A 288358-nucleotide genomic window follows, 5' to 3' on the forward strand; every position below is an offset into this window, starting at 1 on the left:
ATGATAAATCATGAAATGAAAATCATGTCGTTACCAAATAAAGTTTATTTAACACAAGAAGCATGTAACAATAAGAGGCATAATAATCATGTTACAACTCGTAAATATATCTAGTTACCAATTAACCCAACTTAGTTAATCCAACTTCAAGTTTTTCGATTAACCCAATATAACTTTCCAAATAAATTATACCACATGTAGATCAATATCCAAGTTCACGTTTTACCCAGGAGCTGCAACATAATCACCATATTCAATCATAATGCTAGTCAAACTTAAGCTATTAATATTTCCCTTATCATGTTTAGCACAATCAACTTCTTTTTCAAGTTTGAGTATCTTTAATCAAATATCACTTATGCACTTGTCTAATCTATAACAAAATGAACACATTAATAACATTATATACTTAGGGAGGTAGGTTTCAACTACCTCTCCTCCCGAAGAGCAAGCAGTAGTTTGAAGAAAATAAACGGAGTGAATCGGCGTTCGGTAGTGACTCGGTTGTGATGGCGTGGACTGATTTTGTAGGTTGTTATGGAGCTAAAATGGGGCGGTGTTTGGGTTGTTTCGGAGCTAGAATGGAACTGGTTTTGGGGCTCATTCACTGAGCTGTTTTGGAGCAAAATCAAGCTATTTTTGGAGAGAAAATAGAGTTGTGTTTGAGCTGCAATGGACCCGGAAAAATAGAAGCTGAAATGGGTTGGTTTGGTGCTGATTGAGTGGTGATGATTAGAATGGGAAACAATCAGAGTTGATGTTAAGGAATTTCCATGGTCTCTCTCTCTTTCTCTCTCTCTCTCTCGAGTGGTGTGTATAGCCTGGGAACAATGAAAGGAAATGGAGAAAGGGGATATAAAATTGGGTTTTGGATTTTTTTTATGGAAGGTATTAACTTAAGGGTAAAGATGTGTTGTCAAGTTTGGAGGGAAATGAGGAGGATATCAAGGGATTTTGTCCCTCCCTCTCTGCCGAAAATTATAAAAATGGGGAAGGGTTGGGTTGGAAAAATGATCCTGTGCAACACATGCACACACTAGGAAAATTACTCACCGGATATGAGCGCGCACTCAATCGATTACGGAATAAAATTTTGTGTAACGACATAAATAAATTTTCGCATTAAATAAACTATCGAGCAAAAAATAATATTTTTGTTTTTATAATAATTATTATTTATTAAAATACCGGATCTTTACAAGACAGCTGTAAATTGGAGAAACGGTGTGTTAGAGCTGCTTTTTGGGAAAATGAAAAAAACGGTGTCATGTAACTTAAAAGGTGAAAACACGAGGCTTTGGTTTAATCTAGAGCGAGGATCAGTTCATTAATGAGGTGGCAGTTGTTGGTTAAAAGTTGTGGTAAATGAATCAAGTTTGTCTGACTTGGACTGCAGAGGTGAGGTCCAAGTGATTGCTATCGTCGAATGGTGTTTTTAATGGCCGATATTTAAAAAACTTTTCCGGGAAAAAGTTGCTGTTTTCTAAATTTTGGACCGTTAGATGCAAAAATGAACGGCTGTGTTTGAACTACAGGGACTACAAATTGCAAAGAATCTGCCTCCGTTGTAGATATGGCTAGAGAGATATGGGGAGAGGATCTTGATCCCTCCCGATTGAGTTATTGTTTTTATCAAGGAAAATTTTAAAAAAACCCTTGAATTTTCAGAAACTTTTCAAAAAAACATCTAAACTTTAAGTACTAATTAATGAGAAAAAAACAACTGAACTTACCATTCTGTTAACAATAAAGTCTCCGCCGTCCAATTCCATCAATTTGTAACGAATGGAGCTAACGGAATGCAGTAACCTTCCTATTTTTCTTACTATTTACTTTTAACTCTTTCTTTTTTTAGTAGTTAATAAATAGGCAATGCAGTTCTTTTTTTTTCTTACTATTTATCAAAATTAGTCCTATTTTTTACTATTTACAAGAATAACTTTAACCCTCCCTTTTTTTCTACTTTCAAATTTTACTATTTACAAAAATAACTTTAACCCTCCCTATTATTTACTTTTTACAAAAATAACTTTAACCTTCCCCCTTTTTTTTTAACTTTCAAATTCCATTTTTTGGAAAATATTTATAATAATTAATGAGCTGTAGTTTTTGTAAAATTTAAACAATTATTTGTTTGATACTTTAAAGAGGACAAACATTTTGGACATCCCAAAATGGAATTCAATTCTTGTAATATGGACGGAGGAAGTACTTGACAGTGGAAAAAATACAATTCAAATTGTGTTTAAAAAAAGGAAATTTTTTAAAAGCAACCCGTGAACTTTCAGGAACTTTACAAAAAAACACCCAGACTTTAACTAATGATAAAAAGACACCTGAGCTTACCATTTTGTTAACAATAAAGCCCCCGCCATCTAATTCCATCAATTTGTAATTGATGGAGCTAACGGAAGGCATTAACCTTCTTCTTTTTTAAACATTTTACTTCAAAAAATTATTTTTAACTCTTTTTTAAGTAATAAATAACTATGCAATAAAGATTTTTTTATTACCATTTATTAAAAATTACTTTAACCCTATTTTTTTACTTTTAAATTTTACCTTTTCTCCTCTCTCTCTCTCTCTCTCTCTCTCTCTCTCTTCTTCTTCTTTTTTTCCAGAAATTTGACCCCACACCACCAATCAACCCCAAAACCAAGCCGGGTTTTTTTTTTATTTTTTACTTTTAAGAATTACTTTTAACTCTTTCCTTTTTCAGTGGTAAATAAATACGCAATAGCATTTTTTTCTTACTATTTATCAAAAATTACTTTAACCCGTTTTTTACTATTAAAAAAATAAAATTTCCCCATTTTTTACGTTAAAATTCTCTCTCTCTCTCTCTCTCTCTACGTGATTTAGTGTTTGAATTTTGGGAAAATCCGAAATTTCCCTTTCGATTGGGTGTGGGGTTGATTGGTGGTGTGTAGTCAAATTTTTTTTTTTAAAAAAAAAAAGGAGAGAGTGAGGAAAAGGTAAAATTTGAAAGTTTAAAAAAACAAGATGGGGTTAAGTAGTTTTCGTAAATAGTTAAAAAAAACTGGGGTGAAAGTAAGTTTTGGAAAATAGTAAGAAAAAAAACTTTATTGCATAATTATTTATTACTAAAAAAAAGTTAAAAGTAATTTTTGGAAGTAAAAAGTAAAAAATAAAATAAAGGTTAAATAAAAAGTTATTTTAAAATTCTTAAATTGGGGCTCTAGATTTGGCGGTTGGTTGTGGAGTTGATTGGTGATGTGGGGTCGAATTTCTTAAAAAAAATAAAGAGGGAGAGAGAGAGAGAGAGAGAGAGAGAGAGAGAGAGAGAGAGAGAGAGAGAGAGGTAAAATTTGAAAGTAAAAAAAGGGGAGTTAAAGTTATTTTTGCAAGTAATAAAAATCGGATTAAAGTAATTTTTATGAATAGTAATAAATAAAGAACTTTATTGCCTATTTATTTACTACAAAAAAAAAAAGAAAAGAGATAAAAGTAATTTTTGAAAGTAAAAAGTAAAAAAAATAGAAAGGTTACTGCATTCCGTTAACTCCATCTGTTACAAATTGACGGAATCGAACGACAGGGCTTTATTGTTAACGGAATGGTAAGTTTAGGTGCCTTTTTGTCATTAGTTAAAGTTCTGGTGCTTTTTTGTTAAGTTCTTTAAAGTTTAGGCGCTTTTTTAGAATTTTTCCAAGGAAAAAATGCTTGTCAAGTTTTACAAAATTTGTTTTCATAGAAATAGTTTACCTAGAACATTTTTATATAGTTTTGTGCTAAATCCAAAATGCATGGTATACTGAGATACACCAGTATGTACCACAACATGCACTTAGAAAACCGATGCCCTAATTATCAGTACAAGGAGATTATTTATTTATTATCCAAATACTAGGAAAGTGATAACTTAATTTGGTCATACGTGTTGTATGTTTAAGCATTTCCATAATAAAGGCCCCATGCAATTTTACTTGATATAACTTTTCGTAAGACCCTCCTCTCATGAGTTGTGTGCTAGAAGGCATGTGGATGAACAGATATAAGAGAAGTATATATGTTCTTAATTTGGAGAAAATCTTATTTCCCGCAATTGTAAATGTGAATAAACAACATCGATCGATCAAATTAATGACAAATTAAATGCAGACCCGGCCTGTCAACAATTCTACCAAAATATTTGCCCATTTAACTCTCGTTCTGCAATGACCATTTTAGAAGAAATTAAGAGAGTGGCCGGCCGGGTGTACTAGTACTTCTTCTGCCATAAAAATTCAAAATCCCCATTTTCTTGTTAATTAGCTCCTTATAATCAATAAAAATTGGTCTAAGAGGCTCACCATCAATGATCAATTTATTGTGAAACAAGTTCTAGTACTATTGCAGCAGCGTCATCAACAAAATGTCATCATCTACAAATGCCCCACTTCATTTTTATAGCAATACATGTGATCGAAGATAGACGTACGTACAACCTATTTTCAAACATACTTGTTTGAAACCTTAACATGAATTCCACCTCCGAAACTCAACATCGGTGTTCGACCAATGTTGTCTCCTCCCTTGATTTTCGCCCACCTATTGAAGGATAGCAAAGCGAAAAATGTTAGTTTTCCAATAAGGGAAAAATAACTGCTACAAGCGTTTCCCTTGAACCAAACAATGGCCGAGATTTTCAAACTACATTCTAAAAATACACACTATTTTTTTCCTGATGAAAAATACAAAGTATTCCCTCCAATTGTGTGAGAGCCCTCACGTTAAAAATATTACTCCAGTACAATGATAATTCGTCACTAACTTTAATTAGTGGTCGCGGGCGGAGTTTCAAACACAGTTTACAAGTCAATTGGTCAGGCATTTCAAATCTTAGTGTTCTGGATTTTTCTTTGAAATTCCGAGAATAGGGTTATTCTTAGAATAATTTATTTAGGGTACTGTGCGAATTTCATATTTTTTTGAGTACGGAACCCGTACAATTTTTTGAGCCGCGCGCAAGTTGCACTCCGGAACTAGCCATGCATGCATGGCTAGTCATTGGGATCAAGCCAACACTTGGCATGCTTTTAGATTGAGCATGTGTCAAGTAAGTGGGCATGTGGCACCCTAGGAAAGATCTACTTAATAGATTTTCATTACACTCATAATAGTGTATTGTATCTATATAGTGGAATGAAAAGGAAACAAAAAAAAAAAAAAAAGAAGAAAAGAAGAGGAGAGAGAGAGAGAGAGAGAGAGAGAGAGAGAGATTGAGATTGAAATTTTTACTGAGAATAATAATTTACGTTTCGCTGCCCTGTTTTCTGTAGAACAGCTTGTCCTTTTGAATCTGGAGAATTTTCGGTTGATAACTAATCTTTCAATTTTTGACAGTAGATACATATGGATGTTACGCAAGTTTGGGCATTGGTTTGAGTATTTTTGGACCTTATGTGAATAAGTTATGATTTTTCAAAGAAAGGGTGACATATTTTAGTAAATGAACAAAGTATTACTCCCTCCGTCCCTTTATTACAGTCCAGTATTCCATTTTGGGCTGTTCCTTAATAAGTGTCCATTTTGTAAAGTTAGTGGGTAAAAGTTGGTGAATTGTCTATTTTATCCCTAAAAGTAGATTCCATTTTGAAAAGTTAGTGAATAAAAGTGTAATGATGATGGGTAAGTAGGGAAAGTGGAGGAAAAAGTTGATTGAAAGGTATAATGATGATGTCTTTTTAATAAGTTGGAGTTACGAAGCAGGACATTTAAAAAGGGACGAAGGGAGTATTTTTATTTCTTAAAATACCTTGCATGCGAAGGTTTTTGAGAGTTTTTGACAAAACTAAGTTTTTACCCAGAAATTTCATGTGATCTTAAGGTGGAATTGTGTTTACTATTTTACCATTTGAGGCTGTTGAACCTCTAATCCATTGTGTTGCGTTTCTACGCCAAAAATTGACTTTGTATAAAATCTTATTGATTTTTTTTTTGTAAAAAATGCAGGATTATAATTTTTGAATAATTAGGATACTTAAATTTTACACTTTGTAGTTAGGAGGTTTAAAATGACTATTTTGCCCTTGGCATACGATGTGTGCTAAAATGACATTTTTAGCCCTAACCGTTTTTAAACTGAGTTCTATACTTGAGTTTTGAGTAATTTATGATTTTAGACCAGATTTGATAAGATGAGAGATCTGAGTTCATAACTCTTGGATAGATTGACTAGGAACGTAAAATGTAAATGACCATTTTACCCCTAGTAATAGATCGGCTCTAAGCCATGACTTAGATAACTAGAATTGGAATGTATGTTCGGACTTCGTGTATTATTTATACTTCTATGTTCATGGCATTCTCTTTAGGGCCATGTGATCGTTAGTAAGAGGTACGTGAAGACTCGAATATAGATTAGCTGCGTCTTCAGGAACAACAAGGTGAAACATGCATATCTTGTTTACATGTTTTGTTTAAACGTTTTATTGTTGTTGAAACATCTTGGAAATCTTTTCTAAGTAGAATCATGAATATTTATTAACTTGCTAAATGACTTGATGAATTGTATATTTTCTATCGATTCATCTGAACAAGTGTCCGTGCTTGGGACTTTAAACAGACAAAGTGGATTTGGAGTTATAAGGTTGAGGGATATTGACCAGGTATCCTGATGGTTTGACGTCATTCCCTTTATACTTTAGAGGTCGCTCCTCTAGATTCTGGTTGAAACTTGTTCATGAAAGATGTGCGAAATCGACGAGTATTATGAAATGTGATATTTTCAATATCATGATGGTTTTCTGCTTTATGTTGAAAAGTTGGATTTCATTATGTGAATGAACTGATGACTGAGACTTATTGCTTTTAGCATAAGTCTATTGAAAGGCTTGAATTCATTTTATTATATATGGACTTGAGATTTGATTATCTTTGAAAGGAAGTACATTTTACATGTTTGATTACTGAAGAGTATGACTACACTTTTTATAAGATGTTAGTTGTATCCATGATTTAGCATGTTTACTGGATATGCCATGTTTCATACGAGCTTAGGCTTATGGAGTTTTTCAAAAATCATACTTTTCAGGTTAACAACAATAGCTGGTCTTGGCTTTACTCTCAAGCCAGAGTCTTTTTGGTGATCAGATCTTATGCCTAAATAGTAGTACTGTTCTGATGAGAGTATAGAGCTATGAGGACTTGACTTGAAGATTTACGAATTTTGATAGCCGGCTTGTTCCGGTCAGGTTATGCTATGGTTATTTGCAGGTATTGTTAAGCAATTATTTTTATCTTTGCACGTAGAATTCTGGAATATGTTGGAACTATTGAAATTGTGCTTTCGCAGCTTACTAACTTTCTTAAGGAAAATTATTTTGATGTGAGGATTTTATAAATTCCCTAAACTGATCTTATTATGATAGGCCTAGGGTGATGTAAACTCACTGGCGGGTCATTAGACCTTTAACCACGGGTTTGGGTCCTGACAAATTGTGACAAAAAAAATCAGGGAAATTCTGTAATTTTTATATTATACAGATAAAATTAATTAATTGAGAAAGAGAGTGAAAGTTACTTAAGAAAATAGAATTTTGGTTCCATTTTAAATGATGCTTAATTAAATATGACACTTTTCGAATACACCTTCCTCTGTATCGAATACTCTACTTCTCAACAAAACTTTTTTTTTTTTTTTGAATTAAGGAAAATCAGAATCACCTGTATTTGGTGACTAGAACGTGGAGAAAAGTGGCCATGAACGCCCTAGTGAAATCTGCACCCGCACATTGTCTCATTCCTCCACCAAATGGTGTAAAGTTCTTGGAAATAACACTTGAATCAAGCTCCTGTATTTTCATCAACCAATATTATAAAATCACTTTCTTTCTTTTTTTTCAAATGGAAATAATTTATCTGAAAAACAAAATTATTGAAGACCGAATTATGCACCTCCCAACGACAGGGATTGAAAGCCAATGGATCATTGTATTCTAGGGTTTAATTGGTGAGCAGAAGTGGCAACCAAAATTGTCCAACCTGCTGGAATTGTATAACCTGGGGAGAGAAATCGAATTTTAGAGTCAGTGTTACAAAGACACATGTGGACCTGACAAGATGCACGTGGGCCCTACACGTGTTGGATAGCCTCGTATCCTGCACATGGTACAGGTCCTTTATGCAATCAAAATTTAACATTAACAAAAACAGTTTTGATATTATCAACACTCTTTTCGTAATACTCTCTGCTATAATAATTACGAATTTTAACTTCTTCTATTAGTATACCGTTTACTTGAACATCTTTCGTAGCTCTTCGAAGCAATCCCGGAGAAACATTTGCCAACCTAAGTGTTTCGTTAATGACCTGTCATTGATAAACAGTAGCAATTAGTTAATGGATCACAAAATTATGATTCTTCGAACAAAAATTCCATGAAAATTTCTGCCTTAATTTCAATGGTTTTCCACTTTAAAAAAAAAAACGGCACATCGAATTAGATGGCTAATTAACATACCTGAAGTGAAAAAGGCATTGATTTATATTCATCCCAAGTGAGTGTGGAATCCATATTTTCTCTCTTGTTGAGTATTGCCTCATGCTCAGCCTGTAAATAATCAGCATGGATAATAATGGATTAATTTGCCGACCAAAAAAAATAACAGATTAATTCAAATATATTCACTACATCACAAAAGTAGCATGATTTTTGCACTTTACATTACTATTAATGCACTCCTAAAGTTGTCTTTTAATGCGTCTAATTACACACAACAAAATTGGTAAATCACAAAATTTGCAATGCCCCGATGAAAAGGTAGAGTCAAAAATCATTTCTCTTAAAGCACGCAAGCTGTAACGACCCTGATTTTTGGTAAATAAAAAATTTTGTTAAATATTTAAATTTTATTTTAACTACTTGGATTTGCTACTAAAAATTTCTTTTTTATTTTAATAATCATAATTAGATTTGAGACTTATAAAATTATATCTTTCACGCCGAGCAATCTAGTCATTTTCTAAAAACAAGTATGCTTATAAAAGCACTTGTATGTTTTCCTAACGAGTTAGATAATATCTTTAAATTATATTTCTAGGCTAGAAATCCTACTTGGCAAGTAGAATTAGCATCCAACCGATTAGTTGGTGGAACCGGACCACTGATTCACCTAGTTACATTACCCTAACCCTAATTGGACCTTTTTGACCGTCTTGGAGCCTTTTGAACCCCCCGAACCCTAGTTGAACCCTTAGACTTTTAGGGGTAATCATTATACCCCATGACAAGTCATTTCAAACCCTAATTATAACCCATATTCATTTACCCTTTGGTCCATAAATGCTAGGGAATTTTTCGACTATTGGTCATTGTTTATCAAGTTGCCAATAAAGCTTTGATTTGACCATACAAAATCATGGGCCAAGAAATGTCATCATTTTACTTCCAAAACTAGTTAACCTAGCCATGCATGTATGCAACCCTAGGATTTTAGCCTTAAAAACCTATTAAACCTAGACTTACTTTCCTAGACACACATATATATACATGTACACATATATACATATATATATATGTGCCAAAGAGAGAGAGAGAGAGAGAGAGAGAGAGAGAGAGAGAGAGAGAGAGTCCGAAGGAGAGAGAGAGAGGAGGGAGGCCGGATGGGGAGAGAGAGAGGGAGTGTGTGTGTGTGTGTGTGTGCAAATTTGGACACTTACACAAGCTACTTGACAACCCATGACTAGACCACTTTAAGTATGATCCTAGCCAATGATGTTATTCTTTCTTACAAGCCAACCCATTCTAGGATTTGACAAGCCATAGAACCTTCATTATAACCTAGGATTTGGCCTATTATTGGATTGACAAGTGAGGAAAGGCTAGGGTTTTGACTAAGGTCTTGAAATGACAAGACTATGGAGCTAATCCATGGGGAAAAGAGAGGAGAGGGAGGCCGGCCATATGGAGGGGGGAGGGAGCCAAGACTTGTGCCTATAAATAGCAAGCCCACTTCAAGTTCAACTCACACCTTCACTCCCTTGCTTTCATTCCTCTCCAAGAACCCTTTTCCATTTCCAGACAGCTTACTGCCCTCCACAAGTCTTCCTTTTTCTCCTGCTTAAAGTAGTTTTTGGAACCAACTCCCTTCGGAAAAGTTGTAGAGCACTTCGAAACCTTCAAGTTAGACCCAAGAACCATCCAAATCGGTGAAGAAATGACAAAGATATTGGCATCTGAAGTTCAGTAAAAATCTCGGATTTCTATTTCCAGACAGCATACTGTCTTCTCCTTTCTCACCAATTTTCTCCTACCTAAAGTAGTTTCTAGGATCAACTTCCTTCACGAAAGTCGTAGAGCACTTCGAGAGCTTCAACTTCGACCCAAGAACGATCGTATTCGGCCAAATAGTGACCAAGTTACTGCCATCCAAAGTTCGGTCCAGATTTGCAAGTTTCATCGCCCGTAGAAAATCTTCCAACTAGCTTATTCGGCCCCGACTAATTTCGGATCAAGGTAGATTTTCTCTACTCACTTCCCTAAGTATAAGTAGAATCCCTAGTCTACCAACTCTACGTATAGTATAGAATCATATATTGAAAAGTAAAATGTCCGTAAGTTCGAAGTACAACTTCCTTGATCGTTTTCTTTAGAATAGATAAGGTTATCTTTCATTTATATCGTTTGAAATGCATGATAGTTGACGAACTTATTTTCACTAATGGAGGTATAAGCACGTTAGAACAATCGATTGGCAACTCCGAATAAACATATATTGTTTAGAATTTCTCAAAAAGTAAGATAGAACGATTTTCAAAAGATAAGATTTTAACGCTTGATTTGAAGTATTCATATTTTGATCTTTTCGAGCATGCTTAGTAATATTGAGTTGAATGATCTAGCTAGTGTAGTTTCAATGAATGATTTATGCTTATTTTTGTGAAAAGTCCTACCGCGGAGTCTATGCATGAAAACGTGACACGGAAATCGAGAAAATTAGAAACATGACACCTAGGGTGTGGTTAACGAAAATGCGTGTTTTGAAAGGGTGAAATGTTTTGGAAACCGCAATGTGGCCGGACATGGTAGCCCATTGTGTGGTGTGTGTTTTGTGTGCCAATGGGAACCCAGTGCGGCGGAACCATTGTGAGGATACTCGGGAGACCGGAACGGCGGAACCGAGGTTGGGTGTGTGGCTGGGTTATCCACGGAGAGGAGCCAATGCAAAGTGTGCCAATGGGAACCCGGTGCGGCGGAACCATTGTGAGGATACTCGGGAGACCGGAACGGCGGAACCGAGATTGGGTGTGTTAAAAACGGATTTTGAAAATGTTGATTTGGATAAAGAAAAGTGAAAATGGTGACACGGTCTACAATGAGTCGCGTAGGAGAAACATAGAAAATCACGGACACCAACGTTAATAATGAATGTGAACGTGTTATCGTTTATACTCTGTTGATTTTATGATCTATTGTTTGTAAGTTAAGGGTTAGTGGGTTTGGATATTCTATTGAGCTTTTGTAAGCTCACGGTGTTACCTTTGGTGACCCTGACATATTATATTGGTGGCGACGCCGGTATAATGTGTCAGATCTTATAGATGAACAGGGTGAACTTTACACCTTGGAAGCGTTTGGAGCCGAAGAGCTGGCCAGAATGGATGAAGAGGCGGAGCAGTAGATAGGAACCCTAGTCTACCCTCCTTTTGTTTAATAAAGTACTCTTTGGAGAATTATGTTGTAATACTGAGCTAGACTCTATTTAGATTTTCAATGAAATTGTCCATTCAACGTACCCAAAATTTGGGGCGTTACACAAGCTATGCATGAAAACAAAAATATTTTATGTTATGTTTTATGGTGTACACTTTTCATCATAATTTACTTTCTCAAAACCACAGGCAAATACTAAATTGTGACAGGCAAAAGATGTTATCAATTGTACAAAAAAAAGTACGTCGAAAAATAATTAAGTATAGAGAGTCTACTAAAATGATAAATAATGAAATAATAAAAAGAAAAAATTAATTACCAAAAAGATATAGGCCAGTAACGAGTGAATTGCGGTAGGCCAGTGTGGAACAAGAAATGGGAGTGAGATGACAAAATCGGTGAGCAATAAATGAGTTGCAGCCTGGCTCCGGTGGGTGGCAGTTCCGAGTTCTTACCTTTTTGAACCAAAACAGTGTTGTTAAATCTTTGCTTATATGCAGAAAAAGAAAATTGGAACATCTATGTCGCTTTACTTATTTGATATTCCAAAATGCCTCAAAGAATTTGTTGAGCTCTTACCCCTTTTAATACAAAGTTAGAGTTGTTAACTTTTTTGATTGTGTGTAGAGAAAGAACATTGGCACACACAATGCTTGAAATCATGTCACTCTAAGCGTTTGATAAAATGCCCAAAAGAGTTCACTCCATTTCCAAACAACATTGGTTAATAAAACTTCCGAGTGAGAACAAATGACTCTGACACTCACTTAAGTTGTCATTGAGAAGAGTTGAATAACTTTGATTGTGGATGGATTGAACCCCTAGACCTCACATTTAGTTAAATTTTTTGTTAAGTTCATTTTCCAGTCAAGTCGGAGATAGAGAGAAACTCCACCTCAAATCAAACCTAAAGGTTGGCCGTCCTGAATGCCAAAACCCTACGTAAATCAAACCTCTCTACCTAGCTACATTGGCTCCCTGCGAATTTGATCTTGGTCTTATTGAGTTTACCATGTTGCCGACGACTTAGTCCTACGCTTGGGGCACCCTCTACTACGACACACTTAGGTCCAGCAAGCAGTTTATTCCTGTCAAATTTTGCAAGATAAAATTGAATGAAGTGATCAAGCCATTACCGATGTCCAAATGAGTTGATTTTTCACTTGAACTGCTAAAAACATGTTTTAAACAAATTGAACTACTATAATTATTTGTGTAGAACTCCGATTATTTTTCACTTGCTCATGTACTTACCCTTAGCTCATTGACCACAGAAGGGTGTTCACAGAGTAATTTAATTGCTAATGTTATGGCCGATGAAATGGACTCAGAGCTGGCAAATAAACCTCCGGAAATCAAGTAGACAATGAAATCCTCTGTCAAGAACTTTTCACGGTTCATCTCTCTGACAGCTTGATCAAGTAGGTCTCCTTGATCACTTCTCTTTGGTGCATTATTAAGTTTCTCCCTTGCCATATTCCTTATCATGTTCATTATCGTCTTTTGTACCTGAAAATTTGGTGGACAATCATAACCTTTATAAGAAGAAAACTAAGAGTAGTTTAAAGCAATGGTACCCGTAGTTTCTTCTCTGCCTCAATTTAGTCCTTGCACTTCCAATTGGCTCGATTTTGACTGTGCCTTTTTCAGAATTGCATCAATTTAATGCAATCCATGTCATGGGGTAGTGGGTTGTGATGGAGGTGGCAGGGTGCTTGTGGTGGCTTGATGGTAGGATAGTTTAATTTGACTATTTTACCATCGAAATACAGGTGACGTCTTTTTATTAAATAACCAAACCACCGTTAGGGATTTTACATATATTGGTAAAAATCTGAAAATATAAAGGTCAAAATTGTGCCAATTCAAAGTGCAAGGACGAAACTGAAACAAAGGAGAAGCCATAGGAATCGTTGTTGTACTTTCCCCAATTTGTAACTCTAATAAACTATGATTAATTAGGTATATATTCTAGAAATTACCTTGAGACATTTGTGGTAAGTAGTACCGGGTATATTCAAAGGGTGACATGAGACCATGCAAAATTATGGTAAAGTCCTCACTTAATATATCCGATGACTTTTTTGGATCATAACCAATCATGTGCTTTGCTGTGCAGTCAAAAACCATCTGCAATTGCAAAGATATTGCAAGTCATGAAATCGAAAAGCAAAAAAGTTAGAGCCGGACAATCCACGTTGTAGAGCTCGATAAGTAGAAAATTCATATGAAACATTAGGGTCGATCAGATAGAAGTAATTAACCACCTGATCGGTTGAAATTTATTTTGAAATACAATCCCAAAATCATATTCAACATTCATGTTTCGCTAATAACATAATTGGTTCATTGAGACAACGATGTCTGATCAACGTAGTTTTTCCAAGACCTTTTCTTTGGTCAAACTCTACAACTTTAACGATTTGGATCACATGTTTACAATCAATGTAAATCACATTTTGGCCCCACTACAGTCTTTTGTGTCCCAAGGTTCCACCCGAACTCCAATCGGAATTTAGTTGGTATCGTTTGGTGTAGTAGTGTCCATGTGAATTGTCATGGCATATATATTTAATGAAACGTACTACTAGTCTCCAACAACTTAACATTATGAAATTACAGAAATGCTATGGATACACATAGAAGTGTACAAATTACTTGCGGGCTTCTCACTCTGTATCATATGGGCCGCACGGATGTCGAACAAATCCGAGAACATTTGTATCCGTATTTGTTCACTTCCGTCGGTGTTAATTTGCTGCAAAAAAAATAATTAAAAAAAGTAGTGAGGTAGAAGTTAGTTTATTACGTACTGTCACTAGGGCTTCTTTGAGTTCGATAGATTCCCGGGTAGACCAACTGCCAAGAGTTGTATCGATCATCTCTTCGATCTGAGGAAGCAATTTTCCTTTCAGGCTGTCAGTGCCAAAGTGATTCAAGACTAGGCCTCTAGCATATCTATGAACTGCACCGAATCCGTTTGTTCTGGATTCTCCATCCAACTTAAACAGCTTTGAGCTTTGAAAACGTGTCCAAGTACCACATCTCCACCGATCTCCCTTCTTGCAGAAACAGGTAGTGGTTCACTTCTGGATCCGTCGATACCACCATGGGTCGACCTGCCAAGCTGGTTCGAAATAGCGCCCCTTACCTGAATCAAGATGATGATGCATAATTCATAACTGCATATATAGTTGTATTTAATTTAATTCTATTTGAAAAATTATACGGACACAAATTTAAACGCATATATAGAAATGTGTGCAGAATCGTTTGATTTGTATGAGCCCCACATCAACTGACTGCGATCCACTTGCTTGGACGGTTTCAAACACTCTGTGGCTAAATCTCTGCGCTTTTGTCTATATCCTCCGTAGCATTGCTTATTCTATTTTGTTTGTTCAGCTATATTCTATTTTGGAATGACCCAAATTGTTTGCTTTCTTTACAATGTAAAAAAAAAAAACAGATTGTAAATTATCACAAAATAACTCTCTTTTTTTTGAACGGCGAAAAATGATATTATATTAAGGGAAAGTCTACAATACACACCTCTTAAAAGGGTGTATCATATGCATCTATTTTATGGTCCATTTATAACATTTTAGCGTGTTTCGTAACTTTTATTCTAGAATTTATAACTTTTCAGCAGTACGATTCGTGACATTTTCATTATGATTCATAACATTTTGGTGTATCTCGTACCCTTTATATGATTCGTAACTTTTTAGCAATACGATTCGTAACATTTTCTCTATAATTCATAACATTTTCGGGGTGCATATAATACACATCCAAATAAGGAGCGTGTATTGCAGTCTTTTCCTTATATTAATAAAGAAATCAAGATGCAAGAATTGACAAGAAATCAATCCAAACACCGCCCAACTCCACCCCCAAAAGGATCCAACGAAACCAAAACAACAGGAAAACACCCCACACACCCAAAAACCAAGACACTCCCACCTCCCACAATGAACACGACACCCCACCCACCCAAAAATCAAGACACTTCGCAACCCCAATTTCAGCAAACAAGACTCAAAAAGCGACCTGCAATGAAATAGAATGATTGAATAATATTAATACATGTTAAACAAGAGGTAATGTTAGAAATCTAGCCCCTATGTCCCAAAATGATGATCTCTTACGAAAAGACGTGTAATTTTTAAATCAAAAAATAAGGTTCTTTCGTACATGATTTATCAAGTTTCTTCGCACTGAAGTAAAGATCTCAATTATTTCTTTAATTTGGTGTGAAGAAATTCAAAAAGTTATGGGCGAAAGTACATATTTTTTTAATTCAAAAATTGCACATCTTTTCAAAAGGAACTATCAAAATGAATGGGGAGAGTATTAAACTTTGTAAGGTGACATTACTTTTATATCTTCTAAATAATTGAGTTTCTTGTACAAAGCTAGCGTACATAATAGGGAGACTTAAAAATTCGTCATTATTGCCCTCTTCACTTATGAATTCATCATGTCCTTTTCAGCAACTTATGATTTCGTCATTCTCATACTTTTAATACCGATATTACCCTTTGAGTGTTGTTAATTGTATATATGTATATATTTTAAACCATATATATAGGCTTGATTTTAAACCATATATGTAATACAAGCTTTTCGATTTCATGGTAAATTATTTGTAGCATTTACCATGAAATATGTCTGTATGTTCTTATCATTTCATGGTTAATTATTTGGACCGTTTACCATGAAATTAGTTCGGCGAAATTTGTTAGACCGCTGCACAGACCAATTCATATAAGGATAGTTTAGGATGTAATCATAAGCAATTTACATCCTAAAATTCTTGTCTATATAGGCCTAGAAATTTAGGATGTAATCATACGTAATTTACATCCCAAAATTCTAGGCCAACAATTTTAGGATGTAATCATAAGTAATTTACATCCCAAAATTCTTGTCTATATAGGCCAAGAATTTTAGGATGAAATCATAAGTAATTTTCATCCCAAAATTCTTGTCTATATAGGCCGAGAATTTTAGGATGTCATCATGAGTTATTTACATCCCAAAATTCTTGTCTATATAGGCCGAGAATTTCTTGTCTATATAGGTTGAGAATTTTATGACGTAATCAAAAATAATTTACATCCCAAAATTCTTGTCTATATAGGTCAAGAATTTTAGGATGAAATCATAAGTAATTTTCAGCCCAAAATTCTTGTCTATATAGGCTGAGAATTTTAGGATGTAATCATAAGTAATTGGCAAATGCTAACATAAGCCCAAAGGGTGCACGATTGTGTCACACACGCGCATGAATTTAATGTTTTTTCCAAGACAATGTCAGAAGTGTATGACACGCGCAGTAAGGAGGTCCTGAGTGGTTAATGTATGAAGCAAAGTACAAAACTACCCCATCAAGTTTGTCTGTCCCCATTACTGTATCTCTCCCTCTCTCCTTCTTTGTATCTGGACCGTAGATTTATACTACCAGTACCACCATGAAAGAGGTAAATATTACTTCCTCCGTTCCAAATTCTTTGTCCGGTCTGCAAAAAAGAGTGTTAAAAATAATGCAATTTTTTCAAGAAAAAATTCAAACTTTGTTTCACAAATTAAAAATACTCATTGATATCTAGTAAGTTGTTGAAAAACTTTCGATTTTTTCTTGCAAAAATTATATTATTTTTAACACTTCGTTTTGAGGACCGGACAAAAAATTTGGGACAGAGGGAGTACCACAATGCATATGAATCCATTTGTTTTTACATCTCTAATTTCAAGATCACACAGAAAGAGGGGAGAAAGTAATGAATAAAAAAGGAAGTTGATTTTCACACTTTTTTTTTTAATTTTTACATATCATTTTTTGTCTTTTAAAAACAAAAATACGTACCATTTCAACACTAAAAAAGAAAAGAGTGTGGGTACTGGGTATCAAGAAAGAGTGTGAAAACCAATTCTCCTGAAAAATCCTAAAACAAATGTACGTAAAAAATGGGTTCGTTATTTTAAAAGCTAACTTTTGTAGATGGATTTTGGTAGCATTTGTTCTGTCTCCTGTACTTTTCTTTCCATTCTCTACTGAATGAACAATTTTTTTTGAGAAAATTTCTATTATATCCCTCCGTCTTTAAGAAAAAATTCACTTTGATCCTTCACATTTCAATTTGGACAAATATATACTTGCATTTTGGAATTGATTTCAATGTTATCTAAGTGTTGGATGCCGTTTGTTTTTTTACGGCAAATAGTCATGTGCTCACTGGTTTTTTTGGGGGTGCAATTCCCCATTCCCCTCTTCTCTCTTTCTCTCATCAATCTCCACCCCCTTTCACGAAGAAACCCAGCCAGTGCAAAACCTCAACTGATTTTCCACCCAATTTCCATCAGTTTACTGTTTATTTAATTAGTTGTATATCCTATTAAGGGGGATGAATTCTAGATTTTCAGTGGAACAAAACACAAAAATAATCAACACCGTTCAGTCGTCAAAACGAGTACTCTGACTTTTCCTCAACGCTAGATTTGTTTTCTGTTCTCGATGATCTCTCCGTGATTCGGTTTGAGTTAACTCAACCAACTGTTGTCGTTGTTAACCTGAGATTTGTAGAACAATCAAAGCGTATAGAGCAGCAACAGGGGAGGGGAGGCATGGTTTCGATGTCCCCGTCGTAGACACCGCGGTCGAACGATAAGGTTGCGAGAGATCTGCACTTCTCCTCAATTCGTCCTCCTCCTTTCAACCCTTCAAATTCATACCGCCGTTCTCGATTCGCTGTTCCAAAAACACTCCTCCATGAACTCTGTTGCCTTGCCTTTCTTTGTGAACAGAGAGAGACTGACTTGATAAATGAATTCCATCTTAAAAATCACTTCTCCTTTCTTGACGGCCCAAAAAGCCCAGATTTTTACAACCCACATCAAGATTTAGCTTTCGCCGCCAACTGCGGCGCTGGCGGCGCCGAAGCTTCTAAAAGACAAGTATATATTTGTCCAAATTGAAACATGAAGTACCAAAGTGAATTTTTGCTTAAAGTCGAAGGGATATAACAGAAATTTTCTCATTTTTTTCCTTTTACCTTTTGACATGAGACTTTGATGTGGTTGATATATATACATATATATATAGGGGCCGGTTCTAGAGACAATACATTTGACAACACTTTTGACAACACACTTTTCAAAATTCCACGTGGGACCTTCATACAATTGATCGGAGCCATTCAATATATTTAAAACATGTTTTTAAGGGGTTCCATAAAAAATCAACTCATTTGGATATCGGTAAGGGCTTGATCGGCTCATTTAATTGATTTTTATCAAATTTGACAGGATAAAATTAAATGAGCCGATCAAGCCCTTGTCGATATCTAAATGAGTTGATTTTTTATGAGAACCTTTAAAAACATGTTTTAAACAAATTGAACGGCTCCGATTATTCACGTGGAGCTCTGAAAAATGTGTTGTCAAAAGTGTTGTCAAATGTATTGTCCCTAGAACCGGCCCCATATATATATATATATACATATATATATATATTAGTCCGGTTCCCTTAAGGGATCCCGCACGGGCTTACCATGCGGGACTTCCATTTCCCGATCGAATTGGAATGATCCGAACCACTTAAAGTGATCAGAACGTGATTTTAAAGGTACCCGCAAGAAATCAGCAAAAAAAATGATCGGGAAGGGCTTGATCCGAGCAGTTTTTGACTGAACTGTTCAATAAAAAACTGCTCGGATCAAGCCCTTTTCGATCATTTTTTTTTGCTGATTTCTTGCGAGTACCCTTAAAATCATGTTCTGATCACTTTGAGCAGTTCGGATCGTCCAAATTCGATCGGAAAATGGGAGTCCCGCACGGTAAGCCCGTGCGGGATTCCTTAAGGGAACCGGACTAATATATATATATAGAAGATTGCCCTCTCGGCAAGGAAGAGGGGAAAAAGGTGCTGTCATCTATCTCAACCAGCTTCCCTAGGCGTTGGAAATCCAGACCGGCTAAAAGAATCACTGACGCTATTTAGCCCTTCGTTTCGCCAACAAAGAAGTAATCCTTGACGATTTCCCGTTCCTTCCGTGCTGAGCCGCCTCTGACTTTGAGCTTGGTCCCTTCCCTTTCTATAACATACCCAGGCGCCCTCCTTTCCAATCACTAAGAAAAAATCAATAGTAATCAAAGGGTTGGTGTGGCTTAAAGCTTCGTCTGTTGTTATTTTTCCGGCCCCAGGGGAGTTTACTCGACCCATTCCCCAGTCTCCCGCACTGCTTAAGTAAGTGTGCGACTCCGTATGAGGACCTCCTTCCCTTCTGCCATATATATATATATATATATATATATATATATATATATATATATATATATATATATATATATATATATATATATATACACGAGACGGTTCAAGAGACACCCAAAAAAACACCTAAAAAAACACCCCAAATCTCAAACTCATAGTTTCCGATCAAATTTTTATGATCCGAACCGTTCAATGTGTGCAGAATGTGATTTTAAGGATGCCCGCTAGAAATTAGCAAAAAAAAAGATCGGAAAAGGCTTGATTTGAGCAGTTTTATTTGAACCGTTCAATAAAAAATTGTTTGAAGCTGTTCGGATCAAGCCCTTCCCGGTCTTTTTTTTTTGTTGATTTCTCGTGAGTACCCTTAAAATCACGTTCTGATCACATTGAGCAGCTCAGATCATCATAATTTGATCGGGAACTATGAGGTGTTTTTTTGGGTGTCCCCAGAACCCTCCTGATATATATATATATATATATATATATATATATAGTCTCATTCTCCTAAGGACCACCTCACTTTAATAAAATAAAGACCTCCCTTTTCGATCAAATGTTGATGATCCGAGCCGCTCAATGTGTTCAGAACGTGATTTTAAGGTTACCCACGAGAAATCGGCCAAAAAAAAAATCGGGAAGGACTTCATCCAAGCAGTTTTTGTTATGTTTTTATCAAACGGTTCAAATAAAAACTGCTCAAATCAAGTCATTTTCAGTCATTTTTTTTGCCGATTTCTCGCGCGTACTCTTAAAATCACGTTCTGAACACATTGAGTGGCTCGGATTATCGAAATTCAATCAGAAAATGGGAGAAATGGGGAGGTCCTTATTTTAACTAAAATAAGGACCTCCTTATTTAAAAATAACTGTGTGTGTGTGTGTGTGTGTATATATATATACGGGTCAGTTTAAGGGACACCCAAAAAAACACCTAAAAAAACACCCCAAATCTCAATATCATAATTTTCGATCAAATTTTTATAATCTGAACCGTTCAATGTGTGCAGAATGTGATTTTAAAAGTGCCCGCGAGAAATTAGCAAAAAAAATGTCCGGAAAAGACTTGATTTGAGCAGTTTTTATTTGAACCATTCAATAAAAAATTGTTCGGAACTGTTCGGATCAAGCCCTTCCCGATTTTTTTTTCCGATTTCTCATGGGTACCCTTAAAATCATGTTCTAATCACATTGAGCGGCTTGGATCATAAAAATTTGATCGGAAACTATAAGGTATTTTTTTAGGTGTCCCCGGAACCGTCCCGATATATATATACACACACACACACACACACGGGGTGGTTCTGTGGACAACCATTTAAACACCTAAAAAAATACTTCAAATCTCAATTTCTATGGTTTGGAGATTTTACTTGGTGTGAGTGGGTCTAATAGAGAGCTGCTATGAGTACATCAAAACACTGTACATAACATGTATAGTGCAATTTAGGACCCTTTTCGGGCCCGACAAAGGTGATCAGAGCAATTTATTTTGTTAAAAATATTTATTTTTGTTTTTTTTAAAAAATCAGCTTCATCCGATAACTGTAAGGTGTTTACAAAAATCAAATTTTGTTTTAGAATCCATGTAAAATTTTGAAGTAGAGTTGGTTGTTTTGTAAATGGCCTTACCGATATTGGATGGAGTTAATTTTTTACCACACCTAAACAACTATTTTGAAAAACATTAGTACACGAGAGAAGATTATAGTTATACATCTACAGAGAGGGAAAGAATGAACAAAGTGGAGACTCGGCCAGAAAAAAAAAATGAACAGCGAAAATCAATACTACCAAAAAAGAAATAAAAATGCTTAAGGGCAAAAAGGGCATTATAAATGAAGAAACAATAGTGCAGGAGACTTTTTAAAAAACCTGTTGAAGGAAGGTACAGATTTTACACGTGGAAGCTTGATATTTAAAGAATTTACAATTTATTCCTCCCAATGCTAAGCCGATTGGGCACAGTATAGCAAAATCGTAAGTAATTTACGTCCCAAAATTCTTGTCTATATAGGTTGAAAATTTTAGGATGAAATCATAAGTAATTTTCATCCCAAAATTCTAGTCTATATAGGCCAAGAATTTTAGGATGTAATCATAAGTAATTAACCATATAATGTCATGTTATGGTAATTTAACCATGTAATGTTATGGTAACTTAACCTTGTAACGGTTTGACGATATCATGTTATATATATATTTTTATAGTAATTTAGCTATGTTCCGTTGGCCAACTCGAAGAATAAAGAAAAAATGCAAAGATATGATCAAATTATCATGTTATATTCCTAAAAATATCGAGTCTTCAAATACATTTCATGATAAATAAAAAAAAGAGTAATCAAGCATATTGAAATTTACCAAATCCCATCGAATTAGGAAAATAATCTAATACAATCCCACTAAATTGGGAAAACAATCCAAACCAATCCAATCCCACTAAATTTGGAAAGCAATATAACATAATATATGTATATCATGGTGAAAAGGGTAAGAAAAGTAATTCACACACTAAAAGGATGAAAACATAAGCATGAAAAAAATGCAGGATGAATTCTTATATGGCATAGATAAAGAGGATAAATATTTAAATATTCCTACATAATATGGGAATGGGAGGGGTTGTAGTGCACCTGCCGCACTACATGGTGTAGTGCGGTTGATTCGACCGTCCATCTATGTGCGAACGGCTTGGATTTAATCCGAACTCCTACAAATCTTAGCTGTCCATTGTTTAGATGAAAATCCGAGCCGCTCATTACCGAGATGGACGGCCGAATTGGCCGCACTACACGTGTAGTGCAGGGGGTGCACTACAGCACCCCCGGGTCCCATAATATGAAATAAAAAGTACTATGGTACCAAATTTTAGGGATACAAAAATGTACAACGACTCATGGGGCCTTCTTCTTTTTTTGAACAGCAAAATAAGAATTTTATTAATTTTTGAATGAATCGTGGGGCCTACCTTTGGGTCCAACATAAATAATTCAAACCATTTATTTATGTTAAAATAATTTTTTCAAGCAAAAAATTAACTCAATTGGATATGCGTAAGTGGTTGATCTAATCTTTCAAGTTTCATTCAAAATTTAGGATCATGAATTCTGAATGAAAAAATTGAAGATTGAATGAACAACTTACACATATTCAATTGAGCTAATTTTTGCAAGGGCATCCAAAAATTTATTTTAAAATTAATGAACAGTTTGGATTATTCGTGTAAATCCCAAAAGTACTTGCCCCTATATGTCGTTGTACATTTTCGGTACCCATAGTCGGACTCGAATAAAAACATGCTAGGGGTACCAAATTTTAGCTATTGAAATGGAGCGAGGGTGTAGTAATATGTTTTTTTTTTTAATTTATAAATGGGCTTAGCTATTGAAATGGGCTTAGTTTGAGAACTTCCCCAACTAAATCGCATCTCTCTCTCAATTACGACCTAACCTCAAAAATCAAATCATAATCAATTCATTTGGTGATGTATGTTTCTGATTGCGTATATATATATATTTGTCTTGAAACCTTCTATTCATTTGGTGATCGTTGTGGAGGTGGTTTTTGGGTGGTTTCAAAAAAGAAGAGAGGAGATAAATTGCAACTATGCATATATTTGTGGGAAAAAAATCGAAATGGTCATTTAGTTTAGTGTTTGTGTCAACTTGGTCCCTGTATTTTGAATTAGCTTGATTTACATTTTGTAGTTTTCATTTTGTTCCAACTTGGTTCAATTACTAACTGCCGTTAGCTTCCGTTAACCACAGATACAAATGGGTCCCTTTTCTAGTGAATTACCGAACTCTTTCTTCGCTAACCTCGCAAACCTAAAACCTTTTCCTAAAAAGCAAAACGGAGTCACTTTTTTTCTAAAAACTGAGTTCTCTAGCCTATGTTCTTTTTTCTAAAATATTTGAATTATTCTTCCGATATTCAAGAGGTGACCAGGCACACCTAAACTCTATATACCCGGTGGAGACTTTAAGTTTTTTTCTAAACCACTTTTGTGGCCCGAACTATGGCCCAGACCTAATTCTCATTTACCCAGAGATATGTAGGCAACTTAATGAAAACTCGGTCCCTTTTTAAATTAAACCCACTTCATTTTCTTAAATTCAAACATTTTTCAAAAATATCCGAACCACTTTTATAGAACACAACTCCTCATTTTTCCTTTTTCTTCAAAAACCACGTCGCAATCCATAGGAATTGGATCACTTATTCAGGCCCTAATCCCTCTCACTCCTTCCCCCCGAAGGCGAACGAGACACGTTTCGGTTGAAGGTAAAATCCCGAGCGCGACAAATGGAGAATGGAAGCCGTGAAAAAAAATGGAGAATGAAACAATGAGGCTCTGTATTTTGGTTTAGATGTATATTAGGGTAAGAGGAGAATGTCAGATTACGGGTTTAACCCTAGAAAAGGGGCGCATTCGTGTATGGGGTTAACGGAGTCTAACGACAGTTAGTAATTGGACTAAGTTGGAACAAAATGAAAACTACAGAGTGTAAAATGAGCCAATTCAAATTGCAAGGATCAAGTTGACACAAACACTAAACTAAAAGGACCATTTCGATTTTTTTCCCTATATTTGTTCTTCAAATCAATGTTGAAAAGCACAATATTGATTTCAAGGGCAAAGTTGGAAAATTAGTGAATTTAAGACTTAAATTCCTTCTACAAATCAAACAACTTGTTTAAATTCAGTAAATATCAAACAGTTTCGCAACTTAAAAAAATTAGCATCCAGCTTTCAGTACTTATAATTTTTAGTTTTTTGTTTTACCAAACACCCCTTTAGCCTCATGCACACACTCTTGTGTCTTGTCTGCTCTCTCACTTGATTTCCCTCCCTCGATCTCTAATCGCTCTACATGTATATATAGGACTGGTTCTAGAGACAATATATTTGCCAATACATTTTTCGAAACCCCACGTGGGACCTTCACGCGAATACTTGAAGCCGTTCAATTTTTTTAAAACATGTTTTTAAGGATTTTCGTAAAAAAATCAACTCATTTGGATATCAGTAAGGGTTTGATTGGCTCATTTAGTTGATTGCTATCAAATTTAATATGATAAAATTGACTGAGCTGATCTGAGACTAAGTGGAGCATTATTTAAGCTCCGGTGACCGGAGTGGGTGGTTGTGTTAGTAATTTATTTTAATCAACGGGTATCTGTAATCTTAACGTGGGGAGATTAATAAGTATTTAATATCATGGAGCTCGTAATATAATTGAGATAAGGACGGGAGTGCAATTATAATTCTGCAATGGGGTGAATTATAATTAGTGAAATAAGAAATAGAATCCTAGCAGGATTAGTTTTTTCTTATTTACACTGGGAGCCCAGGCTTATTACTCCTTAGGCCCCTATCGTAGCCCTATATATACATGTTATGCTCTCTAGGTCAGTTTGATGTTTTTCTATTATTCAGTAAATAGAGGCAGGCTTGGAGAGAGCAAATAGATCACAAAAAAGTCCACACTTGGTTCGTGTTCTAGACGTGCAGGGAATACAATAGAAGATTGTAAGGTACGGTCGAGCAGTATTCGTGGTTTATAGCAAGGCGTGCTATAACAAGTTCAACCAGCGTTCGTGTCGCAGGGAGTTGAGGTAGAACCCTAATTCCGCTTTATAGGGTTTTACAATTTTTGTTGTCTAATCTGTTCGCGTCATTACTGGGTCTTGGGGATTCAGTTTTCCAACAGTGGTATCAGAGCAGGCTGTAATCACGCGTATGGATTAAACATGTCATGTTGTCCGTAGGTTATAGAGGGTAGAACGTAGAACTGTGCTAACCCTTGTTTTTGCAGCATTCTTACTCAGCTATTATGGTCACATGATTTTTGTTGATTTTATGTGATTGGATCCCACGATAATTTTTCGTGGTTATTGTTATTTATTGAGTACCACGATTATTTTTCATGGTTATAATAATTAACGTAGCAAGTGTTATTTATTGGATGCCACGATTATTTTTCGTGGTTGTAATAATTAACGTAGCATGTGAACTCCAATGGAGGCATAAGATCGATGTTTGTATGTTTCTTCGATAGTAATAGCATTCAACGGTTATTCGGAGATCGAAGATGATAGATACAAAAGATACAAGTTGTTTAGCTCGCAACAGATTTTTTTCAGATTCGTAGGGTCTGATTGCAGGGCTATTTCGACCCAGTAAACATTAGAATTAGAAAATCTGTTCTTCACAAAAGTTGTAGATAATTGAATTTCGAATCCAACCCAATTTGAATCACTTCAATTGGAGGTCGGATGAGAAAGATATGGCCAAAATACTGAAGGCTGTGCAGTTTACACGGGAATACATCAGATCCGAATTTTCTTACCTAAGCACGATTGGATTTTGGATTCTGTTCTTGTGTTTCCTTATTATTTGTGTTTCCTTATTGTTTGCGTATGTGATAGTTTAGCATATTGAGACAACATAGTAATATATGGCCTTTGACCTAGATCACATTTTTTGCAAACTCGAAAATTTGATAACCCTCACAAATTTTTAAATAACTAAGTGAGAGAGGCAGTTTATTTTTATAAATCCCATGGTCTCCATTGCTAGTTCGTAGGTGATATAATTAATTTTATGTGTTGATTTCAGAACCTTCCTCCCTATCGGACAAAATTAATTGTGGCATCATCGGTACAAACTTCTTAAAGGATAAGTCTATGATAATTGTTGTGTGAATTACTTCACCATCTGAGGTAATTCACAACGGAACAATGGGTCATGGGGCTAGGTAATGGTATACACTTAGCTGTAAACAATAGTATCCTCACCATCTGAGTCACTATTATTATTTATAGGACCGAAACTATATTGGCTATTTAATTTTGCTTGGCACGGTATAGTGTCTAGATAGTAAAATTAAAAAGTTGTGCCTATCTACACGAATGATAAAGAGTAGCGACTTCCCATCGAGGCATGCTCTTCACGGTGTGTAGGGTTGCCAATGTTTTTCTTTTAACATGTGGTAGAGGGAACCAATATTAAAATGAAATTCAAAATTTTTATTGCCCTTCATAATTGATTGTTATGTTATTTGATTCTCAGATTCAAAAATGGGCTCTTTCAATCCATTTGCCATTATTCTCAAAGAAAATAAACTTACTGGACCAAACTTTGTTGACTGGAAAAGAAACTTGAATATTATGTTAACTGCTGAGAGCCACAAATATGTGTTATCTACGGCGTGCCCTCCTATACCTGAAGAGAATGCCACAGAATAGGAAACAAAGCCTTATAAAGATTGGGTTAAGGCTGATGAGATGGCGCGGTGTTATATTTTGGCTTCTATGTCGAATATATTGCAACATCAGCATCAAGCTATGGAAACTGCTTCTGATTTGATGCTGAACCTCAAAGAAATGTTTGGGGATCAGAATCGGACAGCAAGGCTAGTTGCTCTGAAAGAATTGGTGAGCATCACCCATGTTGAAGGGATCCCGATTAGGGATCATGTTCTGAAGATGATAGCTCTTCTTAATGAACTAGAGATCCTTGGAGCTGAAATTGATGGGGAAACCCAGATCGATTTCGTTCTTAACTCACTGCAATCTGTAGGGAGGTATTCCCGAGAACATACATTTTGTTGCCGAACACGTGATATTCGGGAGCACGTGGTAAGTATGATAGGACTTACCGCCGGGCAGTTTGGTGAACAGCGATATGGACCAATGATATGGGAAATCATTGATCCATGCTGTCTGTTCGGCAAATTAAGGGCCAACAATATGAGAAGTCATGACTATAAACTGACTGTTCGACAGTTAGAGTCATTCCGATTACATCGGACCAAGTTACATGTGAAGTAGCTGGTCCAAAGCAGACTGTTCGGTTATAAAACAGCCGAACAGATGAAGCAAGAACCAAGCACGTGATACGAGGGATCACGGGTTAAAAGCAATGCAAATGGTACGTGGGACCATAGTTTGAATACAGACAGGATAGTCATCGTGCTAAATAATTGTTCGGCAATATGGACCAGTGACATGAGAAGTCAATGGTCCAAGCCGTCTGTTCGGCCATGAGATGGCCGAGCAAAGAAAGAGCTTCAATCAAGAATAGGAGCATAGGGAATACTCTGAAAGATTTCAGAGTAGTCATGTCCCGTAAAGGAATAAGATCCCGGGAATATAGGATCTAGTAAAGATACCCAATGAGAATGGGATGTTCAGCTCATTATGGAAAAGGATCCAAAGAGGACTCTTTTAATGAGCTGATAAAGGAAATGAGAATCCTTGATGTCCTGGGTTTCCTATACAAGTTGGAAATCCTATAGCAATAGGGATGCTTGGGCGCCAAGCATACGAATATCTATATAAACAGAATAAACCTAGAGGTAAAAGGTACGCAATACATTGTATTATTCGATATTCACCTACTGATAATTAGGGTTTCTTTAGTACGAAATACTAACAAAGGCATCGGAGGGCCTTTGCCACGAGAGGCAAAGGTGCACTCACCCCTTGTCTGTTTTGTAGGATAAGGGTTTCGCTAACAAACTAGGGTTCCGGTCAAGAGGCACGTGAAGCCGTTGCATTCCAGTGCTGTTCAGACCACTACTTGAATTTGTCCACCTACAATTGGCGCCGTCTGTGGGAAGCGAACGAGTTCCCTTTGAAATACGACCATGGTGGAAGTAGATCCAACAACACCACACGACCCAAAGGATGTGTTAGTTGGAGGAGGGGATAAATCTCCATCCGGGGCTCCGAAAAAGCCCGAGGGAGGACACAAGAGGACCACGAGTAAGGGCCGCCCCCTTGCCGTCCACGGCAACTCCAAAAATGGAGATGGAGAGACGGCATCGAGATCCACAAGAAGGACTAAATCCCATCGAGGGGATGAATCGATTGCACACTCCAGGAGTGTGTACCGTAGCAAAGACGTTCTTGATAAAAAGAGACAAGAGATCGAAGAGTATGCTCGTTTGATCAAAAAACGAGAATATGAGATCAGAGAACTAGAGAGGATCAGGGAACATCCGGAGGATTTCGGACTATCTCGAAGAAATTCTAGAGGCAGTGAATATGCTTTGGTACAATACAAAAAGGCTCATTCACGAGGAAGAAGGAGCAGAAGCAGAAGTCCGACCCCAAGGCGACATAAAACTTCTCTACGAAAAGAAAGAAGCAAGACCCGAACACCCGAGCGAAGGAGGGTTTCTCCGAGAAAGAGGAGAAGCAGAGGTCGAAGCTCTACCCCTGAGGAGGAAGGGAGTAGGAAACATCACAGGGACAGGTACGAGAGACCTAATTCCGACTGGGAAAGAACTAGATCCAAGAAAGGACCAGAGGATGAAACCATGACTGCACGGGAAGCAGCACGGAAAGCACTTCAGAATATAGCATCCTCCCCTTTTGCAAAAAAGTTACAGGTGGCTAAGTTGCCGACCAGGGTAAAACACGGAACGTTCATCCTCTACGAGACAGATGCTGATCCCATGGCACATATACAACATTACCAGCAGCAATGTTTATGCATGAAGGAGATGATGCAATCATGTGCAAGATGTTCCCGTCGAGTTTAGGGAAGGTTGCTTTGTCTTGGTTTCACAGATTGGGTTCACGCTCCATTCGAACATGGGTGCAGTTGGCCGAGGAATTCACTGCACGGTTTTTGACAAGCAGGAAAGCTCCCAAAACTTTGAGAGTCTTTCCTTTATGAAGCAAGGAGAGGACGAGCCAATCAGGACATATGCAAAAAAGTACTGGGAAACCTTCAACGAGATTGAAGGTTGTAGCGACGAATACGCAATAGCCACGTTCAAAACAGGCTTACCTGTTCGGGGGGAATTGCGTAAATCCCTAAACATGAGTCCAGTGCAGACCTTGGCAAAATTGATGGAGCGAATTGAGCAGCACGCCAGGAACGAGGATGACATTCTACGGGAGGACGGTAAGCTGGCCGCCGAGCAAGTAAAGGGGCCTATAAAGAAAGCAGAAAAGCCAGAGCCCAAAACTTATCGTGAAAGGAAAGATTATGGGCAGGCAAAGAAAGAGCAGTTCAAGGACAAACAACCCCCGGATCCCAAGTCATTCTTTTCAATAAACACGGTTTGTAAAGAGCCCATCTACAGGATTCTTTATCGAATAAAGAATCAACCTTATTTCAAATTGCCCCCAACTCTTGGTGGGAATAAAGATGCAAAATGTGCTACGAATCAGCACTGCAGTTACCATAAGGATTGGGGCCATATGACTGAGGATTGTGAGATGTTTAAACGGCATCTTGATGATCTGGTTTCACGAGGTTATCTCAAAGAATTTATCCAAGAAGATCCCAAGGATAAAGACAAAGCAATGGAGTTGGATTACGAACAAAATCCAAAAGGGGTAATCCATATGATACATGGATTAGCCGAACCTTATACGAGAAATGAGGTGAGATTGCTTCAGAGACAAGTGAAACATGACCAACATGTGATGCAGTTGGGGAAGAAAAGAGGGCGCAACGAAGGGGCAGGCAACGAGGGCGTAGTTTTTACAGATGAAGATCTGGGAGGAGTCCAGGTACCTCACAATGATGCTTTGGTCATAACCCTACGAGTTGGGGAATATGATATGGAAAGAATCCTGGTGGATTCAGGGAGTTGCACCGAAGTGATATACTACGGTGCATTCAAGAAACTGGGGCTCACTCAAGAAGATTTGGTACAATCAGTAACTCCTTTGGTCGGTTTTGGAGCAGGAGCAGTTTGGCCGTTAGGCAAGGTAACTCTGCCTGTTTGGGCTGGGACAGTGGTGCTACGAACCGACTTCCTAGTGGTGGATGTACCGTCTTCCAATAATGTGATTATAGGGAGAACATGGTTGCACAAGATGAGGGCAGTCTCTTTAACTTTCCATCAGATGGTAAAGTTCCTAGGGTCTAATGGGATTGAGCACATCAAAGGTAACCAAAAGGTAGCTCAACAATGTTTGGTATCCATCATAAAGAGAGTCCATAATGCCCACCATGTTAATACTGTGGAAATTCCGGATCTGCCGACCATTGAGGATATTGGAAAAGACCCAACCGAAAGGGTAGTTAAGGATTTGAAGAAAACACTGATCAATGAGACTGATCCAGATAGGTATTTTCTGATTAGGGAATCATTGCCAGCAGACGAAGAGACTGAATTGATAAGTTTCTTAAGAACTTATGTCAACGTATTTGCCTGGACACCAGAAGAAATGCCTGGGGTAAGTGCAGACGTAATTTGCCACCATTTAAACATTGATCCTGAGCATAAGCCAATCGTTCAAAAAAAACGGAGGGCAGCCGTGCAGCATGTGGATACAGTTATCGAGGAAGTCGATCGTTTGTTGGAGGCCAAAGCAATACGTGAAGTCTACTACCCATAATGGTTATCCAACACTGTTGTAGTGAAGAAAAAGAATGGAAAGTGGCGAGTCTGCGTAGACTTCACAGACCTGAACAAAGCCTGCCCAAAGGATAGCTTCCCTCTTCCAAGGATAGACCAACTCGTTGATGCCACTGCAGGATATGAACGAATGAGTTTTCTCGATGCATATCGAGGATATCATCAAATTGCCATGTTTGGGCTAGATTAGGAGAAGACTTCTTTTATTACACCACGAGGGTTGTACTGCTGCAATGTCATGCCCTTTGGATTGAAGAATGCAGGGGCAACATATCAGAGATTGGCAACCATCATGTTCAGAAAATTGCTCGGCAAAACTATGGAGGTTTACATAGATGACATGGTGGTGAAAAGTAAAGCTGGGCAAGGCCATATTGCAGATTTGAGAGAGGCTTTTGAGATTTTGAGGAAATACAAGTTGAAACTCAACGCCTCGAAGTGTGCGTTTGGAGTCGGTTCTGGAAAGTTTTTGGACCATCTTGTAACTCTAAGGGAGATATAGGTGAATCCTGACCAAATAAAGGCCTTACAGAATCTGCAGAGTCCTCGGACAACGAAAGAAGTCCAACGGTTGATTGGGATGGCAACAGCTCTTAATCGATTTATTAGCCGGTCAAGTGACAAGTGCAGACCTTTCTTTTAGCTGTTAAAGAAAAGGGAACGGTTCAAAAGGGGAGCAGAATGTGAACAGGCCTTCCAGGATCTGAAGGGATATTTGGCCTCTCCTCCCCTTCTTTCAACTCCAGAGCCAGGTGAGTCCCTAGTTTTGTACTTAGCTATTTCTGAGCATGCTGTGAGTGCAGTCCTCTTGAGAAATCAGGGATTCGAGCAAATCCCTGTTTATTATGTAAGTAAAATGTTGTTAGATGCGGAAACAAGATATCTGCCCCTCGAGAAGTTAGTCCTAGCCCTAAGGACAGCAACGAGAAAATTGCCGCATTATTTCCAGAGCCGTAAAGTTGTGGTTTACACAGAGTTCCCATTAAAATCACTGCTACGAAAAGCAGACTTCTCGGGAAGGATCTCAACTTGGTCCGTTGAGTTGAGCCAATACGACATTGATTATCAGCCACGCACAGCAATCAAAGGCCAAGTGTTGGCTGATTTTGTGGCAGAATTCTCACCCACAGTTGCACCTTTGCCTCCTACGAGAAAGGAGTGTGAAGTAAAGACACCTATAACGAAGAAACAGGAAACAGCCGAACAAGATCCCCTGGAATGGAAGCTGTTCGTTGATGGATCAGCCTGTAATACTGGATCAGGAATCGGGGTTGTGCTTTTACCCCCTGAAGGATCAATGTTGGAACTATCGGTTTGGCTAGGGTTCAACGCATCAAATAACGTGGCAGAGTATGAGACACTCTTAGCTGGTTTGAGAAGTGCAAAAACCCTAAAAGCTGAACGTGTCAAGGTGTATTCTGATTCACAACTCGTAGTCCATCAACTGTCTGGACAATATGAAACCCGGAGCAAGAAGATGGCAGCCTATGTACAAGCGACCAGAGACCTGCTCGATACCTTCGAAAGGGTGTATATTGAGCAGATAAGTTCTGGAAAGAATGCTCATGCAGATTCATTGGCATGGTTAGCCGCAGCTGTACCATCTGAGTTTAAAAGAAAAATAGTCGTGGAGTATCTGACTGAGCCGAGCATTGGGAGAAGCATGGAGATGGTCTTGGACGTGAACCAAGGACCAAGTTGGATGGACCCAATAGTGGAGTTTTTACGAGATGAAACACTCCCTTTGGACAAAAAGGAGGCTCATAAAATTCGGACCAAATCTGCTCGGTTCTGGTTATCCCCAGAGGGAAAATTGTATAGGAAGTCTTTTACAGGACCTTACTTGCTTTGTGTGCATCCTGAGAAGGTGCAAAAGTTCCTCCACGAAATTCACGAGGGAACTTGTGGAAGCCATGCTGGGGGCCGGTCCATAGCCCACCGAGCAATCACCCAAGGATATTGGTGGCCATACATGCAAGAAGACGCTAAGGTGTACGTTAAAATTTGTGAGAAGTGTCAGAAGTTTTCACCAATGATTCGAACACCAGCCGAGGATCTGGTGCCTTTGACAAGTCCCTGGCCGTTTGCTCAATGGGGAATGGACATAGTGGGTCCATTGCATAAAGCAACTGGGAATCGAAAATTCCTGCTAGTTGCAACAGATTATTTCACCAAATGGATTGAGGCAGAACCATTGGCTAAAATCACCGAACCTATGATAGAGAGGTTCGTGTGGAAAAGCATCATTACTCGTTTTGGAGTCCCATACTCATTGATTACAGACAATGGATCCCAGTTTCAGAAGAAGTTCAAAACTTTCTGTGCCCAATATGGGATAAGAAATTACTACTCAACTCCAGCCTACCCTCAAAGTAATGGACAGGCAGAAGCTTCCAACAAAACAATTCTTGATGGAATTAAGAAGAGGTTGGATAAAGCAAAGGGGAAATGGCCTGATGAATTGCCATTGGTACTTTGGGCATACCGAACAACGCCAAGGAGGTCTACTGGAGAGACCCCCTATTCATTAGCATATGGAACAGAGGCTGTTATTCCATTGGAAATAGGTCTGCTGACCAACAGGACCACTTTGGTTGAAAGTGGAGGAAATGATAGAGCCTTGGAGATTGAATTAGACCTTGCCGAGGAACGACGAGAGCGGGCCCTGGTGCACTTGGCCTCATACTAAAAGCAGCTCATCAAAAGTTACAACAAGAATGTACACCCACGAGAGTTTGGTGTTGGAGACCTTGTGCTACGAAAGGTGCTCGACAATACTAAAGTGGCTAATGAGGGAAAGTTGGGGGCCAATTGGGAAGGCCCATATCGAGTTACAGAAATCGTGGGCATTGGGGCTTATCGATTGGCAGACTTGGACGGGAACCCAGTGCCAAGACCTTGGAATGTCCATAATCTGAGAAAGTTTTTTATATGAATATATTTTTTCTTTATGCACATCGTGATTGTGTGAGAGTTACGAATAAAACTCTCTTGTGTTCTAGTTTTGTCATTCTAGTTACAAGGGGTACGAATAACGCCCTCTTGAGTTTTACAGATTATGAATGAAGTAACTATTTTAGTATGACTGTTGTGTTCTTGGTATTTGTTTTAAATACGAACTACGAGATTAGTTTCCTTCATTCGTATTGAGGAGCAGGGTATAGGGTATACATTTAAATATGTGAAACTTAAACACAAGTATGAAACACTTGTAAACACAAGTACGAAACACTTGTGTGATGTTCTAAGTACGTGAAACTTAACGCATACAAGTATGAAAAATACTTGTAAACACTTGTATGCCACATTTAAGTATGTGAAACTTAAACACAAGTATGAAACACTTGTAAAACACAAGTACGAAACACTTGTGTGATGTTCTAAGTACGTGAAACTTAACGCATACAAGTATGAAAAATACTTGTAAACACTTGTATGCCTGGTTTAAGTACGTGAAACTTAAACGCAAATATGATTCTTTAAGTACGTGAACCTTAACGAGTACAAGTATGAAAACACTTGTATGGAATTTAAAGTACGAGACACTTGGAAAACAATTGGCTTGTATATGATGGCCACAACTATTGAAGTACGAGAAACTTAGACCATTTTATCAGTACGTGATACTTAACCAGTATGAAACACTTGTATGAATTTTTAAGTACGAGAAACTTAAAACGTTATCAAAACACAAGTATTTTTAAGTACGTAATACTTAGAAGTTTTTTGAGTACGTGAAACTTAACTGTCGTTCTCAAGTACGAGATGCAAACACGAGGATAGCCGAACAAAACATAAAAAGGTTATACCACGAAGGGCCGAATACCTGTGTTAACAAAGTATTGATAGTACTGGTGCCTCACAGGGCCAAAATATGTTTATGGTCACGCAGGACCAGCAACCAAACTCAAACAGCTCATATTCTCACCAGCTCAGTCCACATTCTGGACTTCAGGAGTGTTAGTGTTGATATCAGTATCTGCACCATCCACAACTGCGTTCTCCTCCAAGTCAATGGGCTCAAGGGTTGAAACCCGAGCAGGTGATTAAGCAGGATGCACATCAGCAGCCGTGTCTTCTTCAGCATTGGCAAATTCTTCGATTTGTTGTTCAATGTCATCTACTGGATGCTCCGCTGGTTGTTCAATGATCTGGGCACGGGTGCTCGGCAAATCATTATCTTCCCAGAGGGGCGAATCTTCAGCAACCCCCATTTTGGTCGAACACGCCTCCCAGCAAGCAACCCAGATCTGATCTTGGATGGCTGGCATCTGCTCCACATAACTGGAAGTGGTAGCATCAAAGCCCTTCTGGTATCCATCCTCGTAGGCCGCCTTTTTTGTATTATCAATTTTGGACAGTGCCTGACTGAGACCCTCCTCGGCAGTTTCGAGTTTCTCCTTGGTCGCTGTTGCTTCCGCCTTTGCCTTATCTCTCTCTCTCTCTCCAGCCTTGTCATTGTTTGAAGTTGCCTTGTGTTATCTTTCAATAGCCTGTTGCGCTCTTGTTCAACCTCTTGAAATTTTTGATTCATTGCAACCATCTTTTGAATAAACTATGGGTTACCAGAGAGAGTTAGTAATCAAGTACAATACTAAGTTTGCAACTTATTTGAGGAAAGGTTTTAGTTATTACCTTAATACCACTGACGAGACCAGTGGATACTAGCCGGTCAGGTGCAGATCCAGCTTCCTTCTGCATGTCAACAGGGAGCAGCAACCCTTGAGCTAGGGCAAGTGCTGTTTCTGATGAACTAGCACTGTCCCCAACATGAACAGGACGGTCTCCCCTAGTGAATGGAGGCGTCCATGTTTGGGGAAGTACTTGAGCAGTTGGTGACACAGGGAGATGGGTTTCTGTATCAGCTTGTGAAACAGAACCAGCAGGGTCCTCAGACCTAGGCCGTTTGTCCCGACGAGCGTTAGCAGCATCAAGGGAACCATCCTCTTCCCGAGGAGAAGATGACGATCTTGCTGATCCCCCCCCTATTACGACGTGATCGTGGGGGCGGGGCGCCAGTTGATGCTACCCTGCTGGTAGCACCACGTCCCCGTGTGGAGACAGTGAGTAGAGAGCTCAGGTTAAGAGGTTGACGGGTCATTGTACCTGGATCACGAGGTGATCAAGAATAACCGGAGGAGGGAGACTGGCTGGTATCACGATTTAAAACTAGTTGTTCGGGCTATTGCTGTTCAGAAACTGGTCCACATGTAGATCTTCTGAGTCTTAAACGAGGAAGCGGCACGCCTTCCGAAATAGGAACTTCACCAGGTTGACCAGCAACAGTAACCCCAGCTTGAAGTCTTGAAATACGTTGTTGAGGAGAAGTTGATGTGGAGGTAGAAGCAGCACTGGTGCTGGGATGGGCAAGTCTTCTGTCAATGACCCCTCTGTATGAAGGGTCGTATCCCAGCAGTATATCAGCGTCTCGACCCCGACCAGCTGTTCGAGTACCTGGTTCTCCTGTGTATTTTAGGATCCTGTTAATGTCCTTTGTTCGGACGTAGCTCGGCTCACGTCTAGGACGTTTGTTAACGTTTTCAGCTGCAAGATCGGAGTTATAAAACCAAAATTAGACACATAAAAAGCTATGAGAGAGTAGTAAACGAAGAAATTGCAAAAGATAAAAAGCAAGAGCATACGTGGATAGCCCCATATGTGGGGGCAATGGAGCCCTAGCACTTGGCCATCCTCTCCTAGTGGCTCAAAGGCTCCAGTGACATAAAGGAAATCAATCTCATGATCCCGAGCAGAGTCTGGCAGGTTGAGCACGAGACGTTTTTCTGCCCTTCTAACTTTGAAATAGTAGGTATTATACTCAGGGTTTAGTACAATACTGTACCACCACTGAATATCCCAAATTCCTAACAGGGTCCCCAGAATCCTATTCAAAGCTATTACACCCATTATCAGCCTAAAGACGTTTGTTGATACTTGCATGGGGGTGAGACGATACCAGTTTAGGATCTGGCGGAGTAATGGGTGAAGGGGAAATCGGACTCCACCTTCGACGATGGCCACAATATGGATACACATTCTATCCCAGGAGCCACCATCCCTATCTGCTCCTAAAGGGGCGAGTTCGAGTCCTACGTTATCTGGAATGACATATTCCGACCTAAATGCCGCCATGGCAGCAGGGGTATCGCAGAGTTTCCTAAACTTACTGGGTCTAGGAGGGTTATCATTATCATCTGCCATGGGAATACTAAGAAAAGAAGAAAAACTCGAAATGGGTACGAACTGAAACCCTAGAAACAACCTACAAATCTGAGAAATGAGATCTCAGATGGAAACCTAAGTAAAAGAAATGGAGTAAGAACGAGGATCTTACAAGAATACTGTGACGATTCCCTGGAATGCAATCGAATTTGCAGACGGCGGTGATGGCGGAATGCTTAGAGAGAGAAAGACTGAAAGTTCGAGTTTTTTGGGGTGAAAACCCAAAAGGAGCCCTTTCAGGGGAATAAGGGCGAGTGACGGAGACGAAACGTCTTCTCTCATGCCGTTATAGGTTAAAGTAACGGAAAGCAAAGACCGTTCTGACGCCTTTTTAAAGAACGTCAGTTCGAAATTAATGACTGGCACACGAAAACGTGCCACGTGGAGTCATTGCCCCGAAATGGTATAATGACGTAAACGCCAAAGGGCGTCAATGAAATATTGAAATTATGACTGTATGGGATCAGAAGAGTCTAGTCTAAATAAAATTCTGTTTCTAAAGCGTCATATATTGCCCCCGAACAGTGGTAAATAGATGAAGCTGGGGAGCAATTGTAGGGAGGTATTCCCGAGAACATACATTTTGTTGCCGAACACGTGATATTCGGGAGCACGTGGTAAGTATGATAGGACTTACCGCCGGGCAGTTTGGTGAACAGCGATATGGACCAATGATATGGGAAATCATTGATCCATGCTGTCTGTTCGGCAAATTAAGGGCCAACAATATGAGAAGTCATGACTATAAACTGACTGTTCGACAGTTAGAGTCATTCCGATTACATCGGACCAAGTTACATGTGAAGTAGCTGGTCCAAAGCAGACTGTTCGGTTATAAAACAGCCGAACAGATGAAGCAAGAACCAAGCACGTGATACGAGGGATCACGGGTTAAAAGCAATGCAAATGGTATGTGGGACCATAGTTTGAATACAGACAGGATAGTCATCGTGCTAAATAATTGTTTGGCAATATGGACCAGTGACATGAGAAGTCAATGGTCCAAGCCGTCTGTTCGGCCATGAGATGGCCGAGCAAAGAAAGAGCTCCAATCAAGAATAGGAGCATAGGGAATACTCTGGAAGATTTCAGAGTAGTCATGTCCCGTAAAGGAATAAGATCCCGGGAATATAGGATCTAGTAAAGATACCCAATGAGAATGGGATGTTCAGCTCATTATGGAAAATGATCCAAAGAGGACTCTTTTAATGAGCTGATAAAGGAAACGAGAATCCTTGATGTCCTGGGTTTCCTATACGAGTTGGGAATCCTATGGCAATAGGGATGCTTGGGCGCCAAGCATACGAATGTCTATATAAACAGAATAAATCTAGAGGTAAAAGGTACGCAATACATTGTATTATTCGATATTCACCTACTGATAATTAGGGTTTCTTTAGTACGAAATACTAACAAAGGCATCGGAGGGCCTTTGCCACGAGAGGCAAAGGTGCACTCACCCCTTGTCTATTTTGCAGGATAAGGGTTTCGCTGACAAACTAGGGTTCCGGTCAAGAGGCACGTGAAGCCGTTGCATTCCAGTGCTGTTCAGAGCACTACTTGAATTTGTCCACCTACACAGTCTGAGAGTTTTAAGCAGTTTGCCTGACTTATTTCTATGAACAAAATGCATTTATCTTTGGCGGAACTTCTTAAGGAACTCCAAGCAGCTGAGGGTCTTTTGGTTGGGAAGAAACCACCATCAGTGCTAGTGGCAGAGAAGGCTTCTACTTCTAAGCCGAAAGGCAAAAAGAAGCAGAATAAGTCTCAGAAAAAGATTGTGGAGGCAGTTCATGCGCCTTGAGGTGGAGTGAAAAAGCCTACGGGCAAGTATTTTCACTGCAAGCAGAAAGGACACTGGAAGAAGGAATGTCCGATTTTTCTCAATAAAGTGAATAAACAAGGTAAATCTTTTTCACTAGTTGTTATATCATGTTTAACGGTGCTATCTACCAGTACCTGGTGTGTAGATACGGGAGCCACTAATAATGTTTGCAATTCATTGCAGGGGTTCCAGAAAACCCGAAGACTCAGTGATGGAGAGATTTATTTACATATGGGAAATGCTACGAGAGTGACAGCAGTTACAGTAGGAAATGTTTTTTTAAATTTTAGTAGTAATAGGAGTTTAATTTTGAAAGATTGTCTTTATGTTCCTACTATTAGAAGAAACTTGGTTTCAGTTTCTAAGTTAATATAGGATGGATATTTGGTTTATTTTAGTGACTCTGTGGTTATTAAGTTTAAATAAACGTTTTATCTGTTCTGGTTCATTGGTGGATGATCTCTACATTATTAATTCTATATTTTCCTACAATGCAACTGCATGAATTGAATAACACTAATAATTTACCATGTAAGAGAAAAGAGCCTTCTAAATTGAACCAAATGTATCTTTGACACTTACGTCTTAGTCATAGTAATCTGAATAGGATTTCTAGACTAGTTAGAGATGGACCTTTAGGTTCATTGGAAGTTAAGGAACTTCCAGTCTGTGAATCCTGTTTGGAAGGTAAGATGACCAAAAGACCTTTTTCAGCAAAAGGATATAGAGCCAAAGACCCGTTGGAATTGGTTCACTCTGATTTGTATGGGCCTATGAATGTCCAAGCTAGAGGTGGTTTTGAGTACTTTGTCACTTTTATTGACGATTACTCAAGGTATGGATACATTTATTTGATGCACCGTAAGTCCGAATGCTTTGAGAAATTCAGAGAGTATAGGGCAGAAAAAGAAAAGCGTTTGGGTAAATGTCTCAAGACACTACGATCTGATCGTGGTGGTGAATACCTCTTGGGAGAGTTTAGGGACTACTTGTCAGCTGAAGGGATTACATCCCAGTTGTCAGCTCCAGGTATGCCACAATAAAATGGTGTAGCAGAGAGGAGGAATAGGACTCTTATGGATATGGTAAGATCAATGATGAGTTATTCAGATTTACCAATTTTGTTTTGGGGACATGCACTAGAAACAGCAGTGTATATTCTTAACTTGGTACCATCTAAGTCAGTACCATCTACACCCACAGAACTATGGACTAGGCGCAAACCTAGTCTGCAGCATGTTCGAGTTTGGGATAGTCCAGCACATGTGCTGAATGGGAACGCAGATAAATTGGAATCGAGGACAGAAGTTTGCTTGTTTGTAGGGTACCTTAGAGGAACGAGAGGTGGACTATTTTATAGTCCTACGGATAAGAAGGTCATTGTTAGCACTAATGCCCGGTTCTTAGAAGAGGACTATGTGATAGACCACAAGCCCAGAAGTAAAATTGTTTTAGAGGAATTGAGAGGAGAGAGACTGGTACAAATTTCTTTACCACCAATAGTGCAGGAGGAAACGCCACAAGAGACATCTGTAGAGGCACCTATTGACACACCAGTACCTCGTTGTACTTGGAGGGTTATTGTTCTACCCAGTTGGTATACGTTGTGGGGAGAGTTTTTCGAAATGATCCCTGATGATCAACATGCCGAATCCTATAACTACAATGAGGCACTTCAAGATAAAGATGTGGAACTTTGGCAAAAGGCTATGAAATCAGAGATGGAGTCTATGTACTCTAATCAGGTCTGGGATCTTGTAGAACCACCTGAAGGGATTAAATCCATTGGATGCAAATGGATCTATAAGAAGAAGAGAGGGGCGGACGGGAAGGTGCATACCTTCAAAGCTAGGCTTGTCGCGAAAGGGTATACTCAAAAAGAAGGGATCGACTATGAGGAAACTTTTTCGCCAGTAGCCATGCTTAAGTCCATCCAGATTCTCTTATCCATTGCGGCTCATCTCGATTACAAGATTTGGCAAATGGATGTAAAGACCGCGTTTCTTAATGGAAATCTGGATGAGTGTATCTATATGGTGCAACCAAATGGATTCATAGCAAAAGGTCAACAGCACATGTTGTGCAAGCTCAAGAAGTCTATTTATGGGCTTAAGTAGGCATCTAGATCTTGGAATATTCGTTTTGATCAAGCAATCAAGTCTTTTGGTTTTGATCAATGTCCGGATGAGTCATGTGTGTATAAGAAGCGCAATGAAAAAGTTGTGGTGTTTCTAGTACTATATGTCGATGATATCCTACTCATCGGAAACGATGTGGGAGTGTTATCTTCAGTGAAAGTGTGGTTATTCGGCCAATTCGAAATGAAGGACTTGGGAGAAGCTGGTCACATCCTAGGGATTAAGCTTATACGAGATCGCAAGAATAGGATGTTGGGTTTATCACAAGCTATTTATATCGATGTCATTCTAGCCCGTTTTAGCATGCAAGATTCCAAGAAAGGATTCCTCCTTTTTAGACATGGAATCAACCTATCCAAGGATCAGTGTCCTAAAACACCTGAAGAGATGGAGAAAATGAAGGCAATTCCTTATGCCTCGGCAGTAGGAAGCCTTATGTATGCTATGTTGTGTACTAGACCTGATATTTGCTTTGCCGTTGGCATGGTTAGCAGATTTCAGTCTAATCCAGGGCAAGAATATTGGACTGCAGTGAAACATATACTCAAGTATCTGAAAAGAACTAGAGATTATATGTTGGTGTTCCAGTCAGATAGTCTGGTACCTCATGGGTACACAGACTCAGACTTTATGTCAGATAGGGATTCCAGAAAGTCTACCTCAAGATATGTGTTTACCTTGGGAGGTGGAGCCATAAGTTGGAGGAGTATCAAACAATCTTGCATTGCTGATTCTACCATGGAAGCAGAGTATGTGGCAGCTTCTGAAGCAGCCAAGGAGGCTATTTGGCTTAGAAACTTTTTGTTGTATCTGGAAGTGGTCCCTTTAGTACAATCAGCCATTACACTCTATTGTGACAATAGCGGTGCAGTTGCTAATTCGAAGGAGTCAAGGACTCACAAGAAGGGTAAACACATTGAGCGTAAGTATCATCTGATTCGAGAGATCGTACAGAGAGGTGATGTTGCTGTGACCAAGATTGCATCGGCGAATAACCTGGCAGATCCTTTTACGAAGAGCTTACCAGCTAAGACTTTTGATAGTCACGTAGAGGGAATGGGAGTGAGATGCATGGCAGTATGGTTTTGAGTCTTAGTGGGAGTTTGTTAGGAGATTATGTAAAAGTTATATTTTTATATGATGGATTAATATTTAATTATTAATCAGTTTTATCCATTTTTGATGAAAATCTTTTATGGGCAATATTTGCATGATATTTTTGTATGTTGTGCGTGTGTGTCTTTTATTCTACATAGTAGATAATCTAGTGTGTAGAGTACGGCTTATACACAGAAGATTGGATCATTGGTATAAGTTATGGTTCACAGTCTTAGATGAAATTTGACACACCATCGGTAGGATTGTAGCACAATATTTTAGTAGGTCTGTCTTGACTACAGGAACGGTCTAGTTCTAACTCATTGTGCTAGTACACTTTATGTGTATTGAACGGGACCGTATTGAGGTAATTATCTTTATACTAACTTTATAAGACAATTGGAAGCTCATGGTTATTATGAATGCTTATACTCTTAATTCAAAAATAATTATTAGAAGTGTATATTTAATGTTGTTAACTTTGATTCATTAAAGAGTGAGATCTTTATACGGTCAATAGTCTCGGTGAGTTGGGTAGCAACATTATGTATATGACAACTATTAATTATTGATGGAATTCACGTCCCAATAGGGATTGATGATACCCCTTGAGTAAGCTTATAAGTTTCGATTATGTCAAACCCTGCAGGTGGATATTTGTATCTGACATATCGAATAAGTTAAGCGGATAGTCTCAAGTTAAGATGTTGATTAAGTGGGAGATTGTTAGTAATTTATTTTAATCAACGGGTATCTGTAATCTTAACGTGGGGAGATTAATAAGTATTTAATATCATGGAGCTCGTAATATAATTGAGATAAGGACGAGAGTGCAATTATAATTCTGCAGTGTGGTGAATTATAATTAGTGAAATAAGAAATAGAATCCTGGCAGGATTAGTTTTTTCTTATTTACACTGGGAGCCCAGGCTTATTACTCCTTAGGTCCCTATCGTAGCCCTATATATACACGTTATGCTCTCTAGGTCAGTTTGATGTTTTTCTATTATTCAGTAAATAGAGGCAGGCTTGGAGAGCGCAAATAGATCACGAAAGAGTCCACACTTGGTTCGTGTTCTAGACGTACAGGGAATACGATAGAAGATTGTAAGGTACGGTCAAGCAGTGTTCGTGGTTTATAGCAAGGCGTGCTATAACAAGTTCAACCACCGTTCGTGTCGCAGGGAGTTGAGGTAGAACCCTAATTCCGCTTTATAGGATTTTACAATTTTTGTTATCTAATTTGTACGTGTTACTACTGGGTCTTGGAGATTCAGTTTTCCAATAGGTTGACCTTCACCCATGATGAACACGCCCATATAAATATTATAGCAGTATATGGATTTACCTTTGAATTCTCTTCTTGATGAAAGGATGGAGATCCAAGGATCTGCTGGGAATGAGCAAATGAAGGGTCTCTCCAATGATAGGCAAGCCCATGGACCCCGGAGGCAGGACACCATTACTGCACTTTGGATTCCTCCACTTATGAACCCAGTGAGTAATGAATATGGTCACCACAGCTACAAAACATAGTGCAGTCAATGACCACTTTTTTTTTCTGGACAAATTGATAGTGTTGCTTAACACCAAGCGTACAAGACTGAGTTTTATAAGCAGTACGTGCGAGGAGTTGATAGCTTAACTTACCTTTTGGATTGTAGTGGCTACTATAGCTAGTCAAACCCGGGCAGCAGGAGATTGGGATGCATGAGGTAGCTGTCTCGGAGCATTTTTGGAACCGGCGGGTTCACGGCGCTCTGCAGTGGTGCTTCAGTTTCCAATTTCTCTTTGGTGTGATGGTGTTTTGGGTAGGGGTTTTGTTGGTTTTTGGCCAGCACTTGGGTCTCGGGTCGCTTTGGAAATTAAGTAATTTTAATTTTCAATTGCCTTTGTCCTTTTAATCTTTGTAATCTTTCGAAAATTAATAAAATTCTTTTGCTGATAAAAAAAAAAATAGTAGGTAATATTTTGCCTGTGTGTACTTTTCCAATAGCTACTGGTAGAAAGCAAAGAAGATCAAAATAAGTACTCTCTCCCTCTCTCCTCCTAGTTATATTTTTTCCATTCAATTCTATTAATACCCTTTCGCCACCCATTTCTCTTGCCCATGTTTTTAATTTCTTTGCTAGTATTTAATTTTCTACACCCAGTAATATTAAATTTGTTGTCACCCATTTTTTAGACAAGTTTTTGAAAAAAAAATTAAAAAAATTTCCAAAGGATTCTTTCGTTAAATAATATTATTCAACAAACAAGAATTTTATTTAATGAAAGTAAACTAGCACAAAAGTGAAACATAATAGCCTCCATTAAAGAAAAAAAGTAACGTCCACAAGTACTCCACATGCAAAGTCTACTTTAAGCATATTCACAATGGCATAATAAAAAATAATAACCAAAGTTGCCGCATAGCTTTTGGTTATTCATTTAAGAGCAATAATACTACGTACACTACATCTTATGTGGGGCCCACTCCGGGTCCCACAAAAATTCAAAAATATGCCCATAAATTTTAAAATATTATTTTATGGAGCCATGTAAAAAATTAGCTCCAACAAATATTGGTAATTATTATTTCTGGATTCGTAGGGATAAAATTGCTCAACTACGCAGTTTCGCCTCTACGAGTTAAGAAATTATACTTACCGATATCTGTTGAAGATGATTTTTTACAATGCTCCATAAAATAATATTTTAAAATTTATTAATATTTTTTTGGATTTTTTTGGGACTCGAAATAAGCCCCACATGAAATGTAATGTAATGTGTAGTGTAACTATGTAGTATATGTAGTACTCCTAGCAATGTAAACATCCACAATGACATAATCAAAATAAGATAATTAAAACTTATCACATCATCTTTTTAAATTACAAAAAACTAAAAACTGTGAACATAGAGAATAGTTTTTCTAAAAATAGTTTCAAAACTACTCGTAATAAAATCTATTTATTTGAAATGGAAAATAGTTTTTGAAATTCTTTTCAAAGAAAAAATAGTTTTCAAAAGAAATAATTTTGTGTAACCACAGGTTTTGAAAAAAATAATTTTTGCATAAGAAAAGGTTTTGAAAAAAGTAATTTTAAAAACAAAACAGCTTTAAAATAAAGAACAGTTTTTTTGTTTTTGTATAAAACTGTTACCAAAAAAAAAAAACAGTTTTTGAAAAACAGTTAATAATAATTTTTGGGACAAAATAGTTTTTAAAACAATTAGTAAAATATTTTTTTGAAAACATTGGGGGGGGGGGGGGGGGGGGGGGGGGGGTGGGTTTCGGTTGTTGAAGAGAGAGAACAATGTTTTTGTGTGATGATGGATGTATTTGATTTGAAATTACGTGGGGTTCACTAAATTTGGTTATTGACAAATGTGTGGAGGCTTCGGTAATTGTCTCGGTAATATAACCGGACCACCATCAACCGAGTCCTCATATTGACATGGGCCTGTGTATATCTTTCTGTTTACTCGCTCGGCGTCAAGTCTCCTGTTTACACTTCGGTTAGTTACCGAGGTGTGCATTCCGTTTGGGTCTTTTGGCAGAATGCAGCATAGCAGGAGGGGACCATGAACGATATGTGGCGAAAAGGATCATCTGCCCATGTGTTTCATAACCGTCTTATCCCGTGGCATCATCTATGAGGTCACCAAGGGCGGTTACCTAAGCGTGACCTCCACGCACTGGCTTGGAGCCCAAGTTAACCTAGGTCTATAAATACAAAGGGATATTCATCTTTGAGAGGTATGCCATCTTCCCCTAACCCTAGACCTAAAAGCAACTCTCCTTACATCTAACTTGATCGTCGGAGGGTCACAAGGCTATTCCAGCCTTAGTGACTTGTTGCAGGTCCAGCGGCGGAGGAACGGAGCAGCGGAAGTGAAGTACAAGTTCAGGCGAAGGTCCCTCCTCCTAAATCGAACCCCTACAATTGGCGACTCTGCTGGGGACCTAGCCATCCTTTCAACTTTCACTTCCCCCCATCTGCTCCGTTAAAACATCCAGAATCAAACATGGTGGAGATCGACGACGCACATCACGGTGGTACCGCCCACGGGCTCGGTTCCCTCGTGGACCACAGCCTGGCTTCTGGAGGAGCGGCGGCCCATGGAAAGAACCACATATCCATCGGAGTTGGCGCCGGAGCGTCAGCTCCAGACACAGGCCCATCCTCCGAGCTCCACTCCTACATCCGCCATCTCGAGCGCAAAATCGATGATCTCACGACGGTTGTAGACCGCGACAGACACGTCCGAGACGAGTTGGCAGAGATCAAACACCTCCTCATCTCCCCATCTCATTCCTCCGGGAGCCGCGGCGGAAGAACAAACCGTCGCACCCCCCCACGCAGTCACGAAGCCGGTCACCTGCTAGAGCACAGATCCCGTCCTTCAGTCAAGGATCGTCTTGAGTCACCAAGACCGGTGGACACACGAGCCCCAAAAGAAACATCGCGCAGGGACCGTTCTCGCTCTCCTGCGCAACTTCGAAGGAGGCCATCGGCCTTTGACAGGCTCGGTGGTGGGAGCGTCTCTGCCTCCTCCACCCACTCCGTCCTTGTGGGCAGGACAGGCCAGGAATCTACCCCTAGCCTCACAAGGGCATCCAGGGGAGATGACGGCCTTGTCGAGATCCAGACTAGAGGATACCGGGAGCGCCTGAAGGGCCCCCGAGCCAGAAGTCCCATCGTCTCGCACCCCGGCGGCGCAAACAGCAGGAGCCCGGTCACCGAGCGCCTCGAGGCTTCCGCTCGGGATAGCTACCGACATCATCGCCAGGAGCGTTTTCCCAGAAAAACGGTTAGTATCGATCCAAAGAGAAAGGAGCACGAACGATTGGACAAACTCGTCCCCAAGAAGCGTACAGCGACTGAGCGTCCAGACCGCCCCGACCGTTCGATCCGACCTCATCGCGATGCGCGACTTGCACGACTCTCGACCTCTCCATTCACAAGAGAGATCGACTCGGTTACCCCACCCAAAGGATTCTCCCAACCCAAGTTCGCAAAATATGACGGCAAGACCGAGGCGTACACTCATCTGGTCCAGTATAAAACCGTCATGTCTCTATTTCTTCGGAATGAACCCTCGGACGATGCTTTCCTGTGCAAAGTGTTTCCAGCAAGCCTCGGCAACCTGGGCCTCACCTGGTTCAATCAACTCCCGGCTCGGTCAATCTCCTCGTTCGATTCCCTCTGTGACGCCTTCATGGCACGGTTCGTAACGAGCAACAAGCACGAGAAGGAGATCGACTCCCTCTTAGCCCTCCATAAGAGGAACGACGAAACGCTTCGGCAGTACGCCGGCCGTTATTGGGAGTTGTTCAATGAGATAGAAGGTTGCGACGGTGTCATCTCTGCCCGAGGATTCAAGCTCGGTCTCACATCCCAGGACGAGCAAGTCTACGACGACCTCGCTCGCCATAAGCCGAACTCTATGAAGGACCTTATGACTCGAATCGAGAACTGGTGTCAGCTCATCGAGTCCAAGGCAGAGAGAGGCATCGGGAAGCCTACAAGTTCAAAAGCGTTGAACACTTCGGTATCCATACCGGCCTCCGCTCCTATTTCAACCCCGAAGAAACAGGTCAACACGATCAAGCAGTCGCCGAGGAGGGGGCCGAAGCCAAGAGACTTCAACGCAGAAAAGACCGTCTTCACCATTCCCATCTACCGGATCATTGATCAAGTGAAGGATCAGCCCTTCTTCTCCTTCCCCAATCAAAAGCTCGGAACCGAAAATGGGAAAATCAAGAATCCCATCGTTCGATGCAGCTACCATAGCGAGCAAGGTCACTTCACCACAGCATGCAAGCCCTTCAAGGCCTACTTGGAACAGCTTGTTGCTGGTGGCCACCTCGGCAACTTCATCGATCACGAGAAGACGACGGCTCGGACACAGAGGACCGAATCACATACCGAGGAAGAGGTACAGACAATCAACGTCATACACGGTCCCTTGAACCCCGAAGCCGCCCGAGTCATCCGGGCAGAATTGAATGAAGCCTCCTCCTCCAAGCAGGTCATGCTAGTTGGCCCCGAACCGAAGCGCCCCAGAACCGACGATGGCTCCAAATGGACGATAACGTTTACCGAGAAGGATCTCAACCGCGTCCAGCTTCCCCACAACGACGCCCTCGTGGTCACGCTACGCATCGGAAATTTCAACGTCCGTCGCGTCCTCGTAGACCAGGGCAGCTCTGCCGAAGTCATGTACTACTCCCTTTTCAAGGATCTGAAGATTCCCGAGACCGACCTCCGTCCTTCCGAAGTTCCCCTTATCGGCTTCAACGGAGCTCCTGTCTGGCCCATCGGTATGATCACTCTTCCTGTCCGTGCCGGCTCGGTAACGCTTGAAATAGACTTTGTGGTGGTCGACGTCCCTGGCCCTTACAACGCCATTGTTGGTCGAACCTGGCTGCATAGGCTTAAAGCGATTGCCTCCACTTATCACCAAGTGGTACGTTTCATCGGCACTAACGGGCACCAGGAAGACCTGTACGGAGACCAGACCGCGGCCAAGCAGTGCTACGTCAACGCTGTCCGAAGCACCAAACAGACCCCCCGGGTGAATCTCATTGAAGCACCAGAAGCCCCAGTTTTGGAGGACGTCGGCAGATCCCCCGACGACAAAACCGTCGAAGATGTGGCCACAATCCCAATCACCGAGGACGGCTCCCGCTTCTTCCTTGTCAGTTCCTCACTTAGTGACACTGATCGGAATGAGACGGTAGCTTTTCTCAACCGAAACATTGAAGTGTTCGCCTGGACTCCCTACGAGATGCCGGGGCTCGACCCCTCTTTCATCTGCCACGAGCTCAACATCGACAAAGCCAAGCGACCGGTCGTACAGAAAGCACGACGGTCCTCTCCCATTCACTCCGAGGCCGTCATTGAAGAAGTCAACCGACTCCTAAACGCTGGGGCAATCAGAGAGGTCCAGTACCCCAAGTGGTTGGCTAACACCGTCGTAGTCAAGAAGAAGAATGGCAAATGGCGTGTCTGCGTCGACTACTCCAACCTTAACGATGCCTGCCCGAAGGACTTCTTTCCTCTTCCCCGAATCGACCAGCTTGTCGACGCCACCTCTGGTCACGAGCGACTCAGCTTTTTGGATGCATACCAGGGCTACCACCAGATCGCCATGAGCGAAGGCGATATCGAGAACACCGCCTTCATTACCCCCCACGGGATCTTCGGTTACCTCGTAATGCCCTTCGGTTTGAAAAATGCCGGAGCAACCTTCCAGCGAATGATAACCAAGATGTTCGAGCAATTACTGGGAGACACTATGCTGGCATACATTGACGACATGGTGGTTAAAAGTCTTCGCGCCGGTGATCATCTAACTCACCTTGCCGAAGTCTTTGAGATACTCAAGCGCCACAAACTCCGCCTCAATGCCGAGAAATGCGTATTCGGCGTCAGCTCCGGAAAATTTCTCGGCCATCTCGTCTCCCGGCGCGGTATTGAGGCCGACCCTTCCCAAATTCAAGCAATTGATCAGCTCTCGGCTCCCCACAACAAGCGCGATGTTCAGCGTCTAACCGGGATGGCTGCTGCTCTGAATCGGTTTATAAGTCGCTCCTCGGACAAATGTCAGCCATTTTTCGCTCTACTAAAAGGCAGCCGACGAAGCTTCAACTGGACAGAAGAATGTGACCAAGCCCTCCAGCGACTAAAGGAGTATCTTTCCACGGCTCCACTCCTCGTCACTCCAAGGGACCAGGAAGACCTGTTCCTCTATCTAGCTGTCTCCCCGCACGCCGTCAGCTCGGTGCTCGTCCGACAGGAGGGTCGGGAGCACCAGCCAATCTACTACTCCAGCAAAACCATGACTCCCGCCGAGACGCGCTACCTCCCCCTGGAGAAGCTCGTGCTCGCCCTAATCTCAGCCTCCCGAAAGCTTGCCCCGTACTTCCAGTCTCATCGCATCATCATCCTGACCGAGTTCCCCCTCAAATCTCTTCTCCGAAAGGCCGATCTCTCCAACCGAATTTCACAATGGGCCGTTGAGATTGCCAATTTCGAAATCCACTTTCAGCCTCGGACAGCAATAAAGGCTCAGGTTCTGGCTGACTTCATCACAGAGCTTACACCGCCCAACGTATCTGCTTCAGCACCCCCACCGAGCACCGAAGCAGTACTCCAGGCCAACCCTAGCACAGCTTGGCAGCTCTTTCACGGAGATGTATGGAAAATGTACGTCGATGGCGCATCCAACAGCCGAGGCACAGGTGCGGGCGTCGTTCTTCTCTCACCCTCCGGTGTCTTGCACGAAAGCTCCTTCTCCATCAATTTCCCAGCCTCTAACAACGAGGCCGAATATGAGGCGTTGATCTCCGGACTCAAGACTGCCGAAGCCATTGGCATCGAAGAGCTCGTCGTTTACAGCGACTCCCAGTTGGTGGTTAACCAACTCTCTGAAGAATACGAAGCTCGGGATGACCGCATGCGTACCTACCTAAGCGCCGCAGTCCAGCTCATTCAACGCTTTAAAGCAATCAGAGTCGAGCATATTTCAAGGGAACAGAACGCCCACGCCGACGCCCTGGCAGGTCTCGCTTCGGCATTCTCATGCACTGGGCACCGATCCATTTCCTTCAATTCTATTGACAAGCCCAGTTTTGAACTCGAAGACCTACAGAAGGAAGTACTCAACATAGAGCTCGGTCCGAGCTGGATGGATGAAATCGTCCTTTACCTAAGGGAAGACTCCCTTCCCACCGACAAAAAGGACGCCCACCGACTCCGCAACAAAGCTGCCCTCTTCTGGCTCAATCCCAACGGCAAGCTTTACCGAAGATCGTTTACCGGGCCGTACTTATTGGTTGCACACCCACATCAAGTTCCGGGCATTATCGAAGAGCTTCACGCCGGTGACAGCGGTTGTCACTCCGGTGGACGATCGCTCGCCCACCGAGCCCTCACTCAGGGATATTGGTGGCCGACAATGAAGAAGGACGCTGAAGAGTTCGTCAAGCGTTGCAAAAAGTGCCAGATGTTCGCTCCCATTATCCATCAGCCGGCCCGGGACCTGAGCCCTCTCACCAGCCCCTGGCCCTTCTCCCAATGGGGCATGGATATCGTTGGAAAGCTCCCAGTCGCTCCGGGTGGATTCAAGTTCCTTTTAACCGCAACAGATTATTTCTCGAAATGGGTCGAGGCAGAGCCCCTGGTAACCATCGAAGAAACAGACGTCATCCGCTTTGTGTGGCGCAACATCATCTCACGCTTCGGTGTGCCGTTCGCCATAATTACTGACAATGGAGGGCAGTTTACAGGACAGAAGTACCGGGCTCTGCTTGACGAATACGGTATCAAATGGGACACGTCCACTCCGGCTTACCCCCAGGGCAACGGACAGGCTGAGGCGGCAAACAAAGCAATTTCATCCGGGCTAAAGCGACGACTCGAGTCACGGCGAGGAAAATGGGCCGAAGAGCTGCCCAGGGTACTCTGGGGCTATCGTACGACGCCTCGGCGATCAACCGGTCGCACACCTTTTTCCTTGGCATTCGGAATGGAGGCGGTCATCCCACTCCAAGTCGGACTCCCAACAATGAGAACAGAAAATTTTGATGAGTCGGTCAACAACACCACCATTGCTTCGGACCTCGATTTAGCCGAAGAAGAACGGGACAACGCAAGGATAAAGCTCGCTTCATACCAACAGGAGGTTGCAAAGGGTTACAACCGAAGCGTGCGCCTCCGGTCGTTTAAGCCTGACGATCTCGTTTGGAAAAAGGTGGTGGAGAAGTCCAAAAAGCGAAAGTTAATGCCCAATTGGGAGGGTCCTTACCGAGTTCTCAAGCACCTCGGTTCGGGTAATTACAAATTGGAGAAACTGGATGGTTCCCCCATTGCTAAGTCATGGAACGCCAACAATCTGAAGAAGTTCTACGGATAGTGCTCGGCCACCGAAGCCCGTTTTGTCCTTATTACGTTGCATTTTCTTTTGAGAAAGTTTTGAAAGCAATCTGCTTATGTATTGACAATACCCCGAGTTTTAATGAGAATGCACTTTGGCACTATTCGTACACTGATTGTTTAAATTACTTATACTTGGCCTATTCTTGCCCGGACCATTTTATACCGACTTCAGGGATATTATTCTCCCATAGGTGATACCCTCGGAGAAAAATCCCCACCAAGTCGCCCGGGCCTCTTCGGTCGTCTAAATTTCTGGTCACTCGCTGTAAGGATACTCGGCCTTTTTCTCCGAGCCCCTTACACCGACCCATCAGAAATTTCTCACTGTTCGGACTCGCCGCGTCACGAACCTATGGCAGAAGCCATACCACTTCATTACGCCGGCCTACGTCCCTAGCAGTAATACAATCCCGCGCCTGCTCGATAAGCTCATTTCTATTAATCAGCAGGGGCGTGCAATGTCAAAAGTTCATTACAATGAATGGTTCTGATTCGGTCCTACTAAGCTGGGGCTTCGGAACGAGTCACTTTTTCTTGATTGAACATCTTTTTTATGCTTGGCAAAACGATTCGGTTAAAGCTTCGGTTAAACTTGTTTCTACAAACTTTTTAAGTCCCACCGAAGCAGGGGCATCATAACCTAAGGAGCAAACCAATCAAACAAGCATTTCAAAGATAAAAACATTCAAGAAAAGAAGAGCATTCATTCACGAACAATAAACCAAAAAGGTACTACTTCAAGTATCAAACGATTACAATCCCTGGAACGGCAAACTCCAAATGTCCGGAGCCGTCCAGTAAACCGACCATTCAGGCAAAAATTAAAGTACTTTTTCAGAGCTACGAAATATAAAGTTCCTATGCTTCATCAGGGAACAGGGGCGCTAAGGTCAGCTGGCTCCTCGGTCGCTTGGGGCTCCTGGTTCGGCACCTGCTCGCTTTCCTCCTCCGGTAGCACGAGCTCTTCAGGAGGGGGCTCAGGCACGGTTCGAAGCTCCGAACCCTCTGGCAGAGTAAGCTTGCTTATTAAGGCCTCGTGGCCGTACCGAAGTCCGTCCAAGAACCGATCTCTGAAAAGCTCGGCTTCTATCTCCCGGACCTGCTTCTTATATTCCACTCCGGCAGCATCCCAGCCTTCATCGTAGCCTTTGTTTCGTGCAAACTCGACCTCCCGAGCTCCAGCAGCCCTCAATTTGTCAGCATCCTCCTCAGCTTTTTTGGCCCTCCCTTCGGCAAGTACCCGCTCCCGGTCGCACCGCTGAAAGTCGGCTAGGTAGAGGTCACAAGTCTCCCTCGCCACTTTCAGGTCGTCCTCTCTCTGAGCAAGAGTCTTCCTCAGCAGCTCCATCTCCTGCTCTCGTGCCTGGCATTGTTCGTTCACAGCGAGCACCCGAGCGCCGGCCTACCAACACAATTAAAATTGATCAAAATTCCAACAAAACGATCAAAGGAGTAAGAAGAAACTTTCAGAAGTAACTTACTTTCAGAAGTGCCTGCGCTATCTCTCCTGTCAGATCCACGGTGCACCCCTCAACAGCCCGGGCATCCTTCGGAAGAATACACGACCGAAGCAGCCCAAACGCCGTCCCAATGTTAGAAGACGCGCTATCGGCGTGATGAATTAGGCGCCCCGAGTAGTGACGAACCTCGGGGGCCCAGGGGACCTCCCTCGCCGGAACACGAGTCCCCGTTTCGGTTCCTCCCCGGCTCTCCACATCTCCCTCATCTCCTCGGGTCCCCGTTTCTTCTATCAAGATCGGCTCCCCGCCCCTTCCTCGTCCGAAGCTTTCCTCCTCGGTTCGAGCCCTCTTCTCCGGAGGCTCCTGAGGAGAAACAGGGATCACCCTCGAAGCTCCAGCCCCCGGCGAGCCTATCCTGACGCCGGCACCCCGTCCTCGTGGCCTTTGGCGCCGAAGGTTGAGCACTTCTCTTCCACGGCCGCTCATCTCTCCACTAAGTCCCGTCCTTTCTGGGGTCTCCCGGTCGATTTCTTCTCGGATCACGCCTCGGGGACCAGAATCACCAACTTCGTCTTCTGTCGCCCCAGCTCCTCCTCTCCTACCTTCTCCTCTTCCTTGGCTTCTCCCTCGGCCACGTCCTCGTCCCCCTCGAGAGACTCCTTGCTGCCTCGGCTTCTTTTTCAAATAGCCGGTATAAGTCGGTTTGTATCCGAGCAGTTCAGGTGCATACCGACTCGTGATAGGAATGGCGTAAGCAGCTGTTATTTGCGCTCGGTTAGCCCTTGCCCGAAGCTCTGCAACGATTCCCTCGGCTGAAAGATAGAGAATGGAAGAATCAGTATACAATGAGGAAAGAAAAATGTGCAAACATAATAAAGCTAAGAAGATGCTTCTACCGACCAGGAGCCCCGGTTTCGAACTGAACTGTGGTGGCTGTGTCCGCGCTCTCCCCGGGCCCAAACATAAAATTCCCGGTGACCGACACATAAATACTCGCCCACTCTTCCGAGTCAGGAAGATGGTCGATAAGGAAGGTGTCGTATCCCGTCCTACAGGAGAGGTAGTGACGGTCGCTCTCCCGGTTAACTCCAACGAGGTATACACCGAAAAGCTCATCGAGTCCGAACGTGAGGTTATATTGTCTCCTCAGCTCTATAATGCTCGTGATGATCCGGTAGGAGTTCACCGTCAGCTGAGAAGACGTGAGGGAGAGAGCTCGGAGAACCCTTCGGACAAACTGATGAAGGGGGAATCTAACGCCCCCCTCTGTGATAGCCATCAAGGGGAATATGAGTGCTCCCTCCCGGTGAGGAAGGTCCTTGGGATCGCTGTTCGGTAAAATGCGAACATCAACGTCATGAGGTACACTATATACCCTCTTGAATTCAGCATAAGAAGCCGAGGAGCCGTCAAAGTACTGATTTCGGTATGGGCATGGCCTCATCGCCCTCCTGCGTCCCCGTACCTCCTCGGGGGCATCCGCGAACGGACCCGGACCTTGGTTCGAGGTACTTGGGGCCTCCATCTCTTGAGAATCAAATGTCGTCACCTCACGAGGAGCACTCGAGGGTTCAAATGGTTCAACGCAGTCGATTGGAGTTCGGAAGAACGCCCTCTCCCGAAGTGTCTGGCGAATGTCCTCGGGAATTTCGATAGGAGAAGAGCCTGAACTACCAGAACTGTCCGAAGAGAGCTCGATGACCATTCGCTTCTGCCTAACCAAGGAAAGGAATGCAAAAAACCCGTTAGCTATGTGCTCAGGGAAAAATCAATGTCTAACGCTCGATGCGGAATGGTCATCGCTCCTCGGTGTCCTCGGACAATCGTTTCCTATGAAGGTGCTTCCCTCTCGGAAGAATTTCTAAAGATCAAAAAGCCCTTTCCCTTGAGATCAAGACGAGTCTAGGTCTCGGGATGAGTTTTGGCCTCGGGATGAATCTAGGTCTCGGGATGAGTTTAGATCTCGGTAATAGCGTGAACAACGCTGGAGAAGCCCAGCGCCGCCTTGAACCAGACGGTGGCGAGCGGTTGCTCAGCCGTAACAAGTGCAGGAAAACGGCGAAAAAACTCAAAAACAATGATCAAAACATGGAGAATAAAGCAAGGAGGTCGACATACCTCAAGTTTGTGCAAGATCTCCCAACCAAAACGATCGAAATATCGATTGAAAGCTGGAAATATACGGCGGCGGCGGTTCGACTTCAGAAGCAGAAGAAAGGGTGACGATCTCACCTCTGTCTTTCCTATTTATATTGGTAAAGATGGAAAGCTGCGCGGGAAACGAAGCGTCGAGCATTGAGCCGTTAGATCATCGACATGTGTTATCATCGAACGGCTAGTATCAAGGATTCTGCACCGAGGACAGGCGCCGGATATTCAGGCCTTAGGCATGTTGACGCGTGTCACCGAAGCGACGTTTCGTACCAATCAACTGGCATGGCACGTGCCGAGGCAGCTTTTTGATTCTGAGATCTCGGCAACAGTTGACACGTGGCTCTTCTCTGGCGCGGGTTGAACGAAATCTACCGAAGCAACTTCACCCTTCGGTTATTCTCTAAAAAGAAAGACCAAGGCCTGATGTCTCATACGATAGGATCAAGACCCTGAAGCAGAGGTGCAACGCTCCAGGGACTTGAGGGGCTATTGTGGAGGCTTCGGTAATTGTCTCGGTAATATAACCGGACCACCATCAACCGAGTCCTCATATTGACATGGGCCTGTGTATATCTTTCTGTTTACTCGCTCGGCGTCAAGTCTCCTGTTTACACTTCGGTTAGTTACCGAGGTGTGCATTCCGTTTGGGTCTTTTGGCAGAATGCAGCATAGCAGGAGGGGACCATGAACGATACGTGGCGAAAAGGATCATCTGCCCATGTGCTTCATAACCGTCTTATCCCGTGGCATCATCTATGAGGTCACCAAGGGCGGTTACCTAAGCGTGACCTCCACGCACTGGCTTGGAGCCCAAGTTAACCTAGGTCTATAAATACAAAGGGATATTCATCTTTGAGAGGTATGCCATCTTCCCCTAACCCTAGACCTAAAAGCAACTCTCCTTACATCTAACTTGATCGTCGGAGGGTCACAAGGCTATTCCAGCCTTAGTGACTTGTTGCAGGTCCAGCGGCGGAGGAACGGAGCAGCGGAAGTGAAGTACAAGTTCAGGCGAAGGTCCCTCCTCCTAAATCGAACCCCTACAAAATGGTTGCTAGTTTTTGTTATTCAAAATCCAAAATTTGATTATTTATAAGACGGATGTTAAGTCTGATTATACCATTATGAGCTATATTTTGCACCAACGTTATTAACATTAGAAACCTTTTGAATATAGTATTGTTTTTTGCTCTTCCTTGCTCTTAAAAGTTTTAGCAGCCCTCTATTTTATAACCTTCCGTGCTCTTAAAAGTTTTAGCACCCCTCTATTTTATAACCAACTTATTTCATTTTTACTTAACATATTCAATTTTAAGTGCTGAATATGGTTATCAAACATCCCCTAAGAAGTTGCCCAGGAATTTCTGGGCAACGTTCGTTTTTTGCCAAGTTGAGTTGCAATAGCCCTAGCTTTTACCTCTAACCGGTGTGTTTCTTTTTCTTAAGTTTCTATTTCCACATTTTGTTTTGTTTCTGTGTTTTTCCTTGTTTTGCTTTTTTAGAAATGCTAAAGTGTCCTCATCTTATGATGCACATAATTAACAAAAATTACTTTACGTCTTTTCAGGATGAATGGTAATATTGGAAACCATTTTATGACAAAAACGGGCGCCATCGTAAAATATTATACCATTTTGAAAAATATTGCAAAAAAAATGTGAAGCGTTATATGGTGAAAATATTAGTTACTAAGGCTCTGTTTGTTTGGGCGTAAAATATTTTTCGGTAAAATATTTTACATATTTTCTGGTGTTTGGTTGTATGAAAAATTAGGAAAACATTTTCCATCAATTGGATGAAAATGATTTACTCTTAGGCTCCATTTGTTTAGGCGTAAAATATTTTTTAGTAAAATATTTTACCTATTTTTTGGTGTTTGGTTGTGTAAAAAATGAAAAAAATATTTTACATGTAAAATATTTTCTATTAATTGGATGAAAATACCCTTAAATCTTCCGTAAGTTATTTTCCAAAATGAACTCGCTGCTTTTTACTGCAATTCTCACTGCTCAGTTTCCTTGATCATCTGACCCACGTTCAATTTTGATATTCTCAAAACTCTCTACCGTTCAAGCCCCCCCTCTCTACACTATTTTGTCGATTTCTGAAAATATTTTTTATGAGCCAACCAAACACCGAAAAATAAAAATTTGAAATTTACCAAAAAAATATTTTATATGAAAAACATTTTACATTGAAACAAACGGAGCCTTAAATCTTCTTTTTTTTTTGGTAATTACTTACTCTTAAATCTTCCGTAAGTTATTTTCCGAAATGAACCTGCTGACTTGTATTGCAATTCTCACTGCACAATTTTCTTGATTATTAGTTATGACTCACGTTCAATTCCAATATTTTTATATCTCTCCACCATTTAAGGCCCCCCCCCCCCTACTATTTTGTTAAGGCCCCGTTCCGCTTTCTTTGTAAACCTTCTTTTTCAAAAAGAAGGTAATTTTAAACTCAAATATGACGAAAATGAAAAACAATTTTTTTTTAATTTTTTTTTGCACCGTTTAAAAGTTTGAAGTTTGTTTTCCGAAAAAATATTTTACATTCTAAACATATTACATCGAAACAAACGGAGCCTAATTTTATTACTCCATTTTTTTATTTTATTTAACGTTAGCTAGGCATTTTTATGATGGAAAAAGAACGAAGATACTCTATCCCCAAGACAACATGACTTAGCTTAGCATTCCCCTTTTATCTCTCCTTGTTGATTGGAAACAGTACGTTTTGACGATTAATTGAAAGAACGATTAGCATGTAATTAACTACCTAATCATGCAAGAGAAAAAAGAAAAAAACTAAAACATCTGAGTAGCTGAAGTAAAGGAAATCAACCGAGACCCCGTTAGTAGCGGCGAGCGAAAACAAGAAGTTCGAAAGAGCTTTCTCCCAGGATCATTGCATAAGCAAAAAATTAAGAACCATGATGAAGCTAGCAGTAGAAACACGAACTAATTAGAGTTTGCAATCTGTGCATGTATCGTTCTGTTAACCCAAGATATGGCACTCATTTTGTATACTCTCTTCATTCCAAAAAGATTGTCCATTACCAAATTGAGAATCTTAAAAAAGAATGTATTTTCTTAAAAAAAAAATTCAAAAATATTTTTGCTACTTACTAAATATATCAAAAAGTTCTTACATTAATTTTTTTGATAACTTAAGTGTCTGAGCCAACTTTTTTTTTTTTTGAACAGCGAAAGAAAAGGGAATTCATTAATTTTGAAAGAAATGTACGAAGATTAAAGGGTGGGGCATAACGGCAGCACGGAAACCAAACAACCCCACAAAAGCTGGCACCTTTATGCCCACCAATCATGTGCCATCCCGACCGCAGGAAGAAACCAAATGGCGTCCGGGCCAGCTTACTAGCACCTCAACTAATGGTAATAGGGTGGCTAATGTTATAGCCAAATATGCCTTATCTTTAGAATCCCTGTTAACTTGGCAAAGGAATTTTCCGAGCTGGGTTCATAGGGAAGCTATTTTTGATGTTTCATCTTTGCATTAATAAAAATACTATTATCGATTGTCAAAAAAAAAAAACTAATTTTAGGAGGACAATCCTACCATCCACTTGCTGGAAATGACTCCTTATAATTGATTTAAAAAAAAATTCCACAAAGTGCATTCTTTTTAAGACAGGAGGCAACATTTTTAGGACGGAGCTTGGTAGATTTTTTAATTGGACAACAAATTTCCAACATGTTATGTGGAACAAAAGTGCTAGGTACAAAAAAAGTGTACCCGAAAATTACCCAAAATACAATTTTAGAGGTATTTATGACCATTAAGAGACTTTTATTAGCAATAAAAAAAAAAACCCCTATTCTGAGTGATTTTTAATTTGGGTTTTTTTTTTAACCTAGCATTCCTCTTTGTGGAAAGACTTGGAGTCAACAATGATGTCAAGTAGTCAGTTTCAACTTTTCTTGGTCGAAAGGTTGGAAATTCTGAAGCTCTGCAATTGCTGAGTAAATAATTGCGATTGTAAAAACCTCAAGAAAGCAAGCCGCCCCAAATTTTTTTTTTTTTTAACCAAAAGGATAGGAAACTTTTATTATAATTCAGAGAACTCAAGTACAAGAAATAAGTCGGTTATCTTTCCCCAAAGGAGATAACAACCAATCAGGAGGCCTAGCTTCCCAAGTTCTAACACCAAGACCTCGCAAACCATTTTTCGCCAAAGCATCCGCTACACCATTAGCCGATCTTCGAACAAACACAACCTCACACTCCCGAACCAAATTTCTTAATCGTCTCACATCTTCCACCACCACCTCCACTTCAGTGGGACACGCTGTCTCACCTCGGATACATCTCACCTGTTGTGAATCCCCCTCCATGACGAGCGAATCCAATCCCAGAAAAACGGCAAAATCAAAAGCTGCCCACCATGCCATAGCTTCCGCACATAGAGGAGAACCCACCACACCCAGATTCAATGAACGTGCTGCCACAAAAGATCCATTCGAGTCTCGTACCACTATCCCTGCACCCGCCTCTGCCAATCCATCTGATCTACTTACCCAAGCCCCATCCACATTAAATTTCAGCTTTTCACCCGGTCGGTTTCTGCCAACATGGAGCCAGCTCCTCGCTACCCATTCTTGGCTGGCTCAAGCCGCCCCAATTGTATGTGGGAAAAGTTTGGAATGACAAAAGACATCTCAATTTGCAAATCTATGGCTGTAACTCGAGTCAAGGTCATGTATGGCTGTAATACAATCTTATCTCATCGTCACTAGTTACATTCTAGTCCATCTTTTTCAATATTTTGGGAAAACCAAGGTCATGCACTCATGCTTACAATTGACTTAGCGCAAGACTAAAGTCCTTCCTTTTTTTTCGCGTGTAATGGTGGATTAAAAAAAACCTCCCGAATTGACTTGGCTTACTAGTGTGGGTTCGGGTGTCTTAACTGCATCTTATGGTGTAATTGATTATTCCTCGACTTGGACACCAAATTGGTTGGTTCAATTCCGTAGGAATTTGAGAAACAAACATTACTTGTGGTTTCAAGAGATTGAGGACCATGTCCAGATTAAAAGGTCTACGGACGAACAAAATCAATCCGTGAACCATACAGTTTACCTACTGCCCAAAACAAATTCTACTACCTACCGCTCTCATGCGCTCACTTATTGTTCAGCAAAAATAAAGGCAAGTATATGTAAATTTTAAATTCACCGAAAATCTCCAACTTTGTTCTTGCTTCGTGGGTAGGACTCATTGGTGAAAAAGTGACTAGACAAAGTAGATAGCTTCTTTTTTGTGGTTTTTGCTAGGCAGAGTATAGGGTAGGGTCAGAGATGAGGGGATCTCCAAAATGCTCTCTACTTGAGCCCTATTGGTTTTTTTTTTGAACAGTGAAAATAATTTTATTAATCTTTGAAAGATAACAAAGACCATAGGGAGCAAGGAGAATGACAACGAGTGCCCATTCGAGACCCAATCCCTTGATTGACAAGATGCCAACCAAGAAAACACCCCAAGAGGCCTAAAAGCCCAGATAAATCAATACAAAGCACAATCCAACACCTAAAGGCCTACAAGCCCAGATATAACAATAAGCACAGATGGGACACAGGCCAAACACCTAAAAGGCCAAAAAACCCAAATATAGGGAAAACCCAACATTAAGCCCATACAAACCCTAACCTTATAGGTGATTAACCTAGCGAAACTCAAATTTCAATATTTCAAGAGGCTCTCTACTTGACTAGGCACTTTGCCTTTATTTACTTCCACTAGCTACTAGTAGAGATCAAAGCAGACTAATTACTCTATCCCTCTCTCCTTCTATTGATCTTTTTGCTACTCAATTCTAAGGATAGATGTTCAAAAAATATATTTAGATACAGAGCAAAAATAGAGAGTAGTATTGAAATTTATTGATGGAAAACTAGTAGGCAAAAGAGATATTGTCCTTTTTTTTTTTATACTCTTTACTAGGCAAAGAAAAGAGTAGTGTTGGCGATAACCCCGAGGCACTAATTTATCTGATAGTGTAGGTTGTTAGAAAAAATGGTAACTAATTATTTATAATAATCTCAACCCGGGCCCTCATGTTTACTTCGACTCGATCTCCTTCCTGAGAGAGTTGAACACGTATATTTAATCATTAAATGGTGGTGAAGTTCGTTTCATGTTAAATTGTTCACAACCAAGTAATCTAAAGCTGAAGACGTTAAAGAAGGGTAATTTCATTGTTTGTATCTTCAATAAGGCAAATGAACATCTCAAATGTAAAGCGAATTGTACGTCATATAGTAATTCCATCCTTTCTTAAGTTCTGTTAGATTCGTATCAAAACAAAAATTGCAATAGTAAAATCAAATGCCGAGTAAAATTCACGAAGTTGAAAATATTAAGAATGGCTAGGTTAAAAAAAAGTGTGCGAGTTTATTAAAAGACATATAAAAGTGTGAGATTGGAATTTTCACCTTCGGCCCAAAAAAGAATTGAGCCGCGCGCATGAACTTCAGTGGTGTTTTGGCCTATATAATAATCTTTTTGGATTTTCTTTTTGGGGAAATTACAGTAAGCCCCCTCCAACTATACCTCGGTAACGAGTTGCACCCTTCATCGTTTAACTCGGACACTTAACCCCCTTCATCTTTTCTCTCGCACAAAATAGAAGACGCCGTTAACGGAAGTGCTGAAATTACCAATTTACCCTTTTTCAGTCAAAATAAGATGATGCCCTGAGATCACTGAGTCATTCACGACGGGAGATTGGCGGGAAACCAAACCTACTTCCGTCCAATTCTCACCTTTTCCCTCCAATTTGACCTCGAAATTCTCACCTTTTCCCGCGTATTTTACCCTTTATCATACCCTTTTCCCCTAATCTAACATCATAACCTAACACAGCCGATTTGGAGATGACTAGAAAACCTAGGGTTCTTGAAGGTTGAAAGAAGTTGGAGATCAGACGAGTGAAGTTCTATAAGAAAAACCATCGATCATCTTCATCTCTCACGCAGACGAGTGGGTAATGGTTCTTGCTTCTCGTGTATTTATACTCTGTTGCTTCTGGTATAAAATAAGAGAAGATTGCAGTTTTCAACCAAAAAGTGTGGTCCCAAAGAGTTCTTTATTGTGCATGTGTTTGGTTGTTGGTGTCGTTTAATGTGTGTGTGTTGGTGTGAGGCTTGAATATGATTTTGTCAGTGGTCCCAAAGAATCTTAGGTTTTCCCCCTTTCCTGTTACTTTTTCCTTTTCCTGTTGTTGACCTACTTTTTATTTATTTATTTATTTGGTAATTTTGACCTACTTTTATTATTCCTTAATCATTATTTAATAGCTAGTAACGTTTTGTTTAGGATGGATGATCAAAAATTCACATTGGAGTTTCACCATGGGGGCTTATTTGCTTACATACCACAGAAAATCTATGCAAGTGACAAGGTTGAACTGATTGAGGATGTAGACCCTGATAGGATGTCCTATTTTGAGATTTTAGGTGAAGTAAAACAGTTAGGTTGCCCAGAAATATCTATCATATACCATAGGTTGCCTGATTGTGATTTGGATGGAGGTTTGAGGGAGATTAAAACTGATGTTGATGTCCTAGACATGTTTGCAATCCATGTGGGAAGGAGTAGAATTCCAATTTATGTAGAGAACCCAAATTTACATGCTGGAGATGATGAGGATATGGTGAGTTTAGGCGACAAAGAGGATAGGGTGAGTTTGGGTGACAAAGAGGAGGAGGATAGTGACGGTGACAGTGATTTCCATGCTAGCAGTGATTGTGGTAGTTTTAGTGAGAGTGACTTGGAATATTTTGCTGATGGTGATATGATTTTTGATGAATATGAAAATGTTGGGAAGGGTAAAAAAGAGCGAGAAATTAAGGGGAAAGGAAAATGCTTTGAGATTGGAAGTGGCAGTGGAAAGGGTAAGGATTCAAGAAAGGACATAGTGGACATAGATGAGGTTGAAAATGATGATCTTAATAGTCCCATGAATTCTGACTGTGAGGGTGGTCTTGACTACCCTGAGTTCAATGAGGAAAGGGATATGGGCAAACCAGAGTTGAAGTTGGGGATGCTATTCTCCTCTGCTACAGTATTCAGGGCTGCACTTAGGGAACATTCCATACGTAATGGAACTAACTTTAAGTTTAAAAAGAATGATAGTGATAGAGTAACTGCAGTTTGTAAGAATGAGTGTGGGTGGAAGGTGCATGCTTCATTTTTCCAAGACACAAAGGCCTTTCAGATTAAAAGTTTATATGGTCATCCTTGTCAATGTCCAAGGAGTTATCACTTGAAACATGCCAATTCCAGGTGGATAGCGAATAAATACATGGACAGTTTAAGTGATGATCCTTCTTGGAAGTTGAGTGCAATGAGAAAGGCAGTTAAAAGAGATTGGATGGTTGATGTGTCACACAGTCAGGTGTATAGGGCTAAGAGGGCTGCACTAGAAGCTATTGAGGGTAATCATAGGCAACAATATTGGAGGTTGTGGGATTATTGTGAAATGATTAGGATGCAGAATCCTGGAAGTAGTGCAATGGTTAAGGTGGAAAGGCCTTTACCTGAAAGTGCACCTGTTTTTCAAAGGTTGTTTGTGATGTATGGTGCACAGAAAATGGGTTTTCTAGCTGGTATTAGGCCTATGATAGGACTAGATGCTTGTCACTTGAAGGGCCCATTTCAGGGGCAGCTCATGCATGCTGTTGCAAGGGATGGCAATAATCAAATGTACCCCTTGGCCATGGCTGTAGTGGAAGCTGAGACTAAAGATAGTTGGATGTGGTTTCTTGAAAAACTACTGGATGTAATTGGAAGACCTGAAGAAAAGGGATGGACTTTCATATCAGATAGACAAAAGGTAAAATGTAATTTGATTTCATAATATACTTGCATTCTATTCTTGCTTTAAGTTATTGCCATTTCTATATTGTGATTTGATTCCATAATTTTTTGTAGGGATTGGTGGAGACTTTCAAGCAAATGCTGCCAGGGGTTGAACACAGGTTTTGTGTGAGGCATCTTTATGCCAATTTCAAGACTCAGTTTAAGGGAAAGGATTTGAAAGACCTGGTGTGGGCAGCTGCTTGTGCATTTACACCTCAAGAATGGCAAAGACAGATGAGCAAGATCAAAGACATCAACAAGGAAGCATATGACTGGCTAATTAAAGAGCCAGCAACTGGGTGGAGTAGGTCCATGTTCAGTCCAAGATCTAAGTGTGACATGTTAGCCAACAATATCTCAGAGTCTTTTAATCAGTTCATCAAGGATGCTAGAGATAAACCTATAATCACAATGATGGAGATGATAAGGAGGCAACTCATGAGTAGGTATGAGCAGAAAAGGAATTGGATCACTACATGCAATGGAAAGTTATGTCCCAAGATTCAAAACATATTGGAGGAGTTGAAAGTGGAAGCAAGGGGTACTGATGTAACATACTCTGGGAACTTCATTTATGAGGTAAGGGTTGGTTCGAAGACTTTCATTTGTGACGTTGACAGGCACACATGCTCTTGTAGGCGTTGGGATGTGACTGGCATTCCATGTTCTCATGGAATTGCTGCTATAATGGTAGATAAAAGACTGCCAGAGAACTTTGTGCACCAATACTACCACATCGATACCTACACTGCCACTTACTCTCACTTCATCACCCCAATACCTGATGAGACCATGTGGGTCCAAGCTAATTATGACCCTATCATGCCTCCTCCACTTAGAAGGCCACCAGGAAGGCCAAAGAAAGCAAGGAGGAAGGCTGCTGATGAAGTTCAGAATCCCAACCAAGTAAGGAAGCAATACCAGTCACTAAGGTGTGGGAAATGCAGAGAGTTTGGGCATAACACAAGGACTTGTAAAGGTCCAGTGAAGCCAAAGAATGCTGGGGTAAGGATTGGAGTAAGAGGGAGGGGTAGAGGAAGGGGTAGAGGCAGGGGAAGAGCAGGGGGAAATGCAAGCACTGTGGCTTCACAAACCTCTGCCATCACAGTTGACACCTCACAACTAAGCCCTGGAATGACATCTGTTATGGTACGTTTTCTACTACAACTTGTGTGCTTAGTTAAATATATGCACATGAACACTTAATAACTTGAACTTTTTAGTGGGCCAATTTACAGAACCACAATACCAACATAGAAGCTGGTCCTGGAAGAGTCAATGAGATGGGCAGAGGGAGAGGCAATGGAAGGGGCAGAAGAAAAGGCAATGGGAGGAGCAGAGGCAGAAGCAATGGGAGGGGCAGAGGCAATACTGAGTTCCAAAACTCCCAAGCATCATCAAGCACCCCCATAAGCATGTTGCAGCTTCCATCCCAATCCAGCCATGGAAACTCTGATTATGCTGCATTTTAATTATTATGCTATGTTGGGAAGACTTCTTATTACTACTTATGTTGTCATGCTATGTTTGACAACCTTTTGACTGCTTATGTTGTCATGCTAATGTTGGGAAAACTTGTCATTATCCCTATTAGTTAAGCACTTATGTAGGATTGGTGGTTGTTTTGTTGGAAAGCTCTAGCTTTGGTGGTTCTATTTCGGAAAGCTCTAGCTTTGGTGGTCATATTTTGGCAAACAGACTTGTTATTGCTGGTTGTTATCAGGAATGTAACTGGTGTTTTGTTATGGAATGTAACTGGTTATTATCAAGAATGTAGCTTTGGTGGTTAAATTAGTATGCAGTGTGTTCAGTTAATTTCTGTCCTCTGCTTAGTTTTTTAGTTTCGCTCTTGTGGATGTTTGATGCTGCTGCTGTTTTTGTTCCTTCGGCTTCTTGTCAAAGAGAAGGAGTATCACCTTAAGCATTCCAAGGCTTACTAATAGGTATTTTTGTGAATAACTGACCGAAGAATTTGGCTTTGGGCCTACTTGGGTTCGATCTGAAATGGCCCAACGGTCAGGACACATTGCCTTTGGCTATGTGGTGCGTGTTTTTTAGCCTTCTGAGGCCATTTAGGCCTCCGAACGGGCTTTCGAACCGTTTTGGGCTATTTTTGTTTCGCTTATAACTTTTCGTAGGAAACTCTGTTTCAGCCCGTTCTTTTTTCAGAACTCTTGTTTTTTCCTCTATTTTATGGGTCTATAATAATTTTAGTATGGTTACTTTACGCTTTCTAGAGTTAGAGTTGCGTCCTATATATTCGGTGATTGTCCTTGTTGCTCTATTTTCAATTTCTTATACGCTTCCTTGCATCATGAACTGTATGTTTCAAGGTGTTATCTAGATTTGTGAGAAGATAGAGTACAAACTTGTGGATGTAGCTGTTGTTGCTACTTCGAGAAAGCTCTAGTTAATTCTGTTGCTACTTCGGCTACTGTTGTTTATGATCAGCAGATTGGATACTGCTAGCTGCTGTCTGTTCAGTGCAGCTAACTGCTGGTTCCTCTGCAAATGGTGTAATGGTTGGAATATAGGTCAACCGGCCACCGGGCCTTCATCCGGGGGCTGCCAAAAAGCAAAAAAAAACAGAGCACTCTGTTTTTTCTTTCTCTCTCTATGTTCTATTATGGGTCCAAGCCATTTCATACTTGTTTTTATAAATCTTTATATGGAGATTTCATTCTCACATCTATATTTGTTATTTGCCACACTCAATTTCAAATTTACAGGCATGATTTGAAAAATCTATTTCCAAAGGAATTGTTTGATCAGCTCTATGTTTTCATGAGGAATGCACTACCATTTTCAGTACTCTATGTCTGGGTTGGAATGCACTACATTAATCAATGGTGCTCTAATGCCACAATTGCACAGCACATGGATCCCCATTGGAAGACCCAGTTCTACCTTCTATCAGAGAGAGAGAGTACCGTTACCAAGGTACTGCTCATGTACTGCTCACATGACTTCCGTTTAAATTCATAACGGCTAACTAACGAGAGGTGCTTAAGTGTTACGCTATAAAAGATGAAGGGGGTTAAGTGTCCGAGTTAAACGATGAAGGGTGCAACTCGTTACCGAGGTATAGTTGGAGGGGGCTTACTGTAATTTCCCCTTTCTTTTTTGTCTGTATCTAATTTCTTTCATCTGTATTAGTTTTACGTTAATTTTTTTTGTATATTATTAATTCCTCTTGATGAGAGAAATCTATACATGCAAATTTCTAACAACCCCCCTTAATTTTTAAATAAAGACAAAAAGAATTTATAAACTGTATGCTTTTGATTATTTTTGTCTTTAGTGAACTTTTTTAAAATTTTGATCATAATTTTTTATTTTTTAGATTCATCTCGTCTAGAAGAACTGATAATTCGCAAAAATATTAAACGCAAAATTAACAAAAGGCAAAAAAAATAGAATAAAAAATTCATTTAGTTGGTTAAATTTGTCATCATTCCAATTATGGACACATGACATTCATTTAGTTGGTTAAATTCATTTAGAAGAACTAATAATTCGCAAAAATATTAAATGCAAAATTAACAAAAGGCAAAAAAAATAAATAAATTAAGTAATTAATTTGGTTTATTAAGCCAAACCCTAGTTGGTTAAATTTGTCATCATCCCAATTATGGACACATGACATTCTCCAATTACTTCCCAAATTTCAACACAGACCAGTTACATTTCCTTTCAAATTTGGACATACTGGACCCCGGAAAAAAAAAATCAGAGTTGAACTCACTCACACACCCCATTTAGTGGACACACACACTCCGGCTGAATTTTTATGAACTTAACTTAAATTTGAAAATTTTGTCTTTATTTAAATTTTTTTTCTCATTTGTTAGTTTTGCACCAAACTTTTGTGGGTTATTGATTCGTCTCAACGAGAGGAATCGGAAAAGTAATTTTTTTTAACTTCTACCCAAGTATTTTGAGAAATAACCACTTTTTAGCACCAAAAAAAAAGGGTTTTTCGGCTAAAAAGTGGTTATTTCTCAAAATATGTACTAGGGTAAAAGTAAATTTTTTTATTTTTCTGATTCCTCTCGTCGAGACAAATCAATAGCCCAAAAAAATTTGACTCAAAACTAACAAATGCGAAAAATATTCAAATAAAGACAAAATTCTCAAATTTAAGTTAAGTTTAAGTTATAAGTGGACACACGCCCTTAAGAGAGCACCCCACACACCCATTAAAATTCTTCCAAATTTGTAGACAAAGTCATTAACAGAATAACCACATTGGTTCCATATATTCTATCCTCACCCATAGACCAACCCTGGTCTTAAAATCAAGGGAAAATGACGGCCCAGGACGTGTTTTGATAATTAATACCCGTCAATGACATGTTGAGAATATTTATTAACACTGAAAATGTCTTTGACGGATGTTAATTATCAAAATATGTCATTGACCGTTATTTTTCCCTTAATCAACATAATGATCTCACACCCAATTGATTGCCTTATCTTGAAAAGTAAATTCATTCCTCATTTTCCAAACAGACCACATGATTGCAAATGGGATAGTGTCCCATATATGAGTTTTTGTCTTGTTCCTGAAATTTCCACCATTGTAAGAGAGTTGAAACAGAGGGTGGAGGGGCCCATTGTATACCCCACCAGTTGAAAATCTCAGTCCATACTGCCCAAACTAATGGACAGTGAAGCAATACTTGATCCAAAGTTTCAAGGTCCACCCCACAAAAAATACAGCCTGCATCCGTATCTTCATTAAGTATTCCCAACCTTAATAGGCAGTCAGCAGTTTTTAACCTTCCAAGTTGAACCATCCATCCAAAGCATTGGACTCTATATTAAGAGTTGAGTGTCAACATAGTTGCAACATACATATATAGAGACGGCGCCACATAGAGCCAAGACTATTCAAATAAATACCCTAGATTGTTTTTCTTACACATGATATATCATATATTTAAAAGGTTAGTTTATTATGTGAAAACCCCATTCACTCAACTTTGAACACCAAACTCATTTAAATTCGAACACCTGATAGTCTACTACCCAATCCAAAGCCATTTAGTTGGAAGAAACGATGAATTTTTAGTTCAGAAAGGCAATTGAAGCATTAAAGTTTAAATCACTATAAAAAAAAAAGAGTGATAGTGAAAAAAAAAAGTTGTCACTGAGCTATCAATAAAAGTGTATAGCTAAAAGTTTTTAATGACAGTTTTTCACCTATAGTGACAGCAAGTCAGTGACAACCTTTTTGTCAGTATTGCTCATTTTTTATGTAGTGAATGTTATGTAAAAAAGGCAAAAATATATGTGAAAAATCGAATTTTTTGCTACAAAAACACAAGCGCTTACATAAACTCACTCACATCACATGTGGGGTCCACACATTGGAGATAGGGCTACTCGCGGTCTGGTTCAGCTCGGATTTCTAGGAATCCGAGGACCAACCGGCTAGTCACGATTTTTACAAAATAAAATCCTTGTCCAGACCAAAAGTCCTACGGTCCGTTCCAATTCAATCCGTGACTCGTGGATCAGTTATGATTTTGTCCACGGATTTTAGCAAAATATGGCTCAAGCATATTGTAACGCCCCGAATTTTGGGTACGTTAAATAAGTAATTTTATTGAAAATAAACTGAGTCAAGCTCTTTATTACAACAGAAACTTAAAAGGAGTACTTTTAGTACAAACGGAAGGGAACTAAGGTTCCTAACTACAGCTCCGCCTGCTCCTCCATCTCAGCCAACTCTTCAGCTTCAAATGCCTCCAAGGTGTAAAGTTCACCCTGTTCATCTACAAAGTCTGACACATTATACCAGCGTCGCCACCGATATAATATGTCAGGGTCACCAAAAAGGCAACACCGTGAGCTACGAAAGCTCAATAGAAAAATCCTATACCCGCTAACTCATAACTAACAAACAACAGGTTATAACATCACATCGATTTCCACATGATATGTGTATACACAGCTACAAAAGATAACATTAATAACATATCCGCAATCGCTATATAACTATCGTTGGTGTCCAAGATTCTCCGAGTTTCTCCTACGCAACTCATCGTAGACCGTGTCAACATTTTCATTTACAAAACAATCTTTCAAAAATCATTTGTTTAACACAAAACATTTGCATTGGCTCCGTACCGCGGATAACCAAGCTACACACCCAACCTCGGTTCCGCCGTTCCGAACTCCCGAGTATCCTCACAATGGTTCCGCCGTCCCGGGTTCCCATTGGCACACAAAACTTGCACTGGCTCCTCTCCGCGGATGACCAAGCCATATTACCAATGAGGCTACCACGTCCGGCCGCATTGGCAATCTTCACAATGGGCTACCAAGTCCGGCCACATTACGAGTTGTCATACACACAACGGGCTACCAAGTCCGGCCACGTTGCGGTTTTCACAATCCACACGATGGGCTACCACGTCCGGCCACATCGCGGGTTTCCATACTCACAATGGGCTACCAAGTCCGGCCACATTGCGGTTTCAAAACGCATCTCATCATTATCCACACCCTAGGTGTCATGTCTCTACTTTCTTGGTTCTCGTGTCACGTTATCATGCATAGACTCCGCGGCGGGACTTTTTCACATACGATATCATTCATTGTACTATTCAATCCAACAAGATCATCCATTTTAAAACTACTTGACATGCTTGAATCATTAATAACAAGTATCACGCATTTCATATACTTTCAACAAAAGATAACATTATCTACTTTAAATGACATGATTAAAGTTTCTTCCTAACGAACTTATAATTGGGTACAAGACTATATTTGGGAAAATAGGTAAAGATAACTATTTGGGATGGAAGATAAGGATATCCTACATTATACTTAGGAATAGGGATAAGGAATCCTACCTTGCTTCTTGGCGGTAGTCGGCTACGGAAAGTTAGTTGGCGGTCGGACGGAGTAACTTCCTATGGTATGCCTTCGGGAGCTTCGAAAGAGAAAGGTTTCTCTCGAAACTTCTATTTGACTATTACTACTACTACTTTTGGATCAAGGGGGTGGTTGAGTGGCGGTTTAGTGGCGGCCTAGGTTGAGTTTCTTGAAGAACTCAAGAACTACTCAAGAATATGAAGAACAAAAAGAAAGAACAAGAAAGAACACAATTTTTCTAGAGAGAGAAGTTGCTAGGTGAAGGTGTGAATTGAATGAGAAACATAGGGTGCTATTTATAGGCAAAAATCTTGGCTCTCCCCCTCTCTCTATGGCCGGCCCTCTCTCTCTCTAAATCCTCCATGGATTTGCTCCATTAAGTCATCAAATTACTTCACATGTCAAGCCATGCCTTGTCCAATCCAAATCTTAGGTGTAAGGCTATGTAATCAACTAAGATCATTAGGCTTTTTAGGTGAATCTAGGTAATGAAAACCTAGGTCTAGCTTGTAGTCAAATCTTAGGCTAATAAAGGCTAGGATTATGGCCCATCATAGGTTGTCATTAGGCAAAATAGACTTGGGTCTAATGTGGTAGCTTACAAGGCTAGTTTAGTCCTTGGATTGGACTATGGGAGATATGTTGGAAGATTTGGAGACAATGGTACAAGATTATTGTGTTAAACAAATGAAAGATGTACAAAGGAGGACAATGGAATTAAGATTTGGCTAGGAAGAATAACCACCAAAGATTTGAAGTACAAGGGAGATCAATGTCAGGGCTCACACATCAAATCCTTCTTCTTTCTCCTCCTCTCTCTCTCCCTCTCGGCTCCTCTCTCCTCTCTCCCTCTCTTTCGTCCTCTCTCTCTCCCTCCCTCTCTCATGGTACATACACACACACACACACACACACATATATATATATACACTACTAATGCAAGACAACAAATAAAATAATAGATACTTTTTGTACTAAAGATCAAAGAAGTTTAAAAGACTAAGGTTGTGTTTGGTTGAGAGTTTAGTTTAGTTTAGTTTTGGTAGTGGGTGGAGAGAGAAATGGAATAATGATTGAAGACAGGGGTAATGATTGGAGAGAGATAGAGAGAGATGTGAAAGTAATAATTGGAAAAATAGGGTAATGATTGAAGAAAGAAGTACGGTAATGATTGGAAAACAAAACTAAAATGGCAAACGAACAAAGCCTAAGATTTTCTCAATAAACAAATAAATGGGTACAAGTGTACTAAGGCAAATTACATCATCCAAGTACTTATATACATATATACATATGTACTAATGTACCCTAGGGTTAAAAGGGTCAAGATTCTCCCCATAAACAATTAAAAGGTACAAGTACTTTAATTAATATAATAATGTACTTTTGTACTTCCGGGAATCTTAACAAAATATTATTTTAATGGGATAAGTACTTAGTTGGAAGATGAGCCTATTACCCAATGGATAATAAAATCCCTAACGGTTATTATCCAAGGGATAATAAGGTACGGGTACTTTAAATACTAAATTAAGTTTTTGGAAAAGACTACATGTCCTTTTTGAAAATACACATGTGATATATATATATATATATATATATATATGTACTTACCAAATAAAATAAAAAAAAGGCTTTTGTCCAATGGGTAAAGATTACCCTAATGGCTATTATCCAATGGTCCATAGTTACTAGGGTACTTTTTTTAGTAAAATAATCGAAAAGTACTTTTCACAATAATTATAAATGTCTACTTCCAAAAGATTATAGTACTTTGTTCCAATCTTTCAAAAATCCTTTTAATATAAAGAAATGGGTTTCTATTATCCAATGGATAATAGTTCCCCTAACATTTATCGTCCAATGGATAAAGAATAAAACTAAAACAATAAAAGAAAACAATTAAACAATTTCTAGTCTAGGGTTCAAAAGGTTCAAGATGGGCAAAACGGTCCATCTACGGTTAGGGATAAGTAATTAGGTGACTTCCTATTTTGGTTACTCCATCAAGCCGGTTAGAAGCTAAATAGGCTTTGCTAAGTAGGGCTTAAAGTTCAAGAAACGATCCTTGAGGGGCTAAAGTGCAATTAGGGTTTCTAGTAGAGGAATACGGTGATACAGTGTTCAATTGCTTGAATACGAACTACTAGGAATCAAATAAGAAAATCATCGAGAAATTAAGAAATTTCGAATAACAACGAGATTTTTATTGAATGAAAAATCGGAGTTGTTACACCAAAAAGTCTAACTATGACGAAAACAAGAAATCAAATAGCCACTCAAGAGAAAATAAGTAATTTAAATAAAATTCAAATATTTAACGAAAATTTTTATTGACCAAAATTGAGGGGCGTTACACATATATCTCACACTTAAAGGGAAGAAGGTTACACTCAGAATTAAGTTTAACACCACCAGAATGTATTTGTTACATAAACTATCAAAGACCTACTTCAGAAATCAAATTCAAAAGAATCTAAACACTAGCTAGTAGGATTGTGTCATTACAATACATAACATAAAAGAACTGAAAAAAAAACGAACTACTAAAACTCAACTAGGGTTACCCATAATTTATACGAAAAACCTATGATTTACTCCCTATATTTTATGTACATCTACACTATATCCCATTATTAAGATAAAATACTAAAATTGGTAGAAAAATGTGTTAACCTTACTAACAATTAATTATATAAATACACATACATATTTATATATATTATTTATATAATATAAATATCTCAAGATCCGGTTCGGTTAATCCACGAGCAGTTTCGTAAAGAAAATTCGTGGAACGAACCGCAAGTCATGGTTTTCTAATTTTTCAATCTATGTCTGGACCATTAATTCACTGACAGAATCCAAAAAGTATGGATCGGTTCTATCCAAACTGGTTTCACGGTTCGCCGAATTTTTTGAGCAGCCCTAACTGGAGGTGTGTAGTGGGTGTGGGGGTCAACATGTGATGTAAGTGAGTTTGTATAAGTATTTGTGTGGTTATAGCAAAATTGGAATTCCTTTTACTTGGTGGAATTGTCATTAGTAATGGGAATATTTAAATATCCATCCTATTTATCCATGCCATATAAGAATTCATCCCGCTCATTTTTCATACTTATGTTTTCATCCTTGCATTATGTAAATTACCATTATTACCCTTTATTCTATTTTATACACACACACACACGTGTGTATATATATATATATATATATATATATATATATATATATATATATATATATATATATATATATATATATATATATATAACACGTGTATATATAGGCACAAATTTTTGGGACTGAAAAATAATTTTGAAGATCCTCTAGCTTAATTTTAGGATAATCCCAGTCAAATCCCTAGGATTTCGGCAACTTTTTAAACCCTTGGTTGAAGATTCCTATATTGACAAAATTTCGGCAACAAATTGAAACACCCTCAACACACACACATCCCCCCCCCCCCCCGAATACCCATTTCCATTTTGCATTTTCATATATATATATATATATATATATATATATATATATATATATATATATATATATATATATATATATGCAGGTATGCGAGATGGCAAGAACCAGAACCATTCCCTTGGCAACCTCTGCTCTTCATCCTGTCGTCCATCACATCGGCAATTGTGGGTCTGCATCAATTGGTGAAGAAGGAGGCCGGTGAATCTAACATGGAGAAGAAGACAGTGCAAACAGAAAATGGTGGAGAGGAAATGATTATTGAATGGCTCGAGTTTGTATTTTGTTTTCCGATCTAGTTTGGCTTTGTTCTTTGCTAGATCAATTCATGCAAACATAAATTTGATGTGTTCCGTTTGATGATTCATGATTGCTTGTTGATAATTTATGAAACATGGATAATTTACCATCAAAATTGGTATTGGCCAAACTTATTTCATGCAACATGGATTATTTTACATCAAAACTGGTATTGCCCAATTTTTCATGATCAGTTGACAATATTTTGCAATAATTGTTCAAGTTAGTCAACTAGACATGATAAAGTGATTATGTTTTATAAAATATTTCCCATTAAATATTGGCCAATTTTCAAATAAATTGGTCTTGGCCAATATAAAATTTTCAATTGACCATCAATTTGCATCACTTGACAATAAATGGTTCGCACACTTATTTCATGCAACATGGATTATTTTGCATCAAAATAGTCATTGGTGAATATAACATGATAAGTTGACCACATTTTTTCATGTATTGATTATGCTAAATTGCTCACGTATTATCCAATAAGGTCATATTTTTCAATGATTTTATTCCATGAAACATGGTTAAATTACCATCAAAATAGGTATTATCATGATTGGCATTTCATGGTTAAATTACCATGTCAATTTCACTAGATTTGGTATCTAATGGCCGTTTCGACCCCCGACGCCCCTCTAAACACCTTACCGAGCCACTGAACCCTCTTGAAATTCCATTGTGGTTCTCCCCGCTGCTCGCCTCCACCTCTCGCCAAAATGGGTTGGAAACCAGAACGGGATTTTGAACAGATTCGAAAATAGAAGTTTTAGGGATTTTGAATACTTTCGAAAATGGAAACCAAAATGGGGGTTACTGTGTTGTGGTGGATTAATTTTGATCAAATTTGTTGCCGAAATAATTGGGATTGGGTGGCGAAATATACGTACGGGGATTAATCCACGAGAATTCCGTTGGGACTGAAGGTCTTATATTTTCATCCCATAAATCTGTGCTATATATGGTGATCCATGTATTATATATAAGGGCATTAATGGAATTAAAAAAAATAGGGATGAAAACATAACTATTTAAAATGACCGAGATGAAAACTTATGTCAAATAGAGTTTGAGGATGAATATTTAAGTCTCCCTTAGTAATGCTAAGGATGCTTTATTTCGTACCAAATGAAACACTACTCACTACTCACATAACTTGTTGACTTTCTACCAACTTTTTGTGTGGACCTTTTTCCGTTCCGCATAATTTTTAGCACTTTTTGTTTTTATTCAAAAAAAATTGCGTTTATTAGTTTTGCGTCAAATTTTTTGATGTTTTTTTTTGCTAAAAAGTTGTTATTTTTCAAAATGTTTGGGTAAAAGTAATTGTTTTTACTTTTTCGATTTCTTTTGTCGAGACAAATCAATAATCCACAAAAGTTTGGTGCAAAACTAACAAATGTGAAAAAAATTCAAATAAGGACAAAACAACTTATTTCACGTTAAGTTAAGTGGAACGGGAACTTTTCGGTACAAAATAAATTCTCTCGAGTTGAAGTTTAGCCTCATCTTTTGTTTAATAGGTTATGATATTTCCACATTCAACATTTGCTGTCCATCAAACCAATAATTCCGGTTTCTACTCTCTGAAGCAAAATTAAGTTTACAACAAGCTAGTCTACTTTGTGTTTATCAACCACATAAAACATTGTTAAATGGAGTGTTGGTCTCTAATCCACTATTGGTACTAAGCAGTGGCAAATGGGAAATTTGTGATTCGCAGGGGCCAAACCACATGAATTTTGATATTGATAATAAAAGATAGATTTCACACATATATATTGTTACTTATGCGCAGTGGTGTAGCCAGAATTTGGATTGAATGGGGGCACCATATACCATTAGCTTTGGGAAATTTAATTTTCTTTGGTCAAGATGTAATCAAGTGAAACACATTTTGTATGTCTATAAGTAAGTTCAGATCAAATAAACCGAATGGAAGAAATTTTTTAGAGTAAATATATTAAAACTCTTCTAATATTATAAAGCACCATAGTAAACCATTATACACTAGTGCTTCGTCCGTCGATATATCTATCAATATACTATAGGAATGTAGTTGAAGCCAAAAGCCTCTCAACCCTCAATCCTAAATTTCTAGAATTTTGAGTTTTTTTTTTTTAAATGAGAGAAAGAAAAACGTGGGAGTGGGGGGAGGGGAAGAGAGAGAGAAAGAGTTCAATACACGAGAGAGAACGTGGGAAGGTGGAAAGGGATAGGAACAAAACCCAATTACTACATAAAGATGCACGATCGATTTTTCTGTAACTAAAATTATAAGATTTATAAAAATGTTACCAATTTTTTTTTAAAAATGCCAACTTTGACAAATTTATCATCAATAATCAATATAGATATATTTTCGTGCATCGAAGGGCACAACGTTAATCCATGCCCATTCGATTATTTTAGATAGGTTACCCTCTCTCACACGTCTTTCTCCGTACTCTATGTTATAAATTAACAAACAAATTTCCAATTCGAAATAAAAGAGCCGCACAAGTAGCTACTTTCTTTTTAACTTTTACCAATGAATTTTCATAGAAAAATAGTCCGTAGACTCTACACCCCTTGATTGGTCTCTTCCTTATTAACTAGAGTCTTGTCTGTTCAAACTGTCACGTGGTACTCCAAATTCATTTTTCATCACATATAAGTCTTTCTGTGCACAGAATAAGACCAACCCTTGATTGGTCTCTTCCTTACTAATGTTATTTTTTTATTCCGTACATTGAACGGGTACAGACACTTAACTTTAACACAATTATGCCTGAATAGGCATTTTTCTAACTTAAGTTTATTAGCCCGTTCATTGTTCAACTAGCCCGTTCAATTATTGTGCATTGAACACAATTATTGTTCAATCATTTGTTGAATGGGCGAATTGATTTTTTCTAGCCAGTTTCATTGTTTTTTCTATCGAACGGGCATTTTGACGCATAATAGATCTATATCTTCCCGTGCATTGAATGTCATGTTTTTTTTCTGCCCGTTCGATGCACGGGACCGAAAAAACCAACGTGATTTTTTCATAAACAACAGCATGAATGCTACTAGTAATTGTGTTTAATCTTCACATGCTACCATTATATTTTTTCATAAACTAGCGTTCAACCCGTTCTATGCACGGACAAAACTAACCCGTTCTAGCGTTGTACCCGTTCGAACCTACTTTTATTAATTCTCCCGTGCCTTGAACGGGCACAATGCTAAAACGGGTTAGTTTTGTCAGTGCATAGAATGGGTTGAACGCTATATATATATATATATATATATATATATATATATATACACATATATATATATATACATATATATATATATACACATATATATATATATACACATATATATATATACATATATATATATATACATATATATATATATACATATATATATATATATATATGATCTCCTCAAGCGTAGGGCTAAAATGTCAATTGAAGCATAATAAATCGAAAGTCCAGATATCGTACCCAAGGGAATATCATCACAGCTCGATGGGATTTGTAAAAGTAAGATTCACAGCCTTGAGATGGCCAACTTTAGGAGTAGTTTGAAACAGAGAAAAATGTGTGATAAAAAAAATGGGTTTTAAAAACTATTTAATTAAGCGGTTAGGTGTAGGGGATTTCAACACTCATAACTTGAATCAATTAGCTTTTCTCTTTAATTACTCGGTTTGAGATACACGTCAACGACCTCCCAAACCGGAGGATTTATCATTAAGACCGTTTTCCTAGAAAATGAGTCGAAACATCAGGCGAGTTCTAGTATTCATCTAGCAAACGCAAGGAATGGCATAGCTTCAAGCATTATGCGTGGCAAGTAGGCTCGCTCTTGCCTACGCATGATCAAAGAGGTTAATACCACCAAGTTTTGATAGACAAACACGAACTACCTTGATTTTTCAACTAAACATGAAGATTTATTGAGAGAAAAGCACGATCAATCCAAGTCATGGAGTGCTAATCACCCATAACCAAGCCTAATTAACTACTCACTCATGCTGAAAATTGAATCAACAAAGCTAATTATTGAAAAACATGACGAAATTCAAATTAAACTAGAGATTTATATAGATCAAGAGTGCAGCTACAACTTTAATGAAGAGTAAAATAACAAACGACAACTATCTAAGGAAGAAAAGTGCAGATTTAAGCTAAGAAAATGAAGAACAATGAAAAAAACAGCAAGAGCAAGCAATAAGAAAAGTAAATCTAATCTAGATATGAAAAAAGTGTACTCTCTACCCTACTTGTGACATAATGGGGTATTTATACAAACCCACATTTGCCCATGAAATATCTAAAAAATGCCCTAAAAATCCGCTACAAAGGGTTTCGGTATCGATACAAGGGTTTCTTATATTGATACCAAGAGTAGAATCCTCTTAACCGCCGAAACAACTTGGTATCGATACAGGGGAAACATTGTATCGATACCCAAAATGCATTGGCCCGCTGGATTCTACTTTTCAACTGGGTATCAATATAAGGGAACCTTGTATCGATACAGATTTCAAATTCTCAGGTTCTTCAGCTTTCGGCCTCCAGCTTGGCTTCCAATGGTCATGTCCACCCGATAGGTCTTCGACTCTTCGTTCTTGGGCACCCGGTGGCTCCATTCTTGATCATCTTTAGTCTTGGATGCCTCTGGCTCGCTTTAAGCTTTAAAACCCTCTTCTTCTTTCTTATCCGCGCTTTAAAACCCTCTTTATTAAGCGGTTTTCCTACAAAATGAAATAACATACCCTACATGCAATATCAAATAAAATGTTAATTTAACTAAACAGAAAGTGATAAAACTAAGGACTTAAGCACAAAAAATATGCATTATTGAGTGCTTATTAACTAGCACTAACCAAGAGAACCTTAAGCAATCTAAGTGTGAAAGTGAAAAAAAAGAAGAAGAAATCAATAAAACAACCAGATAGATGAAAATTTATAGTAAAAATCAGTATTCATTAATGGTTAAAACATAACATAAGCATTAATACACGGAACAGAATCTCAGCAACATAAACTTTTGTAGGGCAGTGCTTGCATAAAGGGAAAGAAAACATGAAGCATTACTCTTACATGAGAGAGAGATATAACTAAAGGGGGTAAACTAGAATTGTTCCTAAATATTGTGGGCAAACCTGTAATTATGGAAAGTGGAGTGGGGGCATGTGCCCCCACTAGTCTTCATGTAAATCCGCCACTACTTGTGCAGTCCAAGGAAGAGACAAGATTGTGTATATAGCATAAACACTATTTAAATTTATACATGCTACCTAAAAATATTGATAACTTAAAGTTTATATAAATTTTAAAAAACTCTTTTCACCCAAGCGGCTTTCAAGGGTCAATTCCATAGATTTTTTCCAAATACAAATACTATTCTAATATACATGAATATGTGAAGTTGTGCAAAGCCCGAACACCCCCTCGAGTCCTATGATAATGCTTCGTCCATATATATGTGTGTGTGTGTGTGTGTGTGTGTGATCACCCCAAGCGTAGGGCTAAAACGTCATTTGAAACATAATAATCCGGAAGTCCGGGATCGTACCCAAGAGAATATCATCATGACTTGATTGGATTTGTAGAAGTAAGATTCGAGGCCTTGAGACGGCCAACTTTAGGAATAGTTTGAAACGGAGAAAAAGTGCAATTTAAGTGTGTTTTGAAAACAATTAGACTAAGCGGCTAGGTCTAGGGAATTTTAACACTCATAACTTGAATCAATCAGCTTTCCTTTCGAATTACTCGGGTTGGGATACATGTCAACGATCTCCCAACCCGAAAGATTTATCATTAAGTCTGTTTACTAGAAAATGAGTCGAAATACCAAGAGAGTTCTAGTATTCATCTAGCAAACACAAGGGATGACATAATTCTAAGCATCGATGCGTGGCATGTAAGCTCGCTCTTGCCTATGCATGATCAAAGAGGTCAACACCGCCGAGATTTGACAGACAAACACAAACTACCTTGATTTTCCAACTAACTTGAAGATTTATTGAGAAAAGCATGATCAATCCAAGTGATGGAATGCTAATCACCCTATGACCAAGCTTAATTAACTACTCATTCATGCTAGGAATTGAATCAACAAAGCTAATTATTGAAGACATAATAGAATTCAAATTAAACTAGAGATTACGATAGATCAAGAGCGTAGCTACTGTAAGGACCTGTAATTTCAGAAATTATTAAAACGTTTATTCGATATTGTAAATAAGGAAAATATGGAATTTGTTGAGTTTATTTGATTTGGGGTTAATATGAGAGGATTGTTAGTGAAGGGAGTGCAAGTGTGAGTTGTGTGGTTGTGAGTATATATATGAGAGGATGTGTGTGTAGGGGATTAAAAAAAATCCCAATCCTCTCTCTCTATCTGCACTGGCTCTCTCTCTTCCTCTCACTCTCTCTTCGGCTCTCTCTCACTCTTCCCATCTCTCAACCAAAAACCAACCAAATCTTCACAAACCAACCTCCAATTTGTCTTCTAAACTCGATTCAAGCTTTGAAATTCGTGGGTCAAGCTCAGGGAAGGATTATTCGGTTGAGATTGAAGATTTTGGGAGTCTGGGGCTTTCGTGGGCTCAATCTCTCTTTGGGTTGGCTCTCCAACTTTGAGGTAGGGATTTCTTACTGCTTCTATATACCTATGAGTTGAATTTGTACTTTGATCGTGCTTGAAATTGTTGGTTTGATTGTTGGGAATAGTTTCAAAAATCTGCAGAAAATCTGCTCGAACTGGTTTAATATCGATACCATTTGGCATATGTATCGATACCTTTGTGTTTCAAACCTAGAAAATCATCTTGTTATTGATATCATTAGTTCTTGGTATCGATACCCTTGCGTCTGGCAAGCTTCTTGGTCAAATGGTATCGATACCATTTGGCTAGGTATCGATACCTTTGGCTTAGGGACAATTTTTTTCAGCTTTGTTCTAAATTTCATCTCTTTGACCCCCGATCACTTCTAACACCTCTAAAACACCTTTAAACCATCTCAAAGCTTGGTTACTCGTCCTTTGATGATTCGTTGATCATTTTCACTCTCTAAACAATCATCAAGTGTCATCTTAGTTTCGTTGTAAATGGGAAATGTACCGTATAGCTGGTTAGGAGTACCGTAGGCTATGGGGGATGCTGTAGTGAGTATTATGGGTAGACGTGAGCTTGTTTAGTATGATTTCTTGTCCTATTGATTCGTTGAACTATTAGTGCCCAATGGCGTTCGTTACTAATAGTTTAAGTATTGATACAGGTGCGTCGTACGTCATATAGTTACTATAGGTTGGTAGGTTACTTAGAGTATGGTGACATTGTGGGGAATGTATAGGGTGGATGTGAGTGTGTCTAGGGGCCCAAATGATGTTAAGATGATATAATAACTTGTGCCCTTATGACTCGTCGAATCTTTCAATTCTTTTGACACTCGTCCTATGAGGTTCAAACGTAGAAACAAATGGATAGAGTATTGTAGGTTTATATATATGGGCTTAGTACATTATGTAGGATGCGGATATGTAAACTAATGAAAAAGCATGAACATGTATATTTGTGGAGTTATGTAATGGTTGATTGAAGTTTTGTGGTACAACCGATAAATTGATGATGCAGTCGATTATGAAACGATGACGATTATGAAAAGTGTGAGAAGTGACCCAAGTGGTCGTTATTGAGGAAATAGACTTGGGGTGGCCCTAAGCTCAAGGGAAATAGACCCGAGGTGACCCAAGTGATTATTATTATTTAGGGAATAGACTCGGGGTGACCCTACGCTCGAGGGAAATAGACCCGAGGTGACCCAAGTGATTATTGATGGGAAATATACTTGATTAAAAGAAAGGAAAGGTTTTGCAATAAAGGGATTTAATGATGATAAATGTGGACACGAGAAAAATAGTGGTGTCGTACAAAGAATAATAAATGATTTGGAATGGCTTATAGACTAAAGTGGATTGATGTGAGTTTCTTAATGTATTTAGTCTGAGAGGTAAACGGTTAGTGACATTCAGGTGAAATCTAGAATCCTTTGATTTTAGCATGTAACTCGTTGGTAAGTATTCGTACTTTGGGCGTATCTGTAAAGACTCACTCATTCATGGTGCATGATTCATCACATTTCCATATAGTTTGAGCACAGAATTCTCTACTGGGCACGTGTTTTGCTCAACCCTTCTATCACTTTCAAGTACAAATCAAAGATAGCGGCATGAAGTGTTGTGCATGCATGACTTCATCTCCTTTTAAAAGCCGACACCGCGAAATTACCTAACATCTTTTATAGACTTTATTTTGGAAGATTTAATGTAGTTCAATTCATTTTATTTTGACCAAGAATATTTGTAATACTCGTAACTCTCTTAACTTTCATACTTATAATATTTGGGCCTCGGAGCCAATGATGTAACCTTTTCAAAACCCATAGATGAGAAGGTACAATTATGGAAGTAGAAACGTTAAAAACTCTTTTGGGTATCGTATGGTTATTGTGAGGTTTCATTTATGGAATTCATTTATATTTATGTTGAAAATCGAGGGCGTGATAGCTACAACTTTTATGAAAAGTAAAATAACAAACTACAACTAATTAAGGGAGAGAAGTGCAGAATTAACTAAGAACACCAAGAACAATGAAGAACAATGGCAAGAGTATGCAACAAGAAATGAAATCATATTCTAGATCTGAAAAGTGCAATCCCTGGATATTGTGACGTAATGAGATTTATATACCGGCCCTCCTTCGCGCACGAAATATCTCAAAAATGCCCTAAAATTGAGCTACGAAGGCCCCTCGATACCAATACCTCCACAACATTGGTATCGGTGCTGAGCTAATTAAGCTGCTACCTCTAACTCACTCGGTACCGATACCTCCACAACATTGTCATCGGTACCGAGGCCTTTAACTTTAGTTTTTGCTCTTTGGTCCTCCTTTTGGCCTTCTATGCCTTCGAGTCACCTCTGGGCCTTACTTCTTTAGCTCTTGGGACTTGGCCACCCTCGGGGATCGTCCATAGCATCAAAAGTAGCTTTATTCGCATGATTTTTCTGAAACATCTTCAAAACAACCTTACGTGCAAAATTAAAATGAAACAACTAAATTAAAGACGTAATTAAGCTAAAACTAAGGACTTAGCGCATCCCTAATGGCATTATTGGGTGCTTATCAGATAACTTAATCCATGATGATGCCATGGATGGAAACTTAAGTACCGGTTGGTTTAGGACTATAATTAAATTTACTTTTTAATTGAATGAGCAAAAATACACACACAATTAAAATTGATCTTATGAATTTAAAAGAGAAATAGTAAGTTTTGGGGGAAAAATCTAAAAAGTTAAAAGAAAAAAATGTGAGATGATGCCTCATTATACGAGCTATGAATCCAAACGATTACTATTGCAGCCACTTAATCTCAATTCTGTTTCATAATATGATGACATACGTGCATTTGGGGTCAAGTTTATATGAAAAGAAACTCTAAATTCAGTTTAATATTGACTTTAGGAGGAGTAATTACCGGTGCCCCAAAACCCTTTACAACCACGCATTTACATGTAAAAGGCTCTAGGACACCACGTAGGCAGCGGTGCCCAAAGGCATTGAGTAATTTTTTTCTTTCAGAGATATATAAAATGCATTTATATTTGGCCGAATGTAATACCTCGAATGGGAAAGAAAGAGGATTTATAGAAAGAGAAAGAGTGAGTGAAACAAAGGGGTTTTTTTTTTTGACGAACAAGATCATCCCATTTATATTAAAATGGAAAGAGTACAAACTACAATGACATAAAATACAACAAAGGATCCAAAAGATCCGAACAAAATAAGAAAAAACAAAGAAAAACAACAAAATAAAGATCATGCCAAAATTGACATCCGCGTTGATGGAGACCATCGGTCCACTCGTGGATGAGGTTGGAGGAAGATTCCCATTGGCAGCTAAAGCTCAATGTTCCTTCATCCCACCGCAGTCAAAGCTGCTAGACACCACCACCGCTACTACATAAGAACCCACGGACCCGTCGCCAAGGCTGATCGGATCTGAGGGATGACCTGAAAACAAAATCTGGATCACCAATGTCCAAAAATAATGGGATAGTGGGAGATCATCTCTCCTGAGGACAAGAGTCTTAACCACCACTCAACCATAGCGGGAAGAGAAGAGAAGAGAGGAGAAGAGAGGAGAGAGTCTGGGTGATAGATGACTCAGAGGGGAGGAGGAAGGAAAAGAGCAGTAGAAGGAAAAAAAGAAAGGGGCAAGGGGGAAACGCACCCAGACATTCTCTCTCTAGCATTCTTCTCACGAGTGAAACAGAGTTGATGCTCATGTTTTTGCAAAGAAAACTTTATACAACATGTAAATGGTTTAAAAGGTGTACTTGGAGGGAAACCTACTTTTCCGTCAGTTAAATTCGTTAATAGTAGGAGTAGTTTCTAAGGAAAAAAAAAATCGTTGATAACAAGTGGTGTCTGGAATTTTCTCAAAGTGAAGGGGCTTTAAGTGCAAATTTACCTTAACAATTTACGCTCATAAACCCTAATCCAACCTCCACGCAGTTTGCCGTCTCCGAACTGTGCTCTCTCTGTCTCTCTCTCATCAAGATGGATGAAAAGATTGACGTTGTGGGGAAACCGGTAAGTACTTCTCTCAAACTCCCACTCCACGCGCATACATTCGTTTGTTGGTTTCAGTTTGAACATTCGATTGGAAGATACCAATTTCCGATTTTGGTTATATCAATTCTACTCGTGTGAGCTGTTCATGAGTTTGTTAGTTCATAGCGTTTACTTTATGTTAGATATAAAAACTTATACTGTTGAAGTGTATATATAGTTGTGCATTTGCATTGTTGCGCGTATACATTTGTTGGTTTCAGTCAAAATATTCGGTTCGAGCACGTAATTTCCGCTTTTTGCCCGACTTAATTGTGCTTTTTTGGGCTGTTCATAAGTTTGTTCATTTACTACTTGTTTAGTTCATAGCACGTTTGAACTTGTTAGGTTCTCGTGGAACTCGTGAAGGTGGCTCAGAAAAGAGGGATGATGGGAAGTAAAGGGAACTGGAAGCAGTTTCTGGCTGTTTATGACAAACAATTTGGGGCTTTATTGAGTGATCCAGCAAAGAGGTCTGTTGATGCATTGGCTTCTTTTCTAAAGACATTTAGCCAAGAGGATGATTTGACGGTAAATAGCAGTTGAAGAAAAAAATTTCTTGGGATTATTTTTTTGAAGAAATCAATACATGTGCGCTCTCGTGTTTGTTTGTAGTTTTTCAAGAAAATATTACGATGCCATTCTACAGTGGAGGAATTGAAAGAGGAATCCAATGGCATTGAATCCCCTGAGCAGGTTTGTTTGATTAACACATTTTAACCAAAGTGTGGCCTATTTGCTGCAACTTCAAAGCAGGATGGTATTGGGTTATGTATTTGCTAAGAAGCACGAACACGTCTCTGGGCCTTTTGTATCCGTATCCCAGACGTGTCGGACACAGACACGCTCGGATACGTTCCTGACACTTGTCCGACATGTGAAAATGTGTGTCCAAGTATTTAATTATTTTTTCTAAGTCGGACACATTTTGGACACGCTCCGACATGTATCGGACACGCTCAGGGACACATTTTAGGTTTTAATGTGATTTTTAAATCTTCAAAACTGGGTTAAAAATGTAATAGTTGAAATGTGAACTGAATTAAAGCCTAATATTAAATAACTTAAGGACGAAAAGTATAAAATATTCTAGATAATATTTAGAAACATGAAAGTTATAATCTATGTTATGAAAAAGACGCAACTTTCTCATTGGAATCTTTTATTTTTAATATGGAATTAATAATATCTTCTTGTTATGTGTGAATTTTTTATGTACACATTTATAAATAATTATTAATTATGTATTTAATGTATCCCTCAATGTGTCCGTGTCCTAGATTTTGGAAAAATCACGTGTCCGCATATTCATCTCGTGTCTGTGTCTTGTATTTGTGTCTATGCTTCTTAGTGTATTTGTGACCTCTTGCAGAGTTTAAATTGCTTTACGAGTGGATAGCTTAGCAATAAATGATTAATATTCTAGGGTCAAGTTTATGTTCAATAATCATTGTCGTATTGCAGTTTGTTTTCCACCTTAGGCAGTATCACATTCGCAAGTTTTAACCCATGGACTCGGTGTTCTAAAACAAGGAATTAATCAACGATTAATCGCTGGTGGGGCCAATACGATTAAGTCTAACTAACGATATGCACCTATTAATCGCTGATTAATCTGATTAATCCAATTAATTGCTCGAAGGTGGCCGACCGTCCAACTAGCGCCTAGCGACTTCTGGAACATTCCATGGACTTGGGTACCGGTGTGTACTATGGTTCTATATTTATAGGTTGGACTCAAACTGTTAGTTGAAGGGTGTGCAGACTTGGCAAAAAGATTTTTTTTGCAGTATTTGAATCTATTTTGTGGCATAAGTTGGTGTTTATGAAACATTGTCAAAAAATGCACTTTATTCATTTTGTATCAATAATGGGAATAATATTTATAGGGTGGCGTAATGACATTATTAACTATAGTTTCACAACTAGTGTCCAAAGTGAAGTAGCAGATGCAACTCTTGTCTGGGTGTTCAATGTATGGAAGGGTACTTGGTTTGTTTTGAAGAGTCCGCATAATATAGGTCGTGATGCCTGAAGTTTGATTTTCATTTTCCCTGAAATTGGATACAACAATGCTACGAGAATCTGTATTGTTTTGGGTTAACCACAATATTTTGCCAGACTAATTTGTTTGGCTGAACAGTATCTTTGAGTCTGAATCGGTTATATTCTCTGGCTTTTTTCCCAAAAATTTTAGTCTGATTAGTCAGCACTGGGTTCAGACTGCATTATTCAGTATTCAGTTACTTGTGCTATCTTCTCCAGTCAGAATTCTTGTTTGCAATTGATTGTTTTAATTGTGTGGCAGGCTTTCTGTATTTTGAATTTCTTAAGCATTAAACTATCTCACCTGTATTGCATCAAACAAAATTCTTATCGAGTTGCTTTTGTGGCCGTGCAGAGGCTGGTTCGGTTAACTCTTGAGCACCCGCAGTACCCATTAGATTATTCGTTTCCATCACATGAGGAGGTTTGGCGTTGTTAGTTCATTTCTTTTTCTGCTATTTATTTACTTCTCTTGCAGTTGAAATTTTATTTTAGCCTGTTGAAAGATTTCCGTGGGTCTTAATATGTGTTAGCATATTGGGGCCTTGGGGTCATTGATGTATGGTCTGTTGCTACTGTTTCCTTACCGGTAAAGTGACATAGCAACAACGAAAGTCTATCCGGCCGGTTGAGTTTGTTAGATATCATGTTTGAGCGAAGGGACTAACTGGCCGTTAGGCACGTAAGCAGCTCTTAGTTAGGAAAGATGGTCCGAATAATCTCGATAGTAGTTCCATGAACAATCCTTTGCGGGATTGGATTTTTTTGATAGTGGAAATGCCCAATAGCCAGTTTTTATTATCCTGCGAGTCATAATTGTGGATCAGAATGGGCCACTGCAGCTGATACTCCTCATCAGAAAGAGCTTGGTCATAGTAAAGAAGGGATAATCTTTTGAATAGTAGGTTTATGACGTTGCGCTTATTTTTGTAAGGAAGGTATATGTAACAAATTCTCCGGGTTCGGTAGCTTTCTTTAGAGAAGTCCTCTAAACTATTTTGTTTTTCCAAGAGAAATAGTATGTTGCGTTTTATAACGATGACAAAAAGAGTTTGGTTGAAAGATCATTCCAAGTTTTTGAACTACATGGTTACTATTTCTAAGTCTTAAACTGACAAGAGAAGTACCTTTAGGACATCCTTCATGAAAAATCAGTTGGGTTATGATCCTTTGGCACATGCAGGATCAGCTGTATGAATCCTGAATCCCATGGGCTAATTGTCAATTATGTAGAACCTATACTGTTATTGAGTTCTGAATGGTTTTCTTCGTGTCCAACGTATTTCTCTCTTTTGGTACGGCTAGGAAGAACATAGTTCGCTAGACAGTTTTTAAGAATGTCATGGGGTCCTAATCCCAGTGTTCCTGTTTTGATGGAAATTAAGCCTCTCGAGTACTGATTAACTGCTTGTACTCCATAAATGCGAAGGTTGTTTTTTTGCAGTTTTGTGATTCCTTTATGCCTGATCCACTGGGTTTATTGATTTGACTTGTCTTCTAAGTTAATTTCTTGGATCGCGTGCACAGGGATGGTTGGTAACGAAGCTCAGTAAAAAGAAGAAGACAATTAGATCGACTGCCTTGATTGCCATTGATTGTGAGATGGCTCTCTGTGAAGATGGGACTGAAGCTTTGGTGAGGGTTTGTGTTGTCGACCGCAACTTACAGGTTAGAATCTTCATGGACTATGAGCTCTCAGTAGTTCCTTGTTCACCTCACACGTAGAAACATGTGCTTGTAGCAGAGAACCACCTAATAGCAATTACTTTGGCAATCTAAGATATCTCAGAGGTTCCAGCTGCCGCTTCTTCTTTTTTCTTGTTTTTGTTTTTTCCATTTACCTGAGTGCATGTGGGTTTTGATTTGGCTATTTCAGATTAAACTTAATGAACATGTAAATCCGAATAAAGCAGTTGCAGACTACAGGACTGAGATTACTGGGCTCACTGCCAAAGATTTGGATGGAGTTACTTGTTCATTGGTCAATGTGCAGGTAATATTTGGGTGGCTTTGAAGTAGTGTGGGAGTAGCATAGCATAGAACCTAGTAAGATAAAAATCTGATACTGTTATATAAGGAACACCCTATTTGGCATGAACCTCTTTTGACACATTTTTAAGTTCCTTATCCAATGAATCAATTAATTGTACTGTTAAAAGGGCTTTTGTCTTCCTTAATTGCAAGTAATGGGAATTTTGCAGCCACTTTATCCGTAACTGCTGACTCCTACTCATTCCCATCTCTTGAGTTGTAGTTTATGGAGGAGAAAACATTCTTTCAGTCAGACAACCTCTCTCTCTCTCTCTCTCTCTCTCTCTCTCTCTCTCTCAATTATTCTTATTTGAAGATTTCGTTCTGGGTTCTTCCAATGCTCACTAATACACAGGTTTCGTTTAGTTAACGGAAAGTGATATGTTCGTAGTATCCATATTCATATTTTTTGGACTTTTTCAAATTTCATCTGAATTTTCAAATGTTTGGTTAAACGTTTGGTTCTTCAGTTTTATATCAATTAGTTGTTGGCATTTGAATGCCTATTGGTTCGTTTGGCATCCCTTTGAAGTTTTAATTTTCCAAGTTTTGAAATATTAAGCTTTTATGTCATGGTCTTTTAAGGTCTTTAGTTTTGTTTATGTTTAAGTTTTAATGATGTACAAGAAAATTTGAATTTAGCAATGTTAAAACAAATTGATAGGATTCCAATTATGCACATTCATTGCTTGTGCCATGACGTCTAGTATTTCATAAATAGCTGAAGAAAAACAAAATTATCTGAGTTTAGAATTGACAGTGTTTTATATGTCTCTGTCTTTGGAGGTTTTGTAGAAATCCATGAAGAAGCTGTTATCGCATGGAACGATTTTAATTGGGCACAGCTTGAATAATGATATGCAAGGTATGGCAAACTATTGATCAAGTAATGGTAACTTTTGGAAACTCCTATTAATGTGAGTTGAAAGAAATTGTGGTCTCTGGTAATGAGGACATTTGGCTACAGTTATCCGCTAACTTTACCTTCTTACACCAAGTCTATGTTATTTATGACTGATGTCTTTAAGAAGCCTCTTATTTTCCAATTTACAGCACTGAAGTTAGACCATGCAAGAGTGATCGACACCTCTTTAATCTTCAAATATGCGGATGAGACTAGTTGGAGAAAGCCCTCTTTGAATAACCTTTGTAAGGCAAGTAGTTCATTCTAAGCCCATTTTTTTGTTGTATGGTCTTTGGGACAAGAATGGTGGGAGAAAGATATCAGATCAAAAAGGTTGGTTGCATCTTTTCTGACAACAAAAAAGAAAAAGCAGAAAAGGGGGACCAATAATTGAATTCACAAAATTGAAAGTGAATCAACCAATTCAGATTGACTGATTCGGTTCTTTGATTCATCTATCCACCCCGATGATCCGTACCGTAGCTTTTTGCGACTCGTGCAACCTATTCATTTCTATTACCTGCGGGATTGTATAAAATAGTACAACTGGAATGGAAAATCATGCCATTCTATTGACAGAAGTCTCATTTACTTGTATTTGCGTGATGGCAATTCTTCTTTGCATCTATGTAAGTTTTTGGCCACAGGCTAAAGTATAATATTCTTTTGGTTCTATTGATAATTCGTTTTGTTTGATTCATTATATTGCTTCATTTATTTTTTGCTGCACAATTTTTTGACAAGTTGCTATGTTCCTTGTTTTCTGTCTCATCTGGGTCAGCATGTTGACTATGTATTGTTTTTCGGATGCCGCATTACGTGCGTTCCTTAACGGTTACTACTGAACTGGCAAGTTAGCTATGTAGATATGTATGCCTATTAAATTCTTCCATAAATTTATTTTGACAGGCTGTGTTGGGATATGAAGTTAGGAAGCAGGGTGATCCCCACAATTGTGTAGATGATGCATGCGCCGCGATGAAACTTGTTCTGGCCAACTTAGAGTCTGGATTTGATAATGTTATACCTTTGGTTCATGAGGATGTAAGTTCATAAATTTAGCACTGGTTTCATTCGATGTCTAAAGAGTGTGAGATTGTAAATTCATTGTATTTCCAACCTTGTAGGTGCCTGTGATTGAAAGGTCAAAACTACTACTGCACAGGATACCAGTCAATGTGGCCAGTGAAGAATTACGTAAAATTGTTCCTGGGGACTTCACTATTGAGATTAAGGTATCTAAAACCTTTTTGTTGATGTATAATACATCATATGACGTTTGATTAGTAGGAGTGGTGAACACATGAACAGGCATTCTGTGCACTTAAGTTTTCCAGAGTGCTGTGACTATCTATATACTGTTCCTGCATAAATATTACTTATCCGCATTAGAAATTTACAAAATGATATTACGACGTCTGTTTACTGGGAAGAATTGTTCTCCTACAGCTATATTATCCGGAATGTTGAGAAGTAACAAAACTGCACGGAGATAATACTTGTGAGTTGTTATAACAGCCACCTATAGCAAATTACAGCATTTTATTTGGGAGGTGTAGACCTTCTGCTTGAGCAGAAGCCCGCCATTATGTGAGTATGTTAGCAAATTTCATGATGTAAGATCAATTATTGATGACTTGATAATTCGTGCATGAAGGGGGGCCGGGTCCTAAAATTCTGGTAGTATTTTTAAAAGAGATGGTGATATTGGGCTGTCAACTTTTGCAGACCATGACTTCCTTGTATAAACAAGAAAACCTTCATTCTAAGTGAATATAATATTTCATTAGATACTTACAAATGTGAACATTGAGCTGAGGAATGTCAACTTTGATATTGGATAAACCTTCCAAATAAGGTGCTTTCAATGGTTATTATGACAGCATAAATGTAGGTAATTTGGTGGTGCATGCAAACACTGACACTCTTGCACACTTAAACTAAACGTTAACCCCATGGTGGATTCTATGCCTTCTCCACATCCTCGTTTTAAAGGATTCAGACACACTGTGATGCTTAGTGCCTATGAAGGAGATATTGCTCCGTCATTATGTCACGATTACTATAATGTAAATTGTTCGACAAGGTTACATGCACCAATTTTTTAATTCTCTCTCTCTCTCTCTCTCTCTCTCTCTCTCAGAGTTAATGAAATTGCTGAGATTGTGAATGATTTTGTTGCAGCCTAACAAAAAGGCTGGAGGAGATAAGTATTCTGCCTTTGCCATTTATAAGAATCAACGAGAGGCAAATCAAGCATTTGAAAGTATCAATGGGAACAAAGAAAAGGTATGCTCCGGATGAGGGTTTTTCTTATACAGCTCTTCTCTGAGAAGTGGCTTTAGTTTAGACGAATGTGTATCTTTACTCCATTTGCTGTGAAAGCATTACGCTAACAGCTCTTCTCTGAGAAGTTCTGTTGTACTTGGGAATTTTCTTACCTGACAGCGCATTGATGCAAAATCAAGCAATTGTAAGTCTATGCCTTGCAAAGGTTGGCTCATCTAAATAAAGAAGATTCCCAAACAAGCAATATAGGTCACCACCCTCTTATCACTTTCACCTATGATGGCACACTTGAGAATCCACAAGTAAATTAGGTTGCCACGGTTTAATTATAATAAACCTAGCCCAGGGTAGTATGGCCCATTAGAAAGTATTTCATCGATCACCTCATTACTAATCTTAATGATGAGAAAACAATTGTCTAGGGAAAGTACAGCTGAGCGAAAATTGCCTAAGTCTTCCCATAATGAAAAGAAAGTCTGTGTTGAGTAGCCAGCCTTAGATTTTTACTTGGTCCCGGATTTCTGAAGTTACACATGCATCATCTTCGTCGATGAGGGGGAATTTGTTTTTTTCCATCCAATTTATTATTCCTAGGCAAAAGGTATTTTCATTCATTAGATATTAAATTTTAATCTCTCTGTGAGGGCCTTTGCCTTTGGAGATGCAATTCATGTTTTCCATTTTTATGCTTTCTGTTTGGTCGTGATTCAGTTGATATTCATCCATTTAAATCATCTCATGGATGGGAAATTAAATCTTTGTTGATGCCTTCTGTAAGGACTCTTCCGGACTACCGCAGAAATGTACTTCATTCCAACTTGATTCAGGAATGACTGGTAGTATATATGTTCGCAAAATGGCAAATGATGATCCTCTTGGTCTAGCTTCATCGAGGAAAAGACCTCTCCAAGTTGAGGAGACCACAGCTGAGTCCAAAAAGTTGCACTCAGATAGGGGTGTTAGAGGGCAGACTGTGTCAGGTTCAAATGTTTGTGATGATCATGTAAAGGAGATAGAAAGATTAAAGCAAGAACTGAAGCAGAGGGACGAAGAAATCTCCAACCTGAACAAGCTCGTAGTTGCTCTTACAAGGAAACAAGGACTCTAAACAGGCACACTATCTCATGGAAGTGTTTCTGCGGTGTAGGGATACGGAAAAAGTAACGGTGTGTGATTTTAGATGCTCGAGAGAGCCTCTCCAGAATATCAGAGGAAAATATTGGTTGATCTTTGGCAGCTGGCGAGTGAGTTTGGCTGGAGATTAACCAGAAGAACAGGGATATGCTGCTGCTATCGTCATGTTTTTAACAACGTAGAATGTCATCATGGGGGCATAGCTTTAATGGTTTTATCCAATATGTTGGTGCTGATGGAGAATGAGGGCCGTTGCTGCTTCCACAATGTACCATCAATCGCATCTCCAATTTTGCTATAGCTGTAGCTGTTATATTTAAATTAATAGGATTCGATTTAAGTAGCACAATGAGAACTAGATGCCCCTATGTTTAGAAGGATTGTTTGATCAATATTGGTAGTCATGTAAACTTGTTTCTATTCTAGTATAAATTAATTTCTAGATGAGAGAGATCAGTGAGTCAGAATCCTGATGCCAGATTTGTCTGGCTTCCCGTTCAAATAAAAAGTGCCATGTTTGGTACGCACAAGGGCTCCCGTGCTGACTGCCGAGGTGCTGTGTCCCCCAGCATAGTTGGCCGGTTTAATGTCAATTCCTAACCTGGCTTTGTGCAGGGGAAGAATTTTAGCTGTGCATCCATTATACGAGTTGAAATAACATTGCCCATTTAGGTTACCTTAACAGTTTTTCAGCAGAAAATATTACAACAATGACAGAACCCATCTAATACCCAATCATTGGGGGTATGGGTGGAGAGAATTGAAAACGGACTTAATCTTTGGCAACATATGCATAAAGTGGCCACTCTCAAAATACTACTAAAACAATGACTCCTTATAACTCCAAGAACCTAAAGCAGAAAATATCATTGCTATCTCATATGGTCCCTTATTTAGAACATCTACCTTTTGATGCAACCAGAGGTTTAAATCTTTTGAGGGTGTCACTGAATTTACATTTAGTCTCATTATTTCTACCCAATTTAGTTTTTTTTTTTTTTTTTGTCTCGCTGAATTTATTTTGATAACCAGAATTCCGACGTTAAGTTTTTGGTTTTTCACCAGGTACACGTACTTTGGGTTTCAATAAAATTTGAAAAGGATGGTTAGTAATATTAGGTACAGCTAAGATGGGCAATTAGACTATTTAGCTTGATAACTAGAATTCCGAAGATTTTTTTATTTTTTGGTCCCAAAAATTGAAAAAGATGGTTTGTAAAATAAGTACAACTAAGATGAGCAATTAGACTATTGAAAATGACGAGTGACGGGTGTATACAAAGAAAACGCATTTAGGTGTACGCATTCTGGTTTGGCAACAGAGACAAGAGCCCTTCCTTTTTTTGCATGCTGATCTGCCAAAATCTATGCAAAATTACAAAGAGGTCAGGGTGAGCGAAAATTAAATTGTTGGAAACTGATTCTTCAAGTCAAAATCCAAAAGCATAAAAAATGATGTTTCTTAGATTCATCTTTTCACAGCTGTTTCTGTCGAACAGAAGTTGTGCTAAGCTTCTGAGATGCAAAAAAAAGCAGAAGCTGCACTACAAAAGCTTGGGCAAACAGCGCCCTAAAAAGCAATTTTCCCAATAGCAAGATACAAGGGGGTCAAATACAATCTTACACACCAAAATGAAGCTCAATGGCATTCACTCGCTTTCGTAATCTTCTTCATCTCCAAAAGTAAAAACAGAAGCATCAGCTGCAATTGCCTTGATATCGCTACTCATCCCTCCCGAGCCCAATCCGCCCACCCCATCAATTTTTGTTTCACTGGAATCACTGCTTCGTGTGGCCTCCTTGCTGAGTGACAGTCGTTGCGTCCCATGAGTCAAATCCCTCACTTCCTCATTCCCAGATTGAGTATGTGTGGAAGTTGGAGCTCCAGAGGTTGCTCGAGCTTGGCTACTCTTTGAAGACGTAGTTTCCTCTCCTTCACTGTCAGAGAACACATCATCGTTGTCTTGGTTTTCTGTATCCTTATTTTGGTTGGCAGTTGTTACACTGTTTGTTGAGGAAAGAGCATTTCCCACTCTTCCATCAGATTCCTTGTTACCAATTTCGGCCTTTTTCCTTGTTGGAATGGAGCCATCATAGTCTATCATCACTATTTCAACCTGAAATCCTGGGGAAGGCAATTTCCGCTGCAAAGCAGAACAAAATATTCAAGTGAATGAAATCTAAAATGGAAAGAGTCAACAATTAAAGTGGATAAGAAACATGGTGCAACTGAGAAGAGGGAGAAGAGATCTGTATTGTAGACATGTACTTCCCTCACATCTAGGTTATGTTTGGATCTTAGATTTTTTAATAGGACAAGAAAATGGAAGGGGAATTGAAATTCTAATGCGTACTCTATTTTCTTAGGTAACAAAACCAAAATCTATGAAAAACATACAGATACACATATATAAAATTTTATATAGTTTTTTTAACATTTTCTTTGCACTTATCCACCAAACCAATACGTGGAAAGTTTTAACTTATATCACATCGTCGGTTTCTTTTCCCCGCATTTCCCTTTTCTACCTTCCTCCACAAACCACATCCAAACACACCCTTGCATGGGTTCGTCCATGGCTAGATTGAATCCTTGAGAGAGAGAAGTAATAATAGCAACTGGAAGAGCAACAGCTCTCGTCAACCACGATTTACCTTGTCAAACCCATCAAGCTCCGAATTGTCTAGAATAATTCTATTTTCCGCCATTGATGTATTCAACCAACTGAAAATTACATGAGAACAAATAGTCAATGACATACACGATCAACGAGTACTTAATGGAAATGTATCACATATACATCTGAGAAAGGTTTAAAATGCCACATGCATTCATGGCAGAAAGTGAGGGCTTGAAAAAAACCCCAATGGTTTTGTATAAGAACTTCTGACAAAAAAGAGGTCTTCACTATGGCACTTGAAATATGGCTAACGAGATTTCTGCATACCATTGATTGGTGAAGTTGCTAAATGAACCTCAATTTATCTTTGCGTGGAATTCAAGGTATTTACTAACAAAAACAAAAGGAGAAAGAGTAGAAAGACCAGTAGAAATCTCCTTGGCGGTCATGGAAATGGATCTTGAAATCTCCCTTCAACTCTGTTAGGCCAGGTTCCCCAGGTAGAGCAAAGACCACAATCCCCTTTTTTGGTGCTCGGATCCAAAAGTCTTCCGGCTGCAAAACAAATATGCGGATTAGTCAGGAGACAGAAGAAATTGAAACCCTGCTCCCCCACCTCAACACAGGTATTAACCAATCAATCTTTTTAACAAATTCACTCATTGTGCAAAACACAAGTTGAATAACGTTTACCATTAGATCCTTAGTTTTGGCATGTTTTCTCGTTGAGAATAGAATTCCTGTATAGTAGTAAAGATGCAGATGTGTCAGATACCCACAAAAAGTTGACATGAAACAGTTGGGCAGATTGTGAAGAAGCCTTTTCAGATGTCAGAATTAGAATTTCCTTTCTAGATCTTTGATGGTATTACTTTTTTTTCTTTTTTTTATTTATTTATTTTTATTCTGACAAGTATGTAGAACTCGTATGATGATTCATAACCCAAAAAGAAATAAACAAACACATCAAAAGTAGAATGGCAACTAAAATTCCATTATTCACGAATCAACTTTTCAAAGGAGATATAGAAAAATAGCAACATAACACACAGCAAAGTCTGGGATTCAAAAAGTTTCCTAACAAGCAATCAAACTTGGCTGAAGGAAAGATAACAACTTGTCGGTGTGTAGTCAAAGCAAAGGTACCCAATGTAGGACTACTGGTTCTCCGAATAAACATGACAGCGATTATTTTTTCATCATTCAAACGTCTTTGGCACTTAAAAGAATTGAAAGAATGAGTATGAGGGGATGTCATGGATTACCATTATGGTCAGATATAGTGATGGAAGGCCTAATCCAGTATGGGCAGTTGTGGAGACGAAATCCCCTCAGCATGCACCTATAAAGAGCTACTTTAGTACATTCTCAAAGAACAAAATGACATTTATGGGAAGATCACCAGAAACGTACCTACGGCCAGGTTGATTTTCGCCGTTGAAATATGATAAAAGGCGCTCGAAGTACTTTACATACCTCTAGAGAAAAAAAAGAAGAGAGAGCATGAATTAGTCACTAAAGAAACGTAAAACTTAAAGGCATCAACATTCCATGAAAGTAATCGACTAACAATTTGGCTTGGTAGAATTAGACCCTTTCCATCAAGGCAACGTTTCTGGTTATAATACTCAATGCACTCCTCCGCTGTTGGGAAAAACTGTAGAAAGAAGTGGAACAAGGTTATAACACAATTACAAAACCGGTAGAACAGCATCTTCATGCATCTGATTTTCAAATCTCACCTTTAGAAACAAGAGTAGGCTACATATCATTAATCCTGTCCTTGCCATTCCAGCTTTACAATGAACAACTACTACATTCTGAATGTCCTCCTTTAGCCACGCGTAAGCACTTTGACAAAACAGAGGAATGAGTTCCATGGGAGGGCAATTATGGTCATCAAACGGGAAAGATGCAACCTAGAACACAGCCAAGCAAATACAACAGATAAGAAAACATAAAACCTCTTTCAGAAGACAATTTGGAAATATAATGGAGGGTCAGTATTAAGCTGTCTATCTTGCTATTCGGAGTACTTTTTGGTTGCAAATGACCGGCTCTAAATTGCTCTGTTGTTCAAAAGGATGTAGTCGGGAATCATGCTGCACATGCGAGCCCAAATTCAGGGTAATCATTCAAGGTGCAGCTATAACAACCCTGATTTTTAATAAGTAAAAATTTCGTTAAAAATTTGAATTTTTATTTTTAATTACTTGGATTGCTTTTGAAATCCCTTTTAATTCCTAAAAATCCATCATAATTAGAATTTTAGCCTTTTAAAATTATATTTCATAGCTAGAGATTCTACTTGGCAAGTATAGCTAGATCCTAACCAATTAGTTAGAGGGACCTAACTACCAATTCATCTAGTTACTTTCTCCTAACCCTAGATGAGCCTTTTGAACCTCCTTGAACCTTTTGAACCTTTCAAACCCTAGTGGAACCCTTTAGACCTTTAACCTTTACCCATTGGTCAATAAATGTTAGGGTAATCTTTGTCCATTGGACAATAGGCCTTTCATTAGAATATTTGATTAGTACAAAGATATAGTATTATATTGGTGTATTTTCCCATGTGCAAAGGACAAATATGCATTCTTTATTATTTAATATCATTTTTCCCCATTATCCATTGGTCATTTACCGCAAGGGAAATTATTATCCATTGGGTCATAAAACCAATCTTCCAACATAGTACATGGATCTATTAAATAATTCCTCCATAGATTTTCCATGTGCTTTTATGCATTATAATATTTGGGTAAATCTAATCCCTAGATTTCTAAAGTACTTTAATAATACTTAAGTACTAGTACTTTTTGTATTAAAATAATAAGGGAATCCTAGCCTTATATTTTATTAGATACTTGGTACTTATTTATATATTTAAATATATGGATATGTGTACTTGTGTATCATATTATATAAAAGCCTAGATTTCCTAAAGTACATAATCTATTAGTTTAATGGAACATGTGCCTAATTAGAATTCTTTAATGGGATATTTGATTTTGAAAATCTAGTACCTTTGCACTTCTACAATATTATATATGCATATATACTAGGAGAGAGAGAGAGAGAGAGAGAGAGAGAGAGAGAAGAAAGAAAGATTTGTTGTACCATGACCTGATCACCATGATCTTCTTACATCTTTTCAAATCCACAGTTGTATATTCTTCCTAGCCAAAAATCTATCTCCCAAATGTCCTTTTATGTTTGTATAATCACCAAATCTTGTACAATCCCTCCTTTCCTCCACCAATTCTTCCAAAATCAAATCCAAAGTACCAAAATCTAGCCATGCAACCCTAGAACTAGGTCTTGATCTTTCAAAGGAAGCTTGACAAGTTGAATAAAAAAAGAGAAAATCCAAGATATATAGAGAGAGAGAGGGGCCGGCCATGGGAAGAGAGAGAGGGAAAAATTTGGCTATAAATAGGACTCTTGTCCAAGCATTCAACTCACACCTTCACCTAGCAACTTCTCTCTCTAGAAAAAAACTTGTATTCTTCCTTTGTTCTTGCTTAATTCTTCTTGTTCTTGAAGTACTTCTTGTGTTCTTCAAGAAACTCGTCCTAAACCGCCACCCGACCACCCTCTCGATCCAAAAGTAGTAGTAGTAGTAGTCAAACCTTTCTCTTTCGAAGCTACCATAAGCATTCCGTAGGAAGTTACTCCGCTCGATCACCGACGTACTTTCCGTAGCCACCCTACCGCCAAGGAGTAAGGTAGAGTCCCATATACACTATCTCTAAGTATATGTAGAGTTCTTCGTCCATTAAACCCAAGTATAGTGTAGAACCATATGTTGAGAAATAGGATGTCCCTACTTTTTAGTTCAAAGTATAACATGAAGCATTTTTAAAGAAGATAAGGTTATCTATCGTTTATTATGTTTAATGCATGATGGTTAACAAACTCGTTTTGCTAATGGTGGTATGAACATGTTGAATAATTGACTTATACTTCAATAAACATATGTTGTTTTGAATTTCCCCATAAAAGAAGAAAGAACGGTTTTCGAAAGATAAGACTTTATCGTTGATAGAAGTATTCGTATTTTGATCTTTAGGATGGTTATGAGCATGATTACAATATAGAATTGGATAATCTTGCAAGTTGAGTTTCAAGATTTCAATGAATAATTTACGTTTACTATTGTGAAAAAGTCCTACCGCGGAGTCTATGCATGAGAACGAGACACGGAAATCAAGAAAGTAGAAACATGACGCCTAGGGTGTGTTAATGACAAGGCGTGTTTTAAAAAGGAGAAAAAGTTTTGAAACCCCAATGTGGCCGGGCTTGCCCATTGTGGAAATGTGTGTGTGTGTTCCAATGGGAATCCGAAAAAGTGGAACCATTGTGAGGTTGTGTGTGTTCCAATGGAGATCCGGAAAAGCGGAACCATTGTGAGGTTGTATGTGTTCCAATGGGAATCCGGAAAAGCGGAACCATTGTGAGGTTGTGTGTGTTCCAATGGAGATCCGGAAAAGTGGAACCATTGTGAGGTTGTGTGGAACACCATTGTGAGGTTGTGTGTGTTCCAATGGAAATCCGGAAAAGACGAACCATTGTGAGGTTGTGTGTGTTCCAATAGAGATCCGGAAAAGCGGAACCATTGTGAGGTTGTGTGTGTTCCAATGGGATTCCGAATCAACGGAACCATTGTGAGGTTATGTGCGTTCCCATGGGAACCCGGAGCAGCGGAACCATGATGAGGAATGGCTTGGTTATCCGCGGAGAGGAGCCAATGCAATTGTGTGCCAATGGGAACCCGGGACGGCGGAACCATTGTGAGGATACTCGGGAACCCGGAACGGCGGAACTGAGGTTGGGTGTGTTAAAAATGGGTTTTTGAAATAATGAATGGGTTATGAAATGAGAAAAACGAGACAGTTTACGAGATGTTGCGTAGGAGAAACCCAGAGAATCTTGGACACCAACGCTAGTTGAATAATGAATGCGGTGTGTCGTTGTCTGTCTAGTATGTTTGATCTATGTGAAAATCTTCGATTTTTATGGTTTAATGTTTGTAAGTTAAGGGTTAGTGGGTATGGGTTACTCTATTGAGCTTTTGTAGCTCACGGTGTTACCTTTTGGTGACCCTGACATATTATATTGGTGGCGACGCCGGTATAATGTGTCAGACCTTGTAAATGACCAAGATGAACAGTACACCTTGGAGGCTTTTGGAGCTGAGGAGCTAGCTAAGATGGAGGAGCAGGTGGAGCTGTAGTTAGGAACCCTAGAACCCCCTTCATTTGTGTAAATACTAAACTTTTGTGGGAGTTTTGATGTAATAATGAGCCAGACTCCATTTTGTTTTATCAATAAAATGTTTATTTAACGTACCCAAAATTGGAGGCGTTACGGCAGCAATAGTTAAAGCCAAGGTGAACACTTAGTTTACTTAAATCCATCTCTCTCCAGACTAGGCGTTCAGCATTACCTAACATTTACTTAAATCCATCTCTTTCCTGAATAGTTGCTCATTATGATGTAACATCCACCCAAGAAAAATTTACATAGTTGTTATTTGTTACACAATTTTAAGATGAGCTTTCATATACTGAAAAATCTAAATACAATTAAAAAGTAGCTCAATGTTGAAGCTCAAGTTTGTGCAAGATTTTTCCTCCTATTTTTTCAGAACCAAAAACTAGCCGTTTGCTTCACCTACCAGCCACACAAGGACACTCCTAGCTTTGCCTTTGTCTGGAATAGACAGTTTCTAAATCTTTACTTTTTTTTTTTGATAAGTAGTTTCTAAATCTTTACAGTGAGGGTTTAGGTTTCCAATAGCACGGATGCATCTTCATTTGCAGAAATTTTGCAGAAAAGGGCACCAAACTCATTTTATGTAACTGAAAACGAGATCGACATTCCACAAATACAAAAATAACATACACTGCATTCATATTCCATAGACTAGAGAGTCACCAATAATGCAAGTAATAATACCTGGTTAAGGTTCCATATTAGGAATGCATCTCAAGAAAATACTCAAAGGTAAATAAAGGAGAAAATCACACCTTCCCCTCAAATAGTGAAGAATCATACAACCTCTCTGAACAAAGGTTGTATACTTTGTAATTTCCCTGCATACAAAAGGTTTTTTCAGGTATGACAAATTCATAATGTAACACGGGATAAACAGTGAAAATGCCCCCACAAAGCAAAAAGCAGATTCATTGAAAGGCCTCTTGTGAAGATCGAAAGGCAAATATACCACGATATATAAAGGGAAGGCATCCGGCAAAGACAGAAAGGTTATGTAAGGTTCGAGTAAGGCCATTAGTATTAAATGGGTGAGTCAATACAACCAAACCTAAAACAAGTAGGGAATGAGTACAGTTGGGGTATGTCTAATTTTTATTTTATATTTTCTTTAGTTTTAAGGAATGTAAGACATGTAATACTTGCACTTCAACGAAAAGAATAAGTTGAATGACTTAGGTGATTGATTAAGAATACAACATAAAAATCCTACTGCAGAACTTAAGGTAAAAACCTGTGTTTGATTTCACTATACTAAGGAACCAGCAGACCAAAATCTTAATTCCACAAGCATACCAAATGATGGTTAAAAATTCTTGTCAGGTTAGCTTCATCTCTATAAAATCAATCTATACTCTATGCAAATGTAGTGGAGTTTCACAATCCTCTAAACTCCCATCCCAATTTTTTTAAGGATTTTGCTTTTATTTTATTTTCCAAAATTAAGGAGGGCGGTGGGGAAGAACATGGGGTAGTGGTCTGAGAGAGTGAGGGAATTGAAATTCAAAGAAACAAACAAGAAGATATAAAAAAAATCCAATGGTAACCAATATATAGAAACTGACAGAGAGATACGTGGGGTTTACCGTACATAAAAGCAATGCTACAGGCCCACATACAACTCAAAAAAATTTAAAAGTGGAAAATCTAGAAATTCGAGAATGGGGGTTAGAGGCTTAGAATCACCCAATACATTTTGTATATAGCATTTACCAAGCGTTGTGCCCATTCAATGCACGAACAATAGAAAAAAGTTCACATTGATGTTTATTTATGTTTTCCGTGCATCCAACGGGCACAACGCTTCAATCAATACTCTATACAAATGTTTGTGCTTCCCAAGCCTATAAATCCCCAATCCTAATTTTTTAAAATTTTCAATTATTTATCATTTTCAAAATCCACGTGGAACATCTTCCTTAAAAACATGCCCCCACTTCCCATCCCTTTTCTCAACATTTTCCCGCGCCCTCTTTTTATTTACGGTTACCATCTCTCACTTAAATTTGAATTCAAGAATTCAAAAGAACCTACGTGACTACCACTTCACATACTGAAAAAACGTCCTATGTACGTTTCCTCTCGCGGTAGGAAATTCCATTCCTCTGTCCATTGGGAGTTCGTATACTCAACGAACATTATGTACAAAGCATGGATCCTTCCATTGTGCTTAATTGGGAGGATTTTGAGAAGATGGTTTGTTTCTGTGGAAATGGGATGAAGTCAATTCCGTGAACCTCTTGCCTAATACTTTGATAGACATGATTATACAATTCGTATTGAGTCTTTGTCCACTTATCTAATTGAAGGATTAGAGAGTGAATTGGAAGAGCACTTTTACATTTGTGGAAAGTTATTTGAATACATGTTTTTCGTCCTTTTCAGAAATGGTTAAATTGACTTCTTGCATTTCTCGACAGATCTGTGTAACTTTATCCGGTCCTTTTTGTTGATGCATGGGGAACAGCACATCAATGTGAACTTCTGATTATATTTTCCCGTGCATCGAACGGGCTCAAACGCTAGTACAATACTATTCGGATGGGGTACGGGGAATGAATTCTGACTTCATGAGGTAATAACCAACCTAAAATTGCTGGCTTTTGAGCTGCTTGGACCAGGTTCAATGAACCTACAAGGGACTTTCTCGAGAGACCCTCCAAAGTTCCCCCAAATTCGTTCACCAAATTTCCTACAGTCCCCCACATGAATGAAAGTTGGGGTACATCTGGGGGACAACAAACACTAGAGAAAAATTGCATCTAGAAGTGCCATGCAAAGTTTTAGTATCCGGTACGTTATGAGAATGCACCGAGTACAAGGGCGACATGATTTTAGAAGTACCCATGCTTCATAGCATATACACCACGATTTAGTATATCTCCCTAAGGAGGTAAGAAACTCAAAATATCACAAACCAACAAAACTACAGATCAATTAAAGAAAATCTAGGAGCATTACAGTACAAGGACCTTGAAGAACATCCTCACTAACCAACCAACCAAACCAAGCATTACGTTCCAAACTTAAAATAAATGGAGGTCGCAAACATGAATCATTTCTGGCCATGCAACTTTTGTCAAGGGCTATGAACTCAATAAAATATGACAAGTTCTTAAAATAAGTGGGGTCGCAACATGAATTATTTCTGGCCATGCAAATTTTGTCAAGGGCTATGAGCTCAATAAAATATGACAAATTCTTATCCTTGAGAACAGAATCCTAATCCATAAAAGGAAAAGGCAACTCAAAGAATCAAAGTAACTATCCAGACAGGTGATCACAAGTCATTTTTCCATTCAGTTTTATCGAGGGCTAACGTCCAAGTATAGGTGTCAGATGGGTCGTGCCACGCTGGTCCAACCCGTTTATTTCCGACACACTTTGCGTCATGCCTAAACCAGTCCATTTATTAGTTGTGTCGTGCCGAGCCATCAATGCACGACCCGTGAGCCATAGGCACACCACAACCTGTGTGCCTCTACCTTGTCATGTCTATTATTGTGTCCATATCATGCCATGCCCGTGCCTCACTAACGATGAACATGTGAACTCAAAGAAAAGGTCGTGTTGGTGTCGTGCCCGTGTCATTTTGGCATGCCCGTGCCCACGATTTGTCGTTCTCGTGATGTGATGTGCCCGGCCCACTATGGTGGCCATGTCGGGACACCATCTAATCATGTTGTGCCCTTGTTGCCAGACCCATATACCCTCTGCCTCCATGCATCTTCCATCACCTTCACCCACCCATGATACCTGACTCAAGTTCTTAAAGGGCTCTTTGTAGTACACTGCACATTTGACTTGAGCTAGATTCACCCTCACTGGTACTTTTGCCGATATTGATTGTTTCTATTGAAATCATCTTTGCTACCTTCTCTTATCTGGTCGACTCATCTTTAAATGGTTCTACCTCTACCCTACCAGAAAGAAGGGCTATTGTTTTGGTCTTCGTTGCACTTACAGCTTACAATCCTTATGGTATATTTCTATCTGAAATTCTGAATTAGTACTTTCTTGACTTGCATACATTAGACTCAAGAAACATCCAATTTTTCCCTCAGAGGATTATCAATATCTGAACATACATGCAAGAAAGGAATGCTAGTATTAATGACCCAATTGGACATTTGCTCACAGGTAGAAGAGGATGATAACACACTAGCATGGCGTCCCAATGAGATCAGGTTCAATATACTAGCATTGAATACAAATTGAGATTCTTACCTTATGATGAGTTTCAAAAAACTTGATCACTTCTTCCATATGATTTCGATAGAAACCCTACATCAAATTTCTAGAATAGTATCATTCAAGTTTATACGCACATAATGTGATTAATCTGTCATGAACAGTATTTATCGTTTACCTCAACATATCCAAAAAATCCAGAGCTCATATCACCAGCAGGAAATCCCATAGCAATTACATTCTCAGTTATATAAGTCATGTCTAGATCAAATCCTCCTTCCTGAAACCAGTGCATTTGTCAAGTTGGTTGCCATCATTGACATCTTAATTGGGGAGGAAATGTATGAAAAGGTTAACATGTGAAGAAATGTATGAAAAGGTTAACGAGAATGCAATAATAAATTTTTATTTACAGAAAACACAAATATATATATATATATATATATATATGTATGTATAAGGAAAAAATGAGTAGAAAATCTTAATTGTACCAATTAATAGCACTAAACCATATGACTTGTGCATACGATTCTTTGCAACAACTCAAGAGCCCCAATCATGTAATGTATCAAGCCAACATCAATGGAAAACCTAGTTAATTATAAACATATTACAATGGCCACAATTACTGAAGTTTATACAGATAAAAGCTCTACAAATGCTATTGAAGCTTTGCTCACTGAAGTCTAATAGTAGCCTCTCCTCGTTTTTGTGAAGATAACCATATCTAGCTTCTCTTTGGATTCATCTCATCTGTAGCTTATCTTTGAACTCACACCATACATTTCATGATCTCCATCTATGCATTATTTCTCATAAGTTCTGATTTTGGAAGGCCGAGAACGTATACTTGAGATGAGGCTGCGTGCCACCTCACATGTGTGTCATGATAGATGAAGAGCGTTTTGTAGTCCCTTGGTGACAGCACATTTGTATGGCATTGCTGGGGCCAATATCATTAGTGCTTGAAGTTAGTTACTCATGGGGAAAAGTCAACCATGTTAGTTTCTAGATGAAAGTGTTGGAGTGAAGTCAGTGGACTTCAAAATAGAAGATTAATAATCACAGCCATCTTACCATTCTGTTTCACTATTTCTACATCTGTATTCTGTAGCCTTATGTTTTATAGCCCCAAAACTTGGGAACTTGAGCACGTAATAGAGAATACAGTAGATTTGGTAAGCATTCAAGTTTTTGCAAGCTCTAGTCCCCTTATATGAACACTATTTCCATCGTTGCACATCAGTTTCTGAGTAGGGACACACGTACAAAAGTGTGTTTGTGTGCAAGCAAGCGAGCGAGCATGCGTGCGTATGTGTGGATGTGCCTAGCTGTTTATAACTTCTAACCTTCGCCTGTAAAAGTGAACCTAAGTTTGCACCAATGATAGTTGACTCCAATTATTATATCTAATATGCTGGAATTTTTGCTTGAAGGATCAGTGCTTCAAAGAGACGAGAAACTTTGAAAACTGCATTAATTCTTTTAAGCAAGAGGATCACACACGTTCTTCAGAAAAGATATCGCTGGCAGCCAAACTCATTATCTCACACTGAATTGTGAAACTTGTGTAGAGAGAGAAGATAAATCTAATAGTAGAAATCCAAGACAACATGTAAAGCCACACACACACACGCAAAGCTATCATCACCAATTTGAATGACAGACTATATTAAGTTTGAAGCAGAGACAATTACCCGAACAAGGTGACTGGAGATGAATGTCTAAACAACTCATGGCCATAATCCCAGTTTAAAACTACTAGAGCCATAAACACATGTAAAACAAAACAACAGTTTACTACGTACATATTGTAATCGTTAAAATCTCAGCTCTAGTGGGCACTGTTAAGCTACCTGATATCTTCGTTTGTTTTGAGAGACGATATGGCGTGCCTTAACCTGTACTGCTTTCACTGCACTCAAAGAGGAGTCAACCAAACCTTTCGTCAATGATTCAAAAACACCTGATTGTGCAGTCATTGAGGCAGCTCCCTGAGTTTCCCCAGAAGCTTTTGTAGGTAGATGCAATCCAAAACCACTCGCAAGACGAGCAAAGGCTGACTTTCCAGCATTTCCAGCCTTTGAATCCTCATGTACTGAGGCCGCTGGCAGCGAGAATTTAACACTTTTCGCCCAAGATGATATGGCACTAGTAGATTGCATAGTTGGTGAGCCAACTGTGGAACTCTCTCTCCCAGAGACAGTTGGAGCAAATGCTTCATCACGGGAAGCTTGATCAGGATGCAGAGATGATGAATCAGTAGATTCTGAATTCATTTTGTCAGCCAAGCATAGGTGGTCTGAAAACTGGTCTAAGTAGGACGTCTAGCCCTATTGTACAGCAGGAAAATAAGTCAGAACTAAAAATCCACTTCCTAAAACTACACTATAAACATACGGGGCGGTTCAATGGACAACTATTTAGACACCTAAAAACACACCTCATAGTTCTCGATCAAATTTTGATGATCCAAGCAGCTCAATGTGATCAGAACGTGATTTTAAGGGTACCCGCGAGAAATCAACAAAAAAAAAGATGGGAAAAGGGCATGATCTGAGCAGTTTTTAGCTTAGATTTAATGAACTGTTCAATTAAAAACTGCTTAAAACAAGCACTTCCCGGTCTTTTTTTTTGCTAATTTCTCGCAAGCACCCTTAAAATCATATTCTGCACACATTGAACGGTTCAGATCATAAAAATTTGATCGGCAACTATGTGATTGAGATTTGGGGTGTTTTTTTAGGTGCTTAATTGGTTGTCCGCGGAACCGTCCCGATAAACATAAAGTATTAAAAAGGTTACTTGTGGAATCTTCATTGATCAGCATTGTTTGGAATTCATGTTTAAGCGGTTGGTAGTTTGAGTTTGTGATTGCTTGCCAACTAATAAAGCTGTAGGATGACAACGCTCCGCAGACCATATAGGAGTTCTACACACAACAGCTGAACAGCATATTTAGAATCAAGCAACCATCATAAACCATATGGAGGAGATGGAGTCCATCGTACATTTTTCCTCTGATGGGGGATGGGCAACCTTTCTAGGAGCTAAGACGAACTCTTGATGTGAGGCCTTAGGGATTTTAAGATATATTTTACACATGATTAAATTTGTATTTTCAATATGTTCATCTAAATTTTATTTTTCTTTCCTTTTGAGATGCAAGATAATTGATTGAGCTTTTGTACGCAAGTTGTTCTAACATGTTATTTTGTAGGGATATTATAGTACCTCTGCTTAATATTTCTAACGTCATAGTCCATCATTTATTGGAATTTGGATCTTATTGTTTTTAACTTCCAGTATGTAAGGTCTATGAGTCATCTCATAAAAGGCAATGTAATAAAGCATCAAGACTTATTCATCCATAATGAAATGAATCTGTCCATGGAATAGAACAAAAAAAACCAAGAGACTCGAGCCCATAAAGACTGAGAAGATTGACTCAAGAATCTGTTTTCCTTTTATAAAGGCTAAAATCACTTATTTTGGCTTTTGTACCCCATATTGTAGGGTGGATCTCGAAAGATATGAAAGAAAACAAAAAGACTTCTATCAAAGCAACCATTTCTGATATTGTCAACATCCTTTGATCTATGAAAGCAATAGGAAAAGAATTTAGCTTTGTAATATCATTTGCGTATTTGTGTGTTTCCCTTCTCGTTGTATCTGTAAACTCCTTTAATCAATTTCAATTTTCCAAAATTACATAGCAAACATGAAACGTCATTATGCATATGATATTGTTCAAACCTTCTATTAAATTGAGAAAGAGCTTGATGATTGTGTTGCTTTGAGTACCTCCCCACAAGGAACTTCAATGGACTTTTATATGTAGCAATAAAAGGAGTTTAAAAGGTGGAGAAATCAATGCCCTCCCAGTGTAAGAGATTTTGATTAGGGAATTAGCTCCCCTCCATACCCCCTCGCTCCATACTCCTCTAAGCTTTCATTCATGGGCTTCACCTTGGGACCCCAAAGATGATAAGAACCGTTCATTTCATAGGTCCCACAAAGTGAAACATCTCTGCAAAAAAAAAAAAAGGAAGAAGAACTGGATGGGATATTGATAGGCGGTAGAAAAAATTGTATTTTGATTTAGTTAAAGTCCTTTTTTTTTTTTTGTTGAATTGTTGTAGTGAAAGTTCAAAGTAGTGGAGAAGGGGAAGGGGAAAGAGGAGGAGGAGGTCTGATACCAAGTTAAAGTTCAAAGTAAAGGAAACTTAGGGCTGGGTAGAAGAAGAAGAAGAAGAAGAAGAAGAAGAAGAAGAAAGAGAAAGATAATCGGGGACAGGTTTCCGGAAGCTTGAACTGCCCCCTTCACCTTATAAACATGTAATGAATCTAAAAATTGACAGCAATTTGAGTTTTAACCATAACCCATCGTTGAGTTGTTAGAACAATAAAATGTACTCAGGTGCCCGTCAATGTCCCATCAAGCTAGTCTAGTTTTTTGCAGATATGTTCTCCTCTGCAAGATATACCAGATGAATGGTAGAGATAATGTTGTGAGATGGGGTGAGGCCCCAAAAACATGGAAACTATCCCAACAACCGCCACAGTTCATGAGCAGTGAAAAAAGTATTCAAAATCCATAACACAAGAATGGATTTGCAGGCATTGAATCTGAGTACTCTAAACCATTTTCTTCCGCACATATTGAGCTGCCACTTGCATATGTCCCCAATAAATGGTAACGGGCAAATGAAATGCCCTGCTAATACATAATATACCTTCTAAGAAAATATTCAAAACTTCACTACATTTCAAGAGATAGATGCCCAAATACGAACCAAAGATCTCCTTAACTACCCACATCTGTATTGTTGTTTTTCATTTCATTGTTTGTGCAAAGGTACAGAAGGCTGTCATTTTTCCACTTTGATTTTCGCAATCTACTGCAATTCCAACATGTTTTTCTTTTCCTGGTAATCCAGAAGCAATCAATTTTTTGCACGAAAGCTTTTACAAGATGTTTTCTCTCTCTCTCTCTCTACAATGGACCACCTTGTGTCCACGCCCGCCACTATCCACATCATTGCCTAACAATGCTCACTGTAAAACACAACCGGTTGGGTCATTTCTCCTTTATTTTCCTGTATTTACATTTTGTACTTAATTGCCATTGTTGATTTATAAACATTGGGCATTTACATTCAAATGCGATTAGAGTAACGAGTGTGTTTGCGATTTCTAAATGACAGTGAGATCTAAAACGATATCGACGGGAAGTTATAAACGAAATCAGTAGGCTAACAATCGCATTGCGAGGCCGTTCAAAAAACAAAAAAAAACCAATCGCATTGCGAGCACGAACCAATATAGGGATCGAGAAGTGTCAGAAAACTTACGAAGATGGAATAGAACCTCCGTTTAGCTCGTTCTGGGCAAAGATTTCGAGATTGAGACTTTGGAAGTGTTGGAGAGAGAGAGAGAAACCGTTTGCTCGTTTTTGTCCCTTTTTTATGTTTCTTTTCACAACTTCCCGTTCCAAACGAGTGACTTTTCATGCCAAGCGTACGTCCTACGTGGTACCCGTTCAGCACATCTAACGTGGTATCTGTTCAGCACATCTAAGCCGTCTAATATACTTTTGGACGGCTCGGATCGAAATCATCTCTCTTCTCTCACCCAATACTTTCTCTCTCATTTTTCTCTCTCCAAATTTGAGCCGTTCAAATATGCAATGGACGGCTCGAATGTGCAAGCGGTCACCACGTGGTATTCGCTCGGCAATGAACAAATTTCGGTTCCAAACACACCCTAATTTTCAAGGAGTAATTTGCATTAATAAATTACTTCTACTAATAATAATTTGTACTGTAATTTTTTCCCCTCTAAATGGGGAGTACTAACAACTCCCTTTGATACAGATGAATAATCTGTACCAGCATGCACAAACCAGTTTTGGGCCCATTTTAGTTTTCAAAAAAATGATCGGAGCCGCTCATTTTGTTTAAAATAACTTGCTTACGATCCCTACAAAATATATGTTCAATCCAACATCGGTAAAGGTGTTTACAAAACATTCAACTTTGCTTTAGAATTCAAGAATGAATTTTGGGGTAAAAATGGATGTTTCGTAGATGCCCTAACCGACATTGGATTGAGCTTATTTTTTGTAGGTACCGTAAACAATATTTGAAACAAAATGAGTGGCTTGATCATTTTTTTGGGAACCCAAAACGGACCCCAAAAATGATTTGTACGTACTGGTACAGATTATTCATCTGTACCAATTGCACCTCTGGTGAATGAAAGAGGCGTAGCAGTGCCATTTAACAGGGGCAAGTATAGAATGATAGCGCGAAGCTGCCAATTCTATATTCGACTTCTCAGGATATACAATTCGTCAAATATTATATTCTACTAGTCGCAAACACCGGATAAATGTCTTGATATACAGTCCAATGATAGTATTTCCCTCTATATCCCTAGCACACAACTGTCAAAGTAACTATCAAAAAAAAACTGTCAAAGTTAATAAATTTTTCCAAAGTTTTTTTAAAAAAATCACCGAGAATAAAGAAGTCAAAAAGATTTATCCTTTCGACAAAAAACAGAAAACAAAAATTTCTAGTAGAAAAAAATTATAGTAGAAAAACTAAATAGTATCAAGAAGGACCTATCATCAACCAGCTCGACCAACAAATTATCTCTGTAGATATCGAAGCCCACGGGGGGCACAAAATGTTTGAGCAGCTCTGCTAGATGGTGTATGAGATTTACATGATTTTGAATTTCGTTACAAACATTTAATTCAATAGAAATGTTAACTTCTTCATGGAAGTATAGGAGAAGCGGAAACGGCTGACATGCTATCCAATTAGTCTGGCATCCATCATGATGTACCAGGAATTAGAACCCAGAATCCAACAGGAGTAAATTGATAGCAACTGAACTAGTCACTTGAAACAGAAGGACCAAGTATGAAATAGGATAAGAGTGAAATAGGCATTCCAACAATATCAGGTTGTCTCCGAACACAATTCAAATGAGTAAAGCATATGTGCAACAAGGATTCATCCGAATGAAAATCAGGAGCCCTTCGTCCATTGGTGGCGTAGACCAGTAAGGAAACGTGGAGCAAATACTAATCAATTCAAGAGGGTCTCCTCCCTCTCCCTTCTCATTGCAAGGCCTGGTTCCAAAGACACTTCAAGCACTGCTTATCCCAATTGCTGCATCTCCATAAGCCGGGTAAAATTTGGCAGGGTTTTGGCCATTCTTGATAGGGTAAGAAGACTGCATTGCGATTCCACACTTGCCAGCAAAGGTTTCAGCCACGTTACGCTCCATCCTGATGTATCCATGCTCACCCCAGCTAGTTCCCCATGAGTTCCTCACAATCCAGTGATCCACGCCATTCTCTGTGCCGTACCCAACCACAGCAACACCGTGGTCCAATGCATAGCCACATTCACCAGAGAATATGCCCTGAGAGAGATTTCAAGAGAAAGAACCTGAGTTAAATATCCTATCTCACAAGTTCGGTTTGAAGGTAAACACATTGATTAAATCCGATTCCAATCACATAAATATATAGGCATGTTACTGGAAAACTGAGAGAATTTTAATCTCAAGATTCTACTAGGCATATAAAGTGGACTTCTACTAGCCATCCTTGAACGCTAATCAGACTTACAAAGCACTACTTGGTACAAAATGAAGACACTCCAACGTAAGGTCAGCGAATACTGCTAAAAGAGGTCCAAATTCTATGACAAACCGAACTCATCCGCTTAGAAAGATCTTTAACTGTTCCTATAAGGTCCATATCTAGGTTGTGTTTGGACCATGAATTTGTGTAGAGATTTACGGAGGGAAAAAAAGGGTAAATGAACAGATAGGATGATTAATGAAGTAAGCTAAGGATTGCACACTTTTTTCTTTTTTGTTTAGATATGTCCCTACACAAACCCGTGATCCAAATACAACCTTACATCCCATCATGCAACCAAGCAAATCAACTCGAACAAATATTCAATTGCGACAATTTTCAAATGTTTACTTACCAGTGATCAAGACGAACAAATTATTGCCGTAGTTGGGTAGGGATTTGCAACAGAAAAGAAAAGTAAAGAAAAAGAGAGAAACAATTAGCTTTACAAATCCCTTCCCTTCTCATTTCCCTACCGAATTGCCTCAATAATCCAGGACAAATGAACAGTCTTCACCTTCATAACACTTCGAATTAAACATAAGTAGATTTCTTTGGCTCCAGCTCAATAGCAGTAGATGCAAACAAAAAATATTTCAGCAGTTGCTGCTGGACATCTACCTATTCCATTTATAAAGGAAGAACAACTTTGGTGCGGATTCAAAATCGAGGCTGGCTCACAATTTACACTACCGAAACTGCCCTTTAATTGCCACAGTATTGCAACTTAATGCAAACTGCCTATTCCACGTTCAAATTGCACATGCATCCACTTGCGCAACAACGGCTATTTCCTTCAATGTTAATCTTGCTTATGAAAAAATATATGCATATCAAGAGTCTAAATTCTTTGAAACTAAATAACAAAAATTAATATATGCGTAATATGCAATAAATTGAACAAGTCATTGACCATATAAACAAGAAATCAGACACAAAGAAGGTGTGTTCTATTTACCGATAGGTAGAGTTGGAATTCCCTGCCGGAGGCTTCAATGGCAACGCTGACAGGTTGGTGAGCCACAGCCTTCTTCAATGCCTTCTCGTTGTAGGGTGGCACATCTTCGTAACCGTCAATGCTTACAACCTTTGCATTCTTCTGGAACAACAATTCAAACCCAAATTTGAATACGTGTATCCTTGTGAATAAAGGAGAAATGCTAGTAACACAACATTAAACCACAACTGCGGCGAATGCAGTTGTGTTTTAATGTTTTTTTTTTTTTGGGTAGACTTTTTGCTAATAAAGGCCAGTTTGGGCATAATTATTGCCAATGTCATTTTTATCCTTTTTTCTGAATTTTGTTTCAGCTTCGCCTCAAATTTTTGAATAAATTTTTTGTCTTGACCACCAAAATCTAAAACATATCATAAGCCAAAAAACTAAAATTAAAGAAGGAAAAACTTCCAAACGAAGTAGTCAAATTGGTTTTTCTTCAACTAATATCTATTTTTTAAACTTAGATCCGTATATCTTTTTATTTTTCTGATTCTTCTTATTTGGACGGATAATTAATCTAAATCTCGACAAAAAACTAAGAAAAATCACTTGCATACCAAAAATGCCAACTACATACAAGAACAATTAATTTTTCAATAAAATCCGAAAAAAAGTTTGAAAAAGCCAATAAAATTCTCTTCACATTTTGTTTAATCTGAGTTTATTTAATTCTGTTTTACTATATTTTTGTACTACTCCCAAAATTTCATGTGAATGATAAATTACAAAAAAAATGATGAAACAAATAAAAAATACACCAACTACCTAAAATGCCAACTATATTTAATAAGCAAATTTTTCAAAAAGCAATGATTTTGGCACTCAGACTCCAATTTTTGTCTTTTAGTGTTCTTGGCAATTGACATGTGTATTTTGAACAATGAAAGACAAATATTAGAGTAAGGTTATAAAGAAAAAAGAGTGGCAAAATCTATGAAGCACCAATACCTCTAGAGGTCGAAGTATCGCAGTGTCGGACACGGGGACACATACGGGACACGCCACGTGGCGTGTCCCATAATTTAATATAAATCTTTTTAGGGGGACACAGATGGGGACACGGGGGGACACGGCTGGGAACACTGATGGGGACACAGCAAGGGCCAAACTGTAATTTTTGAGGGGCCAAACTGTAATTTTTTTAAATTTTGGAGGTCAAACTATAATTTTAAAAAAAATTTTGGGGCCAAATTTTAATTTTTAAAAAATTCATGGGTGTCAAACTATAATTAATTATTTATTTATATAAATAAATAAATATACACGTGGCGTGTCTCCTGTCGTGTCTGTGTCCCCATTTTTTTAGAATTCCCGTGTTCCCGTGTCCGTGTCCGTGTCCGTGTCCGTGCATCATAGGGCAAAATCAATAACTCAAATCCACCCTACATACATGGGTATGAGTAGATAAGTAGATACGAAAATGCCTATCCCTAATGACTGTTCTTGGACTGTTAGAAAATTGATGAACTAAGAAATTTGGGGCAGAACTTTGTTAAAAATACTATAGGTAATGGGCAAGCCACCTTCATTTGGCTTGATAATTGGCATCCAAGTGGCCCCCTCTACAAACGTTTTGATGAAATTGGTTCCTCATTATATGACAGAGCTAGTACTTGCATTGTGAATGGTGTGTGGCACTGGCCTAGGCCGAGAAAAAGGATAATACAGCAGATTCAATCCTCAACACCTTCCTTAACTTTGGGGGATGGAGATGACCTGATTACATGGACTATTTCTCCTACTGGTATTTACTCTACCAAACATACATGGGAAGCTATAAGGAACAAAAGCCCAAATGTTTGATGGTCTTCCTTTGTCTGGTATTCTAAACATGTTCCAAAATGGGCATTTATTCTTTGGACTGCTTGTCTTAAGAGGCTTGCCAATAGAGACAGACTTAGGAAGTGGGGTATGCAAATTGATTCTCTCTATATTTTCTGTTCTCAAACTGAGGAAACTGCAGTTCATCTTTTCTTTAACTGCAATTTTTCTAGACAGATTTTGGAACCTATTCTAACTAAGTTCCAGATTCGTAGACCAACTGCTAAATGGGAGGATGAACTGGGTTGGGCCCTTAATTTCTGTAAAGGGACTGCATTCGGGCTCTTATATTCAAACTTGCTTTTGCGGCTTCAGTGTGTTATATTTGGCTTGAAAGGAACTCGAGTTTTTTGGTGGGAGAACTAAGAGCCCAGATGGAATTTTAGCTTGCATACAAGATAATCTGAGACTAAGAATCTGTACATGGAAGAATATCCCCAACTCAGTTGAGAACCAAAATCTATGTAATCTTTGGCATCTCTCATCCAACATGCTAGGGAATTCTGTCCCTTAGGGGTTTTGATTTTTAGTAGGCTTTCTGTGTAAAGTTTGATTGTAATGGGGCATTCATCCCTTGAAGTTCTGTTTGGTTGGTCAGAAAATGCATCAATTACCACAAAAAGAAAAAAAATGTATTGAAAGAGAGAGAGGAACTGACTCGAGTGGGGTCGCAGGCGGCGTCGAGGCCAAGGTAAGGGTAGTCGGATTCGGTGTCGATGCCGCCGTTATCCATGATGAATTCGAAGGCGTAGTCCATGAGTCCTCCATTGCAACCGGCGTTGTACTTTTTGTCGCAGTCCACCAGTTCTTGCTCCGACAGTTGGATCAGTTCGCCGGTGGCTATCTGGTTTACTCCTTCCACCGCCGCCACCGTCGAGAACGCCCAGCAACTCCCTGGCCCCCAATTAGGAATTACAAGAGAAGACGACAATCAGCGTTTTCCACTCCCAATGGGGGCTGTTTGGTAAAAACACGAATAGCCTAATTTATCACTAGCTTATTTTTGGAAAATGATTTTTTTTTTTATTCGTTAAACCTAATATACTTTATCCTATGTGATTTGGGAAAGAGATGAGTGTTTATGGAAATCGAACCATGCCAATGTGCATGAGAGGCACTAACTGCACTGCACTCCACTTGATTGGAAAATGATTTTGACATTCCACATTATTGTAAATGCATTTTGAATTTTGTTTTTAGTGTGCGTTGAAAATTTTAGTTAATAAGAGTACTTTAAAAACACAATTTTTAAAGTGCAATTCTCATTTTTTGTTTCCTTTTTTAGTATTTTTATGCTTAGATCTTGTTTTTTTAATCAAATTTAGTATGCAGGTAAAAGACTTGTAAGTACTCCGTAGTTAGTAAACGAAAAATCTAAAAACCGAATAAAAAGTAGGGGTAGTCAAATCGATTTAAAATTTTATTTTAATAGATAATTCAAACGGTTATTGAGCAGATTATATATAACAAGTCCGAAGGCCTTCCATAGAGCATTTCCAGTCTTTGTGTACTTCTATTTAATTTTTTTGAGTTAAAACATTACTACTATTTGGTATGAAATAGTCTCATTAGAAAACTTAAATTATAAAATTTAATAAAAACTTCATTAATGACATAGTTGCAAATATAAGAGGGAGAAATTTATCCTTCAAAATTTGAGTAAATCACCAATCAGCACATAAATTCGAGTCAAACCATGGATTGTGAGTATTAATAAACTCTTCTTAAATAGTATATTGAATCTGACTGAAAATCTCTATCATAAACAATTCGGATTCAAATCGGACATAAGATAATTAATTTGATGATCAATCCAGTCCATGTTCATTGCCTAATTCGTTCATAAAGTTGGTGAAACTTTCGTTATACTACCCTTTGACTGTTAGATGGGTTTCCATGCTCCATGTTCCCAAAACAGAAAGTCCATCACCCAACAGGCAACAATCCAGTCTAGCAACCGGTCAACATATATATTCCATCTTCATTCTTGCTCAATATATACTCTAATATCTAAACAAAATCGTTTTTTTCTTTTTGGTCGTAATTAATTACAGTTTTGTTTCTCCACCGAATTTTTTATTTCAATTTTCATTTGTTGGACTAATCAAGTAGCAAAAAAAATGTTTAAATTTTCAAGGAAAAATCCCACTTACAAGAAAGAAAAAAAAAAAGAAAAAAACTTCTCACACACATTAAATGCATTCGGAATTATCCAATGCACACATACCTCACAAAACAATGAACGATTATAGTAGTGTATATCAAAACTATTCGATCTGGACATACTTACAAGTCACATCTGGGTCTATTTACGAAAATCTATGCACGTAGTAATATCTTTTCCATCAAATACAAAACAAAAAAAGGGGTAATCCCCAAGTCAGGGTATTTTGGTTAAAGAAGACTATTATATCCCCTTGGGAATTCAATGAAATAGAAAGGATATTATTAAATCAGCAAAGAATGAGAAGCTTACCGCAGCGCCCCTGATCCTTGATCGGAGCAACAGCACTTCTCTCCCTCCAATCAACAGATTCCGGCAAATTCTCCCCTTCCTCAACCGCGTACCTCCGGCTCGCCACCTTGGCCTTCACGAACCGCCTCTTCGCGTCGGTCCTGGCGCCCAAATACATGGACCGGTACTCCTCATTGGTCAGGTCAGCAAACCGGTTCAACCCGACCTTATAGGTCCGGTTCACCGAGTTATGCTGGTCAATAAACCTCAGGTTATCCTTAAAAACCTCGAACCTCCTCTCCCTCTCTCCTATCCCGTTATACGCCTTCCCGTGCCTCGCCTTCCAATCCCTGTAAATTCCCATCACTTCCTCGTCGCTCCGTCCATTGGTGTTTTCAGTGGGTTTGTCGTTGTTGTTGTTATCGATGATCGAGAGGTGTTTTGCGTGGGATAGGGAAGCGAAGAGGAGGAGGAGAATGGTAGTTATGGCCATGGCCATGGTTGTTGGATGAAGGAAAGGAACGGTTTGAGACTTTTAAAGAGAGCGTTGAAAAGAGGCCGGCTTGGAAGAGTGAAGGCGGTATGCTGGGCTTTATATAAAAGGAGAGAATTGAGAAGGGTAATTAATGTGATATTTTAATGCATGGCTTGATATTAGAAAGAGAGATAAAAGACTTGTCAAGAAAAGCTTTGTCGGGCTCTGTTCGGACCCAACCCATGGAACTCGGGGCAGGTACCTGGTGGGAATAACTATTCTGGTGCTCCAAGAACAGTGCTCTCTATTCCTCATATCATAAGTGTGTGGAACCTGTGGGTCTTAATCTCAAGTTTGTAGATTCGACACGCTTTGATGAGAGGAAAGAACATTGTTCCTAAAACACCGAACAACTCTTCTTTTGTGGCCGAAAAAATGAGATGTATAAATTTTCGTTGGTGCATATTAGGAGGCATGGAAAAAAGGTTTAGCTACTCGTGAAGCACTGCCGCATGTTGTCGGGGTCCACCACCACATATTCAAGTAGAGCCCATGATTAAATGTATAAATTTCATATAAATGTGTGGTGGAAGAAGGTTGTAGTGCTTTAGGAGCACTAAATAATCACTCAGGTAGGCATGTCAAAAGTTCAAGATCCTCTCTCTAGATTTTTCCAAATTTACATTTTTTTTTGAACGGCAAAAAAAAAATTCACTAATCTTTGAAATTCTTACAAAGACAATAACATCGTATTCCTAACATAGCCCTAAAATAATTTTGTTATATTGTTATATATTTAGCATAATTATGAAAGAGTGCTACTATATAAACCTAAAAACTTGCATATATCTTGAAAATATACATATAGAATTAGTTTTATGCTCTATTTCGTCATATGGTGCATTTATACTTGTTTTACGTATTGTGTGTTTATTTGAAGCTATTATTTATTGATTCTCTTTATTTTTAACCATCTTGGAGAAATATCCTAAAATAAATTCATTAATAAAACTCTCTTGATCAAATTTTAAAACTTGTCGATGTTCATGTAAGATATACTTTAAAAATTTTGCTGACTTTGTGCTCATTTTTACATAATTTAATTGAAAGTATGCGTTATAAGCTTTTTGTAGTTAGTAATGCATATCTTAATTGTGTATGATTTCATTGTGGTTAACTAGAAAATAAATTTTTGCCATTATGATTAACAAGGTGCTCCCACTAGGCTACATTCTTAGATTCATCCCTAACCCCAAGGGCCTACAACCAATTCATGATCGAGATTTTCAATAATCAAATCTCTGTTTGGGAGTTGGATTTTTTAATACTCCCTCCGTCCGAATTAATAATCTCTCGTTCTATTCTAACCGGATAAAAAATAGTTATATATCTCTAAATTAGTAACGAATTATATATCTAATATGAATCTTAGATCTCAATTAGTTTTATAATACAATATTTTTAAAACCACATAAAATATTATAAATTAAAAGATATAATTAATTAAAAAGTAACACAATCTTCGAAAATGAACTATTAAATTAGGACAGAGCGACTAGTCCGTTATGCACTTTTGCATTTTATATATATCTTTGTGGGGTGATTTTAAAATACATTCTGAGAAATTGAACTTCGCATAGAGAATCCAATAAATAATCACACCGACCAGATGTTGAAATCCAATATTATAAATCATCAAGCCATTTTTACAAATTGTCATTGTAATCCAGAAATTAGTAATCTCCAATTCAAATTCAGAGAATCTAAAAAATAATTGCCGTCAAACACCCGCTAAGATGTTGCCAAGTGGAGTGTCCCTGTAGGTGGGTTTTGCCTCTAGTTTTGGTCCAAGTCCCAATTTGTAGAGCAAAATCAGGGAAAAAATTTCAGTGCCGAGCGGGTACCATGTGGTGTCCGTTCTCGCATTCGAGCAATCTATTTCGTTTTTGAACGGTTCAGATTTGGAGAGGAAATAAGAGAGAAAGTGTTGGGGTGAAAGGAGAGAGAGAATTTCAATCCGAGTCATCCAAAAATGTATCGGGCGGTTCGGATGCGCCGAACAGATACTACGTGGGATATAATTATGGGAGAGAGAGAGAGAGAGGGAGAGAAAAGGCTCCAACTTACGGGACTCTTTATAATTTCTTTCCCAACCGTCGTCGGTCAGACCCTCCAATCTGGGAGTCGTGCATGCTCTCCATGTGCATTGGTTGAATCAATCTACGTACGCATTCATGTTCCCCGGTGGGAAAACATGCAATAGTAATACTCCCCCCCTACTACTTGCTCTTGCAGTTTCCAAAAATAGAAAGCAGTCAATGTTTTGAGTCAGTCGGCGCCATAAAAACGGCTTATTTGCTTTCCCCTCAACCTTGGCCTGGCCTGCTAAATGGTTCTAGGGAAGGGACTACTACTAGTCTACTACTATCTATGCATGCGCACCGCAGTCAAGCTCTAGGGCCCTTTCTTTCTCCTTTTTGTTTTATATTTTCTCTAGGAAAATTGTTAAAAATAGCCCACTGGACTATTGTTAAGGTTAGAAAAATATATTAAAATGCGTAAAAGTATATGTTGAAATGTAAAAGAAAAACGCATTGGAGTATGTATATTTTTTGTCATTTTCTTTAATTAGGATGTGTTTCACTCATTAAAATAAGTACTTATTTTTTTGAATTAAAAGTGATATATTGTGAGAAAATATTTTGTCTCGTAAAGCGAAAAATAAGTACTTAAAAAATAAGAATCTTAGCGGAACATAGCCTAACTTATTGACAAGTTGACAACTCTATAGGCAGTCAATAAGACACTTTGTTTATTTTGGAGGAGCGGGATCCTCTTCCCTCTCGGTCAATGTTGTTCAATACTTCATTTGTACAAGAGCCCACTTTGATACTCAAAATGATTTATTTTTAAGAGTTTGTCGAGACCATTTATCACGACAAAAATTAAATTGATTGGATGATATAAAATAATTTAAAAATTGCACGAATCTCCAAAATGAATCAACAAAGACGAACGGTAGAAGTTTATTTATTGAATGTTATTCGGTCATGTTACTACTTAATTGTTCTGGTATTCAATGCCAGGTGTTGAATAAGGACTTGAGGAACAATACTTCTAGACTAAGGACTTTGTCATTGAAGAGTTAACTCTTAGAGCATCCGTATCAGATTCAGCAAATTTTGGACCAAATTTCATTTAAAAAGTCACTTTTCTATTTTAACTACTGTAACGACCCTAATTTTGGCCTTAATTTTTTTTAACAAAAAAAAATGTTAATTAATTAAACTAACAAGTTTATTCAATTATTTATTTTATAATTAGTTTCATTAGTTATTTAAATTTCATAAAAATCAGTGATTACTTTTTGTTCAATATATATACATACACATACATATAAATAATTATTTTCCCTACCCAAACCTAACACTACGTACCCATCCCAAAATTTTAGGAACCATGTTCTCCCCTCTCTCTCTCTCTCTCTCCTTTGGCCGAACCATCTCTATCTCCTACCTTCCCATTTACTCCTGTTCGGCTGCGAAATGGCTCAAAGACTGAGCGGGTGTGCCAAGACTTGTCGCATCTAACGTAAAGGGCTGAGCGTCCCTGTTCTGACTTCTAGATCTAAGAGAGCGATAGTGCTGCAACTTAAGGGCTGGATTGCAGTGAAGGTACGTGGTTTTGCCTCTTCGTGCAAGGACTTAATAATTTCCTAACCGTGTAGGAAAGAAAGTAACAACGTAGAATTACTTTACTATATCGTAATAATAAAGTAAGGGATGAAGAGAGATATGAATAACTTTATTATGTTTCGTAATAATAAAGTTGGGGTACAAGAGAGATAGAAACCCGAATTACTTGGTGAAGTAATTGAGTGAGGGTGAGAAAATAGAGATAGTTGCTTCGCTAGGAAGGCTTTGGTTTTAAGCGTTGAGCTTGATTGGTGTGGGAACCCGTTTTCCTTCTTTGATTCTAGTATTTATAAGCAAAGCACCTCTACGGTTTTGCATGCAAAGGATTTTCCCGCCTTGCTCCTCTCGTGCCAAGTGTCCCATGTAACAGCATGTTGTGGACTAGTGGGTAGTTATTAGGGGTAATCCATATTTACCCATAGGTTAATCCTAGATCATGGACGGTTAAAAGCATAATGGGCCACCCTCATGTGCTTTGCGAGAGCAGTTAGACAAGTAATGGGCCATTTTGACAGAGTCAAATGGCCATGTGGCGATTACTCTTTGCCATTCGTGCTCCTATAATCATGGGTATCTTCCAGAATGCTTCAAACAAATACCACGGCCTTAGGCCTCTCGGATTATGGGCCACTGGATTAAATTAAGTGGCCTAATAATAAATTCAGCCCGTACTAATATTTAACAAGCCTAAACAAGTCAGGGGTCAACCAAATTCTTCTTGCAAATAGGCCCAAAACTTTCAAACCCAAACCCAATTCAAACCGGAACTAATTGGGCCCACTCAATTTGCCCTTGGTCCGTTAATTTTGGTCCAATAGCTCTTCAATTCATGGCCCAATTTAATTCAATTTCAACTAAATGGACATTCAATGCTAGTCCAGGACTGGGTGCCAAAAACAGGTGTAAACAACTCCAATAACTGCCCACCACACCACTCTCTCCTCATTCTCCACTCCCTCCTATACAAGCCTTCCTGACCTCCGAAATTCACAAAACATTTACACCACCACCACTGTAAATGGGTAGAAAAAGAAAGAGAGGAGAGCCAGAGATAAGGTTTCAAAAAAAAAAAAGTGGTTCAGAGGGAGACTGTAAAAGTGGGTTTTCGATCCTACACTTATCCGAGCATCCATTTCGACTGTCCATCTTCTAGAACGACCCCAAGCACCTCCAAACGAATCCTCAATCATCCGAAGTTAGCGCCGGCATCCCGTTACCCCGTCGTCTTCTCCGATTCTTTCGTAGCTGTCCGAAACCGTCTAAACCAGTTAACCGTTTTTTTTCGACCGAAACCAAGGTAGGATAATCGATTCCCTACTCTCCCTAAGTATAATTTTACTCGTATATGTTGGTTTCAATGCTTAGAAGGGACGGGGTTTGGATTACATGTCGAAATGACAAAGACAGAAGCTATACTCTGTTTCTTTTCTTTCTTTCTTTTTTCGTTACTGGAGTTGTATTAAAAGTTGAACTAAGCTGTTATTACACTGTTAACCCTGAACTTTGTATGCTTGCGGATTCAATCCTAAATTGTTTATTTCTTTTATAAGTTGACCTGAAATATGTTTCTTTTTTTTTTTTTACTCTACAGTATACACCTGTCTTGTTATGTACGTGGTGTTAACCTTTAATGTTCACAAATGTCAAATACATGGTGTAACTATTTCAATCTAGATTGAATAAGATGTTGTTCATTTTTAAAAAAAAAAAAAGAGAGTGAAGTCCTAAAAGGAAAACATAACATTTTACTTAAGAGAAATATGTATAAACAGTACATACTTAATAAACTTATTACTACCAGCCTAAGTAAAAACCAGTATACTTTTCTATATAAGCAAGTTAAGATTTTAGTATAAGTTAAGAATATAAGAGTACACTAAATATTATCAAAGTAGAAAACCCATTAAGATAGTGGAAGACACAATAAAAATCTATAACAAGATCTAGATGAAAGACTAGACTGGCATGATAATTTAATGAAACCATAAAAATACATTGGTTTAACGAAAGTTATTAAATCTGTGAAATTAGTTGGTTATTATTTAAAACCTAATAAATAATGAAATGAACTTCCTGGAAACAAAATAAAGTGAACACTTTACCTCTGTACTAATAACCTTAGGAATTAGGTTTGACCTTTCAACATAATTACATTAACCAATGGACACGAAACTTTTCCTAGACCACCAACTTACCCAAAGAGTACAAAATTATTAAGTAAACCCTCCCCGGAATAAAATTGTTGATACTTATCAATAAGATTTAAATCAATTAAAAAGGCACCCGCCCAATCTCGAACTCTTATGTGTTTACCTACTCGCACCATATCAATTGCCATGCTTGCAGCTTTTACATTGAAATGTATCATGTTGGATTTAGTTGTTATTGGAGATATGTGATTGTACATGCAAGATCGAACTTAGGTTCACTGGGTGATTACGAGTAGTGACTCACGTAGACGATGTTAAGTAAATGAAAATTGGTAAAGTGTCGAAAGTGTGAGTTTGTAGATTATGATTCGAGCCATGGCTATGGCAAGGGTAACCAATAGGGCCCTGTGTTGAAATGGGTAACCAAAGGGGCCCAGTATTGAGAGATGTTGTGACACTAATGTATAATGCATCATGGGAAAATTCGCTTCTTTTGTTCAAGAGGGAATAAGTCCCATGAGACGGTTATAGTTAGTGGTAGGGATGTCCGACCCTAATGTACAATGCGTCATGGGATGACTCGATCCTTCTGTTATGGTCTTAAGTGAGAACATGCTAGATACATAATTTAGGTGAACTCACCTAGGATCCTAGTACAGAATAAGCAAGAGGAAGGGTGAACCCATGAGACGGTTGTAGTTAGTGGATGTGGGAGGAAAATGATCTCGTGGAGAGAATCCTTAGATATCATGTAAGTTGATGGATAGTAAAAAAAAAAGATGATGTGCTATTATTCTGTACCTTCTATATATTGTCAATTTTTTGTATCGTCGAACTGCTAACTGTAGAGTAAGGGGTTAGTAGGGTTGGGATTATCTACTGAGTTTCAAAACTCATTATGGTGCCGTTGGGCTGGCGTTTTATGCCATGTAATCAAGAGATCGAAGAGCAGAATCCTCTTCAAGATGATCAGTATCAAGGTGAGGACCTCCCAGCTGAAGAAGGGGAGTTTGTCGAGCCTTGGATACCCTACCCTTATAAGCTTTGTTAATTTAAAGTATTGTTATTTGAATTTTCAAAAGTATTATCACATTTGTCAAACTCTGTTTTTATTTCATTGGGTTGTAAGACAGTTAAGTTGTTTTGAATTCGGTATTTGAGATTTTCGCTGCTAAACTCTGTGTAATAAAATTTTATTTCTTAAATTAGTTTTATGAATTATTAAATCAATTAGAAATGATTTAATTAACGTGTCCGAAAAATCGGGACGTTACAACTACTCGCTTTTTTATTAGACTCTCTATTCTAACTTTATTTTATTAAACTACTCTTTCTTTATACTCATACTTTTCAATTTAAATGTTATTTTTAAAATTCTTAATCATTATTTAAGACGAACAATTGTTCACAAAATTGAGATTTTCACTCCGGTTCAAGCAGATTAAAAATTGGAGCACTTAATTTTTTTTAGACTGTTTATATATTAAAATATTATTACAAAATTAAATTTTTCAATTTTCAATCTGTTTGAATTGGGGTGAAAATCTTAATTTTTTGATCATATTATTTTAAAGGGTTATTGTTAAATTTTGTCTCTAGGGCTCTTACCTGCTCTTTATTTGGGACCCTATAGAACAGATACTTGATTATAAGAGCTTTAGAGACAAATATTAATTATGACCCGTTAGGATAAAATGATCAAAAAAATAATACAAATTACGACCCTATAAAGCAGATACTTAATTATGTGGGGTGCGTGCTAGCAGGCCTGGACATTCGTTTATCAAAAAAGAATACAAAAAAAGAATACAAGAATAACAAAAGAGTACTCACAAATAAATAGGGTACAGATTAAATAGTAGTAAAATAATAAGTAATGTGATGAATAGCGCCTGTGTAAACACACGAGCCACTGTAGCAAATCTACCCCAATTGAAAAGTAGTGAGGGCTTGAGTGAGGTTAATGCACGAGGTTTTTTATGTGGTTTTGCTCTTTATTATACCGTCGGATGAAAAGAAGCGAGACAAATGTGAATGCTCTTTGAAGCTTTGTTTCATTTCTTTTGATGTAATGTAAATTTAATTTCTAGTTATGTAATCGTATTTTCAGAATCCAAGTATTTTAATTGTGATGTAATCAAACCAATCTTCAGTTGTTGATTCATAGTAAAAACAAAAAAAAACTTATCTTCAGATGGAAATTACGTAAATCATCTTTTAAATTGATTAAATCATTTTGGAAAAATAATTAATTAATGTCTCCTTAACTTTGTTAATTTTTTCTTGAAAAATACTCTCTCCGTCCCATTTTTGTTATCCATTTTCGTTATTCGTGCCGTTCTTTAAACCCTTATATCTCCCAATCTATAATGTTTTTGATAATTTTGAAAACTTTGTATTATAGACCTAATCGAGAACTATCAAACAAAATTCATATTGCATATTTTTGGAGATTCATATTAAAAGATATAAATGATTGAAAACTGACATGAATATCAAAAAATGACAAAGAAAATGGGACGGATGGAGCATTTTTATGCACCAAATTCTTGATAGTAGAATGAGGCCACAGACGGACAACTCATTTGATAGTTATTGCAAGATTTAGGATAATGGCGGCCATAGATTGTGGAATAGGAGATATTGAACTTTGAATTCCAAGAGGCAGACAAATCCAGTTTGTTATTGCGAGACTTTAGGATAGGATTCTTTTCTAAGTAAATCTCTTTGCGCGCCCCCGACACACGCCCCCTCCGGACCCCACCCCCCCTTACCAAAATACCCCCGGCAATAATTCAACCCGTAAATCTCTTTGCGCGCCCCCTTACACACGCCCCCTCCGGACCCCATCCCCCTTGACCAAAATACCCCCGGCAATAATTCAACCCGCGGCCATTTTCTTATTTCTCATTTATTTACTTAATAACTTTTATATCTTTTTTCATTTTTATTTATTTAATATTATTTAAGCGTTCCAATTTTCAATCCGGTTGAATTGATGCAAAGATCTTATTTTTTTTATCATTTTATCTTCAATGGTCATAATGAATTTTTGACTCGAAGGCCGTTCAATAAGTACCCTAAGGTTCCTTATTTAGTTTGATTTTTACATGGTTAAGTGTCTCGACAAGATCTACAATATGAACGGATCCGATCATGGAACAAAATCGACGTTAGCTGAAAAATGGCCGACTCAATAAGAAAAATGGACGGGAGCTAGACCCAACAAATCAAGCTTTTATGTTTTCGAAGTTCATTAAATTTTCAAATCAAGCTCAAACAAATTACTCTTTGGCTCGTTAGGCTTACAATGTATAAAAAATTCAAGCTATTCATGTTCAACTCGATTAAAATTCAATTGAGTTTGGCTCGCTTCACACATAAACCAAACTTGAGCATATTTTTAAACTTGCTAAAATTTCAAACTAAACTTGAACAATCCGCCCCATCGATCGTTCGGCTCGTTTATCACCGGTGGCATGTAAACTGATATAAAGTTCAAACCACATAAGCAACCGTTTGAACAATTTGATATACATAGACTACGGTGGGTTTTAAATTCGGTGGAAATCATGGGTTTCCATACCGTAATTACGAGTCCCACCGTGCATTTATTGTTGATATGAATTGTTCATCTTGTACAGTCCGTGGCGTAGTGCTTCATTCAAAGAGCAATCATGTTTGAACATCGATAGCTGTATCAAATTTTGAATTTTGATTTATAAAATGGAAGGACATGAACAATTTAACTTGTCAAAATCAAACTGTCCATTTTAAAAATTAAAATTAAACTTTTGATATATCTATTAATGTCCCATCAAATTAATTTTGTGCGAGGATATATACTACTACGTAGTCCCTAAAAGATGACCAATTCATATTATAAGAACAAATGCACGGCAGATCCTGTAACTGTATTATAAAAAACCAACTGTTTCCACCACCGGTGACAATTAAGAAATTAATCTCATAACGGATGTTTTAAAAAATTACATTACAACAGCTATCATGTCCAACGTAACTTCATCGATATACCCGAATTTGAGATCTATCTAAAGGGCAATAGTTCCGTCACATTTGAGATCTCTACTACAGAGAGCGTGGGCAAAGGCCCATGGGCAATACTATATGTTTTTTTTTTTAAACGATAACTAATGATATTATAACGACGAAATCCATACATCAAGAGGAAACTTCATCCTTACACAAGGGATTGAGAAGCCAAACGGGGGTGACTCAATCCAAAAACTATAAGATTCAAGTAGAAATAATTAATTACCCGTTTAATGAAATAGAAGCTACTACTGTATTAGGTTAGGTTAAGTTCCACTAAGTTTTTTCGCTTTTTTTTTTGTTTTGTCCTTATTCAAATTTTTTCCGCGTTTGTTAGTTTTGCGCTAAACTTTTGTAGATTATTGATTCGTCTCGTAAATATGAACCGGAAAAATAAAAAATTATAACTTTTACCTTAATATTTTTGAAAATACTCCTACCCAAGATAAAATCCAAAAAATAACAAGAACAAAACAAGAAAAATCCCCAAAAAAACCCTTGGCTGGATTTAGCCTTATTGGACAGTTTGTCCACGTGAAATATCTCCCCCTTATCCGCTAGCACAAATCAGTAGTAGTATCTTTTGTTTACACGCCTCTTATTTTGTATTCAAATAAATTCAAAGGTTGTCCTCCACTTTGGATCATGCATGATCATGGGATCTGTCATAAAAATTGGATCCAACAGACAGTTCAAGTCTGCTCCTCTTAGCTAGCTACAGTCAAGGATCATCACCCCTGAAAATAGAGACACCTACGGTTATTGTTGTTGTTATTATTATTATTAGAAGAGTATTATGTAGACAAATATCAATTCTTTTTCTTCTCATCATTTGCCAACGCCAATTCTAATTGTAGTATTTAACTTTGTTTTTATCTCTTTTTAACTGGAGGACTAGCATTATTGCTTGTTAATGGCTCGTTTGTTAGAGGTTAAAAAAATTGTGGAGGGGGGTTGTTCAAAAATAAAACAAAATTGGAGGCGATAAAGAGGTTAGAGGTGGATATAATTAAAGGGTTGATTATTTGAGAAAGAAGATTAAAAGTTATTGGTTTGTTTAATTTTTATAGAACAGGGATATGAGGGGCGGGGGATAGTTTAAAATTTCTAAATGAAGTCTATTTATATTCACATACAACAAGAAAATATGTGTCTATTTCTGGGATATATATAATTTCATACACAACGAAATGGGTCATACTCAACTTTAAGGTTAAGTATTCCAGGGGGCGTTTGGGTAATCCATGCACCTGAATATGTATGTTTTGGACATCTCAAGAGCCAAGAGGTGTCCAAAATTTATCCCCCAAAGGGGAGGAGTATCTTATACGGCCTAACAAGTTGTAATTTGTAGAGATCGAGAGACACAATAGTTTAACAACCCACTCGTGCCTTGTACAATATTGTCTGCTCTCAAGTTCCATGAACTTCCCCGTAGGTCACCCATCCCAGCATTGCTACAGGGCAAGCACACTTAGCTATAATGTTCCAATGAGTTTTGAAACCCTCACAACTTTAAAAGATCTTGTACAAGATAGGGGCATGATCTATATATATAGTGAGTTAGGTTCCGGTGAGGGATCCCTCATTTTATTAAAATGCGGGACTCCCCTTCCCGATTGAATTTCGATGATCCAAGCCGCTCAAAGTGATCAGAACGTGATTTTAAGGGTCCCTGTGAGAAATCAGCAAAAAAAATGACCGGGAAGGGCTTCATCCGAGCAGTTTTCATTGAACGGTTCAAAAAAAAAACTGCTCGGATGACGCCCTTCCTGGTCATTTTTTTTGCTGATTTCTCGCGGGGACCCTTAAAATTACGTTCTGCACACATTGAACGGTTCGGATTTTCAAAATTTGATCGGGAAATGAAAGTCCCTCATTTTAACAAAATGAGGGATCCCTCACTTGAAAATTCCTCTATATATAGTACTTTATCTTTTATTCACCAAGCGATGTAGGACCTGTTGGAAAAAGCGATACAACCGGCAAATTCCAGAGTACAAATTCCATTACGATAGATAGACAAATAACAGATTACAAGTTGCATGTACAGAATATGAAAAAATACATAAATATGAACACCGAACCAAGCCCTGAATCAGTCTCCTTAAAACAGATTCACCGTCTCACTGTTGGGTGTTGGAGGTTGACCGGCGTCTGTCTCCCAAGATAGAACGGTTAGATCACGGCTATCGGAACACCACCGGAAAGCTGCCTTGGCGAACTGGATGCTACATCTGCCTCTCTCTCGCACAAGAATGATCTCAGAATATACTTGGAGTATTTTGTGAACTTTTGAAAAATCCAATACGGGACTGCCCTATTTATACATCTCTGGAAGGTTTAGTAACATCCAGAAAATGAATTAGGGCCTTCGATTCACAGCCTTGAATAGGGTAATTGAATACACGAAACTGTCAGAGTGAATTGGTAATTGAAATCTGCCATAAACCACACTTTTATGGGGCAATAACTTGCTGAAAAACTGCTAGAAATTAGAGGAAGTCGTCCAGGTACAATAAACCTGAATTCGGGACCCTTCGATTGCCTCGGTGACCCTCCGTGTGCCCCAATTTCCATTCATTATCCTAGAAATTTCCAACAGGACCTATGATCACCCATCCAGACGTCTACCGAAACTCTCTACTGGAGTCTAGCCCTAGCTTGGCTATGGGGTGTCATAATTGTAGCATCCCACATTAGAAAGAAATGGAAAATGGAGTTTGTAAATAATGAAACGTGAACAATTACTGCATAACTTAAGGTTAACCTTTTGAGCCACGTGGTTAGGCTAATGATTAGTTGGTCAGCTAGCGCAAGTCGTTCCATGTGGTATCAGAGCTTACATCAATGGGAAGTGTGGGGTGGATCCCGCTAGGCAGGGGCGGAGGTAGCATGGGGAGTGGGGTGGCACGTGCCATCCCATTCCGAAAATACAAAAAAAAAAAAAAAAAATTACACATAACATGGTTAAATAACGTATATGCATAAAAGTTTTCACAGGATGATACTTTGGCAAAGTGGTAAGCTGTGTAAAATTGAACCTCAATAGATGGGTTTGGATCCCCATTATTCCACTATATTTTTTCATGTTTTTAATTGAATCCTAACCAGTAGATTCTACTACTATTTGATTGGATTTCAAAAAAAAAAAAAAACCTACTCTCTCACTCTCTCAATTTTGGCCTAAATTCCAACAAGATTTGTAATTTTTTTCAAGTAATTTCAAAGGAATGTTACCCATTTAGACATCAAACTTTTACTTGACTCATTCAAACACATATTTTCTTTATAGACTAACGTGGTAGTTGGTACGACTAGGTATTTACGAGCATGCATGGAAAAAAAATTATTACTTTGTACAAATACTGTAAAATTGCAATTTAGAGAATGGTCTCTTCGGATCAAGGAAAGTTAGTATCGTATTGTCTTGCATTTGGATAATTTGCATATCATTAGAGAGTTGAAGCGAGCCTTTATTTTCTTTTTCTTTTTTAAAAGCCCACGACAGAACCTAATTATATGACCTTATACTTCTTTTTTCATATTTTTCCGCTCAACATGTAGCTAGATTTTCATTGAACTGTGCTACCCCGTGTCCGAATCCTGGCTCTGCCACTGCCTCTAGGAGATATGTTTGGGTGGGCTCGACAAATGAGGAGCTTGAGGTGCTTATATATCATGCTTGGACGGGTCCCACATGCGACGAGTTTGAGGAGCTTGACGTGCTTAAGCAGGTACTTGTCACACATCGCTTGGCGGGTGGAAGTTATTTGACCATGGGGTGCAACAAAAGCATTGTGATCTTAGGTGAGGCAGATTGTAGCACCCCATGTCGGAAAGAAATGGAAAATGGAAATAACAAAACGTGAATAATTTACAGTCTAACTCAAGGTTAACTTTTTGAGTCACATGGTTAAGTTAAGCGTTAACAGGTCAGCTAGCATGAGCCATTACAAAGAGGGTTTCCTCCTTCGATTCTAGTGAATTGGTATGACTCCCGAGGAGTAGGCAGTTGCGAAACATCGTATTTCGTGTTCTTTCTTCCTCTCTCTCCTTCAATTTCTCTGGTTTGTTTTTCTGTCATCCATAATATCCAAGATCCTGAGAGTTTTGTGTGTTGGTGAATTTGAGTGCATAGTTCAATTGTTTTCAATCCCAACAGCCAAAACATATCCCGGTGCAAAAAATTACACAAACACCAAATAGCTCTCCACTCAGATTTCTATATCCGGCCAAGGGAGATAGCATTTGGCTCCATCTCTCGCAAACAAACAGACCGTAAGGCCAAGTAAGCTAAGGCCGTTAGTTCTATGGCTGTTTCATCATAACTAAAAAAGTTAAAAACTTTAAACACGTGAGAATGAATTTGAAATTATAAACAAGCCCGGCCATTGGTTATGCAATATATTAAAAAAACATCAAATGTATAGACACACTCTTGTGTCTTTGGAGTTAGAATTGTACTCAAGTAAAAAGCAGTACTCTTTAATCAATACAAACAACACTTCATTGTGAACAGACTGGCAAGTTCCATTTATTTATTGTGGGACATTCTTTTTTTTTTTTTCCCGATTGTGGTAAATGCCTCATATTTCAAGATATTTCAACGGTATCCTATTTCCCTCAAATTTATTACTTTCAATACTGTTTTGTATTAAAATTGTTACTGTACTATGAATGTATAATGCCTTCATACACATAAGATTCTCTTGCGAACTAGGATTCTCTCATGATAAAAAAAAAAAAATTTAAAAATAAGGATTCTCTCTGACTAAAAGAATTTCAAAAATCTAACAAGATATAGGATTCTTGTTAAGGTTCTTTTTGATATTTTTTTTGAAACGACAAAAATATTATTGATAAACTCGATATTGGATACATCGAGGGAAAGAGAAGGCGAGAGAAGAGGAGAGCATAAATGGAGACCACATGACATGCCATAAAGCCACCATTATGCAACTGTAGAAAGATGAGAAAAACTTCTAACGAGAATTTTTTTTTTTTTGCCATTCGTTAATCCTAATTTAAACTATCCTAGGGGAATTGGGGGAGGGGATGGGACTTACGGGGATCGAACCCTGCCCATATGCATGGGCGTATGTAAAAGAGGCCAACTGCACTCCACTCCACTTGCTCCAACGAGAAGTTGAGAAGAAGAAAAACTAATTACATCCACAAGCAGAGGAAATCAGAGTAAGCTGGCAAAAGTCCAGGAACCAGCACTGGATTGAACAATTGTAAATCCAACACACCAACCAGCTTCAAACACTCCATTTCTAGCATGAATCACCATGATCTGAGTAACGACAGCACCATAAACTTGAGCAACCAGAAGTAGCATCCACATTATAAGTATCATATTCTCCCCATGAACGCAGTAACAAGTAACACCAAGCGAACGCAGAAGCAACCAAAATGCAGCCAGCAATAAGTAAAATCTTGCCTTATTAATCTTCAAATCAAGCAGATAACATTTCTCAAAACAGCCAGCAGAGGTAGAAGTTCCAGCAACCAAAGTCAGGAAACATTCAGCACAGATGGCTCCTTCATGTTCAGCAGCAGAAACTGAGAATCCAGCAGTGTATATTCTTCATAAACATCATCAACTCCATGTATCAGCATTGTACAGCTGTGACTCCAAAGCCCAGAATACTACAATGACGACAAGGAAGGGACATATCCAGGACCAACCCAAACCAAGATTAGACCCAACCCCACTCACCAACCAGGACACACTACTCACAAAAAACCAAGGAAACACACAAAATACAAGGAACAATAACCTCTCCCCTGAAGAGGCCCAAACCAAAACCAAGCAGCCCCCCCAAAAAAAAACAAAAAAAAGACAACCAAAAACACCAGCATCCCCAAACCAAGATTAGACCCAACCCCACCTTTTGATATTCTTGATGCCAACGTCTTCTTTTTATGATCAAAGTTTTACACCTCATTATAACCTGAATTTCATTATGCTCCATATGTCTGCCAAATCAAACCCATCACCACAATCAATCAATACAAACACGGCAGCTGAGGCCTGAGGGGTGAAAATTTAACCCATTGCTTGTTTCAAACTTGCCAAACTGGAATACACTGCAGAAAATACAACAGACCATTCTTGTGCTGAAAATGTGAAATACTCCGTGACCATATATTACAACAAATTGTTGTTTCTGTGACAATTTTACATCACAACAAATCTTCTCTTTCTATTCTGAACATCACGTATAAAACTGGGAACATTGAATACAAATAACCTGGAAAGCAGCGGACGCAGCAGGATTCAGTTGACATTTGACATAAGTTTCTGTGAGATCAAATATCGCCAAAGTGAGAATCCTACAGGAAGAAGAAATGTGACCAAGATGCGCATATCAACTACCCCACTGTAACGGAATCCTTCCTGTCTGTACTCCATAAAAATATCTCCTTTATCTTTAGATGAATTTGTTGACAAAGGGGCACAGAAGGGGCCCTATTTCACATAACTGTGTACTTTTAGGTAACAAGGTTTTACTTTTCCCCAGAATGCCTGACCTGTGTATCTACTACTCTTGCTTCACGCTTTCTCTTACTTCTGGAGCTGCGTTTCGTTGCATGTGCTCGAGTTTTCATAGTTTGTTTCTCAGTGTTTTCCTCAATGCTTTCCATCGTATCATGCGATGGAAGTTCAAGAGGAGCATCTGGCCATGGTGTGCGTTTTGCTGGGACGGTGACCTCCAATGGGGAGTCAATGATCCATCTGCATGAAACAAAAGATGATGCTCAAAATGACAGGTAGAGATCAAAACAAGAAGTTTAGCTAATCCAAATTAGCAACTGCGCACATATTGTTTCACGCAAGTAGTTTTTTGTTATCACACAAGTAGGTTAGATTGCAGAAATTTTGAGCAAACAAAGTAACAGAACTTGACAAGTGTCACACATCAACAAAAAGTCTACCAATTAAACAAATGGTTGGGCAAGAGAATTTAGCATCTCATAAGTGAATGTCCAAGCGACCTACCGGATGTTATTTTAAAGCTACTGAAAGTTTTTATTGATGATAACGAGACTTTAAAATTGACAAGAGGGTTTTTTACTTTCAGGAGGGGTTCTGGGTTTTTGTTTTGAGGGTGGGGGTCAACTGGACATCTGAGACATTGGCAGGAATATTGAATAATACGACAATGAACACAACAGCAAAACAAATTGAGATTGTCAATCTGAAGAAGCAAGATACACATGCTATTATGAGATTGAGGATTTTCATTGTTTTGAAATATCAAACTGGCAGGATGGCACAAAGCAACAAAGGATTACTTCCATTAATATCGTTTATCAACTAGGGCTGATAATAACAGCAATAGACATTCAACTCTAACATGGATGGGGAAACCGAAGGAGAGCATCTTACTTTACGCATTTTATATTGCTAACTTCACTTAGCGAAATTCAAAGATGCCAAAACTTTATGGTTGAGGTTGCAACCATGGTGGACCAAAACTTCTCTAACCATGGCCTAGGCATTGCCAATTCAAAGCATAGTGCGCCAAAAAAGCAGGTAAAGGGGGAAGCTCATTGCTATTTTTCAACCAGCATCAATTAACAGAGTAAAATTCTCTATTTCTGTTAAAAAACCCTCCTACCAGCTCAAAACTCCGGCACAACTGATTTGCAACGTCAAACGCTTCATGAGTCCGTTGAGTGGTGTTGACTCTATGGGAAAGATGTATAAAGTATCACGCAAAGTTCCAACGTAAGGTGATAGTTTGTGATAGTTTGGACTTTCATATTCACCGTAATCCATCATTGATCGGCTAAGATGAATCATTACTCTTCTACATATAAACAGAGTGGGCGGGGGTCCTACTCACATTCATTCAATTTGTCTTATTCCCCTGGCGGAATCTAGTAGCTGTAAGGCAGGAGCAGAGGGTACCATAATTTTCTTCTATTTAATGTTGGATTGCACAAACCAGCGATTGTGGATGAATTTTACTAGTATTCTTAAATCCATCTATTTTGACCATATTATTTATTTAAAGGACATCCGCACAATTTCAGTGAGAAAGTCTCATTATCGTAGTACTTGTATAGTTGTATGACAGATTTAGATATACGAAATACCACAAGGCTCAAACAAACCCAAGGTAAAATGACACATAACTCAGAATCCTAAGATTTAAGTTTAGGAAGGTCTAACGCTTGGATTTGCACCCGCACCCGATACTCGCACCCGAGTCCATGTAACATAGGTTTTGATAGAGAGATATCATTACTTCCTTAGGCACATGGATTTCTATGGGTCCTTATGCACAAGGATGCCTAGGATTTTATCTTTATTTGTTTTCGTTAACCGTCTTGCATCACGTTGGGACAGAGGATTGAGTAAAAAACTGCTGACATCATCATAAAAGGCAACATAGGACCAATGATAGACCAACGTAAGGGCCATAACATTAGATACATATTGCTTCTCTAATGCCTACTACTGCCTTATGACAGTTCGAACACTAACATTGATAAGCTCTTTCTAGTAATGCATTTTCCTAATCATCCTCCAAGTCAAGCTTGAATAGTGGTAGCATTAAGAGTAGAACACCCTTAAAGAAAAAACCAGTTGGATGAAACTTCTATTGATGACAAGAAAACATGTGTTTGTTATGCATAGCATGACTGACAGCAAAGTTCATTCTTGTCGGGTCAAGTAAATATTCAGTGGGGCACAAAATGCTATTTTATGCATGACATTTGCCCAGTCCAAGACCTTTTATGCAAAGTAAGGTTGGAGACTTCTGTGCGCAATTGCAATGGAGTGCATCTATAGAGCACCGACAACCATAAAAATGAAAATAAATAAATAGATTAGCAAATGATAGTAGATTCCAAAATGAGTTTGATCACTAAGGTAATCAACACCCCATACTTAAACCTGTCAAGCAATAATTTTCCAACGGCAAGAGCGAAAGCAAATCACTAACCTGGAAGGAAATTTACTATCTGAACGAGCTTCAACACGGAGCCACCAAAGCAAGACTTGGCGCCCACAACTGCCCAGAGGCTCCACTACTGAAGGGTCTTTCAGCAGAGATATTGGACTCTCAATTTCGTCTCCAGTCCCAGAAACTGTGTCTAGATCCTTACCCAACTCGGGTTTGTCTTCAATTTCATCCCAGAACAACCTGGAATTCAACACAAACCCAGCCCACTCCAGCTTCCTGGGCAACACAATTCCCATGTCACCAATATCTTTCGCGCTTTTCCCAACATATGGCATAGAATTAAAGGTGTGCCAACTGACTAATTGGTCAGATGAATTACAGGCCGGGCCTACAAGAGGCATAGGTGAGTTCTCCACATCCTCCTCCTTTTGAACTACTGACAACTCTTCAGCTGAATTGCCCGAATGAGCAAGAATGCCAACCGAAACAGCACCAATCCATTTCACCTTTTGGATCTCATCAAAGAGCTCCATACTATGCATATTACTATCATCCGCAAACATCACAATTCCATCCATCTTCTGGTCTCTCACAACTCTGCACCATCAAAAACCGATTTAATTACTCATTTCTGCTAAAATCACTGAACAAGAGCAACAATATTCAACAAATTAAACACCAGTTGAATTAATTCTATTTTCATTATTTTTTTATAAAAAAAGTGCAAAAAACTTGGATAAATGCAAACAATATGAAGAAGAATAGAACCAAACATTCGCAGATTCACCCCAATGTTTGTACTAAGGATTAATGTTCCTACTAACAAGGGATGTAATTGTGAATACATGCAGACTACTTGCGAAAGAATAGTGCCACAAATTCACCCCAATACTTCTACTAAGAATAGAACCACATTCACCCCAATGTTTCTACTTAAGGTTAATGTTCCTAATCTACTACTAATACCTTTATCAACAAGGGAAACAATTGCAAACTATTTGAAAGAATAACGCCAGAAATTCACCCCAATACTCCTAATAAGATCACTATTCCTCAAAATTTTCTTTTGCATCAACCACATTTTGAATTAAAACCCCACTGGTATACCTAAACAAGAGCATGGTTGTTAAAAAACTATGTCCTACGATACACAATATGTATCCTATCATCTGTATTGTCTCCTTAGAAAACTATCCGTATCCTTCCCCATAGTTTGTATGGAAAACCCACAACACGCTGACTTACAGAACAATAATCTCAAACAGAGTTACCCACAAAAAAAAAAATCTCAAACAAATGCAAACAACATTGATCAACAACACAACCCAAAAAAAAAAAAAACACCTCAATGCGCAAATCCGCATCTGATCCTCCACTCGAAGCCGCCCCTCCCACGAGCCCGGCATCCTCTCCTCAAACCCAACATGAACAACCCGAAGCCCCGACTTGGCCACCAATGACGCCGTCTCGTTGGTGGTCCCGCCCGCTTCAACTACAATCCACACCACATCATAATAACCCAAATTCATCAAAGAATGCATCACTCCACTCAAATGCAGGGCCTGGAAAGTCCTTACATACGTTGGCGTGATCGCGATCACAGTCCTAGGGTTTCTAACCCCGTACTGAACCCTCTGCTCGGCCTGAACCCAGTCGATTATCCGGTGGGCACGCATGACCTCGGCCGGGTCTGGGTGGGGCCAGGGGCGGATGAGGATGCCGTGGCGGCCCACGACGACTCGGCTGTTGGTGGGGGAGAAGGTGAGGTTTGCGGGGGAGTGGAGGGTTAGGGTTTGGCGGACGGCGTCGTTTGGGGAGGAGGAGAGGAGGAGGAGGGAGAGAAGGCGGGAGAAGCGGAAGCCGAGGAGGAGGGAGATGAGGCAGCAGAGGAAGTGGAAGAGGAGCCAGAGGATAGAGGAGGGAGACTTGAGTGTGGCGGCATCTACGGAGGGGTCCGGTGGGGATGGTCTGTTGGTGCGGCGGGCGTTGTGGCTCTGGTGCAATGCTGATAGCTTCATCTCTCTCTCTCTCTCTCTCTCTCTCTCTCTCTCTCTCTCCGGACTATCTCTCTCTGTACCGGAGAGAGAGAGAGTTGAGAGAGGAATGTGGACGGGGGTGGTGGTGAGAAGAGTTTCTTTGAAGTTTGAAGTTGGGGATGTGAGAATTGGTGTTTGGTGATGTAGAGAGAGAGAGAGAGAGAGAGAGAGAGAGAGAGAAGGTTGGGGAGCGGGGGATGGTGGTGGGTAAATTAGGTGGTTAGTTGGTGGTGTTAAATCAGAAGATTTCTTTGGGTTCACGACTGAGAGGCGTTTTGCTTGTTGATTGTATTCTTCTGTTTTACTACTCTACTACAGACTACAGAGAGAGAGAGAGAGAGAGAGAGAGAGAGAGACACGGATATACTATATGGAATATATACGTATCTATTCTATGGTGGAGTTCCGACATGGAAAGCTTGGGTTTGAAGCAGAGAGAAAAACAAGACAAGGGTCTGGGTTCATTTTTTGTTAGTAGTAATGCATAGGAAGGGATCCGGCTCCTCTTTAATCCATGTTTTGGATAGGAGAAAACAGTCTTTTTCTGAATTGTTTGTTAGTAGATTCAATAATTCGGGTTTTTTCATATACTTTGACCGGTAAAAATAATTATTACCGGTAAAAGAGTAAAACTACATCAAAACCGTTAATTGCAATAAATGAACGATTCCGATTAGAACTCTTTCCTCCAGGACTGGAGAGGATCTAATCCCTAACGTAAGGTGTTCCGGATCAATTTGTGTGCATATTGAATTAATTCTTACAATTCAATACTTATATTTGTGGTGAGGTACGTAGCCCTAAAAAATTTTGGCGAGGAAAATTGAACCGAAACCGTAAGAGAAAGCATGCCCCTAAGTCCCGGGTGAAAACCGGGACAACCCTAGCTAGGTTCAACTTTATCACTGTTTGGTACAGAAGAAAAGGTAGTTCAAGGAGGGACTACCTGAGGTTGAAGTTGTTCATTTTTAAATCTCGTGAAGGAGATGGTATATACTACCGGTACAAATTATGTCAATCAGATATCAAGTGAGGTGATGGCAAAATCTAATTTTTTCTTTTGATTTATAAAATTAATGATCCCGTGTCAAACATGGTAGTAGAAAAGATGGTGGTTACTGGTTATAGTAATTGATAACCAACATTATTGTATCAAATTCTTTATTAAAGTTAAAATTTAAGATTTTTAAACATCAAATTAATGATCAAACTGTACGTACACTTAAAGGAGCTGAGCTCCGGCTATAATTTTAGGCTTCTTTCGTAAACACACAGACGTCGAGTTAGTCAAAATTAACTTTAGCCTCAAGTAGGCTAGCAAATACAAGAAATATATTCGCAAAATTCTTTGAGAGATCAAGTTTTGAACTCGATCGAGCTCATTTGGCTTGAGCTCATTCCAAACTTGAGTTCCGTAAACACTAACGAGCTCGAGCTCACTAATTTTGAATGAATCAAATTTGAACACCTTAAAGCTAGATTCAACTCAACTCTTTTGTAGACCTATATATATGGATGAACCAAAACTCTTGCTAAATTTGACAAAGTCATTTCATTTCCAAAAATAATGGATGTTTTGTACAAATTAATAAAAAAAATTGCAAACACATGGAGCATTGGAGCAAGGAAGACAAACATTCCTTCCCCATTACATCTCGTAATCGTAAGGGCAAGTTCACTTTGACCCCCTGTTGTTATCGCCATGTGCGGATACCCCCCTCATGGTTCAAAATTGGTCACATAATCGACTTGTGGTTTTGAAAATGTGCGGATAGACCCCCTGCCGTCTTGTTTTCCATCCATATTAATGGACGCAACATTAAAAGACCGATATACCCTTATCATGTCTCTTAATTCTTCTTCTTTTTTAAATCTAACCACACCATCCCCTATACCAAATATTGAATCTAAACCGTTGATATTGTAAATTTTGACGAGTACTACAGCCAAAATTCTAGTTAATCAAAAAATGAAAAACTCATGGTCGAATCGATTTTGTAATGATATTAAAATTTCAAATTTGAATTTACTAAAAATTAAATCACTGGGTTATTGAAGCCTGATCAATATAATTTTTTTACAGAGATACTCTATTCTTTATTTAATACATTATGAACGATTTAGATTACATTCTAGAGGCGTGTGAGATACACCTCCATTAATATGGATGGAAAACATGATGGCAGGGGGTCTATCCGCATATTTTCAAAATCACAGGTAGGTTATGTGGTCAGTTTTGAACTATGAGAGAAGTATCCACACATGGCGATAACCACAGAGGGTGAAAGTGGATTTTGCCCTAATCGTAATCTACAAAAAGAACACGAAAGCCTATGAAGGTAACCTAAAAAGGTTGAACAAAAAATTGAAGTATGATAAACTTGCCATACAAAGTTCAAGATTAAAGGCAAAGCTCCTGACTAAGAGAGAACTCCTCTCTCAGTCAAGAGAGCCATGGATTCCTTCATAAATTTTATAATTCTTTCTGGTCATGATATGCAATACACGCTAGGAACCCCACCTATCTCCTAAGGATAACAAAATTACTTATTTGTTTTGCCAATTTAAATCACAATTTAAATCCTAGACCCCAAATCACCCCTCAAGTTACGAATGACGGAGCATTGTTCTGGCCAAGCAAGGTAGAAAACTTGTCATAAGTTTACATTTTGTCATCTTGAGGGGAGCCAGTGGGCTTAGGTCAGTTCCTTGTACTGACCCTAAGCCCAGCTATTGCAAATAAGAAGAAATTCAAAAACTTTTGAGTTCAGAAAGTCTTTTGAACACTTAAGATCAGTTCTTGAACGCTCAGGTCCAAGTAAAGTACCCAGGTCTATTTTCCTTTGCTCTTCTGGTCAACAATACCAGTCAAGCCTAAAGATAGCTTAGATCGTAATTTAAGGCATTTTAATATATATCTTGTTCAGTTCTAAAAATACTTTTAATCTGTTCTTAAGCTTTAAAAATCTGCTTGCTTAGTTTAAATGCTTCCCATAGTCATGTTAGTGTTAGTTTCTGTTTATTTCTAACCTGTTCTGTGCCTCACACCTAAACACTCAAGACCAGTTCTTGAGCGCTCATCACGAGTGAAGTTAAGCGCTCAAAAGATGTTTCAAAACTGATCGTGTTTTGATCGCTGTAAATATTTTTTTTTAAAGTTTGATATAGTTTCTGGGTGTGCACTGGTCCTTCTAGAGCCCAAATCGATCAGTTGTTTCAGAGCTTGCAAGGAAGCAAGACCTGAGCACCTAAGACCAATTCTAGTTGAGCACTCAGGTCCATAGCTAGTGCACAAAAGTGTTTACAGTGACAATATTTTGTTTTGGTTGTAAAATCTTTCATCTCATGCCTATCATCATAAGTTGTATACTGATCATACACTCACATGCAAAGTGTGTTTACTGCTTTTGCTCCCCATTATTGTTTCCCCTCCCCTGCTCGATTAAAGTTAAAAGATAAAATGGTTTTAAAGTCTCACAAGCACTAAGTGTAACTTGGCTCCCGAACCAACATTGTCTCTGGTTATAACGGATCAGTAAACAAAACTCTTTTCCAAATAAAAGCGACAGAAGTCATTCAAGTTTGATTCCTTGGGTGACAAATCATTAAAACCTGGATAGCAACTCCGAATTGAATGTGCCGTTGCGTTTTCCTAAAAAAAAAAAAGGACGGCACGCTCTCCAAGGTAGAAAGCCCACAGTAACTTATAAAAATTTGACTCGATGACACGCTCTCCGGGGCAGAAAGCCCACACAGTAACTTATAAAAAATTGACTCAATGATTAATGGAATTTTGTTAGCTGTTCAAAAAATATATATAAAAAAAAGAGGTAAATTTAGTTACCGATAAAGCTTGATAAACGATTTTTTTTTTGGGTAGTTAGATAAAAGAATTTCTTTGGGCTATCGAAACAATTGCTTTCATTCAGAGAAATTACATGTTCTCATTGCAATTAATACAAATCACACAAAAATAATGGGTAGGAAAGAGATGACAACTCAAATTGGCATACAAATTGATAAATATGGCTCACCATATGATGATTAAACATAAAAGAAAGTTATAACAAGAACTAAGACGAAGAGGATGTTGATGATGTACGATTTCTACAGAACTGGACACTGTTCTCCTCCATTTTCTCCACAACAAAGTGCCCTAGCATACCCTTGGCCTTCACCAAATTCTCCTTGCACAAAAACTCCTCACTAGAAACCCTCTCCACTTTCCTATTAAAATCATGCACGAAAATATGCGTTTTTCCATTTCCACCCTTCTTGCTTCTAGCAAGCACCCCAGCGGTAAAGATTGCGGCCATCCGTCCTGGCCCATCAGGCCAGTACCCTCTCGGCCCATCGATCAAAACGACGTCCCAGTCCACTTCGTATAATTGGTTAGGGAGGTCGTTCAGCCCGAGTTTACAATCTGAGAATAGTAGGTTTTGGACAGGCCTACACTCGTTTTTCATCTTCTCTCTTGCCGTGGTTATCAGCTCGTTCAGTTGGCTAATTTTGGTGGCGTATTGAACGTCATAGATCTCAATTTCTGGGTTTGTTTCCTCCATGTACGCAGCAAAGTACCTGTGGGGAAAATAGCAAAATCACAAATAAAATTCAAGAATTTATGTATGAAAATTGTGTAACCTTTTTCGAAAGTAAAGATATAGGGTTGTAATTAATCAGAGAAGATTTAAAATCTGCAGGAGTAATTCGTTGTATATAAGGGGACACTTTTTCAAAGGTCACAATCTTTGGGGATTATGCATGTAACCTGATTTTAAGGGCAGGTTCAATGGTTAAGCCAAAATAACTTAAGCCGCCATTGCCATTTATCTCCATCCATTGGCTTCAAATTGGAGATGTCAATTTTTTTTAAGACTTATGTGGCATTTTGATATCTTCAAATTTGACATCAACAAAACTTCATCTCCAATTTTAATGTCAAAATTTTAAGTATTAAAGTACAACATACCTCGGATAAAAAAAAAAAAAAAAGTACAACATACCTACTTTTTGAATTCAAAAATGCCAAAAATAGATTTGGATTGAAGGACTATAATTAAAACTTCCATTTTCACTACAACCTCTTTTAATGTGTTACCGCATGCATATAGTATGAAACAGTACCGATTTTCCTCGATGATGACGGTTCGGCCGTTATGGTTGAGCGATTTCCAGAGAAGCGTTTCGGCTGTGAGGCCGAAGACGAGGAAGTTGCACGGGGCGGAGCAGTGGCGGAGGGCGTCAGATATTAACTTGGTGTCGGCATATGACATTTTATCGGTGATGTTGGAATTGGCGGCATAGTGAAGTAGCGCTTTGACGACGGATTTTGGCAAGGGAGGTGACGAGGTGGTTTTGGCGGCTCCGGTGGCAGCAACGGCGGTGACGGTGGTGGCGATGGATTCACGGGTGTAGATCATGACGGTGAGGAGGAAAGCGATAGTGAAGAGTGAGATGAAGGCTAGGAGCCATAGGCGGTTGGTGGTTCCTTGCTTTTGGATGTAGGGGTGGAGGAGAATGAGTTTTGTGTTTGTGGTGGTGTTGTTTACGTTGTTCTTCATTTTAAGAGAGAGAAAGAGAGAGGGGGGATGAGAGAGAGAGAGGGGTCTGTGATTTTAAAGAGGGATTGGTGTAACCAAAGAGGTGAATAGAGTAATAGGCTAGGAAGGTGACATAACAAAGGCCACCAGTGTCTGATTTTGAGAAGCCAACTGTAATATTGGACCAATTTGCAAGCTAAATATTTGTCGATAATTGCTTGAGCTTGCATATACATTCATAAAAAAGAATAGATAGAGCAATGTTAGGAACACAAATTTAAAATATAACTCCTTATACAAGTGAATTTATAGTCGTTCGATACACGTGTACCCACATATATTAGACGTATTTTAATACAGTTGTGTTCAAAAGTTGATCCTGAACTCTTTGAAAAAAATAATGCTCATAATGTCATTTTTTTGGTGTATCTAAGTTTGACTGGTGTCCCAGAGCCCAACACATTTTCTGAACCATGATACTCCATATAATTTTGATACTCTGACGTCTTTTGTTATATATTAATATACTTATAAGCTGATTTATTAATCTTAGTTGCTTTGAAAAATTAATAAAGTGTGTTCGCTAGCAATTTTAAATAATTAATTAATTTTTATTTATTTATCAATATAATTTTTAGGGTGTTTGGCTCAAAAATGAAATTAATTATTTTAAGCTAGCTAGGTTTGTAACTTTTTTACTTATTTAAAAGTTTAAAACTAACAAAATTACGAATAGATCAAAAGCTTCTTAAGTAAATCTTTAAGTACGTATACCTAACTATAATCATTTATGACAATATAACATTCATTCGATAATATAACTCCCTCCGTCCCATTTTGTTATACTCTTATTCCTTTTAGAAAGTTTGTCGACACAGACATTTCATGCACAAATTTTTTTTGTGGGGCCCACCATTGGTCTCACTCAAAAGATCCAATCCATTCATTAAATGTAAAATACTTTTTCAAGGGTTCCCGTAAAAAATCAGCTCAATTTGATACTTATAGGTGCTCGATCCAATTATTTAACTTTTCATTATTCTGAAATCTCAATAAAAAGTTAGATGATTTGATCGAGAACTTATAGGTATCTGATACATATAGGTGCTCGATCCAATCATTTAACTTTGGATGTTTATATTGTCAATTGATTTTAGGTTGGAACCCTCCAAGAAATTTAACATGGTATCAAAATTAGGTCTTAGGTGGCATCACCTCTCATGAGAAAGTCTATGTCATCTCTGTCGCCCGAGTCAATCGTTCAGCTTCTGGTTTCCTAGTCTGTCACCTCCACGTGCATCCGGACTGCACATGAGGGAGAGTGTTAGACTTGTTTCAAATCGCTTATTTAAGCCACCCGATTAATATATTCTAAATGCTACTTTATATTATTTTTAATTAGTTGAAATCCTCCAAGTAATTTAACCAGAAAGTCTACACACACATACACTTTGTGCACAGATTGTGCACAGATTTTATTGTGGGGCCACCACGGGTCCCACACGAATCACCCGAGCCGTTCATTAAATGTAAAACACTTTTTCAAGGGACCTCATAAAAAATAAGCTCAATCCGATACCTATAAGTGCTCGATCCAACCACATAACTTTTCATTAACCGGAAATCTAAATGAAAAGTTAGATGGTTGGATGAAGCACCTATAGGTATTGGATTGAGCCTATTTTTTACGGGGACCTTTGAAAAACTGTTTTACATTTAATGAACGGCTCGGATGATTTGTATAGGACCCGTGGTGGGCCCCACAAAAAAATCTGTGCACAGACTGCTGTGTGTGTAGCAGCTCTCTAATTTAACAGCTCTGATCCCTACCACTGCCAAGATATAGTACACACCTGTAAGTAGGCACGTCAAACTTCAAATACCTTTCGACAACCAGTGAAGCACTGTATGTAGGCAACAAGCAGCAAGCAACAACATAGCTAACAAAAAAAGCAATGGTAAAATAGTCCCCATTGATAAGCAATTCATGACAGTAGAACATAGCTAGACAAACATGCTAATTAATTATCATAGTTAAAAATAATACCTCTATAATTAATAATAGTACTCCTAATAAGGACACTATTGACACGAAGATAGATGGCCGGGGTGAGTGTTGGCCGGGGGTAGTATAGTATAGTAATAGTATAGTAGACGCAGATAGAATAGGAAGAAGATCGAGGGGGTGGTGGTGGTGGTTGGACTACCGGAGCTGGTGGGAGATGGATGGGGGTATGGTTGGTTGTAGCTAGAGAGAGACCCAGTAACTAATTACAAGCCGAATGTCGCTTTTCCTTCTTCATTTGCTTCCTACGTAACCCTCATTACAAGAATCGGATCGGAATATATACTACTCAATTGCAACAGATTCCCATTTCGAAAAAAAATTAATGAGAAATCTAAAACAAGCATTCCAAAATCAGATCTGTAGCTAGCTTCTTTTATTTCATTAGATCGATAGAATATAGAAGATAGAAAAAACATGACGCTTGAGCGAGAGGATCCCGTCCATTTTGGGTTCCAATTGCCGGTCCAGTCCAGTTTTGGATCATTTGTGCGCTCTTTTCGGACCCACATTAATGATCGAAACCGTTCATTTTTTAGAGCCCGTCGAGAACGTTGACTAGTCAAAAGTTCGTTGACCGGATATCATTTGATATGATATCAAAATGCATTAATCTTCAAATAATTGTGTAACATGGGTTGCAATCAAGTGTTGCACACTTTTTTCTTGCAAACTTAATGCATTTCAAAATTCTATCAATATTTGATTGACATGATTTTTGGGCGCGATCAATTTTCTCGACGAGCTCTAATTAAAAAGTGAACGATTCTGATCATTATTGTGTGCCAGATTGGTTGGAAGAAAATTTATTAGGATACGACCCCGCTTTTATAGTCTTTACTATATTTTATCTCGAATTTCCCCCCTTTGTGTACTAGAACAAAATGATATATCGGGGCGGTTTTGGAAACAATTAATTAGACACCTAAAAAAATACCTCATAGTTTCCGATTAAATTTTAATGATCCGAGCCGCTCAATGTGATCAGAACGTGATTTTAAAGGTACCTACAATAAATCAGAAAAAAAAAGAGACCGAAAAGGGCTTGATCTGAGCAGTTTTTAGATTAGATTTGATGAATGGTTCAATTAAAAATTGCTCAAAACAAGCACTTTCCGGTCATATTTTTTGCTAATTTCTCGCGGTTATCCTTAAAATCACATTCTGCACACATTGAATGATTCGGATCATAAAAATTTGATTGAAAACTATGAGATTGAGATTTGGAGATGATACATATCTCAAAATAATAAAAGAAATGCCACTCCTAAAACGCCATTTTTTTATCTGCCTAAAATACTTCAGATGGTTTGTTCATGTGCAGAGGTTCCCTTGGTCTAAATTTTCATTTCAATATTTTAATTCGTCTTTGCTGATTTTTTTTTATTGAATTTGTGTTATATTTAAAAAGTAAAAATTATGATCAAAGCAAAAAAATATATAAATAAAGACCAAATGGTTCAAAACAACTATCTTTTAGTATCTTTAGTGTCATTTTATCATAACATTTTTTACTTGGGTAGATTAATTTATGTTTTTCTGATTGATCACATCGAGATGAATAATTAAGCAAAACATGTTGACAATCGTTCACTAAAAATACGTAATATCCAATGTCTAACTGTAGACACCATAATTTGGGTCTCCCAATTGATTTCCTTTGTTTTTCGGTTTCTTATTTCCCCGATGATGAATTGGATCGAGAACAGACTTGAGAACGAAAAGATTTGAAATTGGAGTGTTTGAAACCCCTTTTAAACCTTTTGAGCCCCAAAACCCTGAGTCAAAACCCTAACCCCATAGTTTGACCAGCGTGCATCTATATGAACTCCACGTGTGTCAGTCAGCTTGCCAGGTGTTGTTCAAAGGTCAAACTTTGACTGTTGACCAGCGCAGTGGTAGGTAGAACACGCACGCGCCTATCTATGTTATGCGCACGCCAGTTTAAACCTATCCCTTTCACCTTTTTGCCAATCGAATTTTGTGATAATCAGGGGTCTATTACACCCATAGTGCTCGAATTTCGTTACCTGAACAATGTATTGGCAGGTTTAGGGTGCACTCCCTCACAGCCACTTCCATCAACTTTTCTTGCCATTTTCTCCACCAAGCAACCACAACCAGCCTTGTTGTTGGTTGTATGACCATATTTGCCACCCACTTAATCCTCCTATATATACCCCCATTGGCCCTCCATTTCAAGGGGTTACAAATTTCAAAAGAGCAAAAAATAAGCACATAAAGCCTCCTAATTCTTTCCATTCAATTTCACATTTTCCATTACTACTCAAATATCCTTTCCTTCCATTTTCAAACATCAAATATCAAAAGTTCAATTCCATTTTCAAACACTCAAGCAAAGGTGTAAAACCTTACTCTTTTCTGTTTTGATCCCTGAGGGGGGCTGGCAGGGCCAAGGCTAATAATCAATATCAGTTCTAGTCCAAAAGCTAGCAAAGTTACAAGAAACGTGTGACCATCTCACCTGCGCGTGTTGATCAGCCTCTAGCATGCACCTATCATGGGTAGTGCGCGTTGGTCCTTGTGGGGACAAGAGTTTTTGTCATTTTATGTTTTTATTATATTATAAATCACCTTGATGCATGATAAAATCTACTTACTGTTTTATGTGTAAAATTTATTAAAACTAGCTCAATATGCTTTTTTGTTGCTTTAGAATACCCCTGGGTGGCTTCTGATCATGTCTCAGAGCCTAGATATGCAAGGCCAATTACTGGAAGTCCAATCAAAACAGGCGCGCGCTTGTCCTTTACATGCGCGCGCCAGTCAACTCATTTCCAGTGACTGGTTTTACATGGGTAGCTAGGCTTTTTGGCCTCTGTTTAAAATACTCCTAATGCTTAGGGGTTGCATTTCAATTAAATTCATCCTGTCTGTAAATTATATTTGTTGTCTGTGCATATAAACTGTTTGGTTTCCTCTTGGGTGAACACTGGTCATTCCAGAGCCCAAAAGGGGATAAAGTCAAACTTGATGTTGAGAGATCAACATGCGCGCGTATATATGGGTATGGCGCACGCTGGTTGGCTTGCATGCACGTAGATCCATGCATGCAAGCTGGCTCTTGTTCGCGTCAAACTTCAAGTAAATGCACTATTTTGATCTTTCTTCACTGTGTTTGGTTTTATTCCATTTATTATTTATCATTTCATCCATTCATACTATTTCAATCACATCTTGCAAATTGTTACAGCTTTAACTCCCATAACACTGTTCCCCCGCCCTAATTGGCTAATAAATTGGTAATAAAAGAAGAATCGTAATAAATTTCACAAAATACCTAAGTAGAGACCGATCTCCGGATTGGACGAGAGGGGTGCCTTAAAATCCTTCCCCTCTTGTAACCTGGCTCCCGAACCTAGATGTGGTTATGATGGACTAGTGCTTTCACTTTTTCAAATAAAAAACAGCGTATAATTAAGGCGTTTCGGTTCCTTGAGTGTCGGACCTTCAAACCCAAGTAACGACTCTCTGAATTATGAGCATTCGTCCCGCTTAGCGCTCCCTCGTTCTGGCTTTAAAAGGAATGGAATCTTTTTAAGGGCACGTTGCCCACACTAATAGAAATAATAAGAAATATGGGGCCGGAGCCACTAACACATATCTTGTGTGAAACTTATTTTGGAGTCTCACTCAAATGATTGGAACAATTTATTTTTTTTAAAACATGTTTTTAAGAATTCTTGTAAAAAATCAACTCATTTGGATACCGGTAAGAGTTTGATCGATGTTTTGTCTCTGAATTTGACAGAATAAAAAATAAATAAATCGACCAAGCTCTTACCGATATCCGAATAAGTTGATTTTTTCAAAAACTATTAAAAATATGTTTTAAACAAATTAGACAGCTCAAATTATTAGTGTGGGTCTCCGATTTTTTGTATGTCAAAATATGTGTTAGCGGAACTACCCCTAAGAATATAGTCCAAATATCATCCTGCCACAATACAGAATATTTGAAAGTTTAGGATACCGGGAGGCAGGGGCAACGTTACCCTAAAGTTAGTGAAGTTCAAAAAAATTACACTAAAAATGCTTCTTGACATGTAATCTGATTTTTTTAGGGAAATGATATTGGCACTTTAAAAATTGATGCAAGCACTCCAAAATCAATATAATTTCAAAGCCATTTTCTTTTGTTTTTGGAGTGCTTGCATCAATTTTTGGAGTGCCAATATTATTCTCTTTTTTTTATTCTTACTTTTTTCCTTTTTTCTTTTTTTGTAGGGGTCCCTCGTACAGTATTATTTTCTAAAGAGGTTGTGTAAAAAAAAAAGTGTTTTGCACGTTCCGTTAACGCTGACCTAGGATCCTAAAGTCAGTCTTGTCGGTGGTGTGTAAACAAGCCGAATCTTGTTGAGCCGGGATTAGTTAGTTTAAGTATAGGGGTTTTTACGTGTAAGTCCGGCTCGAGTTCGTCTCATAAAATAATTCCAAAGCTCAAGCTCAGCTCATCAGGGCTTGGTAACCTTAGAGCCAAGTTTAGGCTCGAATTAAGTTTGTCAATACGAAGTAAATTTTTTGAAAGCTCAGGCTCGGCTTAGCTTGGCAGGGTTCATTAAACTAAAATGAGCTAAATCAAACCCAATTTGGACTCGAATTCAGTTCAAAACAATAAATTTTTTCAAGTACGACTTAAATATCCCCTCGTATATGGCATATAAGGCAAAAAGAAATACAAAGATCATGACAAAGATTATCAATAATATATGTGATTCTGTGAACTGATGGTATAGTATCAATTTTTATTTATTTTTGTTTGCCAAGTAGTATTATATTTTCAATCAAATTTTGATGATCTGAGCCGCTCAATGTGATTAGAACGTGATTTTAAAGATACTCGCGATAAATCAGCAAAAAAAAATGACCGAAAATTGCTTGATCTAAGCAGTTTTAGCTCAACTTTAGATGAATGGTTCAATTAAAACTGTTCAAAACAAACACTTTCCGGTCATTTTTTTGCTAATTTCTCGCGGGCGTCCTTAAAATCACATTCTACACACATTGAACGGTTTGGATTATAAAAATTTAACTAGAAACTATGAGATTGAGATTTAATGTGTTTTTTAGGTGTTCCAAGAACTGCCACGTATATATATATATATATATATATATATATATATATATATATATATATATATATATATATATATATACACACACACACACACACACACACACACGGGACAGTTCAAGGAACACTCAAAAAAATACCTAAAAACACATCCAAAATCTCAATCTCATAGTTCCTGATCGAATTTTTATGACCCGAACCGTTCAATGTGCGTAAAATGTGATTTTAAGGATACTCGTTAGAAATTAGAAAAAAAAATGACTTGAAAAAGCTTGATTTGAACAGTTTTTATTTGAACCGTTCAATAAAAAACTGTTTGAAACTGTTCGGATCAAGCCATTTCCGATCTTTTTTTTTGCTGATTTTTCACGGGTACCATTAAAATCACGTTCTGATCACATTGAGCGGTTCGGATCATCAAAATTTGATCGAAAACTAGGAATTATTTTTTTGGGTGTCTCCGGAACTGCCCCGATATATTATATATATATATATACACACACACACACAGAGAGTCTGGATCCCATAAGGAATCTTTTACGGTGCGGGACTCCCCTATTCCGATCAAATTCCGACGATCCGAGCCTCTCAAAGTGTGCAAAATGTGATTTTAAGGATATCCGCGAGAAATCAGCAAAAAAAATGATTGGGAAGGGCTTGATCTAAGCAGTTTTTTACTGAACCGTTCAATAAAAAACTGTTCAAATCAAGCCATTTTCTTTTTTTTTTTTTTGTTGATTTCTCACAGTTACCCTTAAAATCACGTTCTGATAACTTTGAGCGGCTCAGATCCTTGCAATTTGATCGGAAAAGGGGAGTCCCGCACGATAGTACCGTGCGAGACCCCTCATTGGATTCAGATATATATAGGCTAATGATTTCGCCGCTTCCCTATTTGTTAACACCACTCCTTTTTTTTATTAGGGTGAATTTACTATAACACCATTTGCACTTGGAAAGTGAGAAAAAAACTAGTACTTCCTTTTTGTTTTTATTAGGATGAATTTACTAAAACACCCTTGCACTTTATCATGATGCTAGTTTTTTCTCACTTTCCAAATGCAATGATGTTCGGATAAAAAAAATGCAATGATGTTTTAGTAAATTCACTCAAATAAAAATAAAAAAGAGAGTGGCATTAACAAATAGGAAAGTGGCGAAATCAGCTGCCTATATATATATATCACAAAACTTCTTATAAGGGCACTTTTACCGTATTAAAGTGAGGATGCCCCTTTCCCAATCAATTTGCGATGATCCGAGCCGCTCAATGTGTTCAGAATGTGATTTTAAGGGTACTCGCAAGAAATCAACAAATAAAAAAACCGAAAAGGGCTTCATTCAAGCAGTTTTTGTTTATTTTTTATCTAAAGATTCAAATAAAAACTGCTCAAGAGGAGTCCCGCACGATAGTACCGTGCGAGATCCCTCATTGGATTCAGATATATATAGGCTAATGATTTCGCCACTTCCCTATTTGTTAACACCACTCTTTTTTTTTATTAGGGTGAATTTACTATAACACCATTTGCACTTGGAAAGTGAGAAAAAAACTAGTACTTCCTTTTTGTTTTTGTTAGGATGAATTTACTAAAACACCCTTGCACTTTATCATGATGCTAGTTTTTTCTCACTTTCCAAATGCAATGATGTTCGGATAAAAAAAAATGCAATGATGTTTTAGTAAATTCACTCAAATAAAAATAAAAAAGAAAGTGGCATTAACAAATAGGAAAGTGGCGAAATCAGCTGCCTATATATATATATCACAAAACTTCTTATAAGGGCATTTTTACCGTATTAAAGTGAGGACGCCCCTTTCCCAATCAATTTGCGATGATTAGAGCCGCTCAATGTGTTCAGAATGTGATTTTAAGGGTACCCGCAAGAAATCAACAAATAAAAAGACTGGAAAGGGCTTCATTCAAGCAGTTTTTGTTTATTTTTTATCTAAGGATTCAAATAAAAACTGCTCGGATGGAACCCTTACCAGTCCTTTTTTTTTTTTTTTTTTGCTGATTTCACGAGAGTACCTTAAAATTACGTTCTGAACACATTGAACGGCTTGGATTATCGAAATTTGGTCAGAAAATAGAAGAAAATGGGACATCCGCACTTTAATACGGTAAGGACGTCATTATAAGAAGCTAACATATATATATATATATATATATATATATATATATATATATATATATATATATATAGAGAGAGAGAGAGAGAGAGAGAGAGAGAGAGAGAGAGAGAGAGACAGAGAGAGAGAGAGAGAGAGAGAGAGAGAGAGAGAGAGTCTCCTTCCCCTAAGGACCGCCTTAACTTAATAAAATAAGGACCTCTCTTTCCTGATAGAATTTCGATGATCTAAGTCGCTCAATATATTCAGAACGTGATTTTAAGGGTACCCGCGAGAAATCAGCGGAAAAAAAAATGACCGGAAAGGCTTCATCCGAGCAGTTTTTGTTTGTTTTTCATCAAACGGTTCAAATAAAAACTGCTCGAATGAAGCCCTTCCCGGTCATTTTTTTTGCTGATTCCTCGCGGGTACTCTTAAAATCACGTTTTGAACATATTGAGTGGCTCGGATCATCAAAATTCGAACGGAAAATGGGAGGAATGGAGAGGTCCTTATTTTAACTAAAATAAAGACCTCCTTATTTGAAAATGACTGTATATATATATATATATCGGGACGGTCCCGCGGACAACCAATTAAATACCTAAAAAACACCCCAAATCTTAATCTTACAGTTCTCGATCAAATTTTCATGATCCGAATCATTCAATGTGTGCAAAATTTGATTTTAAGAGTGCCCGGGAGAAATTAGTAAAAAATATGACCGAAAGTGCTTGTTTTGAGCAATTTTTAATTGAATCGTTTATCAAATCTAAGCTAAAAACTGCTCAAATCAAGCCATTTTCAGGCTTTTTTTTCACTGATTTAACGCGAATACTCTTAAAATCACATTTTGATCACATTGAGCGGCTCGGATCATTAAAATTTGAACGAAAACTATGAGGTGTTTTTTTAGGTGTCTAATTAGTTGTCTCCGGAACCGCCTATATATATATATATATATCGGGGTGGTTTCGGGGACCCTTAAAAAACCCTCCAAATCTTAATCTCATAGTTTCTGATCAAATTTTGATAATCCGAACCGCTCAATGTGTTTAGAACGTGATTTTAAGAGTGCCTGCGAGAAACTAAAAAAAAAACTAACCGGGAAAGACTTGATTTGAGCAGTTTTTTATTAAACCGTTCAATAAAGTTCAATAAAAAACTGTTTGGATGAAACCCTTCCCGGTCAATTTTTTTTTCTGATTTCTCACGGGCACCTTTAAAATTATGTTCTGATTATATTGAGTGGTTCGGATCATCAAAATTCGATCGGAAACTTGGGGGGATTTTTTTAAAGGTTTTTTTTAAGGGTCCCCGGAACCGGCCCGTATATATATAGCCGAAAATATATAATAACTATGAATAGAACTCAAAAGTACTAATATACATTTTAACACCAGATTTGCGAGCCTAATCGAGCCGAATAATTTTTTTCTTCTTTTTTTTAACAGTGAGCCAAACCAAGCCCTTAAACTCGAATGAGCTCTTAACGAACCAAGCCTAATGGATTTATTGAATGAGCCTAAAATTGATGTTCAAGTCCGAACCTAGCCTAATAGATTGAACGAGCCTAAAATTGATGTTCATATTCATTTAAGAGAAGAATCAAATTCGAACGAGCTCTTACCGAACAAAGTCTCAAACAGTTTGTGAATGGCTCAATTCATTTATAGACCTACATGCCGGTACTAGGGACGTTTAACACCGGAACAACTGAACAAGCTTGGTTTTAACATGACAAGACATAGTACTTTGGGGGGGGGGGGGCCGCGGTCTGTCGGTGTTGGTTAGCCAAGATAATCAAGTCGTTTGGCTATCTTGGTACAATTCATCGAGCAGATATTATTAATGAAGAAAAAAAGAAACCACCAGGGCCTGGATTTGCTAAGCAAAGTTGTTTTCCCAACTTTTCTGGGTTCTGGATTTGCAAAGCAATATGAAATCATGCTGAATTGCAAATGTTTGGTTGGGCCAGTAGATTGCACGAGGCCCAAAAGGCCGTTCGTTATATCCTGGCCTGGATAAATAAACAAATCTCTCTTTCCGACTCCAAAATTTGAGTGTCAACGACGCTAGTGTGACATAGCTTTCTCCAAGACTCCAACATCACATCGCTTTGTGTATTTTTGTACCGACATATTTTTGTATTTTTTCTCCAACCTCACGTCGCGGACATAGCTTTCTCCAACAAGTAGTGTGACATAGCTCTCACTCTGACATAGCTTTTTATTTTTTTACCCATTATAAAAATTTTACTGAAAATTATACATAATGAGATTCACGTGAATTCTCTTTTTTTATGTGAATAAGTTAAATTCTACGAGCAATAAAAAAGTTCTTTGAAACATGAATGAGCAATAAAAAAGTTCTTTGAAACATGAATGGGCTTGAAATAAAATTAGCTAAAATTACACGGAAACTCCTCATTTATACAAATTGTAACACCCCGATTTTCCAATGAATTTCGGAAGCATTAAGTCTAAAATACACTGAATTTTATAAACTACTAGGCCCCTATTTGTCGTTATACAAAATCTACAATATATATATATATATATATATATATGTATGTAAAAGAATCTAACATTTAATTTAAACATCTTCAGAGTGACTCTAGTGTTGATATAGATCTCAAGCATCCTCGGTCTTCGCCCTTGGTATTCCTCCTGTGTCAAACTGCTCCACCATTGAATCCTGCATCCTCTGGCAAATTGATCGTCGAAGTAACCGATTTACCAGGATACAAACGTATCCGTGAGTGATAATTCACCCAATAGAATAATCCTAACCCTACTAGCCCCTTACTCTACAGTTAGCAGTTCAACAATATAACAATTGATAATATACAGAAGGTATAGAATAATAGCACATCATCTTTTTCTTTACTATCCATCATCTTACATGAAATCTAAGGATTCTATCCACAAGATCTTTTCCTCCCACATCCACTAACTACAACCGTCTCATGGGTCCACCCTTCATCTTGCTTATCCTGTACCAGGGCCCTAGGTGAGCGCATCCAAGTTATGTACCGAGCATGTTCTCACTTAAGACCATAGCAGGAGGATCGAGTCATCCCATGACGTATCGTACATTAGGGTCGGACATCCACTACCCCACGCTAACTATAACCGTCTCATGGGACCCATTCTCTTCCCCAAAGAGAAACTTCTCATGACGTATCATACATTAACGTCTCACTAACTATAACCGTCTCATAGGACCCATTCTCTTCCTTGAAGAGAAACTTTCCATGATGTATCATACGTTAGCGTCACAACACCGGGCCCCGCAGGTAACCCATTTCAACATAGGGCCCCATTCGTTACCCTTGCCATCACCATGGCTCAAATCACAATCCACACAATCACACTTTCAACACTTTATCAATTTCCATTTACTTAACATCGTCTACATGAGTCATTACTCGTAACCACCCAGTGAACCTAGGTCCATTCTAGCATGTACAATATGATACAATCAATAGCAGCTCAATTCATAATATGATACATTTCAATGCAAATGCTGCAAGCATGGCAATTGATATTGTGCAAGTAAATAAATACATAAGAGTTTTGGATTGGGCCAGTGCCTTTTGAATATTTAAATTTTATTGAACAAGTATATAATTTTATTGACTTTGAGGATTTCCATTAGCATTTTCATAACCCTTAGGTTTAATATTATTTATTATAAAATAAAATTATCTTATATATTTAACATACTAGACAACAGTAATGGATCATAAATTATTTTGAGCATTTCCAGATATCAATATATTGCATAAAGTGTATTAATCTTTAGAACCAACATCTTCTTAGGATTGTACCGTAAACTTGATAAACCTAAAGGCGCTCACTGTATTTTATTATGGACATGCTATTAATATTTTCGGCCGAACTCATATACTTCAGTTATCCGGGGCTGCCTGTAATAAGGGTGCAACTTGTATTTACTGTTGTGGGCGAAAATATAACATTTAATAACTCCAGGGGGTTAACTGTGATTTAAGTATCTTCTTCTTTTAAAACTCGACTGCTAGACACAGTAGCCAACTCGGAAAAATGGGTTTCGTCCCGCTTGATGCCGAACTCGTTTCTTTCCAATTCCAAGCCTTAAATTAACATATGAGAAGGTTCAGGTGTGATTTAATTTGTTTAACAACTAGTTTAGAAACCACCTCGTGTCAAATACTGTTCTTTGCCGAGATAACTAGAGGTATCGCCGGTTCCAGCCACCCGCACCGGAATCAATTTCTTTTTGTTCCGAAATAATAAAATCAATACATATACACATTATATATTTAGGAGAGAGTAGGGAAGCGATTATTCTACCTCGAATCCGGCCGAGAAGCAAAGATGCGATTTTTAGATTTTTGGCTAAACGGAAAAGACAACGGTGGCGGGGGACCTTGGGGTGGCCGATTCGGGACTATTTTTCTGATGGTACTGTAGTTTTTTTTTTTTTTTTCTGGGTCGAAGTGGGCTGTTTTGAAGTTGAAACGGTGCTGTGTTCGGGTTGTTTCAGAGCCAAAATAAGGTTGATTTTGGGACTGTTTTTTTTGGGCTAGAATGGGCTGTTTTTAGAGCTACAATGGAGCCGGAAAAAAAATTGGAAACTAGAATGGATTGGTACGGTGGTGTTCAGTAGGTGGAAATGGTGCTTAATGATTGTGATTGTAAGTAATGGTAAGTATGGGGAAGGAGAAGCAATTTCTTTGCCAAAGGAGTTTAAAAAAAGAAATCAATAATGAAAATTGGCATATAGGTTTGCTGGAAGGTATGGACGAAGGAGAAGAAATAAATAAGGCTAGTGGTGGTTATCCCTCTCTCTCTGCCGAGAATAACGAGGAAGTGGGGTGGATGGTTTTGTAGAGATAAGAGTGGGGGTAGTTGAAGTGTGGAAGGATAAGTGCGGAGGTGGTAGAGTTTGGGAGGGAAGTGGAGAGTTAGTTCAAATAGGATTCTAGTTAGGGTTTAGATAGGAATGATAAAGAGATGAGTATGGATCCTTGAATATCTAAAGTGTGTAAATAATATCAATTATACACATAATAATGTATTTTAATTATTCAATCTAATTAATTATTAAATTAAGAATTTCACATTATAAAAAAAAATAGGGCAAAAATTCAGGTCGTTACACAAATTAAGTTATTAAGTAGGAGTATAACTTTTCTTGCTCAATTTTTTATTTATTCAAATTTGCTCAACCTTCTCTCTAAAACTAACAATTAGGGTTTCAACCGCCCATCTAATCCCCCTCCCCCTTTCTTCTACCCTCCTTCATCCTCCTCTTTATCTATTCTGTCTTGCTTTCTAGCCCTCGATCGGAAGAAGCAGGTGTTCGGTTGAGCTCTAGCATGGGTAGTCTCCAGCAGCGACGGCAGTGGTGGTCAACGTTGAAGGGCTTACTCTAAGCCACCTCTCCTCTTTGTCTTTTTCAGATGTAGCGTGCTGTGACAACGGCGTGTTAAAATAAATAGAGGTTAGGAGGGTTGAGTTTTAGTTTTTTTTTTTTTTTTTTGGGCCGTTTTGTGTCTTTTCTTCTCCGGCTGGGTTTTCCTTAGTTCGACGTTTCGTTCTGGTCTGGTTTTTCCAGATCCAGTGGTGATGTAGTTGTTTTTTATTCTAGTTCTGGCCCATGAATTGGTATTGTGGTTGCCGTGGTCTCATGGGTTGTTGGCTTTGTCGGCATTTGCTTTCCCATGTCCAGAGCCTGCCGTGACAGTAGGGGCTTGTCCCGGAGTGCCATCCATCGCTCGTAGCAGTGAGGGCTCGCTGATTTAGCCAGCGTTTTCTCGCGCCATGAGCCGACCGGCAACACTTTCAGATGACAGATCTGCGAGATTTATCGACGATTTCATATACGTTTCAAGCTTATAGTTTGAGCTTGGTTTCCCTTTAGATGCTCTACTACTAAATCGCGAACAGACCCTATGCTAGCACATAGTGCTGGTTTGTTTCAGCAGTACGCGTCATAGAGCCTGTTAGCCTGTAATGTCTTTCGCAGTAGGGTGTCTTAAATTTTGGTAGTTTAATTTGGTTAATTCTTGTTTATTGTGATGAAATCTTTGCTTTTGAGCTTTTAAATGAAATGAATTGCCTGTTGATCAAAATATAACTTTTCCTACAAAGCAAGCATGGAATGATCTGTTAAAATGGTGGCACAACTTCAGACATGCGAAATTGAGGTACTCCACCAGTCAGGAGCGTAGCCAGAATTAGCGCGAGTTAACATAAGCAATCCATGAAAACATGACAATTAATTGTTAAAATTTTAATGGGTCTCGTTCGGTAAGTTTTTAAATATTTGTGGGATTAAATTCATGGATCCGGGGATGCTATAGTGCACCCCCGCACTACACGTGTAGCGCAACCGATCTGGCCGGCCATCTCGGCAATGAACGGCTCGGATTTTCATCCGAACAATGGAGGAACTGGGATTAAATCCGAGTCCTTCATATCGAGATGGACAGTCGGATCCACCGCACAAATAATCGAAATATATACTTATATTTGAGAAATTTTGCAAGGGAGGTTCAAGTGGCATTTTGCCACAATGCGAGCAGCCCTTGCCAGTACACGCTTGGTCTTGGCCCTCTTGGGTAAGGTCCCAAAATTAAGGCCGCATTTAGGTATATATCGTATAATAAGTATTTAAAAGTTTGATGGTTTTGGCTTTTTGGAAGTGCTAATTTTTGTATAAGGCGCATGGATTCTGCAGTTTTTGCTCTCGCACATTGAGTTCAAATGCAAATATGCAATGCAGTAACTTCCGTTTGAGACTGCAACAAATGTTTTCGTTTTTATAGGTGGAGTACTAGCCGTTAAAGTAAGTTATTTCTAGTTAACTAATTTTTGGTCAAACAAAGAAACAAGAGATTTAAAAAAAAAAAAATAGCTATATTATTCATTTGAGAGAAGAGTATATATCATACACAAGCCTCATTATTACAAGCTGAGATGTTAAATTTTTTGTGCAATGATTTTGGCAGTCTACTTTTGATAATCACACTCCAATAGTTGTTTTTTAGTATTCTTGCCAAGTGTATTTTGTGTGGAAAAAAGAGTACGAAAAACAATTTCACAATTTTACTAATTTTTGAAAATTACAACTTGAACAGGAATTACAAGAACATAATTGAAATTTAATAGAAACTATAACAGAGTAATAGAATCGCAAACCGAGACCCGTGTTATACAATGGTGCCTTTAAGATAGATTCGTTGCCTCACCGGTGCTAGAGGTTGTGTCAATGTTTGTCTCCCCAGGGTTAACTCGGTTTTCACTCAGCTGCCGGAGCACCGTTGTAAACTGCCCGTCGAACAAACTTGTGTTTATACTCTCTCTCTCTCTCTCTCTCTCTAACAACTCCGATTTTTAGTAAATAAAAATCTCGTTAAATATTTGAAAATCCTTATTTAAACCCTAGATTGCTTAGTAAAATTTCTTTTTAACTTTAAAAATCCGTCATAATTAAATTTGAGACTTATAAAATTATATCTTTTCGCATCGGACAATCTAGTCATTTTCTAAAGACAAGTATGCTTATAGAAGCACTTGTATATTTTCCTAGTGAATAAAATAAAATCTTAAAATTATATTTATTGGCTAGAAATCATACTTGGCAAGTAGAATTAGCTTACAACCTATTAGTTAGAGAAATCTAATTACCATTTCACCTAATTATATTTTTCTAATCTAGATGAACCTTATGAACCTTTTGGACCTAAGGAAGTAATCATTTTGCTTCCAAAAGTAGAAACCTAGACTTGCCATGCATGCAAGCTTAAGAATAATAGACTTGAACCTAATTACCCTCCAAAGTTATTTTCCTAGATTTTTCTTCCCTAGGTATATATAAGTATATATACATAATAGCTTACTATAATCATGCCTATATATACATAGATATACTTTCTAGGAAAAGTCTTACCCATTGGACAATATATTGCACTTGAAAGCCTTACCTTTAATTATTACTCTTTTTTCTAGACTTAGTAAGGCTACTTAGACCTAAGTATACATTGTTAAATATATATTAGCCTACCATAATCATACCTATATATACATAGATATATTTTCTAGGAAAAAATCTTACCCATTGGACAATGCCTCGCACTTGAAAGCCTTACATTCATCATTACTCTTTTCTAGACTTATTAGGGCTACCTGGTACCTAAACTTACACATGTCTATATATATCTATATATATATATATATATCTATATATATATATATACACACACACATACATACACACACTCATGATACAAAGAGAGAGAGAGAGAGAGAGAGAGAGAGAGAGAGAGTGAGGTGTGTGCATGTGTTTGTACACTTCCACAAGCTACCTCTTTAGCCTCAAGCCTAATTACTACTTTACAACCCATTTTAGACTACTTTAAACATGAAATCTAGCCTTAATCATCCTAGAAATTGACTTACAACCTAGACCTAGGATTGATTAAACATGGAAAACTACTTCTTTTAGCATCAATAGACTTGTAAGATTTGCAACCTAGGTTATAATCACCCAGGATTTACTTACAAGCCTTAGAAAATCCCCATGATCACCTAGCCTTGCACCTACCAATGGATTGACAAGTGAGAGAAAGATTTGGCATGCTTAAAAATGTGATTGGACAAAACAATGAGATGAAGAGAGAGAGAGAGAGGGGTGGCCGGCCATGAGAGGGAGAGGGAGAGCCCAATATTTTGCTATAAATAGCACCTCATTTTTACCATTCAACTTACACCTTTAACCCTTTCAACTTCTCTCTCTAGAATTCTTGTATTTGTACTTTGTTCTTCTTTTGTTCTTAGTGTTCTTGAGTTTCTTCTTGAGTTTTTCAAGAAACTCATCCAATGCCGCCACTAATTCACCACTCGACCACCCCCTCGATCCAAAAAGTTTAGTACTTAGGTCAAGATTTAGTTTCAAGAGAAAAAGGAAGTTCCATCCTTTCTCTTTCGAAACTACCGTAAGCTTACCGTAGAAGGCCACCCGTTCGATAACCGACTTACTTTTTCGTAGCTGTCCCTACTGTTAAGAAGAACGGTAGAATATTCTTACCCCCTACCTCTAAGTATAAATAAAAATGTGTATATTGTTTGTATTGTTTGAAATGCATGAGAACTTGAAAAATGTTTTAATAAAGGTTTGAAAAGAAATGTGACTATATTGAATAACTCGACTTTATTTTTCGGAAAAACATATGTTATTTTAAACTTCCCAAAAAAGAAGAGAGAACGGATTTTGGAAACATAAAATTGAATGAAAGTATTCGTATTTTGAACTTAAGGATGGTTATGAGCATGTATATGTGATTACTTGGATTACTTGTTTGATGTGTGATAAAGCATAAGTGGTATCCACTCCAAAGGTGTCCGTCCATGTGACACTATACTTTAAGTTGTGTGCTAAATGTTTGAGCCTGATTGTGTGAACTTAGGGATAATATGAACATGATAAGTAATATAGAGTTAGATGATCTTGTTAGTTTAGTTTCAAGATTACAATGAATGATTTATGTGTACTTACGTGAAAAGTCCTGTAGCGGAGTCTATGTATGCAAACGAGACACAAAAATCAAAAGTAGAAATATGACACCAAGGGTGTGGATAATGTTTTGAAATCGCAATGTGGTCGGACGTGGTAGCCCATTGTGTGGTGCGTGTTGCCAATGGGACCGGACGTGGTAGTCTCATTGGAGGTGTGACTTGGTTATCCGCGGAGAGTAGCCTAGAAAACCGCAATGTGGCCGGACGTGACAGCCCATTGTGTGTATGGATTTGAAAACCGCAATGTGGTCGGACTTGGTAGCCTATTGTGTGTGTTGCCAATGGAGCCGGATGTGGTAGCTTCATTGGTAACGTGTTTAAAAAGTGCTTTTCGAAATGCTAATTTTGTAAATGAAAACGAGACACGATCTACGATGAGTCGCGTAGGAGAAACATAAATATCACAGACACCAACGTTAGAATATGGAATGTGGATGTATCATTGTAAATTTGCTTTATTGAATATGCATGTACTATTTGAAAATCATGAATTTGTATACTATTTGTATGACTTGTTGTTTGTAAGTTATGGGTTAGTGGGTATATGATTATTCTGCTGAGCTCTCGTAGCTCATGGTGTTACCTTTGGTGACCTTGACATATTATACTGGTAGCGACGCTGGTATAATGTGTCAGACCTTGTAAATGAGTAAGGTGAACTCTACACCTTTGAGGCTTTCGGAGCCGAAGAGCTGGCTAGGATGGAGGAGAAAGCAGAGCTGTAGTTAGGAACCCTATAATTCCTTCCCTTTGTGTAGTTAAATGAACTCTTATGGGAGTTATGATGTAGTAACAAGCCAGACTCTATTTAGATTTTCAATAAAATTGTCTATTTAACGTTCTCAAAATTCGGAGCGTTGCACACACACACATACTCTCTCTCTCTCTCTCTCAAAGAACAATATTGCAGAAGAAGTAGAAGAGCTTGTGTTGTTGTTGGTGTGTTGAGACAAAGGGAGAGGCTCTCTTTATATAACCGAGGAGGAGCCTTCTCATTAAATACGAGAATTCAATTGAGGGAACCTACCCATTCAATAGGGCTAATTCAATAATTCATATTGAATTAGAAAAATTCAATTTTTGGGGGAAAAAAATGCTGCAGTTATTAATCCAACAATTGATTCCATAATCAAATATATCGTGGGTATTATTCTGGGCATTCTATCCAGTATTAATCGGCTGCGTACAACTGATTCTGTAACTAGACCATCCAAACGGGAACGGTTCTGACCCAATAAAGTATAATCAATTCCAAACAAATCTAGACTAGATCACGAACTTCGAACCACAGTTCGCAGGCCCACGAATTCTTAGTCCCAGCTCCAGCTCCAGTCTTATCGAGATGTTCGGTGACGGCGAGCGCGTGCATGTCCCTTGGCATTTCCTATTCCCATATACTAGTATAATAAGACAATTCTCATTCATATTTAAACTGGATTTTGTTCATATTTAAGCTCACCAAAATATTCGAACAAAACTTTTACTTATCTAACATTTTGAACAGTACCAAAAGAAAAATAGTGAAATGTGGTTATAAAAAATTAGAGTGCCAAAATCAATTAACTAGCTACAAATATTTTATAAAGGTCCTTATTAGGTATGCGGTATGCTCTTTGTACCTATTGTCACGTTAATAGTCTTTTGTTTAGTTGTCAGTGGATGACTCTCTCCTTTTTTTTTTAATGCGGGGTATTCCAGATCAATTTGCGCACATTTCAGGCTAATTTATATAGCTCGATCATGCCACAATCCTTTCCACGCCTACACGCTTGGTGGGTGGCCCAAGAATTACGGGCAAAGATAATCGAACCTGAAATCTTAGGAGAAAACAAATTCTTAAGTCTCAATTGTCAATAGATGAGGTTTTTTTTTTTTTTTTTTTGAAAAAGCAATTTTTTTTATTAATCTTTGAAGAGGATACAAAGATTAAACGGATTTCGGGCACACTAGCGAAAACGCCACCTGAAAACCAACACCAAAAGATGACAAGAAAACAACCGAAGCAAACGCCTAAAAACATCACTCCCCAACACCACAAGGGCCATAGAAGCTGCCAAAAAACAAGCGTAAGACCCAACACCTAAAACCTAACCCGAAAGTAAGAGGATAAAAAAACACCTGCAACCACAAACGACGCAAAAGGAACAAACCAATCTTAGGACCATCCATACTTTCTTTAGAGAAGAATTATCTTTAAAGCAAATTACTATCTTTTGAACCAAATACTTTAAAGAATGATCTTTCAAAAGCTATTTGGTGACTTTCAATCTCATTTGGCGCCAAGTGGGTAATAATTAGATGCCTGTCAATCTCATTTGGTGCCTTAGATTGATCTTTCAAAAGCTATTTACGTGCTCCTCATGCAGTCATATATCCTCCATAATTGTTGTACTAGATAGGGAAAAATCATTAAATTCTCATCTTCTATTGCCCCTCATTCGTTATGATGCTTTGCAGATTAGCAAACACGAACAGCTACGTGTATTTATGTTCCTTAGACTACAAAGCACTTGCAAAAACTCAGTCATAAAAACCTCGGAAGTTTAACAAAAATGTTGTGAATACAGATTTAGACATGCACAATATATTCTGTATCATCAGATATGTGTTATACACGTTTTTAAGACACATTTATATTTGAATCGGTACATCTATACTGTTGTGACTAGCAAAGCTGGAATGCTCTTAGCTAAGCTTGGTGGATGGTGGGCTCATATCATTTGCCAACAATGGTCACTTTGACACGATTTTCAAGAGGTAAATGATGGACCACTGTTTGTGGTCAAAAGGCACAATGTATAAGTGTTCTTCTTTGGGGAACGATGGGGTACATTGTTCAAAGTGGACGTTTTGCATTCGAGATGAATAAAAGTGCTTTCCACTTTCCACAAGTAGCTGACTTCTTTGTTACTCTCTCCGGCCCCGTTTAATGGTCCATTTTTCTATTTTACAATCTCCCCACTTTTATAGTATCGTGATGTTGATCACTTGAATCACCAAAAATCAAGTCCAAAGTCCAAGGCCCACATGGTCACATACACGGATTACTTTGATGCTATTTTTAAAGCTCTAAGAGAGTGTTTCATTTTTTCAAAAAGTGGGTTTTTGAAAAGGAAGGTAAATTTTAAGTCTAAAAATTATGTGTTTACGCAAATAATTTTTCTACCAATATGAATCTTGTCTGATAGATTTCATTGAGATCTTTTATACGGTGCAAAAAAAATCAAAAAATTATTTTTCATTTTCTATATATTTGAGTTTGAAAATTGAAGAAAAAGAACTTTTATAAAAAGAAGGGTTAGTGAAACACCCTCTAAGTAAATTATTGGTCCAATACCTTAATTTTGATCTACAAGCGACAACATATCACCCAAAATACTTAAGTCTAAGGTACTATTAGTAGTCCACAGATCATCAATGTGTTGACTTTTGATATGGGATGAAGAGTTGCAACAGTGTTGGCTAAAAACGACCATTTCAGTCTCTGCTCTTCCTAAACTAGAGTGTAAGCTAGATTTTTTCAGTCAAATCATGAGCAATTTGTGAATCAGAATAACAGAGAGAACTTGAGTCAAAGCAAATATCCCAAGATAATTTTGATTTGCTATTTTAATGATTATATGGCAAAATTTCGTAGTCGTCCCTCTAGTTTTAATTGTCTCAATTTCGTCTCTGTAATTTGTTTTACGTTCCAAATTGGTAAAATCGTTAACACCGTTAATGAAACTAACGGAAAAATATGATTAAAAAATTAAGTGCTCCAATTTTCAATCTGGTTGAACCGGCGCAAAGATTTTATTTTTTTGATCATTTTATCCTAGATGGTCGTAATGAATTTTTGACTCTAAGGCCTTTCAACGAGCACTCGAAGACTTCTTATTTAATTTCAGGCTCTTTTAGGGTACTTATTGAAAGGCCTTAGAGTCATAAATCCATTATGACCATTTAAGATAAAACGATCAGAAAAATAAGATCTTCGCATCAGTTCAAACATATTAAAAATTGGAACACTTAATTTTTTAACTATATTTTTTAATATATAAACGGTGTAAAAAAATAAGTGTTCCAATTTTCAATCCGTTTGAATCAGTGCGAATATCTTATTTTTCTGATTATTTTATCTTAAATTGTCATAATGAATTTTTTGCTCTAAGGCCTTTCAATGAGCACCCTAAGAGAGCTCTGAAACTAAATAAGAAGTCTTCGGGTGCTCACTGAAAGGCCTTAGAGCCAAAAATTCATTACGACCATCTAGGATAATGATCAAAAAAATAATATCTTCGCACCGGTTCAACCGGATTAAAAATTGGAGCACTTAATTCTTTAATCATGTTTTTCCATTAGTTTTATTAACGGTGTTAACGAATTTACCAATTTGAAACGTAAAACAAACTATAATGACAAAATTGAGACAATTGAAACTAAAAGGACGAAATTGAGACAATCGTAAAACTGAATGGACGATTACGAAAATTTGCCCATGATTATAATAGGACTACGAATATGGATTATTTAAGGGATATGTCGAGGTCTTTCTAGTTTCAATCGCTTGAGCTTGAAAAGTGAAAAAACTAGCTCGTCTTTGAACTTCAAGTTGGACACTTCTTCATAGCTACGATGGATGTAAGTTAGCAGAAGAGGAAGGAATTCAGGTCGAACTAGAGAATGTAAGGTTTGTTGAGTCGGACAAAGAGGGAACAGTAGATGTCAATCTAGACTGGGCTCATGATGGGGAGGTTGACGATGGGTTGGAGTCATAGGTCAAGGAATTGCTTCAAGCGGGAATGGAAAGCCAAGGTTTTGAATCTCGTAACTGATAAACAAATACTCAACGAATTTTTAACAAACGAAGACAAATTCAAGTTTTAATTTGGTTACGAGGCCGATATGTCGTATCATGGAGGCTCCTATATCGTCGTTCCGTCCGACACGGGCCAGTTTACTCCTCGGAGCGGTGCTACACTGCTAAATAGAGTATATGTCTTGGAGCAAAGTCCTTTTTTCTTCTTTCTTACGGTGAACTGACTGAACTCACATGATCTACCTCTTTCGTACATTCACGTGACAGCCAGCTGCTTCGCAACATACTCCTGCTGCATGGCATCTTTGCCTTTTCTCGTCTTTCTTCCCAGTTCCCACTCGATAACCCGATTCCCTCCCACTTACAAAACGCCAGTCAATGAAAAAACAAAGCACAAATGACAAGGACAGAGCTCACTCTCCAGTTTTTTTTTTAGAGTCGCCCGGTTCAGTTTTAGGCTTTTGTGGGTCTTTTTCTACTCTTATTCCATAATAGTAATGATTAGAATTGTTTATTTTAAAAAGCTCTTTGACTAAACAAATTGTGTAAAAAGAGAAAATGAGTAATTTTGAGTTTTGAATTATTTTTTGTCATTTGATTTTCTTGCACAAATCTGTTTTGTTAAGTTTTTGCGTTGAAAAAGAAAATCTCTTTTGTTGACATATCTATTTTCTTTTGATGGCCGGATGTCCAGGTTAGTTTGCGCGCACTTCAACTAATTTTAGGATTCTGAAAATAAAGACCGAACATAACTCACAATGGCCCTAAGATTTGAAATATTTAACTTCCATGAAAATAGAAACTTGACGAATTTTACAAAATGAACAATCCTTATTTTGGATCCGAAAAGAACACCCGAAAGAAAACCCAAAACTGAACCTCGGGTCCTTAGAAAAAATTGGACAGCTATGTCCAGAAGAAAAACCTATCCAAATTTTGGCTCTCAAACAGGCTCAAACAAACACTGAACTCCTATCGGTCTCAAACAAAACAATACCCCATTCCCTCTCTCTCTCTCTCTCTCTCTCTCTCCAACTATGCCTACACCAATCCACACTCCCACTCTCTTCCCCCACAAACACTTCCTCTCTCTCCTCCTCCTCCTCCTCCTCCTCCTCACTCTCTCTCTCCCCTCCACCACCCCTCTCGTCCCTCCTCCTCCACCTCCTTCGACCTCAACACTACCCTCCGACGCCGTCGCCCTCCTATCATTCAAGTCCAAAGCCGACTTGGACAACACCCTCCTCTACACCACCACCGACCGCTTCGACTACTGCCAATGGCAAGGCGTCAAGTGCGTCCAGAACCGCGTCGTCCGGTTCGTCCTCCGCGGCTCCGGCCTCAGAGGATCCTTCCCCCCGGACACCCTCTCTCGCCTCGACCAGCTCCGAGTCCTGAGTCTCAGAAACAACTCGCTCTCCGGACCGCTCCCCTACCTCTCCCAACTCTCCAACCTCAAATCCCTCGTCCTCGACCACAACTATTTCTCCGGTTCTTTCCCGCCGTCTGTTCTCTCTCTCCACCGCATTCTAATCCTCGACCTCTCTCACAACAACCTCACCGGTCCAATCCCGGCCGATATTACCGTCCTCGACCGCCTTGACTACCTCAAACTCGACTCGAACCGGTTCAACGGGACAATCCCTCCGTTGAACCAGTCCTCCCTCACATTCCTCAACGTGTCCGACAACAACCTCACCGGACCGATACCGGTCACCCCGACTCTCGCCCGGTTCAGAATCTCTTCGTTCTCGTCAAACCCTAACCTCTGCGGCGAGATCATTAACAAGGAATGCCCCTCTGATCGTCCCTTCTTCAACTCCTCCTCCGGCGGCAGCGACTCGACTGCGCCGCCGCTGATCCAGTCGCAAGGTGTGAACGTCGTTCTGTCGCCGCCGTCTCCGAAGAAGAAGCACAGCAGAGTCGGCGTGGTCCTAGGGGTTATAGTCGGTGCCCTAATTTTAGTCGCCGCGGTTCTCTGCCTCTTCGCCGTGTTCGAAAAACTCAGAAGTCGTGATAGGCCCTCTAAATCATCGGCGAACGAGGCGGAAGCGGTGAATTCGAGCGCTGTAACCGAGGCTGAATTCGTCGACACGGCGACGGAAGCAGCGAAAGAGAAGAAAATAGATACTACTGCTACTGAAGCTCGAGAACCCGCGGTGGTGAAGAGCGGGAACTTGATATTCTGTTCGGGCGAAGGGATGTACGATTTGGAGAGGCTGATGAGGGCGTCGGCGGAGCTGTTGGGGAGGGGGACGATGGGGACGACGTACAAGGCGGTGATGAACAACGGGGTGGTGGTGTCGGTGAAGAGGCTGGACGCCGGTAAAACGGCGATCACGAGCGGGGAGGTGTTCGAGAGGCATATGGAGGTTGTGGGAGGGCTGAAGCACCCGAATTTGGTGCCGGTTCGAGCTTACTTTCAGGCGAAAGATGAGAGACTCATCATCTATGATTATCAGCCGAATGGGAGTCTGTTCAATCTCATTCACGGTAATGCTCTTGCCTCTCTGTTTAGTGCATTTCTGTTTCTATAACCGGATGTCCGGTCAGCTTGCGCGCACCTCGATGAATGCCTCTATGTCTATTGGTTTTTGAATTCTGTTTCAAATTATTTCTCTTTCTTTTTGAATGATTTGCTTTAGTGTTTTATAATCTTTAGTCAAAATATTAAACTTTAATATAGTGTTCTAGATCTAGAATTAAAAAGAGTTTAACCAAAACTTGAAAAGATTCACGGTAGATGAAATTACAAACGGAAAAGTCAAAATTTTCGGCTTTTTCTAATTTTGGTATCTTTGGCGGCTTTTTTCCTTCATATTTTTGTCCGTATTTTTTCTCTATGTTGTTAAGTTTTTTAGTCGAGAATGGAAAATCAGTACTAACACAAAAATTCCGTACAAAGAAACTAATACTGGCATTTTAGACATTCTCACATTCTACTGCTGAGTTGAGATAGTTTCGACTGGGGGAATTCAAATGGTTTCGTCGTTTCCGGACAACAACAAAATGGTGACAGGATTAAGGCTGACTAGTTCAACATGCCAATAATGGAGTACTGAGTTGAGAGCATGGGGACTGTGGTGCCTTGGGTATGAATTATTATCTGCAACAATTCTTTCTTTGATTGGTATCCAAAGTAGGCCTACCACTGCTGCATAGTGCTTTCCCCATCCGATGGGCTGACACCACCTGCCCTTTGCTGCCGATAATAATGGTGTTTTGACTGGGTGTCAAATGTAGGTTTGACTTGGTAATGCTATACATAACTCTGTTTCTAAAATTATGATAGACACACGTATCTAAGACAATGGGCTTATCTCAAGCGGCCTATTCGCTTGGATTGGTTTAAAAATTGAGGTTGTGGGTTTGAATTGATGTTGTAACGTCCAGTGTTCTAACTTACTAACATACTACCGTGTGGCAAAAAAGGAAAGGGACACAAGTAGGCAGCTCCCGCAGTCCTTCATTCACAATTCCATTGTCATGGGATTCTTTAGTTGGGTGCCATACATAATTCTTATAGGGAAAGCCTTGTGCGTTCTTGTTACTCAAAGAGTCAAGGGACCTTTTCTTAGTAGGTGGTTTACGAGTTAGGACTTCTTAATTATCAAGTGTTTGTGTCATCCTTGTGTCAACAAAATTTTCACCATTCCAGAAAATTGGAGGGCTTACATTGGAATTGAGGCCTTGATTTGAGTTCTTTTTTTTTAAGAGAATGGCCATAAATTCGTTATAATAACGAAATTATGGCAAGAAATTTACTACGATAACCCAATGACAATAAATACACTCACCGTGTGCACCTATTTAAATAAGATGACAAATCTGATGCTTGCACACAAATCCAAGAATAATATTTGGACTATTTTATTTACGTTACACTTACAAATTGGATAACCTTTGTTTGGTGCTTTAGTATACTTAGGCATATTAGTTAGAAAGGGTTTTGGGAGTTTTGTAATAACGAAATCCAGTGCTGTTGCTTTCGTTCTGTTCTTGAAAAAGAAAAGATTTTCGCAATGGTCTTGTAAGCACCTGTTCCATTGGTGGCAAGAACACTAAGAACTGATAGTAGGAAATATGCGTAAGTAAAAGCAAGGAAGAAGGAGCACATCTTAGCGGAGTTGTAGAGTTTTGGTGGATCAGTTGAATTGACACTGTTCTTCAGTTAGTGAAGAGTCTGAAGACGATTGCATAGTGCATGGAGGCAATTTATATCAATCTTACAACTTGACGTTGCAAATACTACGAGATAAAGTGTGACCAACTAACCTACCTGCCTCATTTCTCAACCAAAATCTATAAATCAATTGCTGTATCCGTGTTGGACACTCCAGGGACACGCGACAAGCGGGGACACGTATGGCATGTCCATTGAATTTTAATATTTTTTTAATAGTGCGACACACATGGGGAGACAACAAGGTGATTTTTGTATAATTTTTCTAAAAGCTTTTTCAGGGTTAACTATTTATTACTTCACTATTAGGCCAAAAGTGTAATATGAACATGTGTATGTGCATATGCCTTACCCATTCACCATCAACCGATAATGCATTTGGTATAGTTAGTGGTTATGATGTGGTTTGCATATAACTAAAAGAATTTCAAAAGAAGAAAAAAAATTTGTTTCCCCCGTCGTGTCTGTGTCCCCATTTTTTGAGAATTGCCATGTCCGTGTCCCCTACCGTGTCCGTCCGTATTTGTGTGACATAGACCAAGATCGTGGGCATATATTGTAAGTTATCCTCATTTTTCGAGCAAAAATAATGATCAGTTTTAGGAATACAATGCAAGGTAGGCTTGCATAGCACTCACTATTGTGAGCACGTACTGAACTAGTATGCTAAAATTTTATTTCTTGTGCCGATCAAATTTTTTATTTATTTTTATTTCTTGTGGGGGAAAACTACCCCTTTAATGGACATCTTCTCTATGTGAATGGTGAGTGCATTCACATGAAAATTACCCCTTTATTTCTTGCTTTGTCGTCAACCATTCACACGAAATGGGGCATTTTCTATATTGTTGGTAGTCTCAAAGAGATTTTTACTAGTAGAATGGTTGTTTTGATCAAACGAGTTGAAATGATTCAATCTTGACAGTGACTTGTTTTCTTTTTTCTTTTTTTTTAACGGCAAAAAATTTATTAATCTTTGAAAACAAATTACAAAGATTAAAAGGATCCTAAACAGTATCACGCTGGAGAAGAGAAAACCCACAAGGGAAAACAACAAGCTCCAACAATCATGTGCCGACAAGGACCCAAAGGGAGAGAATAACAATCCAAGGTTGGCAAGAAACCAACAAAGACTCCACTCTCACAAAGACCTCCGACACCTAAGACCCAAAGCAACACCCAAAAAAGACACCCCCAACACCCAACAAGTCAAACTACACCCAAAAATCCAAAAAGAACACCCAAATATACATCTAAGAGCCAATCATTGACCCTTTGCCCTTTCCTCATCTTCGGCTTCCATAATCGCTAATCATCGAATGAGATCTTGCTCATCACCCATATAATGAAGGCCCATGATCTTGTTTACTGTCCAAATAGCTTGAGCCTCATTGAGATGAGTCCTTTTGATGCCTTGAGAAGAAATTGGTAAAGCAGCAGCAGCTACTGCTGATCTAAACAGAACACGACTTTGCTTCTTTTTTTCGCCCTTTTTCTTGGACTTAGGAATGCCTAAGATTTGATCAATTGACTTCTTCTTCCATTTTCCTTTCTTGGAATCCTTAACCTCATTCCACCGAATGAGGTCAAGATCAACAGTCAACTGGATACCCTCAACGTCCTCATTATTTAAAAGTTAACTTCAGAGAGGTTCCAAAAGCTATCATCGAACTCCGCATCCTCTGTAATGGAGTTATGAACCACCGCATCAATTTCACCATCTTCCAGGGCCGAAATGCTATGCTGACTTGTGACCATCTGCAAACCTTCTTCAACTCGAAGACCAACTGAGTCATTCGCCTCATCCACTTTGTCCCCTTGTGTTTCTACTATCACCTCAGTATTTGTTGTTCCTTCATTAACATCTTTTCCTTCACCATCCATTTTTTTTCCCATGTCATGATTTGACGTGTGATCTTCCCAATCATCATCATCTTTGTCATCTTTTGAATCATCCCCGTTTTGCTGTTGAGAAGAATCTAAGATGGCTCTGGGGATTTGTTTCTCTGCTTCAAATGGTTGATCACATGGATCTTCCATCACCTTGACTCTATAATTCTTCCCATCAATCTCAATATTAATCCACTCATCAATCTCATTGAACAAATTTGCGGCAACCAAAACTTTGGCCACAGCAAAAGAAGAAAGCCTAAGCGTTGCTTCATCTGTACAGATGAAAGTGCCCCACAATTCACCAATAGCTCTAAATGAAATGTTGCTCCAACCATTGAGAGGAATTCCATAAAAACATAACCAAACAAATCTTTCAATTCAAGCTGCTTGACCATCCCATGGTTTTATTTCAGAGAACCACCTTTTAAACAATTGGCTTTGAGGGGATTTTCCATCTCTTTTTTATTGTCACAAGTTAAGATCACGGATCTATCCCCCATTGCTCTCACCAAAATCTTATCAACTCCCATTCTTGCCATTTGAATTTTCAGCTCATCAATTGAGATTAGTTTGTGGAGTTTAGCCATGCACTATGGTAAAGCCAGCCATTACCCTCGGATTTCAAACACAGTTTACGTTCCTCTTGGATGCTCCCCTCTTCCATCCTTTTATCATTACCCTTTCCTCCAACCTCGCCTTTTAGAGCATGAGCGTAGGATGTGAATGCTGTAGCATTACCACTTGTCAAACCTTCCACCCTTTGATTCATTTCCTTGTTGTTTGAATTTTTCCATGTAAGGTTCTTGTTAGGAATGCTCTGCCTATGGTCATTGCAGCCCTTGTTCTGATCAAAATAAGCCATTTTAACAAGGAGTTTTGAATCTTCAATCCAAAATCAATTTGCTTTGGAGATGGCCATATCTGCAGAGACCTCACAATCATAACGAACAAATCCAAATAGTTTTCCCGTTACTTTGCTTCTTTTGCTAGGGATATAAACATCCTTGACCACCCCATATTTGTTGAATAAATATCTCACCCATCTCTGACTCACATCCTCAGGGAGATTATCCACAAAAAGAGTGAATACTGCGTTGCTTCCATTACCCTTCCCATCTCCGATTGATTTTGTTAGAATAGAGTTGGACTTAGTCCCACATTGGTTGCTTACGTTATGTAACTAGTTGCCACATAATATAAATAAAGCTCACCTGTGTTAGGGTTAGTTAACACCCTATACACTTTTCCTTCTTTCTCTCACAACATGGTATCAGAGCGGGATCTTAATCTTAATCCTAAACCACCACAACCCTAGCCTTTGTACATAATCCCTACAATCCTAGCCTAAACCCTAGCCTCTGTATATACTCCCTAAAATCACAATTCTAATCCTAGCCTTTGCCTTAACCCTAACCCTAATCCTAGTTCACAGATACTGTTCATCGCCGGTACTGTTCATCATCGTACTATTCATTGCGCACTGTCATCATTGTTGGGTACTGTTCCGTTACTCTTATGCACTGATTGTTCTGGTAATTTTGGATTTTTTGGTCAATCTACAGTTTATCTTCTCCAATAGATGGTAGTTTGGGTATGTTGAAGTCTGATTTCGATTGTTGGATTGTGTTGAGTTATTTGGTCTATGTTGGCATATGAGCTCTTGGTTGTTGCTCGATATTGGGATTATGTTGTTCAGTGGCTACTTTGGTCTTGTTAGATGCATGCGGTGTCGTGCCCTTGGTCGTTAGCCAGTCAATTAGTTCCTTATTTCTTGTTTATTGGCCGTTTGTTGGTAGAGTATTTGATTGGTTGATCTATCGGTAGTTGACTAGTTGCCTCTCATTGTACGGTGATATGTTTGCAATGAAATCTTGTTCTGATTTTACTTCCGCTGATTCTGGTGATTTTGGTTCTTCATTTAGCCGTGACCTTGGTCGTGGCCGTGATTATGGGTACAGTGGTCGTTTTGACCGCGTTTTTGGTGGTTATGATTCTGGTCGTTGTGGATTTAGTCGTACTGGTCGCATGTCAAGGGGAGGTGGCCATAGTCGAGGCCATGGTTCTAGACTTTGTACTTCTTGTGGGGGAACTAATCATAAGGTGGACCACTGCTATGACCTACATGGTTTTCCTCAGGCTTATCTGGTTACTTCTCCCAAGGATATTAGGCAGGCTGCACGCTCCACTGCTATGGTGACTATTTCTATGGAGGAGTACCAACGCCTTGTGTCACTTCAGACAAGTTTCTCCATTGCTACGCTATCTCAAACAGGTTCTTCTAGTGCTTGTATTGCAACTTCTCGTTTTTCTATTCCTTGGGTTATTGATTCTGATGCATCTTATCATATGACTGGTAATTCTACTATTCTTTCTAGCCATCAGTCTATTGATAAACCATCTTGTGTTACCTTAGCCGATGGTTCTACCACTGATATTACTGGTTTGGGTTCGGTTTCTGTTACTTCTTCTTTGACTTTGGATTCAGTATTGCACGTTCCTCGTTTTTCATTAAATCTTATGTCTGTTAGTAAACTTACTAAATCTTTAAATTGCTCTGTCACATTTCTTCCTGATGGTTGTGTGTTTCAGGATCTCAAGACGGGGCGAAAAATTGGTGGTGGTACTGAGCGTGGTGGTTTATATTACTTTACTGACAATGTTCACCCTAGCTCTGTTGCCCTTCAGTCTTCTGTGTCACCCTATCAACATCATTGTCGACTTGGTCATCCATCCCTTCAGAATCTTAAACGGCTGGTACCTTCATGTAGTCGTGTTGATGCTTTGCCTTGTGAAGTCTGTGAGTTTAGTAAACATCATAGAGTGTCTTTTTATCCTAGGGTTGAGAGTCGCGTAACCCGTCCTTTTCACTTAGTTCATTCTGATATTTGGGGTCCAATGCATGTTCCTAATGTTTTTGGCTTTCAGTATTATGTTATTTTTGTCGATGATTATTCTCGTGTTACGTATCTTTATCTCATGAAAGAGCGGTCAGAGTTGTCTTCTATCTTTAAGTCATTTTATATGGAAATCAAAACTCAGTTTGATACTTGCATTCGTATATTTCGTTTTGACAATGCAGGTGAATATTTTCATAATTCTCTTTCTAAGTTTTTTGATGACCATGGTATAATTCACCAATCTTCTTGCGCTCGAACTCCACAACAAAATGGAGTTGCCGAACGCAAGATTAGGCATTCATCAGAGGTTATGCGTGCTCTATTATTTCAAATGCAAGTTCCTAAGTTTTACTGGAGTTATGCTGTTCTTACAGCATGTTACTTGATCAATCGTATGCCATGTAGCGTTCTAGGTGGTCAGATACCCCATACAGTTTTATTTCCTGGTCGCCCTCTCCACTCATTACCCTTACGAGTGTTTGGGTGCACCTGTTATGTTCATGCTCTGAATCCTGACCGGGACAAACTTGATCCACGGTCAATTCGGTGTATTTTTCTGGGGTACTCGCGCACTCAGAAAGGGTATAAGTGTTACTCACCATCTCTTCGTCGTCATTTTGTTTGTGCTGATGTCACATTTAATGAGTCATTGCCCTTTTACTCGGGTCACAGTACTCCAGTTGACCTTCCTGAGTCTGAGTCTGTGTTTCCTATTTGTGTACCATCTGGTCCTCCCTTGCAGGTGTATGTTCGTCAGCAACAAGTATTAACAGCCCCACAAGTACCAGCCACCACGCCTCCTCCGTCCCAAGATCCGGTTGCACCTTCACCTCCACCCCCGCCATCACTTGGTCTTCCTATAGCTCTTCGCAAAGGTATTCGGTCTTGCACATCTCATCCTATTGCTCGGTTTGTTTCCTATGATCATCTGTCTCCGTCCCTTCGTGCTTTTACTACTTCTGTTTCGTCCATTTTTGTTCCTAACACTGTTCAGGAGGCTTTATCTGTTTCTGAGTGGCGGACAGCTATGGAGGCTGAGATGTCTGCTCTTCATGACAATGGCACTTGGGAGTTAGTTTCTCTTCCACCAGGCAAGTCTACTGTTGGATGTCGGTGGGTATTTACAGTCAAGTATAATCCGGATGGCACAGTAGAACGGTACAAGGCTCGTCTTGTGGCCAAAGGCTATACCCAGACGTATGGCGTTGATTATGTCGAGACTTTCTCTTCGGTGGCCAAGATTAACTCTGTTCACATTCTTATTTCTATGGCTGCCAATCTTGGTTGGCCCTTGTTTCGGTTGGATGTCAAGAATGCATTTCTACACGGTGACCTGCTCGAGGAGGTTTATATGGAGCAACCTCCTGGGTTTGTTGCTCAGGGGGAGCATTCTCAGGTGTGTTGCCTACGCAAAACCCTCTATGGTCTTAAGCAGTCCCCTCGAGCTTGGTTTGGCAGGTTTAGTGATGCTGTGTTGCAGTTTGGTATGCGTCGCTCTCATTCTGATCATTTTGTCTTCTCTATTCAATCAGATCGGGGAAGAGTAGTGTTGATTGTGTATGTGGATGATATCATTATTACTGGGGATGATCAGAAAGGTATTGATGAGCTGAAATAGTTCTTACAGCGTCAGTTTCACACCAAAGATTTGGGTAAGCTACGATATTTCTTGGGTATTGAGGTAGCAAGATCCAAGGAAGGGATCAGTCTATCTCAAAGAAAGTATACGCTAGATATTCTAGAGGAGACTGGTTTATTGGGAGCAAAGCCTGCGGAGACTCCTATGGATCCAAACGTCAAATTGTGTGTTGATCAGGGGGAGATATTTCCTCATCCAGATCGTTATCGTTGCTTGGTAGGCAAGCTGAATTATCTCACCAATACACGGCCTGATATCTCATTTGCTGTCAGTATGGTAAGTCAGTTCATGTTAGCTCCTCGTTTTCCACATTGGGAAGTTTGTCTTCGTATTGTGAAGTATCTCAAGGCTCATCCTGGACGTGGCTTGTTTTATCGTTCAAATGGTCATTTGCGTGTTGAAGCCTTTACTGACGTTGATTGGGCAGGATCACCATCTGATAGACGGTCCACAACTGGGCACTGTATTTTTGTTGGTGGAAATTTAGTTACCTGAAAGAGCAAGAAACAAACTGTGGTTGCTCGTTCCAGTGCTGAAGCAGAGTATCGTGCCATGGCTCATACTACATGCGAGATTGTATGGTTGAGAGCTTTGCTCGAGGAGTTGGGGCTTGGTATACAGTTACCTATGCCTATGTATTGTGATAATCAGGCAGCAATACATATCGCTTCGAATCCGGTATTTCATGAGAGAACCAAACACATCGAGGTAGATTGTCATATTGTTCGGGAGAAGATAGATAGTGGCCTGTTGGCTACCCTTTTCGTGTCTACAGGAGCTCAGTTGGCAGATATCTTCACCAAACCTCTAGTTAAACCACGTTTAGAGTTACGTAACAAGCTGGGATTTTGTGATATTTATTCTCCAGCTTGAGGGGGAGTGTTAGAATAGAGTTGGACTTAGTCCCACATTAGTTGCTTATGTTATGTAACTAGTTGCCACATAATATAAATAAAGCTCACCTGTGTTAGGGTTAGTTAATACCCTATACACTTTTCCTTCTTTCTCTCACAACAGATTTCACATTATCCACTTTGGCTCTGATTTTTCGTTGGTTACCCAACACTGGTATCCAGCCCTCCTTGTCAATTTCAGCCCTTCTGGATGAACACATAGCCTCACAGATTACACCATAACCCAACTGATTTCAAATCACCATAGTTCAGCAAAGCAATAACAAGCAGAGTACTATAGATCTACCACAGCCCAACAACAGCAAAACAGCAGCACAAAAACTGACTATAGATCAATGTTCTTCATTTTATCTCCAACACCAACCCCACAAATCTAATCCACCTCAGCCACCCAAGCAGAAAATACAAACAGATTACAGCAAAAACAAATACCGGAAAAAGCAAAAAGAGTTGTCCCAACCGCTGAAAGGAAGAAAAGAAATCGAATACGTTGAAAAAACAGGACGGAAGGTAACCGGAAGGGGAAGCTGCAGCGAGAGTGGCAGAACGGCGAGATGCGGGGGATCAACCGGCACCGAACAAGAAGCGGCTCAGAAAGGAGAACTGGAGAGCACAGACCAACCCAAAACACAGCAGTGGAACCGGAGAAGGAAAGGGGGAGGACCCGCGTCGAGGGCCTCTGGAGAAGGAGCGGCGGTGGGTGGTGGCAAGGGTTTTGCTGGTCGCCTCAACGGATGAAGAGAAGAGGTGAGAGGGGAAGTGGTAGAGAGGAGAGAGGACGTGAGGGAGATGGCCAGTGAGAAGCTGTTGGCGAGAGTCGCCGATAAGGGTCGGCGACGGCTAGGGTTTGAGGAATTGGGGAAATCGCCTCATGTTACCGTTTCCTTCTCCTCTGTTGTTTTTGACAGTGTCTTGTTTACTTGACATACATGCCCCAGCCCTTGCTACTAATTAGATCCAAAAAACAATTGTATTTTATAGATTCTTGTTTTTTCCTTTTTGGGTGCAAATTGTATTGTATAGATGCAAAATTTAGTGTATCCCATAAAGAATTTGGTCCATTATTTTTATCAGTAATTTCAAGTTATTTTGTTCTTACGTTGTTTTTTTTTTTTTTTTTTTGTTTTTTAAATTTTCCCTTCTGGTTTTGGTATTGAAAAATTGATCTTATCTCACACAACTCCTTATAACTATTTGTCATTGTCAAACATTTGTTTGTATATTTAGCTTTCAAGTTTTAGCAGTCCATCTTTAATGACAGCCTCTCTCTCATATTCATCACTAACGATAATTTAGTTATCCCAAATCTAGCACAACTAAACAATATGTCATGTTTTCCTTGGGTATGGATGTACTCTGCGGAGCTCTTTCACCATAATAGCAAAATTAGAATATCATTTGGGTCAATGTTGAACCAGTTTGTGATGATGACTGAGTATACCATGATAGCAGGTTTACTTGAACGAGAGAATACTGTGGGTTTGGATTTCACATCAAAATACAGCCTTAAGTCCTGTCTATAATGCTAATCTGATCCTTAATAGTGTCAGAGGAAAATTTGCTGTCCTTGGTGCTTTGAACAGCTTTTCATTACTTCTCACAGAAATATGCAAATATAGTTGAGGAGGTGCAAGTGATAATTATGCAAAGTACAGGGGTTAAGAATTCAGGACAAATTAATTATCGTATTTAGTCCAACTATGATTTAATACACAAATCGTGGATATCATGTATTTTTTATGTCATTACAAACCCGTGTCAAGTCCCAGATTCAATGCTTCTATGTCCATGTGCAACCTATGTCCATACAAATTTATGATGCTCGAAGATATTTTTCCTTCTTTTTTTTTTTTTTTTTTGGATGCCTCTCTGTTTGATAGACTTGTTCGGTTTAGTATTTGCTTTTCTTTGGGACCCCTTTAATGTTGTGTACCTCATCTATCAGCTTCTCTATGATGCCTTTCTTGCATGTAGTTCCCATGGAATTAGGTATTGCATTTTCGGTCTGCGTTTAACTTCCATTGAGAGAATACAGTACATATTCTTATCTTCCATATGAGTAAATGCGACACTTTTCTCTCTGGATTTTCTTATCTTCTGCTATGACCAGAAACAAGGTAGTAGGTTCACTGTTCACATTGATAAATACATGGTTTAGTTGGAAAAGGCAGTTAAAAAATGACATGATTCTTGTCCGTGATATAATTTGATTCATTACTCGATAACCTACAAGTCCTTAAAAATTGAACCGAAAAGTGTCCAGAATGCAATTTGACAGCACTGCATTTATTCCGGTAGAGAGTCGCCCCATCCATCTGAATGTAGCACGGCACTTTGAACCCTTCCCTGTGGAACTTTTCTGGTATATTTTTACTCTTGGTCTGTACAACTGAAATAACTTCAATTGTAAATAGGTTCAAGATCAACAAGGGCCAAACCACTTCACTGGACTTCATGCTTGAAGATAGCGGAAGATGTTTCTCAAGGGCTTGCCTATATCCACCAAGCATCAAAGCTCATCCATGGCAATCTGAAATCCTCCAATGTCCTTCTTGGTTCCGACTTTGAGGCTTGCCTCACGGACTACGCTCTCTCTGTCCTCGCGGATTCTTCTTCAACTGGTGATCCCGACTCCGAAGGGTACAAAGCCCCAGAGATCCGAAAGTCTAGCGGCCGGCGGGCCACCCCCAAGTCCGATGTCTATGCCTTTGGGGTTCTGTTGTTAGAGCTTCTAACGGGTAAACCTCCATCGCAGCATCCATTTTTGTCACCTGCCGATATGTGGGATTGGGTTGTGGCGATGAGGGAAGAGGACGGCGGGGATGATAACAGGCTTTGTATGCTAGTCGACGTGGCGGGGATTTGTAGCTTGACGTCACCAGAACAGAGGCCGTTGATGTGGCAAGTGTTGAAGATGGTACGGGAGGTAAAAGAGAGTGTTGTGGTTGAAGATGATGCAAGGAATACGTAGAATTGATGTTGACAGCTTTAGCTTGATCTATAAGTGAATCTTCTAAACAGAAGCAGAGGCGGAAATGTAGAATTGTACATCTGCGATCGTCCTGTTGAAATTTTTTGGAAGCAAATTCTTATGAGGGCTTGGGTCAATTCACTATACGATAGAGCTGAAGGGTTGAGGAACCATTATGGTGATACAAATTATTGCAAAGGTTTTCACAATTTGAATTTTTCCAGCAGCGGCCTTCATGTAGTTGGAAATCAAAGATTTTGTTACTTGGTGCAACGAGATGCAGTTTCTGCCTCAATTTTGTGGTGAAGAGTCGAAACTCTCAGGGTCAGCCTCTTGTTGTCCATCTACTGATGTATTTATAAATGATTGTGTGATAAGAATGACTTTCAACTCTAAATATATTAAATTCTCTGATCTTGTCCAGAGTTATACTGGTCCGGCGTTGGGTTAATTACAGTAGAGGGTACGATGATTGACAAAGATTTGGTTCTGGTTAACTAAGTTTTTGTGCTTGACAAGATTAAGCTCTCGATACTGGGAGAAACAAAACAGTGAGGTAGATGAAAATCTTAGAATGGAATTGAAGGTGTGAGGGTGTTGAAAGAAAGCATAAAATTGCACCAAATGCACTGAGTTGAAGCCTTTTTCCTCTTGGGAATACTTTGACAGCACATTGGCATGACCCAAACTTGTGAACTTATGGTATGACTCGTATGAGCAAGGCCACTGGTGTTAAAATGACTCAAAATAGCAATGCTGTTTCTTTTTTTTCTTTGTTTTTTTATCGGCAAAACAGCAATGTTGTTACACCAGTTTAATGCTATTTTGTAGAGATGGCAATTTGGGTTCAGTAACATGGTTTCACCCAAATTCATCTATTTATAATTAGCCCAAACCCACCCATATTTAAATGTGGGTTCTAATTGGGCCAACTTAATAAATCCACTTATTTTATGGGTTTAGATGAGTTGGTAATGGGTCCAACTTAAAAAACTCATCTATTCTTCTATTAGGGCTTTTCACCGATGAATGACAAATTCAGTTAAGGTAAAAATTCAGTTTCTCGCCTCTAGGCAAAACCATTATCTGTCTTCATTATTCAATCAGATTCTCTCTCCCCCTCTCTCTCTCTCTCTCACACCTCTAATTAGCATATCCCAGTTTCTTTGCTGTTGTTCAACCAAGTAGTTCCATTTTTTCCCGTCTCTCAAGTAGCTATATTTATATTCTCAGATTTTGTTTGCCATACTCTTCTCTCTTTCCATGACGATCAGTCCACCACATTTTAACTCCCAAGGAGAAATTTTTCGGTGTCGGGTGGGTACATCCCACGTGGTACCCATTCAGTATATCCGGACCGTCCAATACGCTTTTGAATAGCTTGGATTGAAACTCTCTCTATCTTCTCACCCTAACACTTTCTCTCTTCAAATCCAAGCCATCCAAAAACGCAATGAACGGCTTGGATGCACTGAGCAGGCACCACGTGGTACCGCTCGGCACTGGAAAATTTTCCACTCCCAAGGCTTAGATCTCTCTCTCTCTCTCTCTCTCTCTCTCTCTTCTATACCTGTTTCTTTAAATTTTTTGAGCCTCTAATTTTTTTTTGATAGGCAAATTTTTGAGCCTCTAGTTGCTTCAATACTTCTTTTGAATATTGGTTGCATTCTTTTGAACTTACAAGTCTGAAACTTATTTCGGTATTTTTTACTTTTCATAACTTTTTATTTAGTTTTTTATCATAATTTTTGGGATTAATGAATCGAAAAAGTATAAGAACATGGACCGATGTTGAAAAAATTCAAATAAGACGGCACTTTAGACAGCTGTTTGAAAAAATTAAAATAAGATGGCTCGTCGAGACGGATGATTAATCCAAAAAATATCATGCAAATCTAACAAAATTTTAAAAAAAATGAATAAAACACACAAAACGAAGAAAAAAGTTAAGTTAAAAAAGAATGCGGCCCTAGTTTGCATGCTTGATTGTATGTAAGTTTTATCTTGTCGTTATTTATTTTCGTTCCCAAAAAATACAAGACAAAAAATAAAGTAAAACATTTACCCCCAAAAAAAGTAAAGTAAAACTGAATTTCAACATTTTAAACCTAAAATGGCTTCAATACTTATTTTTTGAAGCCCTTGTGTGTCAATTTTTCGAGGTCCATGGTGATCGGTAGATTTTTGGGTGTAGTTGATGCCTGACGGGGTCAAATAAAAAAATAATAAATTTGAGGCCAAGTTATATTTGAAAAAAGAGGAGGGGGGGATATGAAGGGAATGAGTTGGGTCGGGTCGGGTCGGGCATGACTTGACTCATATTCGACCCGACCCGTTCCAACCAGCATACTATTGGCTCGTATTTAATCCGTCCATATTCAATCCATGACCCATTTCAACTCGTCTAAACCCGCCCATTTGCCACCTCTATTATTTTGGTACTGGGTAGACTTAATTAATTAGTATTTCTTCTTCATCACAGAGCTTTTCATTGGTCTTTTTTAAACGGGACAAATTCTATTCTACTACTAATCTTGGGGAAAGAGGATGGGAGTGATGATTTAATTTGAACCCTCACCTATGGGCTGTTTGGATGGATCAGATGAGGGGGGATATGTGAGTCCCCCTGATTTCTACTTCGGGTGTGCCTCAAATTCGGTGTTTGGTTTAGATTTTTGGAAGGTGGAGATAAATACTGTAGAGGATTCATGTTCGGCTGAAGTTGGATTTGTGAAGGGGAGGTCCGACCCCGTCGTTGGCAAATCCGGGAGATTTTGAGACGGTTTTACCCCTCCAAATCTCCCTTCCATTTATCCTTTGTCATCCCATTTCTTGTTTCATCGTGTTCTTTTACCCAGACCAAAGAAGAGAGAGAAGAGAAAGAGAGAGAAAAGAGGAGGTCACCGAAGAACTCCGGTGACTCCACCGCCTTACCGACGGTTGCAATTTTCCCTCGTCTTCGTCTTTACGCGGGCTGAGGTATGGTTGTTCACTCCATTTGCGATCGTTTTTGTGATTTTTGAAGATTGTCCGTGTTCCGTTGGGTTGAGTTTTTGATTGATTTGGGGGTTTTTGATGTTGGGTGTGTGATTTTTCACCCACGGTACTCCATCGCTTATCTGAGTTGCCCTATAAATCTTGAAACTCCATATATGTTGATTTTGCCCTAATTTTGTTGTATGGTTTGTAGATCTGAGTGCCCTAACTCGAAATAGTTATTTTTTTTTTATTTTATTCTGTGCATTTTGAACCACGATTTGAGTTGCGACATGGGTTCGAACCACTATTCAGTGACTAAATAGTCACTAATCTTTGGACCTGAGGATTAACTTCCACCACTTGTCTTGGATAGGCAAGTGTTGGATCATCTATCATATTAGCTGCAATCCGCTTCCAGGAGTGTTTGATTTAGAGTAATCTGTTGTTATTTTGAGGTTATGCTCTATCATATTGCACAATAATGTTGGGAAAACTGAGCATTTTCTATTACAACAATTTCAGTACCACATTTGATTTTAAGAGTGCAGAACCCATTTTCAGTACCATGCAGATCCCTTGATCCGAAGTTTGCATTGTTTAGTGGTTGAAAAATTCAAACCAAGATAGGAAATGAACAATAAAATTTATATGAGACCTTGGGAAATGCTGTAGCTAAATATATCTTCTCTTTTTTTTGCTAGTTAAGCACAACTCAACATGATAGGTGTAGAGAGTTTTTCCTTTCAAAAACATGCTTTATTTTGTTGCCTAATGGTTTTAGTACTTAATTATGCTCAATCTTTGAACAAAAAGGAGGATAAGAAACTGAAAGGGGGCTTCTCCCTTAAAACGAGTTTGGGAATGGCAAAGACCCCGATAGGGATAAGGATAAGGTGCATGAAGATTGACAACAACACACAAATTTGTTGATAGCAATGATATTTCTTGCATTGTGTCAAACTAAAGACTTCAAAAAAAACAAAAAAAAAGTAGTCCTTTTTCATCTGCCTAGGAAAATGGAGATGGAAATGGAGCCACATGACATGATAGCTTCTTTCTGCCTTTGGTTGAATGAGTTGCACGTTTACTTCTCTATTGGGTTGGTCCCCGCTTCTCACCATAGCTTTGGACTAGTCATAAAAAACAACACAACTACATAACGAATTTTCATTGCCATTCTGTGACTCTAAAAGGCACCCAATTAATCATCTGTCGTCACTCTCTCTATGCAGTAATAGGTTTCGTTCTTTGTGTAGTTTCTCTTGTCTCCAGCAATCAGTGATTTGATTTTTATTTTTTCCATTCATTGGACACTTCCACTTCCTTCAATTTCTGTTCTTAGTTCAGTTGGATTAAAATTACTCCAATACGGATGGTACGGCATACTAATTTGGTACGGCGTACTGATTTGGTACAACTTTTGATCATGCCCTAATTTGGGACACAACCTATTGATTGCCTGCCACCTATTGGTTTCGGCTTCTTGAAGAAATAAAAATTAAGATAGCCTCATAATTTGGATGTATTGTCGAAAACATCTGTAGGAGAAAGCATTGAATACTGAGTCAATTCGGGCTGTTCAGCATTCACTCAGTGGATGTTTTTTCCCCCTTTTTTGGTATGTCCTACTGATTTTGCCCTAATTTCGGACACCCTGCTGATTGCCACCTATTGATTTTGCAAAATCGTATGTGTAATGATTAAAATGCATTGAGTTGCCCTAATATAATTGGAATTGCCCAAAAATATTAGTCGCAGTAAATTAACTTTTGCCTTAGAACAGATGGCAAGACTAACGAACCATGAACGAAGGAAGAAGACAAACCGTAAGGCATTGTTAGCAGCGTTATGTATGATGAGAGTACTCAATAGCGTTGTTCAACTTTACTTGTTAATTACGGAGTTGATTGCTAAGAGGAATCGACAAAGGCTTCGACAAAAGCCTCATCTTCGTGCCAATCCTAATGCTTACCAAAGCCAACTGGACACACTTAATAGGTTGGTACGCGGGAATGACAAAACTTGCCATGACAATTTGAGGGTAAACAAGCATACATTCATGATGTTGTGCCAATTACTTATCCAAAATGGGCTAGAGCCATCTAGGAATGTTACCGTTGTAGAGAAGGTGGCGATATTTTTGTGGATCCTGTCACACCATACGAAGAATAGGTGTACCATTTTACAATTTTGGAGATCAGGGGAAACAATTAGTAGGCATTTCAACGCAGTTTTGATCGCGGTGATTTGCCTTCACAATGTCTTGTGGTATCATCCTCAGCCTATTCCTGCCAATGAGCCGGATGCTAGGTGGAAGTGGTTTGAGGTTCATAATTCTTAAGTCTTATGTTCTAGTAATGCACTTATTCATTATAAATTAACTATTGTAATAAAAATACCTTTTTGTCTCGTAGAATTCTCTAGGGGCTTTAGATGGTACCTTCATACCTGTTCTCTCCCCAATAGAACACAAGGCACGATATAGGTCAAGGAAGGGTGACTACGCGACAAATGTGTTAGGAGTTTGTAGTCGTAACCTACAATTTGTTTATGCGTTGTCTGGTTGGGAAGGCTCCGCCACCGACTCAAGAGTGCTCCGAAATGCCTTGCTAAGGCCTCATGGGTTGAGAATTCCACAGGGTATGTGACTTGAAAACCTTTCCATTAGTGAACATTCGTCAGCGTTATTGTAAACATACTCATGTAGGGCAACTAATCTTATTTGTAGGTCATTACTACCTCGCCGATGTTGGTTATACTAATGGGCCAGGATTATTAGCACCTTACAGAGGTCAACGTTACCACATTTAACATTTGGAGGCAAGGACACATGCCCCAGAGCCGAGAGGAGTACTTCAACATGAAGCACTCTAAGGCACGAAATGTTATCGAGAGATGCTTTGGGGTGCTGAAGATGAGATGGGGGATTTTGAGATCTTACTCTTTCTACTCCATTAGGACTCAATGTCGCACCGTCACTACATGTATCCTTCTCCATAATCTCATTAAGTGTACAATGGCGGTGGATCCTGTTGAGACTGAATACACGGCGTGGGAGCAGGCGAACCTACATAATGTACCACATGAAGTGTACATTGCAAATGTCGAATCTACAAATGAATGGACACAATTTCGGGATAACTTGGCAACCCAAATGTACAATGATTGGTTAGCTAATCCAGGGGGTGACCATTAAGATTCATGTAACTGAATTTGAATGTAATAATCTGGACGTGTTATTTATTTCTGTAAATTATATGTATCTGTTGGACATGTTAAACTTGTTGAACAATGGTCATGTGAACTATTTGAATGTAATAATATTATTTTTCATGAGTACAATACCTATGTCAAATTGTAATCATTCTTTAAATCAGGTTAGCATACCTATGGAAAGTGAAGGAACTTCACAATCTGAACCAACGAATCGTAGGAAAAAACAAGATCGTAGGCTATGGACCTTTGCGGAAGATGAGGCCCTACTTGCTGCCATGATGGAGTGTATATGTGTTAAGTTATGGGTTTATATGTAATTAGTTATAGTTTACATTTAATCTCTTATGTAAGTAGATTAGGAGATAAGGGTCATATGTATAATTACTGATTTTACATGTGTATAAGTATAACGTAATGAGAAATAAACCCTAATTTTTGGGTTCACAATTCTATCTCTCATTTTACATGGTATCAAAGCACCGATCTTGATCGGATGTCTCAAACAAACAAAACCCCTTACCTACCGACGATCTATGCTACACCAACTGATTCTCGCTGACATCGTTTTTTCTTCTACTCCTCCTGTTGCAACTAGAACTACCGTAAAACATCCGACAGGTCTGGATCTTGCTCGCCGAATTGTTTCCGACCACGAACAGACTCGTTCAACGCTGTACAACCCTCGTTTCAGCAACTCCACCACTGACAAGCCTTTGAATCTTCTTATCCACTGCCGTCGACCTCTGACCAGGTGTGTATCTGCTTCTGTTGTGGCTTACGAGACTGTACGACGTCCGACAGAATCTGAGTTTTAAGAAGTACAGTTCTGAATCTCGCCGGCAACCATTATTTGACCACTTACTATCACGTTCCAGCACTGGGTAATCTTGTACACCCTTTTTCCTTCGGTCGTTTAAGTCTGGATTACTCGTACAAGACTGGGCTGTTTGTACACCACTGAGTACGTGTGTTTTTTGTTTATTCAAAGGCTGAAGATAACTTATTAGAAGCTTTGTAGCTCTATATTGCAGTTTTTTTTTTTGTTGAGATGTCTGAGGAATCAAAAAAGGCTTTCGTTAGTGGTAAGGATGAGTCGAGTCGTGTAGTGTAGGGACTCAAGATAATTTTTCTCTGGATATTTGCCATATTAAGTTGGATGGTACCAACTATTTGATTTGGTCTCGCACTTTTACTTTGGCTATTGAGGCCAAAGGGATGTTAGAATTTATTGAGGATCCTGTTACTCCACCATTGAGGCTATGGAATTGAAGAAATTTAAATCTCAAAAATCGTTAGTTATGACCTGGTTGTTTAATTCTATGAGGGCTGATATTCGTCATACTTTTCTGCTTCTTGATACTCCACATAAGATTTGGATTACTGCAGCCCAGACCTATTCTCAGCAAGGTAATGATGCACAGTGTTTTGAGTTGAGGAAGAGACTCCGTACATTGGAGCAAAATCATCGTTCTGTTGCTGTGTATTTTGCTGACTTGAGTGGAGCTTGGGGGGAATTTGATTATTATCAGGGCTTTCAGGCTGTTTGTGCAGTGGATGCTGCTAATTGGCTAAAAAGGATGGAAAAAGAGCGTGTTTATGACTTTCTTGCTGGTCTTGATATGGAGCTTGATCCAATTAGAGTACAGGTGTTGGGTCGTATTCTGTTTCCATCCTTGGGAGAGGCCTATTCTATTGTTCAACAAGAGGAGAGTAGGAGGGGTGCTATGTTGCAGCCTCCTACGTTTGATCGTTCGGCCCTAGTTGCTACTCCTCAGGATCATTTTGGTTCTGCTAGTGGGTCTATTCTCCAGGGTGGCAAGTCCCAGTCTGGTACTATCATTGGGCCTCCTAATTGTGCGTCACTCCAGTGTGATTATTGCCACAACACTGGTCATACCAGGGATTTTTGTTGGAAGTTACATGGCAAGCCCTCTCGTGGGTGCGGGGGTGGACGCGGTGGCCATGGTCGTGGTCCAGGGTGTTCTCGGGCCCATGCCCAAGTTTCAGAGTCTACAGTTGGCACATTGCCTGATTCTGGGTTCAGTACTGGGTTCAGGTTTCATTTGATCATGTTGGTGGTTTCTCTCAAGGGGAGATACAAACTCTCAGGCGCCTTATGGCTCAGGCTAATTCTCCATCTACTATAGCTTCCTCTTCCACAGCAGCTCCTACTTCATCCTATTTTGCTCACACAGGTATCCCGGCTAATGCATTTACTGCCTCTTCTGCTATACCTTGGATTGTTGATTTTGGTGCCTCAGATCATATGACTGGGTGTTCCTCTGTATTTGATTCTTACTCTACTTGTTCTGGTAAGGATAAGGTCCGAATAGCAGATGGGTCATTCTCTGCTATCTTAGGGAAGGGTTCCATTCGCTATTCTCCCTCTATCTCTCTCTCTTTAGTTTTACATATTTTCAACTTTGCCACTAATCTTATGTCTGTTAGTAGCCTTACTCGTTCTGCTAATTGTTCCGTGACCTTTTTTCCTACTCATTGTGTCTTTCAGGAACTGGATACGGGGAAAGTGATTGACAGTGGTAAATCACATGGTGGCCTCTATTTTTTGGAATCTGCACCTCGTTCACCCATGTCATGTGGTCTTGCTCTGCAAGCAGATACGAGTCCAGCTCTTACTATGTTACATCAGTGGCACCGTAGATTGGGTCATCCCTCATTTGGAATTTTAGAGAAACTTTTTCCTCATTTAATAAAGCATTGTCCTAGGAGTCAGTTTTTTTGTAAAGCCTGTGAGCTTGGAAAACATAAACATTCATCGTATGCACCTATTAATAAACGGAGTGCATCTCCTTTTACAGTTATCCATTCTGATGTTTGGGGTCCTTCCCCTGTTACTTCTCTTAAAGGTTTTAGATGGTTTGTCACTTTTATTGACTGTTATTCTCGTGTTACTTGGGTGTATTTACTTAAGTCAAAAAGTTACGTTTTTTCTTGTTTTAAATCTTTTTATGTCATGGTACGCACCCAATTTGATACGAATATTAAAATTCTCCGTAGTGACAATGGAACTGAATATATAGATAGGAATTTTAGGGCATTCTTTATCAGACGACTTGTGTTGACACTCCACAACAAAATGGAGTTGTTGAACGCAAGAATCATCATCTTGCTGAGGTAGCTCGCTCTCTTTTATTCACCATGAATGTTCCAAAAATATTTATGGGGAGAGGCGATTTTGACTGCTACTTATCTTATCAACCGTATGCCATCTAGTGTTCTCCAGTTCAAAACTCCTATTGAGTGTCTTCCTCACAGTTCTCGTGTCACCACTCTCCCACCTCGGGTGTTTGGTTGTGTGTGTTTTGTTCATGCCCCTCATCCCTCTAGGGGCAAGTTAGGTCCTAAAGCCTATGAGTGTGTCTTTATTGGGTATTCTCCTACCCAAAAGGGCTATAAATGTTATGATCCCCACTCTAGAAAGTTTTATGTCTCTATGGATGTTACTTTTTGGGAAACAGTTTCTTTTTACTCTCCCTCCACTCCAACTCTTCAGGGGGAGCATCGTCAGGAAGATATGAGGGAGGAAGAGATGTTTACCCCCCTTTTTTATAATCATGGTGAGGGGGAGAGGAAACAATTTAGAGAGGAACCAATATCTGTTGAAGGAGCAACTCATGACATTGGTGACAATATTGAGGAATTACCACAACGGCTGAAAGGGTCTAACTTAAAGACCTACATTAGACAGAAGAAAGGAAAGTCCTCATGTGTGATGCCACGTTGTCAATTACAATCCCCTGCTCCAGTTCTGGATTCCGCAGCTAACTTATTTGGTAATGAATCTTCTCCTATTGAACTTCCCTTTATTGAGTCTGATAATCTTCCTATTGCTCTTCGGAAAGGTGTTAGGTCATGTACTCAACATCCCATCTCTCAATTTGTCTCTTATGATCGTTTGTCTCCTTCGTACCATGCCTTTGTTTCGTCTCTTTCTTCTATATGTATTCCATAGAATTGGTAGGATGCATTCAAAATACCTAAGTGGAAAGGAGCTATGGTAGAAGAGATGACAGCTTTGAAAAAGAATGGCACTTGGGAGCTAGTATCACTTCCAGGAGGAAAGAAATCAGTAGGATGCAAGTGGGTTTTCACTATTAAGTAGAATGCTGATGGTACAATTGAGAGATACAAGGTGAGACTTGTTGCCAAGGGTTTTACTCAAACCTACGGTATTGACTATGAGGAGACGTTTGCACCAGTAGCAAAGATGAACACTGTGCGAGCTCTGCTTTCTTGTGCTGCCAATTTGGATTGGCCCCTTCACCAGTTTGATGTAAAAAATGCATTCCTCCATGGTGAGTTAGAAGAGGAGGTGTATATGGACGTACCACCAGGTTTCTCTTCCTCTGAGGTTGAAGGGAAGGTGTGTAGATTGAAGAAGGCCCTATATGGGTTGAAGCAATCACCTAGAGCATGGTTTGGTAGATTTTTCAAGGCTATGTTGGGGTTTGGATACAAACAGAGCCATGCAAATCATACTATGTTCATCAAAGGAGGAGCTGGTAAGATTGCTGTCCTTATTGTGTATGTTGATGATATAATAATGACAGGCAATGATGTGAATGAAATTCTTAATCTCAAATCTAGTCTGGCTCAAGAATTTGAGATTAAGGATTTGGGATCACTAAGATATTTTCTTAGCATGGAAGTAGCAAGGTCTGATAGAGGTATTTTTATCTCCCAACGGAAGTATATACTTGATCTTTTGGAAGAAACAGGTATGTTAGGCTGTAGACCTGCAGATTCTCCTATTGAGGCGAATCATCATCTTAGTGGCAATGGTGGGGAGTACACAGACAAGGAGAGATATCAGCGACTTGTGGGTCGACTGATATACTTAGCTCACACTTGACCAGATGTTACTTATGCAGTGAGCGTTGTTAGTCAGTTTATGCACGATCCTCATGCTTCGCATCTGGATGCAGTTTATCGTATCTTGAGGTACCTCAAATCAGCTCCAGGAAAGGGAATTATGTTCTCTAATCATGGTCACCTGTGATTGGAGACATTTACTGATGCTGACTGGGCTGGTTCTGTGGATGATAGACGCTACTTTTGGTTATTGTACTTTCATTGGGGGAAATTTGGTTACTTGGCGAAGTACGAAGCAATCAGTGGTCGCCAGGTCTAGTGCCGAAGCTGAGTACAGAGCTATGGCTCATGGCGTTTGTGAGCTCTTGTGGCTCCAAATCGTGTTACGTGATTTGGGAATTACTGATAATGGTCATATGAAACTCTACTGTGACAATAAAGCTGCCATCAACATTGCTCATAATCCTGTTCAACATGACAGAACGAAGCATATAGAGATTGACAGGCACTTTATCAAGGAGAAGCTAAGCGCAGGTTTGATATGTATGCCTTTTGTGAGATCTGAAGATCAATTGGCTGACATATTTACAAAAGGGCTTGGTAGCAAGAGTTTTCACCCCATTGTGTTCAAGTTGGGCTTGATTGATATATTCGCACCAACTTGAGGGGGAGTGTTAAGTTATGGGTTTATATGTAATTAGTTATAGTTTACATTTAATCTCTTATGTAAGTAGATTAGGAGATAAGGGTCATATGTATAATTACTGATTTTACATGTGTATAAGTATAACGTAATGAGAAATAAACCCTAATTTTTGGGTTCACAATTCTATCTCTCATTTTACAATATGTGATAAATATAGAGCTCATAATGGTTTCAAGCCGGGCTACTTTAATGAAGTTGAAAAGGAGTTGAGGAAGAGATTGCCTGGGACGACGCTTAAAGCGCAATCGAACATTGAGTCCAAGGTGAAGGGGTGAAAGGAAAAGTATAGTCTAATTGTCAACATCACACATCTTAGTGGGTTCGGTTGGAACCATACCACTAATTCCATTGTAGTGGATGATGAAAACGTGTGGAAAGAATATGAGAAGGTAACATCTCCCCGCATACATTTAAACTTACTATTATTATTGTTGCCTCCCACTTAATGTATGCCATTGTACATGTACAGTCCAATTCCAGAGCGAAAGGGCTGAATAGGAAGTCTTTCTCCACGTATGAGAGTTGGCAATTCTTATTTGGGAGGGATAGGGCCACCAGTGATTTAGCCGAGGATGCGGCGGAAGTGGAAGAAGTTGTTGAGACCCCTCAAGATGAAGCCAATATAGACCTCGATGACATGTTGAATGAATGCTATACTCCAACGTTTGCAAATGGTGACACGGTGTTTCCATGTGAGACACCATTTGTTGACATATCAACTTCTTCCGGAACTCCAACAAGCAATGCTATTCCAGCCGCGACACGAACCAATGCCAATACTCCAAAAAGTAATGCCAATACTCCAACAAGCAATGCCAATGCTCCCACAAGCAATGTTGTGCCGGGAAGGCCAAAGAAAAAGGCAAAGGTGGACGCAAATGAGGCATCCATTCACATGGCAATGGAGAATTTATTGGCTCAAAGCAATACGGCGTTCAACAAGATTGCCGATGCGATTGGATATGAGGACCGACTCTCTGCCAAAAGAGAGAAGGTGTTTACTGAGCTAATGAAACTTGACCTTGAGATGATTGATAGGTTTGCTTTAAACACCATGATTGTGTCCGCCAAAGAAAATGTGGACACATTCTACGGCATACCGGAGAACTACAAACAAGCTTAGGTCGATGCCATATTATTGGGCCAAATCAAAATGACAACTATGTAGGGATGTCTTACTAATTATGGCCCTTTTTGTACAAAATGGTGGAGGATGTGTTTACTTCTTTTTGTAAAGAATTATATAGTACTAACTGAATTTGCCTAAAACATGTTGTTTATTTGAGGGAATAGGCCCTTTTTTTGGCGTTGTAATTAAACACTACTTGAAAGTTGTTAGGGCAACGATGATGATCCATGTGATACGTTGAAGGGTACATGGCACTTTTTGTGGAATGTTTTAGGGCAACAATGATGATGATGCAATGTTACTGATATTGGCAACAATGAAGGTCTTTTTTGTGCTATATTCTGGCCAGAATCATCTTTGTTTTCTGTGTTGTTTGATTGGGCAATGATGCAATGATGATTGCAATGTATTAGTTGGTATTGCTTTTGCCAATTTTGATGGCCTTAATGACAGCTTAGTTGCAAATGGTAGTGCTACTTTGACTATGATACAATTTTCTGAGCCCAACACTTGGGTTGTTTATGGGCTGGTTTTTGGACTGTTTTTGTGCAGGTTTATGGGCTGCTTTGTTGCTGATTCTTATCTGGTTTATGGGCTATTTTTTTCTGCTTGTTGGGCTACTATTTGGCTGGTTTATGGGCTGTTTGCTGCAGATTTATGGGCTGTTTTTTGCCCGAGGTTTATGGGCTATTTTTTGCAAGTTTATGGGTTCTTCTGTTGTCGTTATCTGTCATATTCTGTACAGTTTTGTTGATATTTGTTTTGTGGCTATTTTGGTGCTACATGCTGGCCAGTTTTCTTGTTGTTTTAATGGTAAATCTGGTGCTATTTGGGCAATGATGATGCAATTGTAATAGTATTTATAAGTTGGTATTGCCTTTGGCAACTATGAGGGCCTTAATGGCAACTTAGTTGCATGGTAGTGCTGTTTTGATTATATGCTAATTATATCTGAGCGAAATTTTCGATATTGTGTTTGCTGTTTTCTGGCTGTAACGTGGACAGTTTTGGTGCATTTGAAATGCTAGTATTTTTTTTTACTTATCTGGACTGTTTTATGGACTGTTTTGGTGCTGCATTTTGGCAGTTTGTTGGATAGGTTTTTGGCCAGTTTTTTTCCTGGTTCTTGGTTGGTTCTTGGCTGCATTCTGTTCTGTTTTGGTGCTGCATTCTGGCAATTTGTTAGAAAGGTTTTTGGTCAGTTTTTTTCCTGTTTCTTTGCTGGTTCTTGGCTACATTCTGTTCTGTTTTGGTGCTGCATTTTGGCAGTTTGTTGGACAGGTTTTTGGCTAGTTTTTTTCCTGTTTCTTGGCTAGTTCTATTCCGTTTCTTGGCAAGGTTTGCATGCCCTTTGTTGGTAGTTTTTGGCTAGTTTTCCCCTCTTTCTTGGGGAGTTTTGGTGTTGGTTTTTGGCTTTTTTTTTGGGCAATGATGCAATTTTGATTGCAATATATTAGTTGGTATTGCCTTTGCCAATTATGACGGCCTGAATGGCAACTTAGTTGCAAATGGTAGTACTACTTTGATTATGCTAGAATTGTCTGAGCCCAAGTGTTGCTTTAGGTCTTTGGCAGCTTGTTTTGTGGCTGTTTGTGTATTTTGTGGCTTGTTTTGTGTCTTGTTTTGTGGCTGTTTCTGGCTCTTGCAAATGGTAAGGCTACAGTCATGGCAGCAGTTGGCTGCTACTGCTGTTGTTTCGTCCACTTCCTGTTTTGGTTTTCTGTAGTGGCTCTTGCTGTTCTGCTACTGTCATGGCTCTTGTTGGTGTGGTTTTTTGGTTTTCAGAGCATCCAGTTCTGCAGTTTTCTCTGTGGTGTGGCTGCTATTGGTTGGTACATGCTGCTATTTTGTGAGGTCAAATGGTGTTGTTTCGTACACTTTTATGGCTGTCATGTTTTCTTTTTTGGCTGAAATTTACTGTGGTTCATAGGCTATGATGATATGACAGACAAATTTGAAGGCAAGACACTTGTCTTGGCAGGACAACTTATGAGGGTCAATGGTTTAATCACCATTTGGCAACATAAGTTGTAGCCAAGTGGTGCACTATGTGCCGGTCAAAAAAATATCTAAGCCAAGTACATATAAACATAATATTAGTATTCATTATGTTATAAATGTGTCCATTCCTCTTTTCTTGTAGATTTTACAATGACAAGTGAAGATAAACAATACTATTGGGTGGTTTTCGTTGGCCGTAATCCGGGAATCTATACGAGTTGGGAGACCGCGGAACTGCAGGTTAATGGATACCTGGGGAACTTGAAGAAAAGATTCAACACGTTCGATGAAGCAGAAGGAGCATTGTTACAGTTCCATGAGGAAAGATACCGGCTCATTCAAATGCAATCGGTCCGAACCGAACATCAATCAAGTGACGATGCTTTCACATCCACAAGTTCTTTGCAAGTTCAACATCAACAAAGTCTATCAACATACTTTGTTCTAGTTTGTTTTTTTAGGTTTCGTAGCTTGTATGTTGTTCGCACTTCTATTTGATTCGGAATGAAGTTGTAAGTTTAATTTCTCCAATTTCGAATTGAAGACTGCATTATGTAGAAAAACATTAGTAATCTCAAATAAATATAATTACTTGAGATATAAACCGGAATGGTACAAATTTATTCCTCAAACATTAATTATCAAAAGTACGAACTTATTCTTCGACCACCCTCTTACAACTTCATACTTCTAGTTTTCTTGTCGAACAAAGCAATGGCCCCAACGATTAAAATTGGGAAATTCCCTGTCCCGGAAATGTCTCAGTTGTGGCTGATCCTACATAAAATTAAGGCAAATAGTTAATAAATTTACTAAAAAAGATTTAATATGAAATTGGAAACAAATTCAAAATTACTTACTCGAACAAATTCATTCCAAACATCATTTTGCACCACCAGTTTATTTTCATTTGGATTCCACCCAAACCCCGGAATTCGAAGTATAGCGTCTAGATCAAAATAATCACGCTTCCATTTTTTTTATCTTTCCTTCGATATGATTTCGTTTAATACCTGCTTCGGGGAAAGAAACTCGCATTTGATTCTCAAGAACTCCTAAGTAGCTGGAATGAAACCCGTTCTCGGCATTTGTAAGTAATATTTCCTCCTCCACCTCGCTCCAAGCCCGGCGTGCCATTTCAAGGAGTCAAAAATCAAAATTACAAAGTAATTTTTTAAAGGGAGATAGATGTGTGTGCAGTGATATGAGATAGGTAGTGGTATTTATAGACCACTTTACCAAACAATTTTGGTAAAAACGTTTTTACCTAACAAAATTTGGTGCACCTACTTTTCTTTTTCAACTACCACAAAATGTACTTTTTAAATTACTAAATTGAAAATATATAATTTGGATTTCTTAAAAAAAAATTCAAATAAGGTTAAATTTTTTTCAATATAATTACATTTAAATTTATGCAATAATTAGTTATAAATATGTATTTTCTGTAATTATGAAATGTACTTTTTAATTACTAAATTGAAAATAAATAATTTGGATTTTAAAAAATAATAAATCAAAAAAGGTTAAAATAATTTAAAGATAATTTGATTCAAATTTATGCAATAATTAATTGTATATATGTATTTAATGTAATTATAATGAAATAAACGTAATTTGTCCATTAAAATACTAAACTGGAGGCAAATAAGTCATTTAACACTTTATCCCATCATATCCACCTTTCAAATCCCCATTCTCAAAAATTCATCCAAGCACCTCATTACAAATCCACCCTTCTTAAAAGGTGAGGCCACCCTTCTTAACATATCACCCCTCATTACAAATCCACCCAAAACAAATCCTCCATCCAAACGGGTTGCTAATTCAAAGAGTTCAAGACATCTACCACTTGGTTGCCACTCCATTTGCAAAGCTTTTCATTGATTGTTTCTTTCTTTCTCGTTATGAGACAATTTCTTGGGTGGTTATTCCTTGGGTTTGAGTTTGATTTTCCTGTTGCTGACGCTCGCATGAATATTTTATGCAGTGTCTCATCTTGTATTCCTCATGATCATGACATGTAAAACCATTTGGGGAAAAAAAAATGGGGCAATTTCTTGGGTTTCATTTATTTTTTATTTGTTTGATAAACGGTTTTATCTTGTTCCATGCTCTAACATGATTTATGTTGTACCACATCTTGTACTTCCTCGCAATACGGGGGTGTTTGGTTCCCTCCTTTTCACATTCTCATTTTTGCATTTTGGGTATTTGGGTGGTTCATTCTAGAATACATTCAATAAAAACTCAATCACCGTTTCTGAAATTCCAGGCCAAAAGTGAGAAGTAGCTCAAAAGGTCCTTTTTGCATTATTGAATTTTCTCATTTAGGTACAATTACCAAAATACCTACTCAAAACTAGTAATTACTCTTATCCTTTCCATAGAGAGAGAGAGAGAGATCAACATAGATCGGAGAGACTGAGAGAGAGGGAGATGGAAAAATATGTATGGAGTCGCCCGGCGTAGGATTTGCCGGTGGTGGCGACGGTGATGGGTGATCGGATATTAGGAGAGTTGTGATAGGTATTCAATTGGGTGAACTAATAAACCAACGTTGATGCACCAGTAAGAAAAATAAAATGTCAAAGAGAATCTAATATGAAGGGAAGAATTTGATAACTGAGCATCCTTCAAAAATTTCTCAAAATTTTTCTTTGATAATGGAAGCCAATGGTATACAATTCACCTGCATTTCTTAGTTTGGGAAATCACCCACTGAAACTTTTTTTTCCTTTTCGAAATGATTCTCTCCATAAATCATGGATATATGTATGCATATTTCAATTTCAATTATGATTGGCCTAAATCTCCATATGGGGTGGCACAGATTTATTACAGTATTTCTAAAAATCAATAGAAAATACCTTTCCATTTCAGCAAAATCGGTGACCTAGACCTTTCTTGAACGATTTGCCTAGATCACCATCCATTCCTTGATCAAGGTAATCGTTCCAAAATATAAGGATTCAAAAACGGCTCTTCCATATTATATAGATAGGGTAAGCATCCCAAGTGTTTGATTAAATGTCCCAACCATCCGGGTACCCTACGGCTAAGAAGTTTCTGACTTTGGAAAATGTTATTGATTGACATGGGTAGCATATTGTCTTTTAATTTGTATTCAATTAAAGTCTTCTAATTAATTTTTTTTGATCATCAAGAAAGCCATAAAGTTTCCAAGCATAAAATAATGTAATCAATTCACATTAAAAGAAATGAATGAAAAGGGAGAAAAAAGAAGAACGATATACCAAAACAAAGATTAAAAAGAGAACCTTCCATTCCAAAAAAGAAAATCAGAACGATTGCGAAGAAAACCGACATACCAAAACAAAGATTAAAAAGAAAACCCTCCAATCCAAAAAAGAAAAAACATTAGTAGTACCTCGAATTTAAGCTCAACACAGAATTTCTCTAAATATACTTTTGCTTTCAATTCATGTTGTAAAATTTTAGTAGAAAGTAAGAAGAAATTAATATGAGTAAAAATAGTTCAAGAACAAAATCAAACTTGCATGAGAGCTAAAAAAAAATCCTTTGATGTTTGAATCCCTTGCATGAGAACTGAAAAAAAAAATCGTTCAAGAAACTCCCAATTTTCGGCAAAAGAAACCCAATATGAGTAAAAATAGTTCAAGAAGAAAATCGAACTTGCATGAGAACCAAAAAAAAATCCTTCGATGTTTGAATCCCTTGCATGAGAACTGAAAAAAATCGTTCAAGAAATCAAACTTACCTCACTATCGATAATGGTCGTTCAAAAGTTGGAAAACGTATGCATGTGACAAACAAACCGTAAACAACGCGGACCTGCTAAATAGAAGGTATAATCAAAATTTAAATCTTTGAAGTAGCAAAGATTTAATCTTATTTCCTTTAATCTTGGCTAGCTAATTGCACTAATTGTAAATGTCAACATACTTTCCACTTTTACCATTTCAATCCTCCCGTAATTTGGGGTAGCTGATTTCGGGTATATTTCCAAATATACCAGTAAACTCAATCCTCTCGTCAAATGTCAATAGAAGTTTAAATCAAAATGGTAGGTTTCCTTTAGTTTCGAAAATGTTATCTCAGCCATGGTAATCAAAATGGTAAATGTGGTAACATTAAAATCACAGGAAACCAATCTCAGCCGAAAATGTGGCATTACAGTAGTAAGCTTTATTTCCCAATTTATCGCTAGGTTTTTTACCATGTAATCTCAGCCATAGAAAAAATGTGTACCGATTATAGGGTCCAAAATATAGGAGGAAATTTAGGGGATTTAAAAACTTCCCTGTCATGTTATATAGATGACATGTCTCGTAAAGAAAAAAAATAAGTACTTAAAAAATAAAACATTAGCGACACGGGGCCTTAAGTTTGGGTAGAACATGATTCATGAAGGGTCTTTAAGCTCGAAAATTTTATTCAGACGTATTGTCTCATGATGGTTTAGATTTTTCACCGCTATAAGTCCAAATCACGCATGGTGGTGAAAGATTTGAGACACTACGTGGGTGTGCGGTGCAGTTTATTTTAATGGATTCTGGCTTCTAATTTTGCATTTTCGAAATGTTTGGGGCAAATTTTATTGATGGATTCTGTCATAATCACTTCTCAAAACAGTCATAAGGATCCACAATACACACAACGTTTATGTACAGTATATCGCTACAAGAAAGCTTTACACTACTACAATAAACTATAAAGATCACAACTATTAGCCGTGATTGTAAGTTTTTCATCACGCTTCTGCTACCGTGATGGATCTGGGTGTAATTGTAAGTCACTCTCTTTTATCACGGTTATAAACCGTGATTGAAAGTGTAACGACCCTGATTTTCGGTAAATAAAAATTTCGTTAAATATTTGAATTTTATTTTAATTACTCGGATTTGCTTTTAAAATTCCTTTTAATTTCTATTAATCCGTCATAATTAGATTTAATACTTATAAAATTATATCTTTTCGTCCCGAATAATTTAGTCCTTTTCTAAAGACAAGTATGCTTGTAGAAGCACTTGTATATTTTCTTAGCAAGTTAAATAAAATCCTAAAATTTTATTTCTTGGTTAGAAATCCTACATGACAAGTAGAGTTAGTTTTTAACCGATTAGTTGGAGGAACCGAACTACCAATTTACCTAGTTACAATTTCATAATCCTAGATGGACCTTTTTGACCATCTTTGAGCCTTACAAACCCCTCCAACCATATTGAACCTTTTAGACCTAGGAAGGTAATCATTTTACCCATTGGTTAATAATTACTAGGGAAAATTTTATCCCTTGGGTAATGGAAATAAGTCAAACCAAAGCCCATCTTCTTGCTTACTAAAGAAGCAAATATAGCCTAGTCAATACATACAAGTCTAGAATCTTAGCCCTAAACCTAAGTCACCCACCAAAGTCACTTCCCTAGATTTTTCTAGATACTTATGTATAGATATATGTACTTCGTAGGTTATTTTAAGCATGCCTATATATGTCTAAAGGACCTATAGGCTTCCTAAGAAAGTCTTAACCATTGGTTAATAATTACTAGGGAAAGTTTTTTCCCTTAAGTAATAAAAAGATAGTCTTGCCAATAAATATTTAGATTTATAAGGCAAGTCACTTTCTTAGATTTCCTATGTACTTATATGCTTAAAATATAGAGATGTACTTCATAGTCTATTATAAACATGACTAAAGGACATATAGGCTTTCTAGGCAAATCTTGACCATTTTTTTTAATTGACACTTGCAAGCCTATCACCCATATTTTTTTCTAGGCTAGAACACATAGTACTTAAATATACTTATATATGCATAGTTATATATATAGGTACCTTGTACTAGTGAGAGTTGGAGAGATTTGGAGAGTACATTGACATGATTTTCTTACATCCTTACAACCCAATCTTTGAACCATCCCTTCCTTCCTCTATCAAATCTTCCTAAGATTTGTCCAAAGTACAAAATCTAGTCTTTCATTAATGGTTACTTGTACACTACCCTTCAACCTACCCACCAAGCCATGCTTTGACATGACAAAGGAAGAAAAAAATCAAAGATAGGAGAGAGAGAGAGAGAATTTGGGTGAGGGAGAGGAGAGAGGGAGCTTTGGCCTATAAATAGTAAGCTCATTATAAGTCATTCTCACACCTTCACACCTTGCTCTCACTTCTCTCTTGAATTTCTAAGCCTTCTAGTTCCAAAGTTCAAGTTTCTTTAAGTTCTTGAAGTTTTTGAGAACTACCACCAAACCACCTCCCAAACCCACCCCTAAATCTTTGAAGTAGCCTAGTTTAGTTAGCAAAATTGTTTTTAGGAAATGAAAATCCATTTCTCTTCCTTTCGAAGCAATTCGGAGCCGTTACGCCGCCGATTCGCAAAACCGACGATCGATTCTCAAAACCGACCAACTGCCAAGAAGAACGGTAGAATCTTCTTATCCCCTATCTCTAAGTATAAGTAGAATGTCCTTACTCTCTAGTTCGAAGTATAATGTAGAATATCCTTAACCGTTTTCTCTAAGTATATAAGGTTATCTATCACTTATAATGTTTGGAATGCATGATAGTTAACAAACTTATTTTTGCTAATGGAAGTATATGCATGTCGGAATAATTGACTTATACTCTAATAAACATATGTTGTTTTGAACTTTCCACACAGGAAGAAAGAACGATTTTCGAAAGACAAGACTTTATCGTTTGATAGAACTATTCGTATTTTAATATTTAGGATGATTATGAGCATGTATACATGAATTGTTTGTATTATTTGTTGTATGATAAAGCATAAGTGATTTTCACTCCAAAGGCGTCCGTACATGTGGCGTTATGCTTTAAGTGGTGATTTGAGCATGATTAGTAATATAGAGTTAGATGATCTTACTAGTTTAGTTTCAATATTACAATGAATGATTTATGATTACGTATGTGAAAAGTTTTACCGCGGAGTCATTGCATGAAAACGAGAAACTGAAATCGAGAAAGTAGAAACATATATGACACCTAGGGTGTGATTAATGAAAAGACGTGTTTTGAAAAGGAAAAATGTTATGGAAACCGCAATGTGGCCGGATGTGGTAGCCCATTGTGAGGTGTGTGTTTTGTGTGCCAATGGGAACCCGGTGCAGCGGAACCATTGTGAGGATACTCGGGAGACTGGAACGGCGGAACCGAGGTTGGGTGTGTGGCTTGGTTATCCGCGGAGAGGAGCCAATGCAAAGTGTGCCAATGGGAACCCGGTGCAACGGAACTATTGTGAGGATACTCGGGAGACCGGAACGACGGAACCGTGGTTGGGTTTTGTAAAATGACGATTTTGAAAATGTTTATTTAACGTCCCCAAAATTAGGGGCGTTACAACTTGGTATCAAAGATTTAGATTCAAAACCTCGGCCATGGGTAGAATGGGTAGAACCATAAGATAGTTTGACCGTTGCACAAACGTGAATTGAGTTTAAGTTTACCGTCCCAAATTGGGTGAAATTTTGACAGCACAATCTTCGGATTGAAGCAAGGTGTGGAAATTGGCAGTACCACCGAGCTGGGAATTCCCGAACAATTGGATGATGACTTAAATCAAGGATCGAATGCGGAACTTAGAAACTATCATTTGACTTAATTGCAAGAACACCCCCTAAACTATCATTTTTTGACAACTTTACCTCCTTAAGTTTAAATTCGAGCAACTTCACCCCCCTAACTACCCAATTCTAGCAACTTCACACCTCCTTCATTTTCCGTCCAATTCTGTTAGGGATTTGGATGGAAAATTACAAAATTGGATGGAAAATTAATTTAACATACCAAAATGCCCTTATACACCTATTAATATTATAAACCCCCCCTCCTCCTCCCCCCCTCTCTCTCTTTCTCTCTCTACAATACACGGTCTCTCTCCTCCCTCTACCCCACACCAGAAAACCACCTTAAACCTACTACCTCTCACCACCTCCACGGTTTCTCCAGAAAACCCTAAACCTAGATTCTCCCTAACTATTTATGGTAGTTAATGAATGTAATGAATGAAAAAGTAATCTCTACATGCACTGACTTTAACAACACTCATATGAAGTAAACAACCTGCCTAAAAAATAGCATAATACTAGATTTTGTAACCACAAAAACCTGCATTTTGTAACCCTAAAAAATTGCAGTTTGTAACCACAAAACGACAGTTTTGAACCATATTGCCCTTGATGCAGGGAAGCCTATGAACTACGGAACAATCGTGCAACAAGAAAAGTCACAAATGATATATAATACCCAGATGGGTATTAGTGAATATTCACTGATTTCCTTTTGAGAGGGGTATTAGTGAATATTCACTGGTTTCCCTTTTGCTTATTAGTGAATATTCATTGGTTTCCTTTTGAGAGGGGTATTAGTGAATATTCACTATTTTCCCTTTTGCTTATTAGTGAATATTCACTAGTTTTCTTTTGAGAGGGGTATTAGTGAATATTCACTGATTTTCCTTTTGCTATTAGTGAATACTGTTTTGAAGCACAAAGAACACCAGTTTTTGAACACCATTGTAACCACCAAACGCCGCTGTTTTTAAGTTCCAAAACCTACAGATTACACAAATGCATTTCCAGATTTCTCATTTAGTCCATAATTCACAATTCCATAAGGCACCCCATAAATAATGAAGGACACAATTCCATTGATTCCAAAACGTAACAGATTGTCAACAAGTGCCTAGATTGTAACAAAAGATCAATACATAGTGCCTAGATTACACAATGTCATTTGCAGATACCAACACAGTACTTTGAAACAAGTCAATATAAGGTTACAAATACTACTACCAAACTAAGACAAAGGTTCCAAAAGACAGATTACAAGTAAATAAGTATCCCAAAAGTACTAAATTTGGTCTTCAAGTGGTAGACTTTTGGGTACTGCCATGGGTTGATGCTTCTCCTTGGGTTAATTGTCTGTGGTCAGTGCTTGGCATTGTTGCACTACCAGTGGTACAACTACTCCCACAAGATGTTGTAGATGACTCAGCTAGTTAACTCCAAAAAATAGCATTCCCTATCCTTGTCGATCTCCTCCATCCTTACATTTACACACATGTACATGCACCTTTACAAATTTTCATTCATACATAATACTATGGACAAATTGTAAACTATTCTACCCATTCATACCTGTGGTAATGGCAAACCAACCCTTGGGGCTATAGATGCTGTCACTGATTGACTCTGACATGTACCTCTAAGTACAATCACCATTGGTTGTTTCCCTTTACCAACAACTACTTCTTTAGCCTTCCCATTGGTTACACGTTTTTGCTCTCCACCTTTGTATTGATTATTTGCATCTCTCTCTAATGACTATGTCAGGAAGTGGAGGATTGCTTCCACCTCTTCCTCTACCACGAACATTGGGATTGGCATGCTTTGAGGTTCACCATCTTTTCCTATGCTTCCCACCACTTTTGTTTTACCACCCCTTGATTTCCTTGTGTTCGGTGCAACACCATTTCCTCCTCTACCAATCTTCCCTCCTCTACCACTCTTCCCTCCTCGACCACGTCCATTTTCATTCCCTCTACCATTATCCACTTCCATTGCCATTTCTATATCTTGTAGGGAAGACATAATTATCATTTTACATATGCTTCAAATAATAAAGTAGGACAATGGTTTTAAAAAAATGTAAACTCCTTACTTGTTCAACTTGTTGTTCAACTGAACTGTTTGTTGACTTTTGAGCACATGTTCTTGCATTGTGTCCAAACTGCTTGCATATTCTATATTTAATGGTTGTGTAGTGCCTCTACACTCCTCCTCTCTTTTTTGGCTACTTATCATGCCCTCTTTTCCTTTCTTTTCTTGATCTCCCACTCCTTGCCCTAAAAGGAGGAATAAGAGGATCATAGTACGTACGAACCCGCATAGAAGCATCTGGAATTGGTTTAATCATGTGCTCATATATCTTCGCAAAAGTACACATGGTAGCACTCATGAACAAAGTCTTTAGGATTACTTTATCAGTTATAATTGCAGCCATTCCATGCGAATAGGGTATCCCATACACATCCCACTTGCCACATGTGCATGTTCTCTCTCCTATGTCCACAACATAACCACTAAGTACAGTCAAGATTTCAAAAGTTGTGTCACCACTATACATTACCTGACAATCCCCCATGTTATCACATGTTTTTTTGACCTTCTTCGCAATCCTTGGACATAGCTTACCATTCCACCCTTTGCACAGGTCACATCTATATTGTAACCTTGTCATTAAGTACCTCTTAATACTTTCTGTCATGTAAGGATTGCTTGGTCTCTTGCCTCTTTGATAGCTCGATTAAAAGCTTCACTTGTGTTATTATCCATTCTATTGCACTTAGCCCTGCCACTGTACATGCACCTAGCCCATGTTCTTGGCAATTCACTCATCAACCACTCATAAGCAGTCTTATCAAGCTCTTTAATTTCTTTCATCTTCTCCTTAAACTCTTGGATTGTGTAAACTGATGCAGCCTGCCACATAAGATCTTTCCACTCCTTCCCTTTGTACAACTTGTTGAAGTTTGAATACATGTGCCTAATGCAGTACCTATGTTCTACATTAGGGGTACTTATCTGCAAATGTTTGTGTCAACTATAAAAAGACATGAAGTTCATTTAGATGACAAACATTTATGTAAAGCAACAAGTATAGTCAAAGGCCAAACATTTATGTAAAGCATCAAGTATATGGAATTGAACAACATAATTAATAATACCTTTTTTCTATTAAACATGAAGCACCAAGCCATTTCCTCTAGATTCCCAATTAAGTCCTCTAATAATCCCATGAACCAAGTCCAGGCATCTTTGGTTTCTGCCTCCACAACAACAAAGGCCAAAGGGAAGCTTTGATTGTTGCCATCTCTTGCCACTGCATGCATAAGTTGACCTCCAAAAGGATCTTTCAGAAAACAAGCATCCAACCCAATGATTGGTCTGCAACCTGCTAGGAAACCCTTCACATGTGCATCATAACTTATGAACATCATTTGAAAAAATGGAACTTGTCCAACCCAGGGTCTGTCCACCTTAATTTTAGCCATGCTACCTGGGTTCCGCCTTGCCACCATCTCACAATAGTCCCACAACCTTTTGTATTGTTCAGTATGATCTCCCTGAATCTTTTCAAGTGCCTTTCTCTTTGCCCTATACACCTTGTACTCGGAAACATTAATGAGCCACTCCCTCCTCACAATATTCTTCATTGATTTGACCTTAGTCTCCGGTGCATCATTTGGTTTGGCTAAGTACTTATTGGAAAGCCAAGAAGCGATTGCATTATTATTTGTGTAGTTTTTAGTACAAGTATGTTGTTGCCAAATATTTTTTTATCTGGAATGATTTATCAACATACATGGGAGAGGCATGAAGTCTAAATCCATAATCAATTGCACATTTCACAGTCACCCTTGTAGATTTATTCTTCAAGAATTTAAATGTGTAGCCCTCCTTTATATGATATTCCCTCCACAATTTCCTAAACACCCTCACATTAGGAAACTTCATCCCTTCGATTAATTGGGGGTTCTTCATGCAAGATTCTTTAAACTCAGAAAAAGCAGGCTTCCCATCTTCACCTTCCTCAACCAAGTCGTTTTCATCACTATTAGAATCCCCCTCACCACATTTTGTTTCAAGGTTGTAGGTACCTAGACCAACCAAGACAATGTTCTCCTTTTCCTCTTCATCAGAAGACTCCTCTACCCCACTAAAAGAGTCACAGGAAGTTTCACTATCATCATTAGGCTGTCACTCACAGTTTGACTCACTATCCTCATCCATTTCATCACCTTCTCTCTCTCCGTCTTCATCTGCATTCACACATTCACTACCTACTCTCTCTCCGTCTTCATCTGCATTCACACATTCACTACCTACTCTCTCCCCCTCCTCATCAACAATTGGTTCTTCTACGTGTTCAAGTCCCCCTAATTCACCACCTCCCTAACCTTTTCCTATTTCTAAATCACCTCCCAATTCAGTTAAGGAGCTAGGGTCTGCAGTGGTATTTCTATCTCTACCTATCACCTCTACCTCTGGCTCACGAACCTCGTCAGACTCTACCACGTTGGGACAATCAACATATAGATCAATAACCATATATTTCTTACCACAAGAATGCACTACAAATATTTCAACCATGTCATAATGAGATGTCAAGTTAACTAATCCATCATTCATGTTATGCATTGGAAGTTTATAAAACACAGTTACGTGTTCTATTACTCCATTACTATCTGTTAGTTCATACCCCATTTGCCTAATTATATCCATCAACTCATAAAAACTGAAGGAATCTGGATCTACCTTCGTTTCAGAAATAACCCCATTCAAGTATTCAGACTGCAAACCCCTAACTAGTTTACCACTACGCGCATGAACAATGTACACCTGAGATCCACCATGATTTCTGTGCAACAAATAACTTAGATTAATAACAGGAGAAGTAAAATTGCATGTGGGGCTTAATTTTTAATGGCTTATAATATTGCTTACCCAACCATGAATGACAATATTTTACTCTACTATTAAATGACAAGAATTTTTTAATCCCTGAACTTTATGAAGCCTTACTTTACTATATTAACAACAATGTTCTAAGGCCTAAACCATAATTTCTTAAGCACTAGCCGTAATCCCTAATCCCCAATATTTTAAAGTCATAATTTTATACCCTAGGTTAATTAATGCATAGTCAAGTCAATGAACAAGTATTTTATACCCTAGGTTAATTAAATAAATCAAAATTCCCCAACTTTTTAGGGTTCTAGTCTAATTTTTTAACACCCCAATGTAATACCCAATTTCTTAAAGCTCTAATCTCAATTTTATAACCCCTATCTCGTACTTTAGGGTTATATATATAAAAAGTTAAAAAATCCCCAAATTTTAAAACCCTAATCTCGGATCTCGGACTTTCAAAAAATTTACATAATTCGAAGATCCCTAAAACTCCATAATTTTTAAGCCCTAATCTCGGACTTTTAGGGTAAACAATTAAAAAACTATGAAAACCCCCAAACCCCCAGATTTTCCAGATTTTTTAGCCCTAATAATCTCATACAAAATAATATAAAGAACTTACAGATAGGTAGAACTCGTACTTGAAGATAATGAACAAAGTTTGTCGATTCGTAATTCGTACTTTACAAACCCCCTACCAGGGGTTTCTGTTGTCTGTCGGTTTTTGCTGTCAATTCGTGTCAATTGGAGATGAGAGGTGGGAGATGGAGATGAGTAGTGTTCTAGAGTTTCGGTCGACCTCGACCACCCATGACGGAAGAGAGCGACAGAGAGAAAGCAAGAGAAAGAGAGAGATGGGAGTGAGATCATCGTCGTTGTTTATATCGTTTTTTCAAGTATAAACAAACCTTGTTTTTTTTAAAGCTTAAGGGTATGTTGGTCTTTTTATTTTGGTCCATCCATTTTTTTAACGAAAAATGGGGGAGGGGGTGAAGTTGCTCGAATTTAAACTTAAAGGGGTGAAGTTGCCAAAAAGTGATAGTTTAGGGGGTGTTCTTGCAATTAAGCCATATATTTAAGGATTTATTAGGAAACGTGTAATTAACATATAGATTGTAGGTTTATAATTAGGAAATATGCATTTGATCTGACGGATACAAAGTTACTAGGAAGTACGATCAAACGATTATAGAAGTAGTTCTGTTTGTATGCATAGATATTTTCGATGAAAAACTGCTCTATTTTATAATATAGATAGTATACGCCATTTAACACTTTAATGTTTTTTTTCCCCCTAAAGTTACAGTTTACCCCTTAAGTTTTATATATTGTCACATTAAGTTTATATATTCATAATAGTTGGTAAAATTATAATTATTTACAAATATTACACATATAAATTTTTTTAGTTTTTATTTTTTTTAAATATCTCATAGTTTGGTTTGGTTAATTCATGGTTTTGAAATGAAAATCTAATCCTAATCTGTATCTCACGTTTTTTTTTTAAATTTTCGAATCCGTGTCCGGACCATTAATATGAAATATTTAAAAAATAAAAAATAAAAAAATAATTATATCCAAAAGTCACAAATCAGTTCGGTCTGAAACGGTTTGATGGTTCACGGTTTTTCTTGGACAACTATAGTAGCAACCCCCTTGGCGTGACCATAAAGGTTTCCGACTGGTTGTGGAATGTCTGGTTTGAGTCATAGTAACTATCCGAAAAGCGAGTCTGTCATTACTGCACCACCAAAGTACTACTCCCTCCGTCCCATAATATTTGTCCGGTCCGCAAAACGGAGACGTAAAAATAATACAATTTTTGTAAGAAAAGTTGGAAAAAAATTCAACAATTTACTAGATCTTGACGAGTTCTTTTAACTTATGAAATTGAATTTTTTCTTGAAAGAAATACATTATTTTATAGTCTCCGTTTTGTGGACCGGACAAATATTATGGGACGGAGGGAGTACTAGCCTACGTCCCTATTTAATAGTTCTTTTCAGGAGTTCGTGTAACTTTTCAATTAATTATATCTTGTAATTTATAATATTTTATGTGATTTTAAAAGGAAATTAATATTCACACTCCCTGTTTTGTTATTCACATTCCTTTTTTTTTTAGTGTTGAAAGTGTATGCATTTTTTTTTACTGAAAGACAAAAAGGGAGCGTGATTTACAAAAAAGAGAGTGTGGATATCAATTCCCTTTTAAAAACATTGTCTTATACTAAAACTAATCAAGATCTATTAAATTAAATCTATATTGGATATTAAAACTTTATTATTAATTTAAAAAGATAACTAATTTTTCATCTGTTAGAATAGAATGAGGGATTATTTATGAGCCCTATTATTCGCAAGGAAGATTTTCAGAAAATCACGCAAGAAAAAATGTGTTTGGGCCCATTTCGGGTCCCCCAAAAATCTAAAAAAATATCAATAAATTTTTGAATATTATTTTATTGGGCCCTCTAAAAAATCAGTTTCAACGGAGATCGATAAGTATTACTTTTGGATTCATAGGAGCAAACTGAGCAGTTTCGCCTTACAAATCTAAAAGTAATACTTATTGATGTTCGTTGGAGCTGATTTTTTATAGGGCTCTATAAAATAATATTCAAAAATTTATGGATATTTTTCTAGATTTTTGTGGGACCCAGAATGAACCCAAACACATTTTTTCTTGCGTGGTTCTCTGGAAATCTTCCTTGCGATTAGAATTTTCTATTATTAAATGGGGACGGAGGGAGTAGATGGATGAAGGGCCCTCCATGCAAGTCCCGCATTTGGCGAGACTCGAACCTAGACAGATTGTGTAATGGAAAGAAGAAGCCAATCCACCCGTGCCATTTAGGCATGACCAGCTTTGGGCTAAGGCCAATGAGGTGCAAGCCTTAAGCCCCCCAAAACTAGGGCCTCCACTTGATTTTAGTACTTAGTATATATGTGTTACTATATGGCCCATTTTTTAACCAATGAGTATGTTATGCATACAGGGTCGGCCCAAGAGATTTGGATTCCCAATGTTAAATTGTGGGGTGGTGCCCTACATATTTTTAGAATTAAACAACAATGATAGAAATGTTTCTTTATATTACTACTTTAGACTTTATAATGCATCTTAATTGCTTGGTCACCAGCAGCCAAAGTGGTTGACTTGAATTCTACTTGACTTGATTTCAAAACCTGGTAATTACAATAGCATTATTTTTGGCTGAAAAACATTTCAAAAGAAAAAGTTGCCCAGAAGACTCAAACTCGGACACTCCATATGGACTAGAATCAACTTATCGCTGAGCTAACAAAGACATTTGGGTTATAAAACGAACAAATATTATATAGACTAATTTACAAATAATATTGGGGGAACTTAAATAGGGGTCCTATCCTACATTGATACTTAAGTCCTAATCCTTGTAGGTTTGAAAACTTATGTTTTCATCCTAAATTTTAAATAATACCCATTTATCCCTTAATAATTTTTTACATTTTAATAGAGCTGTTGCGTGGACCAAATTAAATAAGCGATATTTACTTTGTCATGTTTGGACAAAGTCAATATCCCTTATTTAATTGGTTCGCGTAGCGACAATCATGACAAAATCATTGATCCGGAATCACGATAAAATCATCCGGAATGTAAAACTAACATAAAAAGTTAGTTTAAGGTCCTAAAATTCTTTACTATATCGGTGAAGAAATTTGGGATGTAAAACTAACATAAAAAGTTGGTAGTTTTACATCCCGGATTTCTTCACCTATATAGTAAAAAAATTTAGGATCTTAAACTAACTTAAAACTACTAACTTTTTAAGTTAGTTTTACATCCCGGATGGTTTTGTCATGATTTCGGACGACTTTGCCATAGTTCCTGTATTTGTCATTATTTCTATATTTGTCATGATTAAGGGTGTTTTAGGTATTATTTAAATTTCAGGATGTCGACTTAAGTATTCAAACCTAGTAGGATGGACACTTAAATAAGTTTACAAAACAGGATGACTATTTAAATTTGCCCCTAAAATTTGAATTTTTTTGAATTCTCAAGGCCCAGGTCTCATGGGCCTGGGTATGAGGCCTAGCCCAGCCCTGTATACATAAGGCCCAATAGCCCAGTAAAAACGGAATGGAGGAGAAAACAAAAAGCGAGAATAAAATTGAATCACGGAACATCGAGATCGCTGATTTCTGAAGAAATTATTCAGTAGGGTTAGTGTATCATTAACATGGATGCAAGATGCATCATTTTCCCTTAAACCATAATTTCAATTGCAAACAAACTCAATGAATTGACAAAAAAAGAATTATACGTTAAGCGGTAAAATATGCCTCATTTTCGAAAAGGCCATTGATAATGCCACGACACTATTTTTTAAAGCCACGATCATTTTTATGCACTGACCATTATAGCCCAACTCTCACGGGCTACTCAGAATATTGACCTTTTCCTTTTGATTCTCCCTCTCTCTCCCTCTCTCTCCTATTTTGCCCACCACAGAGCAATGAACGAAGCAAACCACTTTCCCTTCTTTTGTCTCTTTGGCAACATCATGGATTCACCTCTGTTGCTCCAGCACCCATCAATGATCCCAACCCCTTTACCTCCTAACACGAATAGATACTCGTCTCTTCAATTTCTCAATCAATACATCAAAATTCTAAAAAGCAGAGACTTCTGTTACTGGAAAGAAAATGAAAACCCAATTCGTCAAACAAGATGAAGACAGCAAAGTGTAGAGAGAAATAAATTCGCGACATGACCCATTACCCCCATTTTCTCTCTTGCTCCACATTTGATTTGATCCAACGAATCTCCTGGCCTTTTCATCTTTTAGGGCAATAAAGTAGTAGTAAGACATATAGGTTAAAGATGGTTATGGAGTTCTTGCTCAATTCGAGGATTAGTGTAACGCCCCTGAATTTTGGTCAATAAAAATTTCGTTAAATATTTGAATTACTTATTTTCTCTTGAGTGGCTATATGAATTCTTGTTAACTTTCGTCGTAGTTAGATTTTGGTCATTGGTTAAACTCTCGACTAGAAACCTTACTTGACCAATTTAGTTAGTTTCTAACCAACTAGTTGGAGGAACCAAGCAACCAACTCACCTAGTTACTAGATGAACCTTTTGAACCTTTTGCCTTTACCCATTGGTTCATATTGTTAAGGTAATTTTTGTCCATTGGACAATAAGCTTTTCATTATAATATTTGACTAAAAGTACATGTAGTCTTTTCAAATCTTATTTTAAGTATAAAAGTACTTGTACTTTTTTTATCCATTGGTTATTAACCGCTAGGGAAATTATTACCCATTGGGTAATAGCCCAAATCTTCCTATTAAGTACAAGGATTCCTATTTTATATTCAAGGGTTGATTTCCCATGCACTTTATGCATTAAAATATTGTGGTGTATCTAAACCTTAGATTTTCCAAAGTACTTTATTGAATAAATAATACTTGTACTTTATTGTTATTTAATGGGGAGAATCTTAGCCTTTTATTTAATTGAGGTACTTGGTACCACACCTATATTTAAATATAGGGCTTTTGTCACATGCTTTAAAGGACAACTTTTGATTATTTTAATATAAAAAGTTCCCTAGTTACTATTGTCCATTGGACAATAAAAGTTAGGGAATTTATTATCCATTGGGTAAAAGGTTTAATCTTTCAACCAAGTACATGAGTTTATTAAACTAGTCTTTTTTCTTAAAAACCCATCGGATGATGTACCGATATTTTATTATGAAAGGACTTATTAGCCTTTAAGGCCTAAGATTCTTAAAAGTACTCTTTTGCTATTTTATATTGGGGTTTTGTACTCAATTGGATTAATTTATTGAGGAGTTGATCTTCCTAGAGTACAACACCCATTAGTTTATTGGAGACATGTGTTTAATTAAGATTCTTATTTGGTCTTGTACTTTTATATTACATAAGTGTACTTGTGAGAGAGAGAGAGAGAGAGGTTGCCGAGAGAGAGAGAGAGAGAGAGAGAGAGAGAGAGAGAGAGAGAGAGATTTTGTTGTACCATCCTTGATCTTCCTTATTCTTTCAAATCTTTGGGTGAATCTTTTTTCTAGCCAAACTTAACTCCCCATTTGTACTTCTATTATTCTTTAAACACCAAACCTTGTACCATTGTCTCATTTTCTTCCAACAAATCTTCCATAATCAAATCCTTGGTACAAAACCTAGCCATGCAAGCCTAATACCCTAACCCATCAAGCTTTCAATCAAGTTTGACAAGTGAAAGATTGAGTTATGGAGCAAATCCATGGGAGATATATAGAGAGAGAGGGCCGGCCTTTAGAGAGGGAGAGGGAGCAAGAGTTTTGCCTATAAATAGCACCCCATGTTTCTCATTCAACTCACACCTTCACCTAGCAACTTCTCTCTCTAGAAAAATCTTGTTCTTTCTTTTGTTCTTCTTGTGTTCTTCAAGAAACTCATCCTAGGCCGCCACTAAACCGCCACCCGACCACCCTTCGATCCATAAAGTAGAGTAGTGTTAGTCAAGAAGAAGTTTCGAGAGAGACCTTCCTCTTTCGAAGCTACCGGAAGCATTCCGTAGGAGGTTACACTGTCCGATAGCCGACTTACCTTTCGTAGCCGACTACCGCCAAGAAGTAAGGTAGGAATTCCTTATCCCTATTCCTAAGTATAATGTAGGTACCATATTTACTCGATGAATACGTAGGTTATTTACCATGTGAATCCAAGTATTCGTATTTTGATCTTTAAGATGATTATGAGTATGCATATATGAATTGTTTGTATTACTCGTGGTGTGATAAAGCATAAGTGATTTCATTCCAAAGGCGTCCGTACATGTGGCGTTGTGCTTTGAATAAGCATAAGTGATACACTCCAAGGGCGTCCGTACATGTGGCGTTATGCTATAAGTGGTGATTGAGCGTGATAAGTAATATAGAATTGGATGATCTTGTTAGAATGATTCCTACTTACTTTTGTTCTACCGCGGAGTCTTTGCATGTAAACGAAACACGAGAACCGAGAAAGTAGAAACATGACACCTAGGGTGTGGATAATGATGAGATGTGTTTTGAAACCGCAATGTGGCCGGACTTGGTAGCCCATTGTGTGTATGGAAACCCGCGATGTGGCCGGACGTTGTAGCCCATCGTGTGGATTGTGAAAACCGCAACGTGGCCGGACTTGGTAGCCCGTTGTGTGTATGAAAACTCGTAATGTGGCCGGACTTGGTAGCCCATTGCGTGGATTGTGAAAACCACAATGTGGCCGGACTTGGTAGCCCGTTGTGTGTATGAAAACTCGTAATGTGGCCGGACTTGGTAGCCCATTGCGTGGATTGTGAAAACCACAATGCGGCCGGACTTGGTAGCCCGTTGTGTGTATGAAAACTCGTAATGTGGCCGGACTTGGTAGCCCATTGCGTGGATTGTGAAAACCACAATGTGGCCGGACTTGGTAGCCTATTGTGAAGATTGCCAATGTGGCCGGACGTGGTAGCCTCATTGGTAATATGGCTTGGTTATCCGCGGAAAGGAGCCAATGCAAGTTTTGTGTGCCACTGGGAACCCGGTGCGGTGGAACCATTGTGAGGATACTCGGGAACCCGGAACGGCGGAACCGAGGTTGGGTGTGTGGCTTGGTTATCCGCGGTACGGAGCCAATGCAATGTGTGCCAATGGAAACCCGGGACGGCGGAACCATTGTGAGGATACTCGGGAACCAAAAACGGCGGAACCGAGGTTGGGTGTGTTTAACAAAAAATGGTTTTTGAAAGGTTGATTTGTAAATGAAAATGTTGACACTGTCTACGACGAGTCACGTAGGAAAAACACGAAAAATCTTGGACACCAACGATAGTTGATTAAACGAATGTGGATGTGTCATTGTTAGCTGCATATATATGTATCATGTGGAAATAGATGTTTTATTATAGCCTGTTGTTTGTAAGTTATGGGTTAGTGGGTAAGGATTTCCTATTGAGCGTTGTAGCTCACGGTGTTACCTTTTGGTGACCCTGACATATTATATTGGTGGTGACGCCGGTATAATGTGTCAGACCTCTAGATGAATAGGGTGAGATGTACACCTTGGAGGCTTTCGGAGCCGAGGAGCTAGCTAGGATAAAGGAAGAAGCAGAGCAGTAGTTAGGAACCCTAGTTCCCTCCTTGTTTGTTTTAAAGTACTCTTATGAGAATTATGATGTAATAAGAGCCAGACTCCATTTGATTTTATAAATAAAATGTCTTTTAACGTACCCAAAATTCGGGGCGTTACAATTAGTAGCAAGCGGCAACCACTAATCTCGTCATAATCACAAGAAGGTCGTGGGCGATTTGGAGAGCAGAACAACATCGGGCACCTCAAATCACGCCCTCTTTATTGTATCTGGTGATTTGTTCATAAAACAGAGAGAGAACAAGAGAGAGAGAGAGAGAGAGAGGAGCAAAGGCCGGAGTGGAGTTGTCTGTAATTTAGGAAAAAAAGAGGAAGAAAAAAGACCCAAGGGTACTGGTGTCAAAAAAATGAGTAGAATACAACGAATGCCATGGCACTAAAACAAACCTTTGTAGTATTAGCGCCACCCTTTCGAAAATCCTGTTTGGCCTCCGAAATCTAACAACTAGCCCTGCATCTAGGCTTACCACCTTCGGTGGTCCGCTGTGCTTCCGTTAGCCAAAATGAAATGTTTGAGTCACGTGAGTGGCTCGGCAACAAAGGTGACGTAAATGCGCACAGCACAGTAGCGTCGTTTTCACGCTAGAAGGGGGAAATTGTAGTAATAGTACTCCTAACATTTAAGAGAAAACTACATTAAACCCCTCTTAGCTATGACCGATTACCAATTTACCCGTCTAATACTCAAAACTCTAACACTTACCCCCTCCAACCATGTGAAAATCAAATCCTTAACGGATACAAAGAAAATAGTGAGCTACCTTTTAGAGCTTTAATCATCAGTTAGGCAGTGACCACTTTCTTTCTCACCTCTCAATTTTTTACATACTTCTTTTTCTCTCTCTTAGCACCTTTAAAATTTAAAGAATTATTACATGATAGATTATCGCTCAGTGGATTGGAGTATTTAATTTGAATAATTGACAATCTAGAATTGAGATATCACGTCATAGACAATGGCAAGCAAGATATGTTGTTAAAATAAAAGTTTCTAATTTAGCCATATTCAATTCATTTTGACATAATAAAAATAGATTCACCTATATATTTTTAACTGAAAATTGTGATAGATATTTTGGAACATCACGGGGGCACTATTTGTGATGGTGCTCGGTGCCTACTAGTTGATTGAGACAACTTTTAGTGACTAATATAGTTGTTCAATGGTGGTAGTTAGTTGGCTGAAATTGAACAATTCTTGGTTACTTTGGCACTAATCAAAGGGCATCATCATCGTTAACGGTGATGTAATAGAACTGGATAAAGAGGAAGTGTGCGAAAGGAGCATTGGATTTGTGGTGCAAGAGAGAGGATTGGTATGATATATGGAAGGCCATATTTGGTTTGAACTTGAAGTATGAGACAACAAAAGGGAAAAAAAATCATAGAACATCATTGAGCTAAGCAAACGATGCTCGCATGATCTGTCGCGGTTTGGACATTACTAGGCTATTAGGGTGGTAATTGGTAAAGTAAGATATTAAACATAATTGAGGGGAGCGTAATATGATTTCCGGTAACTCAATTTGACTTTAGTGGGGTTTTAATTTTTATAATAATAATGAAAAAAGACGGCGTCAAAGCTCATTGGTTAATCTGGACCGTACAATCGCCGATACTTTGAATTTCTTTTTATTTCAACCGGACTCTACCCTAAACTGTTGCTGTCGTCCCCAACGAAGGAAGTAGAGAGAGAGAGAGAGGGAGAGAGATGTCGGGAGGAATTGCGCGTGGCCGTCTCGCCGAGGAACGGAAAGCATGGCGGAAGAATCACCCCCATGTTCGATCCCCTCCTCCTCCTCCTCTCTCTCTACAATCTACTTGAAGTTCTAATTTTGTGCTTTAAATCTGTTGTTTGCGTTTTCAAATTTTCCAATTTGGTGTCTGATTGATGTTGTTACTATATTCTATTTATTTGTGTACCATAGGGTTTCGTTGCTAAGCCAGAGTCACTCCCTGATGGTTCGGTCAATTTGATGATATGGCAGTGCACTATCCCCGGTAAAGCCGCGGTAAGTAATCCTCATCATATACATTTCAATTTGTTTTCCATTTATTGCATTTCAATTTCGTTGGTATGGCAATACAGCAGAGTTTATTTGTTATTTCTACTTATTTTATTTTACTACGCCAGGAATTAATAAGCTATTTTGGAACACTCAAAAAAAATAAAAAAATTGGGTAAGGCAATTTATTAAAGAAAATTACCAAAAAGAGAAGGGCAGGGGGTATCCTTTGACGCCAATACAGCAAAAGCATAACAGCCCATACTAGCCCCAAAGGTTAGTCAGGTTGGTTTGTGGGTTTGCTCCCCACAAAACGGACCAAGGTTTGAGTCTTGGGGTCAGACTGCAAAAAGGTAGTTTTTGTGAATTCCCTAGTCCCTGCGGGCTGGCTTGCCTTTGACTAGACCAGGGATGGGATTAGTTGAGGCGCACATTAGTTGGCCAGGACACCCCTTACTGTCGAACCAAAAAAAATAAAAAAATAAACATCCCGTAGTAGGCCATGCAAACAACAACGAGACAGGTACAGAGTACAAAAACAGAAAACATAAGGAAAAAGGGACTGCCAGCCACCTAAACTCCAGAGCTTAAGTGGAATTTAATATTCCAAATGCCACAAATCCCTATTGGCATCTGTGCGAGGGACATTTCTCCAAGCACTCAAGATAGCTCTGATATATCCAGATTCCAATAATCAACTGCAAAGCCCGATCATTTTCTGCATATAGCCCCAAAGGATTTCTAACCACTTCATTCTTGGATAGGACTTAGGAGAGTAGTCCAAACAATCGAGGAATAGGGACACTCAAGAAATAAATGGCTATGGGATTCACTACCATTAGAGCATGAAACACAGACCTAAATCAAGAGCAACCCCCCAATGAACAATTATTTTTTCTTGTACTAAATGATGACAAGCGTGTAAAATACTGGACATTGTGAATGAAAACAACGCTAGCTGAGTTTTTACACAAGAATATTTTTTTGTTTTGAAAGTTTCTCCATTGCTTGTTTGTTGTCTCAGATGCCTAAGAGCATCTTCGATGCACAATAACTGAAAAAGCATGTTAAATTGTTACATAATAGTACACTATAAATCCCACAATTTGTTGGTTTTGCTCCGATTCCAGAATATTTTTTTCTCTTTAATTTTCATCTTACAATGTTATATTCAAATTGTAGATGTAAGTGCACAAGAGGGAGAGAGAGAGAGAGAGAATGAATACTATTGCCCTAATTTGAGAGATTACCGAACAAAATGCTAATGCTAAATATGGTTGATTATTTGACGATTTTAAATTCTTGGTATCTCTTTGATGATGCATTAGAGGGATTTAGAAGTGTGTAGTGGCTGTTTTTTAATATTTCATTTTGGTTAATAATCAGAATTGTTCTAATAATTGAAAGGGAGAATCAATGACGGAGTGGGATACAAACGCTATTAAAGGAAGTCATTGAGTCAATTCATTAACTATTTTTGAAAACAAAAAATTCAAGCCTTGACTGGCTCCGCTGTTGTCTGTTATTCTCATTTTTGTTGTGTTTGCTATAAATGTACTTTTATTGAATTCTATTGCTTTTGTGCATGTTGGGAGTTGTCTAGCTGTTAATTGTGTGACTCTTGTGTTAGAAATTGGTACCGATAGCGAATAGGGAATCTACAGTGCTTAGTTTTGGTGCAGAATTTTTTTAGGTTACAAACCTAGTATGCATCCGTGTGATGGTTTGTGTTTTTTCTGTTTCATCCTTGGAATTTTTATTAGATGCGTGCCTTCATCATGGAATTCGGAACATCGCTGCATCTCAGGGAATTAAGTTCGTAGCCACAAATTTTGAAATCTCATTTGTGCTATGTTTAACTAGTCTAATCAGTATACTTAAATGTCATCCTGCAGTTGTATTGATGCTGAACCTAAGGATCAGAATTTGAGCTTCATTTGTGCTGTTTGCTTATTGTTTAAAAAATTGGGTAACCATTAAGGGTTTTGGATTTTCATTGTTATTGACATATAGTTGAATGCTAAAATATTTGGCAAAATTGCCAAATATAATTAGTTTTGGTGATGTCCACTATCAGGTGCATCCAATAGCCAAGTTGATATTGATAGGCCTATAGAAGGGGATATTATGTGAGTGTTTGCATTTACAGTATACTAATTGATTTTGTTGATTGATTGAATCAGCCTCTATTTTCACAACAAAATTTTGTTTTCTGTTGTTGGGGTATTGGGTGTATATTCAACAAGGCATTGACTCTTGGTAAACGATAGCCGGTGGCATGATTCTTTACCATTCTGGTATACTGGTGATATGAGGAAATATGTGGTTTAATGTGACCAACTCTGGTAAATATGAAAGGAGAATTAGAAGTACTAATTAGAATCTCAGGATTGCTTCATATCATAGAGGAAAAATGCAAAGAATGAAGACTTTTGAAATTTCTTTTGCGTCATGTTTGGTTGCTTAGAGGGAAGATCAGTTGTGTAGGCATGTATAATCTTGGAGGCTACCCCATATGTGTCTCTGGTCTTTCCATCATTTTTGGATCAATATCTATTGACATAGACAGATGTTTTTGTGTCTGGTTCTTACTGTTACCGGTGGTTCCTGTTTTAGTGCGAGTTTTAAGCTCCTCAGTCAAAGCCCCATCTTCTTTGAAACTTTCTTTGCTTGCTTCTCTGCAAACTGCTGTGCCCTCCCCATAATCTCTGCCACCACATCAAGTCATCAACTCACACCACATGCTGAGTAATGTTACTCCAGTTTAGTCAAATGATATAGTTGGAGTGTATTGGAAGATGGATTTGTAGCCTTAGAATATCTTTGGATGAGTTACAGTGTTCTGCACTTTCCCATCTCCTCTTCTTTGCTGTGATTTCCTGTTCATCTTTCTTCTTCCTCCATTATTCTCCTGCTTCAACTTGGAGGGATCAGTGCTGGGTTAGGGAAGTGAGTCATGAGATTAAACATTGGTAAATATGACCTCTTATTGAAAGAAATAATCCTTGCCCTGTATAGTTCGCATTATTGCTGATGCCCCCTATGCTTTTGTGCTGTCTGTTCTGCTTATCATTTGCCAAATACTCTCGATTCTCAGTACTGACTACCGAGGATGGAGTGATTTGGCAGCCGCATTTTTTTTTTGTCGGTGCATTTCTGTTTTGTGGATGTTTATCATATGATTGAACATACAGCCACTAATTGAAATTTAATGTGATGGGTGTATCTTCCATGATGGGTTTGAGTCTTGGACTTAGAGGTTTTAGTTTGGATTGGAACAAGTCTACCAAACTCTGGAGGATTCAGAGGAATGTTGTATACCGTCATCATGTATCTGATATTTATCATATTTACCTTCTTTAAAATTATTTTTCTTCGTTGATTTGCTGTTGAGGTTATATCGAAGAGAATTTTGTTCAAGAAGTTTATTCATGGTTCCTTGCTTTCTCTTGAATACTATTCTGTCTTCAATATCTTCAAACTTCAACTTCTATGAAAGAGGGGTTTTGTGGAAACCAATGATGAAACAAAAATAATGAAAACAAAGCCACTTCTCTTGAATTCTTACCATGTCCATTGTCATCTGGATTGCATTGGAGTTGATCATGGGTAATGGTTGCAGACCGACTGGGATGGGGGTTACTACCCACTTACAATCCACTTCACTGAAGACTACCCTAGCAAACCACCAAAGTGTAAATTTCCCCCGGGTTTCTTCCACCCCAATGTCTACCCCTCTGGAACTGTCTGCCTGTCAATCCTCAACGAAGATAGCGTAAGCTCCCTGTAGCTCCCTAACACCTAATGGTCAGTTTATGGAATGGTTTTTAAGTTGGGTGATAATTATTTGTGTTTTTTGTTGTCCATAGGGTTGGAGACCAGCAATTACAGTGAAACAAATTCTTGTTGGCATCCAGGATTTGTTGGACCAGCCCAACCCTGCCGATCCTGCACAAACTGAAGGATATCACCTCTTTATCCAGGTTATTCTGGTTCTTGTAAATAAAACTATTCGAGTCCCCTTGGCATTTCTGTAACTTCTTTCAATATCAACTATCTGTGGGGAAGCCTTTTGCTTCATCATCATTTGATAATGATGTTGAGTGAGGACAATGTGCGGATGGCTTTTGTCATTCTACCTAATGAAAATTGAGACTGAAAATGCATTTCGGTGGAGAGATGGCGAATTTTTCACTACTTTTTGTGTGGTGATATTTGAGTGGTTCCTACTTCCTTCTATTAAAGAAGCAAATGTTCAGAACTTGCTTTGTTATACAAGTTTTGGGCAAAAGTTAATCCCACTCATTTTTCATAACCTTGTATCTGCGACTGACTAGCTTGAATGTTGCTGAAAAATGGTGTAGTACATTAAAGGGTTGAAGTGCATCAGGTATTTGGCCATTTTCTTGTTTGGCTACTCTGTTTGGTGGGGCACTGGGGCCCATATCATATGGTGGTTTTTCAAAAAAAATAAATCAGGCAATGGTTTACGACTTCTGTTGCTGATTCAAATTCTGTAGGCTTATGAACTTTCATGCCAAATGAGAGGAAGTTGCCTTGCTGATTCGTGGACAATCATTTGCAGGACCCTGTGGAGTACAAGAGACGTGTCCGACAGCAGGCCAAGCAATACCCACCTCTTGTCTAAATCATGAATCTGGTCGTAGGTACTGGTACTCGATAACTGCCAGGTTTCCTGTAATGTAAACTGCATGGTTGAAACTTGTATTGTGTTCCTCTATATTTGAATTAAGGTTACTTGATATGTGACAGTAGAACCAACCAGACTAGTAGAACTTCATTTGTGTCAGGTGGTGGTTGTGTGATTTGTCAAGATGTGTGGTCACTCAACTGGATCAGGAGCAAGCAAAGCTGCTATATTTTCAAGAATTGAATAATTTTGGAATGTTGGGCAAACGGTCTCTAAGAAACACTCATTTTAATGTGTTAGTATGTCCATGTCATTGTTAGTTCTTATTGTGATCTAAGTTGCAAAAAACTCAGAGTTTCAGGTAAATACAGTATTTTGAGCCGTCTGAGCTTTGTCATTACTTGTGTCTGGAGTGTGGATGTTTCCCTTTCAATACTGGTAAACAGGGAGATTTAAAAGTTCTTTTGGGTGTTTGCCATTTTATGTTGTTTTTTTTTTTTTGTTGTTGTTGGACAAATGAAGTTCTATTCTACTCTAACCTAGGGAAAGGGGTTGGTGGGGTTTGAACCGCCTCTCTTACTATCCTGGCTACATCTCAAATTCACGTAGCTTGTTTGTTTTGCTTGATTCAGTCTTTCCCATCCTCTCTGTCAGTACGAAAAGAAAAATACTCCTATGAAAAATGAAATTAAGGTCTGCTTTCGTTGGACAGGTAATAGCATGCCTTGCGATGCAGGTGCCATAGCCGAAGAGTATCTTAGGCATTTTATGCTTAGGATGGCAAAACCGTAATTATGCGACGGGCCCACTTGGGTTCAATCCGAAATGACCCAATGGTCAAGCCGTGTGTTTTTTAGCCATTTGAGGATGTATAGGCTCCCGAAAGCTCAAATTTGCCGTTCAAGGAAAAATTTGACTTGCTAATAACTTTGGCAAGGAAAATCCGAATTAAGCTGTTCATTTAGGATAAGTTTTAGAATTTTCTTTATTTTTTAGTTTTGATATTATTCTGAAATTTTTCATTTTTGGTAATTTTCGTTATTAATTTATTCAGCTTCTGTTTTGGGCGAATCAATTAGGGTTAGGATTTTCTATCTATTTAATAAATTGTAAGCCTTCGGGGCAAGACAATTATTGATTATGAATGAAAAAGAGTTTAAAGAGCGCTTTTTCTAAACCTATATCGTTTGTGATTTTTTTGTTAGCAGGTTCATTTCTGTAGTTTATGCGTCTCCCTGTATCACTTTGCCTGGTTGTGAGCTTAATGTTGCCACTCCCAATTCTTCATAGAAAAAGTATGACATGCTTTTGACTCTTGAATTAGGACTCTCCCACATTGATCCTCGAAGAAAACGTTCGAAAAGTGTCGTCAACACGTGAAAGATTTGTGTAAACCTGAAATTGTTGTTTGTGTAAACTAGATAAAGGTTAGTAATTCTATCTTATCTATCTACTAGCGCATGTCCATGCCTGAAGGCACGGCTCAAACATTCAGCAAACACAAATAAATACTGAACAACAAATTCAACCAACTAAAGAGCATAGAATAAACTCAAACGCATAAAACTTGATCAAATAAAAAAAACACCATCCAAAACACAGATGAAAATATAAAACGATACACATTAATGAAAATGCATGCCTCGAGGAGACATCTAAAAAGAAAATATGAAACATGTCTAGACTAAAAATCTTCAAGACTATTGATCCTTTTGAGCTTCGAGTCTTCTCGATCCCAATCCTAAAAAAGAATAATATGTCAACAGAAGCCCAGTTAGTATGCCAAGTCATTTATTTAAGGGATGATATACGATAACAGAGGAAAACTAAATTATAATACATTGCAACTCGTTGTACCTAGTATGACTAAAGGAACTACAGCAGAACTTCAGGGTAAACAATATTGGTAGTGGAATCTGTTTCTTCTTCGAGGAATCTGTTTCTTCTTCAGGGTAAAATAGTCTACTTCTCCAGGCCATACAATGGCCTCCATAGCATCACCTTACAAAGAGAAAGGAAAAAAAAATTGCACACATTCAAATATCATCATAATTAATATTCATTAATCATATTTAATAAACTGTTATCAAATATCATCATAATTAATATTCATTAATCATATTTAATAAACTGTTAAGTACCTGTTCATCAAGTAAAACCAATCTGAGTGTCATATAGGGTAAAAGCGGATTAATCACTTGTACCATCCTTATCAATCAAGCTTTGACTTTCCATTTATTTCCATTAGGATGAAAATCAGCAAAAAGAGGATAAGGGACCATTATATCACCTATATACCATCAACATTTAACAAAGTAATATAGAGCTAAACATATTGACATCTACATAATCTACATGATATGAGACATTCAGTAACGTTATGACTTGGGTAAGCACCGGTTGAGCAGTTCATATTGACATTCGACACTTTAATTACTCTTTGAGCATCCCTTTGTGACTGGACTTTTTCAGGTGCCAGCTGCATGTCAACTACTTCACCTATGTGCAAAGTAATTTGAGATTGATTATTTTTGGACCCAGTGTATATTTCAAAATTCACATAAAAAATGAATATATTTTCAAACATTGTTTTTATTTTTTTATTTTTTGTATTGAAGTCTAGTAACAAAAAAAAAAAATTGAAGTCTAGTAACAAAAAAAAAAAAAAAAAACTCCGTGTTGTTAGCAAAATGAAAAGCGAAGTTACCAATATTTTTAAGTCGTTCTATAAGAAACTCCGTATTGTTAGCAAACTGAAAGGCGTAATTTACCAATTCGTGGGTCAATCTCCATATTTGTCTCTTCAGTTGCTTCTTTAGAATTCTCATGCTGGCAAACTTCTCCTTCATCTGTACATATAAACAAAACAAAACTCAATATTGTTAGCAGACTAAATTCAGTTGAGAGATACACCAACCTATTTATATGATAAATATAGTATTTGTAATTAGAAGGCTTACAAATTAGTGGGTCGATTTCCATATTTTGCTTCTCATGATCATAAAACTAGACAATGCTACTTTTGAGAAAATAATCATAAATATTAATCTGATGATAACCTTACTTAACAATAATATTATGGCAGAGATCTTATTTTCACATCTTCGATTAAAAGGACATGCAATTACTCTTATTTCTGCAGGGATATGTCTCTAATTTTCTTCCCAGCCAAAATATAGAGAAAGTGCTGAAAAGAATTGCTAAATTATATTAAACCTCTTAAATTATGACCCATTTCTGAAAACAAAAAACATAGTGAAGATAGAACATTCCGTTCGCGTAAGGTATTTGTTTTTTTAAACCGTGGAGAAGGGAAGCGGGGCGCTGCTGTCCCCTTGGGGCAGCAGCTTGCGGCTGTGCCCAAATTCTGGGCCCATTCCAGTCTCGCTCCGATGATCGAAAGCGTTCACTTCGTAGAGCTCTTCGAGTAGAATAGTTACGCAAAAAATCAGCTTTATTGGATATCATTAAGTGCCTGATCGGAACCCATATAACTCTCGGTCCATGGGTTACAGTGGATTTGATCCAGTGTTTCGGATCCATTCTTTTCAACATAAAAAGGTTCCAATCAGGCACTTAATGATATCCAATTAGGCTGATTTTTTGCATAGTTGTTTTACTCGACGAGCTCTACGAAGTGAATGCTTCCAATCATCGAAGCGAGACCAGAGTGGGCCCAGAATTCAGGCACAGCCGCAAGCTACTGCCCCTAAGGGGACAGCAGCGCCCCGCGTCTGTGGGGAAGGGGATTTAGCCCCGTGCATTAGGTTTGGAAAAAAATTGTTGCTGCAAAAGAACAAAAGATTACCCACTATCGGTGTCTCGGTGATGTCTGCAACGGTCCTTATGGTTCAGAATCAGAAGTTGAAATTAAAAAATCATCATTAAATCAAAAGATGGAATTGAAAACTAATATTAACATGTCATATCGTGCCAATTAAAAAAAAAAAAACACATTGCATCGTCTTATCTCTACGGGAACCTTTTTGCTTGCTGCTTAACAGCGATGGAAAGAGTGTAGATATCAGAGAGAGAGAGAGAGAGAGAGAGAGAGAGAGAGAGAGAGAGAGAGAGAGAGAGAGAGTCTGATTCCAAACAGTGGCACATAATCACAGGGAATTCAAAACCAAGGGGAATTCCTAAAAGTTTAGAATGAACCCCACAAAATCACGGGGAATTCCAAACTGAATAGGAAATTCAAAAATTTTATTTGAAAAGGAAATTCCAAACATGAATCTCAGCTGTGATTTTGATTCCAAAGTTTTATGAAATTCCGTGATTGATTTCATGATTTTTTTCCTCTCCGTGACTTTGTGGGGTTCATTCTTTCCAATTATGATTGTAGCCTTAGTAGCCGTTAATCTCAGCCATTCAAAAAATATGCACCGATCCTATGGTCGAAAATATACAGATTTGTTTTATAGATACTCGATACTATATATTAAAGCAAAGTGGCCATTAGTGAGGAGGCCTGTGGATGATGCGACAAGTGTCCTTAATTTCTTACATTTTAAACTTTATATGGGGTATAAATACATATTTTTTTTCTTTGAAGATGCATATTATAGTGTATACTAGTGTATGCCCGTGCCTGAAGGCACGACGCAGTACTTTCTAAACACAATTTAAATGAAGTATTAAACACCGGTTATTTTTGGATTAAAAAAAACCACTTTTTTTGATTTTTTTTGGATACAACGGTTGTTTTTAACTCCATCTCATATGGGGTGAATTCCGTGTACATGTATGTCCCACCCCATATGCAATGACGTTACAAATAACCGTTAATTGAAAATGTACCCATAGGAGAAGCCAAGGTAGAAACTTGAAAACCTTTGATCTGATTTCTATCTTTGTACCGTTCAAAATTTAAAAATAGAACAGAGAATGTGGAAGGTTGGTCTTTATTTATTTATTACTTTTTTCTGGGGGGAGGAAATCAGAGAGGATTACAATGTAAATAAATCTGAAATCAAAACAAAATTGCAAAATCAAACCTTAACCCAAAGTTAAACAATTGTGGGAGCAGAGAGACAGAAAGGGAACGGAGAGAGAGAGAGAGAGAGAGAGAGAGAGAGAGAGAGAGAGAGAGAGAGAGAGAGAGAGAGAGAGAGAGAGAGAGAGAGAGAGAGAGAGAGAGAGAGAGAGATGAATTTTGAAGTGGCAATTGTGCAATTACTATTGTTTGAGAGAGACGGAGAGAGCTGTAGGATTTATGGAGCAAATCAATGGTTAGAATTTATAGAGAGATAAGATTTAAAAACCCTTCTCTCTTATTATGTAGATATATAGATTACCAACAATGAAAAAGGAATCCAACAATTAGAGGAATGCCGTTGCCATAAAAATTGACGTGAAAATGGAATTAGATAAATTATATGTTTAGGAATGTATATAATTTATTGCCTTTTACAGTTGACTACTTATATGAAAGGAATGGTTATCCAAAATATAATCTAAAATGACCGATTGCAACAAAACTGCTACTCACACAATCATCTTTACACAACTGTATGACGTCAGCGCAAAACGATGTCGTTTCGCTAAAAAAGAAGAAGAGGTCCCATCCGAACAACGCTTTCCCTTCCCCTTTCTCCTTTTCGTTCCCTCCACTTTCACCCTCAAAACATTTAGAAGAGAGAGGGGCTCCCACCACCACCACTGACAACCATTAGATTGTCTCTTCCCACGACCACCACAATCCAACCCTAGAGCTCCCCTACCTCCGGCAACTGCCACCACCACCAATTATGAGAATTCCAACATTGTTATCCCACCACGAAGGTCTCTCTCTCTCTCTCTCTCTCTCTCTCTCTTCTTATTTCAATTAGTGCCCTAAACTTAGTTGCTAGAAAAAAAACCCTAAACAATGAATACATTTTTTTAAAATTTGAAGGGGTGATAAAAGAGTTTCAAATCTATGTTTGTTTGAGGATTCTTAGCAATTTTGAAATATTTAAATTTCATGTAACCTTCAATTTAAACTTGGGAGTGTTCAAAAAGATGGTTATTGACTTATTGTGCCAGTTTGACGTAGACAATCATCATGTGAAGTGCTGATAAAAAAAAAATCCTCATGTTAGTGTCTATGGAAAGAACTTTGTAAATTGTAACCCCATCAAATTATGTCTTTCTTTGCTTTCATGAATTCATATCTATTCCTAGGAAAGTTAGAAATGGGACCAATAGAAGATATCAAGTGAACATAGCATTTGCATAAGACAGTTTGACCCTAATGCACCAATTAGTAGTGATTGTTATAGGTAAAAGGTGCCAAAGAGACAAGGATACTATCAAAAAGACTTATATTGTGGTGGTAAGAAAGGGCATAAATGGCTTTGGAAAGAGCCAAGTGAAGTCTAAAGTGTGGGCACACGCCCTGAAAATCGAATGTCCCCCTTTTAGCGAGCGTGACGAAACACACAATTCAGAGTCGCTACTTGGGTTTGAAGGTTCGCCACCCAAGGAACCAAACTTGAAAAGCTGCTCCGCGTTGTTTGATTTTGAAAAGTCTTGTCCATTGTCACCTTGATATCTTGGGTTCGGGAGCCAGGTTACGAGAGGGGAAGGGTTTTAAGGCACTCCTCTCGCCCAATCCGGAGATCGGTCTCTACTCGGGCATTTGTAAAATATTTGCGATTCTTTCTTATTAATCAATTTTTAGTCAGTTAGGGCGGGGGAACAGTTGAAGGGAATTAAATTGGAGTACTGCTAGGTGTACCGACCATTTTTGGACCGAAACCGTACCGACGGCCGCGCGCGGCCGTCTCCGGCCACCGGACGGCCGATCCGAGCCGTCCAAAAATTTTAAAAAAAAAAACCGAGGGGCCCCACGCGGGAATTAACGTCATCCGATGTGTGTAGGGTGCTTGATCTAAACACCCTATTTTTCGTGTATACATATATACACGAAAAATAGGGTGTTTAGATCAAGCACCCTACACACATCGGATGACGTTAATTCCCGCGTGGGGCCCCTCGGTTTTTTTTTTTAAAATTTTTGGACGGCTCGGATCGGCCGTCCGGTGGCCGGAGACGGCCGCGCGCGGCCGTCGGTACGGTTTCGGTCCAAAAATGGTCGGTACACATAGGATTTTCGATTAAATTGTAACAAATTTATAGGATGTGATAGATGGCATGCTCGTTTATTGAAATGGTTAGAATAGGATGAAAGCGGACTCCTGTGGGAGTTTAAACAGGCTGGAAGGCTACTAATTTGGAGCGTCGTGCACAGGAGAAAACTAGCATGCACCGATCAAGTCACTGCATGCAGATGCAGGCTTGACCTACGCACACAACACCATAACCCGCACGCGCCAGTAAATTTAAGCCCACAACTCTTACTTTCAATCCTCTGGGCTCTAGAAGAACCAGTGCACACCTAGAAAAAATAACGTAGTTCAAATGACAGTTAATATACTGTTATAGACAGTTTGAATGGGTTCAGAGGCCACCGAAAGAATAAACACCCCATAAACAGTGTGGGGATAAAACAAAGGCCTGAAGCCAAGTTACCCATACAAAGGCCACTCACTGGTCAAGACGTAGACTAGCGCGCGTGGGTATGCCACAAGCGCGCGCTGGTCTGGGCCACTCTAACAGTGTTTGGTTTTGCATGATTTGGGCTCTGGGACATATCCAGAAAGACCCAGAGGTATTCCATTGCAGCAGATATGAGTATTGAACTACAACTAGCAATTTTTAACATAGAAAGTAGTAGATTGATTTTTAGCATGCTTGTAGTGGCTTATATATAGCTGAAAGCATAAAATATAGGATTTCCAGTCCCCACGCAAGATTTGCGAGTGCAGCCACAGAATGACGAGCGCGTATTAACGACCGGCGCGCGCTGGTCACCTGTTGAAATGATTTTGAAAATCTTGCCAGCTTTAGGGCCAGGACTTGGTATTGATTACCGGCCTTGGCCCTGCCAGCCGCCCTCAGGGATTAGAACGGAGAAAACATAAGGTGTTTATACCTTTGGTTTTTGGGTTTGAAAGAGTGATAGAGCTTGAATGGGTGAGTTGATTGGATGATGTTTGATGGATGGTAGATGAGGATGATTAGTAGTGCTTGTCAATGGCTTTCTTTTACAAGAAAGAGATGAACAAGAGACTAAGGATTGAATTTTGTGCTTGGAACTTGGTAACCTTTTTTTGTAACCCTATGCTTGTTCAATGGAGGGGGGTATATGTAGACAATGGGATGAAGAGAAAGGGTTACACTAGCCATGCAATGGCTGGTTGGCTTGGAGGGAAAGTCTCCCTCTCATTAAATGAGAGGAAAAAGGTGATAAGAGGTGTGTGAGAGAAGAGGGGAACATCCCTCTGTCCACAGACTGCATTCAGGCGAATAAGAAAGTTCCCTTCGGCCTCAAAAGTCATGTGATCATGGCAAATGTAGGTTGGAAAAGGTGATGGGACAAGCTTTGACCAGCGGGCGCGGGTGGATGACCTGCGCGTGCAAGTCCAAGCAACCCTGTACTGGTCAATGGTCAAACTTTGACTGTTGACCAATACGTGGCACTTGGACCAGCGTGCGCTGGGTGTGAACCAACACGTGCAAGTCAAGTTCTGGCTTTTGAATTTGGCTGGGTTTAAAAGGGGATTAAACTCTCAGAGCTCAATCACATTATCATTCCCGGGGTGTTCTTGATCCATTTCATCATAAGGGAATCAAACATCGTAAGTAAACTAATTTGAAAACCCAGATTGGGGTGTCTACATAAAGAAAATAAGTTCAATTATTATGTCCCTATTTTCTTTTTTCTTACTGGAGAGAGTGATTTTGTGGAAGTTCAAAGTTATATCTCTGTATGAATATATGAATAGCTTTTGTTAGAAAGAGAATTTCGGCATAGTCTTCTTGTATCTTATATTGTTGTTCACTCTATTCATTGCATTATCAGTTGATTATATATCTCTGTATAATTGTCTCATTTTTTTAACCAATAGATGATGTTGCCTGATTTTGGTCCGTCGGGAATGCCTCCAAACAAAGAGTGTGTAGAAGAAAAAGAGATATAGAGTGGAGACCGTGAAGACGAACAAGAGTTATGGAGTAGTCCGTCAAACAAAAAGTGTGGTGAAATAGATACTACTGGAGTTGGGAAGGAGGCAATAGAAAATTATGAAAATAGAGTTGAAGAACCGAAAGAGGGAATGACATTTGACATATCGGAGGAAGCTTATTCATATTACTCAAGATATGGTAAAGAAAAAGGGTTTGATGTGGCAAAAAGAACATTGAGAAAGGGAAAAGATGGAAAGTTGAAGGATGTAACTATAGCATGCAGTCATGCTGGAAAGGCAAGGGTGACAACAAGCAACCCGGTCAAACCACGACCATAATCAAAAATTGATTGTCAAGCTCATGTTACCATTGTGTTGCACCTGAATGGAAAGTGGAGGTTAAACCAAGTTGATTTTGATCACAATCATGACCAGAGCCCGGGAAAGGTAAGGTATTTGAGGGGCAATAGGGTACTCGATGAACACTTGAAAAGATGACTTGAATTGAATGATAAAGCTGGGATCAATCTGAACCAGACTTATGCCCCACTTCAGATTGAGGCTAGAGGACCTGGTAAGCTTCTATATATCCAAAAGGATTGCCGAAATCATGTGGATAAAGGGTGACATTCACCACTTGTGGAAGGAAATGCTCAGACGATGCACAATTATTTCATGAAGATGAAAGCCGACAATTTTGACTTCTTTTTTGCAATGGATTTGGATGATGAGGGTTAACTAAAGAATGTATTCTGGGCTGATGAAGGACTAAGGCAGCTTGTAAGGAGTTCGATGATGTTATGACCTTTGACACAACTTATTTAGTAAACATGCATGACATGCCTTTTGCTTTGTTTGTAGGCATGAATCATCATGTCCATTCTGTTTTATTAGGATGCAGGCTCATCTCTCACGAAGACACGAAGTCATTTTCGTGGTTATTTCAGATTTGGAAGACATGCATGTGGGGTTGTGCTCCAAAAGCAATTATTACCGACCAATGTATGGCCATAAAGAATGCTATACAAGGTTATTCTCTAACACTCGACATCGGTGGTGCATATGGCATATTATGAAAAATGTGCCAAAAAAGTTGAATGGTTGCAATACTTATGAGAATATTAGTTGGTGTATGCCTTATGAGAATATTAGTTGGTGTATGCATTAGGCAGTTTATGCTTCATTTACCATTAAACAATTTGAGGATGCTTGGGATCTGTTCATCAAGAAGTACGAGCTTCAAAGTAACACATGGTTAGAGGGGTTGTATTTGGAGAGGAAATGGTGGGTACCTGCTTATTTGAATGATATGTTTTGGGCGGGGATGTCATCCACACAAAGAAGCGAGAATATAAATATGTATTTTGATGGTTACGTACATTCAAAGATGACTTTAAAACAATTTGTAGGACAATATGAAAATGCATTGGGGAATAAGGTGGAAAGTGAAAATCAAGTAGATGTGAAAAGTTAAAACACTTTCATCCCGTTAATAACTGAAGATGAGTTGGAGAAGCAATTTCAAAGAGTTTATACGCGTGCAAAGGTTAAGGAGTTTCAGAAACAATTTTTTGAGAAAATTCACTATTTCTGTGTGAAGCAGGCAAAAGTTGGTGATATTGTGTCTAATCATGAGATAAATGAGTGGGTTACATATGGTGAAGGAGAACAGAAAAAGAGGATTCAAGTGTCATTTACTGTCGATTTCAATGTTGAAACCAATGAAACACATTGTAATTGTCGATTGTTCAAGTCTAGAGGAATGGTGAGTAAATATCAACTATTTGTGTGGCATCAAAGGGGAATTAAAAGAGTGTCTGACAAGTATGTGTTGAGAAGATAGTGTAAAAATGTGAAAAGGGTTCACACAAAAGTTTGGATTTATTATGATAAGTCATCAACGTCAATTGAAGCATGTCGACATGACAACATATGCAATCTCCTTAATGAGGTTGTTGATTTAGCGGAAGAATCTGAAGTGAAGTATGATATAGTGATGAAACAGGTACGTGAGCTAAAATGAGAATTGATGGAAGCTTCGGTTGTTTGTGAAATTTGTGAAAGTAATGTGGTTTCACTTGGTGATGACACGGGTACTCGTAATGTTTCTTTTTCACTTGGAGATGGAGTTATACCTCCCTAACAGAGCACGGACATACTTGACCCGGAAGGTCTTTGACAAAAAGGGAGATCGCCGTGCAAAAGGAAGATCGGTATTGTGAAAAAAGCTGTTAATAAGAAAAGACAAATATATAAGAAACCATTGTCTAAGGAAAAATCCATGGTATAAGTTCTTTATGATTTTTTGCTTAGTAGATAATTTGGACATATAGATATGTTCAATGAATATGTAATAGGTATATTATTTGCTAATTTCAGGAGGTTGAGCAAATTGCAGTTGGCCATTGTGGGATGTAGGCGTGAGAAGAGTACCTGAGGTCGCTATTTGGGAGTATGGTGGTTACTACAATGACTCAGGACCGCCGAAGGTGGAGGAGGAGAGAGAGCTCAAGGCAGTCTTAGAGAGAGAGATGGCAGTGGAGGGTAGGTCTGTTAGGTGTGTATTGAATGCTTGTCTTTAATTAGAGTTAACTCCTATTTATATAGGAGCTCGAGAACTTTGGAGGGGAAAGAAGCATCCCTCTCCTCATTAATGTTGGCAGAGTACCACATTCCCCTTTGGTTGTTATATCAGAGTTGAAGTTCTGTTGCAAGAATACCCAGAGACAATTGTGATATATGGAGGCATGTGTCATGCCAGACAGTAGGTATGATACAAGCTTCTATATATCAGCTTGTCAGACGGGATATGCAGAGATCTTCATACGTCGGGTGAAGTTGGTGATCTTCACACGCCAGGTGACGTTGGCGAACAGCTCTCTCTTTATGACCGGTCAAGTGGAGCTCACCTCGAAGGTGAGCCGGGTCTTGACAATCCCTTCACTCTAGCCTCCAATCCACATTCCTCCTTAGGTCCTGAGTAGGTACATAGGCCCTGCTCCCGGCATAGGGTGTTGTGTAGAGTTACCTTAAGAGTAGAGTTTTAGAGCTTTGGGAGGCAATCAACGTAGCTCGTTGGGTAAGCTTGCCTCCATATGTGGCATGAGAGCCCTGGAGTTAGAGAGACGTCTTAGTAGTTTGTGGATGGAGGATCCTCTCATGGCCTCTTAGGGGTGGAGGAATACGTTGCATTAATACTTTCCTACAGATAATTAGGGTTTCTCTCTAGTACGTAATACTAACTTAGGCTTCGGAGGGCCTTTGCCACGAAAGGCAAAGGTGTGCTCAACCCCTGTCTGTTTTGCAGTTTAAGATTCTGGCGAGAAGTCAGGTTTCCGAGCAGGAGCCCAAGGCATCCGTTGCATTACTCGTGTTGCTACGAGCACCAACAGATTTTTCCCACTTACAGTTCTTACCACAATGAGCTTGGCCACTATTCCACAGCTTGCGCCCTATACAAAGCACTCTTGGAGCCCCTTGCATCTTAAGGCCACTTGGACCAGTACATTGACCAAGTCAAAATGCCCGCCCACCAGCCTATCACCAACCCAAACCCCAATGAGCAACTCATGATAATCCACATCATCCACGACCCAGTAATGAAAAAGTTCGAGACCAACCTTCAAGCTGATCTCGATCGTGCCTTCACTTCTAAGCAAATACTCTCAGTGGGACCTGGGTCAAAGGGACCACGCACAGAGGACATACCAAAATGGACTATCACCTTTACCGACCATGACCTCGAAATGGTGCAAATCCCTCACATCGATGCTCTTGTAGTTACCATTCAGATATATTAAGCGAGTTCTCGTCGATCAGGGCAATTTAGCAGAGGTCATGTACTACGACCTCTTCAAGAAACTTGATATCCCAGAGTTGGCCCTGTAGCCGACGGAAGTGCCCCTCATCAGCTTCAATGGAGTCCCCCGTCTGATCGCTCGGCCGCATCTTCCTTCCCGTCGTCGTCGGTTCGAAAATGTTAAGTGTCGAATTTGTCGTTGCCAACGTTCCGAGCCCATACAATGCCATACTTAGCCGAACCTAGCTTCACGGCATGCAAGCCATTGTTTCCACCGATCACCAGGTCGTTCGCTTTATCAACGCAAATGGAAGGCAAGAAGACCAACATGGTTATCAAGTCGCATCCAAAAAGTGCTACGTCTCGGCCGTTCACAATTCAACCAAAGCAAAACAGGTCCAATGCGTCAAAGTACCCAACCTGGCCATACTTAAAGACATTAGTGAACCAGCCGAGGACAAAGCCATCGAAGACCTTGTGTCTATGCCAATCAACGAGGACGGATCTCGTTTCTTTTTACTCACCTCTTCCCTCAGCGACGACGAGCGAGAAGAAATGTTTTAATTTCTCAAGAGCAACATCGAAGTATTCGTATGGACCCCCTATGAAATGCCAGGGGTCAATTTGAACTTCATTAGTCATAGCCTCAACGTTAAGAAAGATTCAAAGTCTGTAGTACAAAAGGTAAGGCGCTCGGCTTCTGAACATGCCGAAGCCGTCATGGAAGAAGTCAACCGATTGTTGGAAGCCAATGTAATTCAGGAAGTGCAATACCCCACATGGTTGTCGAACACCGTCGTCGTAAAAAAAAAAGGCAAATGGCGAGTTTGCATTGACTATACCAGCTTGAACGATGCTTGCCCAAAGGATTGGTTCCCACTACAAAAAATCGACCAACTAGTGGATGCCATAGTTGGCCATGCTCGGTTAAGCTTTCTTGACACCAACCGCAGCTACCATCAGATCTCAATCAATCCAAACGACATGGAAAAAACAACATTCATAACTTTGTATGGCATTTACTGCTACCGAGTCATGCCCTTCGGGCACAAGAACTTTGGTGCCACATTCACTTGAGCCATCTTCAAAATGCTCCATGCCCAGATCAGCCATACAGTGGAAGCATACATCGACGATCTCGTCGTCAAAAGTCAGCAGGAGTACAACCATCTTCGAGAGTTAGCCGACGTCTGTGAAATTTTGAAGTTCCACAAGCTCCATTTAAATGCAAAAAAGTGCGCGTTTGGCATGAGTGCGGAAAAATTTCTTAGACACTTGGTCACCAAGCTCGGAATCGAGGCCGACCCTAATCAAATCATGGCTGTTGCAAACCTACGACCACCACGGATAATCTGGGAAGTCCAATGGCTAACAGGCATGGCGGCCACTCTAAACCGATTTATCAGCAAGTCGTCAGACAAGTGCATGCATTTTTCCACGCATTGAAGGGTAAAAGCCAATGCAATTTCAAGTGGACTGCAGAATGTGACACAATGTTAGCTGAACTCAAAAGCTACCTCAGCTCGGCTCCACTGCTGGTCAAGCCAAAGGAATTTGAGAATCTTTACTTATACCTCGCTGTCTCGTCTCATGCCATAAGTTCAGTGTTGGTTCGACAAGAAGGCGCCGAAGACAGGCCGATCTATTTCACAAGCAAGACACTCCTACCTGTGCAGACGCACTACCTCCCTCTCGAGAAACTCGCACTTGTCTCAGCTGCACAGAAGCTTTTGCCATACTTCCAATCCCATACTATCACCGTTCCAACGGAGCATCCCCTCAAGAGCCTTTTCCGGATAGTCGACATCTCCAACTGGGTGTCCAAATGGGCCGTTGAACTTACAAATTTTGACATTCGTTTTGAACCGAGGACGGCAATCAAGGGGCAAGTTCTCGCCAACTTCATAGCCGAGTTGACTTTGGAAGATACGAGCAACCTTAACAATCCAACACCGTCCCAACCTGTAGCCGAACAACAAACAATCAACCAAACTTGGCACCTGTTTCAAGGAGACATATGGTGCCTCCATGTCAATGGTGCCTCCAACAACAATGGAGCAGGGGCAGGGGTCGTCTTGGTCTCCCCTTATAGAACTCTCTACGAAAGCGTTATCACCATCGACTTCCCCACCACAAACAATGAAGCTGAATACAAGGCCCTTTTGGTCAGCCTGCGCTCCGCCATTGCAACAAAGGCCGAGAATCTGGTCGTCTTCTGCGATTCCCAACTTATAGTCAATCAGGTTCTCGGGGACTATAAAGCTCGGGACCCAAAAATGTTGAAGTACCATGCAACGGTGGTCGAACTCATCAAAAACTTCAAGAACTTCAAGATTGAGCATTCAACCGCGAGCACAACACCCATGCCGACGCACTCGCTGGCCTCGCCTCGATATGTCAAGCTTCAGAATTTTGAACTATCAATTTCGATAACATTGAACGATCAGTTTTTGAAATAGAACAAGAAGTACTCAATGTGGAGCTCGGTCCAAGCTGGATGGATGACATTGTTGCATTTCTACGAGATGATACTCTACCAACGGACAAGAAAGAGGCCTACTGTGTCCAAAATAAGGTCGCTTACTACTGGCTCTCCGAGAGCGACCTACTTTACAGAAAGTCCATCTCTAGGCCGTACCTCCTCGTCACCCACCCAACACAAGTACCCGCCATTTTAGCCGAGCTCCACTCCGGCAGCTGTGACTATCACTCATGTGGGTGTTCCCTCTGCTAACGCGCGATGAGCCAAGGATATTTTTGGAAGAACATGAAGGACTGCGAAGAAGTTGTTTGCAAATGCCGACTGTGTCAGTTATTCTCCCCCATTCCTAAGCAACCCGCACAAAATCTCTCCCCAATAACCAGCCCTTGGCCTTTTGCCCAATGGGGGCTCGACATTGTTGGAAAGTTATCGATTGCACCAGGTGGATTCAAGTACCTCATAATGGCAATGGATTATTTCTTTAAATGGGTAGAGGCTGAGCCTTTGATTATAATCACTGAGGCTAAAGTTCGGAGGTTTGTCTGGCATAACATCGTTACAAGGTTCGACGTCCCTTATGCCATCATCTCAGACAACGGGACCCAATTTGTCGGCAACGGCCTCACCAGCCTTTGTGAAGAATTTAGGATCCGCTTTTTCAACTCTACTCCCTCATACCCCTAAGGCAATGGACAAGTTGAGGCAACAAATAAGACAGTTTGTGCAAGGATAAAGCGTCGGCTTAATTCAAAACGAGGCAAGCAGGCTGAAGAGTTACCAAGAGTCCTATGGGCTTATAGTTCCATACCTTGGCGATCCACCAGACATACACCATTTTGCATGGCATTCGGCATGGAGGTCATAATCTCTTTGGAGTCCAGATTCCCCACCTTGAGGACAGAACACTTTGATCCAAAAACCAATGAAGAAGCCGTGGAACGGGAGCTGGTTCTGGCAGAAGAGAAACGTGACAATGCTCGGCTGAAGCTCGCGGAATACCAACGCTAAGTCGCCAAGGGCTATAACCATAGCGTGAGGACCAAAACCTTCAAACCCGATGATTTAGTATGGAGGAAAGTGGTGCAAGCTAGCAAAAAGACAAAATTCAAGTCAAACTGGGAAGGACCATTTCGTGTGGTTCTGATTGCTGGCGAATGAGCTTATGTTTTGGAAGACAAGGATGGGAAGGTCCTCACCAACCCATGGAATGCCCAGAATTTGAGAAAGGCATACATGTGATGAACATCGCCGGCGTGCCTCGGCTTTGGTCACTATATATCTTATTTAACTTATGTTTTGTTTCGGCCTCAGGCATTGTTTCCCTTTATGTTTTGAGTAGGCCTCGACCATTATCTATCCTAGTGTAAGTCTGACTTTGGGTCGGACAAGTTTATTTCAACTTGTACTCAATTGTCGTTTTTTAATATAAGCAAAATGTCTTGCTCGGCAATCGACATTCTCTATGTAAATCTCCACTTCTATTTCCCCTAGTTTTTCTAAGTACTATCCTCTATCGGCACTTGCCGAAAAATGCAAACAATGACTTCGGTCACACTCACAAACGGCGCCTGTGCCACCGCTTCGGCCATTATGATGCCCTAGAAGCACCCCAGACATATAGTCCACCGAGCCTAAGACCCACATTACGGCTGGAACTTAAGCTACAGTTTGGCTTGGCAAGACATTAAGGTCAGCCACAGCTCGGTTACGCTCACAGTTCGGTGAGTAAACCACCCACAAACTTCAAACATCTACTAAGTCCTTCATACTTTGGCTAAGGGCTGGCACTTTGGCCGAGCCCCAAGCAAAAGTAGGGGGCACCGATCAAACTCTCATTAAAACCATGGTACTTTGGCTAAGGACTAGCACTTTGGCCGAATCCTAAGCAAAAGTAGGGGGCCACAATCCAATTTCTACAGCTTTTTATACTTTAGTTAAGGCTCAGCTCTTTGGCCGAACCGCAACCAAAGTGAGGGCTACGAATAATCACATACTCAAACAGCAGAATGATCAAAACTTTTCTAAGGCATGGGAAAAAGGCAGAGCATTGCAAACTCAAGAACCATGCAACCAAACTTGATCAAAGCATTCAAGATATCAAAATTAAGAGTGTTGTGGATTTCCTAAACAGGGAGTCACGGCGTGGTAACTCGTTCGGTACCGCCCTCCTACAAACTAATACATCTGGCACGGCAAACTCCAAACAATTGGAGCCGTTCAGTCTAACAAAAAATTTGTGAAGTGTTCAAAACAAGTTGTTGAAAGAAATTTAAGGGTTGTCAACTACGGTAACCGACCACCCTAAAGTTGGCACATGCGAGTGGTTTTCTTGTTTCAATCCAACTTGATATTCTCCCCCTCGGCATCAAGGTTGTCCTTAACAGCTCCAGCTCCAGCATCTGCAGCTTTGGCCCCATCATTGTCAACGACCTCTGCTTCAACGCCACCACCACCAGCCTTCACTCCAGACCCATCCACAGGAGCCATGTTAGCATCTCCCTCTCTAAGCCCCTCATTCGCAATATCCTCAAATGCTTCGGGGGAAAGGGCCACACACTCCTCATCTGTGTACGACGGATTAAGCTCAGGCATGACCGGTGCAAGAATCGTCTTTGTCAAGTTCATATCAGCCTTCAGCTACAGAACACCGACCGCGACGGCAACCCCATCCATATACCCCGTCCTATAAGCCATTGGAATCCTCAGGATTAGCTCCTCGTTCACCATCTTCCTCGCCTCCCTCATATACTCCTTCCCTGCTCAATTAAAGCCAGCTTGACAGCTCTTAGCGTCGGCCATCTTCAGCTTCCTCTTCTCCTCTTTCTTCATTCATTCCAATCCTCATTCGGCAGATTTAGCCCGTTGTAGAGCTTCGTTCTTCTCCTGCTCCAACTTCCCAATTTTGGCCTCGATCACTTCCACCTCCTCCTCCAACGCCTTCACTTTCTCTTTCTCAACCATTATCTCCTTCCAATAGCGAGACTTTCTGTAGACACCTCCCAAACGGGGTATAGTCATACAGATTGATCAAGTTTGTTTGGTTCTACTTCATAAATCAAGATCGTGGATATTCCCATGACTAGGAACATCGCCACACGATAATGGTTATCATCAAAATAAAGTCGCCACCTAGTTTATAAAAACTAGGAAAAAGATAGAGATTTCGGGTAAGGGAGCCAATAGTATAATAAGGGAAAGGTGTTAAGGACCCCTCTTTGCCCAATCGTAAGACTGGCCCATAATCGTTCAACATATGATTAGTACTTGATTTATTTAATTCTAAACACGTAAATTGATTTTAGCTTTTAATAGTTGATAAGGTGAGCCAGAACGATAATTGAAAACATGCATCAAAACAGAAAATAAACTGTCCCAGATAATGGTCCCTCGGCTGGTGAATAAATGTCACGGCCGAGGAATCCTTCTGGATTGATATACCGACCGAAGGATCAAAGATCCAGCCAATGTTCTTCCTCACACCAGACTAAACGATTAACAGAAAATCAAAATACTATGATTAATGTACAAAAGCATAAAAGAACCAAACCATAGGCCCCTGGGCCGTACCACCTTGATCCCTCAGTTGCTTGATTGCTTCGAATTGAGAGTGATTGACTGGTTTGCTTCTTGAAAACCCTGGGGTTAAGGTTTGTACTTCGAGGGTTTGATCGTCGAATTGCGGCTGCCTTCGGAAGGTTAAGGCTTTTTTAGGAGAGATATGAGAGAGTGTTTCTGCAGAATTTCGAGGCTAAGGAGGGTTGAGTGTGTTCTTAATTTCGGAACCAAAGGCCCCTTTATATAGGCACCGGATGACATCACTCCAACCAATCACAATGCACGATTAAATCGGAAGTATATATGCACAAGATCTCTTTTCATAATCTCCTTTCGTAGCCCGAATGCATTGGAATTTGGATGCTAGGATTTTGAGCATCGGATCAAACGATTGACAGAACATTCCAGAATCCAGAAAAATGATGATCTGGCGGTCGAGTAATCAATCTATCAGGGAGATTTTCAAGCAATATGTTTCACGGGTGAAAGAATGAAGTTGAGGTGAAAGAATGAAGTTGAGGCCATCAGATAGATCTTACGACCGACACATGGATTCTCCTAGGATACTGTATTTCTGTCTGAAAGTCTATTTGGCTCTGAATTAGGCCCTCTAAGTGGCTAAAAGTACTCACTAAAAGTCCATGGGTTTACGAGAAGTCAATCAGCAATCACTATATCCATTCATCATCGGGATGGTCCCCAAGGTGGGACTTGAAATAATCATTAGGCCAAATTGGGGTGTCTACAGATGCCCCTTTTTGACTGAATTTAGACGGATTGCGAGACATGTTTAAGTAAGAGTCAAAGCCGTAAAACAACTTCAATTTGGTCGAACCACTATTCCAAGGGGTTTTTTTGACAAAGTTTTAGTTATGGTCGGGCCGGGAGGCTGCCTACGTATTCCACAAGGGAAATTCATACCAATCGTAGTTCGAGGGGCAGCAAAAAGAAAAAAGTTCAGAGGGTTATAGACAGAAGATGTACCTTCAGGCTTTAAAAGCCGAAGTGCAATGTACCTGGGCTATACCAGGATTTTGGTGAAGAGTAGTTGAAGGAGCGTGGGGCTGCCGGGGAAATTTTTGCGGAGAGCATCATCAGTATTTTGGGGTAGATCCATACACGGCGAGTGAGTCGATTGCTTTTCATGATCATCCTTACTTTGATTGAGGGGAGCTCGGTTAGGTAGCTTATCCTTGCGAACGAGCTTGATGGAACAGATGTAATTGGGTGGAATCCAAACCATCTTCTGAAGATGAATTGGACACTAGTTTTGAGATATGGGGGGGCACAAGGCCAGTAGATGGAGTACGGAGCTTAAGGTGAGAGAACCGAAGCGCTAAGCCAGTTGTAGTCATGAGGCAAGAGCCTAAAGAGTCGGAGCTTGGAGCTTGAAGTGATCGGGCTAAGGTGCGAAGCCGGTTACAATCATAAGGCAAGAGCCTGAGAGTTGGAGTTTGAAGTGATGGAACCAAGGCGTAGAGCCAGTATCAATCATAAGGCAAGAGCCTGAGGGTTAGAGCTTGGAGCTTGAATCAATGGAACCGAGCCGTAAAGCCGGTATTCGATCATAAGGCAAGAGCTTGAGGGTCAGAGCATGGAGTTTGAAGCGAGAGAACTAAGGCGTAGAGCCGGTTGTATGCAGGATTGACCTGTTTCATGAGTGAGAGAGATGCAAAACATAAATGTGTATGATAAAGGTTAGACATGAACAGATATGGTGATGTAATTGATGCAGACTCAATGTGATAATGGCGATGCAATTGCGCACGGGCCCATGCGTGTGTGTTGTTTTAAGCGTAGAGCTTCTTTCAAGTTTTGGACTTGAGCATTCAGAGCGTAGAGCTCAAGCATTCGAAGGGTAGAATCCGAGCATTCAAAGTACAGGCTTTGAGCATTCAGTACACAGTGGTTGGGCATTCAAGCGTGGAGCTTGAGCATTCAAGTGTAGAACTTGAGCATCCAATACATAGTGGTTGGGCATTCGAAGAGCTTCGAGCATTCATAGTGTTGGACTTTGAGCATTCAAGCATAGAGCTTGAGAACAGATGATATCTTATTGATTGTTACTGGCATGGAGCCAGTATAAGATAGTGGGCGTAGAGCAGCTGAGTAATGGGCGTAGAGCCGTTGAACAATGGGCGTGGAGCCGCTGAGTAGTGGGCGTAGAGCCACTGAGTTTGGGCATAGAGCCGTTGAATAGAGCTGTTTTGATGAGTGAAGCTGCTGGATGGCTTGATGGTAATGAGTAAGCACGGAGCTGTTGAGTGACGAGTTTGAGATGATAAGCATAGAGCAGTTGAATATGAACATAAGGATGCTGAAATAATGAGCTTGGGGCTTGTTTAATGAGCGAGTGCAGGGCTGCTGAATGGTTTGAAGTAGTGGGCACGGAGCTAAGCTTTTGACGTAGCGAATGCAGAGTGACTTGAGCACAGGGCTCGCTGAATAAGTGTGGACGTGGAGCTGCTGAGCGATAGAGATAATGACCATGGGGCTGTGGAGCTTAAAATAGTGAATTTATGGCTGTAGAGCCACCGAGTAGCTTGATGGTAGTGAGCATGTGACAGAGCCGCTGAATACTAAGCGTGGGGCCGCTGAATACTAAGCGTGGGGCTGCTGAATAGGAGCACAGAGCTGCTAAATGATGACGGAGATCAAGGAGCTACTGAATAATTACGGGGCATAGAGCCACTGTACAGGATTTGACGGCTATGGCACTTCCGGAGTATGGTGATTGGAGACATCAGAGATCCTTGATCAGGTGAGAGAGCTTGTGGAGAATTTCAAAGTGGGCTTAATACTGGTGCTTGATGTTTTTCGTGCTCGAGCATGCCCCCAAGGCTAGTTCTGATTACATTGTATTTGCTCGGGAGTGTCCCCGAGGTTATTCTGTTGGTCGAGGACCTAGAATTTCCTAATGGCTTGAGTTGATACACTGAGCAAAATCCATTGGGGCTATAGGAATCAGATTGGAGGGCCAGTAGATAGATTTGGCGGCCGAAGAATCAATGTCGCGGCCGACTTATCGAAGACTCGACTGTGAGTACGCCAACAGCCAGGAAGATTGATTTAAATTAGTTTTAATCTATTTCACTGGTCATTTATTTTGATTTCTCCTCCTCCTCTCTTCTCTCGTCTGAAACTGCTCCATCCCCGGTTCTCTTTCGTCGCCATCACCACCGTTCTTCTCCAGTTGCCACTGCCATGGCTTTTTCACCTCCCCCTCCTTCGATTAACGCTTCATCTATGCCATCATCTGATGTTCCTATCGCGTCGAGGGACGCGAGCAAAGCTCCGGCCATTGAGGCCACGGTTCTTGGTGGGGTTTCGAGTACTCGTGTTCTTCGCTCGAGCCACCGTACACCCACTGCTGGAGGAAGCTCTTCACAACCCAATCCTCCTGGGGTAGATTTTGAGACTCCTTCTGATACTGGTAACGATGCTTTGCCCCCTTTTAATGTCGCCACGTATGTCCCTCCAATCCACATAATTGGACATGGGGGTTCATTGCGATATCGTCCTCCTTTTAGCGATGTCCTGCCGGAGGTTTTGCACAGAGAGCCGGATTAGCACTTTGGCTTTACCAATGTGAAGGTAATTTTTCTCCTGCCAATGATATTATTTGTATAAGAAATTTATGAAGCAATGATTGATATTTGAAAATGAAATTGGGTTTTAGAAATTGCCCCCTGTATAGGCGATCTCTTTATGTTTTTGTATTGACTGCCAGGCAAACGAGAAGCTACGTGTGTGGGGGAGCTGTCCCCAAGTTTTTGAGTGGTACGAGAGGCTTTCCCAAGATGCCAAAGATGCAGTTGCTTTGGCTGGCTTCGAGCAATTGATATTGGGCTTTCATCTTCAGAAAGCGGAGTTGGGATTGACTACAGCATTGGTGGAGCGGTGGTGGGATACCACCAATACTTTCCATTTTCTCATAGCTGGAGAGATGACGATCATGCCAGGTGACTTTGCTCTGCTTACAGGTTTTGAGGGTTGGCGGCGATCCTCTTCCAATAGACCCAAGGATTCATGAGCGAGAGGGTGCCGTTTCATATCTTCTAGGGAAAATTCCTGAAGTACCAGCAGGTGGCCATATTACTTACTCCTAGATTCGGAAGCAATTTGATCGTGTAGGCATCGAGTCAGAGGTGTTGACGCAACAATTGGTAAGGCTTTTCTTCTTTACCTTATTGGCCTAATTTTGTTCTGCAACAAAGAGAACTTGGAACATGTTCAGTTTTTGGCTGCCTTGGTGAATCTGGAGACTATAGCAGAGTTCGACTGGGGAACTCTTGCTTTGGCTACACTGTACGGACATCTGAGTGCTTGCTCCTGGGCTGTTAATCTGTCACTGGGCGGACACCACCGCGTTCTTGAGGTACATGTTTTAGCTTTCTTCATTATTCCTCTACTTCTTGAATCTCTGTAACTCATGCTTGTCTTTACTTTTGCCTGCAGCTTTGGGCTTTTGAGCATTTGTTACAGTTTCCTCCTCCAACAAGGCATGGGGAACCTAGCTTTGTCCTGCGGGTGGTTCGCTAGTTAAAAGGAGTTCGGAGGACACGATCTCCTGCTATGGACCTACTAGCTTGGAGACAGGTTTTGGACCGTTTGACGATGGATCAGGTAAAATGCAATTTGCTCCCTTACATTGTTGTCATTTTCTTACTTCATAACGTTTGACGTCATTTCTTTGATCACAGGTGCGATTTGATCCATGGGATACCCTGATTGATGACGCTCTTCTAGAGTTGACATCGGCTCGAGCTTTGGATAGACAACACTTCCTTCTAGACGGGCCTTTCTCGAGAGCTTGGTATCTCGGGGAGAGTGTGGCGAGTTAGTTTTTCCCACGTACAGAAGCGTTGCTGCTTGTTCCTTTTCTTCCTCCAGCTAGCATGAGATCGACTCATCTTTTGGCGGGAGAAGGCTTGCTTTTTGCTCTTGAAAGACAGCTAGCCACAGATTTTCTTCAGGCAAGAGTTTACTCGGCCTTTCGTTTAGCTTTGCTAACTTTGCCTACTACCACTGTCACTGCTACTCCTCTCGTTTGGCCACGGGCCCTTGGCTTTATTTCTTTCCATAATGCTAATGGAGAAGAAGAGCATTTGAGGCTAACTCCATGTGCCACCCAACTTTACGTGCTTCCTACCAGAGTTCAACAGGTATCATTGTGTGCTTTGCTTTGGTTTCTTTCGGTATTCTTCCCATGCATTGCTATAAATGCTGAAAACTTCCTTTGTAGGTGCCTATTGATGTAGTTTAGGAGTGGCTGCGTGCATTTCAGAATGCAGAGGCCCTGATTCGGAGGCAACGCGGTTGGATAGTTGAGGTAAGTATCCTTTAATTTTTCCTCTTCCATTCTACACCCTTGTGTGAATATGAATATTCACATTTTGTGCCTTGCAGCTTGAAGCAAAGCGAGTGCCAACGGTGTCTGCTACTCAGAGTGCTGGTGCCGTTGAGAGTGAGAGTGGAAGGGCTGGTGATGGAGGTGCTGGAGCTGAAGATGGAGGTGAAGGGCGGAGGATTCACATCTCAGTTCCTGAGCATTTCCGTCCTTCTTCTTCACGGCATGCATTGAAGAGGGGTCGCGGGCAGTAGTTTGCTCTTTCTTCTGTACCTGTATTGTTAGTTCTAAAACAGATAATGATATGTATTTTATGAAGCAACCTCAGCATGCTTGGCGAGTTTGTGACTTAAACTCTTTGTTTTATGGGAACATGTTTTGTCCTCGAGATACTTCAGGATTGTATGCAATGGCTTAAAACTTGTTTTGTACAGATATTTGCTATGAGCAATGAGAGTTGATAACCTTGAAAATGGTTTTGTAGCAAAACTGTTCTTTGGTAGGTAAATCGAAACATCGATCGAGGAATGGATTGCTCGGCCGAGGATTCCATTCTTCGACCGTTACTTCCATTTCCTAGAGAAGCTAAACTTTTCATTTTAGCCAAGTGGCGTTCCTTCATTCTTATGCTTGAATTTGATTTATGCATTTTGTTTGCTTTTGCCATATTTCATAGTCTCTTTGCCATGCTTTAGGATTTCTAAGATATCTTGTCCTTTATATTGGTGACTTTTGAGTTAGGGAGGACGAGCAATGATTCTCGTGACTTTTTATTTTTGTTAATTCTTTGAAAAATGACTAACACATCTTTTGCGAGCTCAATACATAGGGTTAGCTATGCCAATCATTGAGTACAGACTCCTTTGATATTTTTCCTTCTCTCCACATGTTTGGGCCGCATTTCAAAGTGAGATTGCCTACGTATCCCAATCAGGGAATCAGGCCTTTACATAGTTCCAAAATCACAACCTTTGAGGTTGGTTTTCCGCTCATGATTTTTCTTCTCACGTGCTCTTGATTTTGCCTAGATTACCTAGTGGAGGTTGAGTCCCTAGCGAGCTTTTCTTTAAAATGCCTTAACTTTTGCCTAGGCTGCATTTTCGCAATTTCTTGTCCTAGCAGGCTTTGCTCTTACTTTTGCTTGGGTTTCTGGATTACCCAATGAGCATTTCTCACAAGAGGGTTTCTGTGTTTTGAAGAGGAATTTGGTGGAGATATTTTTCTGAGTCTCCTCTGTGTTTGTACTTTCATGATGCGCAAGCTAACTCTAAGTGTTCTTGCGGAGGTAACGTTTTCTTTCTAAGTTTTGACAAAAACCTAATTCTAAGCAATCAAGGCTCGTCCTTTCTTTCCTTCTTGTTAACAACGTAAAGAATTTGATTCTTAAAATCCCCTTTCTTTGGCAAAGAGACTGTAGTGTATAGCAATTGCAATTTCAGAACCAAATCATTTAATAGGCATAACATAGAAGATAAAATGGGAATTCATTTAGCTATAATAAAAAAAAGCCCAAACAGGGGCCCAAAACATGTCCTAGCTTGATTTAGAAAATAGAAGTAATGTTTGATGTTTTTGCCATGTCACAACTTTACAACTACTGCAGCATCTCGGGGTTGGCTTCTTTTTTCTGCCTTTCATAGTTTTATACTATTCTTCACCCTCTTTTTCACCAAACAGAATCTTAAAGTCAAACCCAGCTAGCACCTCGATCCAGTCTTCGGGGACCGGAGGTGAGTCCGTTGGTTCTTCTTTCATGTCATTGTCAGTCCATTCTTGATCGAAGAAGATTTGCATCCTAGGATGCCTCTACTTAGTGGCTTCATCCTCCCATGTTTCAGCAAAATCACAAAATAGGAAGTCTTCACATTTTCTTACAAACCAACTATTGAGCGTTTTAATGCCTTTTCCTTGACTGTGTTTCTTCTTCCCTTAGCCTTTTCCATGCTTTTTTTTTTCTTTTTTCCTCTATTTCAGCCTCCGTCGGGGTGTAGCCAAGACCAAAAGCATATTGATTATGCGGGGGATCAATCATTTGTGGGATGCCTTGTAATCTTTTACCTAAACCCAATCCAGGAAAGTAGTTCTGCTTTTTCATCATCCATATGGCAGGGGTGCTTATGTAGAAACTTCTTTCAGCCATCAAACCTTGCACCACAGTTGCTTACTCAAGACTGAACCCAGTAAGAAAGGTTTCCTCAGTCTCCACTTCTTGCACAGGTGTGTCGAAATGAGTTCGAATCGACGAGTCCCCTTGAATGGTCACGATCCTTCCGTCTACTGCAAACTTAACTTTTTGATGTAAAGTGGAAGGCACTGCCCCAGTGTCATGTAGCTAAGGTCTTCCCAGCAATAGATTGAAGGTGGCTGGTATGTCCATGACATGGAATTCCACGTCTCTTTTTGTGGGCAGCGTGCCCTTGGAATTTTCGGATCCCAAAATGCGAGGGGCCAAGGTCGAGGGAGCGCGAGCAGGGAAGCAAGCGCTCGAAAAATACAGAGTCGCCACTCGGGTTTGAAGGTCCGACACCCAAGGAACCGTATTTCGAAGCACTTGCCGTGCTATTTGATTTGAAAAAGTTAAGGAACCAGTCCGTCATAACCATATCTGGGTTCGGGAGCCAGGTTACGAGAGGGGAAGGGTTTTATGGCACCCCTCTCGCCCAATCCGGAGATTGGTCTCTACTTAGGCATTTGCGAAAAATGTTCATTTGCGATTCTGTTTTATTAATCAATTCTTTAGCCAATTAGGGCGGGGGAACAGTTAATCGGGGATTAATACTGTAACATGTTTGCAGGATGTGTTAGATATATCATGGATGAATGGAATAAAATAAAAAGTAGAATAAAACCCAACACTCTCGATTAGAACACCAAAACAAGGCTTTGTATGAGATTGGCACAAACGATGGCCAACTTGCATGCATGAATCACCTACATGCAAATGAACCGTCGCGCGACAGTCCTATACACTCGCGCGAGTGTTGGTGCCTCACCAAGAGTTTGAATTTTATCCCCTTCTGGGCTCTGGAAGGACCAGTGCTCACCCAGGTGCAAACCACGCAGTTTATATGTACTTCAAAGTAAATAATATTACAACAGGTAGTAATGATTTGGAAATACAACCCCTAAACAGTGGGGGTGACTAAACAGAGGCCAAAGCCAAGCTGCCCATGCAAGGGCAGTCTCTGGAAATCAGCCAACTATCGCGCGACAGTGTGAGACACTCGCGCGATTGTTCTGACTGGACTTCCAAGAACTGCTTTGCATACTTGGGGCTCTGAGACACATTTAAGAGCATCCCAAGGGCATTCTATACCACGTAGAATTGTAAGCTAAGCTAAACTATGATTCTTTTAGCATGCAAAGCAGTGAGCTAATATTAAAAAAAAAAAAGACTTGAAAGTGACTGAGAACATGACAACAAACTTAAAGACCAGCATCCCTTCCCCGCGTGGTCCAATCTCGTGCAGACAGAACTGTCGCATGAGTTAGTGGGACCATCGCGCGAGGGAGTGCTTGGCCACGGCTCTTGAAACCTTGCTAGCTTTCGGGCCAGAACTGGTATTCATTACCAGCCTTGACCCTGCCAGCCCCCCTCAGGGGTTCGAACAGTAAGCAGAAAGGTATTATACATTTGCTTGAGTGTCTTGAAAATGGCTTGAATGAGGTGGTGTGGCTTGGGCAGTGACTGTGTGGGAATGGGTGTAGTATGGAATGCTTGTGCTTGCATTTGCCTCTTCTTCCTTGACAATTTTTTGGTAACCCTTGAAGATGAACCATGGGGGGGGGGGGGGGGGGGGGGGTATTTATAGAAGGGAAGGTTGGTTGGTGGCTAAGCAAGGCCATACAACCAGCCAACAAGGCTGGTTACAATTACTTGGTGGAGAAGTGGGGTGTCAAAGGTGATGGGAGAGTGGGGTAGAGGTGGTGCAAGGGGAGCCCCCCAGAACGCTGTTCAGTCGACGAAACGGGGTTATAATGGCCTGTAGCCCCCTGATCACCACGCAATCCAGCCGGGGATTGGTGAAAATGACAGGTGTTGACCATCGCGCGAGGGACTGGATGCATCGCGCGAGTGTCAAACAAACCCCGCAAGGGTCAACAGTCAAAACTTTGACTTTGACCACCACCTGGCAAGTGAAGCATCGCGCGAGGGTCCCAGTGCATCGCGCGACTGTCAAACCTAAGGTCCAGTTTTGGGTTCAAGGGTTTCGGGGCTAAGGATGGGTTCCTCATGCACCAAACTCAAGCCATTTCATTTTCTCAAGACTGTTTTCGACCTGATTCATCATCGGGGAAACAAGAAACCGAAAAACAAAGTAAAACGATCGGGAAATCAGATTGGGGTGTCTACAGTAGTCCCTCTTTGACGGCACGCGGAGCATCATTGGTTGGTACGGGTAACGTCAAAGATTTCTAGACACCCATCCAATTTAACCAAAAGCTGATTCGAACAAGAAATGCAAGCCAGTATATACAAATACCGCGCACCATTGGATCAGAGAGCAGATCGATTGCTGATCCGAATTTGGACGGATAGATCGTCGCTGATCGGACGGATGGATTATCGCTGATTTGAAATTGGACGGAGTGATCGTCGCTGATTTGAAATTGGACGGATGGATCGTCGCTGATTTGACAATCGGACGGATGGATCGTCGCTGATTTGAAATTGGACGGATGGATCGTCGCTGATTTGAAAATCGGACGGATGGATAGTCGCTGATTTAAAATTTGGACGGATGGATCGTCGTTGATTTGGTAATCGGACGGATGGATCGTCGCTGATTGATAATTGGACGGATGGATCGTCGCTGATTTGAAAATGGACGGATGGATCGTCGCTGATTTGAAATTGGACGGATGGATCGTCGCTGATTGATAATCGGACGGATGGATGCCCTGATTTGAAATTGGACGGATGGATCGTCACTGATTGATAATCAAACGGATGGATCGTCGCTGATTGATAATCGGACGAATGGATGCCCTGATTTGAAATTGGACGGATGGATCGTCGCTGATTGATAATCGGACGAATGGATCGTCGCTGATTGATAATCGGACGAATGGATGCCCTGACCGTGAACACCGTTAAAAACTGTTGTGATGTCATAATGACAAATCACAGATCTTCGAGGAAAGACCGGGCCTGTTCAGAGGCTGGATTGGGCCTGGAGGCCCAATGGATCGTCGCGCGACGGAATCACTGCGTCGCGCGAGGGACGTCTAGCAGGGCTTGGACCTGTGAACGGTCCAGACCCGGCCCACGCTTGCTTTCTTCCCCTTTTCTTCCCAAGGACGCTACAAAAACTGATATTCAGCGGTTTCAGAAATTTCAAACTCCTCTCAACTCTCAAACTCTCCAAATCTCAACCCAACCCTTGTTTTCTTCACAAAGCCGACAAACCCACGCGTGTGTGAACACCCATGGCGGAACACGACAATGGTGGCGGTGGAGGAGAGGTTTTTGATCATCTGGAGGATGTGGGAGGGCCAATGGAAGTCGAAACAGCGGATCAACAGCCGGCGAAGCCCACCTCGGGTGTCGGTGCTGCGGTAGCAGGCGGTGGTGATGGCGTTCAGGGCCACGAGCAGGAGGTGGGTGGCGAAGGCGATCACCGCGCGACGGAGTCAGATCGTCGCGCGATGGAGGGGACCGGGGCCACAAGGTCTGTTGTTTAGCCATTGGATCCGAGCCTGGCGGTGGAAGGCTCGGTAGTGATTGGTGGTGGTTTCGATGGAGATACCGGCAGCAGTGGCGCCGGTGGTGATGGGGTTGGTGGTGATGGCACCGGGCCGAGTGAGACTCCTCCGAGGGATCCGGCGAAGGGCAAGGGCGTAGTGGCCGGCTGAGGAGGAGGAGACCACCGGGGTTCCTGAGGAGGAGGTGCTATTCCGGCCAGCAGCGACATCGTCGGACCATAGACCGATCACAAGACAGGATCTCGCAGAGTTTTTGAGTGACGAGAGATTAGCCCGACTCCTCGAGGAGGATCCCATGATCAGGGCTGCCGTGTTAGAGGCTCGAGGAGAGCGGGAGCGGGAGATAGCTGCTTCAGAGGTCGCGGAGAGGGCCGAGAGAGCGAGAGCCGCTGAGGAGGAGGCTCTGAGGGACGCAGAGACCGAGGAGCGGATTGGAGCCAGGGTACATGGGCCCAGGGTGACAGCTGTGTCTGAGGCAAAGAGTTTGACTCGTGCTCCGTTTTCAGCAGATGGGTACAAGCCACCCATTCCACACTTGTTCGTACCATCAGGTCTTGCAGCTTATAGGCCACGGCAGGTGGAGTACGACCCCGAGCTCATTTTGAGAGACCCCGACACCCATATTTCGAGCAGCTGGGCTGAGGTAAATTTTTGAGAATCCCTCAATTCCTTTTGTGATTGCAAATTTAAATATAATGCATGTGCTCAAATACCGAGAGGTGTAGTGTAATCCTTTGAAGTAGATTCGAATGGCGACACCATGGTTTTAAGTTGAATGCCATGCATGAGACATAATAACTTGAACCAACCATCTACTACATTGATTACCTAGAACTTGAGAATGAAAACTTTACGTGCCGATATATCCCCTATTGCTTATTTCCGTGTCGAATGCAGGAGAGAGCGAGACAGAGAGACATTCGAGGTTTTGGGGGCGCATGCAGTTCCTTGGCGTTGTACCAGGGTTTGCCTGAGAGGGTGAGGGAGTTGGTGGATGAGGCGGGCTTCGGGGAGTTCATACAGACTCTTACCCCGGCCAGAAATGACCATGCTGTCCTGGTTGCACTTGCAGATAGGTGGAGGGATACTACCAACACCTTCCACCTACCGCTTGGGGAGATGACGGTGACGCCTACTGACTTTACGGCGATCACCGGCTTGAGGGTTGGAGGTGATGCTATCCCGTTTGATTTGGGCATTCAGGAGGACAAGGCGGCCCTGGAATGGTTCTTGGGAGAGGTGCCCAAGGTTGAAGAGGGGATGGCGAGATATGGACAGTTTACCCGGTACCTCGCGAAGGGGGTGGCGACTAAGCAAGAGGCGGAGCAGATGGCCCGGGCGTACTTGTTGTACCTCTTTGGTGCTACCCTGTACCCGAATAGGCGTAGCAAGGTTCACCTATCGTACTTGCCTGCACTGAGAGACCTGAGGACAGCCTCACGCTTTGAGTGGGGAGGAGCTGCACTTGGCGCAGCTTATGGCTTCATGGGGGACTCTTCGAGGACTAAGATGAGCACTGCTGGGTACTAGCGAATTTGGGAGGTATGATTATAATAGAGTAAAGCACATTTCCATTGTACACTTATCTATTTTAGTATATAACCTACTTAATCATATTCCTGCATTGTACTAATGATTTGATCTCTTGACAACTGTGCAGCTCTGGGCCTATGAGGTCTTGAACATGTGTTGTCCAGTGACGAAGAGCCTAGACTTGGGGATCCTCCCTCGTGCTCACATCTGGAGCAAGAAGAACATGGGAGAAAAGAGAGGGAGAGGTGACCAGAATCGCTTCTGGATATACTTGGACGAGCTTCGACCCTCACAGGTATGACATGACTTTATCGAACAGAAATATGCATCCTTTTTTATTGCTTTAATGCTGTCGCTGACTGATACTTGCATTGCTTGCTTGCGCAGGTAGAGTGGGATCCTTGGAGGGTGGCAGAGCCAGAGCCTGAATACCTGGCCAGGAGCAGGGTTGTGTCAGCGAGCAGAGTGCTGCTCGAGTCGGCCTTTGGCTGGCAGTGGTACTTGGGTGACCGAGTGACACGCCAGTCACTTGGCAATGCAGGGTTCCAGGTGCCCGGACCGCTTCCACCACGGGCCTCACACACAGGGGAGTACACGCTGGCCGAGTTAGAGATCTTCACGCGGCCTGACACCGACTTGACACGCTACCTGCGCCCGGCATGGACTATGCAGTTTACCAGAGAGAGCGCTTGGCGGGGCCGCTGAGAGTGCGAGAGTTCAGGGAGGTCCGGAGTCAGGCTCGCGGAGCTGCTGAGGAGAGGAGAGCCATTACCGTGAGACAGAGTAGTGGCGAGAGTCGTGTGAGACGGCGTCCGAGCGGACCTGTGAGAGGTGGGCCACCAGAGTTGATGTGGCAGATAGCAGTGGTGGACTCTCAGGGTAATCTAGCTGAGCTACACCTAGCCCCTGCCAGGGTTGAGCCAGCGCCCGTCACTGCGCCGGTAAGACATTGTAGCCTTTATTATTGTACTTCCCATAAAATCTTGAAACATTGCCCAATTGCTGATGTTCAAATTATTCTTGCAGGTGCCCAATGAATGGGTGAACGAGGCTGTTCGGCGTATGCTTGCACTGGAGAATGTGATAAGGCAAGCGGCAAGTGGCTTGCCTTTGGACTTGCGCTACCCACCACCGGCAGCTCAGAGACCTCAGGTATATCCCTCAGAAAAACGATACATTCTTGCATTCGATACTTGACATATGCATGCTTTGTTCAATACATAGTATACTTTAGTTGCCGTTGACTTTGAAATTAATTGTACCTGCTTGCAAACATATAATGCATAGAATGTATATTAAATGCGCAAAAATTTACAATGTAGACACAAGGACGGGCGGCTCCTAGGAGGAAAAGCGCCAGAGAACCTCCACAAAAGAAGCTAGCAGCTAGGACTCCTGCTCCTCCACCCACTACTAGACCACAGACGCGAGGCGTACAGCCACCTGCTGCGAGTGAAGAGGCAGCTCGAGAGGCCGTGGCGCGCGCTGAGGAGAGGTATCAACTGAAGATGTGCCAAAGGCCCTCGCAAGACGAGCCGGTCCGTAAAAAGCAGCTAATCCTGCTTGAGGACTCCGAGGAGGAAGGGGAAGAGGAGGAAGAGGAAAGAGAAGAGGACGAGGAGGCGTCCGACAGCAGCGGTTCTGACGACTCAGCGGACGACCCCGATTTTAGACAGGATCCGAGAGAGAGGGACGACGATGATGACGACGGAGATGGTGATTGGTTCGGAGAAGATTGAGGGCTACGAAGAAGCCTCATTTCACTTTCCGCACTTTGCTTTTGCTTTCGGGCATGCGTGCCCGCGTAGATAGATAGAAGGCCAGAGTGCCTTAGCTGATACTTTGACAGATGTTTTTGAGGCCTGTATGCCTTTTTGGCTTGATGGGCGGGTGTGCCCGAGTTGACATGATGACTTTTGACTGGCCGAAGCGCCGCACGAACAGTAGTCTTCTTTATTTTGACATGGATAGATCAAGGCCCAGCTATAAAATTTGCATTTTCGGTTTATTTTACTCTTGTAATGAATTAGAGTAAACATGCGTTTGCCACCAACACCATGCTTGCATTGATAATGTACTAAGACTGCTCACAAACGCACGCATACGCACTAGCTTAAAAGGAAAATAAAAACGTACCTTAGGATACGGACAGGACACGAGGATACAAAGGAATGGAATATTGGACATTCACAAGTCAAAACTCAATATACTCTACCCTGCATGAAAATGACACTTTCGTAAGGTCAAGTATGTGCAAAATGGCCTACGGGAGTTGACGAAATCGAGAAACGCATCCCAAAACGCAAACTTGACCGAAAACGTCACGAAGGACACAAAACGGACACGAGATGGAAAAACACGACTCTATTATGTCCTGGACTGAAACCGACACCTCCGTACAGTCATATTAGGTCACCATGACCTGTACGGCCTGAGAGGAAAGAACCTGAACCTTTAGACCGAGTTTCGAACTCCCGAAATGCTTATTTGGCCTTGAAACGGGCCACCGAGGGTTCAAAAGCCTCGTTAAACGCAATATCTCAAATCTGATGCTTGGATATAGTTGCACATGCTCATAGTGACTTGCCGAAATCATAAAAGTTGCAAAAGAACCCTTGGAACAGGAAGCGACCAAAATTGGACAGTAGCTGGTGCAATCTGTCAAAATGCAGGCTGAACCATCGCGCGAGACAGTGAGTCCATCGCGCGATGAAGAGGATGTTTCTCACTCGTGCGACGGTATGAGATCATCGCGCGATGATCAGACCGGCCACCCTTCGTTGACCATTTCAGATTTTTAGGACGACCAAGCCTTGTCACCACCCTTTAACTGCTCAGAGTACTTCAGGGGGCAGTGCAGAGATGCCCTGACTTTGGAGAAGAGGACGCCACGTTGTATGGATGTTTGCCCTGAGAAAGGAGGACACTTCGTGCATTTTATCTATAAAGAGGACAATGCTCTGCTAATGAAAAGCATTCCTCCCACAGTTTGAAAGTTTTCCGAGAAGCAAAATGGCAAACAACCTTCCAGTTCTGATTAGCCCGTAGCTCACGTCCTTTGTTGCTGGAGATTGGCTGTCATTCCAGTTTCACGGGCTGGCCGCATTCCGTTTTCTTCGCAATGTGAGGGTTCGCCCTGAATTTCTGAGGGCAGCCCTACAATTCTGGGACCCAGAGGTTCACGTGTTCAGGTTTGGGGTGAACGAGCTGTGCCCAACCGTGGAGGAATTCCAAGCATACCTCCAAAGAGTCGCCTCGAGCGTGATTGTCGTGCCACCTTATAGGAAAAGTATACCAAAGCTCCTACAGTTAAGTCTTGACATTACCAGGGGCGCGGCCAAAAGTTTACTAACCGGATGACAGATCAACATCATGCGCCTAATGGAGTGGTATGGGCCAGAGGGGGATGTAGAGGATATGGCCGTACAGGCTCGGCGCCGATTTGCTCTAGCAATCAGCGTGCTAGCTGCTTATTTACTGGTATCTCCGAATGGGCAAGTCAACCCCATGCTGGTGAGCGTTGCAGCTCAAATGGGTGCCCGAAGAAACGTGGTGCCACTGGTTCTGGCAGAGACACTCATAGGTTTGGATTTGGTTTCTACCGGCCAAACAGACGTGTTCGGTGGTAGCCCACTCCTACTACAGGTTAACCCTCACTCAGCTCTCCTTTTTTCGGCTTTCTCACGTTCTGCTTTTACCTCATCTCTCGGCTAAGGTTATATCGAGGCTTCTCACTTGTCTTTCCTCTCAAGCTTTATATGACTTCTCACTTGTTTTTCCACTCATGCAGCTCTGGCTATCTGACAAATTGGGATTGCTTACAGCACCGGAAGCAAATTGGCCTCATCTGCCCGGTCGAATGCATCAGCGGGGCATGATCTATCCGGAAATGCCTGTGCATCAATGGTGCACATTTATGAGAGAAATTTTGCCGAACGAAATCATATGGCGGCACGAAGCCTTAAACATTCCAGACATGGCCCTGAGTTCTGCAGGTTTCGAGAGGGTAGTGATAGCTGGACTGACCGCTTTCACATTCTATATCCCCGGACGCATCCTTCGTCAGCTAGGAATGAGCCAAGGGCTCCACCGAGATGGGATTGAAGACTTCCAAATCCCTGCTTTCACTGCTCAGAATTTGAGAGGATATGAGCACAACTGGGGTCTGAGGCAACTCGAAGGAGCTGACCCAAACTTCAGCACAGAACTTACGCACCGATATCAAGTATGGCTAAGAAGGAAAATCGCAAACAGGCAAAACAACAACTGACTTCTGACGGACCCTGATGATCTAGAATAAACCGTAAGCCTGTTAAGGCCTTAAGCACTTTATTCTGTTTTTATGCTTAACTCTTTTTAAGACTTGCTCAACCTGTATAATAGAAGTTATAATTTGAATAAAAATGAAAGTTTGAGAGTTTTCCCCTTTTGATTCAAGTGTTGAACCGCTGTGCCAGCCAAGTATCGTGTGAACTTTTGGTAATAGGAAACCGTGGATCAAGTTGATTGATTGTGACCGAATCTCACGGAGAGATTGCCTACGTATCCCTTTTCAGGGAATCAGGTCAGCACGTAGTTTAGGCTAAGGTTCACTCGAGTATTTTAGCTCTCCTTTTACGCTATAAATTTTGCCTAGTGCCGCCACTTCGGGTTTTCAGCCTAGCGAGCTTTGATTGATGCCTATTTATTTTTGCCTAAACCACCTTCTCAGGTTTTCGGTCTAGCAGGCTTGCTCTAATTTTTGCTTGGTACCGCCCACCCTTGTGGTTTTCGGTCCAACGAGCTTCCCTCAGGGATAGTATCGTTTGAGTTGATCCAGGTTAACCAAAGAATTGAATTTGTTGCCGTCGAGATCAATGAGCTGAGCCGCTCCCCCAGAAAGGATGGTCTTGATGATGTAAGGTCCGGAACGCTTGGGTCGAAATTTGCCACGGGGGTCAAAAACTGGCGCCCGAATCTCCTTTGTGACCATGTCCCCTTCGATCAAGTCTCTAGACTTCACTTTTTTGTTGAATGCCCGGGCGATTCTCCGCTGATACCCCTGAACATGATACAGGGCCCGAAGCCTCCTTTCATCAAAAAGCATGAGCTCAACAAATCTCCCACTGAGCCATTCAGATTCCGAGAGTTCCGATTCTACCATGATCCTCAAAGATGTCACCTCAAGCTCTATAGGGAGGACTGCTTCCATCCCGTAGACCAAAGAATAGGGGGTCGCCCCTGTTGATGTTCGGATGGACGTTCGGTAACCCCAAAGAGCTAAAGGCAGTTGCTCGTGCCAGTCCCTGGTGGACTCTGCAGACTTTTTGATGATTATCTCAACGTTCTTGTTGGCCGCTTCAACTGCCCCATTTGTTTGAGGGCGATAGACTGTTGAGTGATGGATTTGGATCTTGAATTCTTCGAAAAGCTCCAGGACCCTACCTTTGAAATGACTCCCGTTGTCTGATACGAACGCTTGCGGAACCCCATATGATGTTTTTCCTGATGAAATGGGCGACTTGAACTGCAGTCAGGGTTTTATAAGATTCGGCCTCTACCCATTTGGTAAAATAATCTATCGCCACGAGGATAAACCTATGACCATTTGATGCAGACGGTCTAACCATGCCGATGACGTCGATGCCCCATACAGAGAAAGGCCAAGGCGAAGCCATGCCAAATAGGTTAGAGGGTGGAACATGCATTAGATTAGCATGGATTTGGCATTTGTGACATCGCCGCACGTAATCCACACACTGAGATTCCATAGTAGACCAGAAATAGCCTTGGCGCAAGATCTTTCTAGCGAGCATGATGCCGCTCATATGAGGGCCACAGACCCCCTCGTGGATCTCCTCCATGATTCTGACAGCCTCGGTTCCGTTGACACAGAGCTTGTGCATTCCGCAATGGGATCTCCTATATAACTCTCCCCCACAAATGATGTACTGGGCAGCTATCCTCCGCAACGCAGTCTGATCCTTTTTAGAGGCCTCGGCCGGATACAAACCACTCTCGACGAAGTTCCATATATCATGGTACCAGGGTAGGCCATCATCAACATCATCGATGGCGTTGACATATTGATAAGCGGGGCGGTCCCGCTGTTCGATTAAAACTGGGCGAAGTTTGACTCCCAAGGGTAATTCGACCATGGAAGCCAAGGTTGCAAGTGCATCGGCAAACCGGTTCTTCAAACGGGTGATGTGGGTGAAAGTCACTTTGTTAAAGCGAGGAATTAGCCCTTCTAAATCCTGATGGTAAGGCTTCAACCCTTCTTCACGCACTTTCCAGTCCCTATTAGCTTGAGATACAACAAGATTAGAATCCCCGATGACCTCGAGCCTTTCAACGCCGAGCGTGAGTGCAGCCTCCATACCCACAATACAGGCCTCGTATTCAGCTTGGTTGTTTGTAACATCGAAGTTAAGCTTGAATGCAAGCGGAATATGAGAACCGTCAGAGGCGACTAGCAAGACCCCGATTCCAAACCCTTTCTGATTGGTTGCCCCATCGAAGTAAAGAGTCCAAACGTCTTCGACAACCGTTAGCACTTCCTCATCCGGGAACACAAAATCTGCATCCTCCGGTCCGTCCACCGGGTGATCAGCCAAAAATTCAGCAATGGCTCGCCCTTTCACCGACTTTTTCATGACGTATTCGAGGTCGAATTCTGCTAAGAGGAGCAACCAACGTGCTAACTTACCAGTGAGAGCTGGTTTCTCAAACAGATACTTGAGGGGATTCATTCGAGAAATCAACTTTACCGGGTAAGCCAGCATGTAGTGTCTCAACTTCTCAGAGGCCCAAACCAGAGCCCAGCATGTTTTTTCCAAGGTGGTGTAGCGCTCTTCAGACCCAACCATCTTCTTACTCAAATAGTAAACGGCCTTCTCAACTCCCTGGTCCCCCTCTTGAGCTAGCAAGCATCCCATGGATGAAGGGTTCACAGATAAGTACAGAATCAAGGGCTTCCCAGGCACTGGTGGCATTAAAACAGGCGGATTCTGTAGATAGCTCTGGATTGACATGAAGGCCGTCTAGCATCTGTCTGACCATACAAACGGGGTGTCCTTCTTGAGTAGACGAAACATCGGCTCTCAAGTTAAGGTCAACTTGGTGATGAATCTGCTGATGAACTGAACCTTCCCCAAAAAGCTCCGCACTCCCTTTTCAGTCTCTGGTGGCTTCATTTCAAGCACCGCTTTGATCTTTGATGGATCGACTTCAATCCCACGTCAAGTGATCATGAAACCGAGCATCTTGCCTGCTGTGACTCCGAAAGTGCACTTCTGTGGATTGAGACGCATGCGGAACTTACGGAGCCTCTCAAAAAACTTCCTCAATACAGGAACGTGCCCCTCTCGAGTTTTCGATTTAGCAATCATACCGTCCACATAGACCTCAACCTCTTTGTGCATCATGTCGTGCAAAATGGTCGCAGCGGCTCTCTGGTAGGTAGGACCAGCGTTCTTCAAACCAAACGGCATGACCAAATAACAATAAGTCCCCCATTCAATGATGAAAGTCGTCTTCTCACGGTCTTCCGGCGCCATAAGAATTTGGTTATATCCGGAGAATCCATCCATGAACAAGAGCAGGGCGTGGCCCGCCGTATTGTCGACCAGTACATCGATATGTGGCAGGGGAAAATCGTCCTTGGGGCTTGCCTTGTTCAAATCTCTGAAATCCACGCACACTCGAATTTGTCCATTCTTTTTAAGAACTGGGACAATGTTGGCAACCCAGGTGGGGTATTGAGAAACCATAAGAAAACCGGCGTCGATCAGCTTAGTGACCTCCTCCTTGATCTTCTGCACCCAATCCGGCCTCATTCGCCTCAATTTTTGCTTCACGGGTTTGGCATTTGGTAGCAAGGGGATTCGATGCTCCACTATTTCTGGGTCAATGCCAGGCATGTCTTGATGGGACCACGCAAAAATGTCACTGAACTCTGAGAGCAGTTCTTTGAAATCATGATGTTCCTCTGGAGATAAAGTGGAGCCCACCTGAACCATTCGGGAATCGTTCTCATCTTTCAAGTTTATTAAGACTATTTCTTCTTTTAACGGCTGAGCATGCCTTTCATCTTCCCTTTCGATGAGGGCACGAATTTCCTTGGGAATGTCCCCATCGAAATCTATCCCTTCATCGTCGGGGTCGACAAAGTTTATGTAAAGATCATTCAAGTAGTCAGAAGAGGATTCCTTCATTTCATAAGACCCTGCAGGGTCGCCAAGTACAAGGGAATCGAACTCAAAGTAAAAGCCATGACGTGGAGGGCCGAGAGGCACAAGCTCCGGCTTAGAGCTAGACTTAGACTCAGACGACTCAACAGACTCAGTGTCGGACTCTGATACATCATCAATGCAAGTAAGGTGTGGTTTGAAAATGCAATTTTTGAGGCTACCCTTGGCTTCCATGATGAGGGAGATAGGATCCTTGAGATTGTCGGACCCGAGCATGAACACCTCGGCCACTTCAGCTTCCTTGGCCAAACCCACTTGGGAGAACTCATAGAACAGCTGCTCCAAGCTTCCCTAATCAAAAGACATTAGCCAATCAGCCTTCAGCTTGGGCTGACTAAACTTCCTCTTGAATCCTGTCCTTGCTGGTTCTTCATCACTAGAGGACCAAGTGTCATCAGCGAAGACCTCAAACCCAGGTAGCAACTCCCCAGTGACTGAATCGACAAAAGGCTCAGGCTGCCCGGTGTAGACATCATTCCCCACCTCGCGCACAAAGTAGCTGTCGAGTTCACCATAGAGAGATCGAGGTTTTCCCGTGCATTTCCTTCTTTTAGCATATCCTTGGTAGAGGAGGAGTACCCCAGACCAAAGCGGCCCTCGCAGGAAGGAAAGGCAGGGAACTCCGAGATCCCTTGTTGGTGAATCCCCAAACCAAGACCAGGTAGATAGGACATCCTCCTCATGATGTCTAAAGCAACAAAACTTATGATGAAGTCCCTATCCACGTTGATGGCCAAAACCGAACCAGAAGTGTCAAAAGAGAAACCCCCGAGATCAACATCTTCGTCACTGTGTGCAATCCCCAGAATAGGTGTACCATCTTCCTTAAGCGGGCGAATGCCCGAGTCCCCGCAGATAGTCAAAGTACCGGTAGGGAGCCCTAACATAACCTTCTGATGAAGAGTAGACGGTACAGCCATGATGTCGGATCGGTGAAGCCATGGCCTTCCTAATAGGAGATTGAAGGTGGCCAGGATGTCAACTACGTCAAACTCGACGTCCATTTCAAAACCCTCAGCATCGAGCTTGAGCACGAGTGTGCCCTCGACCATGCGGCGAGTACTGTCGTACGCCTTAACAGCCAGATTGGAAGGTGCAAAATCCTTCTTAGCTAACCCCAAGCGGTAAGCCACTCTCAAAGGGCAAACATTGATCGTCGATCCATTGTCGATAAGAACAGTTGGAATCCAAAGTCCTTTACATTTGACAGTGATGTGTAAGGGGCAATTCTGATCAACCCCTTCGATCGGCAGATCCTTGTCAGTGAAAATCACGGTGTGCTTAGAAGTAGGCGGGAGGATTATAGATATCATTGCTTTAGGTGTGACATCCGGTTGAATCTCAAGACGAGAGAGAGTGTGGCAGAACTTCCGACAATGCTCTCGGGAGGAACAGATTAGTCCCCAGAGCGATATAGCAGCAGGAATCCGCTCTAGATGCCTTTGAATCATGTCATCATTCGGGGAGCTAGGAGGTACCTCAAATGGTGCAGACCTTGAGAAAGAAGAAGGTTCGTTCCTTTGGTTAGAAGAATTGGACGAGCTCCTAGCCTGCAGATTAGCAGGCTGAAAAATTCGTCCACTCCTCGTCACGTTGAGAACGTTCTCTAGAGAGGGCACCACTTGAGGGTCTTGACTATCATCCCAAAGGTCAGCAAGGACTTCCCTCAATCTGCGTTTCCCTTTGTCAGAGGGCGGCGGGGCTACAGGTACTTCCATGCCCAAGCCTAGGTCTTTAGCCAAATCGTTCAACAACAGCGACTCCCAGAAGTCTGGATCCTTAACAGCTACAGCCTCTCTAATAGGCTCCGTATTAGCAACAAACGGGACGTCCCAGAGTCCCCCATCGGCGAAAGAGCGATTGACAGTCCAAACCTCGGACCCAACTTGGATATTGACTACATCGTCAACGTCCCAGAGGTCAGCTGGCGGAACGAGGTCTGTAACCATGATGCTGTAATCCTCCTCGGTTAGACAGGGCGGTGTGGGGCACGAATGTTCTTCGTTGACAATGTAAAATGTAGGGTCATACTCGATGTTAGTTACCGAGTCAACCAGCCTGTCAAGAGTAGAAGGGATAAAGCATTCCCCCAAGACACGAGTTTCTTCCTGAATGAGACCATCTTCTATAAACTAAATCTCATGATTGGGCAGAGCATATCCTTGAAGAGTGTTAGGGTCAAACTCCACCGAAAATTACCACGCGGGCTCGGGATCCCAATAGTACTCCTCCTCGGGCAGAATGGGCTCAGGCTGTTGAAATAGCATGCTCAAAGAGAATCCATCCAAAGGGTCAAGCATGTCTGCCTCATAATTAGCCATCCAGGAGTCCTACCAAGCATGGTTAAAAGGGACGTACTCAGGGTTTTGGGGGAAGCCGTCTAATTCTAGCTCCGTCCATTCATTGATTATGGGAGCTGCATAGTCGTCATTATCAGCTATGGCCCATCCCACTGCTTGCATATCAATCTGCTGCTCCGGTAGAGGAGGGATAGCGATCCTAAAATGGCTCATCAAATTCGGAGAGGGGTTTGGATCCGTCACATCGAAATACGGGTTGTCTAAGGAAGAGGCAGAGTTGAGCTGCACGGAAGGGATGGACTGGTGAAACAGGTCGCTGATAGAAGCGTTGAACACAAACGTTCCATTCTGCAGGCGTGCGAAGGGCACATTGGAATTGGACGACTGTCCTTCTTCAAGATGAATATAGAAGATCTCGGCTTCGGGTTGAAAAGGTATGGGCACAACCGGCCTGGGTTGGTCTGTTGAGGTTATATGGTCGGTAGGGTTGAATATAGTGGAGTTAGGGTTGATATTAGTAGAGCTGAGGGATATCTGGTTGATGTGGGGAGCAGCATTGTGCTTTGGCAGGGAGTTGGAAAGGATGTTTGGCTTTTGGGTTGGTGGAGGTGGAGCGTGGAGAGTCCCTTCATCTATGAGATCCTGAATCGCATGTCGGAGACGGAAACAGGAGTCCGTAAGATGACCAGCCCCTTGGGGATAGGCACAATAAAGATTGGCCTTGAAGTTGGGTGAAGGGTTCTTAGGCAGAGGAGTCGGGTCGAGGGGTTTCAGATGCCCTGACTGGATCAACTTTTCCATAACAGATGACAATGGAGCTTCAAACGCGGAGAAACTGCGGGGCTGATTGCGGGCTGATTATTTTGAGGGGCTTGCACCTGGTTAATCTCAGCAATGCGATTGGTTGCATTGGAAGAAGAGGTGTTAGTGCCGCTGGTTGCTGTGTTGGAGAATGTTCCACTGCCAAACAACGCATTGGTGTTTCCTGAGTAGACCCGAGGCTTTGATTTCGGAGGGTTAGAGGACTCCCCTCTCGACAGAATCCCACTTTGTAGCGCATCCTCGATAGCCAACCCGGATTCGAAGAAAGTATCAAAGTTCGAGGAAGCTTGGACAAGAACCAAATGCCTAGCATAATCGGGCTGAAGATTGCGAGAGATGATTCGGAGCTGATCTCTCTCGCTCGGGCGATCAGTCATCTGAGCAGCCTTCGTCCTCCATCTTTTGACAAAATCCGCGAAGGATTCCTTAGCTTCCATTTTTATGGACTCAAGCTCTCGGGTTGTCATTCTGAGTTGGGAGTTGTAACTATACTGTGAAATAAGCGCAGCACCGATGTCTTCCCACGTCCTCTTTTTGGCGATGTCGAGCGACAAAAACCAGTGAAAAGCAGGTCCTGAGAGAGTCTGAGGAAATAGCTGGGACATGGCCTCAGGTTCAACAGCCAGGAGTTTCATGGCAGCATGATAGCCATAAAGATGAGTCTTTGGGTCACCACTCCCATCAAACTTGGCGAGGTCAGGCATCTTGAATTTGTCGGGGAGCTTAGCATTGGGATACAAGCAGAGGCGATCTAGGTCAATTCCCCCGGCACTGATCTTCTCGAATTTGGACACAGATTCCTCCAGCTTGACGACCTTCGCCATGAGAGCAGTCATGTTAGGGTCCAGAATGGGTCTCGCAACAGCGAGATTCAGGTTTGCTGCCTCTGGGTGAGCCTCTCTCGGGTTGGGCTGAATTATAATCCGCCCTGCATGGTTGGGATCCTCAACAAAGATCGGCTCCGCATGGTCATCCTCATCGACCTTGCCTCCCGCTTCTGCAGCTGGCGGAAGACGAGTGTTGATAAGGTCATTGAGCCTAGTGAGATTTGCATCGGTCTGAGTAGCCCTTTGCTGCATGGTGGCAATACTGTTCTGAATGTTCATGAGCATGGTTTCGAGACTTAGTGGTTATGGACGATCTGCCATAACGGAGGTCCCAGATGAACTTGACGAGGACGAAGAGGTAGGTGACGCCGGAGATTCAATTTCCTGGATAACCGACCGTGATCCTAACTATAAGACGGCCAACAGGGAATACGGAGAGTCTTCCGTTGTGACTGACTGAGCTTGCAACCTGACTAGCCTTTGAACCGAATTCTGATGCAGACGTTCCCAAGTGGGTTTGGCTTTCTGCCTCGATACTTTCCTTGGCGGCGCAATGGTTCAGAATCCTGCTTTGCTTTGCCTTAAAAAGAAAAGGTTCAATAAGGGCCCTACAGCAGTTTTACTCTAAATAAAAGATTAAAGTGATAACACAGCCATCGTCGTCAGTGTCGCTCCTAGACTCTAAGACTACCGACGAGTCTGTCTCATGACATTTGGACGCTGCCAAAAATCCTCAGATTTCTTTTCGAGAGTGTATCCTTGCCTGAATCAACTAATACTAAGAGATGTCAAAAGCAGTCTAAGGCTTTGCCCATTCTATTCTCGAAGTTTCAACTCCGAACTTGGAAGAACTTGGGGTAGATGACGTGATACCTTAACCGGGGCGGTGTAGGCGATACGATGCCTATAGCCCGGGCGGTGTACGTGTTGTGCACGATGACCGGGTTGGTATAAGCATCACGGTATCCTCTCCGTTGTTCTTCGTTTTCCGTTTGAAACTTCAATCAGGTATGTAGACAATGACTTAGAAAGTTTTGAATTCACAAAGCCTCGTTGATCTAAGGATTTTGAAAATTGACGACACGCATCATCAAGATGCATGACTCTTCATCGGGTTATGGCAACATCTTAATAAACATAAGACAGACTCGAAGGAGAGACAACCTAGAAGCGGCCCTAAACATGCCCCTACGCAAAACGGTATGTATGTATAGTGCATGTGATAGGGAAAGCGGTAACACGTAGACAGTATATGCGGGGTTAGATGCAAGTTGGGGGGTTAGATGCAAGTAGATCTTATCCTGCAAGTACCTGTCTTAATTTGGAGAGTTCTAGTGTTTTGTATATGCAAAAGGCTAGTTTTGGCTCGTAACGAGTTCCTCAGACTAAAGCCAAGATATACCTCCCGCTGCCCGCGTAATCGCAGAACAACAGTCAAACGGTAGAATGACTTATCATCGTTGAAGGTTGTTGGTCGTTCGGGGTCCCCGGGCTCCGATAAACCGTGCCGGATTGCCAAGACGATCCAACGAGGCTTATCCCACATCGATGCAAATGAGAATGCTAAAAAGTTTGATTATTTGAAACAGAATCGCAAATTCGCAAATGCCCTTTTCAAATTTGGCTCACTTTATTTAGTCAATATTTAGAAGAAACTACACGAGAGAACAATCGGAAAGCCCCAAATCGGATTGGCCGGACACGAGGTCCCGTTAAATCACCATTCCAACCTTCGGCAGCGCGAAGCTCACCGTTTTGACAAACTTTTGGGGGATTGTTCTTAAGTGTATTAAAATCTAAGTATAGACCAAAATTGGTTCGATCCCCAACAGAGTCGCCACTGTGGGCAGCGTGCCTTTGGAATTTTCGGATCCCAAAATGCGAGGGGCCCGGGTCAAGGGAGCGCAAGCGGGGAAGCAAGCGCTCGAAAAATACAGAGTCGCCACTCGGGTTTGAAGGTTCGACACCCAAGGAACCGTATTTCGAAGCACTTGCCGCGCTATTTGATTTGAAAAAGTTAAGGAACCAGTCCGTCATAACCATATCTGGGTTCGGGAGCCAGGTTACGAGAGGGGAAGGGTTTTATGGCACCCCTCTCGCCCAATCCGGAGATCAGTCTCTACTTAGGCATTTGCGAAAAATGTTTGTTTGCGATTCTGTTTTATTAATCAATTCTTTAGCCAATTAGGGCGGGGGAACAGTTAATCGGGGATTAATACTGTAACATGTTTGCAGGATGTGTTGGATATATCATGGATGAATGGAATAAAATAAAAAGTGGAATAAAACCCAACACTCTCGATCAGAACACCAAAACAAGGCTTTGTATGAGATTGGCACAAACGATGGCCAACTTGCATGCATGAATCACCTACATGCAAATGAACCGTCGCGCGACAGTCCCAGACACTCGCGCGAGTGTTGGTGCCTCACCAAGAGTTTGAATTTTATCCCCTTCTGGGCTCTGGAAGGACCAGTGCTCACCCAGGTGCAAACCACGCAGTTTATATGTACTTGAAAGTAAATAATATTACAACAGGCGGTAATGATTTGGAAATACAACCCCTAAATAATGGGGGTGACTAAACAAAGGCCAAAGCCAAGCTGCCCATGTAAGGGCAGTCTCTGGAAATCAGCCAACTGTCGTGCGACAGTGTGAGACACTCGCGCGATTGTTCTGACTGGACTTCCAGGAACTGCTTTGCATACTTGGGGCTCTAAGACACATTCAAGAGCATCCCAAGGGCATTCTCTACCAAGTAGAATTGTAAGCTAAGCTAAACTATGATTCTTTTAACATGCAAAGCAGTGAGCTAATATTAAAAAAAAAAGACTTGAAAGTGACTGAGAACATGACAAGAAACTTAAAGACCAGCATCCCTTCCCCGCGTGGTCCAATCTCGTGCAGACAAAACTGTCGCGCAAGTTAATGGGACCATCGCGCGAGGGAGTGCTTGGCCACGGCTCTTGAAACCTTGCTAGCCCCCCTCAGAGGTTCAAACAGTAAGCAGAAAGGTATTATACCTTTGCTTGAGTGTCTTGAAAATGGCTTGAATGAGGTGGTGTGGCTTGGGCAGTGACTGTGTGGGAATGGGTGTAGTATGGAATGCTTGTGCTTGCATTTGCCTCTTCTTCCTTGACAATTTTTTGGTAACCCTTGAAGATGAACCATGGGGGGGGGTTTATAGAAGGGAAGGTTGGTTAGTGGCTAGGCAAGGCCATGCAACCAGCCAACAAGGCTGGTTACATTTACTTGGTGGAGAAGTGGGGTGTCAAAGGTGATGGGAGAGTGGGGTAGAGGTGGTGCAAGGAGAACCCCCCAGAACGCTGTTCAGTCGACGAAACGGTGTTACATAGGCCTGTAGCCCCCTGATCACCACGCAATCCAGCCGGGGATTGGTGAACATGACAGGTGTTGACCATCGCGCGAGGGACTGGATGCATCGCGCGAGTGTCAAACAAACCCCGCGAGGGTCAACAGTCAAAACTTTGACTTTGACCACCACCTGGCAAGTGAAGCATCGCGCGAGGGTCCTAGTGCATCGCGCGGCTGTCAAACCTAAGGTCCAGTTTTAGGTTCAAGGGTTTCAGGGCTAAGGATGGGTTCCTCATGCACCAAACTCAAGCCATTTCATTTTCTTAAGACTGTTTTCGACCTGATTCATCATCGGGGAAACAAGAAACCAAAAAATGAAGTAAAACGATCGGAAAATCAAATTGGGGTGTCTACACTCTTGATCTTTTTCACTTCTACCGGTAGGGTAACACACCCAACCATTATTCTTTTTAAATTGTCATATCCCCTTACGCCTTGGCTTGAAAGACGTATGTTGGCAGTGCCTATTCCCAACTTGTCGAGGGTTCTTTGAAGGCACACATTCAAAGCGGATTAGTTATCCACCAAAACTAACGGGATCCACTTAGTGAGACACACTTGAGGGAGATGTATAGGGGTTTGTTCTGTGCAAGACCTTCAGGAGGCAGATCCTTGTCAATGAAAGCTATCGTTTGTTTCGGGGCTTTGGATGCCATTATAAGACCCATCAGATCCTCATGGGTGATGTCAATGGGAACCTTGGATTTTCCTAGAGTTTTGAAAAAGGAATTACGGTGTTCATAAGAAGACATGAGCAGTCCCTAGATAGAGATATCATCTTGGATTTTCTTTAGTTGTTTTACCCTATCTTCCTCAGGTTCTATCCCTTGGCTTTCCTCTTCCTCTTCCTCTTCTTCCATTGCTCGGGTTGTGGCCGAGCTTTCTCCACTAAGTTTTGGAGATTTGTACACTCTTCCGCTTCGGGTGAGATGATCTATTTTTTCTTCTTGAGTGTCCCAAGGGTCAGCAGGCTCAATTCTCTTGGTCTCCCAATCACTAGGTAGGGCTTGGCGCATTTCCAACCACTAATCCCCATCGTCAATCGCATAGATGTAGGGGAAGTTAGACTCCTCTTCTGTCACAAGACACCCATTATCCTCAGGGAAGGTCAAAGATGGTTTGACTTGGGTATTTGGGATAATGTATTGGGTAGGATTATAAGTGGAATTGTAAGATAGGCTTATAAGATTGATGTTTCGAGGTGGTGGTTTGGCATTGTGAGTGGAGAGCGGATTGAATTGCATATTGGGTTTGGGTGGCTTTATAGCTTGGCTGTTAATGAGATCGTGGATGTCGTGGTGGAGATGCATGCAATGGTTTGTCTCATGCCCAGGGTGTTGGTGAAAAGCGCACTGTTTGTTGGCATCATAGTTTGGGCTGTAAGGTGGCTAAGGAGGTGGGTTGTTCAAGGGCTTCAAATGTCCTTGACGACTCAGAATGGTTAAGTCTTGGGATGAGGTCATATAGAAGGGGTCAAAGTAGCGGCGGGGGCGATTTGAGTTTCGGGATGAGCTAGCTTGGAATGGGTCTTGAGGCAAGGCTGGGTCAAGGGTGTTTATGGAGGCATGAGATGTACGGATCGAGAAGGTTTTCTTGGGCGGAAGAGCTTTTTCTTTCCTGATGAACCCCAGCTTGATCCCTTCTTCAATCTTCAATCCAGTAGCATACAGGCGTTTGAAATCAGTGATAGCCTGAGTGTAAATATGCCTAAGATACTTAGGTTGCAGATTACTTACAACTATCCTCACTTGGTCTTCCTCAGAGGGACGGTTCTTCATCTTGGCGGCTTTTTCTCTCCATTTAGCCACGAAGGTAACAAAGTCTTCGCTTGACTCTTGTTTGGTCAACTCCAAATCTCAAGTGGTCAATTCAATTTGGACATTATATGCATACTACTTGACGAAGGCGTTGGCAATTTGGGGTCAAGTTTGATAATGCACAAATTTCAAAGTGAGAAACCAATCAAGAGCACTTCCAGTGAGAGTCCTTTGGAATAATTGATCTATGAGCTCGTCACTCAAACCCATGGGCTTTAGGGTATTGATAACATGGCGGACATGGTTGGTAGGGTTGCCAGTTCCATTGAACTTCTCAATAGTTGGCATTTTGAAGTTCTCGGGCAGTTGGGAGTCTGGGAAGAGGCAAAGTCCTTCAAAGTCTAGAATTTGATCTCCTTGCGAACGGGCCAGGGCGTATTTGATCTCTTTGACTTGCTTAGCCGGTTCAGGGCTTTCTGTTGTTACCACTTTAAAAGGGTTCTCATCTTCAACCACATCTTCCTTATCTTTAATGTCTCTTGCTGCTTTCTCGGCTAGCAAAGCAGTAATTTGAGCTTGGAGATCGGCAATAATGGCATCATTGTCTAACATTCTTAAAATGGGAGTGGGAGGAAAGCTTGGTGAAGCTTGGGGATTAGCAGATGATGTAGGAAAATTTCTTAACCTGCAAGTTCTTGTCTTATTTTGATAAGGTCTACGGCTCTCTAACACATGTAAGGTTTGGATAGTCTCAAGGGTGCTCCATTGTCAAAGGGTGTCAGTACTCTCACCAACCCATCATAGGCGGTGATCGGGTGATTCCTTTTTTGATATACCACTAGGTACAAGTGACTGTGGAGTTTACTAGAACCCCTAACATAGCCCTAGACATGCCGGGATATTAGGTGAACTCAACGAGGTTGCCCACTCGATGCATATGATAAAAGAATTAAATAAAGCAAGTATTAATCTTTTGTCGAATTTTTTGGTTATGGCTCTCAAGTCCCCAGCAGAGTCGCCAAAAACTATAGACACCTCCCAAACGGGGGGTCTCCATACAGATTGATCAAATTTGTTTGGTTCCACTTCATAAACCAAGATCGTGGATATTCCCATGACTAGGAATATCGCCACACGATAATGGTTAACATCAAAATAAAGTCACACCTAGTTTATAAAAACTAGGACAAAGAGAGAGATTCTAGGTACGGGAGCCAAGAGTGCAATAAGGGGAAGGTGTTAGACACTCCTCTTTGCCCAGTCATAAGATTGGCCCATAATTGTTCAACATATGATTAGTACTTACTTTATTTAATTCTAAACATGTAAATTGATTTTAGCTTTTAATAGTTGATAAGGTGAGCCAGAACGATAATTGAAAACATGCATCAAAACAGAAAACAAACTGTCCCAGACAATGGATCCCTCGGCCGGTGAATAGATGTCATGGTCGAGGAATCCTTCTGGATTGATATACCGGTCGAAGGATCAAAGATCTAGCCGATGTTCTTCCTCACACTAGACTAAATGATTAACAGAAAATCAAAATACTACGATTAATGTACAAAAGCATAAAAGAACCAAACCATAGGCCCCTGGGCCTCACCACCTTGATTGACTAATTTGCTTCTCAAAAACCCTTGGGTTAGGGTTTGTACTTCGGGGGTTTGATCGTCGGCTTGCGGCTGCGTTCGGAAGGTTAGGGCTTTTGAGGGGAGATATGAGAAAGTATTTCTGCAGAATTTCATAGCTAGAGAGGGTTGATTGTGTTCTTAATTTCAGAACCAAAGGATAGGCACCGGATGACATCACTCCAACCAATCACAATGCTTGATTAAATCGGAAGTATATATGCACAAGATCTCTTTTCATAATCTCCTTTCGTAGCCCGAATGCATCAGAATTTGGCTGCTAGGGTTTTGAGCATTAGATCAAACGATTGACAGAACATTTCAGAATTAGGAAAAAGGACAATCTGGTGACTGAAGGATAGATCTGGTGGCCAAGGAAAGGATATTGCGGCCGAGGAATGGACCTGGTGGCCGAGTAATCAATCTCTCAGGGAGATTTTCAAGCAACATGTTTCACGGGTGAAAGAATGAAGTTGAGGCCGTGAGATAGATCTTATGACCGACAGATGGATTCTCCTAGGATACTATATTTTTTTTGTCTGAAAGGCTATTTGGCTCTAAATTGGGTCCTCTAAATGGCTAAAAGTACTCACCAAAAGTCCAAGGGTTTATGAGAAGTCAATCAACAATCACTGTATCCATTCATCATCGGGATGGTCCCCAAGGTGGGACTTGAGATAATCGTTAGGCCAAATTGGGGTGTCTACAACTTCTCGGCGGATGCGAGCGTTGCCTTCCTTGCAGCGTTCAGTAAAGCTTGCCCATCCTGCAGAAACGAAGACGTGTTGAACTCGGAAAGACAAAAAGAACTAGACTCAAGAGCATAAGTGAAAGGAAATGTTTAGAAGGCAAGTAATCGAACCTGAACCAGATAAGCACTCGCGTGGACGAGGCTCGACTGCAGATCCTTCAGAATCTTCTCCATATCCTTCGGCAGTGCAAGCCCCCAGAGCATGGCGACGACAAGACTAGGGTCGGCTTTCACGCTGTCTGTAGTTGACACTACCCTCCCGTCTACAACGGCGAATGAAGGAGCAAACTCTTGGGGCGTAAGGGTTTTCTTTGTCTCAACGGCCTTAAGGACAACCCCCGCGCCAACAACAGCCGATGCCTCGGGTTTCTCTTTCTCGGCAAGATGAAGGCTCGAAGGCCTGGTGGTGAGGAAATCATGTGTCATCTTCTGTCTCTTCTCCTGCGGCACAACTGGATCTGATCCAATCGGCGGCGCCGAAGTGTTCCCCCTCAAGTTAACTTGAACCGTATTCCTCCTCGACATTTCCTCGGCAAAGTCCGGTATGATGGTCTGTAGCGGGATGTTGAACCCTAGAAACACCGGCTCCTGCTTCTCGCCGAACCAAAAAGCGACCGGCTTTCTGAATGACGGCAGCTTCACCCACGGCTTCTTGCTCTTCTTCTTGTTCCTTCCCTTCTTCGAGGGCCTTGCTTTCTTGTTCGACTCTTCCTCCTTTTTCCCCTTCCTCCTAAGCTTACCCTTGTAAGACGGAGTGTATCCGAGTAGTGTAGGTGCGTCTCGGCAAGCCTGAGATCTAAAAACATCTCTATTTTTCTTTGAGGAAATTGCGTTCAAGTTCTTGGTGATGGATCTGTGGTCTACAAAAAGTTAGGAAAAATCAGCGAAAACGGAATTATCAAACAAAATCAAAAGTAGCACGGTAAAATCCAAGACAAATATGTGAAACCTCTAAAATCTTTATTCTCAGCACAGAGTGCCGATGGAGGACTTGATCGCCAAACTCGTAATTACCATTCACCTTAACGTAAAAATTCACCCACTTGTCGGTATCGGGAAGCCCAGAGATCAAGGGCTCCTTACCCCTACGAGTTGACAGATATCTACACTCGGTGCGCCCTTGCCGAGACATGATATACGTGTCGAACAAGTCGGAGACGAAGAATTCCAACTTTTGGCTCTCCTTCAACGCAATCACAAACATGACTATCCTAAAGCTGTTGATGGCGAACAGGTGATGGGCTAGATTAAACTGAGCCAAAAGCTCCCTGAGAAATGGGTGAAGGGGGAAGCATAGACCAGCCTCATAAATAGCCATCAGGGGTATGGTGATGTGCTCAGGTCTGTGTTCGGCTTTGTCCTTTTTGGGTCACTAGCCACTTGGCTAACAACCACGTCATACGGGATGTTGTACTCTTGGCAGAAGCTCTCGTATTACCCAGGGTTGCCACTGAAAAAGTGGGCGTGAGGACAAACTTGACCCCTCTCGTAGAGATCAGTGACCTCTTTGTCCACAACCGGCGCAACATCAAATTGCGCAGATGTCGAGGCTTTGGCTCCGGAGTGGAATCTCGACTCGGCCTCCAGTCCTCTCTTAGGTTCGATCTCAGACGGGGTGGACAACGTGAACATGATCTCCGAATCAGTGAGGAACTCATCACCCCCATACTCGAAGTCACGCTTGGCATTCAAATCTTCAAGCATGTTCGATGCAACGGACATGTTCGAAGAAACGAAAGAATTTTGGAGCTGGCTCCTACTCCTATTTAACCACTCTCGGATCAGTGAATTGGCGAAGTTGGAGGAAATGACGATGACCGGGTGAGCCAGACCTAACAGAACAAAAGAAATAGAATGAAAATTCTTGTCGTCAGCAAATAAGACAAAAGACTCACCGAGTTCGGCTACCCCTACTGGCTCACCCTGAACTAAGTTACAATCGCGGGTCCGAAAATCTCTCAAGGACCTAGTTTGGGTTTCGGCTATGATCCATCGGCAAAAGTGTGCTCGGCTTCACTTCAGAATTGGACTCAAGGTCGGCTAGAGCCAATCGGGCAAAGTCTGGGACTCGGAAGAACAGATTGAAGATGATGATGAACACCACTGTTCAACCCCAGTTTCCCACTATTCACAAAGAACAAAAACCCTTCACAGACGCAGAGAAACGCAAGTAAAGCGTACAAAAACTAGAAAAAAAATTGATGAACGAAGTGAAATAGATCACAGACTTGAAGATTATCCAGAGATCAGAGCCTTAAGTATGAAAATCTAGGACAGAATCAGACCTGGAAACGAGGAACTCTGGAGCGACAAAGTTCTAGAGAGAGAGAGAGAGAGATTTGTAACCCTCTATCTCCTCTCAAAGGGATAGGGGCTGGGAGCCCATTCGAATTTCCCACCCATAATTACGTTGCCGGACTGATGGCCAATCAGCGGGTGGCATGTGGCCTTGATCGGACGACTATACAGTGCCCTAACACATGCCAAATATCTTTTCATCTATCGCGCCAACGTAGAAGTCGACACTTGGCACTCATCCATTGGGGCAAACCTCTAGCAGTTGCAACTTTTCCAAGGAGACAATCGATGGCGAGGTTCGGCCAAGCTGTGGTCACATCCGCAGTTACTTAGGTTTGGCGAGCTTCGAAGTTCAGCCAGGCTCATTGTCAATCTCTACCACGTGATGGCATCAACAGATATTGAGGGGCTATTGTAGTAGGCCAAACCAAATAGCTCGGACCACGTGTTCGGCAAATATACTGGCTGAGGCTATGCGAAGTTCCAGTACCTTTGAATCCTAGGCTCGGCAATAACCGAAGCTCGGGGAAGGGTCCGACCTTACCTACCCAATGCCCCGGCCGAGAAGAGAGTTCTCCTGTTCGGCCAAAGTCAAGACCCAGACCAATGACTTCATCTCTTCCTCCCCTCTTCAAGCCGCCCGCCCTTAGGCTAGGCCGAAGACGGGGCTCGGCCCACTTTAGTACCACACTCCACCCCATGCGTTGAAGCAGTTACGCCAAGAGATAGTGATTGGGGCATATGGGGGCGCCAACTCACACTAGAAACGGTTACCAGATCTTATCGGTAACGTCATAATGACGTTAACCAACCCGTGCAAGGCACATGCCCATACTTGAAGAGCAAGCCAAATAGACTCTATAAATACCAAGTGAAGCAGCCCTAAAGAGGTACACACTAAATCTCACACGAAAAGCTCTAGTCTCTTAATTTACTCTTTGCACATTCTCATTCTCTCGCCGGAGGGCCTTGCTGGGTAACCCCGATCAGGTCTTAGTCATGCGTTCACTGTACAGGTTAGGACAAAAACGCTAGGCAACTCTCGAACCAATTGAAAAGGAGCTCAGACCAAGAATCAACGGGCCACGCAAATACTGATTTGGTGCGTGTCTTTTTATATGTTTATCTAGCTAGAGGCAACACCATCTTCATATGAGTAGTTAGGGCAGCTAAGGTGCACTAGATGGGAAAATATATTTGTAGGGATGCCTCTCACTCTCTATTAATTGATTCATAATCCATTCTCAATTTCATTTTTTTTTTTTGGCCTATTGATTATTTGTAGCTTTCAGGCTTGTATTGGAGTTCAAGAAGAAAAAAAAGATTTGGGCACTTTTTCTCAAGTTTTTAATCAAAATATACAACAAATTAAGTTATCTGTACTTATTTTCATCATTTTTACGTGCTCTGCATGCAAGGCACATTAAGAATATAATACAATAATTATCTTACGTTATTTTTGGCTTTCTTCCCAGAATCCCAATTAGATATTTTCAATTCATTTGTGGGATCCCAATCGGGAAGTGCTACAATACACACCCCCTTATTTGGGTGTGTATCATATGCACCCTCATTAAAATACACCAAAATGTTATGAATCCCAAAATGTTACGAATCTATTGCTAAAAAGTTATGAATCATATTGTTGAAAAGTTACGAATTTTTAGTATAAAAGTTACGATACGAAATAAAATGTTATGAATGATCGGTCCTACAAGTAATTTTTTATGAGGTGGCACAATATGAACCACACAATAGGTGCATATGGTACACACCTTGAAGGGGTATGTATTGAAGACTTTCCCATGCACATATGAAACTTCTACAAGTTTTTTTTTATTAGTAAAACTTCTAAAAGTTTAGTGAAGTATATTTTCAGTTTTCACGGCAAACACTATTTTTCCTTCATTCTTTCAAGGAACTTCAATGCTTGCTCGTCATGTATTTTGATTTAGAGTTGCTTTAGGCCCAACTTCCTGCTTTTTCTTAAGTGGATGTGATTTGGGGACAACTATGTGACAATAAGTTGTTCGTAATGAATCAAAAGATGTAAGAAGTTGTGCAAAGGTTCTAAGTAGCACACATGGCCAACGAGCTTACAAGAGTTTCTGTATTCCAATCATTTTAAATGATATATTTCTGTAATTGAGAATATTCTCAGATGGTAGAAATAAAGAGGGACATTGTAGGTGTATTTGAGTTATAGCCAGTTAACCCAATCATGATACACCTTTTGTCCAAAATTGGTAGTCCATTATGAAAAGACCTATAATTTTCGAATTGAAATCTAACATAACAGTTTCACCAAAAGTAAAACATAAATATACCCCCTCCGTCCTAAATTTTATAGGACATACTTTAGTTTTCAACGGTTCTAATATATTTTATCTTCAACAATCTGTGCATAGCACAAGTTTTATGCTAGTTATTTGTTAACTCGATATGTTTTAAAACAAGTTTTCTTGAGAATTAACAGAAACTGCACATACGGTTTTTTTTGTTGGTAATGAGGGCGCGCATACTTCAGATTGATTCTTGCAACCCCTTCCACTGCTGCTTCACACACTTAAGAGTTATTGGCAAGGAGAATTGAACCAGAAACATTGTTGGGGCTACGGTGCAATGCCATATTTGCATGTGGTAAAATGCCCTTTGTATTCCTTCATCTATTAACTTCACCACCAATGGTGTAGAGACCCAGATAATTATAATTATTGAAATATTTATTAAATGTCAAGTTGGGAAAATGTGGCTTGTTTGGTGGTTATTTAAATCAAGGATTAAAGTGAAAGAATAGGTGATTGAAGGAGTGTGAGTGTAATATATAGATATAGGAGTATAAAAAGCGGTGTGTGTGATGTAGGAGATCATTTTTTATCTCTATCTCTCCCTCTCTCTCACGCCGACCTCTTTCTCTCTCTACCATGTGTGTCTCTCTCTCTAGCTCCCTCACACAAAACCTCAAGGATCCATCTTGCTTTCACCTCTAGAACACAACCTCAGGCTCGTATCATATTGGGTGAAGCTCGGGGAGAAGATTTCGGTTGATTTCAAGGAGTTTGGAGCTAGGGCTCGTTCAAATCTCTTGGGTTTCTCTTCTTCACTCAAGGTAGGGACTTCTTTACCTCTTTTATGTGTATATATGTTGATATGGTGTAGAAATCGTGCTTTGATCGTCCCCCTTTGGTGCTTTGAATGTCTGTCAAACTGCAGAAATTCGCCTCGAAACAGCGGGGTATTGATACCCAAATATGGGGTATCGATACCCCATCCTTCTCTGGATTTCCAGCTTGCCAGGTATTGATACCTGATTCCGAGGTATCAATACCCCGTGTTGTTCTGGACAGTTTTGATGTTGTTTTGTGTTCCTTCAATCGTTTCAACTCTCAATCGCTTCTAAACTCTTTCGGATACCTTCTAGTCCATCTTTTACTTATCTAATTGATGTCCTATGATTAATTGATGTTATTCGTGATCCTTAGGCCTTCCGTTAGTAGGAGATGATAAGGGTCTAATTAATTAAAACTTTGTTATTTTGCATATTATTGATTGGTCGAATGTTTATGAACGTTTGTGATATATTTGTGATATGGTTGGCATGTCGTAGCATATTTCATGTGTGATTGTGGTCTTGGGAAGGTTATAGCTCGTATATCGAGTAACGAAATGGTTGTTTGTGTCAGGAGTTGATTTATAAAGTCTCGTAACGCAAGGGGTGGTAATACGACGACTTAGACGGTCTCGTAACGCAATGGGTGGTAATGCGGTGACCCGAGTTGTTAGGGATCACCGCGACGCAAGGGGTGGTAACACGGAAATCCTCGTGGTGTTATACGGTAACGCAAGGGGAGGAAATACTAATGGAAGTGATTGGCGATAGTGAGTTGTGTCGCGTGTGAACTTGGTGGTACATTGAGCTATAGGCATGCGTTAGGATGAATATATCGAATGTTGGAATGCCCTTAAATCAATTGTTATCTAACGTTTGACCCGTACTTCATGTCTTTTTTTCACCTGCACATTTCATCATATTTACATATAGAATCGGTAAAGATTTTCCTATTGGGCTAGTGTAGCTCAACCTAATCTTTCTTTCAGGACAAAATGCTCGACAATAGACTGTATGCATTCGTGTGCTTGGGTATGAAGACTTTTGGGAGCTAATTCCATTTCAGTTACTAAACATCTTGTATTAGCTTTCTTTTGACAAAGATGGATTTGTAACTAATTATAGTTAAATTCCTCTTGATTATAAAGTATGTACTATCTTAAATAAGTTCGTACTTGTATTTAAGTTGATTTGGGCTGTAGTGCCAAAGTTGTAATTACTTAAACTTGGGAACTCTTTTGGGTAATATTTATGTTAAGCAAGGATCTTTTATTGAAATGGATTATTTATTTATGTTAAAAATCGAGGGCGTGACAAATTGGTATCAGAGCGTCTTGGTTTGAATACTTTGAGACTGTGGGGAGACGTTTAGTCTCATGGGTTCAAAACATCAGAACTTTTTCTGCATAGATCATTTGTGCTTATGTGATCAATGTACATTGTACTAAGTGACATTGCATTTACGTTTGAATATGACGATGCGTTATTGTCAAACCATTTTATGAGTTAGGAGCTTCACCTTGTAGGTGCTTTGGTTGCCGTTGATTACTCCCTTTTCTTCGAACTCTTGTGATGGCTTGAGATTACTTGTTCTGCGAATACGTGTGTTTGTAGAAAGTTATGTCTTAGTGTGGTTGATGTGATGTGATGTGATGTGATTAGGCTTTGTGGTGGTTACGTTTTTGTGAGTATTCTGTGTGTTTATTTTTGTCTTATGCTAAATACACTTGGTGTATGTTCGTATTATCTTGAATGATGGAGTTTGAGTTTATAGTGTGTCTAATATGTTTATGTTAAGAGATATTTTGATTACTAAAAGTGGATACATATGATATGTGTGAAACTCATTTTTCTTAAGATTTTGATAATCTAATTCTGGATATTCAACCTGAAGTGCGACTGGCCATCGTGACTTCATGATTGAACATCTAGAAGAGATGCTCCTTAAACATGATAAACAATGGAAAGATTTACATTTTTTTCTATAAACTGAATCCAGATAGATCATGCGATGTCGTAGTCAAAACTTTTTTTTGTATTTGCTCATTATTTTCATGCTTTCGTATATGGGAATACCATGATATGTAAATTTGAGTTGCAAAAGAACAAAGGGTACCATTATATCAAGTATGCATGATTAATGACCTCGTGCTATCTAGTGAGTTCATTGTGAATGTGTTTTTATATTTATTTTAAAAGAGGTGTGTTATCGTGTCTTAGTGAAAAATTGCTCGGTTTACAAATAAGTTGGAGAAAGGAGTTTTCGATAGTGACTTTCTGAAGTTTGATACAATATCATGAGAGGGTGTAAAGTGTTATGTCTCTGAGTCAAGGGAATTCAATTTTTCTTTTTCTTTTAAATCAGTTACCCTGAAGGTTTTGCTTTCTTTTTTTTCTTTTAAATCAGTTACCTTGAAGGTTTTGCTTAATTAGGTGTTTGATTTTGAAGGGAGTGTTAGTGTTAGAGGGGAACTAAAGTTAGTGGATAGATTGGTGGATTATGAGAAAACAGTAAATGCTGTTAAGATCACCTTGTCTATTTGTCTTTATGAAATCGGGAAGGTAATGGAGTAAATTACTTTGTGATAACGCAGAGTCTTTGAATATCTTTTGTCTTGAATCTTGAAAGGAAAGGATTCGGTCACTATTGTAGGTCCAGGCGAATGTTTGACTGATGCTTGTCTTTGTGAGTAATATGCTTATGTGTCTGCCTTTCTAACACATGCATGCTATGTGCTTCTTGCTATGTAGAGTATATGCTTGCTTCTTGCTGTGTGGAGTATGCGCTTATATGATCTTACTTACTTGAGAGTGAACCAGAACCCCTAAGTGTTGCGCGCTATTGAATCTTGACCTAGGCATAAAGTGAGTTGTCATAGTGATGTGACAAGTGATCTAGGCCCGAGTTGTGAATCTTGTAAGGTCAATGAATGTACTAGAGTTTGTAAGACAGAACGCGAGGAAGCTTGGAGTTAAGTCTGGCAGGTTGTTATGAGTGACTACACCTAGAGAGTGGCTAGGTGCACCTTAAGTCTTACTTGTTAGCTAGATTTTTATATATATAGGCAATTAGGGCTGTAGTGTCTTCGACGGTTGAACGCTTTGTGCAGTCTTGAGACCACCAAATGTATCTCTTTTCCTTAAGTTATTAGACTAAGTGAGGTCAAGGTGTAGTGTTGGATAACTCGTTATTTATGTGAAAGCGATGTGTAATGATTATGGAAACTTTATGATTCAGGTAGAGGAATGTGAAATGGTCCTATGTTCCCATTAGCTAATATGTGTCTGAAAGATGAGAGGATACTTTTCTTTATGTCTTGTAGAAAGACAAGAGGGTTTAATTGGTGGAGGGTTGTCATCTATAGTGGGAGTTTGTAATTTAGAGAAGTATAATGGAGGTTGCTATTGCAATAAGAGATAAAGTTCTCCATGGGGCGTTGAGTTATAGTGACTATTACAGTGGGTAACCTTGACTAAGGGTAGAAGATTTGGGGTCAACCAAAATGTATGAACTAGGTTCAAAATATCAGAGTGTGCCAAACCATTATTGCAGAGATTTAGAAGAGGATACCTAAGAAGTATTAGAGTTATTATTGCCCATACAAATTGATATATGTATTCTTGATACTTGGAGAGCTAGTGGTATGCCATTACAAAAAAAAAATGCTATAGGAGATAGGTAAGGTGAGATGGTCGATGGTTAAGTTACAGTTAGAAATAGGGATAACCGTATTATCAAAAAAAAAAATCATGTGTGGCATAGAGGAGGAGTATTTTATGAAATGAAGATTTGGATATCCAATGAAGCAATTGGAATAGAGAATGGACAACAATGGATTAAATGGATTATACTTTTGACGATAACTCGACAAGTAAAATTGTTGACGTGATGTATAAGTTAATTGATGTCTTGATATGACGTTGGGTAGTAGAGCGCTTATTTGACACGGGTAGCACAATGAATAGAATTTGGTAAAATTGTAACTCATGATTGATAAGTGTTGATGGGTATAATATAGCTAAAGGTCTTTATAGGTATTGGCAAGTTAGACTCCTAACGCACGGTGATATCATGAAGGGGATCCATTAGGTGGTAAAAAGGAGATATGAAACAAATGTTGATTTCCTATGTGAAAGATGTGGTATTGTGTATCTTTATTGAAATTGTAACAATTAAATTACTAACGGGTATTACTCTATGAATTAGCTTTGTTGGCGTGCTTTCTTCTGTATTGATTTGAGAAAATGTCAAATGGTGAAGCTGTTAGATTAGTGTGATTTGAGAGGCTATAGTTAAGAATTGGAATGTGAAGATTATTGCAACACAAGGGGTGGTAATGCAGATGCCCAATAGATGGGTAATGTTTATTGCAGCGCTAGGGGTGGAAATGCAATGATCGTGAATATGTGTCTTTTGATTCAAATTGTGAAAAGAGATCGTCACTTACATCATGATTGCATGCTATTAATGTTGAATGTAAATGTTCGTGGTTTATGAAAGGAACCGGAAAAAGTGAAGTATTCAGATGAGAAACTGTGAACATTGACCTGGATTTGGCACCTAAGATCGCCTGAAATGTCGATACCAGCTTTGTTGTCTCCTTATAGACTACTCAATTACGATAGCCTATTGTTACGATATCAGTATGGACTTTTACTTGGTATGAATTCATGTTTGAAAATTGTGATATGATATACGTATTATGAAGAATTTATGACGGTACGTACTTGTGTATTAGACTTGTAAGGGAAATCCAGTAAAAAAAAAGGGAAAATTTGGTTAGAGGATAGATTTGATGCAAGGATGGAAGGCGTACGTGTGT

General features: G+C 39.7%; 11 protein-coding genes, 1 long non-coding RNA gene and 1 pseudogene across 26 annotated transcripts; 7 read left to right on the forward strand and 6 right to left on the reverse strand.

The window, feature by feature from the left end:
• Positions 1-202: 202 nt before the first annotated feature.
• On the reverse strand, positions 203-35539 carry LOC131302938 (beta-amyrin 16-alpha-hydroxylase CYP87D16-like; annotated as a pseudogene).
• A 50694-nt stretch (positions 35540-86233) lies between these two features.
• On the forward strand, positions 86234-95223 carry LOC131303834 (small RNA degrading nuclease 1-like). The gene is made up of 12 exons (XM_058330873.1): positions 86234-86357; positions 86724-86906; positions 86991-87071; positions 88777-88845; positions 89949-90089; positions 90298-90414; positions 91248-91317; positions 91506-91606; positions 92266-92400; positions 92484-92591; positions 93541-93645; positions 94424-95223. Exons 1-12 carry the CDS (start codon positions 86325-86327, stop codon positions 94751-94753), a joined length of 1473 nt encoding a protein of 490 aa, XP_058186856.1. The 5' UTR covers positions 86234-86324; the 3' UTR covers positions 94754-95223.
• Positions 95224-96203: 980 nt separating this feature from the next.
• On the reverse strand, positions 96204-112361 carry LOC131303835 (phosphatidylinositol 3,4,5-trisphosphate 3-phosphatase and protein-tyrosine-phosphatase PTEN2A-like). 7 transcript variants are annotated; one of them, XM_058330877.1, is made up of 15 exons: positions 112223-112354; positions 110625-110898; positions 109674-109800; positions 108725-109201; positions 107047-107148; positions 106905-106961; positions 103433-103498; positions 99143-99319; positions 98971-99057; positions 98814-98878; positions 98666-98742; positions 98094-98140; positions 97825-97955; positions 97435-97504; positions 96204-96923 (listed from the first exon to the last, which is right to left on the reverse strand). In XM_058330877.1, the coding sequence occupies exons 4-15, from the start codon at positions 109145-109147 to the stop codon at positions 96429-96431; spliced, it is 1797 nt and encodes a 598-aa protein (XP_058186860.1). In that variant the 5' UTR covers positions 109148-109201; positions 109674-109800; positions 110625-110898; positions 112223-112354; the 3' UTR covers positions 96204-96428. The 7 variants fall into 7 exon arrangements, with proteins under 7 accessions (XP_058186860.1, XP_058186861.1, XP_058186858.1 ...); XM_058330878.1 differs by having other exon boundaries at positions 109674-109813; XM_058330875.1 differs by lacking the exon at positions 110625-110898 and having other exon boundaries at positions 112223-112361.
• A 1419-nt stretch (positions 112362-113780) lies between these two features.
• On the reverse strand, positions 113781-120697 carry LOC131303836 (cysteine proteinase mucunain). The gene is made up of 4 exons (XM_058330881.1): positions 119829-120697; positions 118011-118246; positions 115490-115630; positions 113781-114308 (listed from the first exon to the last, which is right to left on the reverse strand). The coding sequence occupies exons 1-4, from the start codon at positions 120304-120306 to the stop codon at positions 114030-114032; spliced, it is 1134 nt and encodes a 377-aa protein (XP_058186864.1). The 5' UTR covers positions 120307-120697; the 3' UTR covers positions 113781-114029.
• A 15529-nt stretch (positions 120698-136226) lies between these two features.
• On the reverse strand, positions 136227-141143 carry LOC131303838 (beta-1,4-xylosyltransferase IRX14-like). The gene is made up of 3 exons (XM_058330883.1): positions 140452-141143; positions 139147-139704; positions 136227-136925 (listed from the first exon to the last, which is right to left on the reverse strand). The coding sequence occupies exons 1-3, from the start codon at positions 141123-141125 to the stop codon at positions 136697-136699; spliced, it is 1461 nt and encodes a 486-aa protein (XP_058186866.1). The 5' UTR covers positions 141126-141143; the 3' UTR covers positions 136227-136696.
• Positions 141144-141292: 149 nt separating this feature from the next.
• On the forward strand, positions 141293-227263 carry LOC131303841 (SUMO-conjugating enzyme SCE1). 9 transcript variants are annotated; one of them, XM_058330894.1, is made up of 6 exons: positions 141293-141311; positions 222045-222120; positions 222269-222352; positions 225969-226121; positions 226216-226329; positions 226932-227263. In XM_058330894.1, exons 2-6 carry the CDS (start codon positions 222052-222054, stop codon positions 226992-226994), a joined length of 483 nt encoding a protein of 160 aa, XP_058186877.1. In that variant the 5' UTR covers positions 141293-141311; positions 222045-222051; the 3' UTR covers positions 226995-227263. The 9 variants fall into 9 exon arrangements, with proteins under 9 accessions (XP_058186877.1, XP_058186874.1, XP_058186873.1 ...); XM_058330891.1 differs by having other exon boundaries at positions 141293-141303; XM_058330890.1 differs by having other exon boundaries at positions 141293-141297.
• LOC131303839 (protein IRX15-LIKE-like) lies at positions 145037-146887 on the reverse strand. The gene is made up of 2 exons (XM_058330884.1): positions 146268-146887; positions 145037-145721 (listed from the first exon to the last, which is right to left on the reverse strand). Exons 1-2 carry the CDS (start codon positions 146702-146704, stop codon positions 145217-145219), a joined length of 942 nt encoding a protein of 313 aa, XP_058186867.1. The 5' UTR covers positions 146705-146887; the 3' UTR covers positions 145037-145216.
• LOC131303837 (probable inactive receptor kinase At5g67200) lies at positions 171100-185267 on the forward strand. The gene is made up of 2 exons (XM_058330882.1): positions 171100-172816; positions 184264-185267. The coding sequence occupies exons 1-2, from the start codon at positions 171361-171363 to the stop codon at positions 184818-184820; spliced, it is 2013 nt and encodes a 670-aa protein (XP_058186865.1). The 5' UTR covers positions 171100-171360; the 3' UTR covers positions 184821-185267.
• Positions 189655-190610, forward strand: LOC131302939 (uncharacterized). Its single transcript, XM_058329732.1, has 3 exons — positions 189655-190125; positions 190214-190439; positions 190528-190610. Exons 1-3 carry the CDS (start codon positions 189655-189657, stop codon positions 190608-190610), a joined length of 780 nt encoding a protein of 259 aa, XP_058185715.1.
• Positions 190630-190995, forward strand: LOC131302940 (uncharacterized). The gene has a single exon (XM_058329733.1). The coding sequence runs from the start codon at positions 190630-190632 to the stop codon at positions 190993-190995; it is 366 nt and encodes a 121-aa protein (XP_058185716.1).
• On the forward strand, positions 192275-193660 carry LOC131303840 (uncharacterized). Its single transcript, XM_058330885.1, has 2 exons — positions 192275-193210; positions 193525-193660. Exon 1 carries the CDS (start codon positions 192275-192277, stop codon positions 193160-193162), a length of 888 nt encoding a protein of 295 aa, XP_058186868.1. The 3' UTR covers positions 193163-193210; positions 193525-193660.
• LOC131303843 (uncharacterized) lies at positions 200195-200764 on the reverse strand. The gene is made up of 2 exons (XR_009192227.1): positions 200545-200764; positions 200195-200461 (listed from the first exon to the last, which is right to left on the reverse strand). It is a non-coding gene; the product is annotated as an uncharacterized LOC131303843 (long non-coding RNA).
• An 8895-nt stretch (positions 227264-236158) lies between the features above and the next one.
• Positions 236159-238744, forward strand: LOC131302941 (protein FAR-RED IMPAIRED RESPONSE 1-like). Its single transcript, XM_058329734.1, has 9 exons — positions 236159-236305; positions 236402-236455; positions 236546-236582; positions 236655-236741; positions 236870-237073; positions 237181-237464; positions 237612-237773; positions 237852-238013; positions 238616-238744. The coding sequence occupies exons 1-9, from the start codon at positions 236159-236161 to the stop codon at positions 238742-238744; spliced, it is 1266 nt and encodes a 421-aa protein (XP_058185717.1).
• Positions 238745-288358: the final 49614 nt, after the last annotated feature.

This window comes from Rhododendron vialii, chromosome 10a (assembly GCF_030253575.1).
Source record: "Rhododendron vialii isolate Sample 1 chromosome 10a, ASM3025357v1".
In the NCBI taxonomy this organism is placed as follows: Eukaryota; Viridiplantae; Streptophyta; class Magnoliopsida; order Ericales; family Ericaceae; genus Rhododendron; species Rhododendron vialii.

Coding starts and splice junctions, on each gene's coding strand:
- LOC131303834 (XM_058330873.1), top strand. CDS start 86,325: ATGGATGAAAAGATTGACGTTGTGGGGAAACCG. Junction 92,401..92,483: donor TACCTTTGGTTCATGAGGAT/GTAAGTTCATAA, acceptor CCAACCTTGTAG/GTGCCTGTGATTGAAAGGTC. Junction 92,592..93,540: donor ACTTCACTATTGAGATTAAG/GTATCTAAAACC, acceptor ATTTTGTTGCAG/CCTAACAAAAAGGCTGGAGG.
- LOC131303835 (XM_058330876.1), bottom strand. CDS start 109,147: ATGAATTCAGAATCTACTGATTCATCATCTCTGCATCCTGATCAAGCT. Junction 99,320..103,432: donor CTTCACTATTTGAGGGGAAG/GTGTGATTTTCT, acceptor GCTGTGTTCTAG/GTTGCATCTTTCCCGTTTGA. Junction 98,879..98,970: donor TAATTCTACCAAGCCAAATT/GTTAGTCGATTA, acceptor TTTTTTCTCTAG/AGGTATGTAAAGTACTTCGA.
- LOC131303836 (XM_058330881.1), bottom strand. CDS start 120,306: ATGGCCATGGCCATAACTACCATTCTCCTCCTCCTCTTCGCTTCCCTA. Junction 118,247..119,828: donor CAAGGATCAGGGGCGCTGCG/GTAAGCTTCTCA, acceptor ATTGGGGGCCAG/GGAGTTGCTGGGCGTTCTCG. Junction 114,309..115,489: donor AATTCCAACTCTACCTATCG/GTAAATAGAACA, acceptor AATCTCTCTCAG/GGCATATTCTCTGGTGAATG.
- LOC131303838 (XM_058330883.1), bottom strand. CDS start 141,125: ATGAAGCTATCAGCATTGCACCAGAGCCACAACGCCCGCCGCACCAAC. Junction 139,705..140,451: donor ATGCGGATTTGCGCATTGAG/GTGTTTTTTTTT, acceptor TTGATGGTGCAG/AGTTGTGAGAGACCAGAAGA. Junction 136,926..139,146: donor GATAGTAAATTTCCTTCCAG/GTTAGTGATTTG, acceptor TGTTTCATGCAG/ATGGATCATTGACTCCCCAT.
- LOC131303839 (XM_058330884.1), bottom strand. CDS start 146,704: ATGAAGAACAACGTAAACAACACCACCACAAACACAAAACTCATTCTC. Junction 145,722..146,267: donor GTCATCATCGAGGAAAATCG/GTACTGTTTCAT, acceptor TTTTCCCCACAG/GTACTTTGCTGCGTACATGG.
- LOC131303837 (XM_058330882.1), top strand. CDS start 171,361: ATGCCTACACCAATCCACACTCCCACTCTCTTCCCCCACAAACACTTC. Junction 172,817..184,263: donor TCTGTTCAATCTCATTCACG/GTAATGCTCTTG, acceptor AATTGTAAATAG/GTTCAAGATCAACAAGGGCC.
- LOC131302939 (XM_058329732.1), top strand. CDS start 189,655: ATGAGAGTACTCAATAGCGTTGTTCAACTTTACTTGTTAATTACGGAG. Junction 190,126..190,213: donor CTAGGTGGAAGTGGTTTGAG/GTTCATAATTCT, acceptor TTTGTCTCGTAG/AATTCTCTAGGGGCTTTAGA. Junction 190,440..190,527: donor TGGGTTGAGAATTCCACAGG/GTATGTGACTTG, acceptor TCTTATTTGTAG/GTCATTACTACCTCGCCGAT.
- LOC131302940 (XM_058329733.1), top strand. CDS start 190,630: ATGCCCCAGAGCCGAGAGGAGTACTTCAACATGAAGCACTCTAAGGCA.
- LOC131303840 (XM_058330885.1), top strand. CDS start 192,275: ATGGAATTGAAGAAATTTAAATCTCAAAAATCGTTAGTTATGACCTGG.
- LOC131303841 (XM_058330894.1), top strand. CDS start 222,052: ATGTCGGGAGGAATTGCGCGTGGCCGTCTCGCCGAGGAACGGAAAGCA. Junction 222,353..225,968: donor CTATCCCCGGTAAAGCCGCG/GTAAGTAATCCT, acceptor TAATGGTTGCAG/ACCGACTGGGATGGGGGTTA. Junction 226,122..226,215: donor CAATCCTCAACGAAGATAGC/GTAAGCTCCCTG, acceptor TGTTGTCCATAG/GGTTGGAGACCAGCAATTAC.
- LOC131302941 (XM_058329734.1), top strand. CDS start 236,159: ATGACATTTGACATATCGGAGGAAGCTTATTCATATTACTCAAGATAT. Junction 236,456..236,545: donor ATGACCAGAGCCCGGGAAAG/GTAAGGTATTTG, acceptor AATCTGAACCAG/ACTTATGCCCCACTTCAGAT. Junction 237,465..237,611: donor AGGTGGAAAGTGAAAATCAA/GTAGATGTGAAA, acceptor TGTGTGAAGCAG/GCAAAAGTTGGTGATATTGT.